Below are 269288 nucleotides of genomic sequence, written 5' to 3'. Positions count from 1 at the left end.
TGAGGATCCATGTTTAATTTCCACAGCAAACAAAGCACAATGGGGGTGGGGAGGTTTTTCAGTGGAGACCCTATGGCTGCCTGAACTAAATAAGAAGACAAAAAATGACAGGTATTCGCATCACACCAAGCCACCTGGACCATCTCCAGCCTGTGACAGGAAGCCAAGGCGCTCTTTTCCATTCCCTCTCCCGTCACAAAAGCCATGGCACCCAGCTCCACCCGGCAAACTCCCAACCTGTTCTTGCAAACCATTCGTTGGGAAGTGAGGATTTTTAATAATAAAGAAAACAAAATGGGTCTAATCTACTGAGGGATATTCCCAAACTTACATGTTCTCCTGGAACAAATAGTCAGGTTTTTTGTTCTATAGAAGCCCATTTCATATGCAACAAACCATTAAGCTTCTGTGCTTTGATGCACCAATACATTAAATATCCAAAAGGTTTTTCATGCATTAAGGGATTCAATTTATTTTCTTAATGTCACCTAACCTCAGCAGCATTATTATTCACTTTCTGGAACCGCTTCAGTATAATACTTTGTAACAAAGAAGCAGTTAGGGTTCTTGTTTTTTAATCATGGCTTCCAAAAAGGGATGAGGCTGTAGAAGATTCTCTTTCGGAATGAAGGTTCTTCAATTTGGTCTTCTCAAAAACCAAACCAGCCCCAACACCTTCCACGCCACTGGCACTGAAAACTACCATTGCACCTCACATGAAGTTATTAGTCTGTCTGTGAAAAATCAAAAGGGTCTCAGCTCAGATTGTGTCTTCTTTCCCCCTGCCTTTTCGCACAGTCAAAATGCAAATGAAGGCAAATCAGACGCTGGCATGGATGGCAGCGACAAGGAGAAAGATCTGGGTAGTATTCTGGAAAAACAGGAGAGCCCTGGCTTTAATTAAAAAGTTTTAGGATGATTAATCACCCATTTTCAGGTACCTGGACATGTACCTAGAAGGAATAAATAGGAATAAGTAAATGCTGTTTCTGTCTCTTGCCCTCCCTATCAACGGCTCCGACTGAACCAAAGGGAGAGACACTTGCTCAGCAGGAGAGAATAAGCTGATGCCAGAACCTAGGGAGCCGGAGGAGAGCCAGTCACCCCCGAAATGCCGCCGCCACGGCTGCAGGATGGGGATGGAGGCTCCTGCACCAAACAGATGGCAGAAGCTGCCGCTGCCCGTTCTTTTATGCAGCGCAGATCAATTACTCTACATCGGATTGTAATTTTATCCAAGGCAACCTCCCATCGCCTTCTCATTTCGACAGCTTCATTAGTTTGGTCCCAGTTTTGACACACAAAATCGCTGCTCCTGATCTGAGGCTGAAGCTTCTGAAGGAATAGCATTTTCCACCTACCCCCTAAGGCTCCCCCTCCGTCTCGATCCCATCTCTATGAAACTGCTGGGTTGGATTTATGGAAGCGCTTCCAGATTTTAAAGGCCCGCCGGGCTAGGGAATATGTGTTTCCTGGGTTTCAAAGATGGTTCTTCATCTACTTTGAGAACTGGAGACAAGAGAACAAAGCTCTAAAAGTAACGCGCTCGGCGTTAAGCCTTGAACATTCTCGCTTGGAGCACAGGCAGAAACGCTGTGCTAGAGCCTATCGGAGCCTATCCGACATTCATGTAATTAAGAACGTTTCTGCGGCGATGGGCTGAGGGAGGAGGGTGGGATTCATTTTAATTTCCTACTGAATGATTTCAGGGCTCTAACGGTGCGACTGCCAGCTGGGATTCGGAGGGGAGCTGCCAGCTCAGTCCCGGCAGAGGCCGGGAGGCAAATGGTCCCGCAGCAGTCCTTGCCTCTTCAGAAGAGGCTTCCTGAACCCAACGTGGGTGGCAGGACAAAGGGGCGGCGGCCGTCCCTTCGTCAGAGGGGCAAAGAGGGGACGCGGTCAGCCGGCCGGCCGGGAGTAGCCTCAATGGCAAGCCTGGGCGCGCTTAGCCGCTGCCCCTACCGAGCCAGGGAGGGCAGAGGGATCGCAAGCTGCTCCGGCCTCTTCTGGAGCGAAGGACGGCCAGGACAGGGAAACAGCTCCCGCAGAAACTCCTGAAGTTCCCGCCCCCGATGGGGCGCCCCGCCGCCGCCCGCTCGCCCCGCCGCCGCCTACCTGGGTTGGTCCAGGAGTTGAGCAGCAGGAGGCAAGAAGTGACCAGCCACATGCCATCCAGGGGGGCCGGTGCCGCGGGCGGGCGGGCGCCCTGCCTCTGCCCGTGTCCCCGGCCGGCCCTCGCCAGCTTCCCCCGTCGTCGGATGCTCCGCGCTCCGCACCGCCAGCCCGCCCGCCCGCCAGCCTCGCGCTAAGCTCAGCCGCTCCGACTGTCAGCCGGCGAGCGAGCGAGCGAGCGAAGGAACGAAGGAACGAACGCGCGGGCGGGCGAGCGAGCGGGCGGGCGGCGAGGGAGGAGGAGCGGCCGGCTTCCCACATCCCCGCCCACCAGCCGGGAGGGGGAGGACGCCTCCGCGCCGGGCCCTGGGCAGGTGCCCCGCTAAGGCGGGCGGGCCGGCGCGGGCCGTGTCTCCCACCTCGCAGGGATCTGTGTGGGCCGCCCGCCCACCCGCCTCCGCTCAGCCCGGCCGGCTCCCCGTCGAAGCTCCCGGGCGCCGCTTTGGGTCCCCAATTTACCTCTGGCTGCTGGGAGCGGCCTCCTCTCCGTTGGCCTCGCCTTTCCGAAGGAGGCGGCAGTGGAGAAGGAGCGCTCCCAAGAACAACGGCGGCGGCGGCGGCCTGCTCTTGCTCTTGCTCGAACCAGGGCCGGGCAGGCGGTTCCAGCGCCGTGCAGCTGGTTTCCCCTTCGTGCTGCCAGGAAGGGAGGAACTGCCGGCGTCTCCTCTCCGCGGCGGACAAAAGTTTTGCGGACCCGTCGGGGACTTGGCGGCCGGCCCTCCGGAGGCGTTGGGTCCCCTCGAAAGGCCAAGCCAAGCGACCCCGGGGCTACTGGCTTGCCCTGCCCGGCAGGTGCGGGACCCGAGCCCTTCACGTATCGAATTCGAATCCCCGGCCAACCACGGTGCCAAGGTTAAGGCCCTTCGGGATACCACTGGCTTCCCGCTGGTCGCGCCACAGCTTCATCAACGCTCCCGGAGCGCGGGCCGGAGCCAATCTCCGCTCGTCTGTTGGGGGGCCGCGTCCCGCGCCTGCGACACGTGGGGACCTTTCGGCACACGTGGAGGCGGCCTCTGCCTGAGTAAACGGACCAGGAGCTCCCCTCCTGAGGTGGTCAGACGGGGTGGCCGGTGTGCCCTCGGAGGGCCGAGGACCGACTTTGCAGCCCCTCAGCCCTCCCGCGCTACGCCTCAACACTCGGTGCCCCCCCAGCCCCTCCTACCTTCCAGTGACGTCCTCTCAGGCGGACAAGCCCTCGGCCCCGCTTCTGGGCCCCGACGGAGCCCGCTCTTCCTGCTTTCCAGCCGCGCCGACTGTGAGCCTGGCGAACCCGCCCCTCCCCCGGCCAGTCCTGGGTGGGTTGAGCGAGCAGAGCGAACGGCCCAAGTCTGAATCAGGCAGGGTCGGCAGGCCGCATCCCCGCAGGGAGCCTCCCTTGAGAAGATTCCCCTGGAGCGGGAGAGGTTTCTGGGGGAATTTATGGGGTCTGCATAGTCAGGAGAGGAAGGGCAAGCCAGCCTCAGCTCTACTTGCTCTGTGGAGATGTGATCCGGAAGCCAGCTCAGCTGGGACTTCTTCCCTAAATTAGAGGTGGGGAACTTATGTCTCTTTATGACTTGTGGACTTCAATTCCCAGAATTCCTGAGCCAGCATGCAAGAATTATGGGAGCTGAAGTCTACAAGTCATAAAAGGGCCATAGTTCCCCACCCCTGCCCTAAGTAATGCAAAGGCAGCAGCGTATTCTGGAGGGGTCCTCCAAAGGAATCTCTCATGGGTGAGGAATTTTTAAACTGACGTCTTTTGATCAAAATCTCCCCCAGAAATCAGAGGAGAATAATCAAGATTTAGTCATCCCTGGCACATTTTGCTGATGACATATTCTTCAGAGATTGTGCCTTGACACTACTAAAGGAGCTGTGCTGAAGAAACAGATCTGGACTGGCCCTGTCCAGTTCCCTGAGGTAGCTCCCTCTGAAGTCAGGGAAGGGAGGGGGCTCCTTAATATAAGGGTATCTTAATACAGGTAGTCCTTGATTTACAGCAGTTCATTTAGGAACCCGTTTGAAGTTACAGCAGCACTGGAAAAAGTGACTTATGACCATTTTTCACATTTATGACCATTGCAGCATCCCCATGGTCATGTCATCAGTATTCAGATGCTTGGCAACTGCCTCGTATTTATTTAATTTTAATTTTAATTTTAAATTTATGACGGTTGTGGTGTTCCAGGTTTATGTAATCATCTTTTGTGACCTTCTAACATGCAAAGTGAGTGGGGAAGCCAGATTCACTTAACAATCATGTTACTGCAGTGAGTCACTTAACAACTGTGGCAAGAAAGGTAAACTGGGGCAAAGCTCACTTAACAAATGTCCCACTTAGCAACATAAATTTTGGGCTCAACTGTGGTTGTAAGTCGAGGCCTAAGTATAGTAACCTGGTGAGGAAGGCTCTGCGGGAAGGATACCTTGGGAGGAAATAATTAATCCAAAAAACAAGTCTCTCAGAGCTCTGATTAGTAACATTTATCGGAAAAAACTCTGATTCCAAAAGGCATTCAACACTCAAATGAGAAACCTTCATGAAGGCAATTTAAGTTGGCAAGATTCTGACTTTTTTTCACAATTTTTGATACAGTGGGTAGGAGCCTTGTCTCTTTTGTGAACAAGACTTACAAGAACTTGGGAAATGTTTTGTTCAGGAAAAACTGTCCTGTCTCACAACATGCAAGAAGAGATGCCAAAGATCCCATCCCTACAAGAATTGGGGGTAGGGAAAACAGGGGCCTGAACGTAGCATTTCTCTATGATGGACAGCCCCACGCTTTCCGATACACCCTCTACTGCCTGGCAGGTTTGCCTAGCCTCTGCCCTTTTAGCCTTCCACAAATTAGCAAAAAACATAACATTTCTGCAAGCAAAGGCAAAAATAAAAACCACACAAAATCAAAGTTAGGTCTAACCAAAAACAGGGAAAATTTTTTAGAAAAGCATTAAAACTGTTTCATGAAATTCAAATAAGCTACTTCAAATTATCAGAGGCCTTTAATTTTTTGAAACCAAGTTAGAGGAAGTCTTAGGAGCCTTTTGGTAGTGGGCGGGAGAATAGAAGGGTATTTATGCTGCTTTGCCAAATATGCAGTGTGAAATGTAAAATGTGGGCCATAGGTGATGGTCAGTTGCTGCCCTGCCATTCTGCCAGGATACTAATTGGAGCCTGAGTGGCTTCTCTGAGGAAGAAACTGTATCCTATGGGAGCCTGCATGTTCCTCCAGGGAGGAAGGGTCCCCATGACCTCAGTTTTTGCCCTCAACCAGGTAGGCAATCTTTTGCAGATCACATTTGTCGCTTGCCCAGCTGGAAGGCTGCTGTGTTCTCCCTTTGCCATGAGATTGTCTTTGCTGTCCTTAATAAACTCATCTTTGATTTACTATAATTGGACACAAATGTTCTGTGGTTAACAGGAGGCCAGCAGAGATAAGCTGGTCAATTCTGGGCTAATGACTCCCTGGAGGCAATGATCTTTTTTTTTTCTCCTCATGTGTGAGGTTTCCAGGCAGGCCATTGCCAGTGATCCCCTCAGAGTAATGTCAGGTGGTGATGGAGGTCACCAGACACTGGGACTTGAGATCTGCTCCTTGGGCTACCTTTCTCATTACCTGACAGGTCCTGAAGTGTGGTGCGGTGGTTCACTGCTTAAGACACTGGGCTTCAAGGTTCAAGTCCCAAGCACCGCATGATGGGGTGAGCTCCCATCCTCACCCCAGCTCCTGCTAACCTAGCAATTTGAAAACATGCAAATGCGAGTAGATAAATAGGTACCACTTTGGAGGAAAGGTAACAGTGCTCCATTACGTCATGCTGGCCCCATAAATGCAAAAATGTCTTTGGACAGTGCTGGCTCAACAGTCTCAAAATGGAGATGAGCACTGCCCCCTATCAATAAAAGCAACAGGGAGAGAGAGGCTTCTGTGAACCCAGTAGAATTCACAACTCATAATTTGTTCTCAGGTTCACCTTAGCCCGCAGAATAGATCCTCAAATCTGCTTTTACGGTCTAAGAAGAGATCTACCCCTCCCAAAGCACAAACCATAGGTCACTTATGAGTTCCTCCAAACTACTGCTTAATCATAGATGTCCATTTCATGCATAGGGGGCACCCGTAAATGATGGGTTACAGAGATTCATGGAAATCATTATGATGGGTCAATTTTTGGTGAAATGGTTATAGTGGTAACTGCAAGAACTGATTTCTCTCGAGTGCACCGCAGACCCAGGAGCAAGCTTTACTCTGATGATGCTTGGAGGTAAGGTCCTGGATCCAACTGTGGAATTTCAAGAGCCCTTGAACTCTGATTTACTAGTCCATCTGCCCCTGCTGCCCAGTCACTATTTTGGTGGTGCCAGTTCTGTTTCATCCACAGTTGTACAGATTAATCCTGTGCCACATTTGTTCCCGGTCCCAAACTTTTTTGAAGGCTTCAGATACAGCCATTGGAGGTCATGGCACCAAGAGTCACGCATGCTGGTTGGTCCACATAGTCAAATAAGAAGAGCTTGGTATTCCTCAGCCGAAGGCTTTTCATCAGTAGTTGTGTCACATGGGTGGCATAGAGTATTGGGGTATGTGTCATTTTCAGCACAAGTTGTTGACTTTGTATTCTAATGTCTTGAACTGGCTACAAGTAGTGCTCAGCAGATTTTCTGGACCCCTACCAATCGGGTTTCAGGCCCGGGTACAGCACGGAGACGGTATTGGTCGCTCTGGTGAATGATCTCTGGAGGGCGCGGGACAGGGGATATTCCTCTGTCCTAGTCCTATTAGACCTCTTGGCGGCTTTCGATACCATCGACCATGGTATCTTGCTGCGGCGTCTTAGGGGATTGGGAGTGGGAGGCACAGTTCTTCAGTGGTTCTCCTCCTATCTCCTGGGACGCTCGCAGTCGGTGTTGGCAGGGGGGCAGAGATCGGCCCCTAGGTCTCTCGTTTGTGGAGTTCCTCAGGGGTCGGTTCTCTCGCCTCTCCTGTTCAACATCTACATGAAACCGCTGGGTGAGATCATTCGTGGTTTTGGAGTTGGGTATCATCAATATGCTGATGATACCCAACTTTTCTTTTCGACCCCAAACCACCCCAGTGATGCCCTCGCTGTGATGTCCCGTTGCCTGGAGGCGGTTCGGGTCTGGATGGGGAGGAACAGACTTCAACTCAACCCTGACAAGACTGAGTGGCTGTGCATTCCGGCATCCCGGGACATTCAAAATGTTCCATCTCTTTCAATGGGGGGTGAGCTCTTACCCCCCGTGGATAGGGCTCGCAACTTGGGAGTCCTCCTAGATTCACGGCTTACCCTGGAAGACCATATAGTGGCCGTGACTAGGGGGGCTTTCGCCCAGGTTCACCTGGTGCGCCAGTTGCGGCCCTATCTGGACCGGGATGCCCTGTGCACGGTCACTCATGCGCTCGTGACCTCTCGCCTTGACTACTGTAATACTCTCTACATGGGGCTTCCCTTGAAGACCACTCGGAGGCTCCAACTGGTACAGAATGCGGCCGCGAGAGTTGTCTTGGGAGTTTCCCGGTACTCCCATGTTACACCTCTGCTCCGTGAGCTGCATTGGTTGCCAGTTGTCTTCCGGGTGAGGTTCAAGGTCTTGGTTATGATCTTTAAGTCCTTACATGGCATGGGTCCGGGTTACCTCAGGGACCACCTGCTGCCGGCGTCAACTCCCCTCCGCCCTGTGCGTTCCCACAGAGAGGGCCTCCTCAGGGTGCCTCCGGTAAGGGAATGCCGACTGGTGGCCCCCAGGGGGAGGGCCTTCTCTGTGGGCGCTCCGGCACTATGGAATCAACTGCCGGTGGAGCTCCGGATGACATCAGACCTCCGAACCTTCCGTCGCGGCCCGAAGACCCATTTATTCGAACTAGCTGGTCTGGCCTGATGGGGGAATATGGGCTTTTAAAAGTGTTGTTTTTATTATTGTATTATTGTTTTTATTTGGGCATTGGTTTAATCATATTTTAACTTTTGTATCGTAATTTATATGCCCTGTGAACCACCCTGAGTCCCTAGGGAGAAGGGCGGTATATAAATTAAATAAAACAAACAAAACATAAAACAAACTTACAATATTCATTTAGTGACTGTTCAAAATTACAACAGCACCAAAAATAGACTTATGACCATTTTTCACACTTACAACCATTACAGCATCCCCATGTTTAAAATTCAGATGCTTGGCAACTGACTTGTATTTATGATGACTGCAGTGTCCTGGGTTTTTGCGACCTTCTGACAAGCAAAGTCAACGGGGAAGCCAGATTTACTTAACAACTATGTTGCTAAGTTAACTGCAGTGATTCACTCAACAACTGTAGCAAGGAAGGTTGCAAAATGGGGCAAAATTCACTTAACAACTCTTGCTTAGCAACAGAAATTTTGGGCTCAGTTGTGGTCGTAAGTCAAGGACTACCTGTATTTTCTTATTTTAATAGTGCTCTGTATTTGTGTGTGCTTTTCAATGGACCAGAAAACCTGTTAGAGGCTACACAGATATTATAGATAAATAAGTATCTGTTCACCCTTCACTGAGTCCCCAGTATAGATAGGGAAGCCATTCCTGCTACTGACTGCAACTCTTTCTGAAAATCAAAACAGTAGTCGTGTTCATGAATAGAGCCCTGCCTGGCCCAGAAATTTAGGAACCCCAGATCTCCTTCCTCTAACCATGGATTGGCTCCTCTATCTGCGGATCTTTCCAGTCCCTGTTCTTTGACGGCCTCCCCATTCTGGGCCTGGATTAATTCCCAGAGCAGCCCCTCAGGTTGGGCTCATTCGGAGGAGCCATGCTAGAAGGGCCCTTCCTAGGCCAGAAAGTTCCCCAGCATTCATCGGGGTGTCTACAATATTTTCTTTCTCCTGGAGAGCTTGATCTCTGCTCTCTTGGGCTCAGAGACTTATAAGCCCTGCAGGGTGCTCTTTGCTCAGTTCTTCACAGGGTCTGGTCAGCTCATCTGAATCCCTAGAGATGATTGTCCCCAAATTAGATACATCTTGGTTCCAGGGGTGTTTGGTGGAAAGGGAATATTGTCCTTGCAAAAAGGCCTGGAATGACCAAGAAGGCAAAATCTGTTCTCCAGCGTCATGGGGAAAGTATCTGAGAGTAAATTCCCATCTGCCTGTGCTTCCTCTTTCCAGATTTTGCCAGAAGAAGGAAGGGGGTTATAGCTAAGCCTTTGCTGAGTTACCTTTCAGGTGCCCAATTTATTTATTTATTTATTTATTTATTTATTTATTTATTTATTTATGGGATTTGTATGCCGCCCTATCTCCCAAAGGACTCAGGGCGGCTAACAACGATAAAAACACAGAATACAAACATTAAAAGGTATTAAATCAAATTATCCCATAAATAGTCCAATTAAAAACACAATAAAACAAAATTAAGAAAACCTCCCTTCCATCAGTCCAGGTCGGCCTGTTGAAAAAGCCATGTTTTAAGGTCGCGACGAAAGGAACAGAGATCCGGGGCCATCCGGAGCTCCAAGGGGAGTTGATTCCAAAGGGCAGGTGCCCCCACAGAGAAGGCCCTCCCCCTGGGGGTCGCCAGTCGACATTGTCTGGCTGACGGCACCCTGAGGCGGCCCTCCCTGTGTGAGCGCACAGGGCGATGGGCGGTCATTCCTGGATACAACCTGCTGTATGGCTTTGGGTAAACAGAGAGGAAATACAACTCCCAGTGAGGCTCACTGGCAGTGATGGTGTCTTATTCTTCCATCTGTGCCTGACACAGAATCCCACTGAGTTCTTGATGTGGAATAAATTACTACCAGTGAAGCACTTTTTAGTGTGGGAGGGAGAGACAAGTTGTTGGCCCTCCACAATATATATGTCTCTAGATATAATCCCCCTCCCCTGAGATTTACAGCTCAAACACTCCACAGAGGCTGGGGGCAGATGGTCTCTCTTCAGGAGGGCAGGGATTAATTATTTTCTTCCAAGACAAACACAAAGCTGCATTTAACTTTCAGAGGCAGAAATAATATGATTGAAATTGATTTTTTTTGTGTGTGTGTGCCAGTCTCATAGATGACAGTGTTCGAATTTCTCCCAATAGTTAGTACACCAAACAATAGGGAGCTGATAATATGCAAGGGTACAATTCTGAGCAACTTTCCCATGTAGGGGGTCTCTGTGAAATGCTGGTAGTGTAGCAAATGCAGGTGGTGTAGCAATTCGGCCATTTCAGGAGAAATACTACCCAGATTAGTTTATTACTTGGTGAAGATGATGTTCTCTACCATCCCCGAGGTGGCACAAAAATAGACTAGCAATAAAAGTTGGCATCTCCATTGCCAGTTGCTATCTTGTTGCCTCTTTCTGAATCTTGTCCTAACTTTTGAATGCACCAATGGTTGGCTTTCTCCCTTTGCTTTGTTCCCCCCCCCCCGTAAAAAAAGACCCACTGGTCAGGATAGGGGGGAGGAAGGGGGAGGGGAAGGGGGACACCTTGGGACCCTGCCTGGGCTTTTCTAGGCTGCTTCCCTGCCTCTTTGGCCACACACCCTCAAGTCCACCAGCTAGGTCCTGGAGAGCAGGAGAATTGTAACTGACCAGCTGCAGGCACCCCAATCTCAGAATTTAGGGGTATGGGAAGAATGGATTGAAACTGGAAGATACCAGAGATCCTGGCAGTCAAGCAACTCTCCAGCAGCACCCCTCCTGCTTGCTTTCTGGACCCAGCAACATGCCAAGGCAGAGCCTCTGAGTGGAAAAACGAAGATACGTCTCCAGGACTGCAGAAGCAAAATGGCTCCAATATAATCCCTCTTCTTCCCCAGTGAATAGTGGAGCTCTATTGCCCTCTCTTTTGGGGAGTTGGAGCCTAAAATAGGTTGAGGAAGGGGTTGGAAAGGAACTTCAGAACCAAGGACTGGTGGGAAAAGAGAAGACCAATAGATAATGATTCTACACCTTGAATCTGTGCTGGGGTAAAATTGTTTTAACAGGTAAAGGAAATGTTACTTGTTTAGTAGTGCAGCTACAGTCCACCACTTTAGATTTCCTGGTGGTCTCCTATTCAAATATTAATATAGCCTGACTCTGCTTAAGCTTCTTGAGATCATCCTGGTGAAGCAATGGTTAGGATACACAGTATTGCAGGCATACTTTGCCGACTGCCAACAATTTGATCCTGATGGGGCTCAAGGTTTGTTCCTGATGGGGTTCATGTCGTTAAAATGAGGACCCAGATGGTTGGGGGCAACATGCTGACATTGTAAACTGCCCAGAGAATGCTATAAAGCATTATGGAACGGTACATAAGTCTACGTGCAATTGCTATCACCCAAGTCAGCTAGGTACTACTGATTTTAAGAAATTTTACAGACAGCTTTTATGAACATCTCCCTCATTGAAGTGTTCCAGAGAAATAAAAAACTCACCCACTCTTTGGAAGTCCCTAACCAAGATACAGATCCTGTTACAGGCCACCAACACAATTCTTCTGCCTGCCTTTTATAAAACAAATTATGAACCTACACTGACCTCTAGTGGATCTCTTTGAAGTGCAGTTCTTCACTTTGTATACAATGCCCTCCATTTCAACAGGGTACTTGTCTTATAAGAAAGGCTGCATGCCCACCCCCCATTAAAAAACAATCATTGCTGCAAAAACTGATGCACACGAGGGAGGACTGTGGCCTTCTTTCTCCTTTACAGAGTATTGGTGTTTGGTTCTCCTTTACTTTAGGAATAGTGAGAAGGAACATTGCAAAGGGATGTGGGGACTCTAGTCCCCAGCCTGCTTCCCAGAGCTTGTATGCTCCTGTCCCGCTTAGTCTCACTGGGAGCAGTCAAATGTGCTACATATGAACAGAGTGGGTGCCCTATTGGCCAACAACTGATTCAGGGCTAGGGAGCATTGGGTTTGCCTGAGAGCCAGGAGAAAGGGGAGCTCACCGGCCTTCACCATCCCCACATGCAGCACTTTGAAGCAGGCCTGGTCAGGAAACAGAAACCCCAATAATAAAGAATGTCAACATCCTAGAAGAGTTTCTCCCTCCTGCCCTCTTGATCAAGACAGAGCAAGCTGAGTTTTGCCTGAGAAGCCCAGCTAGGTCCCAAAGCCTTGGTGGAGCAGTGGGCTAATGCCTCCTTAAGTAACACCAGCTGCCTGCAATTAGTGCAGGTTCGAGTCCCACCAGGCTCAAGGTTGACTCAGCCTTCCATCCTTCCCAGGTAGGTAAAACGAGGACCCAGATTGTTGGGGGCAATAAGCTGACTTTGTAATAATGCCGCTTGGGGGGGGGCAAAAGCCCTAATAAGCAGGCATATACATAGAATGAAGGCTAATGCTAAGCTTGTAAGCCGCCCTGAGTCTTCGGAGAAGGGCGGGATATAAATGGAATTTTTTTTAAAAAGCTCCACCATCCCTCTTCCTGCCATCTCCTGACCAGGAGGTGTTTCCTTTATCAATGGGGGTGTATGGGGGGCACCAAAGCTACCAGAGAAAGCCAACCACAGACATGCTCAGGATCTGTTCATGGACTCAGAAAGAGGCAAAGGGACAGGATAGAATTGGCAACAGGGACACCAATTTTATGCAGGTCTATTTTTGTGCCAACTCAAGGATGGTAAAGGAGAGCACCTGGACTCAGTTGTGGAGAAAGGCCAAAAGAAAGAAATGGCTAGCAGGGACTCTGGCTGACCTCACATCCTAGGTCTCCTTGTGACTGCCAATTAAATCAGCCTGCCCCTTTAAGATTGCATCACAGCCCTCAGCTCAAGTCTGGGGCTCAGACTTAAGAAGGATGCAGATATCTTCTGGCCCGGGAGGGATTCTTTCAGGAGTGGCAGCATACAGAATGCTGGTGCCCAGAGTTCACCCCCTCGCCCCCTTCCGCCTCCTTCGGGCCGCTTGTCACCCCTTTCGGCCTTCTCCTTTCATCGATCGAAGGAAAGACAGTCCGGCCGTCCTCAGCCCTGAACTCTGCTCATGAGCGCAGAGGAGAAAAGCTTCCTGCCCCCCTGCCGCCGCCGCCCCACCCCCACACCGCCGGCCTCTTTTGGTTGGCAGCTCTGTCCCCAGACCAAGCGCAGCTAAGGCACGAAAAGCCCCCGTTTTTTCCTGCCCGCCGGCCGGGACCCCGCGTCCCGCTCCCCTTACCGGAGAGCACGCTCCAGTCGCCCACTTGGGATGGCCAAAATGATCAAGCTAAAACTCGACTTGGGAGGCGGCGCTTTACTTTATTGCCAGAGACGGCGCAGCAGCAGCCAAGCGCGGCTTAGGCTCGTCGCTTCCTCGGACGCGCGCCCGGAGAAGCTTCCGATTGAGCCTTCGGAGTAAGAAGCGGCATCTGCGCGGTCCGCAGCCTCTTGCTCCCGGGAGAGAAGAGGCATCTCCGCCGCGAGTGGTGCTAAAACCTCCGTCAAGGCCGCCTGCACCCCCTGTCCCGCTCCCAGAAGGAGCCAGAGGTGCGCGGGGCAGACCCGGGCTCACAACTCGTTCGCTCCGCCGGATCTGCAGAGAGAGAAGGGAAAGCAGGCGGAGATCAGGAAAGTCCCCGGGCCCGGGAGTCTTGGATAATTGGGCTAGGCGTACCCACCGTCGCTGCTGCTTCCCTCCGCAACGGAACCGCCGACCTGCAACGCAAGAACTTGGTGAGACACTGTTGGGGGTTCAGCCCGGCCGCCCCGATGCCCTCCCTCTCGCCTGCTCCCGAGAGTTGGAGCTCCCTTCTTCCCCGCAAAAAGGGGCGAGCCTGGCGTCTCACCCGCGTTCCTGTGTCCCGGGAAAGGTCACCAGAACCTCCCTCGCGCCCCTTCCCTCCCCGCCGCTTACTGAAGAGTATGGCGAGCCCGATCAGGAAGGCCGCCACGGCGAAGATGAGCCCCCCGTGGCGGATGGTCTCGTAGTCTGGGGAGACAAGAAGGAGCGCTCAGCACCAACAAAGGCTGAGCCTGCGGATAGGAGAGAAGTGGGGCGGCTACAGGATTTACCTCTGGTTGCGGCCGGGCAAGGACCACGCACTAAACTGCACCCGAGGGGCTGCTCCTCCTTAAAGCCCCGGCTGGTTACTTACCAAACAAGCTGTGAATCAAAGGCGCGGGGAGGGGCAGCGGATCTGAGCGGCCAGGTGAGGCGAGACTCCTCCAAGACTTAAGGGAGGTGGCAAAAGACGCGCTAGTCTCCGAACAGCGTGGCTAGGAAAGCGGGATGTGTGTGTGTGTGTGTGTGTGTGTGTGTCCTTTTTAACTGGTTTTTTATTGTGTGTTCCCATATTTATTGATCTGTTTTATGTAAACATGTTTTATTGTGTTTTGCTCAAAGGGAAGCGATATAGAAATGAAATCAATATTTTGGGGAGGGAAAAGTCTTAGTTGTGCTCGGTCTCCTCTCAATTTCCTTCTTATTATTCACAGTATAAATTCCTCGGAGGTCGACCGTAGTCCGGGCAGCGCAAGCCTGTCTCCTCTTTCTCTGGAGCCCCTGCCGAGGCAGCAATTCCCTGTACGACCCCATCCTGGGCTCGGTCCCTTCTCCACTTCTTACCGTAAGAAAATATGGCTTTCTCGGTCTCCGGCAAACTTTCTGGCGGGAACAGGAGGAGAAAAAAGAAGCCGAATCAGAAGCCGGGCGGTCGCGGCGCTGGGCTTCCGAAGACGGGACGCTGCGACGCGGGGCCCGGAGCCTTTCGCATTCGGCACCTGAAGTTTCTGGCCGGCTGGCGGAGCAACTGCGAAACTGCCGGCTGCGCTGCCCACGAAGGAGCTCCAGCCGAGGAAAGAGGCGGCAGCCCGGGTGGGCTCGGGAGGCCCCACAGAGGCCCTTGGCCTGAAACCGGGCGCCCGCGCCCCGTGCGTGCCGCAAGTAAAACAAAAGACCCACTTGCCACACCGGTGGGGGAGAAAGGAGCCGGTGCCATCGCGCCACGCAGTGTTTTGCCCGTGTCCCTCGCCGGTGCTCAGATCTCGCTGCGGAAAGGACTGGAGAGGACCTGCGCGAGGCAATAAATAGAGGGCCCGCACCGGCCCAGAGCCGGTGATGAGGACGCCTCTTCTGGGGTTTTTCCAGCACACCAACGTCCCCGCCCCGCCGCCCCCCCGCCTGGGGCCCCGGGCTAGTGCCCCCAGTGACAAGAATCCGGGGCTGCCTTAACCTATGGAGCTCTTTATTCACCGTCCCACTTGGCCATCTCGGCCCTCCAAGTGGGCTGGATAAGGAGGTCGGAGTTACTTTCTGGCATTCAGCCGTTTATGTTGGAGGAAGTGGGAAGGGGGGCTGGCTGTGGGGGTAATTCGTCTCCAGCTGTGAAGAGCCTGGACCACCTCCCCTTCTCCAGCCTGTCTGGCGACTGGCCAGCTCCAGAGCAGGGAGGACAATATCTCATTAAACATTAACCGGTTGCCGGTAATGTTTATTCCAGTCACAAGGCAAAGCCTGGGGGAGGCTCCCCTCCTTTGGAAGGGCTCACTCTCCTTGAAAACAAGGCACAGGCCAAGGCCTGGACCACCCAAGGCTCTCCCAATTTTGCTCTGCTCCATCCTGCTGCCTGGGTGGCTGTCGGCCCCAGAATTGGCACTTGGGTTAAGGGAGAGGTTCAGCTGCAGAGGAGGCAAATAAGGGGTCCAGTTGGTTCCCATCTCTTGCCTACCACCACCCACTCCTGAATGATCAGAGGACTCAGTCCTGATCTTTGGACACAGGTCTTTCTGTCTGCATTGAGGCTGATCTCTGTCTCACAGACTGGGAATGTGGAAGGAAGCCCACCCTCTTTTGAGGAGCAGCCATGTGAGCTCCCCATGGCCATGGTGTCACATTGCAGCAGTGGAGGAGGGAGGAGGAAGTGAATGGAATCCAGACTGGAAACAGTCCTGGTCTCCCTGTCAATGAAGCAATTGGGGTACCCCAGAGCCAAACAGCTGGAGCAGTCTCCCACCCCAGAAGCCAAAGCATCCCCTCTCTCTGGCCTGGAGAAGTAGAGTGAGGCAGCCAGAGGGAAGGGCCAGCAGAGTCAGGCCACTGCACTGTCCTTGGAGCCTCCATCTTGGTTGGCCCTTTACTGGGGGAACCTTTTGGGTGAGCACCTGGGCGAGGCTCCTATTCCAATGGAAGGATTTCCGGCACTGGCTCATGGCTGTAAATGTTTGCTGTAGCAGTGTAGAAAGGCTTAAAACAATCAGCTGTAAACTTGTGGGGTGCAGGCACAGATACCATGTTACTTGCGAACAGTCTTAATAACCTAGCAACCAAGTCATGTGGTTTTTGAAGTTCTCCAACATGTTTATTTTTCCATCATTTGTGATCCTCTAAAACATCTGCAATAATCCACTTAAATCTTTCAGGTGCCAGCAAATGCTTTTTGCTGTCCGGCTGCTGCTCTGTCATTACAGTATAACTCCTAAAGGAGACTAAAGCAATGTGTACCCCAGAAAGGCAGATGATACCACTCTAATGGCAGAAAGTGAAGAGGAACTAAAGAGCCTCTTGTTGAAGGTGAAGAAGGAGAGTGCAAAACTTGGGTTGAAACTTAACATTAAGAAAACCAAGATCATGGCATCCGGCCCTCTCAATTCCTGGCAAATAGATGGGGAAGAAATGGAGGTAGTGAGATTTTATTTTCCTGGGCTCCAAGATCACTGCAGATGGGGACTGTAGCCAAGAAATTAAAAGACGCTTGTTCCTGGGGAGGAAAGCCATGGCAAATCTAGAAAGCACACTAAAAAGCAGAGACATTACCCTGTCAACAAAAGTGCGTATAGTCAAGGCTATAGTCTTCCCAGTTGCAATGTATGGCAGTGAAAGCTGGACCATAAAAAAGGCTGAGCGCTGAAGAATTGAGGCCTTTGAACTATGGTGCTGGAGAAGACTCCTGCGAGTCCCTTGGACTGCAAGGCGATCAAACAGGTCAGTCCTGGAGGAGATCAATCCTGACTGCTCTTTAGAAGGCCAGATCCTGAAACTAAAACTCAAATACTTTGGCCATCTAATGAGAAGGAAGGACTCACTGGAGAAGAGCCTAATGCTGGGAAAGATTGAGGGCAATAGAAGAAGGGGACAACAGAGAATGAGGTGGCTGGATGGAGTCACTGAAGCGGTAGGCATGAGCTTAAATGGACTCCAGAAGATGGTAGAGGACAGGAAGGCCTGGAGGAACATTGTCCATGGGGTCACGATGAGTCAGACACAACTTCGCAGCTAACAACAACAACCCCAGAAAGACGAGGAAGGATTTCCCGAAAGTCAGCCAGAAACACCCTTGGATGGCTTTTCCACCGCTTAGAGACAGGAAATCTCTACCCTTCCAATCCCTACCACACTTTGTGTTTTTGTCCAGCTTTTGTGGGATTGTGCTCTCTGGTGATATCCCATCTGAAGGGGGCAGCCCCTCCCAAGCTCTGCTTCCCACCTTCTGTGACTGGCAAATGGGGTGGTTGTCTACTTGTAAACATTACTATTTGTTTAGCCTTTTCTGATGATAGGAGAGATAGATAGATAGATAGATAGATAGATAGATAGATAGATAGATAGATAGATAGATAGATAGATAGATAGATAGACAGACAGACAGATAGATAGACAGATAGATATAGATGATATACGATAGATATAGATGAGATGAAAGAGATGTGTGTATGTATGAGAGAGAGAACGATAGAGTAGATAGATAACCAGTCCTTGCTACAGAAAAGGAGACTCCCCAGCTGCATTTCTCCTTTGCAAGCAGGAAAAGGGAGGGGGGAACACCGCACCAGACGTGCAAGAGACACAACTCCTTATTCAGGGAGCCCTCCTAAGCACCCTTCATGCACCGCAGGAGATCACTGAGGCACTGAAATAGAAACAATATTTTATTTGATGCTTCTCTTGAATTGAGACACAGCACAAACATGTGGGAGTCCTTTATCATAGCCACACAGCAGGACAGCCTACACCAAGTGAACGCACAACCATGGCTTGAGTTTTGGAATTACAACATTTGTACACAGATATTTTCAATGGTTGTTACCTACTGCACACTACAGAGATAATAGAGTCATGTGGCAACACAGAAGGTGTGGCAACCACAGTAAAGACATTGGGGAAGGGGCGGAGAAAGGGGAGGGGGAGGGGGAGGAAGGGAAGGGGTTGGCTCCTCTTCTGCTCTCAACTGGTGGCCGCAGAAGATGAAAAGTAACCAGGGAAGCTTTTGGGGGGGCGCTTTCTAGGGCTGGGGAATGGGGCATTAAGGTCAGGCCAAGCCCACTTCCCACCCTCATCTGGAAGAGGCCTTTGCTCCTCTCCGGACTTCCAATGGAAACCATCTTGGAATTGAGTTTCTCATTCTTTCCTGAGTGGAATTCTGTTGCCAATTCTGCCAAGCACTTGAGAATAAGAACCCAAATCTTGCAGGATATTGTAATGCAACACACAGGGGTGAGAACTTGGCAGAACTTATGTCCCTATCCAAATCAAGTCAATGGTAACAGGAATCACCCCACCCCATGAAGGCCTTGCAAAAGAGCTCACAAGACCTCCCCACCCCCGCAGATCTCCACCAGAGAAGAAAGCACACTGCCAGACTTCCCTCTTAGCCTCCTGGGGAGCCAAGTGAAGACTTCTGAGAAGAGGCCTCCTATTCCAAAGGCTTTATTCCAACGCCCTGTGGCTGGCTGGTCTCGGAGACACGGCACAGACCAGTATGGCCTTGCTGACAAGCAGCTTCTGGAGGGACCCAGGCACCACCTGGGGAGGAGATGGGCCAGAGGACGAGGCTGGGGAGGCTGCTGTTGCCAAGACTGAACACCACCAAATTCCTGGACTCCCTTTCCTCTGTCTCAGTCTGGTCCCTCCCCACAGACCTTGTCCTCCCCTCCTCTTCTTTCAGCTGAGGGTGGGGGAGCCACAATCTTTGTGCACACCAAGGCAGTAGCAGCCAGGTCTTCTCCTGGGAGGGTCAGAATATCAAACCAGCATGGGAGAAGAGGGAGGAGCACAGAGGAGATAGTTGCACAAGGACGACATCAAGGCCACAACCACAGTAATGACAGATGAACATTATGCAATCAAACAAGGATTTGGTGGGGAATAGTTAAGCAGAGGACTGATTTTCCAGGACACAGGTCAACATGGACACCAAAATGTCAACATTCCCTTAGAGGACCAGGGGCCATCACCTCTATGTCACTTCATCTGGTTTGCATTTGGGATCCACTGGTCCAGTGTCAGCTCTCCTTTCCTGAAGAAGAGAAGAAGGCTGTGGCAAAGCAGAAAGACCCTGTGCAGCACACAAAGGTACGTCTGGCTTTAAACATCTAAAACAAAGGCTTGCCAATTGTAGCCATTCTTGAGAGAAAGCAAAGATCACTTTTCATGAAAATCTCCCAAAAAGTTCAGGCCCAGAAACGAGGCTTCTATTTGTCTTTGTCCACTCAGGTTTCCACAGTCAGCTCTTCCTCTTCCACTTCCCAGGTCAGTCCCTGAATTTTCAGTTTGGCAAATTTTGCTCCGTTTCTGCCATTCAACCCCTCCCCTCCCCAAATACTCCTTCCTCTGAAAACTCACCTGCACACCTTTGCTTCAGTTCTCTGCTTTCTGCGGTGCTGCTGGAAAAAAAGGACACCTTTGATGCATGGCCCATAAAGGAGGGCCGCTCTGGTGGGCCCAGCACCCCCCCCAGCCACAGGAAAAGGGAAGCCCCCTCGAGAAGGCCAGACCACCCTCTGTGCAAATGCAGCACTCTTTCAACCCCAAGCTCACCACCTGCTCCAGCAAGTGGCACTGAGGGCAGGGCACAAGGATGGTGGTGGTGGGGGGTGGCAAGTTGAAGACTGAACAGACCCCACAAACCTTTGTCCCCTTCCAGGGCCAGAAAACCTTCTCCTGCAGGGGGGCAGGGTGTGGCCAAGCCTTACCATTTGAAGCAATCAGGTTCTCAGCCTGCACCTCCTCATCACCAGGAGCCCTGCAGAGCAAGAGCAGACAGGAGGGGTCACCACCTTCCCAGTCCCTGGGGTGGGGGGGAGGAACGGGGAGAAGAGCAGCCAGGAAGCAATGCCACCTCACCCACCTGGCCTTCGTGTTGAAGCTGCACCTGCATCGCCTGCCTGGGGAAAAAGACACGGCAGAGTGAAGCAAGAGGAGATGGCTCTGGGCGGGGGACACATTGGAGAAGCCTTCTCTGGCCATGACTCTCCAGGCACCCTGGGAACGTCTCCCACCATGGCAGAGCAGGCCAGATGCTGAGCTCAGTGAGGGGACTTGACAAAAAGCAGCTGCCTTGTGCACAAACCATTGGCCTTCCTCTTCCATTGGGCAAGAAAGGGCAAATCTGGCATGGGCACCTCCTGAGCAAAGCCAGGGGCACCTTCTGGCCTCACCCACAAAGCCAACTTGGGCAGACCAGCCCAGGCGATGTAGCTGTCAGCTGCTTCCTGTTTCCATCTTTCTTTTCGTGTGGACAAAGGGGGGGGGGGCTGAAAACATTTTCCCCTTCTTGCCACAGCTTCACCTTCGCCAGGTGAGGCAGGCCATCACCCCTTGGCTTCCTTTCCTGCTCCAGGGAGGCCAGTCTCTGGGCAAATGGCATTCCTGCCCTTAATGTGTGCCGTTCACTTACTCAGAATGAGCAGGATGCCGAGTGTGAAGAAAACAACGGCAAAGGTCAGGCCGCCAATCCGCAGGGTCTGGTAGTCTGAGGGAGGAACGAGGAAGACCAAAGGGGTTGCAGTCCCAAAGAGGCAGCAATGCTCAGAAATATTGGAGAGGCTCAAATAAAGATATTTGTCTCACCATAGTTGAAGGGATCCTTTTCTTTCTCTTGCTCAGTCTCTGGAAAGAGCAAACAAAACATCCACAATGTGGCAGTTTTGTGGGCAGCCAAGGAGGGGGAGGGAGCAAGTCCTCTTCCTCATGTGCCTAGCACAGACAGAGTGGGCTGGATCCTGGACCTCAACCTGCTGCTTTGACTTCACAGCACATGCAAGGAAACCACCCAAATCTGCCCCTCCCCACCAGTTGCCACAAGAGTAGCTTGAGGCACAGACCCTGGGGGCGACGTGCCCCCACCCCAAGCTTTACATACCCTCTGCCAAGATCACTGGAATCAGGAAAGAGCAGAGAAAAAGCAGGCTGCCTCCCATCGTGGCGGTGCTGCAGGAGACAGAAAGAGAGCACATCAGGCAGCCCGGGGACCTACTTCTCAGAGACCCAGGAGAGGAGAGAAGTAGTCAGGGTTCCTGGGCTCAGAATATCAGGACGACTTTCCAACACCTCCTCACAATCCAGGCTGCACTTTGCATGTGGGGACTGTATTTCGGATCATCTGCAGCTTGTAGAACTGTGATCTGTTCGCAAAGCTCACTTCCGTGCCATCTTCTCTTGCAAAGAAACCAGCCTAGCTGCATCATGACAAGACAGACTGGTTTGCAGCTCAGGCCGAGGGAAGTCTGTTGCCCAAGTTTTTTGACAGAGAATCCCAGGTCCAGGGAGAGCACCCGGCTTTCTTCTCCTGCCGTTCCCGTGGGCCTGGGGGTCTCCCCACCAACCACCATTCCTCACTTGGCCTCAACCCGCAGAAGTCTCCTGGCTCAGCAAGGCAGGGACCCAAACCTGAGCCACCACCCCCCCCGAAGAGATTCCTACAAATGGAGAGGCGTCCTCCAGAGGACACTTCTCTCCAGATCCAGGTCACTTCTCAGTCCAGCAAGAAGCAGATTCTGCTCCTCCATCTGCCTACCTGCCTGCCTGCCTGCCTGCCTCTGGGTCCCCACCCAAAGTACAGTCCACAGCTCAGCACAGCAGCTTTAGCAGCTGCAAGATAACCAAGGAAGGGGATGGCACAAGGGCTTTCCCAAAGTGCGCACGCACACACGCACGCACACACGCACGGGGGACTGCCTGAAAAGTATGTGGCTCCTTCTATCCTTGGCCTCCAGTAAGTGTTCTTTGCGTAATGGGGCTGAGGCAGTAGCTCTGGGGCGCATTTCATAGGTGGTGATGGGGAATCCAGCAACAACCTTCAATTGCTCAATTATTCCTCTGACCCACCCTTCCCTATTGCCAAGTCCCTGCAGCACAAGAGTTAGCAGGCAACACAACATTTTGCATATATCAGTAAAGGGAATATTTGCAGCTCAGGATTGAAATGAGGGAGTTGTTTTCTTGCAGTTGTTTCATTACCCAAACTAGGTAACATCAGCACTAGTAAGGAATGCAATTTGCTCTAGGTTTATGTTCTAGTGGCTTGCCCTATCAGTGTTGGTGGGAGCAGTCTTAGAGGTTCTTTGGTTGGACTGTTTATTGTTGGTTTATTTGATAGTTTGATTGATATAGTGTTCAATTGTTCGTCCGATGTTAATGTTGGAATTAATCTATGCACTACTTTTTTGGGAAAAATAATGGGCTGTGTAAATATGACTGCCACAAAAGCTAAAATTTTCAGAGGATGTTCTTATTTCTTATTTGTTTGTCAAATAAAGGTACCACCCATCTCACTTTCAGATTTTTTTTATACATAATTAAATTTTGGAATTTGCTACCCTGAGGTGTCATGCTGGATAACAGTTTCTCTGGCTTCAAAAAAGGGTTGACCAATTCATGAAAGTCCTTGGATCAGCGAGTATCAGCCTAGAGTGGCATTTCTCAACCCCAACAACTTTCAACTCCTGGCTGGGGAATTCCTGGAGTTGAAGTCCCTGCATCTTAAAATTGCCCAGGTTGAGAAAAACTAGCCCAGGCTATTTGCCTGGGGACTGCAGAGCTTTCTGGGAGGGTGCGGCTTCTGCTCCAAATGGCTCCAGCTCAGCCACAACAGAACATTTGGGGACCCTTTACTGTAATTCTTGAGGACCCCCAGAAGTGACCAGACCTTCATCAACTTCTTACAGGTAGTCCTCACTTAACAGCCCTAGTGGGATCACCCTAATCCTAAGCAAAGAGGTGGCTGTGTGGGAAATCATTGACTGGGAATGTGAAAGGCAAGATGAGTTGGCTTCCCACCTTCTGCTTTTCCTTGCCTCCTACCCTGCTCCCCCCTCCCTGGAGCACTGGGATGCTTGACTATTCTCTGGTACACATCAGAAGTTCCGCAAGGGGAGGAAAACAAAAACAAAAACACAGGTTGTGTACTGCATGTAATAGAAATCACGAGACAGGGATGCTGTGAAGGTCATAAATAGTTGTAAATTGGGTACGAATTTATTTTTTTCAGCATCATTGTACAGTTGCCAAATGCATGGCCTGTAAACAAGGACTACGTGTAATAAACACGTTTTGATTAAACAAACAACATTCAAAACAGTGTTGTGTGTCACATCTTTACTGAACACCAAGCCAACCTTCACAGTCTTTTCTGTAAAAAGTATGCGAAGCCCTAAGCTAATCCACACTGGGTTATTGGCGTAACTTCAGCCAGTGATTCTACTCGATGGCAGCCAGGGCTCCTCCCCTAGAGCCTTGGTGGAGCAGTGGGCTAATGCCTCCTTAAGTAACACCAGCTGCCTGCAATTAGTGCAGGTTGGAGTCCCACCAGGCTCAAGGTTGACTCAGCCTTCCATCCTTCCGAGGTAGGTAAAATGAGGACCCAGATTGTTGGGGGCAATAAGCTGACTGTGTAATAATGCCGCTTGGGGGGGGGCAAAAGCCCTAATAAGCAGGCATATACATAGAATGAAGGCTATTGCTAAGCACATTGGTTTGTGCTTAAATTGTAAGCCGCCCTGAGTCTTCGGAGAAGGGTGGGATATAAATGGGATTAAAATAAAAATAAAAATAAATAAATAAAAAGGCCTATATTCCCACACACTGATTGCCACCATCAGAATCTGTTCCTCAGAACAGAGGTAGGGAAGGGAACCACGCCATTAGCCATATAAATGAAACATCACAGGGGTTCTCCTTGGCATACCAGAATTAATCATTAAGAATTCTCTCCTCTGCTGTATTACATGTTCCTTTTTCTTCATCTGTCCCCTAGAATAGGCAGGTACAAAAATATCTATTTGCTACCTCACCTGCTAAAAAAATTGACAATTCACCTCAACAGGTGAATGCAAATTATTTGCCAGGTCTCAAATGCCTTTTCTAAGTACAGAGGCCCTGCTGAGCTGCCAGACCTCCCAGGTAACCCCAGTTGTCAGGAGGTGGGGCTGAGAGCTCCAGCATCATCTGGGTAACTTATCCACCCTTAGAAGGAATGGAAGGCATCTGCCACCATGGCAGAGAAGAAACCTCTGAATGAAAGCCAATGTAGCAGTCCCAGGATAATGTTGCAGGATCTAATCTGAGTCAGTCACTGTGATCCAAGGTTTGTTCTTCCAAGCTTTCGGGCTTCCTCAGGGAACTCAGAAAAAACACAGGCACCATATAAATACCCCACGCAGAGAACAGCTGAAAGCTGCAAGAGAGACATTCACTCAGGAGGGGCTCCAGCAGGAGTCCCAAAGCTCAGAAGACTGAACCTCTGGTCCCAGTGACTGATCCAGATTGGATCCTGCAACGTTATTCTGGGACGTAGATTTGCCTTCATTCGTGAACTTCTCTCTCTCCACAGTGTGTCTTTAGAGCCCTGGGGATGGGCTCCAGCACAAGCCTGAAAGCTTGGAAGAATAACTCTTTAGTCCCAGTGACCGACTCAATTTGAATCCTGCAGAAGGATCCAAAACCAACCAAGAGAAGCATTTTCAGGGTCTTGTTCCAGAGGCTTCAAAGCTATATGGGGTTTGGGGAGCAAGATCTGAAGGCCTTTCAGGGCAGAGGACAGGAGACTCCACTGCAGGAGTCTGAGCAAGAGGGAGAAGAACGCCTCCTCCTCAAACAGTGGCTGTTTGGCCTCCATCCTACCCCACCAATGCCAGAAAGAAGAACAAGAGCAACCAATGGTTCTCACAGCCACATTGGCACACATTTTTAACCATTTTGGTCCTCAGTGAGAGCCAATTTGGTCTAGTGGCTAAGGCACCAGGCTGGAAAACAAGAGACTGAGTTCTAGTCTGGTCTTAGCCATGAAAGCTGGCTAGGTGGTTTTGGGCAAGTCTCAGTCCAACTCACTTCACAGAGTGGTTTTGGTGGAAAAAATAGGAGGAAGATATGTTGGATTTGTTTATCATCTTGAGTCATTTGTAAAAATATATGTACAAATACAATCAAGATACAAATAAATAAATAAATAAAATTCTCCTCCCACGTTATAGAAGTCAGGAAAATTCCTTACATACTGATCATTCAGGCACCAAAATCCTCATCAGCAGTTTCTCTCCCATTTTAATTGATCTGACACATGGATAGCGAGGCCACAAGGCCTCATCCAGATAAATTTCTCCCCCTCACTATGTGAAGTGATTGTGGCCTAGAATACATTCTCACATTGAGAGGCAACCATACTGTGTGCCATTGTGCCCACAGTAAAAAATGACAATAAAGGTTATCTATCTATGTGCTGCCACCACGTGGTTGTTTGGGGAAATTATAATATGCTATCTTGACCTGGTCAGCCAACTCCTCCTTCCCTATGACTTATTTCCTCCTTCTCCTATGTGCCTTACACCCCTCCCCTTTCTGGGATGGACTCTCCTCCTCCATAACTGGCAGACACACGTGCAGACACTGTGAGTCAATACTGTCTTTTGACCTTGAAAATATCATGCATTATCATCTAATTCACCTCATCTGCTGTAATCTACTCTGCATGCAAATAAAGGTATTTCTGGATGATAAAAGATACTTTTCATGAGTTCTGCTATCTGGCAAGAGCTGTTATCAATGATAGAATCCGCCTATACAGACCAGCACAGGGGTCTTAGCAAGGGAAAAAATCATTATACAACAGCTTGATCCATCTATCTATCTAGCTATCTATCTATCTATCTATCTATCTATCTATCTATCTATCTATCTATCTATCTATCTATCTATCTATCTATCTATCTACAGTATCTATCTATCTACAGTATCATCTATCTATCTATCTATCTATCTATCTATCTATCTATCTATCTATCTATCTGCCAACCAGCTCAAGACCAAAGCAAAAAGCCATGTACTGTTTTGTTAACCATGATTGTCTTGAGCAAGCCAGTGGACTGGGATCTTTGAACATACTGAACTGCAAGAGTTGAATAAGCTACAATCAGTCGTGTCTGGGAACTTGCCACAGTATTGTAACCCAGATGGATGCACCTGACTCTCTTTGGATCACGACCATCACTGGGCCAAGAAGCAGTGTTAGACAGGGAAATCTGTTTGGGGAACGGGCAGACCCAGAAAGGTGGCTTCCCAACCCAGGGGCAGCGATGCATTTCCTTGCCTGTCCCTAACCAAACAGCCCTCTTAAGCCAATGCACAGAACCATCACAAAGCAGATTAAAAATCTATCATGCAGTTGGCATTAACTGCTGCACACATGCAACTATTTCAAAACCAGGTGGATGATCAGCCTGGTGGAGGCACCCTTCCCCAGAAAAGAGCTGCCCTCCCATTTGTCCAGCAGGCAGTGCTGCAGAGGTCAAGGGTCCGAATCATACTGTGCTTTCAAGAATTGTGGCAGCTGGTGGGTTGCGGGGTCCTCTGGACACAGGTAAAGAGGCCAGAGTGCCATTCATGACTGAAGCGAGTGCATCTCTCATCAGCAAGAGCCTCTTAGCAGAAGGGAGGGTGTGGGAAATCTCACTGAGTTCCCCCACAGCCATTTCCATGGGTGAAGTCCAAAGGAGTCTCAAGAGGAGGCCCGGCTCTCATCCATTCACTTCGTCACTGAGGCCAACTGCCTTCAGGCTGTGGTCTTCTAATGACAGCCCCCCCCCACGATGTTTGCAAGCCCACCTGGTGGAAGTGAGAGTTCTGGCCGGGCAGAGATGCACGACCTTGACAGTTTCTCCCCCACCCTCCAGGCGCCCTCTGGGCCCCCTCGTAGGGCGGCGCCTGTCCTTCCTTCGCTTTCATTCCGGAGCCCGGCGAAACAACCCCCCCCCCCCGTTTCTAGCTAGGCATCCAAGCAAATTGGCTGGTGGGCGCCTCGCGCCGCGGCTGCTTCCCAACTGTTTGGAGGGAGGAGGGGGACGGTGTTTATTCCCAAATATAGAAGAGAAGAACGAAAAGCCCGACGCAGCCAGCCTTCTCCCCCCACCCGCCATTGCCAAAATTGCGCCTGCGCCGGGATCGGAAGGGGGGCTGCCCGAGATGTTTTGTGCGTGACGGCGGCGGGCGCGGCTCGGACGCGCCATCCGATGTCCGCCCCGCCCCGCCGCGCCGGTAAACAAAGCGAGCCCCGCCCGCCAAGCTGCCCGCCGGGGCTCGCAGCCCTTTTGGCCGAAAGGAGGCGGGGCGCGCCAGAGAGGCTCGCCCCGGTCTCCGAGAGTCGTGGCGCGGGGGCCGCGGGCCGCGAGTAAGGACCTCCCCAGGCCCGAGCCGCGCGAGTCCAAGGGGCGGGCGAAAGTCCGCCGCGGCGCCCCAGCTGTCGCGGGGAGGAGCGCGCGGATGTCCGCCGGCCAAAGGAAAGGGCGGCAGAAGGGCGGGGAGGGGCAGCCCCGACGAGGCGTCCCCGCGCTCCATGGAGAGAGAAGCGGGGTAACCAGGCAACCCCGCGGCAAGAGTGCCGTAGCAGCCCGCAGTTGACACGGCAACCGGAAAACCAATTGCGAGCCTGGGCGGGAGGCCGCGCCAGACAGACCCACGCGTGCCGCCTCCCCGCCGGCGGAGGCCGCGATCGGCAACCCAGAAGGGCGGGGTGCGGAAGAACAGCGTTTCCCCCTCCCCCGAGGAAAAGTCGCCTGCCCGGCCAGTCCACCGCCCCTGGCCGCCCGGCTGTGCTCAACAAGCAGACCGTGGTCGGCCTGCACGTGCCCAGAAGCGGCTTCTCAGTGGAGCCGCGAGGGTTCTTGTCCCCGGCCCCCTCCCCTTGCAGAGCGGACGCAGGACTCCTCGGACACCCAGCCACGGAGCCCTCGACCGGCCGAGCGTAGGAAGGGGAGAAGCCGTCGGTCCCGGCCGTTTTTACTCCTCCCGTCCCGCCTCCTACCTTCCCCTCGGGCGTCCTTCTCGGGCAGGCGGCGTCCGCAGAGGGAAAACCCGCGCACCAGGCTGGGCGTCTCCTGCCTCCAGGCCGTGGCGCGGCTCAAGCCTGCGTCCCCTCGCAGCTGGCAGGGGCTGGGCGTGCCAGGGGCTCGGGCATAGCCGCGCTCAGCCGGGAACAAGGCAGGCGCTAGGCGAAAGCGGAGACCCAGGCGCGCGCCGGGAGGAAAGGCGGGCGGCTGCTGGCTGCGCTCGACGTGCCCGGGCGGGGACGAGGTCCCTCCCCTCCCTACGCCTGTGATGTCAGCACGTGCGGCCGCGCCGGGAGCCCCTTCGCCCAAGCCTTCTGAGCCGAGGCTGTCGAGCAAGGCCCGCTCCCCCAGCCGGGTTGGCGGAGGAGGGCGGGCGCCCAAGACACAGCCCTTGGTGCCTCCTCTTCGCTGGAAACTGTTCCGGTGCGTGGGTCCCTGCCGTTGCGGATGGGGCCCTTCCTGGAGCGGAGCGGGGAAGGGGAAGGAGCTTTCTACCTAGAGAGAAAATTGGATTTTTGAGTCCACCTGTTGCCAGCTGTGCTATCTGACAGCGGAGAGGCCCGAGTTAGGCCCACTGCAGGGTCCCGTGCCTGGGCTGGGAAGCTTGCCTCCTCTGGGTTGGAATCTCCAGGAGCCATAAAAAGGCGTCCTTCAGCCCTGATCCAATTAATTCATCTAGGTACCACTGAGCCAACCATGCAGGTCAACAAACTATAGCTTCCAGGTGGGTCAGAACACACGCCAGTCACCTGGATGATCCCACTGCTGGGTTGTGCAAGAAAGGCAACTGGAGCAGAAATCTTGTGATAGCCCTGCCCATGGCATCCACTATACCAGACATGTCAAACACAAGGCCCGGGGGCCAGATCCGGCCCGCGAAGCCATCCTGTAAACAGTGAGGGAACGGTCCCCGCTGCCTTAGCCCTGGCCCAGAGACCCTCCTTCTGCCAGAGACCCCGAGATCTGTCCCACTCCTGCCCAGGCCCCCATAGGCACCCTTGATGCCAATGATGTAGAGCTAGCCATGCCCACCCAGTAGGCCATACGCACTCCAGCTGCGCCCACCCAGTAGGCCACACCCACCCAGGCCATACCCACCCGGCCCCCCAAAGGCAACCACAATGCTGATGTGGCCCTCAATGAAATTGAGTTTGACACCCCTGCACTATACTGAAGCCATTTCGCTTCTGCAGTTCTGGAGACTTATCTTTTTTCCCCCACAAAGAGGCTCTGCTTGTCGGGTCCCAAAAGCAAACAGGAGGTGCGGCTTGACTGCCTGGGTCCTTCTATCTGCTGGTTTCAATCCTTTCCCCCCACGCCCCTAAAGCCTGAGATTTTAGGTGCCTGCTGCTGGTCAGTTGCAGTTCTCCTGTTCTCCAAGACTAGCTGGTGGACTTGAGGGTGTAATGGCCAGAGAGCAGGCAAGTGGCCCAGAGAAGCCCAGGAGAAAGCCAAATGGAGCTTTCAGAACAGTGAGAGCAAGAGGTACCGTCCACACCTGTCTGCTTATGAGATCCATAAGGTTGGCCACAGATGGGGAAAGGTCACACCCTAAAGTTCCCCACTTAAATGTGGATTCAGAAAAAGTAATTGCCTATCTCTTACGATGTGATCAAAGGAGGGAATGGGAGGTCCTGACTGGACACAGATTGGAGGCCTCTCCTAGCACTGCTGGCCACAGCTCCTTGGGGCAAGAGGTGCCTCTGGGCTGCTTCTGCCTCCTCTCCTTTCCCCGTGTCTTAGAACCTTTAACACACACATGCACAAACACAAATCGTCTTTCAGGCTCCAATTGTAACACCAGCCAATGTGCAAGGTAATCTCTGACAGTGGAGCTCAGGACCCTCTCTGGCTTAGGTGTCAGAGGTCATTTCCCAGCCATCTCAGAAGGAGAAAAAGAGAAAGAGAAGTTGACAGGGAGGAGGGGGGAGGCATCAAGGGGCAGCTGCTACCATGATTCAGAGAAGCAAATTGGGGTAAGGAATCTGCAGAATGAGCAGGCCCAGACTGGCAGTTCTGTTTTCAGCAAATAAGATATTCCAAATAAGATATTCCTTTTCAGGAAAAGACTTCAGAGACAGAAGGGAACAGAAAGTCTGTGCTTGGGAACAGAAAGTCAGTACTGGGGGTGGGGGTATTATGTCTGCACGTTCCTTGTGCAATAGCCCCTCTTCTCCAAGGGAGGGGGTCACAGTGGGCCACCAAGGCAAAGGTACAGAAGCACTGAAGTGGTGAGGTAGCAGAGGGCTGTTTTAGCGAGTCCAGTTTCCAGGGGCTTGTGGTGCTGCCAGTTAGATCCTGCCCTAGGAGGGGTTGCAGCTGACCCTGTCCTGTCTGCTGAGGGCTCCGAAGTCAGCACTGTCTGGTGTTCACATGTGGCCAGATCTCAGAAGGGCACTTCCACAGAGCAAGGTCATCCCATCCTGCCCTAGCATGTCTTGCCAAGGACTTGGGTCCGGCCTCAGTACCAGCTTCATCCTTCAAACCAGGGTCCCCAGCTCTTGGGACCTCCCCAACAGCAGCCCGGAGGTCCCAGAGAACATTGGGAGGAGTCCAGCTGCCCCCTGCCCACCGGCATCCTTGCAACCCAAGGGCAAGAAGGTGCAGTCGGCCCACCTCCACGCGCTTCTTCCGCTTCCCCGGAAAGGAGTGAAGGTGTCATTCTCTTCTACGGACTCTGACTCTGCAAGACAAGACAAGAAGGAGGAGGAGGGAATTCCTGAACCGGCCTCTGGCCTGGTGGGAGAAAATCCATCCCAGGCACAGAGTAGCAAGCAAGCCTCTGTCTGGCCGGTACCAGCTGAGGGTTAAAGGAAAGAGAGAAACACCCTTCCGCTAAGCAAATTCCCAAGCTAGTGGCAGCATTGCATAAACAGTATTTCTGTCTCAGGGCTGCCATTTAAATCTGCAGCCTGGATAGCTCACCTCTCCCAGTCATTGGAAGGCAAACTTTCCTTTGTTGTGCCCCAAGGCAGCACCAGGCGGCTGAGAGGTTGCTGCCTTCTCCCCACCTCCCCCTTTTCTGAGAGAAAGGAAGATGCCACCCCCCAGTTATGCATAATCTGAGTTGGAGAGGTAGTTTATTTTATTTTATTTTATTTTATTAAATTTATATACCGCCCTTTCCCGAAGGACTCAGGGCGGTTTACAGGGCATTTAAAACAACCAATACAAAAGTTAAAAACAAAAAGATTAAATCATCCCTAGAATTAAAAAACCCAGTTAAAAATTCTCAGCCTGGGCCAGAGAGCTCAAAGAGCCAGGTTTTCAGGTCCCGGCGAAATGAACGGAAGTTGGGGGCAGTCCTGAGCTCCATGGGCAGCTGGTTCCAGAGGGCAGGCGCACCCACAGAGAAGGCCCTTCCCCTGGGTGTTATCCGCCGACAGTCTTTTATCGGCGGCACCCTGAGAAGACCCTCCCTGTGGGAGCGCACTGGACAAAGGGAGCTTGATGCTGGCAGCAGGTGTTCCCCAAGCCATTCAGGGCTTTATAGGTCAACACCAGCACCTTGAATCTCACCCGGAGGGCAACCGGAAGCCAATGCAGCTCACGGAGTAGAGGTGTTACATGGGAGTATTGGGAAACCCCCATCACAACTCGCGTGGCCGCATTCTGCACCAGCTGAAGCCTCCGAGTGGTCCTCAAGGGCAGCCCCATGTAGAGAGCGTTGCAGTAGTCTAGACGGGAGGTCACAAGCGCATGAGTGACTGTGCGCAGGGCATCTCGGTCCAGATAGGGTCGCAACTGGCGCACCAGGCGAACCTGGGCAAAAGCCCCCCTGGCCACGGCTCCTATATGATCTTCAAAATTGAGCCGTGAATCCAGGAGGACGCCCAGGTTGCGAGCCCTATCGACGGGTAACACCTCACCCCCCATCGTTAAAGGTGGAATAATCTGGTTAGCCCAAGATGCCGATATGCACAGCCATTCAGTCTTGGCGGGATTGAGACGAAGCCTGTTTCTCCCCATCCAGACCTGAACCGCCTCCAGGCAACGGGACATCACGGCGAGGGCATCGCTGGGTTGGTTCGGGGTGGAGAAAAAAAGTTGGGTATCATCAGTGTACTGATGATACCCCACCCCAAAACCATGAATGATCTCACCCAGCGGCTTCATGTAGATGTTGAACAGGAGGAGAGAGAGAACCGACCCCTGAGGGACTCCACAAGCGAGAGGCCTCGGGGTGGATCTCTGCCCTCCAGTCAACACCGACTGCAAGCGGCCCAGGAGATAGGAGGAGAACCACCGTAAAACGGTGCCTCCCACTCCCAACCCCCTGAGACGCCGCAGTAGGATACCATGGTCGATGGTATCGAAAGCCGCTGAGAGATCTAATAGGACTAGGACAGAGGAGCAACCCCTGTCCCGAGCCCGCCAGAGATCATTCACCAGCGCGACCAATGCCGTCTCCGTGCTGTACCCGGGCCTGAAACCCGATTGGTACGGGTCGAGATAATAGTTCCCACTCCCGATCATTTCTGCTTATTTTCCCCCTCCCTGATAGCTGCATAGGAGCGTAGGAGAAAGGAGGCTGCGTGCTTGTGTGTTCTCTGGGAGAAATAAGGAATGGCTCAGTACTTCTCCCAGAGAGCGGTTTGCAGGATGCCAGGTACAGCCAGGGCTAAACCAAATCCCCACCATGTCAGGTTGCGGGGCTCAATTACACCTGCCTCTATCCCACATTTAATCAAGGATGTCAGGTGAGTGAGTTCAAGTGCCCCTCTTGCTCTAGCTTCTTTCCATGCCCATTTCTAACTTTTGCATGTCACCCAAATCCCCCTCTTCACAGCCCTCCAAACAAGCAAGCAAGGACCCTCTCACCTCCATTTGGCTGTAAATCCAACCAAGGAACTTGGTGACTTGGGTATAGACGCCTGGCTTGTTTTGCTGACCACAGCCAGTTCCCCAGCTGGTGACCCCAGCCAAGTACCATCGATTACTATCCTGACAAACCAGGGGGCCACCACTGTCGCCCTAGGCAAAGAGAGGCAGGCATTAAGAGAGCTGGGGGTCGCAATCCCCACCTACCATTTCCGTGTTTGGTAATTTGTACCACTGATAGGCCCAGAACTGGGGTTTCATAGAAAAAGGGCCTGACCCTGAGTGGAGGGCACCTCCATATCCTGCAAGGGAAGTGCTTTTTGTTTTATTACGAAGTGTGTTGGTGTGCCATCAACAATGTTCCCTGGTGGTCCACCTAACTTTTCTCAAAGTACCAAAGATCTGATTTTCTCCTGAAAAAAATGCCAAACTGTAGAGTCTGTCCAGGTGATGAGGCAGTAAGTTGGAGGGTCTAGTCACAGCACAACATGTAGCCACCATCACCTTTACAGGTGGCATCTTTGGATTAGCCCATTTCTTTTTTAACATGGATATTTCCATCAGCTTTTCTGTCTGTAATTTCCAGGTTTAGTGAAATATCATTTAAATGAAGTTGGTATAGTTGCCTAACCCAATATCACTAACTCTTCAGAACCTATTTTCTAAAACTCTCACTATTGTGCTCAGCGGGGATGATAGAAAATGGGTTTTTTCATGGTTTCATTTTAAGATCAGTATCTTAAACTACCGTTTGAAAGTTCTAGTTTGAAAGCTATTCTGTCACGTTTGTAGAATATTTTTAAAATCACAGCAATAAAATCATTTTAAAGCTCATTTTAAATGAGTAAGTTGTAGCACATTTAAATACTGTAAAAGTGATAGCAATGGTAAATTTGAATGTGGAAGCACTGTCCCACTGGGCCTTGGGAGTCAGAGCCACAGCAGCAGCTCTCCCTCTCAAAATCAACTTCAAGTGTGCCAGATATCAGGAAGAGTTGCCAGAAGGGACCCCCCTCGTCTTTGTTCTTGGGGTGCCTCAGTAATGGACGCCCCTGGTTGTGTGAGCTCCGGCTGAGGAGGCTACTCGTCCTTTGCGAATTAGGCTCAGCGCATCTGGCTGTTATTTCAGGGAGTGGTCCGCAGTCAAGCCACCAGGTAAAAATGACCAGGCAGGGGAGATTGGAGACCTCAAGAGGGAGGGAGGCAGCTTTAACTGGGAACTCCGAATATAGAAGCGGGTCCTTCAGACACCCCCCTTTCCTACTCGGAAGAAAGTCTCCTGCTTCCTGACCTGTGTCCTGAGGCCGTCCCTTCCAGGTCTTGCCTGTTCCTTACCCAGGGACTGGATTCTGGATCTGCTTTCAAGGACCTCACATGGAATCACAGACTAGATGAGCACTTTTCTTTTCCTCAAGGACATTTGCTAGTATCTTCCTAATAACCTTCCCTTATCTCTGTCTCAGTTTGTGTGGGAAAATTTACAAGTCACTAAAATCTGCCAGACTTGTAACTGGTTGCATCAGTCTAAGGTTGCATAGGAGAACTCTTCCACTTCTTCTCCAAGCAAGAAAGCCTCTTTTACCTGGCAAGAGTCTTTGCCCCCTTGCAAAAATCCAGCACACATCATCCGGGGGGTCAAGAATCCCTCGTAGACATTATGGCTGTTGCAGAGCCGATAGTCAATGATCTTCACTTCTGCTTCTCGCAGCTTGGGCGATGTATTCTCTGCAAAAGGCAAACAAATTATGTGATGAAAAGAGAGCCCTGGACATCCCTCAGCCTCCTGTGCTGGAATTGTCATGGAATCTCAGATGGAAAAAGTTCATTATAGCCAAGAAGTCCCCATCCCAATCCTAAAGCATATTGGCAGGTGACTGCTTAGCTTTTATTACAACATGTTCATTTGGGGGAACCTCACCTTTTCTGTGCCACAGTCTAGCAAATGAGGTCCATTCGCCCATCTTACCTTCATTTTCACTGATTTTGCCAAAGCCTGTGATGAAGCAGGCCCTCCCAGGAAGAAACCTTTGGCCTGACATGGGAAGGCAGGCTGGGCGAACCTGAGCTGGAAGAGAGGGACAAGCAAGTGAACAAAATTCCTTGAACAAAATTAAAATGGGCCTACTAGAATTTGAGCAGAGAAGGCATCCAAGAACTTCACCTGAGAGGCCCAAGGGCTGGGAGAGCTTCATCAGGGCAATGTCATAGTCATCATGGTCGTCACTGTAATTAGCATTAATGATGACCTCAGAGACCAGGATCCCCTCCTTCATCTGCTTGAGATCAGAGATACCAGCATAGACCCTCCATTCGTCCAGGATTTTCACGCTATTTCTAAAAAGTCCAAAGACAAAAGTTTACAGGAGTCTCCGCCTTTGGCTCAGAGCATAGATATCCAGAGGGAGATTTCTCTGAGATGAGGGCTGTGGGAACCAACCCTGATCCTATACAAAGGGTTGTTTTGGAAAATCAATCCAATTAATTATTCAAATTGAGACAGCAAATTGATCTGAAAGAAGACACTGATGAGAGACAGTTACGGGGGTGGGGTGAGGGTTGTCCTCATTTCTTTGCTGGGTCTCAAGAAATGACCGAATAATGGACAGGGCACCAGATGGGAAGTTGTGTCTCTCTGCAGTAGCCTGGCCTTTTGGCTTCCTCCTTCTGGCAGACATCCTGGTGGGGAGCTTCCCTTCCGTGGGCATCTTCAGAGCCTCCCACTGCCCTCCCAAGTTAATCCAGAGGTTGGCCTTACATGAAGAAGCAGTGGGCTGCGGTCAGCACCCACTGCGCATCAATGATAGTGCCACCACAGATGTGAGCAGAGCCATATTGGAGGCTCACTTGCCAAGGCCATTTACTGGCTGATGCTTCAGTTCCTCCCACAATGCGGCCGGATATCCGTTGCCCACAGTCTGTAGGGAGAAAGATCCAAGAACCTCAGTTGGGGGAGCACAGACAAGCCCTCCACACACACATGCACCACACCCACCCACCTAGAGATGTATGTAAGGTCCTTTTATGTTAGCCAAGTCTTTGTTCTACCTTTCCCATCCAACCCCCAGCACCATGCAGAACTCGCGTGATGTGCATGTCCTCAGTTTTCAAGAGTGGTTCTCTCTCCCACTCTGACAGTTTCTACTCCGTGATGTTTATAACTTTCATTGTTTTTCAAAGTGTGAAGACAGTACAGTATTCTCTGTACTGCCCTGAAAGGCAGGGGCACTCAGTGTCATGGCTTTGCCTGCTGCTTTAATCTCTTTAGATAGAAGCTTATGAAGGAAGGTGAAAGAGTGTGGCTGAGCCTAGCCTGAGCAGGAGGTCAGCCCTAGGGTGCTACCTCCTCCCTCCTGAACTATGGCACAGAAATACAAAAGCCTCTTGGTGTCAGAGCCAGGACCCACCCACTTCCACCTTCCTCTGTCTCCTTACTTGTGCATCGGAGAGAAACATGCTTTCCAGAACGGCACTTGGAGCTATAGAGGAGATCAACAAATCAGAGGTTAAGTGAGAAACAGACCCTGCAGCCAACAGGGACTTTCACCAGCCAAAGGGGAAGCGCACAGAATCCCCAAGTCGGTTTGCCTGTCTGGGAGAAAGACACATTCTCCCGAGGGCCCAGAGAGAGGGAAGCTGCAGAGAGCAATGAGGGACAGGTGAGTCCCGTCACATTGAGACAATGAGGGACAGGTGAGTCCCTTCCCACAGATGATGCTGAGAACGAATGGTTCAAGCCCTCCATGAAGGAAATCTGCAGGCATAGTGCTGTGGTCCCCGCTTGCACCAAGTGATATCTGCCAGCCTATAGATGGTCAAGCCAGGGCAGAAGATGGGAGATAAGTGGAGATATTTGGAGGAGAGGGGTGCTACAACACCAAGTGCCAAATGACAGCAGAATTTGGATTTGGGCAGCAGGGCACCTCTGGTGGTGATTCCAAACGGGAGGATCAAGTACCTTCCACCAAAGCATGATCTAAGAGCTTAACTAAGCATTAATTGTTACACTTAGTCTTGAGGGTCACAGTCAAGACTAGTGTGAATGTTCTAATTCTTCATTGCTCTATTGATGTATTGGGATCTTGTTCCTTAAAGGAAATTGATGCTTTCAGTAACAATAGGTCATAGTAGATGGCTCTGGTCCCAGACAACACATAGCAAACTATCTTGAGAAATGTACAACTCCATTTCCAAAGCAATTTTTGGCCAAATAATGAACAGGCTAAAGATGAGCTAGGTTTTTTTCATTTTTCAGTTGAAAGACTAGAATTTGGTGTGTCTTTGTGCATGTGCATTGATGCACTACCAATGAATCGCAAACCTTACCAGGTCTGTGGTCCTCTATGACCTCTGAGGGTCACTGAGTCAAGGACGATCCTAGCAGATCAAGCTGTCCTTGGCCAGGAAGTCCCCGGAGTCCATCTGCCCAAAATGGCCTGGATCTGCCAGCACTCGGCAGGGCTCACAATGGAGACCTCCTTCCAACCCACCACCTCATCCTGAGCAGTCCATTACCTGTTCAGACTCTGCTGAATGGTTTTTCGCATATCGCCAGCCACAAGACTTTTCCCAGAAAATGACAGAGGGACATATTCTGTGTTGGAAGTGCTGGGGAGGCAGAAGAGAGCTGAAGTTAAAGGAGGCCTGGGGGGGAGCAGTTTTGCTGCCTCTGTGGAGTAGCTCCCCAGCACCTGGCAGGCCAGGCCACCATGCACACAGCTAGGTCGGGAGTGGCTAAAAAGTCAGCATTATATGTACTACAGCATGCAGCCCCTCCAGACCCTCAGTTTATGAGTAGCCTCATCTCTTTTCATCACAAGTACCCCACCCCGCCCCCATTCATCTGAAGGAGTACAGTCCACAAACTGCTCTTTCTACTGCTTACAAAGTTGCCACCAGGGCACTCTGCACATGAACAGGACCAGCAAAGCAAGCAAGAGGCTGAGAGAAAACAGGAGCTTCTCTCCTTCCTTCAGTGGACTCCCTTCCCACCTTATGAGGAGGCCCAGAATTACTTGAGGAATCCCAGCTGCTGACAGGTCTTCCGGGAGAAGGCCTCCGTCCAGGCTTGACTGCAGACAGGCAGCCACTGCCTCTCTGCTCCTGAGTAGACATGGAGCAAGGACTGGTTCCACCCAAAACGCACTGCAGAACAGGTGAGAGCAGGAAGGAGCTCAAATGGGCATTCCTGGGAGGGAAGTAGCTTCCCAGCCCCTCCGTCCAAGCTCCATCTTCTGGCTCCCCAAAACCTCCTGGCCTTACCACAGTCCAGTTCATCGCTGCTCTGAGAACAGTCAGGAACCCCATCGCAACGCACAGCGTGCTCACTGCAGCTCTCCGCTGGCTGCTTGTACACAATGCCGGTGCTGGACCGCCAGAACAAAACTGGGAGTAGGACATAAGCAAGAGCAATGAACAAACTGAGGCTTAGGGGAGTGGGGGAATTATCTCTTACATTGAGAAAAGGAATCCAGAGTCCAGACCAACAAGCAGGGAACCAATGCAGATGGCCCCCAAAAGATGCAAACTTTCTGCCGTCCCCCGCATAGAAAGTGGGAGAAATAAACAAACAAGGGACTTGTTGGAATTCTTGTGCATTGCCTCAGCTTTCCTTCTCACAAAGGCTAGAGCTTTTGAGCTTCTCTCTCTTTGGATAAACTGTCCTATCTAGATTGCCAGGGGGAATGTCTGGCACACGGCACTTGCAACTGCACCTCTTCAGCATTGGCATTGTCAGCTGAACAAGTTCCCAGTTCCTATTGTTATTAGGCAGTGGGTGGCAGGTATGGTCCCTTCAGAGGCTCTTGCAGAGAAGCAGCATTTGCGCCAGAGACCATACCTCAGCATTGTGATGCACAAGCATCACCATAGACAAGTCTCTAGGGGGAAAGTTTTAAAGAAGGTCTATGTTAGTCCAGGATAGCCAAAAATCAGGTGGGGTCTGGTAGCATCATTTCTGACCACCAAACTCTATCCATATATCTGGTGAAGTCAGCTGCAGCTCGTGAAAGCTTGCCTTTTAATAAAATATAATAATGCAAAGGATGCTAGCAGAACCTCCCTGATTCCAGGGAAAGTGCTCTGTGGCACAGAAATGCAACAATTTGTTCATTTCTCATCTATTCAAAGAAGTCCATGCTATTAAAAACCAGCTTGTGCAGCAGCCTCAGCAACTGAGAAGGAAGGACATGGAAGTCCTTTCCTTGTGGCAGCAAACTTGCTAAGAGGATAGCTGCTTCTCTTTCTCATCCCATTCCCCTTTCTCACACACACCCCTTCTGTGTCTCCAAGAGGCACAATAAGAGGGACAAGTTCGGGCTGCTTGTGCAAGTGGCACAAGGGGATGAGAAAGAGAAATCAGTTATGCTGCTGCCCCAATGCTTGTGGGGCATCATCGAAATCTGAGTAGCATTTGCTAGGGATCAGATGCCGGTTTCCAAAATGACCTAAGTCCAATCCTAGGCATTCATGAAACATCTCGCCCCCCAAGGGGCAGAAAGGGCCAGACATCTGGCCTAGAGGGGGATCATGTTTCCAAAGTACATAATAAATCATTTCAATTTATTTTGCATTGGCCAGTTCCGGACACTATACTTTTGAGCAGCTTTGGAGAAGGGCAGCAAAATGCTCTGGACATAGTATACTTGGATTTCAGTAAGGCATTTGACAAAGTAGACCACAACCTACTTCTTGTTAAACTAGAAAAATGTGGGATAGACAGCATGAACACCAGAAGAATTTGTAACTGGCTGACAAATATTATTCAATGTGTAGTTCTTAATGGTAATACATTACTTGGAGGGAAGTAAACAGCGGGGTACTCCCAGGGTTCTGTTTTAGGCCCAGTACACCTCAATATCTTCATAAATTACTTAGGTGAGGGAATAGAAGGGGGACTATCAAATTTGCAGAAATAGCCAACACCCCAGATGATACACTTGAACACTAGGCCCTATTGAACAAAATGAAATTTAATGTAAAGAAAAGTAAGGTTTTACACTTAGCCAGGCAAAATTAAATGTATGAATACAAATTAGGTGAAACCTGGCTGTACCATTTCAACAAGTGGCTGTCCAGTCTTTTCTTAAAAGCCTCCAATGATGGAACACCCACAACTTTTGGAGGCAAGCTGTTCCACTGGTTAATTGTCCTCACTGTTAGGAAGTTGCTTTTTTTTAATTCTGGGTTGCTTCTACCCTTGATTAGTTTCCATCCATTGCATGAATGGAAGAAGAGGAGGAGAGAGAGACGGAGTCCTGGCATGCAGCTGGTTTCCTTCTATTTCCTTCTCTTCCACTGTATGGAAGAGAAGTCAACAATAGAGGAAGGAAAGAAAACATTTCTGGCATGTCCTGTGAGCAATATGGGCCCAGAAAACTTCCATGAAGTAGGAATGACTATGAAACCAGGTCACAATCTGGCTTTCTCCTTGAGGCTCTGCAGAGTCATCACTTGGCAATGTGGGACACCCATTTACACCAACTCACATGCATTTCTCTGTATCAGAGTAGACTATTTCCTTTTTCAGAAATTACTCCTCATGCCCCTTCTGGAGGACAATCTGTGAATCTCTGAGAAGGAGAAAAACCTGGACCTCTCCCTGCTCAGAAAGTCACTGGCCAGTGTTTGACTCACAAAAAGAGGGTAGCCCTCCTCCACCACAGCATAAGGGTGAGATTTAGGGGTAGAGGATGTGCAGTGATATTGCCTACAATGGAGGCAGAGCAGTTTTTGGAAAAACATGGGAGGAGGGAGATGATGACATCTTTGTATGAGGCAGCACCATTCTTGCAAAAAGACAAAGTAATCCTGGGGGTGAGATTGACCCTCCCAGGGACTCAGCCATGTTTCCTGTCCTGCAACAGAAGGCAAGAGAAAAGTGAGGGGGGGGGTCTGCAGTTGTCTCTCATCCCATCAGAGCAGAGAGTGGTTGGTCTGAGGCAGAGCCAGTAGGCATGGCCACACATCCGAGGTTGCAAATACTACTCCTTCTGTCATGGAACCTGATCTCACCAGAAATGGAAACTGTGCTGATAATTCCTTTGGCTCTTTGGACTGAGCCTCCCCTCAGATATCAGTAGAGAGCTTCTGCCTAGGTGGAAAGAACCAGGAAGTCATTCCTGCACTACTATAATTTGCAAACCAGAAAAACACAGGGGCAGAACAAGAGGTAAATGGTGGAAGATCATTACAGTTCTAACCTAGAACTAAGGAGAAAATTCCTGACAGTGAGAACAATTAATTCCTGGAACGGCTTCTCTCCTGGGGCTGCAGGTGCTCCATCACTGGAAGTTTTAAAGAAGAAATTGGACAGCCATTTGTCTGGAATGGTATAGGGTCTCCTGCCATGGGCAGGCGGTTGGACTAGTCACTAGAAGACCTCCAAGGTCCCTTCCAGTGGTATTATTCTAAGAGAAAAGGGAAAGACTCACAGAGCAGGATGAGGGCAACCAGCAGCACAATGAGGATGAGAAGACAGGTGATGAGGGCCACCCTCTTCGGGCCCATTCCCCAAAATACCTTGGCAGCGGGGCTGGAAGAAGCTGTGGATGGGGAAAGGAAGAGAGCTGTGGGACAAGCTGAAGTCTCTACATAGGAGAAGTCAAAGACTGAGGAGGGGGAGGCTGAGCAGCAAGAGGTTTCTCTTCTGAGAATCTCCAGCAGGCTGGAGCTGAGGGAACTGGGAAGCAGGCAAGAGTTGGGTTAAACTGCAGGCTGAATTCAGTCTTCCTCCATCCTTCCCCTCCATAACCAAAGGGCTGGACTGCTGAAGCTGCCATCTTGCACAACAGAGCAGAGTGACAAGAGGCTTTGGAGCAACAAGGAAGAGCTGGCTGGTTGCTTCCCAGATGGCTGCTTCTGTTTCTTTCAGCCTACCTCCCCCCCACCTGAGGCTACCTTTCCCAGTCCTCTACTTAGGGCTCCTCTCTATTGCAAGAGGTTGCACTAGACCTCCCCAGTGTAACTGCTCCATCATTATATGTATTCACCCCCACTCATTAGGAGGTTCCAGCAGGGTCTTACCGCTTGGACTTGCAACAGCTATGCAGGGTGGGGAGCTTGGTCTGGTTTCTGTAGCATAAGGTTTGAGGGTGGCAGCTTGAATGGTCTCACCTGATGGGGCTTCTTGAGAGACAGCAGGTGGGAAGGTGTAGAGAACAGGGCTCAGCACCTCCTGAGAAGGCAGTGGACCTTCCTGTGGGCAAAGAAGACCTAAGGATCAAGGATCAAACAGGAGTGGTGGTCCTAAGCCCTCTCTTTTTCCTCCAGCAAGCTTGCTGTTCACAGCCAAGGACTCTTTCTACCAGAGGCACCACAGGCCAAGACAATACCCAGGGACTCCTCCTGAGTTGCTTCTGAGCAGGCCTCTTTGCCAAGGAACTGGCTCTGCTCCTCTTGCAGCTTCCTACCTGAACTAGGACACTGGTGCTATTCTCCATTTTCAAGGCAAGGCAAGGGCAAGGGCAAGGGCAAGGCAGGGGCAAGGGCAAGGGCAAGGGCAAGGGCAAGGGCTAGGGCAAGGCCTGCGTTGCTCTTTGTTCTGGCTGTTTCTGCTCTGAAAGGGCCCTGACCCTTTCAGGAGGAGCAACCTGAAGTGTGTGTGTTGTGCTTGTTGGAGCTGCACCAGCAGGGGAGTCTTCCTGCATGAATCTCCTGACCAGCCAGTCCAGGCCCCTGGTTGGATGTCCGCCTGGACCCCAGCCACCCAAAAGGACTCAGGATTGGGCAGTCTGGCTCCCCCTCTGAGTCATCCTGCCCTGGTTGCTTGCAAAGTAACAACTTCCTCCTGGGCCACTTGGAATGCTGCTGGACCGTGATGTCACCCATGAGGATCAGATTCCCAGTTTGTGATTCGCTTGCAACTTTATCATTAGTAGTAAATTCATTTGCTGCCCAGCTTGTGCTTTCAGGAAATTCTGAGCAGCTTATAGTATGATAAAATATACAAATATCAAACATATTACTTATTAAAATTACAGTTAAAATATTAAACATATTAAAATTACAAAAAATGAAAACAAACTAAAAACCATGGATTTGGAGTGAAGAGGTGGGGCGCTTTCTCTGTTAGCCCACCAACCGCCTCCAGCCAACAGCTTCTCCTTCAGGACTCAATGTCGACTGGCATAGCCAAGTTATAAGGCCTCTCCTGAAGGCTAAAAGAAAGGACCTTACTTCTTCTGGCAAGAAGTTCCAAATGGCAGGAGCCATTCCAGAAAAGGCTCTTCTCCTGGATCCCAGCAGCCAAAATTCCTTAGCTGATGGGATCCGTAGTAGGCCTCTCCTGCCAGCATAATGAGGTCAGCCAATCCCTTTGGAGAAAGACGGTTCCACAGATATCCTAGACCCATCCCCTAAATGGCTTTAAAGGAATAACCAACACCCTGCATTGCACCCAGAAGCAGATCGGCAGCCAGTGCAATTCACATTATGTGTGCTATCCTTTGGGCCTCTATGCTGCTGCATTCTAGACCAATTGTAGCTTCCGAATACTCTTCAAGAGTAGGCTCATGGAGAGAGCATTGCAATAATCCAAATAGGAGATGACCAGGGCATGAGTGGCTGGGCCGCAGGGCCTCACGATCCAGAAAAGGATGCAATTGCCACACCATGCAAAGTTGTGTGAAGGCTCTCTTGGCTGTGACTGCCACATGCTCTCTGAGCAGAGCCACGAGTCTAGGAGAAACCTCAGGAGGCACACCAGGTTTGCACCCCATTCAGAACCAAAGATGATAAGTCTCTGGATCCCAAGGCTCTGCATGCACACGGCTGCTTCCTCTTACCAGGGTTGCCTTGAAGCCTTTTCTCCCCCATCCAGGCCCCCACGGCTTCCAGGGACTGCAAAAGGGCAGCCAGGGTATCACTTGGGTCACCAGGGATGAAATGTCTCATCCCATTCTTGTTGGATGAGCTCACCCAGTGGTTCCATGCAGATCAGGGGCATTTAATGCAGCCCTGAACAGCTAGTAATGGTGTTATGTACTGGGCTCTTGAGGAATACCACGTAGGTTGCTGGAGCAGCTAATGGCTGCTACAAGTCTCCTGTGCTGCAATTGGCTGTCTCCAGGTGGCAATGGTTGATTCAAACCTATTGGCTGCCGCCTAGGGGCTAGACTATATATTGCGGCTAGTTGCAGCCATTTCCTCAGTACAGTTTCTGCACGAAATAAACTATGAGTTACCTGTACTCAGTTACGCGTCTTTATTCCTGCGCCAAAGAACCCGCTATTTAACAAATGGGGCCCAACATGTTTGTAAGCTTTTAACACTATTATGTGACTTATATGCATCATGTACATTAAGTATATTATATATTTTATGTGCTGCTTCTTCAACACAACCCAGGAAAGCCAAAAGGTTGGACACATCAGATGTACGTGTTAAAGTTGGGCAGAGAGAGTACTGAGCCCAGCGGTACCCCACAATGGAGGGGCTCTGGCCCTCTTTTAATGCTGATTGGAACTAAAGCCGAAAAAAGCACTGAGCCACTGCAACACTACCCTATCCAGTCCCAAATCCCAGAGCCGATCCAAAATGATACTATGGTCGATGGTACTGAAAGGTGCCGAGAGGTCAAGGAGAGTGAGGATAGACACCCTACCACCATCTCACTCTCACCAGAGATCAACAAGTGTGACCAATTCTGTTTCTGTCGCATAATCGGGCCTGAAACCTGACTGAAAGGGGCCTAGATAACTTATCCCTCTCTCTCCCACTTCCCTTCTGCTATGGTTCTTTTGGGGCTGGGAGATTGACCGGGGATCAAGGAGGACACTGGACTATTCTGGAGATGCTGCCCTTTACCAGTTGGGAGCCCACAACTCTTGAACCCCCCCCCCCCACACACACACACACCAGGACCAAAAAGGACTCTGGAGCCATCCAGTTAGATACGCCAGCTTGTTGGCAGATGCGCCTTCAGGCCAGACAGTGCAGACCTTGGCCATGCCCATGCATTTCGGTCTGAAGCTCAGGGGGAGGGGTGTTGAGAAACCTTGGCCCAGAGCCCTCTGGCAAATGCGCCCACCTCTGTCAAACATCTCCCTTCCAAGGCTTGCCAGACACACCACTTGCCAGAGATGCGGTCTGACCACAAAAGCCTCCCTGAAGCCATGGCCAAAGACCGGCCGCTCAGCTAAACACCCGTGCGCTCTGCTTCCTGGCCCCACACTGCTCTTTCCCAAAGGGCAGAACCCACTGGTTCTAGAGCGGGGGCTGGCATTCAGTCCCACCCAGCCCCCTTCAGTCTCTCCACAATGGATTTATTTGTTATGCATCCGGAAATTATTTCCCAGGTTATTTTTAATCATAAATTAAGTCAACTCATATAATTCACAAGGATTAAATCAGATTGTTATGCCAACCAAAAAGCAACTGAAGCATAATGCACATTAAGTTCCTCAGGCAATGGAACAAGTTCCTTGGGTCAAGGTTCCAGCATTTTGGCTCCTGTGCCAAAGCCTATTCCCATCAGTTCAATTTGCGTCCTGGACTGGCAGCACCAATTCTCGGAAAGTGTGCTAGAACAGAGATGGGAAAGACCAGCACCGTCCGTCTGTCTGGAGAAGATGGGAGGCAAAGAGCCAGAGGAAAGGAACCCCATCACCATGACCCAGCCCTGCCCCATCTCTGCTGGTTGGGATTGGAAGTGGGCAGAGAATGGCTGCTGCAGATAAAAGCTTTTGCCCTCCAAAAGGGCTGGGCTTCTTGAAAGGGTGAGAGGTTGGCACCAAGCCTTGCCTACCAATCCATCAATCAGAATAGAGTTGGAAGTAACCTTGGAGATCATCTTGTCCAATCCCTGCTCAACCATTTCAGACAAGTGAGCGTCCAGTCTCTTCTTAAAATCCTCCAGTGATGAAGCACCCACAACTTCTAAAGGCAACCTGTTCCACTGGTTAATTGTCCTCACTGTTAGGAAGTTTCTCCTTAATTCCAAGTTGCTTCTCTCTTTGATTAGTTTCCATCCATTGTTTCTTGTCCTGCCCTTTGGTGCTTTGGAAAATAAGTTGACCCGCTCCTCTTCTTTGTGGCAACCTCTCAAATACTGGAATACTGCTATCATGTTCCCCCCCCCTAGTTCTTCTTGTCTCTAGACTAGCCAAACCCAATTCCTGCAACTGTTCGTTGTATGTTTTAGTCTCCAGGCCTTTAATCATCGTAGTTGCTCTTCTCTGCCCTTTTTCCAAAGTTTCAACCTCTTTTTTTGTGATGTGGTGATCAAAACTGGATGCAGTATTCCAAGTGTGTCCTTATTAAGGCTTTATAAAGCGGTACTAATATTTCATGTGATTTTGATTCTATGCCTCTGTTTATACAACCAAGGATTGTATTTGCTTTTTTGGCTACTGCTGTACACAGCTGGCTCATGTTTAAGTGATCCTCCACTAGGACTTCAAGATCCCTCTCACAGTTACTGTTTTTGAGCCAGGATTTGCCTAATCTGTACCTATATCTTTGGTTTTTCCTGCCTAAGTGTAAAACCTTGCTTTTCTCCATATTACATTTCATTTTGTTGGTTAGGGTCCATTGTTCAGGTCTGTCAAGATCTTTTTGGATCCTAAGCTTGTCTTTTGGGGTGTTTGGCTATTCCTACCACCTTATTCCTGCCATCTTAGATACAGGAAAATGAGAGGGGGCTGCAATGGGGGTGGGGGTAGGGTGGCAAATGCTCTTAAGATGATTATCTCAAGGGAAGAATCCCAGAATAGAAAGACTGCCCACAATCTGTTCTAGCCCTCACCCCCACCCCAAATTCTGGTGAGAGCACTGGACAGGGAAAAGGGCCTGGGGGGGGTGGTTTACAGCATTTGCCCAAGGAAAGCTGCTTTGGTGTTGCCCAGGGTTTATAGAGGAGGCGCCCCCTCCCCCAAACAGCCTCAGAGAATAGAAAGCCATCCAGTCCTAGGACTGTTGGAGACTCCAGGCCACTCCTCCTTCCTCTCTGGTGCTCATTTCTACCAATTCCAAGAAGATGTATTGTCCACTGACCACATCCCATCACTCCAGCAATCAGCAAGTCCTTCCCTCCCTCCCTCCCACCCTGAGCTGACTTACCAGATGGGGGGGCTGTTCCATGGCCTCTTCCCACCACCAGAGACCCGGTAGGTCACTGCAACCTTTCAAGGTCCATGGCCCTCTGCCTTCCTTCAAGCATACATATGAGCTTCAGAGGTTTGCCAGCAGCCAACCCTCAATGTAGCTCTGGGACAACTGCGCTGAGTGGGAAGCTTACCTGTCTTACCTGCCTGGCTCCTTCTCTGCTAGCTGTGTGTGGCAACCTCCAGAGCCAGGCAGGGAAGAAACCGGCCTGACCTGAAAGATTACTCTGCACAGCCCAGCCTTCCTGTCAGGTTTCTGAGAGCAGCTGGCTTCAGGTTTCCCAGTGGAGACCCTCCCTTGACAAGAGAAATTGGTTTTTCTTCCTGGCTGGTCAATGGACCCTCACATGGGACTTTTGCTGAACACCCCTCCATTCTGAAGCTGCCTGGCCATGGCCCTGAGCTGGTCTCCCCAGGCAAGAAGGCAGTATCAGGGCAGCCCCACCCAAGGGAGGTCCTGACTCAGGAGAACAGGAAGGATGAGAAAGAAAAAACATCCCATTCTACCTCCCACCAAATTGCATGCCACCAGAAGAGGCAGGCGGGAGAGCATTTCTGCAATCCTGGAGTGGTGGAAGAGGCGTTGGAGGCCATCTCCAAAGGCATTCAATCGCCACCTACCCTTTTTCACACATTTCTAGCAAAAGAGAAACTTCCTGAAGAACCCTCTCCCAGGTTGCTCTTGAGATTCTTCTTGCCAATTAAACTCATCATTTCTTGCCTTGGTTTTTTCTGCCCAATCTTCCACATAGCAATCTTTCAGATCCTTGGAGGCAACTACAATGTATCCCATAATCTTTTCTTCTACAGGCTAAAGATTCCCAATTTCTACAGCTCTTCTGCAAAATCAAAGGCCTGTGGTTGGAGAAACCATGGTTGTTAGCAGTTCTTGGGAAGAAGTTCTGGTTGGGTCAAATTGTGAACATTCACTAAGAGGGACACAGTTCTCAAGGAGACACATGCAATCCTAGGCTGCATCAACATAAGTTTATCATCAAAAGCAAAAGCAAATATTCCTCCTTTCTGCTCCATCTTAGTCAGACTTCAGCTGGAATATAACAGCCAATTCTGGATGCCACATTTTAGGAACGACAACTGGAATATGTCAAGAGGACAGCAACTGAGGTGGTTAGAGACCTAGAAGGAAAAAATAATGCACCACGTGGGTTGCTGGAGCAGCTAACGGCTCTCCAGCAACCCAGACTAGCTGTCTCCGGTCCTGCAATTGGCTAGCCCCAGGCGGCAAGAGTGGGTTCAAACCTATTGGATGCCACCTAGGGGCTATATATTGTGGCTGGTTGCAGCCCAAGTTTCAGTACACTTCTAGCAAGAATAAAGTATGTGTTAACCTGTACTCAGCCTCGTGTCTTCCTTCCTGCACCAAAGAGCCCACTACTTAGCACAACTTATGAAAAAATGAAGCAAATTTAAATAGGCACATTGCAAACAAGTAAAAGCTGCTACAAACAGTTCAGTCTCCAAGGACAAAACATCCCACCACAATGAAAGAAACCAGGCCAAATGGAAGGGTCTTGGTTTGCCTGGAAGCCAAATGACCTTAAGAGCAGCTTCAGGGGACCCTTTTGCAGCTGGAGTGCTTTTGCCTATGGGCTACTCATGTTTCTTGCCAGAAAGCTGGGTGCGGAGGAGGCTGCCATCAGAAGCAGCAGTTTAAGTTCTCCCTGTAGCAATGCCAGCGGGAGGGAAGGAGGTAACTTAGAGCAAAAGTCCAAAGAAGTGAATCCAGAGGGTTACAGAACTTATCCCTATGATTCAAAGAATGGACTTCACTCTCTGAATGAGCCCAGGATCATCGTACTGAGTGGAGTCAGTTTGAGTGGGCAAGTTTGCTGATGGAAAACACTCATTTCTTCTCCCCCACATCACCAAATTGCCAAGGACCAGAAAGACCCACCCCTGCTGTCGGCTCAGAAACTGTGAGGAGGGGGAAACTATAAAAATATGGAGATCCAGCCCCTTGGATTGCCTGTGAAAGTTGGAACCACAGTTCTAATGTCTAAAATCAGGAGGAGTCTGGCAGCAACAGACACCAATGATATTTGGCTGCCAAAAGTAACTAGCTCTCCCCCTACTGGCTCCAGTTAGTATACACAGGTGCTTCTCATTCCAAAGCTTGACACCAGCCTCACATGCCCAGATCTGCATTGAACAGCCTGAAGAATGGAGCCACCTCCCACTCCTACCCCTCTTTTGCCAACTCTGAAAAAGCAGATGTGCTCCTGAGGCCCTTAAGGAACTGAAAATAAAACTGCTACTGGCAGAGAGGGTGGAGACAAATCCGTGTACAGATATGGTGACTATTTCTCAGGGGGGAACCACTCAACTGGAGCATGAGTGAAATTGGGAAGTGGGTTGAACAAATTCCTCAGTTTAGAATGATTACAACATTTGGGGATTTCCTGTTTCTGTTTCTTTCTTAAAAGGGAAACATGATATATATTTATAAAATCATTCTCCCTCCCAAGAAAATTGTGAGAGATTTTAACCTTATGATTTTAATTTCTTATAATACCAGAATTTAGTGAGGTTGAATGGTGAGAAATTCAGGGAAGACTAAGAAAGTTCTTTTTGCATCCAGCACAATTAAACTAAGGAATGTCTACTTCCTAATGGGCATCAACAAGAGTAGTGAGGGAGGGGAATAAGCCAATGGACTAAAGGGGGGGGCTTCAGTGACCACTATTTGTTTCATCAGATTAATTGGAAGAAACTAAACAAGGACGGTCCAGGTTAATACTCTGATGGGAGCCTGCCAGAGGATCCCTGGACCAAAAGTCAGGCTGGGAAGTGACAAAATATCCCAAAAGGAGGCAGTGGCAAACTCCTTCTGCACAATAGTCAAGTTGTTGGGCTGACCAGAGATTAGTCTGACACAAGGTAGCCAGCTGGAAGGGCTGAAGGCTCCCAGAAAAGGCTGGAAAGAGGCTGGACATGAGTCCCTCCCTGTGGCCTTCCTCCTCCTCCTCCTCTCTCCCCCCCCCCCCGCCTGTCCTCTTCAAGTGCCCTGCACGTGTGGAGGCTTCTGGCTAGGGAGAAGCATGGCACTTGCCCAGTGGAAGGTGGCCAGGCCGAGCTTTCACGGGTATAGTTATGTAGGTCTTGGTGTATTCAGGTCTTTTCCCATGTAAGATTGAGAGTGTCTTGGTGACGTTTCAAAGAGGTCCCACTCATCACCTTCAGGCTGGTGTCTTCGGCTTCGTGCTTGTGCGAGCAAAGCGTGATCAGAGCTGCCGTCTCTATAAATATTGGTGGAGGTGTGTGGGGTGCTGGCTTTGTTGCTGTAAGTGGGTTGGTTGGCTGTGTTGTTACATCTTGATTGGTTGGTGGCATTATTGTTTGCAGAATACGCAAAGACCTACATACCTGTACCGGTGAAAATCTACAAAAACATATATATATATATATAAATTTTTGTAGGCTTAGGCTTAGGGTTAGGGTTAAGGTTAAGGTTCGGTTTTTTAAAAAAAAATAACTTTCTTAATATTTAGCAGACAGCATATTGTCTGGGTTCATGTATTTTAAAAAACTATAAGTAAGAGTTAATTTCTATATTATAATCAATATGTTAATTAATCAGTCAATAGTCTTCTTCTTACTAGCATATATTCCATATTCCATAGTACATATCATGTTCCTTTCTCTCTAACTCGCTTTTCTTCTTGTTGTTAGTTGCGAAGTCGTGTCTGACCCATCGCGACCCTATGGACAATGTTCCTCCAGGCCTTCCTGTCCTCTACCATCTTCTGGAGTCCATTTAAGCTCACGCCTACTGCTTCAGTGACTCCATCCAGCCACCTCATTCTCTGTCGTCCCCTTCTTCTTCTCTTGCCCTCAACCTTTCCCAGCATTAGGCTCTTCTCCAGTGAGTCCTTCCTTCTCATTAGGTGGCCAAAGTATTTGAGTTTCAGCTTCAGGATCTGGCCTTCTAAAGAGCAGTCAGGGTTGATTTCCTCTAGGACTGACCGGTTTGATCGCCTTGCAGTCCAAGGGACTCGCAGGAGTCTTCTCCAGCACCACAGTTCAAAGGCCTCAATTCTTTGGCGCTCAGCCTTTCTTATGGTCCAACTTTCACTGCCATACATTGCAACTGGGAAGACCATCGCCTTGACTATACGCACTTTTGTTGGCAGGGTGATGTCTCTGCTTTTTAGTGTGCTGTCTAGATTTGCCATGGCTTTCCTCCCCAGGAGCAAGCGTCTTTTAATTTCTTGGCTACAGTCCCCATCTGCAGTGATCTTGGAGCCCAGGAAAATAAAATCTGTCACTACCTCCATTTCTACCCCATCTATTTGGCAGGAATTGAGAGGGCCAGATGCCATGATCTTGGTTTTCTAGCCATTGGTAAAAATTGTCCCACGTTCTAAAGTACACTGAGTCTTCCTTCTCTTTTATCTTTAATGTCAATCTGTCCATTTCTGCATGATCTAAAATTTTCTTAATTAGTTCTTCCATTGGTAAGTTTTCATTTTTCCAATATTGGGCAAATACAATTCTTGCTGCAGTTAATACATGTAAAATTAAATATATACAATCTTTCTCGTAGTTTCCTCCTATTATGCCTAACAGAAACAGTTCTGGCTTGAAATCTATGTTTTTTAGTCATTTTTTCCAACCATATGTTTATTTTTGACCAAAATCTTTTAGCTTTAGGGCATGTCCATCAGATATGATAATAAGTACCTGTTTTTTGTTTACAAGAGCCACACTTTAGATGGCCACCGTGGTGAGCCCAGGAAGAGCCAGAGGCAAGTACCAGATTCATGGCAGCCTTGCTCCCCCTTGGCGAAAGGAGGAGGCTTCAGCTTCGAGGTGAGCCTTGCCCAGGCGGTGCCAGGTTATCCAAAGGAGAGGCTGCTTTCAAGCCCGCCTCTGCGCACCGGAAAGTCCGACTCGGAAAAGCCGGCCAGTCAGAGGCGTCTGACTCCGCCTGGGGAGCTGAAAACGAAACGAGCTGCATCTAAAGCCCTTCCCAATGTCACTCCCCTCACCCAAAGGGTTAGTTTTACAAAAGGAGAAGGATGGAGAGTGAGATGAGGAACTCGTAAAATCTGCTTCCACCGAGTCCATTCCGGAGGATGGGAAAGGTGGTTTCTCTGGGCGCAGTTTAGTCAGTCTTGCGTTCCAGCACCTGACCCCAGAAACAGCCCCAAATGCGGGTAGTTGGGAGGCAAATTGCCCAAGTGGTGGAAAGAGCCCCGGAGTGGAGGCCCAACAGCTCCCACAAACGGCTTTGGGAGGCGGCAGTTCCTACGGGGCGGACACGCGGGGGCTCATCTTTGGTGAGGACAACCCAAGGGCGAGCCGTTGAAAGTCAGGATAGGCGCTGGGAAAGTCTCTAATGCTCCTCCTTCCTCCTCTTTTCCGCGCAACAGCAACCACGTCAGGTGGATTGGGCTGAGGGAGAGGGACTGGCCCGAGGTCACCCAGCCGACTTTCATGGTTAAAGCGAGAGTAGAACTTACGGGCACCCGGTTTCTAGCCTGGTGCCTTCACCACTAGACCAAACTGATTCTCCGGCTCCTTCCAGACAGCAGACCACCTAGAGTTGAGGAAGGGTCCCAGTTCAGAAGCAGAAAGTGAACTGGCGGGGGTCGCGGCAGGGTGGGCAAGCCGACAGCCACTGGCTGGACAGGCCGGCGAAGGGCTTCCGGTAGCCCTCTCGGCACCTTCTGGTGCTCCTTCCCCAACGCAGAAGTGCTCCTCATTGCGCTCCTTCTCTGGGAGGAACCGGCGGGAGCTTGGAGTAAGCGACAGAGAGGAGGCGCGGGCGGGGCTTTCCCCAAGAGGGGGGCAGCGGGGAATGCCCAGAGGAAGTGAAAGCAGAGCCAGCTGCTCCAGCGCCCGCCGGCAAACGCTCTTCTTTCAGTCGCCCTCCGGCAAACGCCTTGGACGGCCGAGATGTTGGTGTCCGCGCTGGTGCTGCTGCCGCTCCTGCTGCCCTGCCTTCCAGGCCACGGTGAGTGAAAAGCCGTCGCGGCGACTGCCGAGCGGCCGACCCGCAGGAGGCGAGCGGGAGGGACGGGCGCAGGACCTGCTAACGCCCGGCGTTGCCTGTGCCCTCAGGAGGAGAGCGGACCCTCGCCGCGCCCTCGGACCTGCACTTCCAGGCCCGCGTCTTCCATCACCTGCTTCGCTGGAAGCCGGGCCCTAAGCCGGACGTCGGGACCCTGTACGAGGTGCAGTATCGGCGGTAAGGGCAGGGCAGGGCGGGTGGGAGAGACCGGCTGGGTCGGGTCGGGTCCTTACCCGTCTCCCGTGTCAGAACAGCCTTCGGCTTCACTTCCCGCCGCCCGCAGGATCGGCAACGACAGCTGGAGGGCCGCCGCCAATTGTACCCGGATCGCGCTCGACTTTTGTGACCTCACCTGCGAAACGCAGCAGCCCGCGGTTCACTACTTGGCCCGGGTGCGCGCCGTAGCCGGGAACCGCTCCTCCGCCTGGATACGGACGCGCCGATTTACGCCTAGCGAAGGTAGCGCAAGAGGCTCAAGGCCCTCGCCTTCGGGGAGAAGAAACGGCCCAAGAGCCGCTGGCTTTTCCTGCAGGGCGAGGCAGCCACGCTGGGTGGCAGTGGCGGCCCCAGGAGGCGAACCAGGGAGGGGGAGCTGCTCAGGGTAACCCCTCGGGGTGGCTTCCTCCAGGTTTACTGCTCACCTCCTTCCCCCCCAGCAACTCTGTGGCTCTCCAAGGTGATCCTCTCCAGGAGTGGCAACCAGCTCCATGTCTCCCTGCAGCTTCCCACCAGCTGCTGGGCCAACCTCACTTATGAAGGCAGCTATGAGGCATGGGGGGAATATCTTGCCCGAGTCAGAAGAGTGTCCAACAACCAAGAGGTGAGCCTCTATCCATTGCCAGCACCCAGGTGAGCGGTGGGGCTAACTGGGGGAGTTGGCACCAGCAGGAGCCCCTCAGGAGCCTAAGGGTGCCATGGGCTGAGACAAGTGGCCTGCCCTGAGCTTGGCAGGGAGGAAGACTGATTTGGCCTGCCCATTCTCCTCCACAGCTGGTGCACGTCCACGGCAGCCTGGAATTTGACCTGCCCCCATTGCCATGGGGGGAGCAGTACTGCATCAGTGTAAAGCCTGGAGTGGCCTCCAGGCCAAATTCTGCTGACTGGACAGAGGAGCAGTGTGTCTCAATACCCCCCCAAGAAGGTGAGCGCCAGCCTTCTCTCCATACCTCTGGCTCACCCCCTGCATCCCGAGGAAGCCAGAGCCTGTGGCAAAGCCAGCCCAGCCAAGCTTCCAGAGAGCGCTCAGTTGAGGACAAGATGGTATCTGAATTGAGGCTGGCTGGACATCAGAAAGGAGGAGCAGGCACTACCAGAACCCGATTCTTTTTCTTTCTTTCTTTCTTTCTTTCTTTCTTTCTTTCTTTCTTTCTTTCTTTCTTTCTTTCTTTTTCTTTCTTTCTTTCTTTCTTTTTCTTTCTCTCTCTCTCTCTCTCTCTCTCTTTGTCTCTTTGTCTCTCTCTCTCTCCTCACACACTCTCACACACACAGAGTGAAGCTGGAGGCCTCTGAGCAGCTTTGAGGTACAATTTGGTTTTGGTATTTCTAGACTAGAAACGGGTTGAGTGGGGAGGGGCTCTATTGGTGTCAGCCCAAGACTAACTGGGGGAGTGGCCTTTATCTAGCTCCCCAGCATTAGGATCTTCCTAGTTCTTTTACTGTCCTAAATGTGATAACCACTCTTGGTGTCTGTGTCTTTTTGGATCAAGCTGTTGGTTGTTTCCTACACAACTGCTGGTACATGTGGTGACTAGAGAGAGAGGGCACAATTTGCCCATCACTGCCTGTCTTGGATGAATGGCCTACCCTGATAAATCACGTGTGGGGACATTCCTTTGCAGGGCACATTGTCCTTACCCCAAGTTTGGCCCTCCTGAGTCTTCTGAGTCTTGGAATTCTGGGTGCAGGGCTGGGCTTGGCCTCTGCCTACAAGAAGAAGCCCACAAGGATGCCTTCAGCCCTGGTAAGACTGCCCCCCACACACACAAATAACCACTGCTTCCCAAAACCTTCTGCTCCTCAGAGAAGCAAGTAGGAAACCTCTTTGATGTCCAAACCCCAGACCCTCAAAAACTCTCATACAAGGAATTGTGTCCACCGTTCAAAGAGCGAGAGCCCCCACCCCCATTTCCAGGGTATTTTGCCATCCCCAACAATGTCTTAGTCAAACTGTCAACTTCCTTTAAACTTCCCCTTACAAGCCAAAGTTTCTCAAAAAATGTCCTCACAGCCCTCATAAAATTAGTTATTATATTTCCATTGTCCAGATTAAGTCTGTAGCTGTTCACAAGATTTGCTAAATCATAATGTGGTGCGTCTGACTTGAGCTCAATTAGTTGTGACTGAGCTGTAGTTAGACAAATCATAACTTAGCATGCTACCTGAAACTAAAAGGGGATGATCAATCCACAGCTATAGAGGAGGGATCTGAATCTCCATAGCCCAGGCCAGGCAGCTGCAAGGTCTCTCCAAGGTCCCTTCCAGTTCTACTCTGATTGATTGATTGTTTGATTCAGCCATTGTCCACTGCTGACTCTTCTTTCCCCTGGAAGGGGTTGTTGTCTGCCTGAAAAAAGCAGGAAGAATCTTCTTTCTGGGAAGAATCTCATGAATTGGGTGAGATTCATGGAAGAACTGGAATGACCACTAGCTAGGCTGCCTGGAGGCTCCGCAGGCTGACTCTCCCCCTCTTTTCTTTTGGATACCAGAAATCTCCCCTTGGGCACAGCTTCTGCTGGGGACTGATGGAGGAAAGCAAAAGCCGCATACTACACATGGAGACCGAGTCCATCCAGCAGCTGTTCTTCCTGGGTCCACAGGATCATGCACACCTGGAAAGGAGAGGGAGCCATCGCACTGGAGTGGTGCTTCCAGAGAGGAACTGCCAGCTGGAAGAGGGCAGAGGGCCGAAGGAAGGCAGTGGCTGCAGTGCAGATAGTGGCATCTGCTTGCGGGAAACCTCTGGCAGTGTGGACAATCTGCACTTCACCCTGGACATTGGTCAAAAGACGGGCATGCAGAAAGAGACAGGCAGTTTTGGGGTAAAAGAGCAATTGGGTGAGGGATTACCATCCAAGGATGTGACTCAGGCCCATTTTTCTGGGTACAGGCAACAGTCAGGGACTCCTTTGGATCCTGAGGATTGCCTGAGGCCTCCCTCCAGCATGAATGGGGAGACACTTTCTCATCCCAGTCTGACTACTGGTTATTTGAAGCAGACCTTCCTCGGAGACCCCCCTGGCTTGCAGGGGATTGCTCTCCCAAAGGACTTTCTTCATCGTGTGGATCAGGAGAAAGATCAATTCCCAAGCAGCATGTCCTTGGATGTTGTGGGACGGTAGGAATTGCCCTGCGAGTCAGCTCAGGGGCTGGGCTTCTCTGGACAAGAGACATACCTGCTGTTTCCTCTTCCCCTCCACTGACAGCTGAGCTGGATTCCATCCCTAGAGTTTTCCTTCTCGGTGCTGGATGTAAGAGGTCCGCCTCCTCCCCAGGATCCACAAAGGCAGAACCCTGCAGAGAACTGAGAATCTGTCTTGAGAATGGAGTGTACAGAAGGGGAGAGGGATCCAGGATGCAAAGCTCCTGATTGCCTGATTACATTTTCTCTTCTTACCATTGGACATAGCTCAAACATTGAAAATGGCACTCTCCCATCTATGAGGTTGGAGGAGAAACTGTGCATTCCAAATGCAGAAACAGAAACAAATACAGTCCTCACTTAATGAGCACAGCTGAGACCAGCAACTCCATCACTAAGTGATGTGGTAGTTAAATAGGCCACTGTGTGACCACAGCCTGTATTTTTACTGCCAGCTTCTTCGTTATCTCTGCTTGTATAAAGCTGCTGGGAAGCTCACAAATGGTGGTCTCATGACCATGGGACGCTGTGATAATTGTAACTGCCCGCTGGATGCAAAGTATCCAGATCTCAAGGACATGTCTGTGGGGACACTGCAACACACATAAATGTGAGGACTGGTCGTAAAGTTACTTTTTTAGCACCATCGTCACTTTGAATAGTTGGTAAACAGGACAGTCATTAAGCAAGGACCACCTAGTATGGCTCACTCTCCCTTGTTTTCTGAACAGGAAAGGAAGACAAATAGGGCCTTGCACACGAGAAAGAGCCCGAGAAAATGAGAACAAGTCTGCAGAGAGCTGTGCTACAAAAGGGGAGAATGGAGGTTTCTAGTAGAAAAAAGACCTGCATTATTGGATCCTCTGCAACAGTTGGTAAATGGGTGCCTGGGTGCAATCCAAAGGGCCCAGAGCTGCAACTGGAATGAGGCTCCATCCATTTCTCTCTAAGAAATCACTTCCTCCTGCCCTGTTTTGGTTTTCCTAAAATCTGCAGGAGCTGCCCATTCGCTGACTTTTTTTGATGGTGAAGCTGTGCAGTGACCACGCTGCTGGCCTGCAAAGAGCCAAGTCCAGCCATTCCTAAACAGGAGGACACTGGTGTTGGAGGTCTGTCTGGAGTCCTCACCTAGGAAAGAACTGAAGCAGTGATAAAGACCCAAACCTTAGCCATCCAGATTTCACGAAGGACTCTGGGTTGAGGATGTGGGGGTAGAGAATCTGCTCTTGGTTTAGAATGGTGCTGTCTTGGTTGGGCTCTGTGCAACAGAGGGAGGGGATGCTCACAAGCAGCTACTCAGCACCAATCCACATTGTCTTGCCCCACCAAGAGCTGTCCTCCCAGGCCCAGCTTCCTTAAGAGGGCATCCCAGACTATCTTTCTTTTTATTTATTTATTTATTTATGTATGTATGTATGTATTTATTTAAAGAATTTATATGACCACCCAACTCTGACAGTGTGACTCTGGAGAGCTTACAACAAATGACTTAAGATAAAAACAACAATCAAACTATCAGGTAGGGTTTTGTGGTTAATACAGTAGTCTAGACTCTAGACAAAAGGAACATCTTAAAAAATCTTGAACCTTTTTGTACAAATCAACTTTATTTATTTTAAACTCAGCTAAATTATCTTCACCAATGTCTTTCGCCTTATTTAATAAATATTGTTTAGTTATGTGATACTTCAGGATTAAATTTGGAATACAGCACAATAAAGAATGTATTCTATTCTGAATCCAAGCCATTGTACATTAATTAATCTCTTGATAAGACCTTTATGGTCTAGATAAGCAGATTTCCTTAACATTAACAGCTCTCTTCAGATAGTTTGAACTCATGCAAACATCTTTTATCATATAGAAATACCTTTATTGCATGTAGAGTCTAATACAGCAGTTGAGGTGCATTAAGATGACGATTGTACAGCATTTCCAAGATATTTCCAAGGTGTTCCCAAGGTCAGAAAATGGTAATATTCCCAGCGTCTGCTCATGTCTGCTGTTGTCACATGTTAGCTGGATAATGGAGGATGGGATTCTCTCCAGGGACAAAGGAGGAGGAAGTCCATCCCAGAAAGGGGAGGGAAGAAGAAATACATCATAGGGTAGGAGGGTCTGACTGCCCACATTGTAATTTCTCCAAAACAGTCACGTGGTGGCAGCACACCCCCCCCCCCGTCTGGTATTACATAATACCACCATATAAAATCATATAACAGTAGTTATACAAGTGCAAATACACGTGTGTGGTTTGCTTGTTGTCATAAACACCTGAGAGATATAAGTAATAAACCTGAGATAGACATAAAAACCTGAGAAATATAAAATAAACATGCATACATATGAGGCATAAAACCTGAAAGACATAAAAATCAACATAAGATATATAAGACATGAACCTGATAGATATAAAAATAAACATGCAGACATATTGCAATAATAAAAAATGCCATTTCAGGCTGAGGTTTTGCTTGTTGTGTTCAAGACCTGAAAGATATAAAAGAACATGCATATATATTGCAATAATAACAATTGCCTTTTCAGGCCTCAGTAGTCTGGATCAAGTTGAAGGCACTTTTCTTCTTGAAGTCAGGATTCAACAAGGAAAGGCAATGAGTTCAGTCTTCAAGGGCAAAAGCAGGACAAGTTCTGCGATGGTCTGATGAAAGTTTTTGGTGCCCTTCGATGCTTGAGGTCATTGGTCCTTAAACAGAACAAGGTCTCTAACTTGAAGATAGGGTAAAGGTGAAACGTTGGTGACTGGAACGTGACTTTGTTGCTCCCCTCCATGCTGCTCCCCGCCATAATTTGAAGCAGGGTTGGATACAGGTGGTTGCTGTGGATTGCCTGGAAGTGGATCAGGATGTGTAGCTGTATCGTGTTTGTCGCTATCGCATTCTGGTAAATTAAGACTTTGGGAAACGGGGCCTCTCTCTTCCCCTGGTGGACTGGATGTTTATCAAGCCCCTTCCAACATTCCTCTAAAGGGCTTCAACCTCCTTGCCCATGGGGGGGCGGGGCTTATGCCAGGAAGGCTGGCAAGTTCCTGTTCTCTAAGCAGGGATCAGCCACCCTCCCTCTGGCAGCATTTAAAAGCAAGGATTTGTCTCAGAAGTGGGAAGAGAAGGGGGACTTCTCACACTATAAGAGGGGGGCATGGACTGAGACACAAACCCATCCAGAATGCTTCTCTGTTAAAACAGCAGCTCTGCAAGCAACTGTTGTCCTTCTACTTTACACACACACACACACACACACAATACCTACTCTCTGTCTGCAGAAAATCCAAAATTCACGAAAAGCAGCCCAAAACATGAACTGCCCCACAGTCAACCAAAGGGAGTCCAGACCATTGTCTAGCCACTGCTGTTTACATACTGCCTGGTCAGTGGCTCAGTCAGTGGGGATGATGGGCTGGCTTGCTGCAGGATTGTTACTGCAACTGGCCAAGAATATTGGTCTAAAGGGAGGGTTGCTGTAACTTTATTGAGCACGAGGGAGGCATATACATGATCAGGGTTGCTGGGACCTGACAATTCAGTATCACACAAAACAGCTAAGGAGGGATCTGAATAATCCATCTTACCTCCCTAAAGTCTCAATAGGACACATGACTCAACCTGCAGGAACATCACATGCTTCTCCCACCCTCCCTCCTGTAAAGGGATACAAGTGGGGATGTTATTCCTGCTCTTTGTCACAGCCTTGATCACAACCCCCATACATTGTTTCCAGGATGATTTTAAATTCCCACAGAGCCATAAAGCTGGAGGAGACCTTGGAGGTTTTCTAACCCAATCCCTATGCAAGGCAGAAGTTCTCATACAATCTCGGACATAATGCTTGACCAATTTTTTCTTGAAAACCTCCAGCAATGGAGCACTCACAACTCCAGGAAGCACATTTTCCCACCGTTTAACAATTCTCACTGTCAGGAATGTCATCCTTATTTCCAAGTTGAATCTCCTTCTAACTAGTTTCCACCCATTGCTTCTTGCCTTCCCCTCAGGTGCTTTGGAGAACATAAATCTCCTTTGTGGTCACCCTTCAAGTATTCTCTTTGCTAAGCTATTTTTCCAAAGGTGCTTTTTTCCAAAGGGTAACTGCACTTTCTTGTTTTTTTCTTTGAAAACATTTCACTTCTCTTCCAAACATTTCACTTCTCTTCAGGGTGGCTGAAAAGAGCAGCAGCCCTTGTTGGACAAGTTCCTTCTCCGGCCGGGATTTAACACCACCAGCCCAGAGCTCGGTTCTGCCCACCCTCTTGACCGCTAGAGTCTCAGTCTATCCTGTCTCAGTCTTGGAGGGAAAGTGTGCTGCCACCACGTGGCTGTTTTGGGAAATTATAATATGCTAATTGGGTCTGCCAGCACCTTTCCCCTTTGTGATGTATTTCCTATCCTGCTCATGATGCTGTACTAGGATCCACCCCTTCTGGGTTGGACTTCCCCTTCTCCTTGTTCCCTTGTGTTCCATCCTCCATTGTAACATCTGAACACAAGCCATGCGGACAGTAATCCTGTTACTGTCTTTTGACCTTAAAGTACCGTCCAGACTTCACCTGACCACACTTTCTCTGCTGTAATCTTCTTCTACATGCAAAATAAAGGTATTTCAGATGAACCAGGTACTTTATGAGTGAGTTCACTGTCTGGAAAGAGCCGTTAGATTGTGACTAAATTTGCTTAAACAGACCAGTGCAAGTGTCTTAACAAGGAATTAAATCACTAGCACAACGAGCTTTCGATCCAGAATAGAAAGGAAGCCCCCCCCTTTCAGGAATCACTGAGCAACGCTGTGAGGAGGGAGAGGGGTCCAGGTGTAGCGAATAGCTCAGCTGTGGGTGATGAAGGTGAAACTCTCCTCCATAAGTGAAACTCTGTTAGGGATCTGTAGAAACTTAAGGGAAACGAGGCAGAAATACTCATCTGCGTGGTGAGAAGCACCACCCATCTATTGCCAGTCAAGGCTAAGCACAGAGCGCGCAAAAGGGAAGACCCCCAGTCAGGCCAGCTTTCTGGCCGCGGCCAGCTTGGTTCGGGCTCAGGAGGCGCGTGCACAGGCTGGCAGCCGGGCCAGCTGCTTCCGGCCAGTGGCGGGAGTCGCGTTGCGGCTGCTCCGGGCGCCTCAGCTGCCGGGGGCGAAGGCTCGCTTGCTTCCGAATGGAGCGCGCAGGGCGGGAACTCGGCAGGTGCCGCAGGGAGAAGGGGCCCCGCAACGGTTCCAGCACTACCCAGCCGGGAGCCTCGACCGGGGCGGGAGATCCGAAGAAGCAGCCGGGCCGCCGGCGAGCATGGGCTTCTCAGTCCCTCCAGCCCGTCATCTCCCCCTGCCAGTCAGACCACCCGGGCGAAAGCGAGGAGAGGGAGGTGGGCATTTCCTGGGCTTGTTCTTGAGCTCGCGAGGAAGCCCCCCCAAAAGCAGCTTTGACCCCAGCGCTCCGGCACGGCTATGCCGTCCTCATCTCGAGGCAAGGGGGCGAAACGGGCTCCGGAGCGCTTGGCACGGGCAAGCGGCAGCATCTTGAAAGCCCTTCGACGGCCAGGCGATCAGCTCGGGGTCCGTGGAGCTGGAAAGAGAACCACGCGGGCTGACCGTTCCCTGAGGCAGCAGGATTCAGGAAGATCCTCTGCCCGGTCGGAAAGAGGCGGAGTTGGGCCAGACTACTGTATGCCGAAATGAGCTAAAGAAGCCGCCCAGAAATGGATCCTGCTGGCCTCCTCCTCGCTCACGAAGCCCTCTGCTTCGAAGGGAAAGCCTCTTCGGTTTCGGCAGAAGCTGGAAATGCAGATAGCTCTGGGAAGCCACCCTCTCTGAGACCCCTGAGGGAGGCCAAGTCAGGCAACGAGGGGCCGGAGTTCTCCAGAAGCATTGGGGTGGCCAAGACCAAGCTCTTCTCCTGGCAGTGAGGAATTGGGGGGCCTCCTACTGCCTCCCATCCTGGTGGGAAAGTTCTTAAGAGTCCCAGGGAAGAGAAGGAGAGGTCCCTCCCAAAGGGATGCTCGATTCGTGAGAGGTATTAAGCTCTCTCCTTCCTTACACCCACTTGTCACCTTGGTTTTATATATCTTCTTCTTTAAGAACTGTATTAACTTTGAGCATTGAGGTGTAGTCTCTTGTGTGTGTTGTGGCCAATCCTGGCTCACCTAAAGCAACCAAATCACTTTGAATAAAGAGCATAATTTTATTAACATGCATATAATATAAACTGTTGTGGATTTTTGCCAAAATAAGAAGCACAACACTAAGGAGAAGAAAAGTGTTTATTGCAAGGATGGTTGAGTGTTTGCCTCACAAGAAAGAGGGGGCCCATCTGATTTTTAAGTTGTCTGGGGCCAGGGGGTCCTCATTTTGGATCTGAAGGGATTGGGCAAAGAGAGGACCTGGGTCCCAAGAGAGGACAGGGTGTGGGGAAAGGATGCCACCACCATGTTGCTTGTTAGGTTTGTTTTCAGCACTACAATATTGGGCTCCCAGCAAAGATGAGCAGCCCTGAGCAAAAGCAGAGCCAGTGCTAATGGACTTTTGCCCTTCTATAGCCAGAAAAAAGAGAGAAAAGGCAGAGACTGTGGAAATGACAAAGTGCTGTTGGAGTATTTGAGATAAAACCATCCACAAGGCTTTCCTGTTATTTTTCCCTTCCTGTTAGGTCACTTGCTGGCCATATTATCGTTCAGAAGAGCGAACAGACCACAGATTCCTGACTGAGTCTTTTCCCTATCACCACTCTGGTCAATTCAGCTTGCTGTGAGAGTTTATTTTACAAGGGCTCCTATGTATTGGGGGTGGGGTGGAGGAACATCTTGTAGGTTTGGTAGTGAATGTAGCTGACGTGTCTCTAGGAGGGGGTCATATCTTTCACAATCACAACAGCTACACCTGGTAATGATTTTTTGCCCTCCAAATTATACCTCAGAATAAATAAATAAAACCTAAAGATGTTGCCTCGGGCAGAGGAGCACCATAAATTAAGCAAGGAGGCGATGAACCGCCTGGCCAAGAAGAGCACGAGATCTCTGGGCATCCTTTGGCCTGGCTGCCAGCTGCAGACAGCCAGGAAAGGGAGAGGGCACTGGACCAAGCAGGATGCAGCTGCTCCTCGACCATCTTGACTTGTCATCTGGTCCATCTGAGCCACAGCGAGGGCAGGTGCTGGTTGCCTATTATAGATGGGGTGTTAAATTGGGCCAGGAAGGGCTTCAGTAATAAGGCCTTAGAAATGCTTCCCTCCTCATGCTCCAGCAAAAAGCTCGGCTCCTGCAGGGAGACCTCTGCCTGGCAAGGGGACCAGGAAGTGAGCATGCGAGTGAAGCAGAGAAGCTGAGGGGAAGAATCGGCAGCATGGCAAGGGGGCACTTCTTCATCAGCTTGCTCACAGCCTAAAACTGTGAAAACATGCAAAGGAGACACCACCTGATTCCCGGCTCTCCAGGCAGCACTGCACATCTGCTCTGCTGTCTTGCCAGCAGGAGACCTGGAGAAGGACCCAAGTCCAGGTGCAGCCACCCTCAATCCTGAAGCACTGAAGAACCACTAAAGAGGGTAAGGAAACCACACTCAGCTGCGCTGGGCCTCCAAAAGGCCCCTGCTCCAGCAAGGCCTGCCTCCCTCTCCACAGGGATGCATCACAGAAACCAGTATTCGGCAAAGGGGCACCTACTGGTTTCAAGATGCAGTTAAAGCAGACCCAGCTTCTCAGCCTGCCCTTCAGCCCTCTCTTTCTCCTCTACTTTCTGAGGGAGGAAGGCAGCATTTCCAACCGACACCCCAATATGATGGTATTTGATTGTCAGAAGGAGAACCGGGTCTTTGGTCTCATGCCCATTCCTGCAGCTACAGGACTTCTTGAAACCGAAGCCCAGTCTGAGCCCAGAACCCTGCACCCTTCAGACGTGAGCAGCGCCAGGCTTGATATCCGCAGCACGGATTGATATCCGCAGCACGGATTATCCCAAGAAGCAGCACTTTTTTGCAGCCAGTTGAGTAACATAGTTGTGTCTCAAGCGTCAGTCCTTTGAAAGAGGGTCTTCTCCTGCCCTCATCAGAGCCCGGCAGATCAACCTGGAGGGTTGGTTCCCAGAGATCTGCATGGAGTCAGGCTTTCAGGGCTGATTTAGAGTCTATTTTGGAGCCTGGCAGCCCATTCTCCGTGTTCTCGATCGCTGAAGAGCTCACCAGGCACTCCCTGCAGGAGACAGAGAACAGACTGGCTTAGTCCTGCTTCATACTGAGGGTCCCAAGCAGAGGAGCTCTCCTGGGGACTGCTGCTCCTTCCCATGCCATTCAGTGGGAAGGCAAGGCCTCTCAGGAGCACCGCTGCCTGGAGGAGTCTGCCATGGCAAGAGGGCCAGCAGAGCCTGCTCCCACACCAGACCTCCTGCCTGGAGAAACAGATGGCTGTCGCTTGAAGACCTGCTACTGAGCCAGCCACGACTGGCCCAAAGAAGGCCGCTTGCCCACACTCCATCCAAGGCAGCACAAGCTCACTCACTTCTGTTTCCGTGTCTTCTTGAGGATGAAGAGGACCAGTTTCTTGGTCAGCATGATAAGGATGAGGAACCCAATGACACCACCCGCAACAGACAAAATGATCACCGTCAGTGTGTTGTCAACCTTCTCCACTGGGGAGGCAGAGAAGGCAATGAGGGCCATGAAGAAAGGAGTCCCCTGCCTTCACCCTCAAGCCATGGACTTCCCCACACCCAGGCTCAGCAAGCCAATGGCTCAGAGGAAGGCCCGTTCCCACAACCCCAACTGTGGAGCTTAAAAATACAGTCCTGCCTCAATCGGTTGCCTCTAACTGTGCACGACCAAACCAAGGCCGGGGTCCATTGCCCAGCTGCTACTCACACATCACAACCACTTTGAGAGTAAAGGTGCCACTGTGGTTGGCATCCTTCTCTTTGGGGTTCTTGACCAAACAGGTGTATGGCCCGGAGTCCTCAAAATCAGCATCAAGCAACAAGAGGGAAACGTTGAACTCCCGGTTGTCCTTGCTGAGTGGCAGGTCAGGTGGCAACATGTGCTTAAGGTTGAACTTGTACTCTGGATGAGGCTCTGGCTTGGAGTCTTTGTTCTTCACGACCCCTTTGAATATCTGCAGCAGGTGAAGAACAGTGAGTGAAGGCATGGCTCCCAAAACCTTTCCCCAAGGTGGAGTCAAGGTGGATTTTCCCAAGGGAAATTCTCTGCTGGCGCAGCTCACCAAGCATCTTCTCAGCAAAGTGCTGAGAAGGAGTCACAGTGGATGAGGCTGAGGGTGGCGCCAGCTAGAGGGAGCTGTCCCCACTCCTCCTCCCCTGCTGTGCAGACTGTGGGGCGCTTGGGCTTCCTGGCAATGTAGACTTTTCCGTAAGGGTCCCACATTTTCCCCTCCACACTTGGACCTTGTTTTTTGGGAAATGGGCTGTACAAGGGGGAATGCTGTGCCTCCTCTCAGAACTGGGGAACTAGACTGCTTCCATCTGCATCCACAAGCCCTAGAGTGCAGGGAGTAGACCCCCTGCTCCTTTGCAGCTTCTGGACTGCAGTGTAAAGAAGGAACAGAGGAATTGTCCCTGCTCTCTAGCTGCTCTCCAAGCAGACCAAGTAACAGCTCCGGCTCTGTAGGTAATTAGAGACAGCCAAGGCTGAGGATTTTGGAGAATCTCTTTCCTTGCTACTTATTAAATGTGAAGGCTTGTTTGTCATTACATTACATTATCATTAATAAAAGCACCGACAATCACGACATTTTAAAGAATAAGGAATTTATCTCATAAACTGAATAGTATAGGTAGACCTTGCTTAATGACTGCCTTGTTCAGCGACTATTCAGAGCTACAAAGGCACTGAAAAGTAACTTTATGATCAGTCCTCAACACGGACAACTGTGGCAGCTTTGCTTTTGCAACGGTCTCAGCATCCCACGGTCACATGATTGCCATTTGCATGTTTCATAGCCAGCTTCTGACAAGCAGTGTCAATGGAGAAGGTAGTAATAAAATTGCAAGCCATGGTCACATGATATCTTATCAACCAGATTGCTTAATGATGGAGCTGCTGGTACCACTTGTGGCTGTTAAGCAAGGACTACCTGTCAATCCATTCATCTTCAGGATGCCATAAGTGTCTCTGATTTCTGCTTGGAATCCAGTTTCATTGAAACCTCTAACACTCCAACCAAGCAGCCTATCAGCCTCCCTCCCAGCCCAGCCCAGCCCAGCCCAGCCCATTGTCAATCACAGTAGACCACGCACTTCAGTCTGATTGTGGCTCCATATGAAGTTGGCTTTCTCAATGCCGATGCAGGAGTTGAAAGTACAGGGCAGTAGCACATTGGTGCCATTCTTGGCATAAATAACAGGTGCCTTGCCCACTGACACCTCCAAGGCCAGTGTCCGACAACACAGCTGAAGTCCTAAGGAGGAAAGAAAGAAAGAAAGAAAGAAAGAAAGAAAGAAAGAAAGAAAGAAAGAAAGAAAGAAAGAAAGAAGAAAGAAAGAAAGAAAGAAAGAAAGAAAGAAAGAAAGAAAGAAAGAAAGAAAGAAAGAAGGAAGGAAGGAAAGAAGGAAGGAAAGAAGGAAAGAAGGAAAGAAGGAAAGAAGGAAAGAAGGAAAGAAGAAAAGAAGGAAAGAAGCTCAGAGTTGGGTCTCTGCTTGCAAAAATGGGCAAACCCCGGCCCCTCCTGGATTTGTGTTGCTGCTTTCCCAACAGAGCCATGGCAAGGAACTCAACACCTTCCAAACAGAGGAAAGCAGAGAGACTTGTGGTCCATTTTGCCTAGAGTTTGCAGTTGCTAACTAGAGTTTTCCCACATCTTGGCAGGGTTGTTTTTATCTGACTTGACTTTTTTGGATCAGATGGACTCTTTACACATCAAGTGTGGGTCCTTGCCTTATTTGAAGGGGGCTTGCTCAATGACCACATAAAAAGTTCACAGCAAACTGAACAAACAGCTTCCCATGTACATGTGGACCTTGGTTCTGCAAAGCCAGCTTTGGGGGGGTGGTGAAGAGCCATCATCTCTAGTAGCCAGCAGCCACAGATAGCTTTGTTCTTCAGTTTGCTTCCTGGTCCATGGCCTACAGGCTCCATCCAACTACTTTACTCCTCTTGAGCAAAACAGAATTGATCTCATAGCCCCAACTGGAAGTGTTGAGATGACTATTAGGAAAGCAGAGCAGTTCAAGCACAATGAAGATGCTGGAAGGCCTGGTCATGCCCTACTTTCTCAGATTTCCAGATGATGCACCAAATGGTCCAAACATGTTGGACCAGGGCAGCCCTGGAAGAATCCCCTCCCTAAGTATTGCCAAATTGGGTTCTATGGGAGGGAATGGCAGCTGTCCACCAGGAGCCACTGCTATCTGTTGCAGGGTGTGTTGCTCTCTTGCCTGCTGATCAGAAGCACATAGGTGCATGGTCAATCCACCCCATCCTTGTAACCTAGCCAATGCCTAGAATTCAAAAGCAACACACCCAAGGAAGGGAGATCATGGGGTCAGTTGGGAAAGGCAGACCCAGGTTCAAACCCACTCTCAGCCATGGAAACTCCCTGGGTAACTTTGGCCCCATTATTTTCTCTCAGCCCTCCCCACGAGGTAGCTGCTATGAGAGTAACCTGAAAGAAGAGACTCAAGGAAGCTGTCTTCAGCCCTTGGAAGAAAGACAAGAGATGCCTCTACCAAGCAAACGGAATATAGACTCAGATCCACCCATCTCATTCCCTGAGCCAATGGCAGTTTCTCCATTTCTGCCCCAAAGGGAACCTGATCCCAGAGCAACTCAGGTGCGTCACCATGGATAGATCTGGTGTCTCAAGGAAGAGAGCTCACTCAGACTCAAGGGCGAAGCCTCCACTGTCAAAGGCAAAGGTAGCTGCCTTTCCAAAAACCAAGATCCTCTTTACCTCTGGCTCAACTTTCCAGTGGGTTCAGCCTGCTCTGGCAGTCACTGGTGGGAGGCACCAGTCCAGTGCTAGTCCTTGCTCAGAGAGTCATCCAGCCTGCTCCCCACAGCACCAAAGATTCTGCAAAGCCATAGAGCTCTGAATATTTTGGGCCCAGATGTAGGTAAGGTGGAAGCATTAACGGGGATTTGAATGGAACAAGACCTCCGCAAGGTGCCAGACTTTTGAATGGGATCCAGCTGATTGCCCAATGCAAGCCTGGCACCCCAGGAGCCTCTGGTTTCTCTGGGACTCCTAAAGCAGAGCAATTGTCAAACCCTAAAGGGCTTACACAACTGACCCAGGGAGGGAAATTGGAGCGGGGAGGCTTTGTAATTAAAGTTTTTCAGAAGTAATTATCAGACACTACAACATTATTTGACTACAGATATTTGCCATTCAGAAAACAAAATAACTCAGGGCTGATCTTGCTAACATTAGTAAAGTGATTTTTTCCCCTTTTCGTTTTTGCAGAGCTCAATTAAAATTGCATTCTCAGTAGGGGAACAGAATTCATTTAAAGCAGGGGGACTACAAGGCCCATCTGATTCTCCTGAATGCATGCCATCTTGCACTTGCTCCAGACAAAGGACTGAGACTAAGGGAACTGGCGTCCTTCTGACTTGTTCAGGGCTCTTGGATGGGATACCCACATTCCAGGGAAAGAAAACAGCATCAGCTGTAAGGACAGAGAAGGGAAGGTGTCTTGGATCCTCTTCTCTGAACCTCTCAGAGGTTCACCACCCTCGCCACACCCCACTTTCAAGAAGTTCAGGGCGGACGGCCACAAACTCTGTGTGTAAACCAGGTTTCTTGGAGCTAAAGCAAACTTACAGCGATGTGGTACTTACTTTATGGGCGTTGTTTAGGATTCTACTCGAATCTTTAAAAAGGGGGCGGGGAAGGGAAAGGAGGCGCGCAGGAGAGACTGCCAGCTGAAGCAAAAAGTCTCCCAACACGCTACAGCAAGTGCGGAAGAACATGCCGGTCCCGCGCTTCCCCTAGCCTGCCCCCGACCTCGCGCAGAGACGGCAGCCGGGCGGAGGCGGGACGGGGCCAAAGGAACTGCAGTTGTGGCGCGCGCCAGTGGAGAGGGGAAGGCAGAGGTTCCCCCGCTTTCTATCCGAGCCCCGAACCTTGCTAAGTGAGCGCGAACGGGTCGGTGGGCTCGGCCCCCAGGTGACCGACGGCTCCCCGAAGCTCAGAGCGGCTCCGCGTCCTTACCCAGCAAGGCGACACCCAGCCAGTCGAAGGCCATCTCTGCAACTACTTGGCAGCCTCTTTCCTCTCCCGTGGACGCCGCAGTCTCCGACTCCCGAAGTTGCTTTCGCGACAGACCGACCGCCGCAGTTGCCGCTTCTGGCTCCGCGCACGGGCCACCCCTTCCACCAGCCGGCAGCCCAAAAGGCAGCGAGAGGAGGAGGCGGAGGCGGACACTCCCGGAACCGCCTCCGCGGTGATGCCAGGCCCCCGCAGAGGCGCGGAGGGCGCGCGCAGCCTCGTCATACCGGGCCTGGGGAGCAGCGCCGTCCTCCCCGAAGGCCGTTGCCCTCCTGCCGCCCGCAGCGCCGGATAGACGGCTGGAGCAGGCGCGCCAAGCCCTCCCAGCGTTGGTTGCTTTGAAATTACCCCGCCGGGATGCCGTATTCCCCTGGTCTGTTCCCCCAATCAGGGTTAAGCAAACTGTGGGTTGGCCGGTGCGCACACGGCTGAATTAGGCCTTGGGAACTTCCAAGCATTCAACAAAGGAAGCTTTTGGGGGCGAAAAAGGGGCAGGCGAGGTGACCTTTATCTGTTTAGTAGAATAGGAAGGAAGCCCTGCACAGCTTGACTCTTCCCAGCCTTGAATCCCCCCCCCCCGCAGGGCAGTGGGGAAGCTACAGTAGGATATCTGCGGGTTGAGAAGGTTGCCCAGGTGGTTAGATAGGCTGGCTGGAACCTTTGGAGCAGGGAAAGGAAAATCAGGTGAAGGGGGTAGCAAAGGGGCACAGAGAAGATACTTTCTCACATACAAAGGAGGACTCACTGCTGAAGCAGCAGGAGAAAAGACCTTGTGCTGATTAAGGAAGGACTTCTTTCACTTATGGGGTGCTGGGATCTTGCTGACAATTTAGCCCCGCCAGCCTTAAGGACAGGCCTTTCCCATCAGCACTTCCTGTGCTCCCGAAGCCCAAACCCGCTTCAGGCATCTCAGGAATTCACTGCTCACATGGCCCAGGGATGCAGGAAGAGGTTGTGCTCCAGCACCCCACTCTCTGGGAAGCAGTAGGGCAACCCTCGGCCTAGCGTGTGCCAGAGAAATACCACCCTACCCGGCAATGAGTTCCTTCTGGTGCTGCATAGGAAGGGGAGAGATGGGGGAAAGAAGAAAAGTTAAGTTCCTGGCTGAAGGGGCAGAGCTGTGGGGCAGGGCAGAGGCTGCCAGTCTTGGGGGGCATCCTGAGCCACAGGCTGGGTTCTGCTGATGTGGCAGGCAGATGGTGCGGAGATGCTGCGGTAGTGGCAGCTTCTGAAGCTCCCAGAGAATCATGACTCAGGGATTGTGCAGTGAAAGATTAAAAAAAAAAGCTGTAAAGGTGCCAGAAATTCTGGGCAGCAGCCAGGGGGTGGGGGGTGGGGTTGAGCAACTCTTACTGCATGGGAGGAGGGGAATTCTTTTTCCATGCCTCTTTTGCGGGTGACCATTGCAGAAAGAAAGGGGCACTAGGCCAAGAGCCTAGCCCCATTGAGGCCCTGGCTGGACTTCAGCCAGGAGCTGGCCAGGACTCTCCAGATGAGAAGAGGCCTTCGTGCTCCCCATGCAAAGGGGCATTTTATTGGCGCCAGCGAGCCTCAGCCCTCAAAGAGTGAGCACCGGACAGAAATCACTCGCTGGAGAAGCTTGGCTCTCTGCGGTCTCAGCAACCTTGCGCCGTTTCTCCGAAGCTCCTCTGTTCTTTTCTGCCGCTTGTACCCTTCCAGGGAAGGAAGCCGGGAGGGGGCAATTTATCCCCAAGGCCTCACAGCTATCGATCCTGCAAAGCTTTCTGCGGCTCTGCAAAGCCTAACATCAGCAGGTAGCCTCTCCTTGCGAAGACTTCACCGAGGAAATCCGGTGGCTTCCCCGAGGCCGAAAAGGGGCCTCGTAGGAGGGGGAGGGGCACGTGGCCTGGCTCTCTGGCCACCAAGCCCTCTCCCGCGGAGGCGATCCTCTCTCTCAGGCTGTCCCCGCCTTCGTAGGTGTGCGGCTGCGGCCGGCCGCTTGCCCTCCTTGTGCCCTCTCGCTCTCACCGACTGATCGGCGGGCGCAGAAATAGAAGGGCCCGGGAGCGCGCCCAGCTGGCGCGAAGCAAACTGCTGGTTTAGCAATCTTCCCTTCCCGGGGAGGGGGGGACGAGGGGGCGGAAAGCAGGGCGTCCCGGAAGAACTGCTCGTCCTTGGATTTCAAGCTGCTCTCCAGGCTGAGGAGTTGGGTTTCTCCGCCTCCGGGGGGGGTGTCTCTCCAGAGGACAGCAAGCACGAGTGGACCAGGCGCTTTGCACACGCCCCAAGAACCTCTGCGGACGTCCTCTGCCCTGGGACACCCAGCTCTCGCTGCCGGCCGCCCACTCGGCTTGAGCGGTTTGCTGCTTCAGCCTCTCCTCCGCTGGCTGCTCCGCACTCGCGGCATCGCTTGCCCCTCTCCCCAGCCTGCAGTAGGGCCTCTTCCCGCTGACCTCACTCGAGCGCGGGGAAGTTTCAGGACCAGACGGCCAGGCTTCCTCGGGGGCACTGCCGCTTTCTGCAGACAGTTCTCTTCAGCACCGGGCGAGAAAACGGGCTCCTTCAGGTTAGGGGGCGGTTCACGTTTCTGGGCTATTCGGAGGGCAGGACGCGAGTCGGGGCAGGGGACTTTGATTGCCCCTTTCTTTGTTTCGAAGTTTCTCCCGACCAGAAAGGGTCTGGCGCGCGCGCGCACTCGGACGCCCTGCTCAGAAGGCCCTCGAGGGAGGCTGAGAAGCGCAACGAGGCCGCTTTCTCGCTTTCTCCGGCCGCCAAGGGAGATGCTTGCAGACGCCCGAGGGACACCGCCCCTCGGAGAAACTCCTGAGAAAACCCGACCTAAGCCAGCGCTTCGTCTTCCCGGCCAAAGGAGTCCGGGGCCATAGCGGCTTTCGCTCTGCCGGGATCTGCCGCACCTGGGCTGCAAACCAGGTGGCCGCGTCTGCCTCCTGCTCCGCCGAAGTGTTGCACCCTCCAGGAAAGAAGCCGAAGAAGTGCGGCAGAGAAGGGGCATCTCTCGCGTGATCCGCCCTTGGCCTGCCCAGCAGGGAGCCAAGAACCCCGCAGCTTTCGTCCGCTATCGGTCGGCCGGAGCGGGTTTGTAGCTCCAGCAAGGACCGCTAGACAGTCTGCGGGAGTGAGGGAGAGGTCCCGCCCGCCCTCTTTCCTTCCCGCCCTTCTGGTCGCAGACTCTCAGCCACGGTGGGATGGAGGGACAGAGAGTCAGGCGCCCCCGCAGCCTCAGGCGGCACTTCTTGGATGGGCCGCTGCAGAATTTACTCTGGGCCGAGGAAGGCCCTGATCTTGAGCAGCATCCAAGGAAAAGGAGAAACCGGGCCAAGCAGCTCGGTCGGCTCCGGTCCTCGGGGGCGGCTAGCTACCCGTCTGTAGCGTGTTGATGCTCCTTCCGGGGTGTCCGGCTTTTTTTTCCTAGCTCTCCGACGCTAAGATTCTGTGGCCAATTGCCACGTTGGCGCTGTGGATGCTCAGGGTCACAGCTGAGACCGGGCACTTCCTGAGCGCCTCCTTCACCTCCAGGTGAGATAGCAGGTCTGCTCACCCAAAGGGGCGGCGGATTCCCTTGCCTGGCCGAGGGCTGAGAGAGAAAGAAACCTCCTCAGCCACGCCAGCCTCCCGGCCAAGAAAGGGAGCCAAGATTGAGGGAGGCTGCGGGGGGGGGGGGCTCACTCAGTTTCTCACCTTGGGCTTTAGTGCATCTTGTGAAGGGATTCAAGCCCTTTCTCGAGGGAAGGAGGGAGGGAGAGACAACAGCCCGGAGCCTCCTCCGCAGTCTCCCCAGTGCCGCTTGCTGCAGTTTCGACTTTTTTCCCCGGCCAGAGACGGCTCCCCTCTCGAAAGGCTTTCAAGAGTTGTGTAAGTACTGAACCCCAAACTACCTAACTTGCTATAAAGTGGCAGGCGGAGGGGGGGTCGGGAGTCTTTCAGACCCTTCATCTGTGCCAGGAGGTTCAGGTCGGTGACCCTAAGTTTCAAACAGCGTCGCCCCACAGCCTTCCTCGAGGCCCCAATGCCCAGGCACTCTGGGCCAAAAGCCGCTTCCGAGGTCCTGATTGCCCCGGGTTCCCCCCTTCAACTCTCAGCCCCCTTCAGATCCCCTGGCTCTGAATCCAGCTGGCCTAGTGGAGAGTGGTTGAAGAAAGGGAAAGGCACCTGGGCATTGGAGAGACCTCTTTGCTCAATTGAGGAGGAAGAGGCAACGTCCAGAAACAGCCCCCTCCCCTCCCCTTTCACCGGTAGGAAGAAATAGGGAAGGAGGAGGCCCACAGAGAGGACCTGCCCCAGGCTCCCATCCCCCCAGGGAAAGAAGCAGAGGTCTGCCTGTGTTGAGAGGCAAGCTCTGCTTTATTTCAGGCGACTGTTGGACTTCCTGAGCAGACCCAGGACAAGAAATATTGATGTCCGTGCAAATGGAGGTCACCTCAATTCAGCAGTTACAAAAAGAGTGATGAAAACTTTTCAGATTGAGGCTTATCAATCTGAATGGCAGATTTTGCAAAATAAGGACAGAAAGGTCGCATAACCCATCTCAGCAGAGGGCAGGTGTTGGGAACATGACAGGAGGCGGGTGTCTCTGTGTGTGTAGGGCGGTTTTCAATCAACAGACAGCAAAGTGCAATTCCAAGGAGAAGCAGCAGAGCCAAAGACAGATCAGCACAGTCACAAGTCAACCGGGAATCACTTGCTCTCACCCCCCAGGGAGCATCCTAGGAAAGGAGCCGCCTGCCCAGAGCTTGTTCAGGGGCTGCTGAGTGGAGAATCCCAGCAGTGGATATGGGGGGAGGGGGAGACGGAGGCCTCCAGGGCCATTCTTGCTTTGAGGTTCTAACTAGCAGGAAAGATGTAAGCAGAGAAAGCAAAGACCAGTTGACTGCAGTGGGTCTAGGTGGAAACACTTCCACTAAGCCCCAAACAGACAACCTTCCTTCCTCCCTCCCTCCCTCCCTCCCTCCCTTCCCCCTCAAATCATACATGTGCACTTGCACACACCTCCTGCTTATGCCAGGCAGAAAATCTTCAAGGTTTTTCATGAGAGGGGTGCGAGGGCCAACAGCACTCCTTCCAAACAATCCAGCGGTGGGTTTGCAAGATGGGGGGGGCACAGTGCTGTCCTGCAAGAGATTGCTGCTGGCCCATGGCAGGCAGTGAATTCTCCTGGCAGTGCTTGGCATTCAAGATGGGAGGGAGGTGAGAAATGGCACTTTCTGCTTTGGAGAGGAAATCCTGCCCGGTGAGCTCAGTTCTTCTTCCCAGCCACCCAGCTGTGAGCCCTCACCCCATCGGCTCCTAAGGCCAGCTGCCTCCTCTCAGGCCCCTTCCAGCAGGGAACCCAGCGCCCCACGAGGAAAGGAAACAAGCTTTCACCTCCCCAAGACTTGCCATGAAGGCGGCAGCAGAGGGGTGGAGGGTGGGGCAGGCCTTCTTGCCAGGGACATAAAGCAGGGCTTCCTCTGTCCAAATGGAGGAGCCACCTGTCTGGGGCAGGAGTACAGATTCACCCCAGACGGTTTTCAGTTTCAGCAAAGTCCCCGCCCACCATAAAAACCCACTGCCAGCCCCCAGTCCCTGCTGCGCTCTGGCCCAAGAGCACCTGGTGAAGGGGGAGAGAGAAAGTACCCGGGGCTTTCTGAGATGTTGTGTGGAGCTCTTTGCTTTCGAGAAAGTCCATGGGAGAAGAGGCCAGGGATGAGGAGGAGCAGGGAGAGCGGCCTGGGGGGAGAGCGCCCCTACTTCATGCCTTCCTCTGGGTTCCCTTCCCCATCTGTCTTGCCCTCTTCTTCAGTCTTCTGGTCATCCGTGTTGAGCCTCTGCTGCTTCTTGCGCCGGACACATTTAACAATGACCAAGGCGAGGATCACCACAGCAAGGAAGCCCCCCACGGTGGCCCCCACGATCACAGCCACCGTGGAGTCCCGCTCTGGGGGCTCTGCAGAGAGAAGCCCAGTGTCAAGCAAGGCACGGGAACAGGGATCCACTCCCAGCAGCAGCAGCAGGAAAGGCCTCTTGGCCCTTGCGAGGGAGCTTTCCTTTTCCAGAAAACTGGAAAAGACCACCCTGGGGAGGGGAGGGTCCCCCAGTGGGCCTCTGGGGTCTTCCAGGAAGGGGAGCAAGTGAGAAGGGAAGAGGGTGGAACCCCATCCTGACCTTCTGTGAGGACTTTGAGGCTGATCTTGCCATGGCCCTTTTGTCGGTCAGGCGGGTTCATCACGTAGCAGTTGTACAGCCCTTCATCCTCCAGCTGCACGTTGTGGAGGGTGAAAGACACATCGTTCTTGCTGGGGTTCCCCGTAAACTCCACACGATCCTCAAAACGCTTCAGCTCCACAGGAACCACTTTCAGCTTAAACTGAAGGAACTGGAGAGGAGGGTGGCAAGAGTGGGAGAATCAGAATTGCAGGGTCTTTGGGAGCACCCTACGCTCCAGTCTGGCCCACTCTCTGGAATTCCTGGCAGTGGTGGGCAGAGTGGGAGGGAGCACAGGCAGAGAGCTTAGGAAACTTGGACAAGGGTCACCCAGTTCATGGTCCATGCCTCCCCCCCCCCCCCGCTGCAAAGCCCAGAGTTCCTGCTGTGGAGGGTGAGGAAACAGGGTTTGGCTGCTAGCCAAATTTGCACAGTTGACAGGCCAAGAGGCACAAGCAGCATTCAACTGTGGGGCACAGGGATTGACCAGCCCTAGGGTCCAGATATTCACCATCTCTTCGCTGCAGTTCTGGCAGGTTTGGTAGGTCCAGTTCAGGGAGAACTGCTTCTTGTCTACCTGGTAGCAGGAATTGAAATTGCAGCTGAGCCGGATGGAAGAGCCATTCAGAGCATAGACGGTGGCTGGGGCCATCAGCTCCATGCCCAGCGTGTTCATCACTAGCAAGGAGAGAATAGCCCCCCCCACACACACACAATGTTGTTATTCCTGTTTGCACTAAGACATACTGCAGATCCTTCCAACAGGGAGGCCAACAGAAACCGTGGATACCACAGAACTGGCACTGCCAAGTCCGGCTAAGTTTCCTACCTTGAGTATATATTGTTGCGAACCTTGGAGGGCCCCTGGGCATGCTGGCATTTACCATCCTTCAGGGGAGAGAGAGCAACAATGATGGGAAATGATGTGGTTTGGTGCGGGGGGGGGGGGGAGTCCTGGGGATGGCTGGTATGCTGAGCAACGCAGCCTTTCTTTTTCTTCATCCAAGTGGAGATGAATTCTAAGCTGTGCTCTCCCCCACCCAAAAAAACCCCAGAAAGGAACCCAAAGATCTTTTGGAGATCTCTGGAAGCACTGAGAGTTGCCAGATGCCCCTTCAGCGGCCTTTGCCAAAGCAGTAGAGGGCTGCTAACGCAGCTGGAATCATAGCATCCACAGAAGATTCCATTAGGAAAAAGTTGGATGCAGCAAGAAGCCCTCTGATCCTGTATCTCTGGGCAGACTGAGGCAGTGGAGTACAAGAAAAAACCCTCCGCACTCCAGTGAGTCTCCCCACGCCTGCAGCTGCAGGTGAGTGGAAGTACAGAGCATAAGCTGACTCCCTTGCGCCCTGGGCAAAGGGACATCAGAGAGGGAGGGAGGGAGGGAGGGAGGGAGAGAGAACAGCTTTTAGGGGATCATTCTTGAGAAAGGCAGGAAAAGTCCAAGGGGATAGCCCCCAAGGTCTGAGGGGCAATCCATGATCAGACCAGGGCAAGGGTGGGCTTAGCCACAGGTTCTAGCATTCAGCCCTGGTGATTCCCAGCAGATCCCTGCTCTTCCTTCAGTGAAGTCCCACTGCTGGATCTGCAGAGAACTGGTCTGCTTCTGACATTCACTGCTTAACCAGTGCCAGTGCCCACCCTTGCCAAAGTCACTGACCAGGATATATTAATGGAGGGAGAGGCTGTAGGACCAGTGCAGGGGACAAGATGCAGCTACTGGGGAGTGGGGGTGGGGGTTATCCAGCTCTGCCCAGCAGATCTAATTTCAGCTGAAATTGGCACCTCCTCTGCAGCCTTGTGGGGGCACACCAAGAGGGATCTGCTTGGCCAGCCAGAAGCAGCTGCGGCAGGGCGCTGAATTAACGCAAGGCAGTGGGGAGGGGAGGCCTGGAGAAAGGGGATCGGTGCCCCCTGCTCAGTATTCCCACATGAGTTCACATCATGTCCGGCCTTTGCTTCAGACAAAGAAGGGAGGGGGGGTCTCCTCTCATCCACTACCTAAGCCCCCACTCCCCTGCTACCTAGGAGGAAGAGCCAAAGCTAGCCTGCAGGAAAATAGCACCGGATTACTAGCCCGATCCCACCCGCTGCACCCCTCTTCTCCAGTGATTCCCGCTCCAACCACCATGCAGGCCAGACCTTGGGGGCGCACGTGAAGAGGGTGACTCGTCATCAGGTGTCCTCTGCCCCCCAACTGCCCGAACTGTCGGAGCTCGAAAACCTGCCTCACCCCCCCCCCACCACCACCACCCCCATCCCCGCGGTACTTACCCAGCGGGAAGAGCAGCAGCAGCCGCAGCGCCGGGTTTGCGGGGCTCATCCTCAAGGGCGGCGGGGCGCGGGGCTCAGCAGCTGTATAGGGCGAAGGTCAAGTGCCCGTCCGTCCGTCCGTCCGGAGCGCTCATCGTCCTTGGGCAGCGGCGGGGTTTGGCTCCAAGATGGCCGGCTGGAGGGGCGGCGGCCACTGTTGTTGCCGTCGCCGCCACTACCAAAAATCGGGGGACAGAAAAATTCTTTGGTTGGTGGATAGCAAAGGATTCGGGAGGGCGGGAAAGGGCTGTGGCTAAGAACAAGCGTGGGGGTGGTTCTCGACGCGATCCTCCCGCGGACCGCAGCTCTTCTGGCTCAGTTGCCGATTCCCGGAGAAGGGCAGGCGGGAAACGTCGCAGCTTCTGGGGCTGGGGTCAGCGCGTTGGCCGCAGTTGCTTGCGGGGGTTTGGGCTGGAGCTGAACGTTGGGCTTCGTCTGAATGGGCTATTCTCCCCCTTCCCCTCTTCTAGAACCGTCGCATATAATCCAAGGATTATACAGTAGCCACCTCCAAGTAGTGGCTCCTACGGTTACCATGGGAAGAGTGGTGGGTGTAATTTCTCGCGCACACCGAGAAAAGGCCCCGAGCCCCTTTGCGCCGCGCTTCCAGTTCAAAAGCAGCCGCGAGCGCCCTTGCTCCTGCTAGCAAACTTGAGCGGGTGGAGACGTGAAACAAGAGGATGCAGCGGGGTGTCTGCCAAGGCTCCGGCGGGGAGCTGCCCCCACCGCTCTCGGCCGCCTGCACCGCGGCGGACTGGGCTGCGCTCTCGGGAGGCGCGGGGCGGGGCGGCGGGGGGGCTCCCCTCCGCCCCGGGTTCGCTTCTTTTAAGGCCCGGGGGTGTCGCCGCCGCGCCGCCGCCGGAGCAGTTGGGCTCTGCGGCGGCTCAGCCTCTGCCGCGTCGCTGTCCGTTGTCCTGCAGGAGCCGCTCGGCGTTTTCCCTCCCGCCCTGGACTCCTGCGGGACTCGGCAGAAACGGCATCGGGGCGGAGCGCGACGCTCCCGGCGGAGAAAAGATGAGGCCCGAGATGGGATCGTCCCCGGCTGGAGCCGGGCGAACGTCCTGCTCTGCCTGCAGACCCGTGCAAGGACGGACGCGGCTTCTTTCTGCGTTTCCAAAGCTCACGGTGCTCCCACTTGGCATTCGAGGAGAGACCCCGAAGAAGTCCCCCTCGGGTCTCTCGGAGGGAAAGAAGCGCGGCCGGTCCGAGTCGTGGCTTACTTTTCTTCCAACCCCAGAGGTAGGTAGCCAACAGCAGCACCTCCACAGCAGCTCCTTTGCCAAGTGCGGGTGCTGGTCTGTGACGTAGGCCACTGAACTTCAAGACAGACTCACCAAGTTGGACGGGATCTAGCCCTCCACCCCGTATCCAACAGAACAAGAAAAAAACTCAACAGATGCTCAGGGCTGCATCCAGGCTGGAAAGGGCACAGATAATTCTTTTCACCCAGGACTTCCTGGAACTGCTGTCGGATCACCTCATCAACAGTTTTCCCTAAAAAGTCAAAGACTATCCAAAAGTTGTTCCCTTTGGCTGGATCAAGCGTGGCCTCTTAAGGAGGCAGAAATCCTGGGGGGGGGGTGTCCACCCCCACCCTCATTGTGCTGAACCCAATCCCTCCTCCCTTCACTGGCAGTTCCACAAGATGGGAGAGGCAAGGAACCAGCCCACATATGCTGGAGATCATCACAAACACACAAACACACACGGTTTACAAGTTCAGCTAAACTCCAGATCAGCTTGCAAGGCTCACGTCATCTCCTTGGAATCCAGAGTACCAGCATCCGATTCCAAGCAGCTCCTCAACAAGGAAGGTGTGTCCTTAAGCAAGGCCAAAGACTCGCTCAGTCAGCGCCCCGCTGCCATGGCCCAGAGCCAACTGTCACGGTCTTGGCTTCCACCAGGGTCCTTCCAGGCACCTCTGTCGTGTGTCCTTGCCTGGAGTCCACAGGCAGGGAGAGCTGGTCAGAATAAGCTGCCAGGGCTTTCACTGCCTTTGGAACAGAAGGTCAATCGGGCATGTTAAGAAACTGCCCACCAGGTTGTTGGAACATCTCCAAGTGCCGGCAGAAGCCAGGAATAGAACTGTTGATTCTCTCAAGGCCAAGTGAACCACAATCATCTCCCACCCAGATAAGAGCCCAACACGTTTAGCACAGGTATTGTAGCTGAACCTAAAAACTGTTACCATGGCTCCAGAACTTCAGCCTCATAGCAGCTGTGAGCTTGTGTAGGACTTAAATTCTCACCGAGGCGGCACAGAATATCCACAGCGATGCAGCCAGAGCCCAGCAGAGAGTCTTGGCCCCGTAACCTTTTGTGCCTCCGTATATAAGGCAGGGGGCCTTCACCCTCCCTCCTATTGCATCATCCCGTGGAAAGTGTCTTTCCCCTCATTAACCGCCTGTTGCTCTTCAGGGAGCCCCTCTAACAGGACAGTTTCTACTCCCTCCTGATTTCAAGAACTGACCTGCAGCCTCTCTCCACTCCTGTTAGGCGCAGCCCAGTTCTGCCTGCTTGATTCCCCTCAGCCATTCTTTAGCACTCCTTGGGTAGCCAAGTATGCGTAAGTGGCCTGACCTGGGAGATTCCAAGGGCAAACCTGGTTGAGGCAGGAACATCCAGAGTTGATGATAATGATGGTCACCCCCATCATCGTCATCATCAGCAGCAGCAGCAGCAGCAGCAGCAGCACTTAAAAGCCTGGGGGATTCAGAAGTGGCTCCAACGAGGCCAGGTACCATTGGCCCTGCCCCCTGAGCCAGAGAGATGCCCCGGCTGGCCCCTCCCTTAATGGAGAGGAGAAGAACAGTCAGGGCTCCAGGACAGCGAGCCTTTAGCCTGGACAGCAAAACACCACCTCTCTCAATGGTACACTGGGAAAACTGTTGCTTTCCTTCATTATCTGCAAGGATTTGTGGCATTTGGCTGGCAGCAGGATCCTGGTCCTTCATCCTTCTGGGCTGAAAGATTATTCAGTCTTCAGCAGCACCCACAGCAGTCCAGTTAGGCACTGTTCAAAACCAAATGCAGGGAAGGCAGGCGTATACTTTCCCCAATTCCTCCCCTACTCCCCCCCCCAATGAATGGTAGACCAGTTCTGGCCAAACCAAAAAGACAAAGAATAGATGGAGTTGGCCCAAGGCATTTATTGGTCGCAGAAGGAAGGGCTTTCTGCACAGGAAAGCCAACCAAGAAAGAAAAGAAAGGGAAGGGGGGATCCGCAGGTGAAGGCCCTACGGCCAGCATTCCCAACTATGAGAATTGGAGACAGTCTGAATGTTGAGCTTCAGCTGGTTCATGCGCACTTCCGCATTAAGGCCACAATATTCAGTTTAACAAGCCCAGCTGGAGACATAAGAGGCTTGGCCCTCTTTCCACAGGAGGCTCAATTCCAGAAAGATACAGAAGGGCCTTGCAGCCGCTATAGATATGTGCTTACATCCAGCAATGGCCACACTGAAGTGGCCGGCGTTTACTGAAGAGCTCTATCCTGTGTCTCTACATCAGCCTCCATCCTCTCCACTTTCTCTTCTGGCTGTGAGCTCAAACTACATGGGTGGTTTCTCAAGACAGAAACATCCTAGAGAGGAACTGGGGCTGTACTCACATTTCATGAGCCAGAAGCTCAGGAAGCAGAAGTGGAAGCCTAAGAGCCTGCCTGCCACTGCCCCCTCTTCCAAGCCTATTCACAGGGCAAGAGAAAGCCAAGAAAAGAGAAAATATCAAATCAGGATCACTCCTAGAATGGAATGAAATCCGGCCATTCATTGGAGACTTCCTGAGCTGGATCTCGGTGATGGCGCTGCAAAGGGACTCCTGCTCCCTCCGCCAGTGTCAGTACGGTTCCTCCTCATCGGTGTCCTGAACAGGAGGCAAGGAATAGCCTGAGGTGACCCAGGTGCCCTTCGTTCAGCTCAGCATTTGGGCCACAAGTGCTGCTGGCTCAGGGCCAAGAGGGTGTCTCGGGGATGAAGATCCCAGCAAGAAAACCACCCCTCTCCTCCCAAATAATGTGAGCAACCTGCAGGTCTCCCCTACCTGCATTCAGTTCACACAGACACAACAAACCCAAGCAATGGCAGGTAGGCTCACCCCTCTTGCCAGCAATCGGCACGATGCCCAAGATTTGATGGGCAAGAAATGCTGCTCGAACTAAGATCCATTAAGAGTTCAGCCCTGTTTTACATCACTAGAAGTGGCAGCTGTGACTCTTCCTGACACCGGCAAATCTCAGAGTGAAGCTTCGCATAAGTCGTCTTTTATTGTTCTGAATCTGAGGGATGCCTCTCACTGATTATAGGTACAGTTCATTTAGTGACCGTTCAAAGTTACAATGGCACTGAAAAAGTGACCTATGACCATTTTTCTCACTTATGACCATTGCAACCTTCCCCTGGTCATGCGATCAAAATTCGGACGCTTGGCAACCAGTTCCTATTTAGGATGGTCGCAGTGTCCTGGGTCATTGATCCAGTGGGGAAGCCAGGTTCACTTAACAACCATGTCACTAGCTTAACAACTGCAGTGATTCACTTGAACAGCTGTGGCAAGGAAGGTCGTAAAATGTGGCAAAATTCATTTAACAAATGTCTTGCTTAGCAACAGAAATTTTGGGCTCAACTGTGGTCGTGAGTCAAGGACTCCCTATAAATCTTCTCACCCCATCAGGTCTGGCAGGTCCCATCTGGAAGGAGAGCCTTCTCTGCTGTGGCCCCCACCCCACGCAGCGCCCTCCCCCTCCCCAGCTGTGGCTAGCAATTTCTGTAGGGAATCTCTTCTTCCCTGACCCCATCCCTCTGCATATCGGATTTCATTGCTTTCAATGTGTAGAAGAGCAAACAGCTTACTCTCTTGTAATCCCTTCCTCTCCAAACCACAAGGAAGAGGGGGGGAAAGCCACAGTTCACACACAGGTTGTATACGGAACATAATGGCAGTCACATGACAGAGATTCTGTGAGGGTCACTGATGGTCATAAATTGAGTGTAGAGTTATTTTTTCAGCACCATCACAACTTCGAACAGAGACTGAATGAGCAGTTGGTAAAGGAGGATTATGTATGATCCTAAGTTAAAATATCTGCTGGGAGATGAAGAACTTTTCTCTGTTGACATTTTCTACACTGCCAATGTTCACTATCTCCAGCAGGTCTCCCAACTACAGAGCCTTGTTGCATCTAACCTCCTACTTACTCTGTTTGAGACACCCTTTTGAGCTCAGCAATCCTCCAGGGCATTCTGAGGGCAGTCTAGCCACTGGGCAATCAGCAGCCATCAGTGTCTGCTGGTTCTCAGTGGGGAAGAATGAGAAAGATGCAAGCAGGGATAAGGCTGAACTTCTGCTGTCTTCCCAGTGAGATAATGCAGGAATTAGTGCTCCCATAACAAAAGATTTCTCTCTTAATAGCCTTTTGGCTTACCAGGCACTGCAAACAACAGCTAACCAGCCGCTCTCTGCAGCCACTTTGCTCAGGTCTATGAAAAAAGGGAAGAAAAGAAACCAGCCCAACAACCAGCCCAATCGTTTGCCCCTCTGCTCCCACCACCTTTGAGCATCAGCCTCTCCTTCCTAGCTGCCTCTTGCCCGGAGGGGTAGCAGAGGGAGGGCCATTTTGAACTCCCTTTAAGAGGCCATCCCAGCCCCTCTTCAAAACTTCCTCTGCCAATAATCCCTTCCAACCCCTCCCCCTTCCCTGTCATTCTTACTCTTCGGAGACTTCAATGGAAGACTTCTTGTAACCAGGCTGTCTCCTTGCTTTCATCAGCCCAGATTTCTGATTCATCCGGACCAGCAGCAGAACCACCACAATGCCAGAGGGGAAAAAGACCAGGATGGAAAACAGTCCCGATGAGGTCAGTTGGAAGGAGGCACCTTTGGAAACAGAGCAGGATGGGGCAGGCGGAGCAAAACTCCCTCCAGACAGCTACGAGAGTCTACAAGGCTCCCCCAGGTCCACCCCCAGCACAAACGCCAATGTTAGCGGTTAGCACAGTCCCCTCTGCTACCCAAGGCACCCCAGACTGGAAGACATTCCGCACGCCAGGCAGAAGGAGCACCACCTCAAGGCAAGAGCAGCAGGCTTCCAGGAAGCAGCTGGCAGTGGCCACCCACCCAGGGCCTGCAGGACAGTCCCCCTCCTGTCCTGGGCACTGGGGTCTCTGTCTTACCTCTCTGAGTGACTGTCAGCAGGGTTTGAGGAATGTTGTGCTGCACATCAGGGGGGTTCTTCACAGAACAGGTGAATGTCCCGTTATCCTCCAGGGTTGGGTTCCAAATCATAATTGAAGCATCCTGCTTGGCCACATCGCCAGCCCAAGAAATTCTATCCCGGAAGCTGCCTCTCTTGGCTGGATAGGCATTAGACTGGTAGTGGAAGACCTGGCGGAGGGAGGGGAGGGTGAGCCATCCCAGATCAGAAGACCCAACAGCAGCCAGCTCCCCCAGGGAGAAGGGGCCACCAGGCTATAGCACTCCTTTCATCGGGGACAGCACCACTTCAGGGCCATCAGAGCACCAGAAGCCGGGGACCTCCGCAGCTCACCGGCTCCAAGTTGCCCCCTGCAAGAGGCCGGTAGGTCCAGTCGATGGTGAGCTTCTCTGTGACCGGAGCGGAGGATTTGAACGAGCACTTCAGGGTCACCGGCTCGCCCACAAACGCGCGAACTTGGGCAGCGGCCTGGATCTCCAGCAGGTGGACTCTGGCAGCCGCTGCAAGGACAGCCGCAGCGCAGCTCAGTCACCCGCCGCAGCTTTCGCCCCCCTTCCGCCTCCTGTCTGGCCCGGGAGCCCGTCGGGCGGGAAAGCAGACGGCCGCGGCGGGGCTTCTGAGGCCCGCCGCCTCCTTCCCGGGCCCGCCGCCCTCCTGGCCGAGGCCTCCGCCCCGACGCCCCCCGCCCCGCCCCGCCCCGCCGCGCGGCAGCCCCGCTCACCCAAGAGGAGCAGAGGCAGCGCGGCCGCTCCGACGGGCTTCCTCCGCGCCAGCCCCATCTTTCCGGGACCGGTCGCACCTGCTCGACTGGCGGGTCGGCCGGCGAAGCCGGAAGAGGCGGGCCCTGCTCCGCGGCGCTCTGCCAGCGGTGGGGAGAGGGGCGTCCCGCGTTTTCCCCGCCGCGCTGCTCTTCGGAAGCAGGGGAGGCTTGGGGGCGCCGGCAGGTCTGGAGCGGACCTGGGCAGGAAATGCAAAGGGAGCGGGGGCCCCTTGGGGGAGGCGAGGACTCCGGCACCGGTCAAGGCGCTTTTGCCGCTTTTCGATCTCCTTCAGGGGCGAAGTTGAATTTAATAAGAGGCCGGGTGGGGGGCTGCCCTGATGTCCGGAAGCTTCCAGAGAGTGATTACTGGACCAATAGCAGCATTCCGAATCCGTCTGTGCGGATTAAAGATGGGATCCGATGCAAGAAATAGAAATATGGCAAATCCGGAAGGACACTCTTAGTCTGTATTGTGTATTGTGTATTTGCCTTAACCTTGGTTTGCTGCATCAGTCCCCCCCACCCCCAAGGACTTGCTAGACCTGAACCGAACAGCTCCTATTAAAGCAACAGCCCAGCCCAGCCACGACTTCCCAAGTCATTGCCTCACATCCTCCCCTGGCCAAGAAAAGGAGAATTTTAGAACAGGAACCAGTCTGTGCAAAAATGTGTGATATGATTTCATCACGGAGGGGAAATTATATTGTCAGTATGACACTACTAGCCACATGTGCAAAAGAGGCCCCAGTGGCCATTTTTGGCCCTCCATCAAGATGGTCTGCAGCAAAGGACTTCGGCAAGGTGGAGCAGGCTGTGTTTGGCCTAAGCACCCTTCCCAGCCCAAGCTGCTCCAACTGCCAACCCCGGGGCCTCGAATGAGGATCAGCCAACTGTGCCCACTTAGATCTTCTCCGGTGGCCATTGGAGGACAAGGGAGCTTAACCCAGGAGAGGCATGGTGATCATTCTCTTAGGGCTTAGGCAGCATTGTCGAGTCCTCCCTCCCTCCCTCCCAGCCCAACTCCAGACACGGCTGGAGACTCCACACTACTTCCCCGTGATCTGCCCCCCTCCCCCTGCTCTTAGCTGCCCCTCTTCCCTAGGCCAACTGTGTCTCCCCTTGCTCCTCCTGGGCCTCTGGGCCACGATTTCTTTTTGTGCTCCCTCACAGGATTGTGGTTTGCAATATCCACACTTCTAGGACCCTCTGACTTTAAAGATTGTGCAATTGATCTGAATGGGGTGCCATAGTACATTCCATTAGACCATAAGAAAGGCTGAGCGCCAAAGAATTGAGGCCTTTGAACTCTGGTGCTGGAGAAGACTCCTGCGAGTCCCTCGGACTGCAAGGCGATCAAACCGGTCAGTCCTAGAGGAGATCAATCCTGACTGCTCTTTAGAAGGCCAGATCTTGAAGCTAAAACTCAAATCCTTTGGCCACCTAATGAGAAGGAAGGACTCACTGGAGAAGAGCCTAATGCTGGGAAAGATCGAGGGCAATAGAAGAAGGGGACGACAGAGAATGAGGTGGCTGGATGGAGTCACTGAAGCAGTAGGCGTGAGCTTAAATGGACTCCAGAAGATGGTAGAGGACAGGAAGGCCTGGAGGAATGTTGTCCATAGGGTCGCGATGGGTCGGACATGACTTCGCAGCTAACAACAACAACAAGTACATTCCATTAAGCTAGATGACAGTCACTTTTAAACCCAGGCAATTGTACCTTTATTATAAAATATTCCATTAGCATACAAAATTTAACAAGACTCTTTAAATAAATTAGTGTATGAAAGAGTGTCACCTAAGGATATGAAAGGGTGGCCCAGAAGAAACCCAGCAAACAATCCTCTAATACCTGAAGCTAATGAGTTTTAGAGGTAGTTGTTGGTAGGGTTGCTGTAGTGCTGTTGCATAAAAGGGGATCAGTGGTCAGAGATTTTTATTTTTTTATTTTTTTGTCCAGAGCTCTTAAATCCTCCTGAAGGCAAAAGCAAACTCTAGTTTTAAGGAGATTTGTGCTGCCAGCCTGGGCTGGGGGACTGCAAAGGAGACAGAATCACTGCATCCAGCAGGAACAGCCCCATGGCTGGTTCCTCACTCCCTTTCAGAGATCCTCTGCCTGCACAGAATCAGACTACTCCAGGCCAGGGCAGGCCATAGAAACTGGGGTTTGGTCCTGCTTGAAGAAGAAGCCCTTTGCTAAGTAGTGGGGGGCTCCCCCTTAGCCATTTGCCTGGTCTTTGGTCCAGGAAAGAGAGCAGAACAGTGAGCAAAGTGGTTCCCCATTGCCCTCCCCCCAAGCTTGGCCTGGCTGGTCTGTCTTGACCAGTCTTCTGCTGACACCAACTAGGTGGCCAGTGGTCCTCAGGTCTTTAGTCACTGAGTCAAAGGCAATCTGTAGTCAAGGTGGGAGGGGAGGACTGCTGCTTCAGGCATATGGAGAAGACTGGCTAGGCAGACCTTTGGTGTCGTGAGGGCAGAAGGTGAGGTTTTGGCTCCTGCAGGCCCTCTACGTGCGGAAGGTCTCCTTCAAGGCCAGGAGCACAAGTGCCTTTGCCATCTCAGCTCCAGCAGGCCATAGCATCCATGGGTAGATCTGGGAGAGAAAAGCACACACAAGGAGTAATTGTGGGTGGAGCTCCCAGCGGAGGTGCTGGCCCACGCCTCCAACTGTGAGGAAGTTTGAATGTCCACAAAGGCCAGACTGGCAGGTGTGGCAGTAGCCCCTCCATCCCTGGTCTCTCTTGGAAGGAGGGGAAACTTCAGCCTCCCACCTTGGTCCTGGAGTAGCTGGTAACAGCTCCTGCCCAGTGCCAGTCAAGCCCCTCCCGCCCCAGCATCCTTACCAAAACCGATGGGTCCCCTGTCCCCACGAAGGGGTCTACTTTTCCTCTCTGCCTTCCTTCAGCTTCAGTTGCTCTGACCTATTTGAGAAGAAAGGAAGGGCAGCAACTGCAGGGCAGGAGGCAGAAAAGCAACTGCTTCGTGAGACAGGGCAGGAGGCGGGCAGGGGGGAGATGGGGCAGAAGAGCTGGGCAAGCCACCGCTGGCTCAGGTTGCATTCAGGGGTGTTGGTGGGAGGGTGCTCTGGCTCCTAATTCCTGCTGAGGGGCTGCAAAATCACTGCTGAGTCCAGCCACATCTGCCTTTTACCACCATGCCTTCCAGGGGAGGCAAGGGGGTCTTTTTTCTTGGGTTCCAGCTGCAGGAAGCAGAGGGAGAAGGTGCCATGCCTTGAATATTTGAATCAGATTTTGCACTGTACATGTAAAGCACCCACAGTGTTGATCTATTATTAGCTGTCTGCCTCCTGTGTGTAGGGAGAGGCCATTAAAAGGAATCTCCTGTGTACAGTCTGATTAGCTCACTGCAGTCTCTTGGGCAGCCTCAACTGGAGCTTGCAGGGTTCTCCGTGGCTTCTGGATTCTGACGGGTGAATTCAGACCATGCCAGCTCCTCCTCACTAAAGCCCCATTTCCACCCACCCGCACAGGTCCTCTACCCCAGGAGCCCAGTCCCTCCCTGCCAACTTACCTCCCCACCTCCCTTGTCTTGTCTTGCTGCATCCTCTGCCAATGACGCCAGATCACCACAACCACCACAAGGATGAACATTGCAGCACAGGAAATGCCAATGGTGAGGACCAAAATATGCACCTCTGAGAAGCTCACTATCCAGAGAAAACAGAGGCAGGTGAGGAAGAGAAACACAAGCACAGCGACCCCAGGCACCCAGCCCACTCACTTTTCAGCACAACACTCAGCTGGATCTCGCCAATGACACCATCCACATCAGGTGGGTTCTTCACATGGCACTGGAAAGTCCCGTTGTCCTTGGGGCTCACATTGTGGAGCATAACCGAAGCATCGTTTTTGTGTACATTGCCATCCCAGGTGAGTCTGCCTAGGAAGCGGCCTGATTTGGAGGGGTAAGCCCAGTGATTGTAGTAGAGCACCTGAGTACAGCCAAGAGAGCACCAGCAGTGGTGTTAGGTGGCTCCTGGTCTTTGGTTAGCAGCACATCCTGCAACTGAGTCCTGGGAATTTCTCAGACTGTTTCCCTCCCTGCTTTGCAAAAGGAAGGGAAGGAGCCTGCCCAGAACTTGCTGCAGAGAAGGGAGGGTGCCCAGCAGCCAGGAAAAGACCCCCAACTGGGGAAGCTGCTCCAGAGCTTCTCTGGAAGACAGCCATCCGGGCCAGTCTCAGGGAGGGGCACTCCATTGTCTCTGCTTGAGTTTAGTTTAGTTTAGTTTTTATTAAATTTTTATACCGCCCTTCTCCCTAGGGACTCAGGGCGGTGAACAGGGCAGATAATAAAAGTACAAAACTACAAAAGTTAAAATAGAATTAAATTAATGCCCAAGATAAAACAGTAAAATATACAAATATTTAAAAACCCAAATTAACTCCCCATCAGGCCAGGCCAGCTTGTTCAAACAGGTGGGTCTTTAACCCGCGCCGGAAGGAGCGGAGATCCGGTGCCATCCGGAGCTCCACCGGCAGTTCATTCCATAAGGCCGGGGCGCCCACAGAGAAGGCCCTCCCCCTGGGGGCCACCAGCCGGCATTCTCTGACTGGAGGCACCCTGAGGAGGCCCTCTCTGTGGGAACGCACAGGGCGGAGGGGGGTTGACGCCGGCAGCAGGTGGTCCCCGAGGTATTCCGTTGAGTGGATGGGCAGGAGAGGTAGGGCCAAGGCTCCAGCAAATGGGCCCTGAATTCCTTCAGGGCTGGGAGGGGAGGCCCTGCCTGAGCCAACTGCCCTCCCCTCCCCCTTGGCCCAGGGAAGCACAGGCCACTCTGCCAAAGGCTTCCAGAGGAGGGGGAGGAACATCGTCCATCTCCATAGGTGCCTAGAGCCAAGCCACCAGCCCCCCCCCCGCTGACCCTTAGCAGCCTCTCTGCCCCACCGTACTGCAAGGGGACTGACCGACTCCAGGGACCCCTTCAGCTCGGACTGAAAGTACCAGGAAACTGTCAGCTTCGGCCCCACCGGCACCGGACTGCGGAAAGTGCATTTCAAGCGCACGTCGGTCCCGTTCAACACTTCCAGGGTGCCAGAGGTGAACGTTTCCACGGCTGCCACCGGCTCGAGAGCTGCAGAAAGAAGCAGAAGGGGAATGCCGTCGCAGGGCCCGAAGGCACCTGGGAGAAGGAAGGGCAGAGCGCCGCCGCTTCCTGGAGGTGGGCGCTGCCCAATCTGCGCGGAGTGATCCAGGGCGAATTCCGCAGAGGGGAAGGGAGCTGCTGAACAGGTCGCCGTTCCGACGTGCAGGAACTCGTCTGCCGGGTGACGCCGACCCCGCCCAGTGCAGCGCCCAGCTGGGTGTGCCTGCCCTGGGCTCTACGCAGGAGCGAGGCCGGGCGTGGGGACAGGGTCCACAACCGCTGCAGGGGACGGCCTAGAGGCGGCGACTGCGGAGGAGCCAGCCCGCGCCTCTGCCTTCGACGGGGTCGGGGTCAGGGTCCAGAATCAGGGTCCGCGAGGAGGCGGCCCAGCCGGGGCTCTACCTCTGCTCTCCCCTGCGAGCCCGTGCCTTCCATCACCTCCCCGGGCGGGTAAGCTTATCTTACCGAGCAGAAAAAAGCCCCAGGCCGCGAGTCCCGCGAGCCGAGATCCCGGGGGGGCCATGAGCTTCTGCTTCTGCGGGATCCTGCCAGCCGCTCCGCCCAAATGCCTCCCAAACCTGGAATGAGCCAGGCGCGTCCCGCACGGTTTGGGAGCCTCCCACGGGCCGCCCCAGGAAGGCCTCGCCCGGCCCCGCGCTGCCGCCCCCCCTTCCTCGAGGCGAGTGGCGGCGGCTGCTGTTGCCTGCCAGAGCGGTGCTGCCCGCGACCGATCGGCTCCTTGCTAGCGCGGCCGTTCTGTAGATCCCGCTGCGCCGGACCGAGGCGGAGCCGTGCCCGGCGCTCTTTCCACAGGACCCTCACTCGTTCCTATCACTGTCCCGGGATTTGCGGAAAGCCCTAGAATTGTCAGGGACTGTCGAAATAAAAGGAGGTTCTTGCCAGGATAGCCACCACCCGCAAAGCCACCACCTGAGCCCAGCCTGGCCCAGGACACCATCAACAGCCTCCGCTGGGAAGGAGAACCTGCTGGGCTTTTTCCCACCCTGGTACCTCCAGCTAGCCTGGGGTGAGGGGGCTGGAGGGAGCCACCATCCTTTAAGTCATTTTGCCAGAATGAACCCTTAACAGCGGGGGGGGGGGGATTAACTACCCAAGAGCCACCATTCTACTCTCCCCCTTCCATGTCCATTCCCCACCACCCAAGCAGAGCTGAAGCAGCTTCTTGAATGAGAAGTGAAATGTCTTCAAATAAAAACAAGAAAGTTCAGTTGCCTCTTGAAAAAGCACCTTTGGAACCACCAGGACCTGGATGACTGAGAATCTCCATAGATGTAATGTAATGTAATGTAATGTAATGTAATGTAATGTAATGTAATGCTATTCATTGTTTTTGACCAGTCTACCTGATCAAGAAAGAGGAGGAGGAGGAGGAGGAGGAGGAGAACACCTCCTCCCACCCTTGGAAGCCCAGGAGAGGGCCCAAAATAGCAGACCCAAAGGGCAGTCCTGGGGAGCAGTCCCTGAGCCCGCAGATCCAGCTGGCCGGGTGCAACCCTTGCAGCATCAGGGCTCAGCTGCAGTCTATTATTCCTTTCCACAGAAAAAATAACATTGATTGGTTTATACTTTTGTTAAATTTTTACTGTCACAGTCCCAGTGGACACTTGACACAGAGCAACATAAAACACAGAATAAAAATAAAGCAAGAGTGTACAATTCAAAATATCAACTGTTGTGGGAAATTGTTGAAGAGAAGAAAAGGGTTTATTGCAAGGGTGGTTGAGTGTCTGTGTCACAAGAAAGAGGGGCCCCAAACTAGGGGAAAGCCAAGATTTGTGTACAGGGCTACAAGGCAGGAAAGGATACGATTGGCTGGCCATCTTGGGGAAGCTGGGCAGGTCCTGGTCAGGGCACCTGGGTGAGTCCTGTCCTTAGGCAAAGGGGGCCTTTGGGAAGCCACTCGTGGAGGAGAAGTTTGGGCTTCTTCACCCGGTTGGTTTAAGTCCAGCTTGTGGAGGGCCTTGTCTGGGGCCAGAGGGATGATAGTTTGGGTTTGAAGGGATTGGGCAAACAGAGGACCAGGGTCCCAATAGAGGACAGGGTGTGGGGAAAGGGTGCCACCTCCATTTTGTTTTCAGTACTATACCACTGGCACCTCCAAGTGGCAATCTAAACATTAAAGTATCTCTTAAACAGCTCCCCCCCTTTTCTCACTCCTCACCTGCTGGAGTGGCAACTGCGGTAGAGGAATGGACTTTGCTTAGGGAGGGGTCGCCAGCCCTGCCCACCCAGGAGTACAAGCTCCCTTCTTCTCTGCAGAGGATGGGCAGGCCGGCAGGCCTCTGAGAGCTACTCTGGGACTATGCTGAGACCATCCCCAGGCTGCTATTTGCAAGGCTGGCCTGCTGTACTCTTCTCCCATCTTGGGGCAGTGCCCCCTTCAGATGGGCTGGGCAGGGCACAGGTGGATCTGGGTGGAGAGGAGGAGGGATGGTACTTGGCTCTGGATCCCAGACCCAGCTGAGCCATGGTTGCTCCAGGGCCATGCAGTCACCTGGCACAGGGAGGGCATTCTGCAGGGCCCTTTCAAAGAACTCCACGGTCTGGCATTTGGCGGGTGGGTGAATCCCCGGAGGTTCCATGAGGATATAGGAAATGGGGACGATCTATACCTCTGATGACCACAGGAACTCATACTCAAATATCAACCAGTTTCCTTGGCAGCCAGCCATTTGGAAGGAGTTTGCCTTCTCTTTGGTCCAGCCTCCTCCCTTGGATTGACTGCTGAGCCCCCACCGAAGCACCAGCTGGGTCAGTCTGCTCCAATGCCCAGCTGGGCCTCCAGTGGCCCAGAGGCTGTTTCCTGCCAAGACATCCAGTTGTAAATAAGGTCTTGAGTGGGGGGGGAGGAATTGAAGAAGTAGACGGGGTGAGTGAGTGCCTTTTAGGCCCCGCAGCCTGTGACTGCTTCTTCCATACTGAGTCCCCAATTGAAATCGCCTGTAGGGGGTGCGGCTAAGTGGCCCCAGCTCCATCTGTGCCTCCACTCAGCCTCGGCAGCTCGCTCCTCCTGCTTTGCTGGAGCTGCCACTTCCTGGCAGGGCTGGGGCCACAGAGGGTTTCTTTCTCTTCCTTTACCAATTGCTCAGCTCTGTTCTTGGAGCTCTCCTGAAAGGATAGACGCAGCAGGTTCACCGGGGAGACCCCTCGAAGCACCCACGGGGAAGCAGTGAGGGCAGGAAGATGCCTCTGGGGCTCCATTTGGGTGCCTTGGTGCTCCTCTTTTTCCGCACAGGTGAGTGCTGCCTCTCCACGGAGGGCTGGACTTGGGTCCCATCAGGGCTTCTGCTTGATCCATCTGGCTTCTGGCCCTGCGGTCAAGGTTGCCTGGGACCTTGTGAAGGGAGGCAGCTGCCCCGTGTTTGTGCGCACAACTGCCTTTCCCAAGACCCAGGACGTCTGACTCCACTTACAGGCAACAAATTGATCTCAGTGACCAGATCTTCTAGAAGAGATTTCCTGCAGTTAACTGGCCATGAGTTGAGTGAAGAACTTTTTCTAGAAATTACAAATGATTTCCCATCTAAACGTTTTCCACCCAACTCTTATTTTTCAGACCAGTTAGTCAATCATTCTCTCCCCTCCCTCTGACACAGGTAGTCCTCTACTTACAGCCACAATTGGGACTAAAACCTTTGTTGCTAAGCAAAGCAGTCACTAAGTGACTCACATGAGTCCTACGGGAAAGGGCGGTATATAAATTCAATAAAATTCAAATTCAATTCAAATTCATTTTGGCTGCAGTTGTTAAACAAATCATGCAATTATTAAGCAAATGCAGTTTCCCCCACTGACTTGTTGAAACACTCTGGGAAAGTTTCAAATGGCGATCACATGACTGTGAGGATGCTGTGGGGGGGTCATAAGTCTGAGGACTGGTTGTAAGTCACTATTCTCAGCCAGCCCTGTCATATCGTCAGACAGTTGTTAAACAAACGGTTGTAACTCACAGGCTACCTGAAATCTCAGGAGGGTGCTTGGGGCAGATTCCAAGGGTCTGACGTAAGGAAGGTAGCTCCCAGGGTGGGGGTGGGGGGTGATGGAGGGGCCAGGCGACCAGGGCTGAAATGCTTGAGTGGGAAGAGGGCCCCTCTCTTTCCAGCTAAGGAGGTCCCTTTCCTCAGAAGAACTTTGGTGAACAGATCACAGGAAGGGAAGAAAACATCCCAGTGAGGAGGAGGAAGAGGAGGTTGCCAGTATGGATGGGGAGAAAACGCAGGATGGTCTTGAGCTGCACTGTGGAGCTGAATGGGGAAATGGAATCTCCTCTTCAAAAAAAGGTCCACAGATCCTCTTTTAAACTGGGATTTGGCATAGGCGCCATCTGACCTGCAAAGGAAGCTTCTGGAAGATTACCTGATGTAAACGTGAGGGGCCTTGTGATTGCTCTGTTTTGGCCGCAAGGCAAGAAAATCAACGCCTACATGTTTTCCACTGCCTTTTTCTGGGTATGGCTGCAATAGTGACCACGAGGAGCTGTGTGATTCCTCCAGAAAGCTTTTCAGAATGTTTGCCACAAGTCTGATTGGATGGAGTAGCCCCTCTGTTTCAGGGGCTCTGGGGAGAGCAACCTGGTCCACTGCCTTGTTCTCCAGCTTTGCTCGGACTTCACAAAAGAATTGGTTTTTAAGGTGCTGAAGGGAGCAGCTTTATTCTGGACAAAATGGTGGTTACATGCTGGTGAGAAAGTCTTCACCATTTTTTTTTCTTTTCACAGCCAGCCTTGTGGAGGGAGAGATTGAAGGTAAGGGAGGGGCCTTTAGGACTTTGGGTTATTGCTGGAAACAAGTAAAAAAGGAAGCCCTTGTCCCTGCAACCATCAGGAACTGACCCTGGCACCTTTGCCCCCAACAAACTGCGGTTCATTTACATGGGTTGGCTTGTGACTGTTGGCTGAAAAGAGGAGGCGTCTTTGCCACCAGGACTAAGAAAATGGGAAGTTCCAATTAGGCCTGGCTTCTCTCCCAGCTCCTCCAGGGATGGGGGGGGGGGGGTTGTCACTGTTTTGAATGAAAATGGGCACTGTTGGAACATGTGGCATAGTCATTATGTTCCACATCTCTGCCTCTGAAGAAACTAGGATTAATGACAATCCAAGAAAGCATTTGGAGATGGTTGTAGAGTAAGAATAGCAACGTCTGTTGAAAGGTAATCTAAGTTAGTTTAAAACCGTCAGTGACTAACTCCTGTGGCAAAGCAGACATGCTTCCTGTAAGCATGCCACACCTCTCCCTGAACATGCACCTAAGAAAAAACCCCACAAAGCCTCCTAGTCTGGGAAGGAGGGAGAGAGATGTTCCCTTCGGGGTGGGGGATGAAGCTGTGGGGCACTGCCTCATAATGTCACTTGGCCAAAAAGCAGCCCCGCTGCTGTCCCCCATGAGATCCTGCTGGATTATCCGCTAGTGTTTGTGCCCAGAGCTACCAGGCACATTCTCTCTGACTTGCCATAGAAATCATGGTGGAAATCTCTTTGGAGAGAGTGACTCTCCACTGCCCAGGAGAGAACTCCCAGTGGTGGGATGCCAATTCCAATCCAGGAAACAGCAGCACCCTGGTCTTCTCCAAGCCAGACCAACTGTTTGAGATCGAAAGGGGGAAAGAACTTTTCTGTGGACAAAAGAGTCAGAATGGCAAATCGTGGAAGATTTTTCTGAAGATCAAAGGTCAGTCCCGGCAACGGTATGATGGGGCCTCTCTGCCCTTGATGGGGGGGCTGGGAGAATGCTTAGCAGTCTGAGCTGCCTGGTGGCCAGTCCCAGCCCAGACCTCTAGTGCCAGGCAGTCGGAGCAGAGAAGAACCTTCTCTGCTTTAAATTAATTGATTTGTGCTTTAAATTGTAAGCCGCCCTGAGTCTTCGGAGAAGGGTGGGATATAAATGGGATTAAAAAAAAATCCAGGCTGGCTGAGCTCCCTTTTCAGCTAAGGCTTCTGGGTTTCCTGCAGGGTGCAAGGATTGTGTGGAGCTGAGCTTCGGCCTCGGGGCCAGCATCATCGTGGCTGACCTCCTGCTCACCTTGGGAGTCCTGCTCCTGGTCTATTTCTGCAGCAAGAAGCAGCAGGTCCTCTTTAGGGCAGGTGCCTCACCACGGCTACAAGGCAAGTGCCTCTCTCTTTTCTCCCCGCCTCCCCAGTGCAGGCCAGATTTTAAGCACTGTGCTTTGCAGTTTGGAGGAGTCTGAGGGGGGTGAGGGGTGGGCTGCCTTCAGTTAAGTCCTCTGGTGCTCCCCCCTCCACTTCTGCCTTGGAGAAGGGCTCTAAGGAGGCTGACAGCCACAAATGGACGCAATGGGGGGGGGGCGCGCTCAGTCCATCAAGCAGTGAAATGCTGAGCCAGAGAACCGCGGAGGCAATAAACTTTACCCTTTGCTTTTTGCTCCAGGACAGCAAGCAGACCACCCACCGCCTGTCCCAAATCCAGATTATGAGGTAAGCCCTGAACTGAACATAAGGGGGGGAGGGGGGAGTTCACGTTGGGCAACATGGGGCCAGGGCCCACAGGCCCTCCCCCTTCTCTGCTAAGGTCTGTTTTCTGAAGTGAGGATCCAGATTTAGTCAATTTCATCACTTCTGGCTTTTACAAAGAGAACAGTGACTTTTCCCTTACTTTGGTACTGGCAGGGTAGAGCAAAAATTCAGCTGGGAGATTTAGTTCACAGATGATTTGAGTGAATCTCTGAATCAATTTGCCTTTCTGAATTACGGTAATTTCTAAAATCTTAGCCAAATCGGGAGCTACAATGTCAATTTTTTTACTAATCAGTTTAGAAAATTTAATTGATTCAGAATGTCAAACCAAACTATCATTCCAGCCACATGCCACACATCTTTTTTGTTATCCTCCAAACAAAAAAGGAACCTAACATGGCTTTAAAGCCAGTTTCCTGATATGTATTACACAAACAATGGCAAAAATAATTAAAAGTTTTTGAAAGAGAAGAGCATCAGAATCAAGAGTCTGCATCGCATGCAGCCAAGGGAAGTCCTCACTCTGCTGATGCCCATCTTAACACACACAGCCAGTGTCCTAGAAAATAAGGCCAGGTTTGCCAAAAACATTTCTGTTCCTACAGCCAATCCGGAAGGGCCAACGGGAGGTGTATGCTGGCCTGGAGCCCCAGGCTTTCTGAGATGCTGCCTTGCTTGCCATGGCAAGATGCCAAATGTTCCGGCTGGCCATGAGTCCCCAGAAGTGCCTGCCACTTCCTTCTCCTGTTTGCACTGAGTTTTGCAGCTAGAAAATCTGGTGGCCTGGAGAGCCCCACCCCAGATGGAGCAAAGAGCTGCAGGACAGCCAGGGGGCTTCTCAGATTGCAGGACACACCTGGGCAAGAAAAGGGCACCATAGAAGCCTCTCCCCTCATGTGCGGTCTCTCAGCCACAGCACTGCTGCTCTGAGTGCATGCAAACTCCATGGCTCATGTCCCATTCCCTGGGCAGGATGCTCTGCTCTGGCTGGGGGTGTCCAGGGACCACGTGTGGCCATGTCTCCCCTAGAGCTCCTGAGGTGGCATGTCTGGCTGGTCAATTTGTGCTTCAGGAGCCCTGAGTCCACTTGCCCTGGCAGGGAATCCCATTATGAAAAGAAGGCCTGCTTTTACATTTGTTTTGATTGTGCTTGCAAAGAATCCTAGTAAAGTGCTGTTCCGTTCACCCCAGAGACTCCTGTGTGTTTCTTCTCTGACACGAGTAATACTGGAAACAGACTTGAGGGGAGACCTTGGGGAAGGAGGGGGCAGAGAGAAAAGAGGAGGTGCTGGGACGAGTAGCCACAGACATTAAAGCCCAGATCTTCTCTGCTTTCCCACCCACCAGCAGTGGTCCAGTAGGAGGGGAGACAAAACCAGGGTGGGAGGAGAGAAGTAAAAGTCAGGTGGCACCACCATAGCCCTAGGACTGGCACTGAGCTTGGCCCAGTTAGAGGATTTGCTCTTCCCTTCCTGCTTTGAGAGCCAGCCGAATGAACCCATTGCTGATGGTTCAAGACAGCATCACTCAGGCTTCAGCTGCACAAGGAGGCCCATCAGCACAAAAACTGACAGTTGCAGTGAGGGAGGAAAAGCTGGGGCCCCACATTGAAACAGCCACCCCCAGTGGATGTGCTCGTTCCACAGGATGTGGTCAAAAGCAAACACAGCTGCATTTGAAGAAAGGAACAAACCACCACAAACCCTGTGCAAAAGCTACACTCTGCTGCCCTATGAATCACCACTCAGTGGTGGCTACACACGTGTGCAAATGGCTGATGCCATGACATTTGCACTCTCACTTCATTGCAACTCTTTGATTCAAATATACACCATGTTAGACAGGAAGTTGTAAGCAACATTTTCTATTGGGGGAGAGGCAGGACGCGTAGGGGAGCAACAGCAGGGACCCAGTTTCAGCTGCAAAGGGGAAAATGGAAGATTAACCAGCCTATTTGCATTGCTGAGAAAAGACATTCTTGATTCCAACTGGCCACCATATTCCCAGCATTGCATATTCATCAAACAAGTTTAAAGCAGGCTCCTCTTCCCCCCACCCCAGCCCACACTCTTTAGTTTAACAAACAGAAAATGGAACCCAGCAGCTCTGACAGCTTCAGCAGACCTTGCTGGCTCTCCCAGGCTTGAGGCCCTGGAGTAGAAGGCAGGAGCAGATGGAGGGCCCCACAATTTCCCACATCAGCTGATGTAATGGACGTCCCTCAGGGATTGAGCCCAGGAAGGAGAACCTGAATGTGGCTGGAGAATGGCTTCATCGGCGGCGAGGCTTGGCGATGCCAATGTGGCTATATGGTTTGTCATTGTGCTCCTGGAGAGGCTGGAAGGAAGAACACCCACCCTTAGGACCTGTATGGGCAGAGCACACTTCTACCGCCTTGGGGGCCAAGAGCCAGCAGTGGGTGAGGACGAGCCGGTGGCTCTGGGGAAATTTGGCCTGGTCAGGTAGGACATTGCTCTGCCACTCTCCCACCTGGCTCCTTCCCCTGCAGTTCGGAGGGGCCATTCAGCTGCCCCACACAGCTTGCTTCCTCTGGCGTGGCTGCTCTCTCTCCCTGTTGTGTGCCAGGATTTCTGGAAGGGAAATGAGTGCCATGGCCCCAGGATGGCAACTGCACTTCATTCTTAGGCAGAATGGTTAACCAGATTCTTTAACATCACTGTCATCACACCACGCTGGACCCTCAAGTAAAATCCAGAGTTTGCCCAGCAGGCAAAGCCAAGCTGTGACTGGAATTTGTGGCTCAGGATGTCACCAAACAACTTAATAGGGTTGGAAGAGGATGGGTTTAGCGGAGTCCGCTTTCCTTGGGGCAGCCTTCCCTGCCAGGGGACCCTCCGTGGAACTGGGATTCTGGAGATGGCTGACAGGTTTGTAGACTCTTTGTCAAAGCCATCCCATCAGAGACTATGATGGCAGCTAGTTCCTTTCAACAAGTGGGCACAGGCATGCTCATACCTGGACCCATCTCTCCCCATCTCTGTGCTGGAATATATACAGATGGCCTCATAGCCACACAATCTTCTAGTAGGTCTCCCACTTTCTGTGGGATGAACTGATCAGTCTCTGGTCTGACACCAGACCTGGCATTATCCCAAAACCACCAGGGAACTCTTTTGCTCCTGTTGCTCAGAGTTGCCCCTTTGCAGAAAGGGCATAGCCAGGAACAATTTTCTTTGAGAAACAGCTGAATTATACTGATGTGGAAATTTATTTCTCATGCATTTTACAGGAAAATTGCTGAGAAACATTTGTGTCACATTCAGCAACTGTTTTGTTAATGCCAAGGCTTGCTAATTCTACACTGTTTCTTCCTCTCCTTTTAACTCTTCGCCATCATATCCTCTTTTGAAGACAGCAACCCCTGCACACAATGAAGTGCACAGAAGATGCAATTCAGCTCCCCCTCAAAGGGGGAGAAAGGAAAGGAAAAGCCAAAAGGAAGTGGGATCTCTCACCTGGTACAGCTGGTCATTGGCCAACAGGCACTGCTGATCAGAAGCTGCAGGGTCAAAATAGGAAAACTGAGTCCACAGGGAACAAATCAAGAGCCTAAGAAAGCAGTGGGTGGGGGGATCTCTGAGGCAGGTAAGAAACAAGGGTGGGGGTGGCGCCTGAGCTGTAAGATGGTCCTTCTTTCTGGAGAAGGCCACCGTGGCCCTTTCAAGGAAGCTGCCCAGCTGCCCTGCTGCCCTTTGTTGCCACCTCCTCACCTTGGGTTGGCCGGCCCCGCTCTTCCACAGCTATGTGGTACACAGCAATAGCCAGGAAGACTGTGGCGAGGAGGCTGGCTGCCGAAATCCCCAGAATCATAGTGAAGTCCAGACGGATGCAGTTTTGGCACACTGTAGTGAAAGAAAACATTGAAAATACACATTCTGCACTCCCCCGCATATCCACGTGGAGTCCACGCAGGCCTCACTCGAGCAGAGCATGTGTTCTTTTATGGCAGAACTGCCACAAGCAAGCAACCCTCACCCATCTGAACCCAGGGGAAGCCACTGCCAGGTCACTGGGCAAACAGGACTCTTCCAGAGAAAGGGAGACCTGGCTGCAGTCCCTGGTCTGCCCATTCCAGGGACCACCCCAGGCAGAAAGATGACCTGTGTCCTACGAAACAGCAATCTGGTAAGAGAGGACCAGAAATGCTGCACGTGAGCAGAGTGGAGCATTTCATTTCCAGAAACATTTTAGCACAGGGACATTGAATGTAAGTCATAGAAGTGGTGATTTGACAGTTTACCTTAAGAAAAAACAATACCACTTTTTTCTAATATTGAAGAATGGTCAAGCAACATCTTGAGGGAAAAACTTGATTCCATAGAAAGACGACTAATTTCATTTAATCAGCTAAGGAGCAAACTCTTTGAGACCTTACCAAACAAACAAAGCTCCTTTAGAAGTAAGGAGGCGAACAGTGGCCAATTTACTAGGCTGAGTGAGGATCAGCTGCCCAGATTCTTTTGTATATGTTGGTCAGTCAAGCTGCCCCCATTCTACTCATTTTGCTTAAGACTGGATAGAGAAGGGAGCTAAGATGTTTCTTTCACCTCGACCATCCCAGTTTCAAAGGGCAGGTTTGTTTCAGAAAACCCTGGTGTGTGCCTCGCTGAAACTGGACGACTGGCAATGTTGTTAAATAAGGGTGAGAAAGAAGTTTTACGCACTCCGGATGAAAACTTGCAGGGATCTGCTTTTCCCATTATTCATACATTCATAGATGCCTCTGGGGTCATCCATCACAGCCAAAGCCAACTCCTTCCCTTGGTAGGTCAGATCCATCTTGTCTTTTATCCAGCGTGTCTCATTATTGCCCCCTTCACATATCAGGGAGACATTTTTTCCTTTTTGCTCTATGGTGATGAACTCTGCAAAACAAATGGGATGTGGGGCAGATGTCCCACAGGCAAAGCTTCACCCATACCTGCAGGGTTTCGGGGGCCAAACAAATTAGCTAATCAATATTTTAGCAAGACATATGGCCATTTATGCTCTTCAGGCAACTGGTATTCCTTTGGCAAAAGTATCACGGCTTAATCATTGGTTAAGGGAAATGAGCCTTTGTGCTTATTCCTAGTTCTGGGCCAGCAGTTGCTGCTGGGCAAAGGCACTCTTTGCATTTTGGCCCTGAAGACATCTGTTTCTGCTTTCTCTATCCAGCTCCTAGGCATCAGCACATTGGGGGCGGGAAGGGGGATTTGCGACTGCTTCTCTCCCACATTGCCTGTCCATCTTGCTTGTCCCGGGGAACTTGCCTTCCTTCTGTAACATGTTACCTTAGTAGATAGTCCTAGTGAAACTGCTGAGACTTCCTCCCAAATCTACCACGGCAGCTGTGAAGTGTTTAAAGTCCTTTGCCCTCCCATCCAGGAATGACTCCTGATGAGCTTCCAGCCACCAGAAAAATCTCTTTCTTTCTAATATTCTTTCTGAAACAAGCTTTTTCCAAACACTCAGGATCTGGAAAATTCAGAAGCCAGCCCCAATTAAAAGACAGCCAAAATTTAAGCACACCAAGAGTCACTGACTGGGCTTGTGCATCAGTCAACATGCATTGTGCAAACCCAGCCAATTATGGTATAGTCCTTAAAGCACAGCCACACAACCTATGGCTAGACCCAGACATATAAATGCATCCTATCTGAACTCCTTCTGAGCTGCTTCCCTGGTTTTCTTTTAGGAAACCTGAACAAATCATACCATTTCCAGATGCTGCATTTCCACTTATGCTGATGCCTGAAAGAAAATAATTTCATGTTGAGAAATATAGAGCAAAATAAACGGGGACCAAGAATCGTCAATAATACCACACATCAGTCTTCTATCCAGTTGTCCAAGCAACATCAAACAGTGGAATGTATGGTATGCAGAAGCAGTGAAAAGGCTAAACATCATGCCAAATGGCACCCAGGAAGTGAAACAAGAGGGAATAGCAAATGGGAATCGAGAACTGATCAGCTTTCAGCCAAAAGGGTGACATTGACTTGAAAAGGGGAACATTTCTGTGACTTCCTAATTTCAGAAAGAGCCAACTAAGAAGAATCATTATTGAGGTTTTTAATATTAAACAAAGTCTAAGGAAAATGGACAGAGAAAAGTTTTTTCTCCAAAAATGCTAGAGGTTCAGGACAGGCACATAACAATTATTTCCTCACCTACCACCCTCACAGATATTTTGGTCCTGGAATCTGGCAGCCACCCAAAGGCAACATCTCCATCATTACCTCTTCAATGGGCTGAATTTACATTTGCAGTTAGCCTTTCCTCCAAAAGCTTGCAACATAAATGTCCCATTCCTCATTTATGAGGTTGGTGAGACAGAGGGAAGTGGCTGGCTGCACCTGGTCAGCCTGACTGCCTCAAGCTCCAAGTCAGGTGTGGAGAGGAGGTGGGTCTGCTGCTTTCAGATGGGGAGGGTCAGCAGATGCTTTGAATCAGAAACACAGCTAAGTGTAACACATAGTAATGAACTAGCAATCTGATCCTCATGCTTTCTCAGAAGGACGTCCGTGTCTTTCTTTTTTTGCAGCCTGCCTACCTCTCCCCCCCACCATTGCCAGCCTGAGTCCACAAGCTACCACCCTTTCAAACTGCATGCTTTGGATTTAGTCCTACCTTGGAAGAACAGGGCAAGGACAGCTGCACACAGCAACTGTTCCTGACCTCCCATGCTTGTCGATGGGGGAGCCAGATATGTTGTTCCCCGTTCGTCAGCACAGGCAGCAGGTGACAAGTCTTCTGCCAGGTTAAAAAAAAATGACTGGGCAAGAAGATATAGGGAAGATTTTTGCACGCAGTCTGCAACAGGAAGTCTATGGGTGGGGGCTCTTCCATTCTGTGTGTGAGCATTTACGCATAAGGAAATGAAAAGACAGAAGAGGTGCCACAGGGAAACCGCTCTGCTGAAAAAATGAAGGTGACTTCCTTCCCTTTGCAGAACGAAATGGCAAATAGAGTCCCCTGCCCTGGCAGCAGCTCTCCACTAAGGCACCCCACAAACAAGCCTGGGGGGGACTCCTCCCTTTTGGCCAAGCCTCTTGGGCAGGTCAGTTAGACCCTACCCGAACTGGCAGCTCCGCCCAGACGGGCCAGTCCTCAGCTACTGCTGGTGCACCACAGCTCAGCCTCCAACTATCGATCTAGACCAGGGTTCTTCAAACTTGGCCCCTTTATGACTTGTGGACTTCAACTCCCAGAATTCCTCAGCCCGGCACGCTGACTGAGGAATTCTGGGAGTTGAAGTCCACAAGTCATAAAAGGGCCGTGTCTGAAGACCCCTGATGTAGACCCAGCGTTTCTCAACCTTGGCGAGTTTAAGATCTGTGGACTTCGACTCCCAGAGTTCCCCAGCCTGCCATACTAGCCGAGAAATTCTGGGAGCTGAAGTCCGCACCGTGTCATCTGACCGTAAAGCTCGAGCTGGAAGAGCCGCCGAGGCCCTCCCTTGGCACCGCCCCGGGCTCCGGCCGACCTCCAAATTGGAGCCTCTCGACCGGGGCGCCGGGAAACCACTTTTATTCGAGCGCCCATCTGGGACCGGTGCCCGGGGAAAGCAGGAGCCGGCGGGAATCCTCGTGTCCCCAGAACAGGGGTAGGCAACCTCGGCTCTTTTATGACTCATGGACTTCAACTCCCAGAATTCCTGAGCCAGCCATGGGAATTCTGGGAGTTGAAGTCCATGAGTCATAAAAGAGCCGAGGTTGCCTACCCCTGCGCCAGAATATTCCGCGCGCCTCGGCGACCCTCTCGGAGTCGTCCTCGGGCAGGTGCCCAGAGAGGCCTGGCGCGAGCAGCGCCTTTCTCGCCGCTGCATCGCGCAACCAGCCGGCACTCCAGTCACTATCCCGGCCGCAGGGGGCGTAGAAGCGGCTCTCCCGGCCTGGGACCGGGAGGCCTCCGTAGAGCGAGGATGACGCAGGCACCGGCAGCTCCCTCTAGGCGCGGAGCGGCTCTATGGTTGCTCGGAGTGTGGCCACGGCGCGCTTCCGGCGTCCTCTGATGACGCTAGATGCTGCCTGCGGGCGTCGCGCGTTGCCAAGCCCGTCGCTGAAAGGTGTCGCGGCCGCTCAGCTGGAGCGCCCCGGAGGAGCCTCGGCCTCTCCTTCCTCCTCCTGCCGCTGCTGCTCGCCCCTGTCCTGTTCCAGGGCGCCCGGGGCTGCGGGCCCTCGCTCGTCGTCTGGGTCGCGGCTCTCCATGGAGCTCGCCCGGCGGGGAAATGACCGACCACGAGAACAATAACAGCATCTCCCGGAACCCCTTCGCCGCCCTCTTCAGCTCCGTCGCCGACGCCCGGCACTTCGCCGAGATCCAGAAGCAGACGCCGACGCCACCCGCGGGTGAGCGAGGAGGCTGGGCGGCTGGAAGGGGAGCGGGCTGGAGAGCCCCCGTCCCCCGGGAGTGGGCGGGCGGCGAGGGGTTCGCGTAGGCCCCGTTAGAGTGCCTGGATCGGCCGCCCCGACCGCCTCTCCCGAAACCGATGCCGCGCGCTCGAGACGCGCAAAGAAATATTTGCACAGCCTCTTTTGCTTCACCCTTTTCTTTGCTTTATTTTCTGCATCTTCCAAGTGTAGTTCGATATTTATATAACGGGGTTACCACGAAAGCCATCCCTTGTTTATGCAAAACCCCTTTCCTATTCAGTCACCGTCCATCTACCTGCAAAGTTAGACAATTTAGCTGAAATTTTAGCCCAATTTTAAGACAATGTGGACACTCAGCAACAGAATTGAAAAAGAAGTGCAAACATTTAGCGGACTTTGTCATTGGATTGATATTAACGACGTGAATTAGACTAGCATTACCTGGCAAGTATTCAAATCCCAAGAGCTAAGTTTTTACTAGTTTAATTCCGTATTCTCAGATGGCAAATCAATAAAAGAGAATGATTGGGACAGCTGTTTAGGTGGCCTCTCTGGCTCTTGTTTTTCAGAAGTCATGAGATTTTTCTGGGATTCCCAGGAGACTTGTGTACAGGCTGCATTTTTTCAGCAATTGTGTTTTTATGATCTAACATTTTGTTTACTTGCTATGTAAAAAAGTGCCCTTACTAGGCTTCTGGTGCTCTGATACCCTACATGAGAGAAGCACAGGTCTTAAGAGAGACTGCTGATATGGTGGGTGGGCCAATTGGGGGCCAGGTACGCTGCTTATTGACTAGCTCTGCTTCTCTAATAGAGGAAACCTCTGCCAGCCAAGATGATTCTGACAACAGTGTGTCTGAGAGTCTGGATGATTGCGACTACTCTGTGGCTGAGATCAGTCGCTCCTTTCGCTCCCAGCAGGAGCTGTGCGAGCAGCTCAACATCAACCACATGATCCAGAGAATCTTCTTGATCACATTGGATAACAGTGAGTTTGGAGGCATACATTGCCAGAATTCAGACTGGGTTGTATTAAGGTGGAGGGAAGCCACCAGTTGACAGCATGGTCCAGCATGGTCCAGTTTTTGATCCATGAATACAAAGTCAGACTCCTCTCTTGGAGAACAGTTGTTGATCTCACACAGCATCTGCTGACTTAAGACACCCCAAAGGCAACAAAATCTGTTTGCCAAAAGAGTCATGTAAACAAACATTCTCCTGGCAAAAGCAAATATGCATGAAGGATGGAAATATTGTCCTCCATTGTGCAAGCAGTTAAGGGGAACTTCCATTGGATGCAAGGCCAAATGTGGTTTTCTGTATCTTTATTGGCTGGCCAGCATATTGCAGGAGTAACAAACTTTACTCAGCCTGAAAATTCCAAACATTGACCTGGTGGTATTTCTTGCAACCACGCTGCTTCATTCTCCTGCTCCAGTTGGGTTCCTTTACTATTTTTTTTAGATTTGTGCTTTGATGTGTTATTTCACTGGTCCTAGAGACTGCTTTCCTTTAGGCTACAAAACTATGCCAGCCTCTATTTGGTATCCTCTGATGTGCGTTGGGAAGTCTGGGAGTTGTAGTTCAAGACACATGACAGCAATATCTTGAGGAAGGACTTGTTTTAACATCTGCCAAGACAAGAAGCCAAAATACATAATAGTTGTTGCTGGAGAAGGAGAAATGGTTTTGAACATAGAATGTCTTGGGGATTCTCCTATTGCTGCTGTGCTGATTTGTCCCCCTCCCCTGCCCCCATAGGTGACCCCAATCTGAAGAGTGGAAATGGCATTCCTGCACGGTGTGTCTACCTGGAGGAAATGGCTGCAGACCTTGAGGATCAGGACTGGCTGGACATGGAAAACGTAGAACAGGTATCTGCATGCAAGCATCTGATGGGTCTTCACCAGACTGGAGGCTTGCTGGAGAAGGCTAATCTTGGTCGTCAGGCCAACTGTTCCCTCTGCCTATGGCCAGGAAAAGATGCTTCCCCAAGCCAGGATACCATGTGCCTAGAGCCCTTTGATTGCACATTTGTTATGACACATGTTTGATTTGCTTTATAGTACTTTTCCTTGAACAAGGCCGTTTCATCTTATATGAAACAATTGTTCTATGGGCAGTCTATTTCTTATCTGTGATAATCAGGTAGATTTGGAGAAGCATGTGAAAGACCTGGCTGTTTATGCATAATGTCACTCTGTAAACAAATGGATGTGAATGATATCTAGGCTTTTTCTCCTAATGTTGGGAGGGAGCAATTATATTCTGGATCAATATGTTTCCCCAGGCTCTTTTTACCCGGCTACTGCTCCCGGAACCAGGAAATCACTTGATCCACATGACTTCAACTGGCATACAGAACCTCCCAGCAGAAAGAGATGCAGGAGAGAAACATATCCTGCAATACCTCTTTGCTTGTTTCCGGAGGGCAAAGGAGGAGGTGGGTCAAGCACCCATATCACACCCAAGCAGCTTGCTGGCCTGGACAGAATGGGCTAGAAGTCAGCTGTTCTCTCTGTTCTTCTAGATCACCAAGGTGCCAGAAAACTTGTTGCCTTTTGCAGTGCGTTGCAGAAATCTGACTATATCCAACACCCACACACTCTTCCTAACACCAGAGATCTATGTCAACCAGAATGTCTATGAGCAGTTAGTGGACTTGATGCTGGAATCATTAAGAGGAGCTTGTGAGTTTGCAAAGGCTGATACCCCAGGATAAGTTAATGGGATCCAGCTCATGGCAGGTTTCCAGTTATATCCCTTTTTTTAAATACTCGTCCTTTCTCTCCCCCATAGACTTTGAAGACATAACAGAGTTCCTGGAGGAGGTCATCAAGAGCCTCACGATGGATGAGGAAGTGAGGACTTTTGAGGAGGTTATGGTCCCTGTCTTCGACATCCTCTTAGGACGAATACGGGAGCTACACCTTTGCCAGATCCTGTTGTACTCTTATCTGGATATACTCCTGTATTTCACCAAGCAAAAGGATATTGCCAAAGTGAGTCCTTGGTTATCTCACTCACCCCCAGATGGCCAGAGCCTCCTGCTGCCTTTAACCTTTCACCTGGGAGAAAGTTCACTTTTCTCTACCTCACTCTGGGTGGGAGGGTAGGTGTGGTGAAATGTTGAAATGTTTTCAAAGGAAAAACCAAGAAAATCCAGTTGCCTTTTAAAAAAACATATTTGGGTCTATTTCTGTTTGTTCAGGTTTTTGTTGAGTACATTCAGCCAAAGGATCCAGCCAATGGACAGCTCTACCAGAAGACACTGTTGGGAACCATCTTGAACATCTCATGTCTTCTGAAGACACCTGGTGTGGTGGAAAGCCATGGCTACTTTCTGAACCCTTCTCGATCCAGTCCTCAAGAGATCAAGGTGCAAGAATCCAACATCCACCAGGTGTATATTTCTGTTCCATCCCTGTTTCGCTTGTGTATCAAGATTGTGTGTTGAGAGGCAGCAAAATGGCCGCTGATGACAAGCACTCTTTTTTATACTGTCTTTTTATGCATACTATCCAAGTATGATCAGATTCATGTGGCTCAGTGGTTAGAATGCAGCATTGTAGGCTGATTCTGCTGACTGCCGGCTGCCAGCAGTTCAATCTCACTGGCTCAAGGCTGGTTCAGCCTTCCATCCTTTCAAGGTTGGACTTAGATTGTTGAGGGCAATATGCTGACTCTGTAAGCCGCTTAGAGCGGTATATAGGTCTAAGTGCAATTGCTCTTGCTACGATCAGGCAGATCTGTGGGTATCAACACCTTTGCTGACTGCCTTCTATTGGAATCACCAGGGGCTGTTGGGGGGGGGGGAGATCATTAAAATCCAGAAAGTGCAGTAAAAGGTGAAAATGCCAGAACTCGGGAAGGGAGCTGAGGAAGGACTTGGTGGAAGTCTATAGGTAGTCCTCAGTTGACGTCCACAATGGAGCCCAGCATTTCTGTTGCTAATCAAGTCAGTTGTAGTGAGTTTTGCCCCATTTTGTGACATTTCGTGCCACAATTGTTAAATGAATCACTCAGTTGTTAAGTTAGTAACCCGGTTGTTAAGTGAATCTGGTTTTCCCATTGAATTTGCTTGTCAGAAGGTCACGCAAGGGAGTCACGTGACCCTGGGACACTGCAACCGTCATAAAAACGAACTGGTTGCCAAGCGTTGCAATTTTGTGAGCCTGGGGAAACTGCGATGTTCACAAATGTGAAAAACAGCCATAAGTCCCTTTTTTCAGTGCCGTGGTAACCTTGAATGGTCACTAAGTGAACTGTTGTAAGTCAAGGACTACCCACACACGTCTCAGATGACCCCGGTTCCAGTGAGCCTGTGCAGGTACGCTGATGTTTGTCAACCTCAGTTAACCTCAGTCCACGCTCTTCACTACAGTTTGTGGCTGAATTCCACGAGAAGATCCACCAAATGCTGAAGAACTTGCTGCAGCTCTCCCCACAAACGAAGCATAAGATCCTGGCCTGGCTTGGAAATTGTCTTCATGCCAATGCTGGGCGCACCAAAATTTGGGCCAACCAGATGCCAGAGATCTTCTTCCAGATGTATGCCTCGGATGCCTTCTTCCTGAACTTGGGAGCTGCTCTCCTTAGGCTCTGTCAGCCCTTCTGTAAGCCCCGATCTCCCAGGCTTCTGACATTTGACCCCACTTATTGTGCTGTGAAGGAACTGAATGAGGAGGAGCAGAGGCTGAAGAATGTGCACATGAAAGGTGAGCCACTCTCTCCCTCCCCCACCCTCCCAGTAGCAGGAGAGACAAGGGCAGGAAAGATGCTGTGAGAAATGGCTTCCTTTGGCTAGAGCTTTCTCTGAGCATTATTGATGTACTCTTCATTTCCTTTAAGGTTTGGAACGAGAAACGTCTTTGATCCCTGCTGTAACTGAGCAGGAACCACGGTTTGCTGACAGCTATAACCTGGTGACCGAGAACTTGGTATTGACGCAGTACACCCTCCACTTAGGATTTCACAGGTACAAAGGAGACACCCTGGTGGGAACACTGAAGGCCTTGGGAAGACTTTTCCACATCAAGCAGAAAGTAGCTCAAAATCTTAATAAACATCAGTAACCTTTTAGCAGGACACTGGGGCTTCTGCTGACATAACAGCACCCAAATACAGGTATAGTCCTTGCTTAACAACCAAATTTGGGCCACAAATTTCGGTTATAAGTCATTGTCGTTATGGATCATCGTGTGACATGACTCAATTTTATGACTTTTTACGACCATCATAAAGCAAGTCACTGTTGTTAAACAAATCATGAAGTTGTTTAAACCACTTGGTTCATATCCAATGGACATTTTACCGTTTTCTGCCAGAAAATGGCAAAAGACATAGCAAGTCATGATTATGTGATTATGGAACACTGCAAGTGGTTGTAAATCTGAGCTGGTTGCCAGGCACCCAAAATGCAATTATATGATGGAGGGGGGAGACGTGCAATACTTGTAGCTTCAAGGATGGGTCGTAAGTCGTCATGGATCCGCTGCTAAACCCCTTGCAATTTGCCTACCGCACAGATAGATCGGTAGATGATGTTGTAAGTATTGCACTACTTAACTTCTTGAATCCCCAAAGACCTATGCAAGGGCCGTTTTTGTAGACTTCAGATCGGCATTCAGAACCATCATTCCAGAAATCTTTCTTTAAAAACTGACTCAGCTAGCTGTACTAATAAAGGAGAATGTTTCTAGTTCAGGGTTGAAATGAGGGGTCCTTCGTGCTTTCTGGGCTTGCTTGTTTTCTAGCAGACATTTCATTACCCAAACTAGGTAACATCATCAGTGCACTGATGATGTTACCTAGTTTGGGTAATGAAACGTCTGCAAAAAAATAAGCTCAGAGAACACCAAAGACCCCTCAGCTAGCTGTACCTGACCACACGTGTAAGTGGATTATAAACTTTCTAACAGGAAGCAGCAGGTGAAGCTGGGGAAAATCATCAAATACTCATTCAGTTAGCACAGGTGCCCCCAGGGCTGTGTGCTCTTTCCTTCACTCTTTTTTGTCTATACCAGGGGTAGGCAACCTTGGCTCTTTGATGACTCGTGGACTTCAACTCCCAGAATTCCTGAGCCAGCATGACTCAGCTTAGAAACCTCTTCCTTTCTCCTCAGCACAGCTGGCTCAGGAATTCTGGGAGTTGAAGTCCACAAGTCATAAAAGAGTCAAGGTTGCCTACCCCTGCTCCCTACCAATGACTAGATCTCAAAAGGATTCCTCTGTTAAAGTACCAAAGTTTGCAGATGATACAAGTTATTGGTCTCATTCAAGATGATGATGAGTGCATACAGACAGGAGGTGGAACAACTGGCCCTCGGGTACAGCCAAAACAATCTGGAGCTGAACACACTTAAAACTGTAGAGATGGTGTAGATTTTAGGAGAGGTTCTCCTATTCTACCACCTCTTACAATATTAGTCAACACAGTATCAACAATAGGAGACCTTCCCAGGACTTGAAATGGACACCTAACATTACAACCATCATTAAAAGGGCACAACAAGGAATGTTCTTCCTGCACCAACTCAGAAAGCTCAGATTGCCCAAGGAGCTGCTGATATAGTTCTACAGAAGAATTATTGAGTCTGTCATTTGTACCTTTATAACTGTCTGGTTTGTCACAGCAACCAACAGGACAGGTACAGACCAACAGATAATTAGGCCTGCAGAGAAAACAATTGCAACCAGCCTGCCTTCTCTTGAGGACCTGTGTACTGCACAAGCCAGAAAATATCTACAGATCCCTCACATCCTGGACACAAACAGTTTCAACTCCTCCCCTCAGGATGCTGCTACAGGGTATTGCATGCTAAAACAACTAGACACAAAGATAGTGTTATGGTTGTACATTGACTTACCACTTTGTTGTTTGTATGTACACTGACAGCTTATGCACCAGAGACATTCTTTATGTGTCCAGTCATGCTTGGCCAATAAAGAGTATTTCTATTCCTATTCCTAAATAACTTTGTTTGAGTCCGTGGTGAGGACCCAGATTGTTGGGGGCAATAAGCTGACTTTGTAATAATGCCACTTGGGGTGTGTGTGTGAAAGCCCTAATAAGCAGGCATATACATAGAATGAAGGCTACTGCTAAACTTGTAAGCCGCCCTGAGTCTTCGGAGAAGGGCGGGATATAAATGGAATTAAAAATAAAAAAAATAAAAATTTTTAATGGTCATTAAGCAAGGACTAACTAAAGGCCATGTTCATTATACATCAGTTGATATTTGCATGTGGGGAAGAATGTTTTCTTGGTCTAAACTGGAGGACGTGGAGGGATGGAAATTAAAGTGAATTATGATTTCTGCAAGCAGCTCTCCAAAGAACATAATGCAGCAGATCCTTGTATGCCGGCTCTTGCCCCATCCAAACTCAACACTCATTGCCGGCCTCCTTTGTTCCTCCTTTTCCATTATGCCCTCCCAATTTGTTGTGGCCACTTTGTGCTTTTCTGATGCATTTCCACTTCTAATTTTTAGTATCTCTATCTGTTTCTTGCACAGGTTACATGACCAGATGATCAAACTCAACCAAAGCCTTCATCGACTGCAGGTGGCATGGCGGGAAGCTCAGCAGATCTCCAGCCCCTCAGCTGACAATCTCCGGGAGCAGTTTGAGCGTCTCATGACCATCTATCTTTCCACTAAAGCAGCCATGACAGAGCCTCAGATGTTGAAGAACTGCCTCAATCTGCAGGTGTCCATGGCTGTTCTCCTGGTCCAGCTGGCCATCGGAAACCAAGGGACTGAGCTGATGGACTTAACCTTCCCTCTGCCAGAAGTGAAGAACAGTGCACTGGCCTATGTCCCAGGTGACCGGCAAGAAATTTATCATCTAGAAGTGGGTTTGGGCAGTGCCAGGATGGACCATGATACTTTGCCATGCCCAAGGCACTTGACAGGATCCTATAGTCTTTTGGTGTTGGCTCACGCCTTGCTGATTTGTAACACCACCCTTGTCTTAATAGAATGGACAAGCAAATATATATTTCAAGACAGATGCTCCTAGCTAAAATTCCCAAAAGGAAAAATATTTCTAACACCTAACTCAACAGAGGGACTCTGGACCCTTTACAATTATTTTTGGCTTGGTTTCATCCGAGATGTTAATATCATAAACTTTCTCCTGCTTCCAAGGAGATTTATCTGAGCTCATCTTGGTAGCTGCAGGAAACAACTGCTGCTTTGCCCTCAAATGCCTGCCCTCACCGGGAAGGAGCAAGCATGGGCCTGGTAGCCATACATTCTTAGCAAGAGTTCACTTGGTTTTTTGCATTTGCAGAATTCTTTGCTGACAACTTAGGTGATTTCTTCATTTTCCTACGCCGCTTTGCTGATGATCTCCTAGAACCTTCAGCTGACTCCTTGGAGCATGTGCTTCATTTTGTGACCGTCTTCACAGGGGATGTGGACAGGTAAAAGCTTCTTCTGAAGGCTGGAGTGATGTGAATCAGGCCCACTCTGTAGTCAAGCAGCCTGTTTGCCAGTGAACAGCAGCCTAGTCTTAGGAAGGAAAAATTTGACCCCAGTAAACTCAACTGTTTTTAGATGGAGTGCAGATTCAAATTTTTCTTGAGTCTTCAAGCAAATATGGTTGGCTTGGTTTTGACTCCTCAGTTCCTTGAAAACCTTGGCTCACAGATGTAAGAGTGGAGAGGTGTAACGGGAAATGTAGAAGCATTGAGGTGGGGTGGAAAGCAGTTGTTATCCTGGGATGATGAGCTATAGTGAGCAACCTGTCTATTGGGAGGATACACGAAACTGTCAGCAGAAGAATTCAGGAGGAGGAGGGGGTGGCAGAAGTTTGATAGAATTTTGGGAAAAGTGTAGATTTGGAGGTTTCTGCCCATTCCTCCTGGCAGAATGAAGAACCCACATTTGAGAGCCAAACTGGCTGAAGTACTGGAGGCTGTGATGCCCCACCTGGATCAGGCACAGACGCCTCTTGTCTCAAGTGTCTTTCATCGCAAGAGAGTCTTCTGCTCCTACCAGCATGCTGCCTACCTTGCTGAGGCACTAATTAAGGTTTTTGTGGACATTGAATTTACAGGTAAGGGGGGAGGGCAGGAGGGGGGTCTCATTCCCTCAGTCCCTGCTGCATAGTGCAGTCCCTTAAATGAAGTGCCATGAATCCTGGTGAATCCGCTTTGCTGGATCTGAAACCAGATTTGCTAATTTTGGTAATGGTACTGATGCTGGCAGAAGGAGATGAAAAGGGCTAGCTTTTTCTTCCAAGTCTTGAGATTTATATTCCACTCTGGTCCAAGCCGCCTCTTCCCCTACTGCTTTTTGGGGCTGGAGGGAAGAAAGAGCTGATCTCCCACTCTCCATCCTGTGTGCTTTTGGGGCATGCAGTTTGTACAAATATGGAGTCTCAGAGGCCTTTATCAGTTTTTCAGTATCTCGGGATCCTGCATTCATTATGGGCCTTCTCCTGTGCAGGAGATCCCCATCAATTTGAGCAGAAGTTTAATTATCGTAGACCCATGTACCCTATCCTCCGGTATATGTGGGGCACTGATTCATACCGGGCAAGCATAAAGGTAAGGACCTGAGGTTTGCAAATTATGAGGGCTAGAAGAAGAATAGTGTTTTGGATGAAAACAGGCCCCTTGCTCTCCATCTCTTTGCCCTGTGCAGGCGCTGGCTGACGATGCCTCCGAGAACCTTGAAGCAATGGTCCCCCCTCTCTTCTTGCGCTTTCTTAACCTGCTTATGAATGATGCCATTTTCTTGTTGGATGAAGCAATACAGGTAAATCATTATTTGAGGGGTGGACATAGAAAGTGGGTAAATACTGTGACCCCCAAACTTTGTAAGACTGCCCTTTAAAGAACGATTCTTTAAAGGATTGCCAATTTTGGCCAATTGAGAAGGGGAGAAAGTATGTGGCAGTCTCAAAGGAAATTGCTCAGACTTCACCAACTGAGGAGAGGAAAGAAAGTCTTCATTCACCGAGCTGCTACTGTCGAGAGAGTTTTTCTGAGTGGTTCAGGTCTGGGGAGCTTTTAGACTTGGCTTCTGTACCTCCAGTTCTCCACCTTTGTAAGGTTCATTCTCTCTGCTCCACGTCTATAGAAAGGGGTTGCCATGACACCTCCATTTCCCGCCCACTGAACTTTCTGCACCACACTTCGATTGATCCAGTCCCGATTCCCCCATTTCTGTGTGTTGTGTGGAATTTTTTTATATAGTGGTTAAGATGCTGTAATCTACCCTGAATAAATCTGTAAATCTCCAGGCTGAAAGGAACTTCTGAAGATGGCTGCATGAGCAGTGAATGTGATTTTGGCATCCAAGAACAGATCCTTTTCTTGCCTGATGCCCATTACAAATTTCTCTGCAGTACCTGAGCAAGATCAAGATCCAGCAAATAGAGAAGGACCGGGGCGAGTGGGACAGCCTGTCTGCAGAAGTGCGGCGTGAGAAGGAAGCCAGCTTGCAGATGTTTGGGCAGTTGGCTCGCTTCCATAACATCATGTCCAACGAGACCATCGGGACCTTGGCCTTCCTGACCTCAGGTAAAGGCCCTGTGTTCTTCCTGGCATGGAACGCTGAAGGGAGCAGAACTGCTGATGGAGCCTCCTTTTCGTTGCAGAGATCAAGTCTCTCTTTGTGCACCCTTTCCTGGCGGAACGCATTATCTCCATGCTCAACTACTTCCTCCAACACCTGGTAGGCCCCAAAATGGGGGCCTTGAAGGTCAAGGACTTCAGTGAATTTGACTTCAAGCCCCAACAACTGGTTTCTGACATTTGTACAATATATCTAAACCTGGGGTAAGTTGCATGCTGGAAAGGAAAGATCCGTTGGAGTGCTTCTTGGGAAGAGGATTAGAGGGCTTTGCCTTATGCATCCAGAGTTTTAGTAGCTGTTGAAATGTTTCTTATGGAAGAGCAGCCAGAAATCCACCTGAGGTCCTCCTCAGATGACCCGATCGGACTAAGGATTTAACTCCTCAAAGCCAGTGGACAACCATTGGAGAATATCTCATTGTTTATGAATACCAGTAGTTCATTCCAATCCCCCAAATACTGCTAGTGAGGAAGAACAGGAGACACCACCCCCACCACCCCCTTCATGTCATGTTCTCCTCTGGAATAAAGGAGTGAAGGAGGCTTGGGACTCACGTTCTATAAACCTGAAGGTAGTACATTGTGCAGAAAAGATTCCTGAAAAAAGGGACATAATGGCTAGGTGGCGTTTGTGAAATTTTATTGCTTTTCCATGTAGTAATCATCTCCATCAGATCTAACTGGAAACACAAGAGAAATGGGGCTGTACTGTGCCCTTGATGGAGACTTCTGCTATGGTCTTGTGTGTACCAGTCCAAGGGAATGCTCTGAATCTTGGCTGCAATCCCCAGGATGGAGCCTTGGGCTTCCTTGTACAATGGGCCAGGTTTTGTGCTCATATACCCTACTCAGGAAACTATGGAACTTTGACTAGGCTGGTCTCTCTCCTATGAATGTCATTCTTGCTAGCTCATGCATAAATGAGATTAACCAAACGCAAAAGCTGTGTTCACATAACTTGATATGCCCAAGCAAGTCATCTTATTGTTTAACCTGATGGCTAATATACACAACATGCCAATACAATGGCTGGGCTCAGCTGAATCAGTTTAAACTAATCTAGACAAAGGTGTCACGTAGACTCAAATATTCTATATACTTGCCAAGGGGGAGGGCAGTCAAATTTCTTTGGTCCAAGTGCTGGTGAAAGATAAGAAGGTGAACCCTGAAGGGAATAGCTATGGAGTTGTTCAGGTAGATCAAATTTGGGTGAAGTCCCCTATAATAAAGATTTACAGTTGGTTACATTGTACCTTGGGGACTAGAAAGATGCTTACCACAAAGAGATCTTGCAGAAAAGAGTTGCCTTCTGAACAGGAGAAATTATAGTGCAAATAGGCTAGAGCTATTTCCCATCATGCTCCACTTACCAATATATTGCAAAAGGACAAGTCTGAATGGGGCTTTGGTCTCCCCTAATAAAAGACTATGGAAGTTGAAGAAAGGAATCAGGATAGGAAAGCCAAAAAGACCAAGAGTGCCAAATGGAAAAGAGGCTTGCTTGCATGGGGCCTCAGCGTCCATTTTTAGCCCTCTTCTCTCTTTCAGTGATGAAGCGAACTTTTGTGCCACAGTGCCTAAGGATGGGCGATCATATTCCCCAACTCTTTTTGCTCAGACAATCCGAGTCTTGAAGAAAATTAATAAGCCTGGCAACATGATTGTAGCATTTAGCAACCTGGCAGAACAAATTAAGGTGAGATGGGAAAGCTGTCAATCTTCTCAAAAGTCTCTCTCTCTCTAAGGACAGGTTCCTCACTGTATTATATGTTGAAAAACTTCAGTGCGTCTTGAACAACATTTGGCTTTAATCTCCAAGGGGAAGAACTTTGAATTTCAGTGCTCTTATAATGGCTGCAGGATGTTTAAGTCTAAAGAGACAGGTGAAAAATAGAGTTGATCAAGACTTGCATTCCTCTCTGTAGCTGAGAACTGAATTTATTGCAGTGTGGTATGAATGCAGTCAAATTTCCAAGATTCAGCAAGACACAAGAAAACAACTCTGTATTGGTTGTGCTTCCATGGAATCAAAGAGCCAATCAAGGGCTGTGTTTGGGCTCCTACCTCTGCCCTGTTTCAGTTTCCAGGGCAAAGGAGAGGCCTAGAAACCACTGGCCACATTTTTTTAGCAGTGGTAGGTCCTATAAATTCCGGGGCTTGTCTGGAGTTTGTCAGTAGGAGCCTCTCTGCTGATTCCTGGATTTGTTTCTTCAGTCTCTAGCAGATCGTCAGCAGCAGGAAGAGGAGACATACGCTGATGCCTGTGATGAATTTCTGGATCCCATCATGAGCACCTTAATGACAGACCCAGTGCTGCTGCCTTCCTCTCGGGTCACAGTGGACAGGGCAACAATCGCTAGGCACCTCTTGAGGTATTTAGAAGACAGGCAGGAGAAAATGGTATTCTGCCTAATTTCCTCCTAGGGAAGAGTGAACGTTAGATTCAGACACTGCCACTTACCTCCTTGCAGGATGCCAGTGGTGTTGACTCCCATATTTGTCCATGCATCCACTGGTTAGTTCCACTCTCATCCCCCTACTGATTGGGTCTAAGACATGGTATATCAACCATGATATCCTTTTTGTGCCAGCTGTGAGAGTTGTGGCTTGACAGCATAGATCTGCATTCGCTTGACTCCTTTCCAATCTGTTCCCAATTGGTGTTGATAGGGAGTGAGGGATCCAGCCCCAGTTGTTCTCTTTTGGCGTCCCATGGGGCTCGGTACCCTGTCCACTCCTGTTTAACGTCTGCATGAAGCTGCTGGGTGAGATCATCCCCCATGGGTTGAAGTATCATTGGTATGCTGGTAATACTCAACTTGACATTTGCTCCCAATGATCCAGGTGATGCAGTCGCTACCCTCTCACAGAGCCAGGAGACTGTAGAGGCCTGGATGGAGTACAACAGGCCATGACTTAACCCTGGCAAGACTGAGTGACTTGGGTGCACGGAGCTTCAAGATCTGGGTCTTTGACATCTTTAGTTCTGGGCAGAGTTGTACTACCATGTTCAGATCTAGTTCGCAACTTAGGGGTTCTTCTGGACTTGCAACTCCTGCTCAAAGAGCAGTTGGCAGGCCAGGAGAGGCTTTGCACAGCTTCAGTTTGTGCATCAGCTACAGCCTTTCGGTTATGATCTTTAAAGCCCTCCATGGCATGGACCCAGGTTACTTGATGAACTGTCTCATCCTGTTAGGACAGGCCTACTCCACTCATGTGGCAGAGGAGGCCTGCCACAGATCCTGTCAGTCAACGAACTCTAGCAGGCGGGGGTCAGGAGAAGAGCCTTTTCTGTCATAGTGCCAGCCCTTTAGAACATCCTGTTCCCCAAGGTTGGGTGAGGTCTGCTCCCACCCTCCTGTCCTTCCGTAAGAGGCTGGAGACCCAAGAAAGGGGGAGGACCACACTGGAGGTAGCTATTAGATTAGTAGCAAATACACAACCCCATCCGGTTTCCTCCCCACCATCTTTTATTCATATTGCTGTACTTTCGTTGTTTTTTATTTTCATTTTTACTATTGATATATTTTTTGTAATTTTGCATTTTACTGATTTAAGCTGCCCAGAGTAACCCCGTGAAGAGATAGGCAGCAAAATAAATAAACAAAATGAAATAATAAAATATTCTGTAGTAAGCAGATTCCCTCTGCTACCAGACACTGCACAGAGGTTAGATAGGCATGTTGGGTCAGTATGAACATCTGATAAGAGCTGTAGAACTGTGATTAGATTAAAAGCAACCCTGGGCTAGAAGATTGCAAGTTTTTTCTCCTTGTTGCATGGGAAAAACTTAATTTTTCAATATATATACTATTTTCAAATTTATAAGGATGCCTATGTGTCTACTGAAATTGGTGGCATTATCTTCTGTTTACTAATTAACAGTCTGATTTTACTGTCATCCTCTCCCTGCCTGCTTTCTGCAGTGATCAGACAGATCCTTTCAATCGCAGCCCTCTCACCATGGACCAGATCAAGCCAAATACTGAACTGAAGGAGAGGATCCAGCAATGGCTGGCAGACAGAAAGAAGCAAAAGGAGCTTGTGATGGGGGGGCTGTGAGTTGGCCAGAATGCTGTGGCCCCAGCTGCCTCTTTTAGTGAACGCAGGACTGGTTTTGACTGTTCTTCTTTCTCATTTTCTCCATAAATTTTCTGTGGTTCCTTATATTTAAATCTTCTGGAAACCTCCTGCCTTGACAGTTTAGTTTGCCTGCTATATTATTTTCATAAGAATCCTTCACTATGTTTGTTTCTCTCTTAACTGTTGCCCCAGATTCTGGGCTGGACTTTCCCTTTTATGTTTAAGAAGAAAAGCTGTATTTACTCAACTGGGGCAGAAGTTTTTCTTGTGTAAAGCCATTGTGGTAGCCTGGTGATTTGTGGCTCACTCTGCCGAAACAGGAGCAACCAACACTGATAAGAAATAGTTGGTGGAACTATGGGAGAAAGAGGGTCATAACGTCAAGCAGCTTTTGTAAGCCTTCCTTAGCACTCTTGCTTCCAGTAACTGTATTTTAGGGAAACACTGTGAACGGATGATTGTGCAGGTGCCCTGTAATTCTTGCCTGCTTTAATACAGTGCCTGCTGCATGAGAGATGTGCACATTGTGTACATAGTATGTTAGCTCCCTCTAGATCAATAAACGTGTTGGATGTCCACTTGTTTTCGGCCGCAGTGCATATTTATCTGTTTTCAGGACGATTCCAGGGCCTGCTTCCTTAAGGTTTTAGGCTGAACTCGCAGAAAGAACTCACGAAAAGGAGAAAGGCGGGCGGGGACCGGCGTAAGCTGCGAGTTGCACGTTAATAACCGTTTATTATGCAAACCCAGAAAAGCCAGCGGTGCAACCAACGGGGAAGCCGCTGGCGCCCTCGCCTGCTCAGCCTCGGAAGGGAGAACGTGGAGAGCGCTGCAACCCGGATTCAGCCTCGGCGGCAGGCGAGAAGCCTTCCTTGGGCGGCTTTCCATAGCCGCGTCGGCAAGACGAGGAGGAAGCGCAGAGCGGCTTCCTGCCAGTTTGGAAGACCCAACGCGGCTGCCGAGGGCAGCGGCGTCGCTCGTGGGCGGAGCCTGCATTCCCTTCGGCCGGCCTCCAGACCGCCTCCGGAGGGCGCATGCGCGTGACGGCGCCGAGCGAGGGGCGTGGCCTGGCATCCTTGCGCGCGGCGGGCCGCTCTGACCTTCGGCGCTCCTCGCGGTTCCGCCATGGCGCAGGCCGCGCAGAGGCTGCTCAGGACCGTCTCCGCCAAGGGACCGCAGCTGCTCTCCGGTGAGGGGCCGCGGGGGGCACTCTCGGGGCGGGAGGGCTTCCTGCCGCGCTCCGCTTCCAGTCCCTAGCCCGTCCTGCGGCCGGCTCTGGCCCCCGGGCGGCCTGGGACAAGGCTGCAGCTTAGCTGAGGCGGCTAAAGAGGAGCAGCCATTTTGCCGGGGCCCCAACCCTGCCCTGTTCTGCCTGTGGAGCGCCGGGCTGCGGTGGGGCCTTGGAAAAGCTGAGCCTGCCCGCCTCTTTGAGACGGGGACCCCCGTGCAGGCCAGGAGGGCCTCCTGGCGCCAGAGAAGTGGCTGAGAGGTGGGGTTCGTAGCTGAAGTGGGCATGGAGCCTCTCCAGGAAGAAAAATAGTCTGTATGTATGCAAATGTATATATACATGCCACTATCACCCTGCATTCACTGTTTTCTTACTCTTTCTACTGATGAGGCATGCCCGGCTTGGCCCTTTGCAAGGACTTTTTCTCGAGGTCTTGCGAGGGAACCAACCAATTTGGGGAAGAAGACCTTGCATATCCAGCAGCTGCCTTGTGAAGAATTGGGGCATTGGGGAACAAGTGAACAGGAAAGGACAGCCAGGGAGGGCAGGGGCCAAAAGGGCAGAGATGGGGGGAAGTTGAAGTGCCCCTGCAGTCATAAGTGCAGGCAAGCTGCTATGTCCTGAATTTGTCACTTGACTGTGTGTGTGTTACAATGGCCATGACCTCAGGCACCCTTTGGATGTTAACTTCGGGACTACCTATATTAAGGATGCTGAGGAACCAGAGAGAGTATGGAGGAGAGTAACAAGCATGGTAAGGAGTTTGGAAGCTAAAGCCTTTGTAAAGGATTTAAAGGTTTAGCCCAAGGAAGGGCAATTAATTTTCTCAAAGGACACGTTAGAAACTGGGAGTGTGGTAGAGGACCGCTGCCTTACCCCATCTACTAAAGCCACACTGGCTCCTCGCCAATGCCCTGACAATGCCAACTTCCTTTCCAACGGAACCAATGCCCTGGCCGCAGATTGGACATGGCCTGTGAGCCATAAAATGCCCAGATCTGGTTTAGCCTAAAGAAGACAAGGCTAATGCAAGACAGGATATCGATCTTCTAAAACCTGAAGGGCTATCTCAGAAAGACGGTGATATATGCTGGGAACAGGACAAGAACCAGTAGCTGGAAGCTTCACAGAGATGTAAACTTGAAATAATAAAGAATATTACTCGGAGGCCCTGTCTGCTGCCTGGAATTGAAGGGGCTCCATCACTGAAGTGTTTCAAGCAAAGTTGGGACAGCTTGTTTGGCAGGGATGGTCTAAGGCAGGTTTTATGCCATGTGTAGAGGTTAGACTGGAAGCTCCCCAAGATTCCTTCCAACCCTAGAATTCTAGATCCAGTGACAAGCCCACCACTATTCTGAGTGATTAATGCCTAGGTTTAAATGGTGTAACTAGGTTTTCCTTTAATGCTTAGTCAGAATCTCTTTTTTTCTTTATTATGCCTCCTGTCAGAGAATAGAGATCTTATTCCCTCTGTTTGACATAGTATCAGATATTCAATAATAATAATAATAGTAGTAATAATAATAATAATAATAATAATAATAATAATAATAATAATAATAAGTTGGAAGGTACCTTGGAGGTCATCTAGTCCAACCCCCTGCTCAGGCAGGAAACCCTATACCATTTCAACCAAATGGCTGTCCAGTCTCTTCTTAAAAACCTCCAGTGTTGGAGCATTCACCACTTCTGGACGCAGGTTGTTCCACTGGTTAATTGTTCTAACAGGAAGTTTCTCCTTAGTTCTAGGTTGCTTTTCTCCTTGACTAGTTTCCATCCATTGCTTCTTGTCCTGCTTTCAGGTACTTTGGAGAATAGCTTGACTCCCTCTTCTTTGTGGCAGCCCCTGAGATATTGGAACACTGCTAACATGTCACCCCTCACCCTTCTCTTTGTTAAACTACACATACCCAATTCCAGCAACCGTTCCCTAAACTTTGCTCTTGCTTCCTCAAGCTAAATGATCCTAATTCCTTCTGTAAGTCCTCAGAGGATTTTATAGGCATCTAATCATCCTTGCTGTTCTTCTCTGAATACAGTCTAATTTCTCTGAATGCTTTTTAAACCATGATGTCCAGAACTGGCCACTATATTACATGTGGTCACTAACTAGTATATTGTAAAGTAAAATTCTCAATTCCAGTAATGTAACACCATGCGTTTGATGTTGCTGCCTAAAGATTGCAATGAGTATGTTGTTGAGCCAAGCCATCCAGCACTTGTGGATATGATTTTGATTTAAGCATAGAATTTCCCATTTCACAGTTTATAGAACTGGGCTCATAATAAAATTATCAAGATCATTTTGAATTTTATTTCTGTCTTTTAATATATTAACTAGTCTGATCAACTTTTTACCATCTGCATTCTTAATGAAGAATATGGGGGCTTTTATGCCTTGATATCTTATTCCATTTTAACAAGAAACCACTTAAGAGCTCTTTTGAGTAGAATTTCAAGCTAGCATTTTACTACCAAATGTTATGACAAGGTTAATTAGCTGGCTAATTAAAATGCCATAGGGTACCTTGTTAATTGCTGTGCTGGAATCAAATTACATCTGGAGCATTTGAACAATGTATATTATTTTAAAAAATGAAATAAATTCAGTCTGGCATTATTAAGTCTGATTAACAATTTATTGTATTAAAGTTGCTTGGAAATTCATCACTTTATGCTCTAAAACAGGTGTCAAACTCACAACATCACGTGATGTGCCGCAATATATTGCAACTTTTTTGACACTGCCAGCAATGGGGTGGGTGCGGTTTCGCTACGATGCATCCAGCCCATGGGCCACCAGTTTGACACCCCTGCTCTAAAATAATCCGAGGCACTGACATCAGACTGACTGATTTGAAGTTTCCTGGATCATCCATCTTCCCCCCTCCATCTCTGTTTAATGACAGAACAACATTTGTCCTACAGTTCTGTAGATTTTTACCTTTCTCCAGAATTTCTCAAAAAACACTTAAAGCTTAAGCCAGACCATAGTAAGTTCCTTCAGTGCCCTAGGATGGTCCTCAAGATTTAAACACATTTCTTTCCTGATTGCATTTCTGTCAGCCTCGGGTTGGTTTTCCATAGTTACCTGGAAAAACAAGTCATATTAGAGAAGAGTGAAGCAGAATAGAACCAAGCAGTGTTGTTAGCATTTTGTGATCTATTTCAGCTGATGAATGCTTTTCTATTTAACATTACAAGCTCCCAAAAGGATCTGCCCTATGAACTAAATACTGTATTCATCACCTGACTTGGCTATAGAGACAAACTCATACTGCAAATATTGTACCACAAAGGCCAAGCAAAATATCACCATAGAGCTAGAAATGCTTTGTTTGCTTTAGCATTTGCCATTTGCTCTTCATCTCTCTTGCTCTTGTTCTCTTCTAGCTGCTGTAACCTACTCAAGGCCTCGGCTGGACACTTTCTTGTACTACGCCAAAGTTGAGCTGGTCCCTCCAACTCCTGCTGAAATTCCTAAGGCAATTGAGAGCCTGAAAACATTGCTGAAGAGCTACCAGACTGGGCGCTTTGCACAACTCACAGTCAAGGTAAGTATGTGCCAGCAGTTGTAGCTTACAGAAGCTTTGTTGGGAATAGCTGCTTCCAGACTCCTGCTTTCCTGAGAGGCTAACCTATCTCTGTTCCTGCAGCGTCTAAAGTTAATTCCAGCAAATCCCTTCCTAGGGAACATGGAAACTTTTGGAGTGGTTGGAGGGGGTGGGAGGGATGTCAGAAGTTGAAGCATGAGGTAGTTTTCCATCCCATGAAGGAGATAATGGAATCAATGAGTCTTCTGAAAGAGTAGCTTTATTAATTTGAATAAAGTCTAAATACCTCATAACAATTTAAATGTAACTTATAATGACCGAGTGATAAGGTATTAGAAGACCTCTTGGTGTTGTATTTCACTGGAACTATCTGGGAAATGGGTGAGGCAATTGTTACCACAACAACAATCATTTTTTACAAAACCTTTTCATTTCCTTTCAGGAAGCTCTGAGGAATGGTTTGGTGGCTACTGAAGTACTGATGTGGTTTTACATTGGTGAAATCATAGGCAAACGTGGCCTGATTGGATATAATGTCTGAAGAAGTTTCTTCTTTTGATTCCTGGTAGTGTCTTGATAACATTAAATTATGACACTGAGATTAAACTGTGTCTGCAAGTCATGTTTACATTGTGGCAGAGCCAGATGGTCACAGAATCATAGAATGTAAGGGTTGAACAACGTCTAGTTCAACCCCACTTGGTAGAGGAATCCATGATTGCAACATTTCTGAGAGACGGTCACCCAGACTGATGATGGCCTCAGAACTGACAGCCAATCTTCAAACCTTTTTTTTCTTATTCTCCCCCTCTCCATGTATTTATGTCCTTCCATAAATGCCTTGAAGAAACTATACAGCTGCCAGAAATGAATGAGGAGAGAGAGACAGATTAGACTTGGTAGGTTCCTGTTGTACCAGGAAATGATAAATAGGTAGAATTAACCCTAAATCTCCAGTGACAGTTGTATAGAAGAAATAGTAAAGAATAACTTTTGTTTTTCTCAAAGATAGTATTTAATGCACTCTCAAAGCTGACACTAGCCAGAGCATAGAACTCAAGTAGTGCAAGATTGGAAGATGTGACTTGGCCCATAGCATTGCCAAGATCCAGACGACTGAATGGATAACATTGCTGTTTAATGGCAGAAAATGATCTTAGTTTCTGTTTTCAATTCTGTTTTCTATTTGTTCAGATACTTTCAACTTTGTAGAGGTTAGTTGGGCTTCATACTGGATAGTTATAATGCCACATCCAAAAACTGTTCAAATATTCCTCACCTATCCCACTTCCTAGAGTCAGAGGAAGTGCAGAATATTAAAGCTTTTTCTCCCTAAGATTTTATAGGAAACAGTTTGGGTGTTAAAAGGAAGATTGGGTTTAGCTTTAATGGGTTTTCCCTTTTTTGCCACTGTGTAAGCTGTTGCTGACAACAGAAAGCTGATCTGTCTTTTCAGCCAAAAGCATATTCCTTTCCTCTTACACAAAACAACAGGAAAGATTTGTGCATTAAGTGAAATCCTAACATACTGCACGTTGAACCACTTTCCTATGCCCACAAAAGAACGACTTCAGTAAGGTTTGCTAATATTGTGGGGCTTTTACAAGTGACTGCTAACTTAACAAGGATAGCTTTTAGATTTAATTCCACCCCCAAGGAAACGGTATCACCTTTTATTATACTAAATTTCTTATTAACGGGGGTCCTATATCTTTGTGTTGTCAGAAGAATTTATCACCCTTGTTCCTGGAGGAAGAGGGTTGTCTTTTATTTATTATTTCTTGGATCGCCCCGCTTGTAACCGCGCCTTAACGCCAACCCGTAACCACCAGAAATGCTGCCCGGACGGGCCCCTCGGCCCAGCTGCTCAGGGAAGAACAGCCGGGGCGCACCTGCACCAATCCAGGAAGGAGACGCAGAGCGCCCGGCTCGTCCCTCCAGGTCCCCACATCGGAGGGCCAGAGCAGCCGGGGATGCTGGGAGCTCCAGGCCCGCCGGAGGGCCACCCTCGCTGCAGTCCCGGCAGAAATCCCGCCTCCTCCTGGGCACCGGCCCACCTTCGCACAGGTTGGCCGGCAGGGAAGCGCGGCGAGCCGATTCCCTGGCCGGCGGCAGCCGAGTTCCAGCACGGCTGCTCAGCCTCCCAGCAGGCACCGCGATGCCTGGAGGGCGCTGAACTCCAGCTGCCAGGCCCCGAGCCCACCCAGAGGGGCCTGCAAGGGCGGCGGCGAAGCAACAGCTGTGGGGGACCAGAGCGCAGCCAGGCGGGCAGCGGGCAGCGGCGGCCCCGGCGCGGAAGCTTCGCGGGGGAGCGGGCTGGCCCGGTGCCGGCGGACCGGAGGAACGGGCAGAGGTACGGCGCCTTGACCGAGGCCGCCTCCGGGGGCGAGCGTAGCTCTCTCTCGGGCCCGCTCCCGGAACAGCAACGCTTCCGGGGGGGGAGGCGCCGCAGAGCCGCTCGGGGGGTTTCGGCCGAACCGCCGCGGTGGGGGCAGCGGGAGGCCTTGGCGGGAGGCGCCGAGCACTCCCTCCCCCACGGCTGCATCTCCGGTACGGCGCCGGACGGGGTCGGCTGGATATCGGAAGAGACAAGCGCAGCCGGCCCCGGCCCGTCGTGGTCGTACACGTGGGAACGAGCGCACCCGCGTCTGCTCCCGACCTGGGTCCGACCGCCTCTCCGCACCTGCCGGGCATCGTCGCAAGGGGGCAGCACAGCAGCAGCAGCGGCAGAAGCGACCACCGCCGGCCGCCGCCCCGCCCTCCCAAAGGCCCCGCGCCGAGCATGCGGGACCGCTTCTGCCGGCCGCGAGGGCGAGCGTTTGCGCCATGCCACTGGCGGGGCGGCAACGAGCGGGCCCCGGACCCTGGATGGGCGCCGCGATTATGCCGGGCGGCCCGCGGCGCCGTTTAACTCAGGCGGGGCGCGGGGCGGTGCTCCGGCGGGGCCCGGGAACCTGGATGGGCGGTGCGCGCGTGCAGCGCCCCTAGGGGCGGGTTGTGCGGCAGGCTGGTTCCCGGGCGCGGCCCGGCCCCGCTCTCTGGCGCTTCGCCTCACAGGAAAGATGGCGCACAGCGGTCGGTGGCGCTTCCCGGCCCGACCCGGCAGCGGCGGTTGGGGTCGCCGCGGGCTGGGGGGCTGCCGCGTGCGGGTCCCGGCCCTGCGCAGCCTGCGCGGGGAGCCTGCCGAGGAGCGGGCGGCGAGCGGCGGCGGAGGAGCGGCGGCGGCGGCGCTGGCGGGAAGCGGAGGGGGCGGGGCGGGCGGCCCCTCCTCGGCCGCCGCCCCCTCGCCGCAGCCCGCCGCCCCGTTCCCGGCCAGCACGGGGGTGGCGCCCGGCTTCGACGCGGCGCTCCAGGTCTCGGCCGCCATCGGCATCAACTTGCGCCGGTTCCGGGCGGCCTGCGGGGCCGAGGCCGGCAGCGGAGAGGTGAGGCGGGCGGGCGGGCGGGCGGGCGGGGCCGCTCTCTCTGGCCGGGAGCCGCCCTCGTGCCGAGCCGACGCGTCCCCGGCGCGGGGCAGGGGCACGCCCCCTCCTTGCCTGCGCGGCCGCCGCGGGAGCGAGCGGCGACGCGCCTCCTCGCGGCTCCAGCCGTCCCGGGAGACGCGGCCGGCCCGGCCCTGGTCCTTCCCGCGCGGCCGCACGTGTAGCGGGCGGAGGGCAGCTGGGCGGCCCCGAGTTGATGTCCGGAGCCGCCGCGGGGTCTGCTTCCCGCTTCACGAGCCGCCGCGCTCCCTTCCTGGCCAAGCTCCTCGAGGCGGCGGGCAGAGTTGCAGGGGCGTCTTCGCCCTGGATGGCCCCGCGCGCCCGGTTAAGGCTGCCCAAAGCCAGGCGGGGTTTTCTCCGCATTCCGGGGGCTCCTCAAGTGGCAGAATATGCTACTCTGAGCTTAAAAGAAAAAGTAACAGCCTCTCCGTGAAGGTCCTATATTGTTACTTTATTAAAGGTGTACTAAACCAGTGGAGCCCTGCAGCATTTCTTTAATGGGAAGTTGTAAAGTAATACTTTAAATATAGAAGACAGGTGACTCCATTGAGTGCTCCATTCCTATTTTCTTTCTTAATGTTATGTTTTGCAATGTACCATGGCAGTCAGAGGTTTCCCCCCTTCCCCCCCCCCCCAACGTATTACTGATGTCTGTCTTTATAAAACGTCATTCTTTCAAAAGTGAGTACAGATTTCAGTGCAAGACTGCCTGGTTCCATTCAAATTCTGTGCTGGCTGAAAAACGATGTAGCCTTTTTTTCTCTTAATTTCCAGATTTGGAAGTTTTCCCCTTCGAATCCTTGTTTCACTTTCCCTCCTGCTTGTTATCCAGTGATCAAAGCATTTGATGTAGATGATCATGGCACATGCTACTCCCAAACTTAAGCTTTTAGCATAGTGCTTCACACCAATTGAAATGGTGGTATAGATTTTCTTGAATAATATTTTTTGCTCAATTTCCTTGGATGTATTATAAGGTCTCTCAGTGTGTTAATGCTACATAATATTAAATGTGCTTTGTCAAAGTCCTTATGAGTACAGTAATTTTAAAACTTAAATTTGTCCAGTCCTCTCTCTTAGATGCTCAGGACAGTGGACTGGGGCTCATTTAATTCTTCACTGCATGACCAGTCAGAATGAGGAATAGTGCACTAAGTCACTCAAGCTGCTGCCTGTGCCACACCTCCCTATGATCTGTCAGTGTCATTAAATGGGCTTAAGCAGCCCATTCATTCTGTGTCTCCTAGGTGTAACTTGGTCATGAATTACTAAAATGAGGGAAGGAGGCAGAGATGGGGAACAAAACATATTTTATGTAAAAATATTTTCACTGCTCAAATTCATCAAAATTCCACACATACATAGTAAAAACATCCTATTTGCAGATGTAAATCATTTGAGAAGACCAGTGTTGTGGATGAAGGTGCTCTCTGAACTTGGTTGTTTTCTTGCAAATGGTTCATTAGTGAGTGAGGTTTGCATCTTGTTTACATACCATAGTTTGAGAGGATGTGTTGTAGTCTTTTTCTTTCTTTCCTAGGTTTTGTGTCTCTTGAATGGTAGGTAAATATGGTTTATCTTCATATGTGTATGGATGGCTGCTTTGTCTAAATATCAAACGTCCAGGAAGTCCTACTATTTTTGGACTGGGTTTACCTAAAACACTGTTACTTTCCCAGTTAAAAGTGGTTGAATCTGTCCATGTGTGGCGAGATGGAGGAATTTTTGCCATGTCTTCTGACTCTAGTTAGTGTTCATGGGTGCGCTTTGCTAGTCTGTGGAGTCCTTGATGCTCTTTGAGTTTGGCTGTTTGCTTGCACAGTTTCATTACCCAACTAGGTAACATCATCAGTGGTAGGGAGAATGAGGTTTGCTCCCTGTTTATATACATTGGCTTACCCTCCCATGTCGGTGGGGTGTGTGCAGTTTTCTCCTTGGTTGATTAGAGTATTGTTTTCTGCTTGATTGTCTGGTGTTATCTGAGTGTTGGTAGCTGGAGAGGATATTTTCTTCTTAATTTTTGTATTGTCTGCTTTTGAATAATGTATGAATGTGATTTATCTCTGTGTGCCTATTTGTGGCTGATTTCTCTGAATGCCAAAATTCCAGGAATTCCCTAGCATTTTTGGATTTAACTTGGTTTAAGATGTTCACAGTAGAAATTATGGTTGAGTCTGCACTTGCTAATGGACACAATTATTGCAAGCTGCAGTCAATCTGAGACAGGTTTACAATAGTGCCCGATCTCTGCAGTGGTAACAGATCTGTTAAACTGTTTTGCTTTCAGATACTGCTGTCTGTAGAAGGTTTTCAGGATGCTTGAAGTATTATACTGTCATTAAACTGGACAGTCCTGTTTAAAATTCTGGCTGATCTTTAGAAAATTGCAGAAAAAAGCAAAGCTCAGATTCAGTTGTTTTCTTTGGAGCTTTCGATGATGAAACTCTTGGATAGGCAAATAACCCATTTTGGGACTTATTCTATACAGTAGTTACAAAATTGTTTTTTTTTCCTAGTTGATGCACTGCATTTTATATTATCTTATTGTTATTGTACTGTTACCTTCTTTGAATTATTTAAGCAAGCCATGGGACATAAATAGAATTAGTTGGTAAAAGGTTTGATATGTTCAAGATAAGGACCTTGAAGATAAGCTCCCCCCAGTGATTTGCTGTGTGTTAATTTTCCTAAACATTTTATTCACATAATTGGTCGTATGCTAATAAACTTCAGTATTAAACGCAGCATCTGGTGGCTCACCTGCTTATCCAATTTTGGTAAATGAATTTTATCTTTCTTTTTTTACTTCAACTCCATTTTTGGAGACTGACTTACAATATTGATATCACAACATTAAAACATGAAACCATCTATTTGCTTTTCTGACTGATGGACTCTAGGTAGTAGATGGGAAGTAGTCTTACAACCAGTTTGATGGTGTAGTTAAAGCTACTTGGCTAGAAAATGGGGTGTATTAAAGCAGGACTTTTCAACCAGTGGTACGGGTACCACCTGTGGTACATTGGCACCTGGCAGGTGGTACACAACCATCCTAGAAAAGTGGTAGCGGGGGAAGAGAATGAGCTGAACCGGTGGCAGCACCTCACAACCCTGAGCAAGAGACAGCTGGAGCTGCAGGGCTGTCAGGGCTCAGCGGAAGCGCCAGGATCAGCGCCAGGCTCCAGCTGGAGCTCAGCGCTGATCCTGGCACTTTTGCTGAGCCCAAAAGAAGCGCCAATCAGCTGGAATGTTGCAGCATCCCAGAGTCTTCTGATTTACATTCAGATGCTTGGCAACTGATTCATATTTATGACGGTCACAGTGTCCCAGGGTCATGTGAAATGACCAAAACCTGCTGCAACCACCCAGCAAAGGGGGGGGGGATAAAAACCAAACACCTCCCCACCCCACCCCTGCTGCCAATCCTCAACAGAAATGCTCACAACAATGAAAACCTCAGACAGGAGGAAGAGCGCTTCCATACTTCATCACTTTTTTTCCTTTTTTTTTGGGTCATCAAGTTTTTGACACCTTGCCAGGCGACTGGTGGTACTCGGATGTTGCCATATTCTAAAAGTGGCACAATGGGTGAAAAGGTTGAAAAGCCCTGTATTAAAATGTGGCTGGCATGAGTTCCAGAAATGCAAAGTTTGAATCCAGACTTTTGCAGTCTTATGTGGAAAACAGAAGTTGACTAATAAAACTCAGGATGAATTACAATATAAAGTAGGTGAAGAATGGCTTGTCTTAATGTTTGACACATTCATTGCTTAAATTGCAATCTGAATCAATGTTTTGGGATTAATTTTAGTCCCCTTCTTCACACCATGCACTGAATTTCTGAACTTCAATTGGTAATTTAAAAATGGCCCTAGAACAGGGGTGTCAAACTGCCGGTCCACGGGCCTGATGTGTCATGCCGAAACTGCACCTACCCCTTTGCCAGCAATGGAAAGGTACTTCACGACATGTCATGTGACGTTGCGAGTTTGACACCCCTGCCCTAGAATGTCATTTGGAATGCTTCTGTTACAACTATTCCCCTTTTTGTTTAGATCAACTTTAGTATGATGCTATGTGATGGAAGCTGATTCTTAACTGAGGAAGGATAAGGCAGGCCATGGGAGACTGGTGCTGTTGTATGGATAATTCTGCCTAGTCTTGCCTGCTATATTTGCACGCTGAGGAATCCAACTTGCAATGTCCAGTAAAGGTGGCAGCACCTTCCCAGTTTTCACTTTCTGAAGGGAGTATAAAATTGAAGACTTCTAAGGTCCTGTTTGAAACCTAAGCTATTAAGCAGGGAAGTCAGTTTATTCTTACTTTTCCTCTCTGCTCTTCTGTTTAGTGGAATTCTGGCTTCGAAGAAAATTGAGGGGAAAGGATACTGACAGCTGGGGCTTATTCATGCTGCTGTAGAACCAAAGATGCTATAATATTTTCTTGGCTCTAGAGAAACCCAATAGCAAGACATGCTGAAGAAATATTTTTTAATGAATGTGGTAAATCCTCATTAAGTGCTGACACAATAGGATTCTTGTCCTGGAACTCCTGTTTCTGTAGTAACTTGAAGTGGCATTTCTCAATAGATCTATACCTTTCTCCAAAACTGTTAGCTTGTGATGTGTCTGCAAACTAAACTTTGGCTGTATTCTTTCAAGGACTTCAAAATAAGTTCTTTAGCAATTTGATATTTTAAAAAGCATGTGCTTGTGAGATACAAATTCAGTCTCACATTTGACAGATTATTCTGCTACGCTCAAGTCTTTTATCATTTCAAATAATTTTGAGGCTGTTGGATGCTTATTTGAATTGACACTCAATTCTCCTCTGATAATCTCATTTATAATTTTGAACAATTTACAATAATAAAATCAGGTGTTAAAGATCAAAATATGAATATAGCACGTCTCTAATCCAAATTAAATTATTAGAGGTCAGTTGTCCTATTTTATATGTTGAAAGGAATAGGTTGTTATAGAATTGATTTGTACAGCCTGGTGGTATGCTTTTGAGTACTGGATGCATGAAGGAGCTTTATGTTTTTTAGTATGTTCAGTGGAGAAGAACACATTTCCTAATTTCTGCTTGACCATCGTTGCACAGACCCAAATGGTCCATAGGCCAGTTGCGACCCTATCTGGACCGAGATGCCCTACGCACAGTCACTCATGCGTTCGTGACCTCCCGTTTAGACTACTACAACGCTCTCTACATGGGGCTGCCCTTGAGGACCACTCGGAGGCTTCAGCTGGTGCAGAATGCGGCCACGCGAGTTGTGATGGGGGTTTCCCGATACTCCCATGTAACACCTCTACTCCGCGAGCTGCATTGGCTCCCGGTTGCCCTCCGGGTGAGATTCAAAGTGCTGGTGATGACCTATAAAGCCCTAAATGGCTTGGGTCCAGGTTATCTGAGGGAACACCTGCTGCCGGCATCAGGCTCCCTTCGTCCAGTGCGCTCCCACAGGAAGGGTCTTCTCAGGGTACCGCCGGTAAGAGACTGCCGGCGGACAACACCCAGGGATAGGGCCTTCTCAGTGGGTGCGCCTGCCCTTTGGAACCAGCTGCCAGTGGAGCTTAGGACCGCCCCCGACCTCCGTTCGTTCCGCCGGGACCTGAAGACCTGGCTCTTCGAGCTCTTTGGCCCAGGCTGAGAATTTTAATTTTAACTGGGGTTTTATTTGTTCAGGGACGGATATAATTTTTTAAAATCTGTTTTTAACTTTTGTATTTTTTGTTTTAACCACCCTGTAAACCGCCCTGAGTCCTTCGGGAAAGGGCGGTATATAAATATAATAAAATAAAATAAATAAAGGGGATCCTCCTGTATTTTCCTATTAAGCCAGCTAGGCAGAAGGTACTAACATCTAGCACAGTCTAGTAGGCCTTTCTGTATTTACTTTTGCTAATAGACAGATGTGGGGCTCTGGCCAAATCAGACTGGCACCTGTGTTCACTATGGGAACTTCAGCTCGTATCCAATGGGAGCAAACAGGCAGAAGATAAGCTTTGATACAATCAATATCTTCACTGCAGATATTTCCCATGAATCATTAGCAGCAGGGCTAACCCCGTGGAGAAAAAGGACCACAGACCTTCCCCATACCTCTCTTCAGAAATAGGGCAGCATGTAAAATGCAGCAAAGCAGCCCTTAGGTCTTTCAATTATTCAAGTTCCAGGAGGGGATGAAGTTACAAAAAAGTGGGCTCCACATAAAACATGCTAGGTATTTGACTTCAAAAAATGTAAAAGTTGTAGAAATTGCGCTACTTTGGGGGGGGGGGAACCCTTGAAGTTCCCACTGCACTTCTGCAAACATGCTGGGGCACATAAGTTCCATGAACCTTCTTTGAGCCAGATTTCTGCCTGAAAGCTCCAAGTATTTGAAAATCAGTACTGAATTAGTTCAGTTAAATTTCCTTTAATCTACTGGCAATATAGTCCTAAAGGTAAAGGTAAAGGTTCCCCCGCACATGCGTGCTAGTCGTTTCCAACTCTAGGGGCCAGTGCTCATCTCCTTTTCAAAGCCAAAGAGCCAGCGCTTGTCCGAGGACGTCTCCATGGTCATGTGACCATCATGACTAGATGCCAAAGGCTCACGGAACGCTGTTACCTTACCACCGTAGTGGTCCCTATTTTTCTACTTGCATTTTTTACGTGCTTTTGAACTGCTAGGTTGGCAGAAGCTGGGACGAGTAACAGGCGCTCACTGTGTTACGCAGCACTTGGGATTTGACCTGCCAAACTGCCGACCATCTGATCGACAAGGTCAGCGTCTTAACCCACTGAGCCACCACGTCCCTTAATATAGTCCTAGTTTCCTACAAAAAACATAATTTTGATTTTGGGCTAATGTATTTCTACCTGATTCTGTTATACTGAAGAACCTCATACTGTTAATTCTTAGAATCCTAACAGAATGTATTATCAAAGTATCTTCATTAAGCTAGAAATATGTTCTCTGCCACTGTTCTCTGATGGATGGAAATTTAGATTATTGAGATGGTTCAACAGACTATTTATATAGAAATTTTAAAAGGAACAAGCATACCTCAAATAACACCTTTGTAAATTGGAATAGCATTTGTCCAGTTTGCCAGAGATGCTGCTTCTAACTTTCAGTGCTGTATCAGTATGTAATCTACATGTGAATAGTAACATGCACTGATCAGCTGTGGAGGCAAAAATATAGAATTATCATCTTCAATGTTTTTTGAACTTTCAGTATTGCCTCTGGTGTTTCCATTCAAGGACTAGACAGTTTCAGCACTGCTTAAGTCAGCCAAGCTACTGTAAGTCTTTAGGCTGTATGTTGCAATTATTGAATAAAGTACATTATACCAGGCTAGAAAAGTCACAATTTTCAGCTTACATAATTGAGTGCTTGACCTTGGAGTATAAATATAACATTACAATTAAGAAAACTAGATCTCAGCTAGATCTAATTTGGGTGGGCAAATGTGAGCGGAGGGCTTTTCTGTTTTTGATATTTTTTTGTCCAGTCCCTCCCCCTCAAATGTTTCTTCTGCCTGGCTGTAATATATATATACTGGTATGTGGGGGAGAGAGAAAGGGAAGGAGCGCATGCTCCATGGGACCAGCCAACACCACAACCAGTTTCAATGGATGTTTTAAAAATACTCTGAATTGTGGCACAAGCCCTATTTTTCATTTTTTATCTCTGTACTTATTTATTTTTATTACTTTTAAAGTAGTGACAAAGAGAATAATCACCAAGCCCCTTTTTTCATAAAGCTACACCTGAATTTGGGGCTTCTCCGAAAGAAAGACCTTCACATCCTTGGCAGGTTTTGGCTTCCACAGAACCGCCAAGGTGGCAGTATCGGGAGGTGGGGCAGTGCCAGTGGGAAAGCCTGGAGAAAGAGTGGACAAAGTGAGCACGGGTTGAAGGAGCAGAATTGGCTGTCCATTTCTGTTCTCCTGGTTATCCACTGTGCTTGACATCCTTGCTGATTATGTCAGGATGCAGTAAATCCCAAGGGAAAGTGTGCTCTAACTTGTTGACTGTTGGGCTGGGAAGGGAAGGGGAAATCCTGGCAGCTTGGAGGCCTAAATCCTGGGCCTGGATTGCTAATTGCTGGGACTCTCAGGCCGCTGGAACCTCTATACCAGGGGTTTCAAACTGCTGGCCCCTGGGCCAGTTGCATTATACGGAGACCACGCCCACCCCAGCTCTGGCAATGCAAAAAAAATTGTGATATGTTGCAACATGTCACGTGACACAGTGAGTTTGACACCCGTGCGCTATAGGTTTTGCTGTGCTCTGTGCCTCCCTCCACCCTTCATCCAGCTGCACCACACAAAAGGAGTGCAGAGTCCTGACTCAAAGAGTTGTTGAAGTACTGGAGGATTTGCAGCCTTTGATCTTCAGAAGCTCTAGTTTCTTTGAGAATTTCTTTCATAAAATTTGGCTTCCTGGAAAGAGAAGAGCAGGTTTTGGAGAGTGAAGCTTTGGTGGCCTGACTAAACCTCTCTGCTTGCTTGCCTACTTAGAACCCACCGCCCGCATGCTGGTTAGAGGTGCGAAGGCACTGCTGCTTCTGCCAGCTTGCAGGAATCTCTGCCCATCCTCAGCCAAAGATTGTTTACTTCTTGCAAGGAGGCCCATGTGGGCAAGGGGAGGGGCTGGCAGAGCTGTGCTCTGGAGTACTGTGCGCAAAACTGCCTTTCCCTGCATTCTAGAGACAGAGGAGCTGAGCTTGGCGCATGGGGCCACCAACCCCCCTGTTTCTGTCCGAGGAGGCATGCTTCATGCATATCCCGCTCTCCCTCTTTTTCTCCCTCACACACAGATAAATCTCGTCATGGTGATCTTGCAGGTTGATGCCCCAAATCAATCTCTCTGATTCCTCTGCAGCGAGGGCCCAAATGGCACAGAAAAATAGGGAGAGGCAGCTTTTTCAGCTCTTTTTCTGAGCTGCTGCTTCTCAGAATGGGGAGGTGGTCCTGGAAGTGCATGAGCTGGGGCAGGATTGGTATTCGTTACAAGAGGTTTTCAGAAAAGTAAGCAATGCCTACGATTCCTGGCACAGCAGGAGCAGAACTGGGGAGCTGACAGTATTTTGCCAGAAGCTCTTGTGGAAAGGAGGTTGGTATGCCTGTCAGGTGTAGCAATGTGCTCCAGAGAGACCCTGGGCCAGCTCCAGCCGTTTTTAGTTCTAGAAAGCTGGAAAATGTGGCTTGGCATGGGCTCTAATGACAGGAGCAGCACAAACAAGGGAGCACAGAGTTGGTGACTTTTCAGCTTCGCACCGAGGTGAACTCCTCAGCCTGCAGTAGCAGCTTGGCGCACAGCAGGAGGCCCTCACACTGGCGGAGGCTGTTGCTTCTGCCCTAACCCAGACTGCTTTCCCTTAACGTGGAGGTCCTCTTTAGTCCTGTGGGATGACACCCACGGGGAGTTCATCCTCTCCAGTGGAGTTAATGGAGCTATTTGTCGGTAGAAGTTGCAAATCATTGCTGTGAAGACAGCCTTCTATTTATAGGGGTCCAAAACAGCGGTCTTTAAAGAGGTGGCTTCCCTTTGTAACCTTCTGCAAACAATTTTAAGATTCTTGATTTTCTGCAGGCATTCAGGCATTCTACAGCCCAAGACAGATCCAGGCTATCTTTTGGGCTTTATGAGATGCATTTCCATTGGTGGCCTCTCTTCCAGCAGATGCCATATAAAATAGGTTGTTAATGAATGTTGACCCCCTTGTTTTCACTATAGCTTTTACTTAAACATCTCTCTCCCTCTTTCTGCAGGATGAGCAATTTCTAGGTTTTGGTTCAGATGATGAGGCCAAAGGAACCCATTCCCCCAAGTCCCTTGCAGGTAAATGCAACCTACTACAACCTGAATCATATTCAATGGGATTTGCTTTAATGGGTTTTAGATGTGGCTGATCTAAAGAAAGTTTATTGAGTGACAAAACCTGAAATTTGTATTTGCCGGCCTCATATAAAGTCATAGCTTTTTTCAATAATGAGTTGCTAAAAAGTGGCTGTTGATTTCATTAATTTTGTTAAGGCCATCCAACTCCAAGAAGACACTTGGTGGCATACAGTAAGTCCAATAATATATTAAAATACAAGTAAAAGCCACATTACTGCTCAGATAAAAGCAACACTTCTCAGCATGCAAGTAAATTCAACAATGCCACACAATATGGTAGCCTGTAAATCATGACTTAGAAAACACTTTCCCGATACACTTAAACCATTAATGGCCCAATCAGATTCTTATCACATTAATGGAGTCAAAAATTACTATTTGGGGGATACAGATTCTCCACACCATTTTACACCAGGAGAATATTGACAAGACTTCGTTAACATCATAGAGAGTGTAAGGTGTGTCTTGCTGCTGTAGTCCAGGGATCCCCAACTCCTGGTCTGTGGACCAGTACTCGGCCGCGGCATGGCAGCAACTTGTCCACACAAACAAGCAAAGCGCCATCCGCAAAATGCAGGCAGCACACAAAACCACGCCCCTCCTGTCTGTGAAAAAACTTCTCTCCACGGCACCAGTCCCTAGCACCCAAAAGGTTGGGGACCTCTGCTATAGTCGATCATTTTCAGAAAAGGAGTTTTCTGCTGCCAGGTCTGGGAATCATGGGGAAATGTTTTAATGGCTTTCTCCCAGCTTTTTTTTTTAATTAGGCTAAGATTCATTAACTGGTTTTATAATGGGTAAAATATTCCTGTGACACGATTGCCTGAATGACATGAATTAGTCTGTTAGCCTACATGTAATCCTTTGGAAGTTCATTGATTTTTTTAAGCATTCTCACCATACACTATGTTCTTCCCATTGATTCTTCCCTAGCCATTATGTACATTTCAAGACATCTATGAAAAAGCCCACTAATAGAAATGACGTCTATTATTAAAGCCTGCTTTGAAAGTCCTGATGAAAAAGAAATGAAATTTAAATTCCGATATGTGGTTTCTGTCTTGACCTATGGCTAGTGAAAGTAGTTGGGGATTGTTAAATCCAGCATCCCTTGCTGCTGAGCTCCTAAGGCAATTCATAACCCAACAGGAAAAGATCCAGGATGGCTTCTCCAGTTCCAAGTCCAGCCATTGTAGATTTGTGACTCAGTTTATATCCTGGTAAACTGACTAAATTCTCCTGGCATTATAAAATTAGTGATATAAATATGCATACTAAGTCTATTTATGTAGAATTCAGAAATTGACCTACTCTTAAAACTATAAAATATTGGATCTTTCCTTCCTTCCTCTTTTCTTTTCTTTTCTTTTCTTACCTTATTCCTGTTTTCATTTTGTGCCTTGGCTGAAAACAAGGATTTCCCTGTTTAATGTACGCGTTTTTGTTCTTTTTCTGCAGTCTCAGTCAAAACTAGTGCACGTAAACCTCGTGGGAGACCTCGGAACGGCTCAGACCGAAGTCCAGCTGCTCTACCAGAGTCCTTGCCAATATATTCACCTTCAAGCAAGCCACAACCTACATCCATGGAAAAAATAAAAAGGAAAGAATTTAAAAGTGGAGAAAAACGTCGAGGGAGACCTCCTGCGCTAACCAGTGTGAAATTCAAGATCAGCCACAAAGAGTGCATTCCAGATGCTCAGAAAGGAGGGAAGGAAGAAAAAGAGAATGTAAAGAAAATAAAGCGGGCACCATCAGCTACCTTTCAGCATGCTGCAAAAATTAAGAAATTGAGAACAGGCAAACTCTCTCCACTGAAGTCTCAGTTCAAATCCGGGAAGCTCCAGATTGGGAGGAAAGGGATTCAGATTGCCCGCAGGAGAGGGAGGCCACCATCTTCTGATCGCTTGAAGACCATGCCAGCTCTTGTATGTTCCCAGTTGGAGAAAGTCCAGAGGGCCCGAAAGGAAAGAGAGGGTGTACCGTCTCTCCCCAAAGATGAAAAGCCAACAGTCAGACAGAGCCCTCGCAGACCAGTAAGGATGATTCCTTCTTGCAAGAGGACAGATGCCACAATTGCCAAGCAGCTCTTGCAGAAGGCAAAAAAAGGAGCTCAAAAGAAAATGGAGAAAGAAGCAGCAAAGCTCCAGGGCCGGAAGGGGAGGACTCAGCTCAAAAACATTCGGCAGTTCATTATGCCTGTAGTGAGTGCCATCTCTTCACGAATAATTAAGACTCCCAAGCGTTTCATTGAAGATGAAGACTATGACCCACCAATTAAAATAGCACGCCTAGAGTCTACCCCAAACAGCCGCTTCAGTGCTACCTCTTGCGAGTCCAGCGAGAAGTCCAGTGTCGCATCTCAGCACTCCTCCCAGCTGTCTTCAGATTCCTCACGGTCCAGCAGTCCAAGTGTTGATACATCCACAGATTCACAGGCTTCTGAAGAGATGCAGGCTCTCTCAGAAGAATGCATCGACACCTCAGAGGTCCACCCGTCCCTGCCAGCGTCTGCCTCCCCTGGGAACGAGGGTGCTGAGCAGAGGAGGAGGAGGAGGAGGAGGTTTTCAATGGCAGAGAAGAATTTTGCCCCCAAATCAGCTAAGAAGCTGCCCAGCCTCCAAAGCGCGTCTCAACAGCAGTCTTCTCCTGCTTCTTCTTCTTCACCTCCCCCCCCACTGCTCACCCCGCCTCCCCCCCTGCAGCCAGCAGCAGGCATCTCTGACCATGCGCCGTGGCTCATGCCTCCCACCATTCCTTTGGCATCACCCTTCTTGCCATCTGCTGCTGCTGCTCCTGTGCAAGAGAAGCGGAAGTCAATCCTCCGAGAACCGACGTTTCGTTGGACTTCCCTGAAGCCCTCCCGCTCTGAGCCCCAGTACTTCTCCTCTGCCAAGTATGCCAAAGAAGGACTTATCCGCAAGCCGGTTTTTGATAACTTCCGGCCGCCACCCCTGACCCCAGAAGATGTGGGCTTTGCTGCTGCCGCGGCCAGCTTTACCCCTCCTGGGGCCGCAGCTCCCGCCCGCTTATTTTCTCCTCTTCATTCTGGAACAAGGTTTGATCTGCACAAGAGAAGCCCCCTGTTGCGAGCCCCAAGATTCACTCCCAGCGAGGCGCATTCGCGCATCTTTGAGTCTGTCACGTTGCCCCCTTCGATTAGTCGAAGTGCTGCGGGAAGCGCCACAGCAGCAGCTTCTTCAAGAAAACGGAAGAGGCGAGTGTTCAGCCCAATCCGATCTGAATCGAGATCTCCTTCGCACTCCATGAGGACAAGAAGCGGAAGACTTGGCACCTCTGAGCTGCCCACGCTCCCTCCAGCCTCCTCCGTCTCTTCTTCCCTAACTAGCATTTCTGTAGGCTCCCTTACCACTAGTGCCTTAAACGCCACCACGTTCACTTTCCCTTCACATTCCCTGTCCCAGACTGGGGAAGCAGCAGAGAAAGGTCAGAGGCCAAGGAAACAGACAAACCTTCCTGCCCAGCCATTGTCATCAGGTGGCACTGCTCCCCTTTTTCCTTGGTTCGCACCAAGTCCCCAGACAGAGAGGGCCAGGAGCAAAGACAAAGCCACCGAGGAGCCGTCCAAAGACAAAGGAAGGGACAACAGTCCTGAGAAGGAGAAGAGCCGAGAAAGAGATAGAGATAGGGAGAAAGAAAACAAACGTGAATCAAGGAAAGAGGAGAAGAAGAAGAAGAAGGCTTCAGAAATTCAGGGCAGCTCTGCTTTATTCCCATCAACTCGAGGTTCTAAAGGAAAGGTTCCTGTGAGTGAAGATGTAGCATCCTCGTCTTTTGCCAAAAAACCTACAGGACGGAGGAAACTAACTGCCGCTGATCCAGCAGCAGATGTCCCTGCGATAGTTCTTGTGGACTCAGTTAGCATAAAGAGCAAGTTACCCAAGAAAAGCCGAGGGGGCTTGGAGAAATCCAATGTGGACCTTGGCCTGGAAGCCTCGTCCGCAGACAAGGAGGAACCTTTGCGTCTTCCTGCTGCCTCAGTTGGCATTGTGAAACATTCCTCCATCAGCTCAGTGTTGGCTCATGCTGATAAGCTTCCAACCACTGACAAGAGGGTGGCCAGTCTCCTGAAGAAAGCTAAGGCTCAGCTCTACAAGATTGAGAAGAGCAAGTCCCTCAAACAGGTGGATCAGCCCAAAGGACAGGTATCTTCCAAACATAGTGGGATTAGGCGGGAGGTAGCACAGGCAATAAGAGTTGGTGCTCCCCTGACAGAACAGGTGAAGCAGTGATGGCTGACAGGAGTTTCCTGAGAAGGTGCAAGTGCAACTGGTCCCTGGGTCTTGCTAAGCAAGCCCAGGGAAGCTGTGGATCGGGAAATGTTTGCTATTATACTGCCACTGCTGATGAACATTGGCACGCTGTGAGCTGTTTGCTTAAAGCTTCTTGCTTCTTTCCTTCCTTGCGAAGACTGCAAGGAATGTCGGCGTGCACCATAATGGGAACACAGCAGTTCGCCTTTCCAGGTGTCTTGTGCCTCTGCATTAATGCTTGTGCATGGGCGCTACTTTCCCACCCCATTGCACTCCAGAGCATCTTTTGGGAATTGAACTCAAAACATTTTGTAGCCCTGGATCTTCCATCTCAAGGGAAGCGATGAAATCTGAATTACTGCAGGGAGGGTTTTGTTTTGTTTTTTTAAAAAATCATACTTTGATTTTTCTTTCTGCGCATCCCAGCTCCCTCGGATTGTTATATACAACACAGCTACTGAGTGTCTTGCAACATGTAGATGTTGCTATGTATTATTTCTAGTAGATACTCACTGTAAGCTCATACTCAGCCTGAGCTCCTTGATGCAGATTGTGTTTATATTTGCAGAATTGCAAGCAATTGGCTTCAGGCAAAGCCTCTGCCTTGTGGAAGGGGACCCACTTGGAGACATAATGTCAGAGAAGGCCAAGAGGCCGGCCAGCCGTGCCTCTCTACTGGGACTGAGTTGCTCATGGCAAAATGATGGTATCAACCTATTCCCTCTGTTTTATCTGCTGGAATTTAGGGTCAAGAGAGCGATTCCTCAGAGACCTCTGTGCGAGGTCCACGCATCAAGCATGTCTGCAGGAGGGCAGCTGTCGCCCTGGGCCGCAAGCGAGCAGTCTTCCCAGATGACATGCCCACTCTGAGTGCCTTACCATGGGAAGAACGGGAGAAGATACTCTCTTCCATGGGGAATGATGGTGAATGTTTTGATTTGGATAAATGACTGCATTCCTTTCTTTATATCAAGGGGCATTAGAAATTAACATAAGAGAGAGAGCTGAATGGAAGGGTGGTTTTACCAAAAAAAATCTGAATAGACCCTTTTGCGGTGCTCCTTTAGAAAAAGTGCATGTGGCACAATCGTCACTTTTCTCTCCATTGATGATGCTGAATTAATCACCGGGGGTCTTTTTGACAGACAAGTCCTCTGTTGCTGGATCAGAAGATGCTGAGCCCCTTGCACCTCCCATCAAGCCCATCAAGCCAGTAACCAGAAGCAAGGCCCCTCAGGAGCCTCCGGTGAAGAAAGGCCGACGGTCAAGGCGCTGTGGGCAGTGTCCAGGCTGCCAAGTCCCAGAAGATTGTGGCGTCTGCACAAATTGTCTGGATAAGCCGAAGTTTGGTGGGCGGAACATAAAAAAGCAGTGCTGCAAGTAAGTGTGGCCTCTTCCGGGGGACGGGAATTCCCTAAAACACTGATTTCAGTCTCCCTGAGGAGACGCCAAAGGTCCCATTTCTCATCAAATGGCAGCTCTTTCTCAGGCCACGGTGGCGAAGAAGCAGGCATGTGCAGATGGTGCAACGGGGAGCTTGGCTAAAGATCTTTGCCACACCTGGTGCAAGTGCCTCCTTCTGGTCTTTGTCTCTAAGCGAAATGGGGGAGCAGCTGTCCTGGGTGAATCCTTCCTCTGCCCCTCCATTACTCATACTTGGGCTGCCTGGCCGGTCAGCTCAGACAGAGAAGGGGGATGCTTGCTCTTTTCTCCTTTGGACAGAATCTCAGATGGATTCTTTTCACTGCAGCTGAAAGACTAACATTGCCAAGCATGTCCTGCTAGGGTCAATCAGTTCAGATAGCCAGACTTACCTGGGAGCTTGGCAGGGCGTGCAGGTTGAAAATTTCTGGGCATTTCTTTTCACAGAACCATTCTCTCCCCCCCTCCCCCCCCCGGTCTACAAGTCAGAAATGGCCAAGCTATCAGAAGACCAATAAAGGAGAATAATATTTGTAGGTCAGGGTTGAAATGAGGGCTCTTGGTGTTCTCTGAGCTTGGTTGTTTTCCTGCAGACATTTCATGACCCGACTAGTTAACATTGGTGGAGCAGTGGGCTAATGCCTCCTTAAGTAACACCAGCTGCCTGCAATTAGTGCAGATTCGCATCCCACCAGGCTCAAGGTTGACTCAGCCTTCCCTCCTTCCGAGGTAGGTAAAATGAGGACCCAGATTGTTGGGGGCAATTAAGCTGACTTTGTAATAATGCCGCTTGGGTGTGTGTGTGTGTGAAAGCCCTAATAAGCAGGCATATACGTAGAATGAAGGCTACTGCTAAGCTTGTAAGCCGCCCTGAGTCTTCGGAGAAGGGCGGGATATAAATGGAATTAAAATAAAATAAATAAATAGTGGTGATGTTACCTAATTTGGGTAATGAAACGTCTGCAAGAAAACAACCAAGCTCACAGAGCACCAAGGATCCTGCTAGCAGAATCTTCCTGTAGAGTGGTTAGTAATGTGTCTTTCCATCTCTTCCGTTTCTTTCTCTGAAGGATGAGGAAGTGCCAGAATCTGCAGTGGATGCCATCGAAAGCCTATCTCCAGAAGCAAGCCAAAGGTGGGAAGCCCTTTGGAGAGGGAGAGCAAGAAGGGACGGGACACGGGTGCTTTCAGGACAGCAGCTCCATATGTGGGTGGCACTTCCCTCAAAAGGGCTTTTCTGCTTTGCAGCTGTGAAAAAAAAGGAGAAGAAATCCAAGTCGGGTGAAAAGAAAGACAGCCACGTGGGGAAGATTCAGGGGGAGTCAGGGCAAAAAGCAGCAGCTCCTCTTCTGGCTTTGGGGAAAGAGGATCAGGTCTCCAAGAGAAGCAGTGAACCAGCCCGGAAGGCCAGTGAAGAAAAGATAGAGGAAGGGCAGCTGCTACCACCCATCCTGGACCCCAAGCAGCCTCTTCCCTCTGCTGCCCGGAAAGCTGGCAAACAAGCATCGCCTGCCTTGCCCCCCGTCCAACTGCCTAGCTTGGTCCCGCCCAAAAAGGAAGCCCCCAAAACTGTCCTGGCTGAACTCAAGAAAAAAATAGCGCCATCCCTGGAAGCAGGTTTGTGTTGACCTGTCTGTTGGCCTTTCCAAGACCAACATATCTGCTCTCTGGAGAGACTGGTTGAGCCTCGCTCTCTGGCGTAAGATTGCCTCCCCCAGGGAGAATATGCCCCAGCTCAGCAAGTGCATGCAAATAGGTGCTTTCTTGGGCACACATAGATAGCCACAGTGGGACTTTTGTAACCCTTTCTTCCTTTTCTCCTTCTGTGTGCCTGTTTGCTATAAGCACATCCGGTTTCTTTAGAAAAGCACAGGGTGCATTCCTCTTGTTTCTTTCGGTTTAATCTAGGTCCGTACTTAAAGGAAGAAATAGGGAGTGGAGAAAGGGCTGGGGAGGGGTTAGGGTTTGTTTCTGGAACCAAAAAGGGGATAGTGTCTTTTCTGCCTTAACAAGGTCCCAAATGCTTTAAGAGACAAATCTTGGGTTATTACAAAGTATGTTTGTACATTTTCTAGCCATTGAGCAAAACAGACAGAAGAAAATCATTCCACGTCCCAGCTTACCGATGAAACAGAAATCAAAAGAAAAGGTAACGTGCTTCATCTTGTTTCAAGACAAAAAGTATTCTGTGATTGTGCCCTACTAAGCCTGATCCTGATCTCACCCCTTTCTGAGGGTCCAAACCCAGTGGACACCCTCCAGAGCCACGTACAGGTCTGGGCCCCCAAAGGGTGTGTGTGTGTACATGCCAAATATTATCATTTCTGGGCTTTTAAGAAAAAATGGGTGCATAATATGAATGTAATATTTCTCTAATATTGTTCCTTGTCAGATGGTAGTGATAACCCAGCACAAATTTTGCAGTGCCTCTTGAGACTGGCCACTTATCACAGGCTAGGCAAGGTGCCTATGTGTTCAATTAATATATTCTGAGGCCAGTTTGGGAAGCAAGAAAGGAAATATTGTGTTTCCCATCTTTCTAGGAGAAGCCCCTCCCAGTCAGCAAGCCAGAGAATAGCCCGCTCAATACCCTGAGCACTTTATCCAACAACACCCCTTCCAAGCAGAAGCCCCTGACAGACGGGGTCCACAGGATCCGAGTGGACTTCAAGGTAACGAGGCAGGTTTGGGTGTGGCTTCCTCCCTCAGGAGTTGGGCCACGGAGTAGGGACGGTTCCCTCCCTTCCCACCACAAGCAAGCAGTCTTGAGAGACTAGCAGAACAATCTCCAGCAGGCGTTGCTTCTTTGCTTTTTAGGAGGACTGTGAGGCTGAAAGCGTTTGGGAAATGGGTGGTTTGGGTATCCTAACCTCCATTCCGATAACTCCCAGAGTAGTCTGCTTCCTGTGTGCCAGCAGCGGGAACGTGGAGGTAAGAGGGTAGCCAGATATGGGAGATGGTTTTTTACTTGCATTGTTAAAGTAAACTTGAAACACATAGATGGAATTGAATCCTTCATCAAAACAATACATTGTTTTTGCATAATCATGTTTTAATATGTTTTATTAAAAATGTTATTTGCCTCTGAAACCATAAACTGGTCCAACTGCTGCCGGTTCCTCCTAAACCCCGATACATCGTATTTTTTGCTTGTTGCAGAGTCTGGGATTGCTGTAGAAGTTGCTCAGAGACAAGTTGGGATGTGGTCTAAAAGCATCTTCACATGATTTTGTTTATGGACCCAATTTTGTATTACACTGGTACTTTGATACTCAGTTGCTTTGAAACTCATTGAATTTGGTACTCAGAGCATTTTGACACAAAAATTTTGTCCTGGTACTCATCATTTGTTTGGTACTCAACACACAAGCTGGAATTTGTCAGTGTCAGCTGTCTTGTAACTCACTACATTATTCCCAAGGGAAAAATTTGTTTTGTACTCATTGCGCCTCCCGGAGTCCCGAGGTACCACTGTACTTTGGATGTTAATAGGTGGAGCCATTGTGCCATCATTCCTTCCTTCCTTCCTTCGTTCAGTTTGTACTTTGCCTTTCAATTCAAGGCAATGCTGCTTGAGTTAAGAACCAAATTCTTACAAAATCCATCAGAGCTAAGTTGAGAGAGAGAGAGAGAGAGAAGTGCAGTAGGCCTGCCTGATTGGCTGACTTGTTTGTTTGCTTGTAGTTTGTATATTGCCAGGTCTGCTGTGAGCCTTTCCACAAATTCTGTTTAGAGGTTAATGAACGCCCCCTGGAAGACCAGTTGGAGAACTGGTGTTGCCGTCGCTGCAAGTTTTGCCATGTATGTGGGAGACCGCATCAGGCCTCCAAGGTAAGTCACTTCGGTTTCTGGCACCTGTCCGGTTCTTTCTTTGGATGGCAGACTGGCACTTAGGGTGTTGTGCATTTGTGTTGGAAGGAGCCCCTCGTCCAACTGACAGGCCTCTTGAAGCCTAAAACGGTGTGTCCGGGCTTTGTGTGATGCCATTTCTGTTTTCTGCAACCCCATAGCAATTGTTGGAGTGCAACAAGTGCCGGAACAGCTATCACCCAGAGTGCCTGGGACCGAACTACCCAACTAAGCCCACCAAGAAGAAGAAAGTGTGGGTATGTTTCTCTGGGGAATCTGGGTGTTTCTTAGGCAGACTTTGTTGCTGAAACAAAAGGTTATTTTAACAAAATAGAAGAAAGTGGGGAAAGGAGAATTGTTGTGATCGTACAAATTCCTGGAAAATTGGACGTGTTCAAGTATACCTTTTGTATTGGTCTTTTATTTTGCTGTTATGATTTCCTTATTGAATATTGTGTCTCTTTTTAATAGAGATATATTGATATTTCTCAATGAGTGATCCTTGAAAAAAGCCCAAGCTTCTTTCTCTTTCTAGATCTGCACCAAGTGTGTTCGCTGTAAGAGCTGTGGGGCGACAACTCCAGGCAAAGGGTGGGATGCACAGTGGTCCCACGATTTCTCTTTGTGTCACGATTGTGCCAAACTCTTCGCGAAAGGTGCAAAAGAGCTGAATGCTATTGAGGACCAAGGCCTGGGAGGGTTGGCAGGCATTCCACTTGAGGAGAAATGGTTGCTTTTCAATCTTTCCCTTAGAATGGGGAAGGCAGACAGCTTCCTACGTAGAATTGCACACTGCTTGTTTCATAGATAACACTAAGACTTGCATTGTTTTAACGGTGGTTTGTTTATGAAGCCACCATTACCCCCATTTTACCTGTATCAACTGAGTCACTGAACTGAGAAGGGTTTTCCCCCGTCAGCCAGTGACAGTACTTGCCAGCAGCCATTCTTGCTTTGTGAGGCATCCCCAGCCCCTTCTTTGCCCCGACTCTCAGGCTGCCTGGGCCCAGCTCATCATTTTCTGCTGCTTGCAGGGAACTTCTGCCCCCTCTGTGACAAATGCTATGATGACGACGACTATGAAAGCAAGATGATGCAGTGTGGGAAGTGTGACCGCTGGGTTCATGCCAAATGTGAAAACCTCTCTGGTGAGGAAGAGTATTTACGGTCAACAGATTTCACCCTTAGATTACTTTTGCAGATCACTCTGGTTTAAAAAAAAAGGTGGAGAGACCCTGCAGCAAAGATTGGTGTCCAGAAATTCCTCTAATGCTCACAAACAGAAATGTAACCATGTCAAGCTGTGTACTGAGCCAGTTTTAGAAAGTATTGCACTTACCTTGGATCTTGGAAGCTGAACGGAAATGCTGTGAGATGGTTTGGGGGAAGGGTTAGTCTACGTAAACTAGCAGACTGTATATACTCCCGCTCCAGATGTCTAGCAGGGCACGTTCCTCATGCTTAAGATGGCTGAGTTGGCAGGTGCCACATTCTCCCGATTCTGAGACATCACAGACATTGAGTTAAGCCCTTATCCTCCTGTCCCTCTTTCCTGGCCCTGCACAAACACACCTTTCTGGCACCCACAAAACCATCACCATTTCTTCCTTCAGATGAGATGTATGAAATCCTCTCCAACCTTCCCGAGAGCGTGGCTTACACCTGCATTAATTGCACAGAACAGCATCCTCCTGAATGGCGGCTGGCCCTTGAGAAAGAGCTGCAGCTTTCTTTAAAGCAAGTTTTGACAGCCTTACTGAATTCTAGAACAACTAGCCACTTACTGCGTTATCGACAGGTACATCTACCTTTTTTCCTTCTCAAACTAACTAACCAACTGTTTGTCTCTAAGTCTATTTATGAGATGTTGGTTATTGGAAATGCAGAATTTCTAGGAAAAACAGCAGAATTAGCTAATCATCACTAGTCTTAAGTCACTGTCATGGGCTAAGAACTGAAGGTTTGGTATCTTAACTGTCACAATTCATATGACAATCATTATCCTGTATCAGTTAAAGTTGGAGGAATCCTGAACAAACACTGCTTTGCCCTAACGAGCTCTTTTAGGAACTCACGACTGCATTCCAAGGCCCTGTCAGGTCTTGGGAGGTGGTTCTTGATTTCCCCCTACACACATACACACCTACAAGCAAATCCCTGCAAGAATTCCCAGTTTTTCTATTCCAAAGTAGCTGAATGCAATGGATAATTGTGCTTCATTGGAACAGCTGTAGGTTTAAAAATGTGTCAGGTATCAATATACTACGTGTGCATGTGCGGAAAGGTAGGTGGAAGAACTCCGTTGACCAAGAGACAGGGCTACTAATTTTCTTAATGTACGAAAGTAACCTCTCTTCCCTCGATTACTATGTTGTGCATTAGCGTATTGTTTGTAAAATTCTTCAGAAACTATTCTACCCTCCTCTTCTGTCTCCAGGCAGCCAAACCTCCTGACTTGAATCCTGAAACGGAAGAAAGTGTACCCTCTCAAAGTTCTCCCAAAGGCCCAGACCCTCCCATACTTACAGAGGTTGGCAAGCAGGAAGAACAGCCGCCACTCGATCTGGAAGGCGTGAAAAGGAAGATGGACCAAGGAGGCTATCCCTCTGTGGTAGGTCCCAGCGCAGTTGGCCCCTCTCACTTTCAGGACTGCTGCTGGGATGAAGCGAAAATTGAAGCCGAGTTAAAATAGGCTGTGCCACTGCACTAAAAGTCTGTAATCTTGTTGCCATTTCTTGCTGCCCTGTTTCCCTCCTGTGAGTGAAGAGGAGGCCACCCACTTGACTCCAGCAATGGCTGGGCCAGGGAGCTGCCTGATGAAAAATGCCACAAGAGTTTTGGGTTCCTGCAGGTAGTGACGCCTGGCTTAAGGACCATAGCAAGGTGGCTCTTATTTTCCCCATCTAGTTGGAGTTCAGCGATGATCTTGTTAAGATAATCCAAGCAGCTATCAACGCGGATGGAGGGCAGCCAGAACTCAAGAAGGCCAACAGTGTGGTGAAGTCCTTCTTCATGAGGGTAGGCTGTATTTTGCCCTTGTCTTGAGGAAAGTTAGCGTTGCCCTTGTTCCCAGAGCAGCTCTGATTCTCCAAAGAAACTGTTTTTAAACCTGTCATAAGTTCATCATTCTGATAAATTTGCTGAGCTCCGTGGCAGTTTTCTTAAAAGGTAAATGCCAAGCAAAATAATGCTGAATCTTATCAAATTGTGGTTTTCCTCTTTAGCAAATGGAAAGAGTTTTTCCGTGGTTCAATGTAAAGAAGTCAAGATTTTGGGAACCAAACAAAGTCACGGCAAAGTAAGTAATTGCTCTGCTTCCTGAAGTCACTCTTTGTCATTAACCAGAGGTGGTACCTTAATGTTGTCCCTTGGAAATCACATGGATTTCCAGATAGTCTCTCTGGCAGCAACTTTGGTCAACCGCCAGAAGCGGGAGTCCTCTGTCATTGTTCTTTCTCTGAAGGGAGCTAACTGGAGGGCTTTGGAAGTCGAGAGCTGCATCTAACTTGTGGCCGTGTCTCTTATTGTCTTTTAGCAGTGGAATGCTGCCTAACGCTGTCCTGCCCCCCTCCCTTGACCATAACTATGCACAGTGGCAGGAACGTGAAGAAAACCGTTGTGCTCAGCAGCAGCCCTCTCTGATGAAGAAAATAATTCCAGCTCCAAAACCCAAAGGGCCAGGAGAGCCACACTCGCCCGTGCCGCTGCATCTTCCTGCCTCACCCTTATCCAGTGAGACACTGAGCCTCCTTTTCTCTGTAGGAAGTTCTCCCAGAAGATGGGCTTTTGGGCTTTGAGGGGGCAGAGAGGAGCCTGCGAGAGGACCCTTGTGGTCTGCTTTCTGCCTGAATGAAATACATCCCGTTTCCCCCTCCCCAAATCCTTTGAGTCATTGCTTAGACCGCTTCGCTTGAAAAAGCTCTTGCTGCTCTGCCCTTTGCTACTGGGTCAAATGCTCCCCATAGTTAGTCCCGTCCCATGTTTCTTCCTCATATTCTTTGTTGGGAATTAATTCTCTCCATTTGCTTTGAGGTCCCGACAGAAGCCAAGACGACAGCCCAGAACTTTCCCCTCCTCCAGATGTGGAGGACAACCGGCAGTGCTCTCTTTGCCTGAAATACGGTGATGATGGAGGCAATGTAAGTAGCTGCCAGACTGATTTCCGTCCTCTTGAGGTGCTTCCTCTGTCTACTTAAGCTAATCCTGGCAGACTGATCTCGAGTCATCTTCATAACTTAGAGTGATATCATTGGTCAGTTAAAAACATTTGATTAAATCACTCTGAGACTTTGGTTAGCAATCTGGCCAAATGCACTTAGCAGATAATGCTATAAAAGAGATTGTTACATTTTTATCCCACTTATAAAATTGGTCAACTCAAAGCAGCAAAACATATTTAATACACCTGCCTCGCATTTTCACCACAGCAACAATCTTGGAGGTGGGTTTGACAGAGAGAATGACTGGCCCAAAGTCATCCAGCTAGCCAGCTTCCATGCCTAGAAGAGAGTCCTAGAATTCACAGTGCCTGGTTTTCAAAAATTATTTGGAAAAAGATAACTAGAAAAATGTTAGTGATTAAAGGATTTGTTCCATTCTTTGCAGATAACTCAGAGCTGGGAGAGATTCGCTAAAATCTCAGGATAAAATTCAGATATTTTGTTACAATAGAAACAGATGCAAAAGCATACATTAGGGAAAATTACCTGGTGAAATAAAAATGCGAATAGGCATAAATTGAGGATGGAGAACACGTGGCTTAGCAGTTGTATGTGTGAGAGGAGTCTTGGGCTAATCATTTTGCCGCAGGCTGAAGGCGCATTAACAGTGATTGTAAAGGATTGAGACCTTCAAATTCATATCAAAATAATGGGCCTTTTCTGACCCTCCCTGCTTATCAGCTCTTCCTCGCTGAGCAGGGTGGGACTTCTGCCTACGAATGCCTTTGGTGGGCTGTTTGCTTTTCCATAGGATGCTGGCCGTCTCCTTTATATTGGTCAGAATGAGTGGACCCACGTGAACTGTGCCCTGTGGTCAGCTGAAGTGTTTGAGGAGGAGGATGGCTCTCTGAAGAACGTGCACGTGGCCGTGATTCGTGGGAAGCAGCTGGTGGGTAGGATGTGTGACTCTCTCCTTGGCCACTGCAAGAGCAAGGGAGCTTGTTTGTATTGCAATTTCAGTTACGGAGATCACAGATCAGTGTTTATAGAAAAGAAAAAGGTTTCTTCTGAAAGAATTTTTGAAAAAAAAATCCTCTTGGTTCAGTGTTATTTTATTTCATTAATGCTAGTAACACAAAAAAGGAGTCTGCATTGTATGGAATAGGCTCCTCTTAGCAGCCAGGCTGGGGTGTGAAAAGGTGCCTTTCAGCAGTTAAGAGGCAGCTGCCCCAAGCAGTTGAACTGAGGCTCAGTATGTTTTAATTAGTGAAATACAAAGTTGTAACCCTAAATATAGGCTTAATTTGTTTTTTAAAAAATGGACCAGTAGCTTTGTTTGCTTACAGCTAGGGCAAGAAAGAAGAACCAATTAGGAGTTCTCTGATATATTGTATGTAACATTCATTTTAACCGTACAGTATTTGTGCAGTTTGACAATCAGAGTAACATGCCAATCTTGCAGCGATGTGAGTTCTGCCAGAAGTCGGGTGCCACAGTCGGCTGCTGCCTGGCCACTTGCACCAGTAACTACCACTTTATGTGTTCTCGGGCCAAAAATTGTGTCTTCTTGGAGGATAAGAAGGTGTACTGTTCACGACACAAGGATCTGATCAAAGGGGAGGTACGTCCTATGCCACCTGCCTCTCTTCTTGCCCCTTATTTGTTTTCTGTCCAAATGACTTATTCTACTGTGGGTCTGTTTGCAGATAGTGCCAGAAAATGGCTTTGAGGTCCTGAGAAGAGTCTTTGTGGATTTTGAAGGAATTAGCTTGAGGCGGAAGTTTCTGAATGGTTTGGAACCAGAGAACGTCCATGTGATGATTGGTAAGCCCTTGGTGAAGTGAAGTCGGGATAGATGGTCTCTCACACCACTGTTTTTCCTGTAGCTCAGCCTTTCTTCTACTTCCCTGTAGGGTCAATGAGCATTGACTGTCTCGGCATCCTGAACGACCTCTCTGATTGCGAAGACAGGCTCTTTCCAGTTGGATACCAGTAAGTGAAAGCCGCTCCTGTGTCAGAAGCTCCTTCGGGGGGGGGGGGGGGAATGCAAAATAGTCAGAAGAAACTGGGCTGCAAGGGAGTGCTGGTTGGCTGGCCCAGGTCCCAGCAAGAGATGGAAAAGAAAAAAAAAGAACAATCCTGTCTCCTCATCCCTTTGTTGTTTCCTTATTTTACACTCTTCACTTTTAATTGGATTATGAAATACAAGATAGTTCTCATATTGTGACCACAGTCGCAACTGGCATCTTATAATCTTACTTCAAAGAGCTTTCTTTTGCTTTACAAACCTGCAAAGATTGTAAATGCAAGGATTAGTTGTAAAGTTAATTTTTCTAATTACTATCATAATTTCAAATGGTTGGAAACAAGGCAGTTGCTAAATGAGGACTGCTTGTAACTTCCTTTAGAATGAATACTTTTAAGGTACAGCATACATATGCTAAATCCCTTTCCTCCCCTGTACATGATTTGTACAATGTGCATACAGAAGGTCTTCCCTACACATTCCTATGTTATGAGCAAGCAGCAGTTGCAAAAGAAAGGTGGGCAATGGACTGTCCCAAATACTCAGGTTAGACACTCCATGTAATCCTCTGCTTGAGATTTCACCTCCCATAACCCACAACGTAAAAGAGCAGGAAACGTCATCATATAGTAATTGAAATGTAAGGAGGTTGAGTTATTCTGTTCTAATAACATTAATTAATTTTATATCCAATATAAATTAAATGAATTCATTTTGTGGAAAATTAAACTGGACACAAGATAATTTAAAATTATTTTATTTTTGTTTTCTTTTTTTCAAAATGTCCAACATTTTTCTGTGGCTTCAAAATTTCCAGAAAAATTATGTTATTGTCCCAGCACTTATCTGATGCATATACTGTTTGTTCAGGTGCTCCCGAGTTTACTGGAGCACAACTGATGCTCGAAAACGTTGTGTTTACACGTGCAAGATCATGGAATGCCGTCCTCCCCTCCTAGACTCCGACATCAACAGCACCATGGAACATGACGACAACCGGACCATTGTTCACAACCCAGTGTCACTTTCAGGTGTGGGGCAACAGAAGAGGGTCCTTGATGTCAAACTGGCAGCTGCCTCTGATCAACTGTTTCTCTTGCCTGGGCAGTTCCCTTTGAGAGGTCTCTTGAATTGAATGCTGAGAGGTTCCACTGCAAAAATACTTCTTTCTAGCTTCAGAGGAAGGCAGAAAGGGGCTGAGTGGTCAATGTGGCTTCCCCTTCCTTAGCTCTAGAAATTGGCTTTTAAAATATGCCTGCTTTCAGAGTTGAGTCTTTTGCCTAATGGAGAACAAAAGGGCAGGTGGAATTTCTCAGAAATGTTACTGGAGTAGAAGAGAGAAATGTTCAGTCATAAAATCATCCCTCCCAACATGTATAGTTCTCACTTTTAGTTGATGGTGATGTGAGGGCTCTTTCCCTTTCCTATGCAAAAAGAAGTTATTGAGGAGAAATGCTTATTTCTGGGGGGTTTCCCTTGAAATAGTCTGTTCAAATAGACGTTGAGTTTAATTCAAATTGAAAGATGGTCCTATTTTTCTCCTGCAGCAGAAATTCCACCCAGAGATGGCCACGCAGCATCAGCTGACCTGAACACTCCCTCTGCAGATCTTTCTCCACATCCTCTGAACTTAAAGGCTCTGCGGATCAGAACTCTGAGTTTGGCTTCTTCCCAGCGAACTCCTGGTTCAAGGCCATTGCCTTCTGCAGGTCTGGCTCAGGACTCTCTTTTTCTGTGATGGCTTTAGAATATGGGATGTTTTTTTATTTAAAAACTATATTCATATATTTAATTCATTTAAATACCTTAAAAGTATTTCCAGATAAGACTAAACTAGCCCTATTGTAACTTAAAGCCTGGGAGAAAATTTGTTCTCTTTACTTTCCTAGTCCTGTTGTGTTATTTTGAGCCAAAGCCTGTCTTTCTACCTTCAAAGCCCCCGAATCACGATAGATTTGCCTGAGGGAAAAAGCAGAGCTGAGCTAAGGACAAGAAGTGCTTGACCCTGGGGATTTCTTTGGAATTCGTTGTGCTCCCTTTTCTTCTTAAAGGAATTATCTCTCCCTAGGAAGCCCCACCCCGGTGACACATGAAATTGTAACCGTGGGAGATCCTCTGTTGTCCTCTGGACTTCGGAGCATCGGTTCCCGGAGGCCCAGCGCATCTCTGTTTCCACAGCCACCGAGGTCTTGGATGCTGCCTCCCACCGGAGTTGGGACTACGAATGCTCAGCGCAGCATCGTCTCTTCGGGACCCAGCAGGAGTCCTGTCCCAGAGCACAACGTGAGCATCAAGCATACCGAACATTCTGTGGGACCAGCAGCCTCGCACGTCACTCTCCAGGACACATTTACCCCTCCCAGTCTGGCCATCGCAAGCAGAGGCAGAGGAGCTCCTCTTCCGGAGGGAACCCTCTCCTTTGAAACTGTGTCTTCTGGAGGGCCCTTTCCTGCCAAGTCAGAGAAGGAGAAGCTGCTGAGCCTCCAAGACCCGAGTGCTTCCTGTGGGAATTCAAAAGCAGGCTGCCATAGACAAAGCATCTCTGGCCCAGAAGGAAACCCAAGCAAGGGAGGGAAGTTCCCAGAGTCCTCTTCTGGACTGTTTTCTCCCAAAGAATCCGTAGTTTCTGCACTGTTGCACCAGAAACCCCCAAAGAAGGAACAAGACCGGCATCTAACACAGGCAGACAAAAATTGCTTTTATGAAGCCCCAGAAGCAAAGACCTCACCATTTTCAGGAATAAGTAATCAATCGCCTTGCATGAACGATCCAGTATCTTCTATGGATAGAGAGAGTAGACAAAAAATGAAGAAGGGGACAAAAGATAGACATTCTGGCAAGCTTTTTAGAAGTTTAAGTGTCCTCCCAAGTAGCCACAAGGAATGTGCAGAGACAGAATTTGTTCATCAGGCAATGACATCTGAGCATATTAATCAGCAGCAATATAACAGCATTGCTGTTGAGAAACTCACTGACAATAATCTGCTTGGCCAGGAGACATCCAAAGCTTCTTTCCAGAGTGAAATGGCCACCTCCAAGGATTTGCAGAATTCACAAAAGCGCACAGTGAAAGTAACCCTCACTCCACTCAAGATGGAAGGTGAGAGTCAGTCCAAAAATGTTCAGAGAGAGCACGATGCAGAATCTCAACCTAAGGTTTGCACACCAGCTTCTGTGTCCCAGTCTGTTTCCATCACAGAGCACTCAGGAAAAGACTGTAGTATCCCAGAAACTCAAAATTCTGCTTCCTCCTCAATGGCCCCAACCGATTCCCCTTATCCAAATCTGCCTGTTCAAGACAGCGGCTTGATGATCCAGGATGGAGCAAAAGAACAGGAAGAAGGCTCCTACAAGCGGCGATACCCTCGGCGTAGTGCACGCGCCAGATCCAACATGTTTTTTGGTCTGACCCCTTTGTATGGCGTGAGGTCATACGGTGAGGAAGACCTTCCCTTCTACAGCAACTCCACCGGCAAGAAGAGAGGCAGGCGGTCTGCTGAAGGCCAAGTGGACGGTGCCGATGATCTCAGCACTTCAGACGAAGAAGACCTCTATTACTACAACTTCACTCGAACCGTTGTCTCAAGCTCAGATGAGCACATGGCTTCGCATGGTCTATTCCGTGAAGAGGAACAGGTCAGTCTCCCCAAAATCTCTCAGCTGGATGGTGTGGATGATGGAACAGAGAGTGATGCAAGCATCACAGTAACAACAAGGAAAATCAATTCAGGAAACAAAAGGAGCGGCAAAGAAAATGGAACAGAAGGCTTAAAACTTGAACGAAGTGAAGATAGCGGGGAGAAAATGCAAGTGACCAAGAGTTCAATTGGTCATAAAACAGCCGATCCCAAAATGGAGAATTGCCGGGTCAAAACTCAAGATTCTTTGGAAGCTCAGCTGAGCTCCCTAGAAGCTGTTGGCCGTCGTCCTCGTGCCAACCCAGAGCCCTCTGAGAAGAGCCTGCTGGACACATTCAGCACAGAACTGCTGAAGTCCGACTCCGACAATAACAACAGCGATGACTGTGGGAACATTCTCCCTTCAGACATCATGGACTTTGTTCTGAAAAACACTCCCTCGATGCAGGCCCTGGGGGAGAGCCCGGAGTCGTCGTCCTCGGAGCTCCTGACTCTGGGAGAAGGTTTGGGCCTTGACGGCAATCGGGCCAAAGACATGGGTCTCTTTGAAGTGTTTTCTCAGCCGCTGCCGACAGCCGAGCCGGTAGACGGCAGCGTCTCGTCGTCAATCTCGGCAGAGGAACAGTTTGAGCTGCCCTTAGAGCTGCCTTCTGATCTCTCGGTCTTGACTACCCGGAGCCCTGCAGTGCCCAGTCAGAACCATGGCAGACTTGCAGTCATTCCAGAACCTTCCCTGGCCACCTCAGGGGATAGATCAAGGTTAACTATCCCTTCCTCAGATTCTGCTGAGAAGAGGGTAACGGTCACTGAAAAGGCTTCCTCTGGTGAAGCAGAGCCAACATTGCTAAGCCCACGAGTGGCCCCAAGCCCTGATGGCCCTTTGACCCCTGACCCTTTCACTCAAAGCCACCTGGAAGCAGAGCACATGGCCAGCCCGCCCTGTGGACCGAGGGACGCTGGTCTCGGGGCGGGCCAAGATCTGTCTGGCGGGAGCAGTGGGACCCCTGGCCTCCCTGTTTCTCCTTCTCTTCCGCTCCAAAATCCCAAATATGGGCCAAATGCCCCCGACAAGCCTGGCCCATCTCCCATCTCAAACACCACTGTGCAGACAGCCCCTCTCCACCTGAAGACTGCTGCAGAAAAGCTCTTGGTGGTCAACCAGAATATGCAGCCCCTGTATGTTCTTCAGACGCTGCCCAACGGCATCACCCAAAAGATTCAGCTGACTTCTCCTGTCAGCGCTGGACCAGCTGGGATGGAGGCTGGGGCTTCTGTGCTTGGCCCAATGGACACAGCCAGCCTTGCCCTGGCCGCAGGCCTGAGCCCCGGCTTGCCCTCTGCCAGGCCTCTCTTTCCTGCGGCCAGCAAAGGCTTGCTGCACATGCCCCATCAGCAGCAGCACTTGCATTCCTTTTCAGCCAGCTCCTCTGCCAGTGGCGGAGGCAGCTTCCCGGCAGCCCTTGGCAGCTCTGCCTCGGGCCTTCTGATTGGGGTCCAGCAGCCGCCTGACCCCGAGGCGAATCCGAGGGTAGATATTGGGCCTGCAGTCACCCCCCCTCCCACCGGCCTCGGGAAGAAGCGGTCCATTGCACGCCTGCACTCCCGGAGGGCCAAGAAGCTAGCTCCTTCTGCCGCTGCTCCTTCTGACCTGGCCTCCATGAACTTTCCTCGCTCCTCCCCACCCAGCCTGCTTGATCTGGGAGCTGCGTGCCCACGAACTGCGCCCAGGATGATCAAGCGCTCCAAGCCAGGGCTCATGTACTTTGAGCAGGCACCTCTGTTGCCCCAGGAAGGGGGGACGGCTGCTGCAGAGGCAGCCCTTGGAGCATCTCCCAGCATAACTGGGCCAAAATCTGGCCACCTCGCCTCCCCTCCATCTGAGCTTAATGTGGCCCCCCTGCCATCCCCGGGCCCAACAATCCCACCCCACCTGTTGGGACAAGGGGGCTCTGATGTGCCAGGCGTTTCGGATATGAGCTCCCTCAGCAGCCTGTTAATCAAAGCCACTCGGCAGGGGCTGAGCCTCCCGGAGCAGCCTGCTTCAGTGCCGCCAGTGGCTTCCAGGATGTTCCCATCGCATAAGGAGGTCTCGTTGGCCCAGTCTGCCTCTGTGGGGCTGGCAACGACTACTGCAACAACCAGCATCTCTGTCTTGCCTTCCTTGAAGACCATGGGCATGTCTGCTGATCCTGGAAGCTCCTACCAGGCTGAGCCTCTCGCACAGCTTCTGGCGTGCAAAGCTGGGCCGGCCCCACCTCACCTGGACCTCCCCCCTTCACAGGCAGCTCCCCTTTCAGACTTTCCCCAGCTGATGGACACAGCAGCCGTGGGGCGAAACAGACCGGCCCCCCGTGCCCCTGCGGCCTCTCCTGGGAGCTCCCCTTCCACCGTGCTGGGCTCCACCAGGGCCAAAGCAAAAGCCAAGCGATTGCCGACCCCTTTGGGCAGCAAAGGATCCGGGAAGAAACCCAGGGTGCCTCCATTCTGGAACAGTTTCCCTGGCCAGTGCGCTCCACCACAAGGCAGGAGGGTGGCATCCCAGGACCCAGGCGGAGGGTGAGAGAGAGAGCTGCGGCTCTGACTTCCCTCCCCCTCCCAACAAAGCCCCTCAGCGCTTCTATGGTCCTTGCTGGCCGAGAGGCGAGTTCCCCCTGCCCTGGTTCCAGATCAACAGGATGGGGAGGGGGGCACTGGCTGGTTCAGACCACCTGCATGGTTCTAAAAGCAAAGGGAACCCAAGGGGAGACGGCAAAGCCTCCCACGTTGCTTTCGCCAGTGTTTGCTCTAGCAACTAGCCTCTCCCCAACCTAGTCAGCGTCACCTGCGTCTCATAGTTCAGTGACCGTGTCGCTGGATTTGTGGTAAGCCCAACTTCCAAGCTATGTTTTGCCTGCCTGTGTCTTCTAGGTCCCAGCCCTTGAGGGTGCAATCAGAGGAGGCAACAGACATACTGCAGGCAGCCCACAAATCAGCAGGGTAAGCCGATCCCTTGGGGCTAAGGGGGGAGGAAGGCCATGCTCACACCCACTGGCCTTCTAGCCGAGTCATTCTTAGATTTGGTGCCTCTGACCATGCCAAAAGTGTCATTGGGGAATTCAAAACAGCCAGGGAAACAGAGCGCCAGTCCTTATTTTAGAAATGTCCATTTGCTGAATGTTCAGCACCATAGAATCGGCGATGCTTCTTGAGGCATCAGAAGAGAGGATGACCATTGCAGCCAAAGGTCTTCTGCTGCAAATCTGTTCTCCCACCAAACGTAGGCGCCTGCCAGAAAACTTTCCAAAACTTGGCATGTGCCTGTCAAACTATTAAGCTAATTGGAAGTGGTGGCAGGCACCTTAGTTATTTTGAAGGCCTGCGAGGCCCCAGCTGAAATGGGTCTCTCAGCCTTTTCCAACCTTCCTCTTCTCCACAGGCATTTACAGCCTCACCCACCACTGCAGCCAACGCTGTCCACTTCAAACGAGTTAGAACATGCAGGTATGTGAAGACAGGCCTCCCTCTGCCCTGCCTGAGACCTGCGGGACGTGGAGGTCTGTACACCACAATCCTGCTTTACTGCTGTTAAATTTCTGGGAACTTTTCTTAGAACATTTCCTGTTTGGTCTGTTGTGATTTGTGTGACTGAGTGGTTATAAGAGTTCTTTTTTCCCTCCAGATTCCAGTGCTGAGGAGGAAGAGGAGGAGGAGGAGGAGGAGGAGGAAGGCAGCTTTAGCTCCCCCCTCATGTTCTGGCTGCAGCAGGAGCGAACACGGAAAGAGAGCCTTGCAGAAAAGAGGCCCAAGAAAGGACTGATTTTTGAAATCTCCAGTGATGATGGCTTCCAGATCTGTGCAGAAAGTATTGAAGGTAGGCCCAGGAGATGGCCCACTGCACCGGAGCCTTGCATCAAAGGGGTTGTGCAACATTGTGGGATGTATGGTTCTTTCTATTAAATCCTTGGTTGTTCTCTTAACCTTAGAAGCCTGGAAATCCTTGACAGACAAAGTTCAAGAAGCTCGGTCAAATGCCCGCCTGAAACAGCTTTCCTTCGCAGGTACCAGCAGTTGGAGGGGAAACCCAGAGGGCAAGGAAAAGGGCTCAGTTTGCTGCACTCCCCACACAGTTCCCTTCCCGTTCAGAACAGCCCTTGCGCTGTTTCCAAAATGGCTCGGGTGGTGAGGGTGGGAGCCGAGCATGGAGTCAAGGCTGGGTGCTGGGCTGGCTGAGGTCCTTCTCACTGGGCAGAAAAGGTTACCTTTAGCTACTACCGTTTCAGGAGCGGTTGGGTTCCAAGGCCAGGCAGCCTCTCCAGCCCTTCGGCCTTTGCTCCAAAGCTGGGCTTAGCCTGATCCACCTTGCCCTGCTCAGTTGGGGCCACAGCTGCTCTTCCCACCTCTCCCTTTTCCAGGTGTGAGTGGGCTGCAAATGCTGGGCATTCTCCACCATGCTGTCGTGTTCCTGATAGAGCAACTCTGTGGAGCCAAGCATTGCTCCAACTACAAGTTCAGGTTCCACAAACCAGAGGAGGCCAAGGAGCCTCCTGTGAACCCCCACGGCTCTGCCAGGGCTGAAGGGCACCTCAGGCAAGTGGAGTTGTGTACTTTCCCCTTTTCTCCCCAAGCTCTTGTTGTTGTTGCTGCTGCTGCTGCTGCTGAAATACTGTTGAAGGAGAAGTCTTAGCCCCTCACGGCAAGAGGGGGAAGAATAAAATAACACCCCATCTCAAAAATTTGGGGTTGGCATGGCATGCTTCCCTCCAAAAGCATTGTTTCCTGGTTGCCTCTTTTTGTTTAAGAGGCAACCAGGAAACAATGTGTTGCATTTTATCCCATTTTTCAGACAATTACACTCTTCCACAGTGGCTCACAACAGTTAAAGGAGAAAGACAGGCAATCTCAAAGACAAGCAGCGCAAGGGACAGGGGGGAAAGGGAGATCAGTTCTTTGAGGCCAGAGCAAAGTGGTGAGCCATAAGGTGTTTTGGCCAGGCCAGCCCTGTCTTACTGCTGTTCTTGTCTGAGCCTGAGAATTTCTGGAAGCGTGCTGTGGCAGTCAGTGTAAAGTGTAATGCTTCTCTTTTGCACTTCAGGAAGTCTGGTCTTGACATGTTCAACTTTTTGGCTTCTAAACATCGCCAGCCCCCACAGTACAATCCCAACGATGAGGAGGAAGAGGAGGTGCAGCTGAAATCTGCCCGGTACATAGCGAGAGGGGAAAGCTATCTGGCTGAGTTTTTTTGTAACTCATTGTAGATGGGAGGAGGGGGCTTGTATTCCTGCACCTGAGCTGTAAGCCACGATGGATGGTAGAAAATTCGTCAAGGGACCAGGGTCCCGTCAGACTTCAAGTAGGAGATTTGGAGCTGCATCAGGCATTCAGGTTGATGAAGTCAGTGGTTATGTCAGACGTAACCCTCAAGTAGACTCTTCCTCATCTGTCTTCAGGAGGGCAACCAGCATGGATCTTCCGATGCCCATGCGCTTCCGACACTTGAGGAAGACCTCCAAGGAGGCAGTTGGGGTTTACAGGTAAGTGAGAGTTCTAACAGAAAAGAGGGAGGAGGAGAAACCTGGGCCAGCTGACCTTGGGAATCTGCCCAGGGATACCTCGTGACATTTTTGACCTTGGAGATGTTTGAAGACAGCTCGCTTGCCAGATGCCTCCAGGAACAGTGCAAGGCTTGTCAGCTTTGTGTCCTCTGCCATCCTGTCAGGTCTCCTATCCACGGACGGGGCCTGTTCTGCAAAAGGAACATAGACGGAGGGGAGATGGTGATTGAATATGCTGGCAATGTCATTCGCTCCATATTAACTGACAAACGTGAGAAATATTATGACAGTAAGGTGAGTGAGTGGCCAGCAGTTGCCCAGATCTGTAGGCTGTAGAGTGGTGAGGTGAATTGGCTTGGGCAGGACTGTCCCATCTGGTCCTTTGGATGGCCTTTGGAGATCTCACCGCTATCCACGTTCTCTGTCTCCCAGGGCATCGGCTGTTACATGTTCCGTATTGACGACTCGGAGGTCGTGGACGCCACCATGCATGGGAACGCAGCGCGCTTCATCAACCACTCCTGTGAGCCCAACTGCTACTCCCGAGTCATCCACATCGACGGGCAGAAGCACATTGTCATCTTTGCCATGCGCAAGATCTACCGTGGTGAAGAGCTCACTTACGACTACAAGTTTCCCATTGAAGATGCCAGCAACAAGCTGCCCTGCAATTGCGGTGCCAAGAAATGCCGGCGGTTCCTCAACTGAGCAGCTGAGCTGACCACAGCCAAGGCCGGAGGAGAGCCGGGTGCTGGGGCCCTCCACAGCCACAGATGCGCTGGCTTGATTTGGCGGGGCAGGGCCTGCTCAGAGCGAGGCGCACTTTGGTGTGCTGTAGGATTAGGAAAATGGGAATGTGAGCTGCAGCAACCAAGGCTGTGCCAAACCGGCATGGGCACCTGGTTGCCTCCTCAAGTGCGGACTGTGAGACCTACCTTCATGTTCCAGCTTGGGCTGGCAGCTGAGCGGTGGTTCTCGAAGATTCCTGTGACCACTAGGGAGTAATCCCAAGGCAGCAGTTTGGGCAGTTCTAGTTCTTTGGATGAGCTTTCAGGTGGACAGGCAGGCCCTTAGAGGGGGGATTTCTGTCCCAGAGAACCATCTCGTGCTGAACGCTCACAACTGATCCCGGCCCCGTGTCAGAAATTTAGTGGTCCCCAGAGTGGAATTGGAGCACCCCAAGTGCAGCTTGTTTCCTGAGAAGGAAGAGTGCTGGTCAGCCTGCCAGGAGCTGCATTGGCAAAGGAGATGAGGAATCCTGGACTTCATGAAATCCATGTCTCTTTTCAAGCCTCTAGAAATAGCTCTCCTCTCAGCTTCCTTCAGTTGCACCATCTCGAATTAAGTCTTTGGATTTTCCTTGGTTCTGTTTACATTTTAGTATTTAAAAGTTTTATAAATGTAAATATATTTTGTATATTTTTCTATGAGCAGCACTTCATAGGAAAGAGCACTTAGGAGACTATTTTTTCAGTCATGGTTGCATCTTGACTTAAAAAAGAATCCATTTTAAGGGTGAATGTTTTATTTTAATAGGATGATCTTTCCAAGGTTGGGTCAGGGACATCCTGATTCTCCCCTCGGGAGGGAAAGGAGATTCTGGGTGCTGCTTCGGCTGCCCCTTAAGTTGGAAGGGAGGAAGAACTCTCCCATTTTCAGGAGAGGATAGAACTTTTGGGGTTTGGTGGGCCTTCCATTCTCCAGCAGTCAAATGGTCGACTCTCCCTGGACGTGAGCCAAACCGCCGGGATTCTCTCTAACCTCCCCTTCCTCTCCTGCCCCAGTTGAGGCCAGAGGAGTAAACGTCCCGTTTCTCACCAGGCTGTGCCCTGGTCCGTCTTACTCTGGAGGCAAGCCAGATAAGCTGTGCACATCTCTTAAAAGGTAGCAGAATCATGGCCTGCTCTGGCGAAGCCACTTGGAGCAAAGCCCTGGCTTCTGCTATCAGGAACCCACCCACCACTCTCCTGGAAGGAGACGTCAGTGCTCCTGACCGTCACCTTTGCTGTCCCAAGCCAGCCAGACCTTCCTACCCATGAGGCGGTTTGGGAGAAAGAGGCACGAGCCAGGTGGGGTTAAGAGGAGGAGGAGGCAGTTGCTGCCTAAAGCTGCTCTTTCCGTCTTGGCTGCTGGGCTGCACCGTGGCTGCTAGAAGAGGCCTCCCTTTTCACTGAAGGATGCTCTGAGCGGGCTCTGAATTTCGGCTCAAGCAAGGTTTTGTTGGGTTCCCCTTCACAGGCATCTCCTGCTGTTACTAATCTGGCTGTCCTGAGCAGCAGCAGAGCTGCTTTGGGCTGCTCTGAACCTCACAATGCTGCTGCTGCACCCGAGGGGGAGGCTGGGGAGAGGTCGCCTCTCCAGAGCAGCAGAGAGAAGGGAGCAAAAGGAAGCTGGGCTGGACTGGGCAGCTTCCTGAAAATATGAATGTATCTTTCTAAGAACTGACAGATCGTGAAATTGAAGAATACTAAGTCAGTCCACCCTTTAAAGTTTTTTTTTAAAGGAAAAGCGGGTCACTGCAAAGGGCTGGGCAAGAATCTTTGTTGTGAAGCAATACCGGGTTTTCAGTCAAATTCATCCTGTGTGCAGAATCATGTCATTTGGCCAGGTTGCTGCTGGTTCATCCCCTGCTCTCCCCCCACCCCATGCCTGCAAGTTTTTATGACTATAAATAAGGTATCTATAGAACTAATACCGTGCTGCATTGTGTCTTGAAGCCTGGCTTTGAATTCTCTTTAACCCTTTAGATAATGGTTGTGTTCCAATTGCTGAAAAGGCAGGAAAAACAACATGCCAAGGGCTCCATGGGCAGTGGATGCTTCCTCCACTGGACCTGGGTCCCATTGCAGACTGGGGGGTGGGGGGGCATTAGGCTGAGCTGGTCTGTAAGCAGATCTCCCAGAAGTAAGGCTGGAGACTTGGCTGTGGATGCTCCTGACCTTCCGTGTTCAATAGTCAACCCTTGTACAACTTGCTCCTCTCCGCCTCTTTTTGGATTCCAGTTGGTGGAGCTCCTCAACAGCATTGTGCGCTTTCTGGTCTCTTAACAAGGTCTTGCAGCTTTGCCTTCCCGCCAAGATCTGTGCCCGTGGTGTTTCTTGGAATTCAGCGTCCGCAATAGCTACAGGTAGTGAATAAATGTCTCAAGCCACTTTGCAAAAGCTACATAAACAGGGCTCTGATCCATACAAAAAGCAACTTATCATGTAAAACCAATTTCTCTTTTTTTCTTGTGTTCTTCCAAAATTAGTTGTTTTTTTCTTTAAAAGGAGGAAATGTGTTGCTTGTGCTGCATCAGTGTTAATCCCCTGTCATTGTTACAGGGATGAAGGAAGTACTTTCAATAGTTTTAAGAAATGACTGAAAGACTGAATGTAAAAATAAGTGTATATAGTTGTACAAAAAAAGGAGTTTTTAAACATGTTTATTTTCTATGCACTTTTTTATTTAAGTGATAGTTTAATTAATAAACATGTCAAGTTTATTGCTTCAAAGGATGGGGTTGTGATTGGGGCTGAGATTTTTCCCATGCCAGTGTGTTCTTCTTACCTGCATGATAGAAAGGCCTTGTTCCCCACACCTGAGGCAGTTCTGTATCCCAGTATCTCTGCTGGTCAGGTCCGTGGGTCTCCAAATGCTGCATGCCCAAAACAAGTGAATGTGCAAACTTCCCTGCCCCCACGCCAGAGCTCTTTGAAGGAGAACAAGGTGAAAGTCCCCAGCAGCTGCTTTCCTCCAGAATCCTGACGCCTGAGAGAGCAAGAGAATGAGTCAGTCCAGCCACTACTGGAACCTTTCCCATTTTCAGTTTGTTTTCCTCAGCGGCATTTTCTCATAGGGTGCCCAAGAAAAAGCCCTGCTGAATCAATTTCCATGTTAAATGTGCCCCCATTTGAGTTGGCTGGTCAGACACAAAGGCTCTTGGACAGGGAAATGGATGCTGACTCCAACGCAACAGCTCCCTTTGCTTTCCACAAGGGAGATAATGCTTTCTTTAATTCCGGTAGCAGGAAGCCCCTTCCTCCAGAGTCAGATCGTTCATCTACTCGCCTGACGCTTCCTATTCAGCAGGTTTCTCTGAGATGAGCTGACACGGAGTCACCCTGTTCCTCTCCTCTACGGCCTCAGTCCTGGGCTCCCCCATTTCATCTCTGCAAATATGCTCAGGAAGAGGGCCCAGGACCCCAACTTCAGCTCCCTGATCACCCCCAACAGTTGCCCTTCACCGCCTTCTGCACTGTAGGAGGCTGGCGGGCACAGCCCAGCTCCTCCCTCGTGGCCATTGGCTGCTGCTGGACCGGCCCCTTCCTCCCCAGCCAGAGCTTTCAAGATCTCTTTGAAGGGGCCCAATTCTCCCCACAGAACTCGCCAGGGCTTCAACATGGCCACGATCAATGATCAGGCAGTTTTGCAAACTATTTTCCACCCAAATGTTCCCTTTGATGAAGATTGGCAGGAGAAGCAACAACCAATGCAAGGTGATGATTCACTTTCGGGGGGGGGGAAGGGGGGGAGATGGTTTTTCATAAACTTCAGAGGCTTCATTCTTTGCAAGCTCTCAGAAGCAAGGAGTTGCCTCCGATCTCTGCTCACAACAGATTCCTCAACCTATTTCTCACAAATCATTTTCAAATCAGACACCTGAAAGGGACAGTGGGCTGGAGAGTTTTTGCCCATCACTCTCCAAAACGGATTGGGAGAAGGTGGTTGGCAGGCTGCTTTCAGGCCCTTGCTACCTTTGTTCATGCTTCCAAAAAGCAGCAAGGCTATAAGTTGCTTCCTTCCCACTGAAGGACAATCCGTCTTTCAAAAGACAAGTAACTGTCAGGCGGGTGGGGGAAGGCTTGGCTGTTACAACTGCCTCTTCCAAAACTGAGGTTTCAGGGGTTGCTTGGGACCCATCGTCCCTGGAGTAGCATTGGCGTCTGGCTACCAGTTGGCTCTCGAGATTATTAGTTGCCAAAACCAGCTCCCTTTTTCCTGACTGCTTCTCACGCTGGTGACAGAAGGCGGCTTTGATCCTGAGCTACTGAGGCAAGCCACTCATCTGGAGGCCCAGGGAATCGCAGCAGCTGAAGGAGGCGACCTGGAGCTGGCCCTGGAAAAGTTTAACCAAGCCATCCAGCTGCTTCCAGAGCGAGCCTCGGCCTTCAACAACCGTGCACAAGCTCTTCGGCTCCAAGGGGATGTCGCAAGTAAGTGCGCTCAGGGCTTCATCCATCCTCTCCATCCACTGGTGACCATGGCTGTCCTTGGCCTGGGACAGGAATCTCAGTCGCTCAGGGCACTAAAGCAGGGCATCTGCTTCGGCCTGAAAGCACAAAGCAAGACCATCGCTTTGAATCTGCTTGGATCACTTCATCTTGAGTACAGCATTTTCGAATTTTTGTTGGGTCTATTAGCAAAACTGCGAGCAGCTGCTCTAGAAGTATAAAGTCTCCTTACCAAAGGGGTTCCCATCTATTGGGATAACAGGTCATACAAACACGGCAGGTGACCGGGTTCCTGGACAGTCGTCTCCTGAACTAGGCTTCCACTCCCTGTTTGATCCTGTTCCTTTTCAGATCCCTCTATCGTTTATCTAATTTATATGGCTACCTAATTCACAATTAGGTCAAAAAGAAAGGAACCAAAACTTAATGAGGACCTAAAACAGAAAAGCAGAATGAGGCCAACCACCACATGTGCCTTTCAAGAATGGACTCTGGCCTTTTGGGAATGGGACAAGGGTCCATAGGGCAGCCCCACCTCTGCCATGAAAGGCTCAGGTTTCCTATTTGTAGAAGGCACTGACCCAACGTTTATTTAATTAACTCGGCCACGCTTTCTTTTTCCATCTCATCAGAGGCTCTGGAAGACTTGGAGGCAGTGCTGAAGCTCAGCAAAGGGGCCGGCCCGGTGGCCCGCCAAGGCTTTGTGCAACGCGGGCTGATCCAGAGGTTGCAAGGCCAGGAGGAAGCGGCCCAGAGAAGCTTTGAGCAGGCGGCCACCCTGGGCAGCGTCTTTGCCCGCCGGCAGCTGGCGCTGATGAACCCTTACGCAGCTCTCTGCAACCAGATGTTGGCAGAGGTGATGAGGAAGTCTCACCCGAAGCGGGAGAAGGAGACCTGCTGAGCCTGGCGGGGAGGGGAAGGGGGGCGAGGGGACAGCTGAATAAAGCCCACGGCTTGAGACCACCAACCAAGGCCTGCTTTTGTCGCCCGGGGCCCCAGCCAGCAGCCCCCTGCGGAGGGAGGGAGGGAGGGAGGGACAGAAGAGGGCCCCGCTAGGCAGCGCTTTTTCAGGTCGCCACCGCCCGGCCGGAAAGTCGATGCCCAAGGCGGGTGGCGGCGGTATTTGGGCAGGATCGCGAGCCTTTGGACCGAGAAATCCAGGTCGGGATTTCTAATGTGCCGGTAGGCTGAAAACGCAGCTGCCGCATCCTGGAGGTGAGCGGCCTGCGGTGCTCCAGGAGCCGCTCCCACCTCGCAGCCCAGGATGGACGCGGCTCCGGATCCCGCAGCGCGAGGCGCGCCGCTCCCCGAGAGCTGGCTGCTCTGCCCGGGGCGCCCCTTCCTGTCCCCCCGCCGGCGCCGGAGAGGCGGCTCGGTGCCCGGGAGCTCACCGCCCGCGCTGTTGCTGCTGCTGCTGCCGCTGCTGCTGCCGTTCCTGCTGCGGCGCGCCACACCAGGTAGGCTGGCGGGCGGCGCACTTGTCTCCCGCGGACCACGGTTCCCCCCGGCCGGTAACCTCCGCTCCGCCGCAGGTGCGGTGGCGACGTCGGAGACCAGGATCGACGGACGGGCCCTTTCGGTGAGCAGCTTGCGGGAGGCTGAGAGCCGCGCCTTCACCTGCCTGGCGGCGGCCCCCAACCTCACCTGGTACCTCAACGGGGAGCGGCAGGAGACGAACTCATCCGGGGGGGTGCTGGCCGCGGCCGGCGACGGCGACGCCTTGGGGGAGGGCGGCAGCGGCACTTTCGTGGTCACGGCGCGACGCGTGGACCACCGGCTGGACTGCGACGCCACCGACCCGGCCACGGGGCGCGTCTCCACCGCCTCGGTCTTCCTCAACGTGCAGTGTGAGCGCGGGGGGAGGGCGGCTGGGGGGCGCAGGGGGCTCCGGAGGGGAGAAGCGGGATGGAGGCTGAACGGCGCCGCCCTCTGTACGAGTGCAGTTCAGCCCGAAATCGTGAAGGTGGACGCCCATTACCGCGAGGCGAGCGAGCCCGGCCTCCTGCTGGTGCTCTTCGTGCTGGTCCAAGCCAACCCGCCGGCCGACGTGACCTGGGTGGACCAGGACGGGCAGGTGACGGTCAACGCTTCGCGCTTCCTGCTGCTGGACGCCCAGACCTACCCCTGGCTCGCCAACCACACCGTGAGAGTGCAGCTGCACAGCCCGCCCCCGAACGCCTCCCTCCGAGCCTCCAACAGCCTGGGCGTCGCCAGCTCCTCCGTTCCGCTCCCCGGTAGGTAGGGGTGCGGGGGCAAGGCCTAGGCGGGGGCTCACAGGCCTGGGGCAGGGATTGGGGCAGGTCCGCAGCTTCTGCCAAGCAAGAACTGGCTGACACATCCTCTTCATGGATGCCAGATCCAAGCCTTCCTTCCATCAAAGGGACCTGCCTGCACACAGCCCCGAGGGGAGCCTGTCTCCTTGCCAACCCAGGGCCCACCTGCATCCCAACAGTTGGATGCAGCCTTCTGCGGCCCCAGGCTGCCTTTCCTGCTCTTGGCTTGTAGAAGGCAGACATTCAGCTGCTTGCATTGTCCTGGCAAAATTTCTTTGAGGCTACTTCCCAGACACAGGGCAGCCTTCCTGCAGAGAGCAACACTGAGCAAAGGAAAGCCAGCAAGAGGAGGGCCAGCTTGCTTGTCTGGATGGGTAAAATGAGGACTCAGATTGTTGGGGGCAATAAGCTGACTTTGTAATAATGCCGCTTGGGGGGTGTATGAAAGCCCTAATAAGCAGGCATATACATAGAATGAAGGCTACTGCTAAGCTTGTAAGCCGCCCTGAGTCTTCGGAGAAGGGCGGGATATAAATGGAATTAAAATAAATAAATTTCAACACAGTAGAGAGCAGGGTGAGGCCACAGCCTGCTGACGAGCATCTCCGGCTTCTCTAGGTCTCCTGGCCACCCAGCTTGAACTGCCTCTGGTGGCCCTTGTGGGGGCAGCTGCTGTGGCTCTGGTGATACTCCTGAGTTTTGGGGTGCTAATCAGTTGGGCTGTTTCCCAGAAGCCCAAAAAGTCAGGTAGGTGCAGGAGAAGCCTTTTCAGCCTGGGCTGGGCCTGTCTCCTTGCTGGGGGTCACCTTCCTTTCCCTTCTTCTTTAGGACCTGGTCCAGCAGCGCAGCCTCCTCTGAGGTAACCTTCTGGGACTGCTAGAGTGGGGTAAAAGCCCCATTTACTCTGTAGCCTGTTTTGGGAATACTTTATACAGACCCACTGGCAGGTGGCATAAGCATCTCCCCAAAGAACAATGCTCTGGTCAGCCTTCTCTGAAGATCAAGTAAAATCCCAAGAACCTGTGGCCTTGCCTTGAAGTGTGTGTGGGAGGGGGAGCTGGAAGGATCTGAGAGCTAATTGCTTCGCATTTTCCACAGCGATGTCCTTCAGCCCAAGGAAGCCCACCTAACACGGGCAAACAGGTCTCTCCCTTCCAACCTGAAACTCAACGATCTTGCGCCAGAACAAAAAAGTGAGTGGTGAGGATCTGGGGGGGGGAACTGGGAAAGGGGGGGCATGTCAAGGCATGAGTCACTGCTCCAGCCCTCTTTCCTACTACTCCAAAGGTAGAGCGAATAGTGCTCCTGCAGAGCAAGATGAAGATGCTATTTCAGACCCCAAAAACCACCCAGTCCTTGCTGAACAAGGTAACGGAGCCTTCTGCCATGTAGGGTGGGGGTGGGGAAGGAGCTACATTCATTTCACCAAGCCCCTCTCGGTTTAATTCTGAAACACTAGGAAATGTTAGCATTCAGTGATACACAGCTAATTCTGTAGCAGGAAAAGCTATCAGATACTGGAAACATTCCCTTTTCAAGAGAGTTCTGACCAGCTCCACCTGGTGCTGGAGAAGACTGCTGTGCACTCACCACCCCAGGGAAATGTCAGATGAGCTGGAAGAATGTCTGTCCTAAGTAGCATTTTAGGACTCTGTTTTGCTAGCGGGCTCTAAGAGTTTTAGCCAGCAACCCTGGATCCTTTGGCAAAATGCAGTCCTGCAGGGCAAGAGCAGCCTTTCTGCCGCCCAGCATTTCAGGCACGCTACCAGAGGAAGTAAGCTGCCATTGGTGCTGTGTGAAAGGCACCCACTGATGCTTGCCTGCTTCCTTATTGCAGCTGAATCTGGTTAGAACTTAGAAGTAAGTCATCTCTGTTGGATGATCCTGCATGTTCATGGATAGTTTCAAACAAACCTAAGTCTTTCAAAAATCCTGCTAAAGTAACTGCTGTGGACCAAATTCCATATTTTCTTTTTCTGCTTCTGCAGGTTTGGGCCAATTTCTTACCATTGGATATATTTATAGAGCCACTAGTATGAGTAGCGATGAAATCTGGCTGTGAAGTCTGTCACCGTGTCCATCCCCAGCACAGAGAAGCGAGAGAGGCACAAGGAGGGCGGGCAAAGGGGACCAGGAGTACCTCTGCTTTTAACCCTGGAACAGGATGAACTGTACAGGGTGGGTCCTTTTCACTCTACTCATTTCCAGCAAAATAGGCATCCAGCAGCTGCCCTGCTTCTCCGTCCAACCTGAGGACTGTCTTCCTACCCTCACCTTTGCCATCCGCAGACCTGGAAAGCTATTGCCAAGCACATCTCAGCCTAGGATGGTAGCTTTGCAACTTCTACGCTTAAAGAATAAATGGCTGTGGTTAAGGTGTTGCCCTTTCCTTCCCCCTGCCTGGATTTGGCTGTGAGGCTGCTATGAAAAGCAGGATGTAAAAGAAACCCAATAAACCCAGGCACACACATAAAGTGCTGGCATGGGTTGCAGTTAAAAGGCAGAGCAGGCTGCTGGACCTATTTCATAGGCAGCCTTACAATAGCTTTGCTCTGCTCCCAAGGGCCCCAACGAGACACAAAGTCCCACGTTCCCCAAACTCTCGGCTTGCACTTACAGCAAAACTTTATTACACAAATATCACACTGAATTATCATCTGAATGACAGGCCAGCAACAATTCCAAGGGAATGGGTTTTGGAAACCTCTCGTAAATAACCCTGAGGCGAGCAGCATCTTTATTTAAACACTGGGAGGCAGGAAACTGTGACCTCTGCTCTCAGGCGAAACTTAAAATATCTACCTCTCCAGCCTGTGAGGGTGGATTGGAGGGGGGGCTGACCACCTTCTTGCCCTCAGCCAGAGCCTTGAAATGCTGCAAAAAAAGGAGCAACCGCCAATGAAGCGAATCTCATTTCAGGCTTCCTGTGGAGACCGTTCCTGGTGAAAGTCTCCTGGTGAAAGCAGGTAGAGAAGACCTGTTCCAGCAGGCTCCAACCTTGTGGGCAGCAATAGTAGCCGCTCTCTTGCTTACCTGTGAATTTTTGAATTCGGAGTAGAGTGAAAATAGGGTGTGCAGAGGTTGGATGTGACCCTTGTAGACAGGAATGTCTAGAATGGCTGGAGAAAAACCCCAAGAGAAACATTTAAGCCAGAAGCTCCAGGTCCAACTTCATCAAGTGGAACCCAGAGAACTCTGCCAGGTGCTGGACAATCCAGAGCTATTTTGGCTCAGTCCAGTCAACGGGCCAGGCCTTCAGCAAACATCCCCAGGCTCGGCATAGGGTCAGGGCACTCACCACAGATGATGTCTGTGTATTCAGCTAAGCTGCAGTCAACGTCAGCAGTCGGGAGGCTCACCTGGGGGCCAGAGACGAAAGCTTAAGGCTAACTGCGCTTTCTGCATGAAGCAGCTCTCATGGCCCTGCTGGAAACCCTCAAAGAAAACAGTTATACGGTATGGGGCAGAACTTACCCATTGGGGAGGTCACTATACCTTTCCCAGCAACTCTTCAAACTCTGGAGTCCATTCTTGCATCAGCGTATCTATATCGGGCATCGGCCTGCAAAGGACAAGCAGCCCTGAGAACTGGCCACCAGGAGGCCCTATGAGAGTACTTCCTCCTTGTAAAGAGGAAAAAGTCAGGAAGAGCATCAAGGGCTCCAAGGGGGACCTCGAGGCAGACCTAGCATAATGGACGGTGGCCGGAGGCTTGCAGCGGTGGAGTTCACTGATGCTGTCGATCCAGCTCTCCACGGCTTTGGGGTTCTTCTCCGCGTTCTCAAGGCTCTTTACTTTCACCTGCTGCTAGAAATGCAAGCCGACCTCGTCAGTGGACTGGACCTGTGGGGCTGGCTTCCTGCCCGTTTCCTTCCTCCTCCACTTACGGCTACATTATGTTGCTTGGAGTTCTCAGTGAGCCACAAGGAAAGTACAGTGGGATCCGACTGTTTGGTGGATGGCTCATCCAGCACTAACAAGCCCAGATTATCCGTCTTCCCATCTGGGCGTGGAACCTGCAAAAAATGAGCCACAGCAACATATTTTCAAACCTCCCAAGGAACAGAGCTAGTCCTTGAGGGCCACCGGCCAAGGCTCTGGGCCCCAACTCTCCAGCATCTTCCACAGACCAGCAGCAAGAGGTCCAGGAAAGGGTCCCACAGGACTAACGTTCCCCGTAGGACCCAGGCTTCTGGGCACCTTTAGGAAGGCATCGATGTCTCCCACTGCAGGAATGAAGTCCGGGATGAAAGGCTTCAGCCTGTGCTCCAGGTCGATCATTTGAGAGGAATACCTGGAGGGGGGAGGGGAGACGCTTAGTACAGCGCCAGGCGCCCCTTCTCACCCCCCCACCAATCTCCCCCCCCTCACCTCCGGATGTACTGAAACAGCTCCTTCACCTCCAGGGAGACGGGGAGGTAGTCGTAGTCGGTCGAGTTATAAGCCCTGCGGAGGGAGGGAGGGAGGGGGCAGCGCGGCTGAGCCAAAGCCGCCCCCCTCGGAACAACGCCCCCGCCCGCCCGCCCCCGCGCCTCCCCCCCCCGCGCTACCCCTCCAGCGGGGCGCCGTGCTCGTCGTCCTCGTCGTCGTCGTCGTCGTCGTCCGAGTCGGTCTCCGAGGAGTCCTCGTCGTCGTCCTCCACCTCGTGGCCGCTAAAGCGCCGGCCAGAGCCCAGCGCGCCGCCGCCCCCGCCGCCCTTCTTTTCGGGCTGCAACAGGGCGCCCGCGGGCCGGTCGGGGGCGGCGACGGGGGCCCAGCCGGGCGCGCGCGGCGGGGTGCTCCCTCCCTTCAGGGCCGCCGCGCCGCCGTCCTCGTCCTCGTCGCTGCTGCCCCTGCAGGGCGGGCGCGCGGGGCGCGGACCTGCGGGCGGGAGCGGCGGCGTCACGGGGGCGGGGGCGGCGTCGCGCGGGTCCCTCGCGCCCGCCTCCCCCGGGCACCCACCGGGCTGCGGCGGGCTGGGCGCGTAGATGCTGGCGACCTCCTCCGTCTCGTTCACGTCCAGGCTCTCGTCGTAGGGCTGGTTCTCCACGAGCCGCGTCTAAAAGCGAGAGAAGCGCGAGGGAGGGCAGCTCGCCGGCGCCCAGACCCCGGCCGCGCCCCCGGCCCTGCCCCGCACCTGCAGCCCCGGCTCGGGCGGCGCCGGCGACGCTCCGCTCATGCTGCGTCGGGGGCCGCGGGAGTTGGGACCGCAGCGGGTCCGTCGCCAGGCAACGGGTGGCCGGAACCTTCTCGCGAGAACCGGCTGCATTTTCCCCCCCCCCCCACTCGGGCCGACCGCGCCTGCGTGGTGACGCCACTTCCGCCTGAGAGACGTGGCTCGCCGCCATCTTGTGCGGGACTCGGAAGCGGCGGAGACGCGGCGCCCAGCAGCAGCAGCAGCAGCAGCAGCAGCAACTCCGCGGAGGCCGCCGCCGCCATGGTGAGGTTCGGCCGGGAGCCGGCGGGGCTGGCCCAGAGAGGTGGCTGCGAGCTGGCGCTCTCCCCGCGCTAGGCCGGCCTCCAAAGCCGCCTTGCGAGCGTGGGCCTTCTCTCCTCCGCAGGTGCTCCTGGCCGCCGCGGTCTGCACGAAAGCGGGTAAGGCGATCGTGTCGCGCCAGTTCGTGGAGATGACGCGGACGCGCATCGAGGGGCTGCTGGCGGCCTTCCCCAAGCTGATGAACACGGGGAAGCAGCACACGTTTGTGGAGACGGAGAGCGTGCGCTACGTGTACCAGCCGCTGGAGAAGCTCTACATGGTGCTCATCACCACCAAGAACAGCAACATCCTGGAGGACCTGGAGACGCTGCGGCTCTTCTCCCGGGTGGTAAGTGGGCCGGGCGGTGGCGGGAGGCGGCTGGCCGGGCAGGCGGAGAGGAGAGCGGGCCGAGCTCTGAGCCTTCCCCGTCACCCCCTGCAGATCCCCGAGTACTGCAGGGCGCTGGAGGAGAGCGAGATCTCCGAGCACTGCTTCGACCTCATCTTTGCCTTCGATGAGATCGTCGCCCTGGGCTACCGGGAGAACGTCAACCTGGCCCAGATCCGGACCTTCACCGAGATGGATTCTCACGAGGAGAAGGTCTTCAGGGCTGTTCGCGAAGTAGGACGAAGTTTCTCTGGCTTTCTGTGGAATGTGGCCGGTCACCCGCTTCTTTCCTGTTCTGCTCCCAGAAAAAGCCATTTACTTTGTTTTTGCTTCCTTTTTTCAAGACCCAAGAACGAGAAGCTAAGGCTGAGATGCGCCGGAAAGCCAAGGAGCTACAACAAGCACGGAGGGATGCCGAGCGGCGAGGCACCAAAGCTCCAGGATTTGGGGGCTTTGGCAATTCAGCCGTATCAGGAGGCACCCTTGCTGCCATGATCACTGAAACCATTATTGAGTCAGAGAAGCCAAAAATAACTCCGGCTCCAACCAGGTGTGTCATTTGCTTTGGGAGTGAGATTGGTTGCAGAAGGTAAATGGATTGCAAGGAAGAGTTTTCCTGCTTGCGTAAAGATTCAGAACGACTTACAGTAACGTTCAATTGCCGAATAACACGAAAGCGTCATTGGTCAGAACAGGGCGAGGTGGTGACCTAGTTGGGATCTGTAGCAGATACATTGATGGGCTAAAGCCTGTGCATTCCTTGGGATTTCTCCCTTCTGAAGAGCCGGGATGGCACATGAACAAATCATTTTCTTAATGAAATGGGCCATGCAGAGCAAGGAAAGCAGGGAAGGATCTTGCTGCGTTCTTTGGGCAAAATGTCTCATGCATTTTGTTTTGTTTGTTTAGACCTTCTGGTTCGAACAAGGCACTTAAGCTTGGCACTAAAGGGAAGGAAGTGGATAATTTTGTGGATAAACTAAAATCTGAAGGTGAAAATGTTGCTTCTTCTGTTGGCAAGCGTTCCTCAAGTTCAGCAGCTGTTCTTGCTCCACCCGTTAACATGGAGAGGTATGTGTATTACCCAGGAATGTAGAAAGGTAAAGAGAAAAGCACACAGCATCCTGCATAGCAGAAACCAAGTTTCTGTTCTAACCCAAGCCCAGAGGAAACCTGGTCTCCTGGAGAGCAAATACCTTTAGTCAGGTGAAGCTTTTTAACCAGGGTTTGATGGCTGAGTCCTTGTCTAGTCAACACTGTCCCAAGTGGTAAACCATAAGGAAACCAGTCAAGCTGTGGGTTAGCACAATGCTGTTTGGAGATGTTTGGGCTTTCAGTGAATTTGCAAGGGTCAAGACTGTAATACGTAGTGTTGGATTTGTGGGTCTCCCTAGGAGGCAGGGCTACAGAAGGGGTGCCTCTCTCTTAATACCTGGGAAGCCCAGTTGGAAGGAATGAGGCCTCTAACGCCCTGCCTTCTGGGGCCTCGCTTCTTCTAGCGTGCATATGAAGATAGAAGAGAAGATCTCACTCACCTGTGGCCGGGATGGGGGGCTTCAAAACATGGAGCTGCATGGCATGATCATGCTGCGGATCCTGGATGAAAAGTTTGCTCGGATTTGTATTCACATTGACAATGAGGACAAAAAAGGTGTGCAGCTCCAGGTAAGGTTGGCTGGAGGTTAGGATCAGGGTTATTTTGAGGTGGGCGCATCTGTTTTGGGGTGGAGTGGCTTGGCTGACCGGTGGCTCCCTTTTCAGACTCACCCCAATGTCGACAAGAAGCTCTTTATGTCGGAGTCTGTGATTGGCTTGAAGAATCCAGATAAATCCTTCCCCATCAATAGTGACGTGGGAGTGCTGAAATGGCGGCTGCAAACGACGGAGGAGTCTCTCATTCCACTAACCAGTGAGTTGCTTCAGTTCAGGCAGTAGCAGGTATCCCAGAGGTGGAAGACATTCAGTCAGCCGGTGTCCTGCTCCTGTCCCTGCTGAGAACATTCAGGTCTCCTTGCTTGAACCATCTCAGCTGGCTTTCTTTTGGATCCTAGTTAATTGCTGGCCATCAGAAAGTGGCAACAGCTGTGATGTCAACATTGAGTATGAGCTGCAGGAGGACAGCCTGGAGTTAAATGACGTAGTCATCACTATCCCTTTGCCGTGAGTAATTGTCCTGCTTGCCAAGAATCTTCCCAACCACCAGGAGTGCCAGTTCTGGGGTGGTGGGGATTTCAGAGCTAACTCATTGTTGTTTGCCTAGGTCTGGTGTGGGGGCTCCTGTAATTGGAGAGATTAATGGTGAATACCGCCACGATAGCCGAAAAAACCTCCTCGAGTGGTGCTTGCCAGTGGTTGATGTCAAAAACAAGAGTGGCAGCCTGGAGTTCAGTATTGCAGGGCGACCAAATGACTTCTTCCCCGTGCACGTTTCCTTTGTCTCTAAGAAGAACTTCTGCAACATTCAGGTGTGTCTTGCTGGGGGCTGAATGACAACTGTCACCCTTCTCCTTTGCTGTGCCCTGTTTGGAGACAGCTGCCTATCTCGGCAGGAGGAAGGGAGCTGTTTCCACCCAAATGGGCCTGGCAGAACAGCTGCTTCTCCAGTGAATGGTGTCCTGGGCCTCTTTGTCCCTGTCAGCGGCTACTCTCATTTCTTCAGGCCGCCCTGGTCATTCATGGGGACCAAAACCTCTATCTTTTTATTGGCACTGGGGAAGTCAAGGACAGTGACTGGTGGCAAGTCTTGCCTTCCCAACTAACTGCTTGCTTTCTGCAGGTCACCCAAGTGACCCAGGTGGATGGGAACAGCCCTGTGAGATTCTCCACAGAGACCACCTTCCTCGTGGACAAATACGAGATCCTGTAACCCTTGCTGAAGGGAAGCAGCAAGCAAAGGCCGAGGCTGGCTATGTAGAAAGAGAGCTGCAACCTTCAGCGTCAGGGAACGTTGACATTTGTTTACCCGCTGACATTTCCCAGGTCCCAACCGCTCATGCCAGGAGAGATTGCCTGCTTCTCTGGCAGAGATGCCCCACCTTGGCAGGCAACTTCTCCCTCCACCCCACCCTATCTTTTCTTCCACAGAGGGTACCCCAAAATGGTTCCAGATGCAGCCTGAAAGCTCCTCCCTTCTCTCTATCATTTTCTTGAACCTGGTGCCCCTGCAGAAGAATAAAGGGCAGCTCTTTCTGGCTTCTCTGGCTTTGAGATCCTGGAAATCTCAGCTTGCGGGCAGGGAAGCATTGGGCACCTTGAATGCATTGGGCTGTGCTCGCCTGCTAAAGAAGACTCCACATCACCTCTGTCCACATAGCCCTGGGTGGGGACCGTGAATCATACTGATTGGAGATTTGTCTGCCTGATTCTTAATATGGGGTTCAGTTTAATTCTATTGTCAAATGCAATTTGTTCCCAAATGACATTGAAGGTGACACTGAAATAAGATTTTGGAACCCTGCAAAATAATTACTTACTTAAAGCCTGTATGGCACATTCCAGTGTATGAGAAGAATCGTTGCTCCTGAATCCAATAAAGAATATTCTAAAAGAAAAGAAAAAAGTGCTCTTTAGCTCTCGGCAAACGAGGACTGAGGGTGAGTCCTGAAGCATTGCTGGATCTGAAAAGTAATTGCCTCAGGAGAACACAGTTGCTTCAGGTGGGTGAGGTAGTCCGAGAAAATGAAGGAGCATTCCCCCCCATGAACTGGGTCCCACCAGAAAAAGAGAAGGCAAGGCAGGCAGCTGTCACCTGTCTAGGCCTGGGGACCGGGGAAGCAGCTGACAGGGTGGGGGTTCAGGGCAGAAAGGATGGCAGACTCTAGGCGATTGCCAAGTAATGCAAGGCTCCCCTAAGATGTTGAGACTAAACTGTGAATGTTGCTTCTCTGTGGGCCGCAGGCTAAAATGTGATATGTTACAATCATGAAAAAATGTATATGGTGAGAAGGCCAATTGCATTTCCTTCAAAATAAAAAGTCATATTCTTCAAATACATATTTAACCAATAAAGGAGAATATTTGTAGCTCAGTTGAAATGAGGGGTCCTTGCTTCTCTCTGAGCTTGCTTGTTTTCTTGCAGACGTTTCATTACCATCAGTGCTGATGAGGTAATGAACTGACCTGTACTAAGGACCCTCGAACACATTTAACTTCATCCCTAAAGTGGCCGTCTGAAATGGCCTGTTCCTCGATTCCTGGCATCTGTGGGGACACGGCTGATTTGCTTCCAGAGTGAATTGGGGGCCTTGGGCACAAATTCCTACCGTTTCGGTTCTCGTGGTTTAAATCTATTTGTCCAGAGTGTCTTGGAAAGTTGGCACTGCACCTTGTCCTGCAGAACAGCAAATTGGAAGCTTGGCCCGCGGGAGCACTCCAGGAAGGAGATCAAATTCCAGACCAGATTCTGCACTAGATCTCCCTGCACCCAACCTGTGCCTTTCTCCCATTAGCCACAGAGCTGTACCTGGTGGCCTGCATATTTGTTGTTGTTAGCTGCGAAGTCATGTCCGACCCATCACAAGCCTATGGACAATGTTCCTTCAGGCCTTCTCTACCATCTTCTGGAGTCCATTGAGGCTCACACCTACTGCTTCAGTGACTCCATCCAGCCACCTCATTCTCTGTCGTCCCCTTCTTCTATTGCCCTCAATCTTTCCCAGCATTAGGCTCTTCTCCAGTGAGTCCTTCCTTTTCATTAGGTGGCCAAAGTATTTGAGTTTCAGCTTCAGGATCTGGCCTTCTAAAGAGCAGTCAGGGTGGATCTCCTCTAGGACTGACCGGTTTGATGGCCTTGCAGTCCAAGGGATTTGCAGGAGTCTTCTCCAGCACCATAGTTCAAAGGCTTCAATTCTTTGGCGCTCAGCCTTTCTTATGGTCCAGCTTTCACTGCCATACATTGCAACTGGGAAGACCAGAGCCTTGACTATACACACTTTTGTTGACAGGGTGATGTCTCTGCTTTTTAGTGTGCTGTCTAGATTTGCCATGGCTTTCCTCCCCAGGAGCAGGCGTCTTTTAATTTCTTGGCTACAGTCCCCATCTGGGGTGATCTTGGAGCCCAGGAAAATAAAATCTGTCACTACCTCCATTTCTTCCCCATCTATTTGCCAGGAATTGAGAGGGCCAGATGCCATGATCTTGGTTTTCTTAATGTTAAGTTTCAACCCAAGTTTTGCACTATCCTTCACCCGCAACACGAGGCTCTTTAGTTCTTCACTTTCTGCCATTAGAGTGGTATCATCTGCATATCTAAATGGAATTAAAATAAAATAAAATAAAACTAATATCTTAGGTTGTTGATATTTCTTCTGGCAATCTTAATTCCAGTTTTGGATTATCTAGCCCTGCCTTTCTCATCATGTGCTCTGCATATAAGTTAAATAGGCAGGGCGACAGTATACAGCTTTGCCGGACTCCTTTCCCAATTTTGAACCAATCAGTGGTTCCGTGTCCAGTTCTCACTGTTGCTTCTTGGCCCACATATAGGTTTCTCAAGAGACAAATAAGATGGTCTGGTATGCCCATCTCTTTAAGAACTTGCCACAGTTTGTTATGATCCACACAATCAAAGGCTTTAGCATAGTCAATGAAGCAGAAGTAGATGTTTTTCTGGATCTCTCTAGCTTTCTCCATGATCCAGCGTATGTTGGCAATTTGGTCTCTAGTTCCTCTGCCTCTTCGAAATCCTGCCTGTACTTCTGGTAGTTCTCGATCCACATACTGCTGGAGTCTAGCTTGTAGGATTTTAAGCATAACTTTACTAGCATGAGAAATGAGTGCAATAGTGCGATAGTTTGAACATTCTTTGGCACTGCCTTTCTTTGGAATTGGAATGTAAACTGATCTTTTCCAATCCTGTGGCCACTGTTGAGTTTTCCAAATTTGCTTGCAAATTGAGTGTAGCACTTTTACTGCATCATCTTTTAAGATTTTGAATAGCTCAGCTGGAATACTGTCAACTCCACTAGCTTTGTTGTTGCTCAGCTTTTCTAAGGCCCACTTCACATTCAGTGACCACCTCATTGTGATTATCAGGGACGTTAAGCTCATTCTTGTATAGTTCTGTGTAATTTTGCCATCTCTTCTTAATCTCTTCTGCCTCTGTTAGGTCCCTGCCATTTTGGTCCTTTATCATGCCCGTTTTTGCATGAAACGTTCCTTCTTCTCTCCAATTTTCTTGAAAAGATTTCTGGTCCTCCCTATTCTATTGTTTTCTTCTATTTCTTTGCACTGTTCATTTAAGAAGGCATTCTTATCTCTTCTAGCTATTCTCTGGAATTCTGCATTCAATTGGGCGTATCTTTCTTTTTCTCCCTTGCCTTTCACTTCCCTCCTTTCCTCAGCTATTTGCAAAGCTTCCTCAGACAGCCATTTTGCTTTCTTGCATTTCTTTTCTTTGGGATGGTTTTGGTTGCTATCTGTTGTACAGTGTTGCGAACCTCTGTCCATAGTTCTTCAGGCACTCTATCAGATCTAATTCTTTAAATCTATTTGTCACCTCTACTGTATATTCATCAGGGATATGATTTAGTTCATACCTGAGTGGCCTAGTGCTTTTCCCTACTTTCTTCAGTTTAAACTTTGCAATGAGAAGCTCATGGTCTGAGCCACAGTCAGCTCCTGGTCTTGTTTTTACTGACTGTATAGAGCTTCTCCATCTTTGGCTGTAGAGCACATAGTCAATCTGTTTTCTGTGTTGACCGTCTGGTGACGTCCATGTGTAGAGCCGTCTCTTGGGTTGTTGGAAAAGAGTGTTTGCTATCACCATCGTATTCTCTTGACAAAATTCTGTGAGCCTGTGCCCTGCTTCATTTTGTACTCCAAGGCCAAACTTGCCTGTTATTCCGGTTATCTTTTGGCTTCCTACTTTAGCATTCCAATCCCCCATGATGATAAGGACATCATTTTTTGGTGTTAGTTCTATAAGGTGCTGTAGGGCTTCATAGAACCGGTCAATTTCATCCTCTTCAGCACCAGTGGTTGGGGCATAGACTTGGACTACTGTGACATTGAATGGTTTGCCTTGGATTCGAACTGAGATCATTCTGTCATTTTGAGGATTGTATCCCAGTATTGATTTTCCTACTCTTTTATTGACTATGAAGGCTACTCCATTTCTTCTGAGGGATTCTTGCCCATAGTAGTATACCTGATGGTCATCTGAATTAAATTCGCCCATTCCTGTCCATTTTAGTTTGCTGATTCCTAAGATGTTGATGTTCAGTCTTGTCATCTCTTGTTTGACCACGTCCAGCTTTCCTTGATTCATGGTTCTTACATTCCAGGTTCCTGTGGAGAAAAAATCTTTACAGCATCGGACTTTCCTTTCACCACCAGACACATCCACAGCTGAGCGTCCTTTCGGCTTTGGCCCAGTCGCTTCATTCTTTCTGGCGCTACTAGTACTAGCCCTCTGCTCTTCCCCAGTAGCATACTGGACGCCTTCCGACCTGAGGGGCTCATCTTCCAGCGTCATATCGTTTTGCCTTTTGGTACTGTCCATAGGGTTTTCATGGCAAAGATTTTCCTTCTCCAATGGATCACGTTTTGTCAGAACTCTCTGCTATGACCTTTCCATCTTGGGTGGCCCTGCACGGCATAGCTCATAGCTTCATTGAATTACGCAAGCCCCTTCGCCACGACAAGGCAGTAATCAATGAAGGGGGGCCTGCATATAGTGAAATGTATTTCCTGTGACATTCCGAGCTTTGCCTGAGTTGTTTATGTTGCAAGTTGAACAGATACTTTGGGGGGGGCAGGCAAAGTTCACTTTCCTGTAGGTCGGCTTCTAGGTAAAGGCTATGAGAAGAGAGAGACAGACTGCACCCCCCCTATTTATCTAACTTCTATCATTCATCCGGAATAAGCTTGCTTCATCACGGGAGGTTTTTTAAGAAAAGACTGGACAGCCACCTATCTGAAATGGTGCAGGGTCTCCTGCTTGTGCAGGGGGGTTGGACTAGAAGACCTCCAAGGTCCCTTCCAGCTCTGTTCTGACTGAAGTTGGGCTTCAGTCAAACCTCTAGGGCTCCCTTGTGTGTCCTCCAGCTGACAATCTGCAAAGGGGCAGGGACCTTTCTGCAACGTGTCATGTCCGGCTCCCTTGAGCTACCACAGGAGTGACTGGGATGGTCTGAGTTGGGCCTCACCCAGACTCATCTTGCCCGCAGCAGCAGCTCTTGCAAGTCTTCCTCTGGCTGCTGTGGCTTCACGTCAAGCATCATCATGAGGTTGATGGTTTCCAGATGTTGTGATGTAGCCAGTGCCAAAATAGGCATACCAGACTCTTGTCACTTCCCTACTCCAGCCAGGAGTGCCTGCTGACATTATTTCTCATTTTCTAAATGGATTTTGTGCCAGAGACTGTAGACAGCTGCATTGCCCAGTTTTTAGCCATTCTTCAAAGTGCTGGGTTTTATTGTTTTTAAGAAGGGGGGGGGCTCTGCACACAGACACAGTTAAGCAGGGCCACCAAGTTCCATTCTGTACCTGTGCACTGAGATTTTTTATTAAAGGTGGAAAACGGTTCTGCGGTTCTGGGAGCAAAGAACAATCCCACACCAATCAGGCAGGATGAAATTCAGGTATTGCAAAAGGGGCAACATCTTAATTGATGACAAAGTGCTTGATCAGCCCTGTGGGGATAAAACTTGGGAGCCGGAATTGTGCGTCCTTTACTACGGTAAAATCATTCACTCAGCAGGAGGAGCTTAACTCTTGGGGATTGCTATTATTAAAGTATATTTTGATTGGACTCCTATGTTTTATGGCTAAGCGCTCAGAAGTGTAGGATTGGGACAGCACGAAAGTGTTGCCTAAAAAATTAAAAATGCGTCAATGAGTGACAAATTCCACCCCCCTCCCCAGGACCAAAATTGTTAAAGCCCGGTCCCGCCTCCCCGGCGAGGGGCTTCCGAGCGGGGAGACCAGGCGGGGCTGCGGGGATATTCGGCTGTTTTGAGCGTGAACGGCGGCTCTGGCTTGGCTGCCCGGCAGAGGCTGCTGAGCTCTCCTCTTCTTCGGGCGAACGGAGGCCGAGCCCAAGTCCGCCCCAGCCGCCGCCTCCCCCGCCCTGGCCTTTTGTTCAGCGCAGGCTCCGGCGGGAGGCTCCTGCTCGGAGGCGGCGGGGGGGCCCTCCGAGACCCGGAACGGCGACGGAGGCGCGCGCACCAGCCGCCCGCGCGCAAAGGGGGACGGGAGCAACCCGGGAGGGCGGCGGACCCCCGCCTGGCGCTCCTCCTTCCTCGGCCGGCGGCCCTTCAGCCCGCAGCGAGCAGCGAGCAGCGCAAACGGGCGTCGGTGACGGCAGCTCCGAAGACGTCGGGCATCAAACCGGCAAGCTTACTTGGCAGGTGCGGGCGGAACGGGTGCCCTGTCGGCGGGGCGCGCAGGTAATGCTGGAGGCGCCTCTCTACTGCCCGGACCACCTTTCCTACTTTCGGAGTGGTCGGAGACCATTCCGCCCCGGGAGACCAGACGGGGTGGCATCCTCGGGCCGGCCGAGGAGGAGACGGAAAGGGCGGCCGCGCCACTCCGCTTAACTCCGGCAGGCGAGTTTCTGGCCGAGCGCAGCTCAGCACTCGGCTGAAGGGGGCATCGACGGGCCGGCAGATGCCCCCGCCTGCCTGCCTGGACGTGGCGCATTCCGCGCATTCCTGGCGCTTCTCTCCCGCACCCGCGCTGCGGACTGGGAGAGAGCGACACTGCGCGCAAAAACCGGCAAGACAGTCCCTGCCAGCCGTTTCCCCCACCCGCGTACCTGCGCTCGGTCCCAGCGGGTCCGCTTTCAGGCGAGAAGAGACCCCCTGCTCGCTCTCCAGTCTCGGAGCGGGTGGGAGCTCCACGCGGCCGTGGCTCCAGCTGTCGCTGTTGCTTGGTAGAAAACGGCCGTCCGGTCTCCGGGTGAGGAGACCTCGGGGTTTGCCCTCTCCCGTGTCGCCAGGAAGCTGTGGAGGGTCCTGCAGCTCCGGCTCCGAGTAGGGTGAGAGCTACGCTGAGTAATCCCAGAACAATTTTTTACCTTGCAGGACTGTTGTGAAGCAAGTGTGGGAGATGCAGGTGGTGATATTGACTAGCCTGCCTGAATGTTTCTTGGGGCTGGGCTCTGAAGTAATCTGAGCTGGTGGTCTTGTAGCAGCATCTGATTGAGACTCAGTTTGGACTTGGGGCAGCTACCTACTCCCCCTTCCACTCCCTTCTCTTGTGGGTCTGAGGAAAAGTCCTTCAGGAAAAATGCAAGATTCTGGGAGAATCTAGTCCTCTCCTGATGCTGACCGTGTCCCCCCCCCCACACACACACACCAGCTGTTGCAACCTCTCGCCACTTGCTGCCCTCTCCTTGTGGCTTTTCTCCTGCAGTGGAGCTGTGGCTTCCCGGCGCCCAGGCAAGCATGCTGATTTGAGCTGGGGGAGCAAGTGGGCCACCCATCCCAAAAGCTGTCTTCCTCCATTCCCAGGACCACTGCTAGTTTTGCCAACTTTCTCTCTGAACCCAGGAAGGCCACAGAGCACTTGGGGGTAGCAGATCCACCCTGCTGCTCTCGGCCGCTGGCTGAGCCCAGACCTGCCTCATCTTTGGGCCGAGACTCCAAGGACTGAGCTGGGCTTTGGGAGGACCTTGACCTGCTGGTGCAGAACAATTTCTGGCAGGGTGGAGCTGGTGTTGGTCAGCACAATTGGGACTCTCCCCACCACCACCCACCCATCCCGTGCCTTTTGTTGGATCCTGCATCAGAAGCTCTCCCAAAGCCTGGCTGCCATGAGCAGCTGGGACTGGGTTGGGCCGGACCCTGGCCAAGGGCTACACCACCCCCACTTTTCCCAGGCTGCATCTTCTGAGGCAAAGAAAGCGGGGGGGGGGGGGCGCTGGCCTTTGGTGCTTCTCCAAGGCTGGAAGGGAGTCAAGTTGTTCTCCCCCTTTTCCTCCTCTGGCAAGGGTCAGGAGGAAGGAGAGGCTAGCCCTGTAAGCCTTGGCCCAGCCAGGCTGAAGCTCACCCCTTGGCCTTTGCTGCCCAGCCACTCCCAGCCACACAAGGCACTCATTCTCCGGCAGCCCAGAGAAGAAAGGCGCCTTGTGGCTGACAAGGTACAGCTCCCCCCCTCCAGCGTCTCTCTCCCTCCCTCCTCAAACAGAGCCTGCTTGTCAGGGCTTGTGGCTTTAGAGAGAGAAGGGGGAGCAGCCAGGCACCCCCTCTCCCTCCTGCCCCTAGGAGAGTTCCTTTACTAGGCAAAGAGGGGACCAGGAGACCAGAAGCCCTCCTTCCTCTGGGGAGTGGCACTCTCCTCCTTGGGCAGTGGAAGACAAACAAGGCAGTCACTGACATCTTGGAAGGAGGGCCATGGATGGGGTGGGGGTGGGGCTGTGCCAGTGCTTGGTAGGGAGGCACTCAGATCAGGCAGTGCCCTGCTGGCTCCCCTGGGCCAATGCGGTTGTTGGGCTTGAAGATGGCAGCGTGAGAAAGGAGTCCTTGTCCCCTGGTGACCATGATCCATGAAAGTGTTTGCAGTGATGCCACAATATCTTGATGGTTGAGCAGAAAATAATAGAAGTTAGCTTTTTCTTAAACTTAATGAAGCTGAAGATAATTTTAGATGTTTGTGCAAATAATTAGTCATAAAACAAAGTAATCCTGTACTTGCCAGGATGGCTGCTTAAAAAGCTCAGTTGCTCCCTCTTCTTCCCTGCTGCTAAATAGCAACTACTTTGGATATTCTTTAAAAACTGAAATGGACTTCAGAAACAGGTACACTCTTATCTGCCTAGAAAGGAACATGCTTCGGAAATGTTTCTCCTGGACCACGGCTGGCAAAGCAACAAACTCCCCTCCCTCCCTGCAGGGAATGGAAGGGGAGGACCAGAGGCCTCCCCTTCCTAGGGGCAGCCATGACCTGCCCTGTATTCCAGCCCCAGGGAGGCCTGCATGGCAGCAGGGGCACCTTGCATGGGGCTTGGATCTCCTGTCATCTGTGCCCTGGCACCCCCCTCTTTTCCTCCTAGGCAAGAGGAGCCCCACCATGGAGACTTGCAACCATAACCTGGCTGCTCCCCCCTGCCAAGTGCAGAAGCCCATTCAGGTGAGCGGGTACCCAAGCAAACCCTCTGTCCAGTCAGAATGTGCTGTGCCTCCCGGGTGGCAGTGGTAGCTCGGGAGGAGACCGCATCCTGTCCTGAGGTTTTGCAGACCGGAGAGTGAGCCTGCAGGCCAAGGAGTGGGAGAGCCGTTCCCAAATCAGCCAGCACTGATGCTTGCTCACCTCGCTTCCCCCTCACTGCCCCTTTCAAAGCTGTTGGACAACTTGCCCTTTTGCCTTTTCCTACCCTTCCTGGCAATCACCCTCAACCTGCCTGGCTGGAGGATGGCAATTAAGGAAGAGGGAGGGAGCTCATGCCAGGAGTGGCCAAAAGGGAAGCCAGGCTGCCCTCTGCTCTTGCCCACTTGAGGACTAGCCATGAGCACCTGGGAAGGGGCTGACTCTGGGACCCTGAGCACACAGCCAAAGCATCTTTGCCCACACCAATCTGCACTGCCGCCTCCCCATCTTGACCTCTGACTGAATCTCCTGGCCATTCTTGGAGGAGGAGGGGGCCCTGCTGCTGCTAAATGTTTTTCTCCCCTACCCTGCAGAACAGCCTCCTGGACCTGACCGAGTCCGGCCGAGGTTTAAAAGTGCAGACACAGAAACCGCACCTGGTGAGCCTGGGCAGCGGGCGCCTCAGCACTGCCATCACTCTGCTGCCTCTGGAAGAGGGTATGTCTCTGCAGTACTGGGGGAGGGGCTTCCCTTCTCTGTTCCCCCCTCAAAGGAGTGCCCCCCTGCTCATAGAGTCTCCTTGCAGGCAAGACGGTCCTGGGTTCCGCTGCTGGGGACATTGTGCTACAGGGGGCTGGGGTGGCCCCCCAGCACTGCTTCATTGAAAATGTGTGTGGGACCCTCACGCTACACCCCTGCGGTCATCCTTGTGCCATTGATGGACAGCCGATATTGCGCCCCACCCGCTTGTCCCAAGGTAAGGAGAGGTGAGGCTCTGCTGGTCAGGCATAGAGAGATCTGCACACTATTATGCTACCTTGGGCCAAGTATATCCGGGGAATGCTTGGTTCTGGATTCTAAAGTGTTTCTGGACTCAGAGCTGCTCATCCCGATGGGACACACATTAGTGCACAGTCCCTCTGGCCTTTGTTTTTTTTTTTTTTTTTTTTTTTTTTTTTTATTGAAAAGTTTTATAAAATACAATTTTCCCTTAACAACCCCCCTTCCCCCTCCCTCCTCCCCTCCCTACCTCCCCCCTACCTCCCCCCCTCCCCCTCTCCCTCCTCCCTCCCCTACCTCCCCCCCTCTAAGTCCCCTCCTCCCCCCTCCCCCCCCCCGACTTCCCAGAGCAAAATACAAGGTATATATCTAAAAGGCAATCATAAACAATCATATACTAACAATTATAAACTCTAAAATCCATCACTCTCTAGCTTATATAAGGTAAACCAATCCTTAATAATACTAAATATATATAAAAAACTAAAATAAAAGAAAACTAACATTATTCCCATCTATGTTCTTCCACAATTCACTATTACCTAGACATACTCTCATTTACACATCACAAACACCTATCCCTGTTAACCTCTCTAACCAAAATAGGCTATAATAGATAGCTCTTACCCAAATTAACCCACATTAAGCCAAAAAACTTTCTTCCTCTTCCTCTATAGTAAGTTATCCATTAATTCCAAATTAGAAAAAAAATCTGTTACCACACCTAGTATCCCAAAACCTTTAATAACACAACTACCACTTAACTATAAATGTATTGTGGAAGTTCCATAGATTTCTACTGGTCTTATTTTTTAGTCTTTTTTGAACGTTTTAAGGCAGCACGCGTCACCCTCTGTTCTCTAAGATCATCCAAAAGAGTTGCAGCTTGATTTCCTCCTGCACCCTTCTCGTCCATCTGTCCATCTTCATCCTCTTGACATTCTCCTTCTCCAGATCCCTCTGCAGCTTCCAAAAGTGTTGATGGGGTTAGTTTCAAAACATTGTTGTAAAAATCGTGCGCTTGCTTCACATTACTCAAACAGTACCTTTTGCCATCATACATGAAGCTCAACCCATCTGGAATCTCCCATCTGAACCTTATATCTCTTTGCTTAAGCTCTTGCACCAGGAATATAAAATCCTTCCTTCTCTTTAAAATCTTTGGAGGAATTTCTTTTAGAACCAAAACTTGTTGGCCAGCAATCATAACTTTGGTATCATAGGCAGCTTGTATAACTTCATCTCTAATTTCCCTTTTTACAAAATAAACCACCACATCTCTAGGCAACTTTCTCTGTTTAGCAATCCACGAATTCACACGAAACACTTTGTCCATACCTTGTTTTAATTCAGATGCTGGATGGTTCAATACCCCCTCAAAAGCCTCAGAAACCAACTGCTTTAAATCTTCCTTAATATTCTCTTTTAGGCCTCTAATTCTCACAGCAAACTGCATCTGGTAAAATTGGGCCAAACTCTGTTCACTGTCCATTTTGTCTTTTAAATCTTCCAATTCCAATACTTTTGCTTCTAATAAAACATTCTTTTGAATTAAGTCTTGCACTTGATCATCCAGCATCTCCACACATTTAGCAACTTTTTGCACAGAGGACAAAATGTCTACCTTCATCTCTCTAAGTTTCTGCTCCATCCTTTCTTCCATTCTCTGCTCCAATTTCTCCAATTTCTCCTCCATCTGTAGAAATTTAACACCTATTGACTCCAAAATTAACTGGGTATGTTTTTCCAAATCCTTCGATGTCAGTACATCAGGAGAATGCAACGCCTGCAGTAATGATTGTTGTTGCACCGGAGAATTTCCAGCACTCCGAAAAGCTCTAGGGGGAGGTTTAGCCGCCATCTTTTACTTACAATTGTGACGCACTTTCACTTTAAGTTTTAAGCAAAGTCCATCAAGCTTGAGAGTAAAACAAAATAATCCTCTTCATCTCTTTATCTTTCCTTCTTGCACTGCTCTGCCTGCTTTTTTCCTTTCATAGTCTCTCCTTCAAGCAGGGATGGTCGCAGACGCCTGGCTCTGCTCCGTGAAATCCGGAGCAGAGACGCTGGTCAGCTGGGAGCAGCCCAGGCTACGGGGGAGTTCAAACCTTCAGCCGCCCAAGCTCCAAGCTCAGGCGGCCCCGGGGAACTCTACCCCTACCTGGGGGCTCACCCCCTCCTCTTCTCCCGAGGAGGGGGCTTCAATTTCGCCCGAACAGCTGATCGGCGCTGTTTCGGGCGAAAGAACAACAGCTGAGCCGCGGGCAGCCCGGGAGGGCTGTCTCCGTCGCCGCGGAGCCACCGGAAGTCAGTCCCTCTGGCCTTTGCATCTTCCTACAAGTGTGGGCCCACTCCGTTCCCTGGCCGATGGACTTCCAGTTCAGCTAAGTGGTGCTCAATTTGGGGGGTGAGGGGAGAGTCCACCCACAAGGTCCAACAAAGAGACATGCTCCCTCCTTACAGCTCTGGCCAAACACAGCAGAGCCACACAAAGACGTAAGGCAGAGGGGGGTTCTGCAGGAAGGAGGCCTCCAAGGATGTCCTAGCCCTAGGAGCTCTTTGGAGGGTGGCAGGGCAGGGCCCAATCTCCTCGTGCCCTGGGTCAATACTGAGTAGGGAGCCTCCCTGCCAGGCCACAGTGGAAGGCCAGCTCTTAGCATCACCATGGCAACCCCATCCTTGGCAAGGGAAGCAGCTTTGCTGGCCAAAGGAGAATGAGGCAACAGTTGGGCGGCGGGGGGGTGGGTGGGTGTTCTTTCAGTCACCCAAGGCTGGGCAACTGCTAATAGGAGGGAAGCAAGAGCCCAAGCCATGCCCAGCCATCGCCTGGAATAAGACCCTAGTGCTGACCTCTGCTCATTTCATTTCATTTCATTTATTTGATTTCTATACCGCCCTTCTCCCTAGGGACTCAGGGCGGTTAAGGGACTCATGCCCAGGAGCTGCCAGTCTGTCGGGGGCCGCTTCTTGGTCTCTAGCCAACTGATTTTTTTTTTCAGGGGGCGTAGAACCAGGCAGCCCTGGGCCATTCTCGGTGGCCCCGCTGAAAAGGAGCTCATACTTTTCCTGTGGCTGACCCTGTAGGGTGGGATCTGCTCTCCCTGATATACTGGCCCTAAATCTTATGGTCTCAGCCAGGAAAGTTACAAATCTTTATATTAAAAGGTAGCTGCAGAACCTCCCTGTAAAGAGAGGGATTTCCTGGCCAAGGGGTGGCTGCAGCTGGATTCCTTACAAGCCAGGCCGTGTCTATTGGACCAAGTGAGGCTGTGGGCCCTGCCCATCTTTGGGGCTCACTGATAGCAACAAACACAGTCTGTGGGTCAGGGCTGGCTGGGAGGCGTCTGTTGGCCTCTGTGGGGCTTTAAATAGATACACGTCCTACTCAGACACCTCCTCAACATCACCTTCCATCCAAGCAGTTGCCCTCCAGTTTGGCAGGTAGTCCTCAGTTTACAACGGCATTTGGGACCAGATTTCTGGCAGTCCCAGTTGCTGTTGTTAAGAAAGGACCACAGGGGAGGAATGCCTTGAGGCTCTGTAGGGGCAGATCCCTGACTGAAGGCAGCAGAGCCCTCTCAAGGGTGGGGGTAGGGTTCTGTGAGCCCTGATCCCCACAGCTGTGCCCCCTCCCCTTCCACCGCCTCCACTGTCTACTTAATTCCTTCTTGATGTTTCTCTTCCGGACTGCAACAAAAATCACATCAAGTCAACTTTTCCAGAGACTCATCATTTCCTGTCTGAATCACATTTTTGGTCTGATGAGAGCCTGGAAAGAGAACATTTTAAAAGGAATTGCCCAGAAGCCTTGAACATGAAGTAGCCAACTGGCTTTTCTCCAGGTTAGCTCCCTCCCTGCTTCATCCCTTTGGCTGCGCTGGAAGGCCAGCAGACCCAGGCCTGCTTGGGGGAAAGTCCCGCCCGGTCACCCACTGAGAGCTCCTGAAGAGGACTTCAGGGCGGCTGCCAGAGAAGCGGCCTAGCCTCCCAGGAGCCGCCTGGCCCTTCCTTCCTGCGCCCTCGGGGTCCCGGAGAGCTCTCCTCTCTGACCGGCCCGGAAGGCTGAGCCGAGGACGCCGAAATCGCAATCACGCGAGCTCCGCAGCCATGAGCGGCAGAGAGCCCGGGCTCCGCGCCGGGACTCCGGAGGAATAAAACGGGCGGCGGGACCAGGGCTCCAGTTTCGGGGGCAGGGCAGGGCAGGGCAGGGCAGCCCCCCCGTGGCCCCGGCGGAAAAGCGGCCGGGAGCGGGGCGCGCGGGGCAGGAGCGCCGCCAGGGCCAGCGGGGCCCGACGCCCGGCAGGGCAGCCCAGAGCGCAGCGGGCGGGGGCCGCCCTTGAAGGGAGCCGGCCGGGTCCTTCGGGCGGGGCGGGCGAGACCCTCCCCGCCTCCGCCCACCGCTCGCTCGGCGCTATTTTTAGCCATGCCGGAGGCGTCCGGCGACGACACGGGAGGCTCCGCCCAGCTCGCGGCTCCTTCGGCCCCGGGGATGCGGCCGGGGCGCCGGGCAGCCTGGAGCGCGGCGCCTCCCACCGTACAGGCGCGGCCGAGGCAGCCGCCGATGCTCGGCGCTTCCCGCCGGGGAGTGGCCGGCCGGCCGGCCCAGCCTCTGCCCCCGAGCGGCCTTTCGGGGACGGAAGGCCAGCCGTCTTACGCCGGGCTGGTTCCGGACTGGGCACGGGGCAAGCGCCAGCCTGGCGCGCGGGGCGCTGCGTCTACGGAGCATCCGTGGCCAGCCGAGCGGTCTGCCGGGCTCGGCGCTTGATCCGGGCAGGGGCGCCGAATCCCCCTCGGAGCGGTCGTCCTCCCGCCGCGGTCCTCCAGGGGGCCGAGCCCGCCGTGTAAGTCGGGCAGGATTCGGAGGGCTGCCGAGTCTGGACGGCGCCCCTCCTCCCAGCTCAGCCTTCCGGACTGATCTCCCGCCGGGGGCGGGCGAGAGATGGAGAGCGGGGGAGGGGGGCCTCTCCAAACGGCTTGGCGCGTCTCTCTCTCTCCCGGCTGGGTTACAGCTGCCGGCCCAGGGGGCGGGGCGGCTGAGGCCACCCTCCTCGCCTCACCAGCCCCCACCCTCCCAAGCCAGCGCACCCTTCCTGGCTGGCTTGCCCTCCTCCCTGCCCAGCGATGGGTGGCAAAGGGGCAGATTTCGACACTGAATGCTGTGCTCTGTGTAAGGGCGGATGGGTGGCCCGGTCACCAACTGATACCTCACCTTCCGCTGGGTTCTGGCCGTAGGAAGCCCCCTCTGGAGGGGGCACTTTCTCCCCTAAAACAGGGGAAGGTCCCTGGCCTCGAGTTTATGCTCCTCCCCATTTCCCCTTTGCATGCCAGTTTTCTGAGTTGCCACAGACCTTGAACTTTTCCCTCCTCTGGTAAACTTTGCCTCAGTTGCTTGATATGTTTGGACCCCCCTTCCCCCCCAAATGCATTTTGCATTGACTCTTCCCAGGGGGCTTCTGCGGGATCGTCTACGTTGCAATCCTTTCTAGCAGCAGCAGCTTCTTGCATTTGCAATCTCGGGGTTGGGGGTAAGTGTGTTCTGGGGACCAGGCCGACAGGATAAACCAAGATAGCAGATGGGTGTTTGTGTGAGGGTAGCATGCTTGGTTTTGGCTACCTTGAGGGCAGTGGGCTTCCCAAGCGAGATGCAGAATGGGCCCCTCAGCTCTAGGAGAGGCTGGCTTGCCTTCTGGAGCAGGGAAGGTTTGAGCTGCTTGTCCAGGAAGCTTGTGGGCTCTGTCTGCGGCTGGGGTTGCCACTGAGGCCTTGAAGGGACCCGGCCGGGAGCTTTCTTTGGGGGCCATTTTTGGGGGATGTGCTCTGAGATGCCTCCCCTTCATCCAAGTATGCCATGCTCCCGGAATGGTCCCACAGCCCAGTTTGTTGGGTGTCAGGTCTGATCTTGTGCAGAGAAGGGCTGGGTGTGTAATCATTTGGGAGAAGGAGGAAGGTGGTTAGACCATACAGGCTTTCTTTAGCACATCAGAGCTCCCTTTGTAATAACCTTCTATTTCATTTGTTTGCTCCATAATTGGCCAGTGAACTGATGCCAACAGAACATTTGTTTTGAGATTTAGAACCGCAGAATTGCCGTTTTCCTTCTGCTTTGCCTGGGGAGTTTAGGGATCAGACTAACTGGAGACTGAAGGCTGCTGCCTGGCCTTGCAAGAGGCACAGCTGCATACACTGCGGCTGAGGGGCAGAGGGCCTTCCAGGCAAACCGCGCCCCTCTTGGCTTCTGCGCCTTCCCCTTGGCTAAGGCAAAGCCTCCAGAGCACCCTTATTAGGGGAGGGCACAGGCGGGTGTGCTGGGGCTGCATTTCCAATGGTAGGAGCTGGTCTGTCTCCTGCGGCCAAGAATTGTGGAATGTTATTACCTCAGGCACCCAATTCAGTGTAGCTCAGGCTCAGCACTGCAGCAGGCACAGGTTGGAAAGCTGGGGAGAGCAGGAGGAAGAGAGCCTATAGTGTGTGTGTGTGTGGGGGGGTGTGTCTGTCTGTTTTTCCAATACCAAGCCTGGCTATGGCCAGAGCTCCCACTGGCCTCCCACTCTCCACCACAGGAGAGTCCTGCCAGCTGCATGCCTACCACAGATCCTCTCTGGCACTGAGCAGCCACCCCCAGAGCATCAGTGACCACTTGGCCCTTTCCTGGCTGGGCCCAGCTGTTGCAACCAGGGTAGGACTGGCCGGAACAGGCCTGCACAAGCGTTGTGAAAATGTGAACTTCTGTCATCTCTACTAAGCAGACCGTGCTGGAAGGTCAACTCCAGACTACTTTTGAGATGGGTTGTAATAATGGGACCTGGCAGTCTCATTGTGCTGGCCCGCCTCCTCATTCTTCAGCAAATTAGGGAGGCATCTGCCTGAACCACTTCCAAGCAATATCTGGACATTCTGGACTTTTAAAAATGGCCTCAGTCTATTTTGACCAGCAACACATCCTGCGCCTCTCTGTCAAGGACACCCCCTCGTTCTCTGCACCTGTCCTGTGTGGGCTGGAGAGGGCAGGCGGGGGGCGGATTGTTTTTGATGTTCAGCACCACAAACTGAAGAGCATCCCATTCATATGAAGTTTCCTGAAGACCGGCCTTCCAGAGGAAGGCCCAGCTCTGGCTTGAGCCAGCTAGGAGGGCTGGGCTGAGTTGCGGCTGTGGGAAGAGAGTCTTTCCTGGGCTTTGTGTCTGGTGGCAGTTATGCCCTGGCCTCCCGGCCATCCTACCAGCATTGCTGAGACCTCTGTCTCCAAAGGCAGCCCCACAGAAGGCGCATTGCAGTTGCCCAGCGGTAGGAGGCCCTGAGGTGTGGAGGAGCAAAAGCCGCCTAGAGCTTCCCAGAGGCCGCTGCCGCTCTCGGGGTGGACAGCACGGTTGGACCTGACCTCTCGGTGGGCCTGCTTGGCTGATGGGGCTTCTTCTTCCAGGGCATGTGATCTGCCTGGGCCAGGCGACCTTCCTCCGCTTCAGTCACCCAGCTGAGGCCAAGCGGATGAAAAGCCAAGCAGTGCCCAGTGAGCGGCACAGCCCAGTGGTCCCATATGGGCTCGGAGCAGGTGGGTCCTTTGCGTGACTGGGTCCGGTGGGGGAGGGGGTCCTGAGGGGGCCACTTGGTTCCCCTGGGCTTCTGGCTGAGTGGGGGAGGTTCCTCCCCAGCTGCGGGTGATGGCAGATTTGAGGGGGGCCTTGTAGTTGGGCATCTGGAGTGGTCTTTCGAAGGTGAGGGTGCTGGGTGGGGGGGGGGGGGCTCAGGTGCTTTGGCCCTGAAGGGGGAATGAGGAGGCAGCTGAGACTTCTCCCTTCTGAGACAGCCATCTCTTTGCAGCAGAGTGGCAGAGCCCCATCAACAGCAACTCCGAGGGCGCATCGCTCTCCCTGGTCAGCTCCATTGAGAGAGATCTGCAGGGCATCATGGATTCCTTGGTGTTGCAGGAGGAAAGCGTTGATGGGAGCCCTCCATCCCCAACAGCAAAGGGCACAGGGGGCTGCTCCCTTCTGTCCCCACCCCAGAGCCCTGGCAACATCTCCATGAGGTCCACATATGAAAACACCTCCTCTCCCCCCTTCTCTCCGCTGTCCTCCCCTGACAGCAGCAGCAGCAGCAGCTGCCAGAGCCCCTCGTCCAGCTGCTGGGCAAAAGCTCCCACCCACCCCCCTGCGGTGCCTGTTCGATCCTCCAGTTACTGTCATGCTGCGTTGTTGTCCCACGGGGGGCCTTGCCCAGACCCCTTGAGCAGTTCCAATGGCTTCCTAAGCTCTGCTTGCAGTTCGAGGAGCCCCCGGGGGGAGAGGAAGGTCCAGCGGGACGGCCCCACAAGCCCTCTGCCTCCTGCAGAAGATCCCCATCCTAGCCAGCATGCTGCCTCCCCGCTGAAGGAGAAGCTACTGGGAAGCCCTCGGACACCATCGCCCGGGAACCCCAGCCCGGCCAGGGCTGTCCGGCTGCCTGGCATGCTGCAGGGCAAGGATGCAGCCCTCCAGGACCCTGGCCCATCCCCGGCCCATCCCCGGCTGGCCCAGCTGGGGAAGTCAGCCTCCCAAGGGTCAGGGCTGCCAGGCATGGCCTCTCAGTCCAGCTGGGCCCAGCGGGCCCCTGAGAGTCCCCTGCTCAGCCAGCGGTCCCTGGAGGGCATGCGGGAGCTGCCCCCACTCAGCCCAGCCCTGAGGCGCAGAGCAGTCTCCCCTGCCCCTGGAAGTAGCCTCTCTTCGCAGGGTAAGATTGGGCAGAGTTCTGGGGTGTTGCGGAGGGAGGCCCCTTCCGCCCCCTCCTCCTCCTCCTCCTGCTGCTTGAGGAGCCGCAGTCCCTCCCCTCCCCTCCTCCCTGGAGAGTCCACCCAGCGCAATCCCCATTGCAGACCGGGTCTCGGCTCTGCCTCCAGCTTGGGTTCCCTTGTCCTACCCTTGGATTCTCCCCAACCGAGCCACCTGGTGTCTGGGGGGTTCCGGCTGCCGGGCCCCATGCGAGAGCACAAGCAGAGCATCTCCAAGCTTCTGGGTGTGCGTGAGAGTGACCTGCTGGAGTACCACCGATGGCAACGCCAGGAGCGTCTCCGGGAGCAAGAGATGGAGCGCTTGGTGAGCAGGAGGCGAGCCGGGGGCTTCAGTTTCACTGTGGAGAACTGGGGGCTGGTGCGAAGGATGCGTGGCACAAGCCCTCAGTGCAGGAAAGGTGGATGAATTCTGTCCAAGTGGACTTGGCATCATAGGCTGGGATGGGGTGCAGAGGAGGGAAATGTATCAGAGGGCCAAGGCAGGGGAGCTACTTTGGGAGAAATTTTGATGCCTTCCTCTCATGCTATGCTGCTGTGCCCCTACCTGCTTTTGCCGTGCAACCTCTGCTGACCTGGGCCTAATTCTTGCCCTTCCAATCAGCGCCAGGCCTACAAGCATCCAGTGACTGGAAGCCAGGGGCTGGCTAGTCAGGACTGCTGCCCTGATGGGTTGGCAGCACCGCCTCCATTCTTTGAAGCTTGGGACGGGAACCTTCACCCCTTCAACTCACCCAAAGCAATCCAAGACGTCCTTCCTGCAGCCCCAGTTTGCCCTGGGCATTTTGATCCCTGTTGTGCCCCTCAGTGCCATCTTCTGCCCTTGGCAGAGGAGCCTTGGGTTTCCTGTTCTGCCCAAGAGGCCAGACCTGCTGCCTCTTTCCAGGCAGTGGACCTCATCTTGATGGGCTCTCCGAGCACCTCCCTTCTCTAAGCTCTCCAGGAGCAGCTACAGGGCCCTTTGCTGGCAGCCTCTGCTCTCTGCCCACCTTCCCACCCTTAGCTGGGCATAGACACAGCTGGGTTGGTGCAACACCTGCCATAAGCCAGCCTGCTACCTCCTGGCAGGGTGGCTGGTAGGGACAGAGTGCCCTGGGTAAGCTTGGTGAGGATCGGTCAGAGAGCAAACTGAGTTGGCACCGGGGTCTGGGTAAGGGGTGTTCATGTGCCCGGCCCTTCCATCTCGCGAGCCTCCTGTGGCTCTTGCTTTTTCTCTGGGCACCTAGGAGCGCCAGCGCCTGGAGACTATCCTCAGCCTGTGTGCCGAGTACACCAGGGGGGACACTGAGCTGGGCCAAGAGGGCAGCGCCAATGCTGCTGATGGGGTGCCCCCCCCGCCAGGGAGAAGCCCCCGCAGGGAGCGAGGGGAGGAGGAGAGTTTGCAGGAGGAGAGCAGCAGCACCGAGAGTGCCGGCCAGGAGGTGAGGTGGGCAGAGAGGCTCTGTGTTCCCTGACCAGCTGCCGGCCGGTGCCATGGCCTGGGAGGCAGCCTTCCCCTCTGGAGAAGCCCTCATCCACACATGGAGGCTAAGTTGCCACTTCCTCTGCAGCATGAGGTACCACCTGCTCCAGAACTGACCCTTCTGGTAGAGGAGCATGCCCGCCTGCTGGCCAGCACAGACCACCTCAAGAGCTGCCTGAAGGGGCTGGAGCAGCAGCTGCGAGAGACCGCTTGGGAGGTGAAGGGGGAGCTGTCCTGCTGAGAGATTGGCAGTGCCACCCATCTTTGGAGGGCAGGGAGAGGCCGGTGGCTGGTGGTGCTCATGCAGCTGCCATTCTGCCCTGCCCAGGCGGAGATGGAACAGGCTCTCCTGCAGGGCGAGCAGGAATCAGAGATCCTGCAGCTGCGGCAGGAACAGCAGGCAGTGCAACTCCTGCAGGAGCAGCTCTCGGGCCTGGATGCCAGCGTTCGCTACAAGCGAGATAAGGTAACTGGCCGGGGAGCCTCCAGCCTAGCAGTGCACTGCTCAAGGTGATTGGGGGGAGGGGGGAAAGCTACCGTCCCTTCACTTGCTCGCTTAGCAGGTTCTGCCTTCTCCTGATCCAGGCCTCTTGGGCTTAGTGGGAAGGGGCGCTTTGCTAGTCCTTAGATGGAGCCCCTCCCTCTAGCTTTTGGGGACCCTTTGCGCATCTCAAGAAAGAGGCCATGAGTAACCTGGCGAACTGACAGCTCATGCTGGGAGCAAATCGGCCTGACACCTGCCTCTCCTGCTGCTTACCTTTGGTCTGGCCCAGGTGCCCGTGGGGCTGTGTTTCCTGGTTTCCTCCAATCTTTGCTCACACAGGGAGCCGGAGGGCAGCACATACTCCCGGCCCACACTAACTGTACCCTCCCCTCTCTTTTCTCTCTCTTACTCTGCCTGCTCACAGCTTTGGGGGGGTCTGTCTGGGCGAGGAGATGCAAAGTGCAGGCTCAGTTGCCCGCTCTGTCCTAGTGGTATCCCCGCTTCCCTTTTTGCGAGCCCCCAGTGAATGGCACTTACAGGCCATCTGGGGTGGCAGTTCCGACCTGCTTGGGAAGGGGTGGCAGAACTGGAGATTCTGCCAAAACCAGGAGCTCCCCCCTTTCTCTCTCTTTTTTTTTTTTTGCATTTATCCCTGCCTGAGAAAGGACTGTCTGGCTGAGGCCTTGGGGACGGGCTGGTCATCTGGTCATGTGGGATTCCAACCCAGACTCTGTCTCTGAGGAAAGTTTGAGAAGCTGAGTGCCTGGGGAGAGTGGGTGGTACCCCAGACTTGTTTGTTTCGCCCAGCTCCTATCTGGAGGATGCTCTTTCTGCTCCTCCCAGGAGAACTTTTACCTGTTTTGCACCTGGAGTCTGGAAAATCCTGCCACGTGAAGCCCAATTCTGAGGCTGGTTCCCAGGTTGAGCAGCCCAGGGGAACCAAAGTCCTGCAGCAGGCTCAGGTGTGCTGGCTGCATTTGCACGGTTTATTCTCTTGTGCTCACTAAGTTGGACTATTGATTCTGGTTTTGCCAATCCTAGAAAGAAAAGACAGAAAGAGATCATGGGGGTCATGCAGGGTCCACTCCTTACAGCATCTGCCGCAGGGGCCGATCTCGCCTCTCTTGAATGCCTCTGGCAGGAGGGACCTCAGATCTTGGCCATGGAGATTTATTCTACATCTGATCAAAGTCTGCTTCTTGGTGAATTAAAACCATTGTTCCTTATCCTGTCTTCAGGAGCAATTTATTTGAAAACGGCTACCATGTCTCCCCCCTGCTCCCCCATTTCCTCTAAACTAAACATACCTGACAAATGCCTCCAACTGTTCCTTGTAGGTCTTTTCTTCCAGGCCCCTTATCATCTGGTGACTCTCCTCTGGGACACATTCCACTTTGTCAGTCTCTATCCTAAATGTGGTGCCCAGAACTGGACACAGTATCCTAGGTATGGTCTGATTAACACACAATAAAGAGGCACCACCATTTTGCTTGATCTTGGCTTTATATTTCTGCTGATGCAGCTTCAGCCAGCATTTACTTTTTAGTAGCAGCACCACCTGTGGCTCATGTTCAGCTTGTGATCCATCAAGACTCCTGGTCCTTTTGCACATCCCCTGCCCAGTACGGTTCCTGTCGCCGCCTGCCATTCCACGCTGATGATTTTGGTTTTTCATACTCGGATTAAAGCTTTGCATTTCTCCCAGTGAAATTCCCCTCTTTGAACGTCATTGCTTTTTTCCCAGCAGTCGAGCGATTCAAGATGCTCCCTGCCTTGGTCTAGTCATGGTTACTCCTTTCCATCCCTGGAAACTTTGGCATTATTCAAGGGGCTTCCAATGCATGCTTCACCTAGCAGTCCTCACTTTTTTCTTTTTTAAGAGGGGGATTGATGTAGGGTGAGAACTTCCATAATCTACAGAAACGTCTTGGGTAGAAGTCTAGGTTGGCTCTGCTTGGGACGTTTCCCGATTATGCCCTGCTAACATCAGATGTTCTTGCTTTGACACCTTGACTGACTGACTCATCTGAGCTTCCAACGACCCAGAAGTCACCAGGAACTGGAACGATATTTCCTCCTCCAAGGCCCAGATCTGCATTTCGTGTCTGCGGCTTTACTGCACAGGCTTGCACAGGGCAAGGCAGCTTTCTGATGTCTGGGGCAGAGACGAGGGTAGATAAATTGCTGGCTTCTCAAAGACTGGATTTTACACTGAATAATGTGTAGCTGCCCTGGCAACTGCTGTGGAGGGTGGGCTGGCAGACCTCTGGTGGAGGCAAGACAAGGTCCTTGGCCCCCTTAACCCAAGACCCATGCTAACCCCCTCTTTGCATGGTCTGTGGCCGAGAAGCCTGCTTCCTCCTCTCTCTCCTCTTCGTGTGTTGTTTTCTCCCGGCTTCAGGAGAGGGCAAAGGTTGATGCGGAAAGGAAGGCGCTTGAGAAACTGCGGGCGTTTTACTCTGAGCTCAAGAGCCAGCTTGAAAACTGCCCTGAGTCAATGAGGGAGCAATTGAAGGACCAGATCCAAAGGGTCAGTGCCTCCTCTATCCCCGCCCACCTTCAGTGGGGCAGGGGAAGCTAGTTCAGGCCCACTGGCAGCAGTGCCCCTCCAGAGGCTCAGCAGGAGTGTCCCCCCTGCCTATCGCGCACACAAAGGCCAAGCGGGCAGTCTTTGGGGAGAAAGAGACAGAGAGCAAGGGCAGCCTTCCCACAGGGTGGATCTTGCTGCCCAACCTCAGGAGGACAAAGGGGTGCCAGGCAGCTCCTGGCTTTTGACTTTGGGGCTTCTGGCATTTGCCCTGGGATAGTTGAGAAGAAGGGTCCAGAAGACCCTGGCTCACCCCACACCCGTGGAGAGGCTGCCAGCTGTGCTCCCTGGCCAGCTGTGCTCAGACTGCCTCCTCTAAGCAGCCGCGTCCTGCACAGGAAGCGGAGGCCCTGGAGACGGAGACCAAGCTCTTTGAAGACCTGGAGTTCCAGCAGCTGGAGAAGGAGAGCCGCTGGGAGGAGGAGCGCGAGATGCTCGACCAGCAGCTGCTGCACAGCGAGGCCCAGGGCCGCCACAGTCTGGCCCGCCGGAAGGTGAGCCCGGAGCCCCTGCCCAGGCTTGCACAGCCCGTCTGTGGCTCCACTCAGTGTCCCTCCTGTCTCCCTGCTGCAGGAACGTGTGGCTGCCCTGGAGGGCCAGGCGAAGCAGCTGCGGCTGCAGGCTGCTCAGGAGGCCGACCGGCTGCGCCAGGAGAGGAGGGCCACCCTGCAGCGGTTGCAGCAGGTGGGCCAGTAGGCAACAGGGCAAGGGGCAGAGGCCGCAGAGGAGTCCTGGCTCTTTTGGCTGTGGGGAGGAGGAGGAGGAGGAGGAGTGCCCAACTGTGTGTGTGTGTGGGGACTCTACTCCTTCTCCTGGCAATGCAAGAGAGTTCTGGGGGGGGTTCCTCTGACCGCCCCTCCCTGTTCTGCTTTCCCCAACAGGAGAAGGAAAGCCTCCTGGCGCTGGAGAGACGGTTCTGTGCACTCACTGGCAGCGCTGCCTTTCCCAAGGGCTCCAGTACCCTCCGAGAGGTACGAGGGGTCTAGGAGAGAGCCGGGGCAAATGGGCTTGGGACACGGCCTCAAAGGACTGTCTTGGTCAAATAGACGGGTCAAGCTGGAAGTTGGACATGGGCAGGGGAGCCCCAGGCCCATTTCGGTTCAGCTTTCCACAAATCTGCGTGGGCCAATCGCAGGCCCTGTTCTGACCTCAGAGACTGCGCTTCCTTTGCAGGGGGGCTCTCCTGAGAAGCTCCCAAGCCCTCCTTTCTCCCTCTTCTCTGTAGATCCCACATTCCCCCCCCTTTTCTGCTTGTAAATGGGGGTGTGCTTCACATTCCTGGTCTGGACCTCAATTTCTGCCCTTGAGCAGTCTAGCCAGCACCCCTCCCAATCTCGGCCCTGGCCTGGGTCTCTTGGGCCAAGATGGAAAAGAGGTGCAGCAGCCCAGCTGGCCCCAAAGCAAGGGGGCGTCCCCACTGGGCACAGATCCTCCTGCAAGGAAACGTGACCCTCTTGGGTCCGCCAAGCGGCTTCTGCCCCTTCCCTGCCTTGGACCCCTTGGGCATGACCCTCTCTGGGCCCCCATGGCTTTTTTCCCACAGGGCTCTCCACCCCCACTGGGCAAAAGAGGCAGCCCGCCCTGCAAGCTGACCAGCACCCTTCTTGACCTTAGAAGGAAGCACGAAGCATCCCTCCACCACAAGGGTGGGTGGTACCTCCCTCCATACCCCTCTGCCAGGGCCCTGGGCCCTCACAGTGGGTGGACGCTGGGTGAAGTCCTGCTGGTGCTGAGCCTCCTTTTTCTGGGTCTCTTTGCAGGACATCAGGTGGGTCAGGAGCAGTGGCAGCGCCTGGCCGACCTGAAGCAGAAGACCACAGTGGAATCCCAGCTGCTCCAGGGAGGTGCCTTCTTCTCCCCCCTTGTGCCCCACTCTGTTCTCCATCATCACCCCTTCCCGGGCCAAGGTCAATTGGCCGATGACCCCGAGCCAGCCTATGACACCCTCAGCCTGGAGAGCTCGGACAGCTTGGAGACCAACCTCTCTGTGAGTGGGAACTCCGCCTGCTCCCCGGACAATGCCTCCAGGTCAGCTCCCTTCACCACCGGAGTCCGACTAGAGTTGCCCACCTTCCAGGCTCTCTCGCTTGGCCTCTGAGTGGGCTGTGCTTCTGACCTGCTGCTAAGTGCAGGCCACATCCGAGGGGGGGGGGCTGGGGGCAGGCAGTGACAACCGGTTGACCTTGCAGTGCCAGTGGGGCAGATGCCAGGAAGATTGAAGAGATGGAGAAGCTGCTGAAAGAGGCCCAGGCTGAGAGGACCCGCCTGATGGAGTCGCGAGTGAGGGCAGGAGAGAAATCTCAGGATGGGGATTGCCCCCAAGTTGGCATTCTGGGACAGCCATTCCTCATCAGCTGGCCCTGGCAAGCCAGTTGGGAAGAGAGCTCAAGAGGCAGCTGGTTCCCTTCTCCCTAGTCAATTCTGTTCCCACCCCCTTCCCCAAACGGCAGGGCTGCATGGGTGGTGGGAAGCTTCTGCCCAGGGCTGGATATCCAGCTGTGGATCCTGGGGGCAGAGGTGGGTGGTACTGGGAGGGGCACAGTGGCCCACCCTTCTGTCCCGGCAGGAGCAAGAGATGGAGCTGCGTCACCAGGCCTTGGAGGACGAACGGCGACGGCGGGAGCAGCTGGAGCGGCAGCTGCAGGATGAGACGGCGCAGCGGCAGCAGCTGATTGAGCGGGAGGTCAAGATGCGGGAGAAGCAACTAGCCCAGGTGTGCAGGAGCCCCTCCAGGACCCCCAGAGGGCAGGGCTGCCATGCTCCCCTCAGGGAAAGAAGGTCTGTGCTGGCAGCACAGGTTGGTCATCCCGCCCAGCTGGCCAAGGAGGGATCTTGCAGGGCTTCTTTCTGCTGTCTGGGAGGCCAGCACTGAGCTTGGGATAGGTGGTCTTTCTTCCTGGCCATGGTGGTTGGAGGGGGGACAAAAGTACTTTGGCCCCTGCTGCCTGCTCCATTACAGCCCTCTTCCGCAGGCTCGCCCCCTGACCCGTTACTTGCCTATCCGCAAAGAGGACTTTGACTTGCGCTTGCACATCGAATCCTCCGGCCACAGTGTGGACACTTGCAGCCATGTCATCCTCTCGGAGAAGCTGTGCAAAGGCTATCTGGTCAAGATGGGAGGCAAAATCCGGTCCTGGAAGAAGCGCTGGTTTGTCTTTGACCGTCTGCGGCACACCGTCTCCTACTACGTGGGTGAGGCTCCCCATTCCCACCACAGCTGACCCTCCTGCCTTACTGCCCTTCTCGGCCCTGGAACAGGCTGCAGCTGTCTCCTTCTTCCTTTCCCCCCTGCAGACAAGCACGAGGCGAAGCTGAAAGGCCTCATCTATTTCCAGGCCATTGAGGAGGTTTATTACGATCACCTCCGATGCGCAGCCAAGGTGAGACACAGCTGGGCAGTGAGGTGGCAAGGGGGGCACTCTGAGTGCAGCCCTAACACAGCCCCTGGCTGTGCTTCACCTGCCTTTCCTTCTCCCGCAGAAGAGATTCTTCCTTCCCAGCCTCTCTGTTTCCTCTGGCTAGCCCAGCAACCCTGCATGGTCCTGAATCCCCAAGTTAACAGAGCCATCCAGGAGGGCAATATTTGGGCTGAAACTCCTTAGGGACTGGGGGAGTAGCACCGGGGGCAGAATGTGGCACCACTTCCTCAGTCAACCTCCTGGTGGCTCAGGTGGCGTGCAGCCCCTTTCAGCCTCAGGGAAGAGCAACTTTGACATCTCCTGAATGCCCCGGGGAGAAGAGTGGGCACCTTTGGGGCATATTTTGACTGTCTGGGCAAAGCTTGCCCATAGCTCTAGCATTGCGTAGCTGCCAAGTGACTCCTTGCCTGCCCTGCCCGTAGACCCTGTTCCTGGACCGTCTTGTAGCACAGAGCAGCTTTTCCCTATTTTCTCTTTGGGGGAAGTTTTGCGGGCCCTCCCTTTGAGGGCTGGAGGGCCACTTTTGCCTTCTCTGCCCTTGAGTAGGCTGGGGGCAGGGAGCGGGTTCAAGTGCCCTCCTTGGGGTTAGCATTAGCTCTGCCTGCTGCCGGGAGGGGGTCTGGGGTGGCAGGAGGCACCCTGGCAGCCTCTCTCTTCTCTCGGCAGAGCCCCAACCCGGCCCTAACCTTCTGCATCAAGACCCACGACCGGCTCTACTACATGGTGGCCCCCTCGGCAGAAGCCCTGCGCATTTGGATGGATGTCATTGTCACAGGGGCTGAAGGCTACACCCAGTTCCTGAGCTGAGGCAGCAGAGCCACGACCAGGGCCAGAGGGCAGAGATGCTGCGGCTCTCCCTCAAGGGCTTCCCGTGGACAGCCTCCGCCAGCAGGCACGGATTCCTGGGACGGCAGGCGAGTGGCGAAAGCAGGGCCCCTGCCAGCAGCTTTTCCTGCCTTTCACCAAACTCCAGGAGGAAGCCCCCTCCCCCAGTTTCAGAGGTGCGAGAGGCATAGGACCACCACCATCAGGCTTTCCAGTGCAGGGCTGGCTCCCCTCTGGCCCAGGCCAGTTCAGACGAAGTCCGGAAGGTCATCTTGGGTCTCTCATCTCCAGTGCTGGCCTTCTCGCTCTTTTTTTCAAAATGCAGAAACAACTGGGAACAGTTCCCCCTTGCAGCTTGGGGATGCTGAAGCTGTTGACTAGAGTTTTTGCAGCCAAGAGACAGGAAAGCAAAATAAAGCCTTTTGCATACGTACTTTCATCCATATGGTCCTTTTGTCATTTAAACAGCCAGCTCAATCAATTAAGGTGAATTTACAGTCCAAGACCAAACCCAAGAAAAAGAGCAATGACACACTCGGCCCCCTCCAGGCCAGGCGTGTCTTTTTCTCCAGGAAGAGGACCCTTGCAAGGCAGGGCTGCATTGTGATTAGAGAGGGCCCCCTCTGGCATGATTTGGGTGAAAAAGGGCAACTTGTCAGATCCGACTGACCATTTTACACCATGGTGAACTACGTGTCAGCGATGGGGGGAGGCTGCCTCTTCCTGTGATTCCCAAGCAAGCAGCCTGGACACCCCCAATTCAGGCAGCCTTGTGGCTCTGAGTCACAGTCCCTTTTTAAAGCTGTTGCTGTGGTCTTAAGGGCCAGCTCTAGAGAAGCATTTTACATTTATCTCTCAGTTAATCTGCCTCGGTATTGCAAACTTGACTGACCATTGGCTTTCCAGGTTTCCCTTGGGATTTTTCCAGCCGTGGCCTGACCTGGGGCTCATCCCTTTGGCCTCGTTGGTTCCCCTTTTCTGCTGGGACCAAGGCTGGTCTACGTCTTCTATTTGCTTTTGCTCTGCCCTAGAACAGCAGCACACCAGCCGGTGAGGACAAATGCTGGCAATGTAGAACTTTATTGCCTATGCATATGCATCACCCTCTGGCCACACTGCCAGGAACGACTGAGGGGGGGAAGGGTTCTCCTACAGGCTTTATGGCATGCAACAGGCCCTGGCGTGTGCAGGGTATGCACACCCACAGTTGTTCTGCTGAAGCTGGGCCACACTCATCAGAGGTTCTCGAGAGCCAAGCCAAGGAGATGGCTACCCTTCCCATTGGACAGGCCCGTCCACGAGCAATCCAAAAAGCTGTGAGAACAGGACCAGGATAAGGCAGGCCCCAATCCAGGGCCAGGAGGGAGAGCAGAGAGAGCTGGCAGCCGTGAGCTGCTCTCCATACAGATCAAGCAGTTGGAGGGCCACCCCATTCGTCCAGCCAAATCCTTCCTGCAGAGAGACAGGAGAGGGATCAAACAAGTGGGCCCCTTTGGTCAGGAGCTGCTCCCCCCTCCTTCCTTTGGAGTGTCACCTGTCAAGACCTCTTACCTGCACTGGATACTCCCCACCACCACCTGGCTTCCCATCACCTTCGACATCATACTAGAAAGGAAAAGGAGTGAGTGATGATGGCTGCTCCAGGCTAAGCTGCCCTGAGGACCAGCTCATAGAGGTCTGTGGGAGAGGACCTCCACTGGAGGGTCCATGCTGGGGAGGAATGGAGAAGCCAGTTATGGCCTATGCGGGGGGGGGGGGGGGGGACAGGGAAGCTGTGTAGAAGATGCAGATGCCCAGGAAGGCCACCTCACCTTCTCAAACATGCCTCCATGTTTCTCGTAGACAGCCAGGTTCATCTGCAGCCAGCGCTGAGCCAGGCTGAAGGCCAGCTCTTGTGCCCGGGGAGAGGAGGATTTGGCCAGACCTGGCAGGGCAGGGCAATGCTGTCAGTTGAGGCCTAGGGCAGGGTTTGGCTGGCAGGGGGAGTCGCCTGGATGAATAGAGCAGGAGAATGACTCCTGCAGAAGCTGGAAAGGCAGGATGCGGGTTGAACCCTGGACACAGTGAATCACCCCAGACTCTTTGGAAGGACTCCTCACCTAAGATCACCATGTGCTGGAGGGGAGCCCAAGCATTTGGAAGGTCCCATTGCTGCCCCGTCTGTGTCAGTGAAGTGGGCAGTCCATTAGCATAGGACAAGGCCGAACTCTCCTGCAGGCACCCACAAAGAAGAGGGCATTTTCAGCTAGTGATGGGGGATAGGGGAAAGGCTGCCCCGAGATGCCCTATCTATCCTGTCTGACCCCGATTCCAGGGGTTGGCACAAGGTGCAACTAGGGAACAACATTCAGTCTCTAGAGTGCAGAAATCAGCATTTGGTGCTGCCAACCATTCTGCCCACTGGTGTGCTGACTTCCCCCACAAGAAGGGTCCGACGTTGGGGCTTTTGCGGTGAGGGAAGAGCAGGCAGGCAAGGGGCTTTTCTCTGCTGCCTGACTTTGTGATTTCCACCCCCCAGACTAGGAGTGCTCCCCCTGAAGTGAGCCAGGATCTGTCCAGATGAAGTGTCGGATGCCTGCCTCAGCAGCTCCCCACCAGCTGTCCAGGCAGCATGCATCTCTGGCCACCCACCAGCTGTCTCTTACCTCCAGGTAGTGGAGTGCCTTCTCTGTCCTGGGAAGATCCACGCCACACTCAGTCCACAGGGGGCTTAGGTTGGAGGGGTAGAAGGCCCAGTTGTGCCTCTGGTGAAGGAGGTGATAGTCCAGCCAGACACCAGCATCCTCATTCCACAGGACAGCAGTGATGGCAGCCACCCGCTGCCTCCATGCAGCCCAGAACTGGCTCGCTTTCTCACCATCTCCTGGAGAGGGAAAGCAGCACCCTCCTTCAGAGCAGACCTGCCCTCCATGCCCCAGGCAGGCAGCTCACCAGGGCCCCAGAGCCAAGCGAGCCTCCCCCGGCCACACAGCCATCAAGCAAGAGGCAACCCCCCTCCAATGAGGGAGCTGGTGGCAGCTGCCTCCCTTTGCCCCATTTCTCACCAAGGACTTGGTAGAAAGTGGCTAACAGCTGCTCAACTTTGCAAAGAATGGCGTTTAAATCCACCGGCACAACTCCGCTCACTCTGGTGCCTTGCAGTGGGTCCTGCAGTGGTGGGGAGCCTGGCAAGAACCAGCGGGAGGAGAAATCCCAGCCCGACTCGGCCGCACTCTGCAGCTCTGCCCAAAGGCCCCGTTGGGCTTCTGCAGAGAAACAGGTGGTGAATCCGGAAGCAGCGGCCTCCGACATTGCCCACAAGAGCTGCAGGCAGGAGGCAGGTTGCTTGCCATTCCTGGATCCTAGAGACGGAAGAGGCCCTGAGGTTCCCAGGGGCAACTCCTGGCCAGTCTAGGAATTCACATTAAAGCACCCTGGATGAGTGGCTGGCTGGCTGGGTGGGTGGATGCCCATGAAGCACAACACCCTCATTGCTGTCAAACTACTCTTACTATGAAAAGGTTTCCTTAACATTGGATGGGCAATTCCCTTCCTGTGATTATGTTTGGCCTTCAGAGATCACACCAAACAGCCCCAGTCCTCTTATGTGTGAGACACCCTTTCAGCTAGTTAAAAAATTATGCCCTGTGCTTTGCCTCTAATGTCTGACCCGATTTCCTAAACCCTTCTTAAGATGTGATACCCAGAAATGGTCAAATTGTTCAAGAGGAGTTTGACCGGGGCGGAATGAAATGGGATTATTGTTGTACATGCTGTGATTGAAAGCTCTCTTGTGCTGATTCAGACAACAATTGCATGTGCTGCTTTCTGCTGTGTGCTCTGCTGCTCATACTTAGCTGGCAAGCCTCTGCGATTACATGAAGATCTTTTCCACAATGCCTTCTCAGAGCCACTCCCCTCACCAGGAGCCCGATCAGGCAGTTACCTTCCTCTAAGCCCATTGCCAGCTCGACATCTTTCATGTAGGACTCTGGTCTGGTGGGGGGGAAGGGGAGAAAGGTTGAAGGGGGTCCAGAAGTTCTTGGATACACAGAATGGCCAGTTAGTGCAAGAGGACCATATCTACAGGGCCACTCACCTGGGTTCCCCCACCTGGACATTGTAGCGATTCAGGGAGTATCGCTTGCCCCCGACAGAGATATTGACAGCCCGGTAGTCTTGCCAGAACTTATACTCAGCCTCGAGCAGGTGGATGTTTTCCCTAAAGGAGGCAGAGGTGAGAAGGCGTTGAGAAGGGAGGGCAAAAATTCCTCATTAGCCACAGAGATGGACGGAGTGTGTGAAATGCCTTTGGCCAGTTCTGCAAGCTGAACTGCAGTCCAAGAGTCCTGATCACCAGTTGGTTCAAAGATACTTGCCGTAGAAACTCAGTGTTGTTTGTATAGCTCAGGTAGCTCTCCATCATTAGGGTGAGAAGTGGTGGCTGACTTCGACGCTCGTAGTACACACGGCCACCATTTGGGATGTGCCCAAATCTGCTCTCAGGAAGCACATGGCTCAGAAGAGGATTGGCAGCAGGGCCAGATCTCACCAGCTCCCCGCAAGGCTAGCAGAGTAGCTGCCCACACCCACCCGGCAGGTTTTCCCCCTGCTCCTTGGAAGTTGAGGCAGAAGGAGAAGCAGCCTCTTCCCAGCCCTGCCTTTCCTGGCAACGCTCACTTGCTGACTAGGTAGAGGAAGTTCTGGATGAGGCCCTTGGCTGTAGCTGTCATGTTGGAGAGGAGGAGGCCTCCCAGGATCCAGAAGGAATCCCTGTGGTAGGAAAGAAAGAGGCAGCCATGTGTGGATGTGGGAAGGGAGCTGAGGGAAAGGGGCCTCTGCTGACCAAGCCTGTGGGTTGGGGCACAGGTCCCCCACCAGCCCTCTGCATGTCTCACCAGTAGTAGTATTCACGGAACCGGCCCCCGGGTATGATCAACGGGTTTGGCACATAGATCAGAGAGTAACACCAAGGAGACATTTGAACATTGGGGTTCACCTGAAGGGAAATGGAGCAGCTTCTGCTTAGGGCACGGCAGCCTCCCTCTGCATCCCCCAATGGTTGAACCTTGGCACTTACCCGCCTGCCCAGCTGCTTCCACTTGGCGTTCAGGACCTGGGCCCAGGACCGCAACTTCTCATCTGAAATCCTCTTGAGGAGGGGGATGCTACAATGGGCCCAGGAGGTTCAGAAGGCAGCCATTCAAGATGTGATGTCAATCCCCAGGGAGGATTGAGGGAGAAAAATGTCACACACTTTGCAATCTGCGTAGTGCCCCCAAGGCCTCGGAAGAAAAAGGCTTCCATTCCCACCCTGAGCAAGGGAGAAAGGGCGAGGCACCCTGGGAGGGAAGATCCGGACCTCACAGAGCAGGAGATCCCCAGGCAACTCGGGGGCAGGCCAGGAGCATGGGGGGAGGGGACTGGCCTGAAAGGGGGCATCTGGTGGCTTTCCCAGAGACAGGAGATTGATCATTCAGAAATAGAGGACTGACTATTGGCTGGCTGCTGGGGTCAAGGGCCCTCTGACCAGAAAGTTGGGAGGGGCCTCAGGTAATAGGTGGGCTTGTAGGATCTCAAAGACCAAAACGCCAAAGCAGAAGAGGGTCAGGAGCCAATGGCCATCTTGAAGGGTGGTCAGTGTGCTCTTGAAATGTAATCCTAGTTGAGAACTCATACACTGCAAGGGGCAGTATGGTGCCATCTCCGAGAGCAGGAAACATATCACCACATCCCTTCCAGGTGTAACTGTACCTGTCTGTCCAGTCTGGAGGAATCCAGCTTTCCAGGTCCTGCCCTGGAGGAAAGAAGTGAGCCTCCACAAACTGTGCCAGCTGCAGTTTAGATAAGGCCCCACCCGGTGTGGCATTCACTAATTCCTCAAATCGCTTGAGAACCACATCTGGAAGAATGGAACAAAGTTCTAGCAGATCCGATCGAGGTTCATTCTAGGGTGGAGGGGTGAGGAGGGGCTAGGCTTGCATTAGCACACTTCAGGCCCAGGAAGCCTGTGTTCTGCAGCTGAAGCAACTGGATGGCAAGCTCAGGTTGAGCATTGCGCCAGCAGGGCCAGCAGCCTTCCCTCTGCATTGCAACATAAAACCGGTTTCTACATTCAGGTCCGTCTCTCCAGGTGGTTGGGCTGTTATGAAAGCAGGGCGACTCTGGCACTAGGAAGAGGACTGTGCTGTAAGGGTGGACATTCACCTGGGTTGGACTTCAGTGGCATGTCAACAAAGTCTTTGTCATCTTGAAAGAGCCTGGCCAGCTGGACTTGCCGCAGCAGCTCTCCAGTGCAGTAGATGTGGCTGGAAAGGAAGAGCAGAACTGCTGTGCAGAGGAGCAATGCCCTTGGGGGAAACAATACCATGGTGCCAGCAGCAGCCAAGACTTTGCAAGGTAGGGGACAGCTGCTCCTTGATGCCCACAGCCAGGGCTCCCCAGGGACGCCCCAAACACCAAGCTTCTTCTGGGCAGCAAATTCCATTCCTTCCCCTACATCTGGACCAGGGACACTGCAAGGGCAAGGCTGCCAAGGTGCCTCTTCCATGACGCAAGTTCCCTCTCCCTACAAGGCATGGAAGAGCCGGTCTGTGGGCACCTGGCCCTGGAGTCTACTGCCACGCTGGCAGGACACTCCCTTGAACTCTGAGCACGCACGCCCTTGCCATCTCTTGAGAATAGCTCCTCCTCCTTATTCCTGCAGAACAACCAGCTACAGTACAGGGTACCCATCTGGGTGGATCATTAATCAGCAAGAGCAGCTCTATCCAAAAAAACATACAAGAATTCAGGAGCCTCAATAGAATGCTGAAGCAGCAACTTCTTCATTAGCTACTGGGGACAAACTTCGATTCCCTTAAACACATGGTGACCTAACCCTAACGCTAAGTGGAATTTTCAGCCAATGGGATTTTCCCATGTAATTTAGCAGGAAACATAAATGGGGCAGGCTAGAAAAGTCAGTGTTCTCCTAACCATACTCAAGCACTCTGAATTTGTTGGTGATGTCCATTTTGCTCTGAGTTCATGGTGACCTAACCCTAACCCTAAGTGGAATTTTCCACCAATGGGATTTTCCCATGTAATTTAGCAGGAAACATAGATAGGGCAGGGTAGAAAAGTCAGTGCCTTCCCAACCATACCCAAGCACTCCTAATTTCTTGGTGATGTCCATTTTCCTCTATGAGTTCATGGTGAGGTAACCCTAACCCTAAGTGGAATTTTCCTCCAATGGGATTTCCCCACTTAATTTCCAGGAAACATGGACAGGGCAGGCTAGAAAACTCAGTGCCCTCTTAACCATACCCAAGCACTCTGAATTTGTGGGCGATGTCCATTTTGCTCTATGAGTTCATTGTGACCTAACCGTAACCCTAAGTGAAATTTTCTGCCAATGGGATTTTCCCATGTATTTTACCAGGAAACATAGATAGGGCAGGCTGGAAAAGTGCCCTCCTGACCATATCCAAGGATTCCGAATTTGTTGGTGATGTCCATTTTGCTGTATGAGTTCATGGTGACCTAACACTAACCCTAAGTGAAATTTTCCTGCAATGCGATTTTCCCATGTATTTTACCAGGAAACATAGATAGGGCAGCCTAGTAAGGTAAGTGCCCTCCTAACCATACCCAAGCACTTCGAATTTCTTGGCGATGTCCATTTTGCTCTACGAGTTCATGGTGACCTAACCCTAACCCTAAGTGGAATTTTCCTCCAATGGGATTTTCCCATGTATTTTACCAAGAAACATAGGGCAGTACAGAAAAGTCAGTGCCCTCCTAACCCCAGACCTTACCACTCCGAATTTCTTGGCAATGTCCATTTTGCTCTACAAGTTCATGGTGAGGTAACCCTAACTCTAAGTGGAATTTTCCACCAATGGGATTTTCCCATGTGTTTTACCAGGGCAGGCTAGAAAAGTCAGTGCCCTCCTAACCATACCCAAGCAATCCAAATTATTGGAGGATATCCATTTTGCTTTCTGAGTTCATGGTGACCTAACCCTAACCCGAAGTCTGTGGTGGTGAACCTGTGGCATGCAGGGCCTTCTCTCTGGGCATGTGCGCTGTCACCGCAGTCCTAGGTCATCAGCTAGGTTTTATAGAACCTTTTCACTTTAGGCCTCCGCCAGTGTGCAAAAAAAAAAAGTTCAATCTATTAATTTCAACTTTTCGCGGGGAAAAAATGATCTCGCAAAGTTGGAATTGATTGAACTTTTTAGTTCCATGCAGTCTGCTGTTAGCACCGCAGTCACGCCCACCCAATGGGCTATGCCCACTCAATAGGCCATGCCCAATGGGCCATGCCCACCCTGCACCCGACTATACATAACTGGTTTTTGGGTTGCAATTTGGGCATTCGGTCTCTAAAAGGTTCGCCATCACTGTCCTAGAGTTTAGTACGCTAAGGTTTAATATGTAATCTATGTTTATAGTTATTTCTAATTTTACCTTTGGTACATTTGTTTCTATGTTCTTTTATATCTAGGCAGCTTTTGTTTTTTCTATTGTCAAAGTTCCTCACAAAACATTAACACTGTAATCTATAAACATTAATTCTATTAAAATTGGTCTTAAAAGCTACAGAAGAGGATTTTTCAGAAATCAAAAGCTTGCCAAAAGAGTTGCGTTCTTACCTTGTCCCCCTGGAAAGAGGGGCCCACGAGCATCACCCAATGATTCTGCTGCACGGCCTGGCAGGCAGGCACGCCAGAAAGGGCCCTTCCCGGTACTGCCAAGCTCTGCTCGTGGGAAGGCCCTCGGAAAGGTCCCTCCTGCTATTTCCCACCAAAACTGTAATATTTAGAGTGGTGGCCATCGCAACCTCCCACCGTGTTTCCCGCTGCCTCTTGAGGCTTTTACTTGGCTCCCAACCTTACCCAATTTCCATCCCCATCTCTTTAAAAGGAAAAGCCTTACCCAAGCTGAAACTGGCAAGAAAGAAAAAAAAATCCTCAAGGACAACTTATCTGTTTTCCTGAGTTCTTTCTTAACAGCCACAGCAGGGCAGGTCACCCATCCGGCGGAGGCTCTAGGCTGCAAATCCAGGGAGCGTAACCTTTCTGCACTGCCTTTTCCAAAATGCTTAAGCTTTCAGCCGGCAGGCCTTTGTAGGCCTGGCCCCCCACCCTTCCTCCTGGCCCACAGGGCCGCTACGTCAGTCAATGCAGGTGTGACTGGGGGAACTTAGCAAAATTGGAAGTCAGACTTGGCAAAGACCCAAGTCTCCTGCTTTTTCTTTTCTGTACCTCTGGGCAGTAGGCGGGCTGTTTCCAGCAACCTGGAGTGGAAAGGGAGGAATCTCCTGCCCTTCCTAACCCTGACTTGCTCTGGACAGTTCTACAAAGTTAGATGGATGGCAAATAAATTAATAAATTCCATGAGTTCCAACTTCTCATCTCATCCGTTTTATCCATAGGACCTATTAACACCTTATTAATAGGGCAACAGGAGGGCCTTTTGCTGTGACACAGGCGCAGAACATGGCCTAATATTAATAAAGTTTTATTAATAAAGAGTAATAATCTTAAAATGCCATTTTAAAGATTTCTTTTGGTGGGTGCTATACCTGCTTGGAACACAGGAGGGCACTTTTTTTATCCCTTAGTGACAGATGGCGCGGCCATGAAAAAGGCCTATGTCCTGGACCCAGGCAACCATTTTTTTCTCCTTTGGTGGCAGAAACTCCCTGGGTGCACTTTGTGGCTTGTAAGATTGGCACCAGGGTTGTCAGGCTTTGCCTTGTCAAGGCAATTTACAGGCAATGCTGCCTCAGAGACCCGCAGCTGTACCCAAGGTGCCCCACCAGCTTGCTCACTCACCTGTCACACGGAGGTGGAAGGCTGCCTGCCATCACCTGCCACCACAGCGCTGCGCACGTGACCAGGAACCCCCATCCCACACGACCTGGCATTTCAGCTGAGAGTTTGGGTGCCAAGCAGCAGCACCATTCCAGGCAATGCCCAGAAAGCAAGCCTGCAGTTTCACACCCAGCTCATGTGCTTTTTGGGCGGGGCTGCTCTGCAGAGGGCAGGGCCTGGGAAATTCCCAGGCCCAACCACAGGCCGCCCCCGCAGCTATGCCTGCCACCTCCAGGCGGTCCTTAGCTGCCTGGAAAGAAAGGGAAATGTTCCCAGCCCTTTGCAGAGTGATGTTCCTCTCCTGGGCCCCATCTTCCCCCCCAAAAAAACAGCTTCAGAGCTTGATGGCGCAAGTCGGCCTTGCTCTGCTCTGCTTGTTCTTGTCACATGCTCTCAGTGCCCATGATGCAAGCCAGAGCGACATGCTGTACAAGTGAAGAGTCTGAAGCAAGTTCAGGTCCCAGTGAGCTTTTATTGAGCCAATTCTCTTAAAAATAAGTCAGAATTTTATAATTCAGCACTTTTGACACTAAGTTCACAGCGTTCCTTTATATACTTGTGTACATACGCTGTGCCAAAATCTGAGCTCTGCTGGACATTTGCCAGTTCCAAACGAAAAATAATCCTCCCCTCCCAACCCACCCCTTGTTGACCAATTCTAGCCCTCACTGTTCGTACTGGACATGGTCTGAACTGAACCAAAGATCAATGAAATACAACATTGCTAGAATTGAACAAAAAAAAGTATGTTCCCCAAATTTTCCAGTTTCAAGAAAGGGAAAATTGACTTATTTTCTTCCAGACATTGCCACCCCCCACATCTTGGTTAAAATACAGCAAGGCTGTATCTTTGTGTTATCCTCCCTCCCCCACCCCCCACCCTTGCACAGGACTCCAGAATGTTGCCTAAGGAGTTGCAGCAGATTGATTGATTGATTCCCTCTGGCTGCTCCAATGTTCCCTCCCTAGAGAATACCACGAGTTTCTATTGCAAAGGTGCTGTGACCCCACTTGGATTGACTTTTCCATATCCTGCCAGGGAACAAATTATGGTGCCCCAGAAGTAGTGTCCAGAGGTATGCTTTGCACCAACAGCTTAGGTCAGACTACTGGTGGAAACAACTCATACCCAGACAAAGATCCTGGACACAACGGTGTCTCTCTTTAATTGGCAAGATTCAGCCAGTCCTGTGCAAGCAAGCCCACCCTTAAAATAAAGAGTAGAATGAGATGCCCAAATCAAACTCATCTGCTTTTGTGTCTAGTTTCTATGATCTTATCCAGCTTATCCAACAAACACAAAAGCAGAGGGTGTAGGAAAAGATGCTCCCATCTCATTCTGTAATAATTAAAAAAGCAAAAATTAACCCACCCACCCACCACCCAAGGTCATCTCTACTAAGTGCAGGGGTCCTGGGAAGACCCCACTGATGTTATCGCCAAAGCCTTGTTTTGTCACCTGAGGGGGCGAAGGCAACAAAAGGCCCCAGAATTTGTCCTCAAAATTTCCCCAGAAGCTGCTGAACCAATTGAAAAACTATTGGCAACTGCTTTGTGTGTAAGACATCCAATTCTCAGCCTTCGTTTTCAGATGAAGGGGTTTAAAAAACAAAAAACAAAACAGACAGACCAGGGTGCCCCTGGTCAATATCTGGAGCATCTTTCCTTTCCAAGTCTCTCTTCACCGTTGAGAGACAAGGAGCCATTGTCAGGTGGCTTTCTGACCCAAACAAAGCTACCCAAAAACGGTGATCAGAGGTTGCGGCCGCTCCTCTGCTAGGCGGCCGCAGCTGAAGTAATACTTTCTCTTTTAAAAAGGCTGTGCTTCAAGAGTGACAAGAGGAGCGTGGCGCTGGGCAGAGTGGCCACCTCAACTCACTGCACCAAATCAGGTGTTGTACGTGTTCTCGCAAGTTTCAAGATTGCTCCACACATTCTGCCTCTGCTCCCTCCTCCTTTGGGAATGCCCTTGGCTGCTGCAGAAGAGCAAAGTTTTGCTTTGGGTCACTAGTGCCCGCTCCTCAAGCTGTCCCACCCAAGTACTTGCTCGTCTTATGCAGCCTCAATTGAATTCCCAGCAGAAGAGCTTTTCGTTAATACAACTTTTGCTACGATTACTTAGACAAAACATGTTCCGCTTCCAAACAGTTGTCAGGAGGCACCTGGCTCTAGGCACAGTTCTCTGAGGTCAGGGCTGGAAAAAGTTGGTACTTTCTATCAGAACTGCTTAGCTTGTCAGGGCAGGAAGGGGGGCTGGGGTGGGCTCTGTCTGTCTTGTCTCCGAGCCAAGAGAGCCCATGCTTGCCCTGGTGCCTCCTGGCACTCTGCTGCTGGCAGGCCGACAGGGAATTTGTTAGAAGTTTACAGGTTGAGTAGTCTCACTCTTTCTGCCTGCACATCAGGCCAAACATCAAGCACATTGGGAGGGGCACACTTTAAAGCAACACTACTGGACTGCAAGCACATTTCCCTCCCCCTCGAGGGGGAAGAGCAGAGGGCTTGCCTTTCCTGCTCCAGGATCTCTCATCGGACAGGCTTCAAACAGAATCGCCAGAAGCTGCCAGGGCTGACTAGGACTTTGGCTCATTGGAGTCGCTTTTGGTTCTACCTTGCTTTGAGACAAAGAAGGTGGATGGGCCTCCCCCACCCCCCAATAAGACAAATCCAGCTTCCCTGGAGGGTAGTTTTTCCTCCTTGGAGAGGGGAAGAGGACCTTGGCCAACATCTAGGTCTCTTCCAAATATTGCAACCCCTAAAGCAAGCCAGACCTACCTAGAGGCCTGAAGTCACAGTGCTTGGTATCGAGTAGCGTTGCATAAAACTGAGCCCCTCTCACCTTTAGCTGCTGTCAAGATCTATCTATAATCCCTTTAATGCCAGCAAGCCTCATCCAAATAAAGAAAAAAAGGAAGTTATATGAACCCTTAACAGAAAAACACATATTTACAGAGTTTATACAAGTATACACATCCAATTTTCTGCAGAACACGTAAGAGAGGAAAAACCATCATGGCTTGGAGACAAGTCTGCCCAGCAAGTGCTGTGCCCCCAAGGGAGACTCGCGGAGGCCAGTCTGTAGTGTTCTGCGAGAGCCCCTGGGCGTTTTGGGGGGCTCCTGCTGCAGATTGGTTGGCAAGTGGCTCTTTCCTCTCAGAGTGTGGAAGTTTCCCTCAATCAACCCAGGCGATCCAGGTTATTTTGCTTAAATACACATATTTACAGAGTGGGTGAACAACTGCATCTCAATTCCTCCATTAAAAGAAAGTTAACCAAACAAAACTACTGACAAGGCCCACCTTCCAGCACCTGGAAGGGGAAGGAAAGGGGGGGGGAGGGAGAGAGAGAGAAGAGACTTTGACCTGAACCAAAACGACTCCTTGGGCTGTATCCAAAAGGGATTTTCTGAATGGTCTCATAGCATAAGGCACTTTGCACAAATAAGTAACAAGCTCTTTAGCTCAAAAGACAGATGAGGAGCCAGGGAGAAGTTGAAATGTACTCAGTCGGGCAGCTGTGGGTGAATCTGAAATTGCAGTGAAGGTGGAGTTTGGGAATCTTCTCATTTCAGAGTTCTTCTACTCCATCACAAACAAAGAAATTAAAACCAGCAGTTAGTGCAACTAATGTTCAGTCAGCACACAGTGCAAACAAGTGGGAAAAACAAAAGGTATTTTCTTCCTATCTTCTGCATTTGTCTTCACAGCCAATTTTTTTTAAAGGAGGGGAAAGCTCTGTAATTTTAATTGTTCCAAAACAAAAAGATGAAAAACCCTCAGAGAAGGGGCCTCCCCCAAGAAATGATGTTTCGCGTGTCCAGATCAAAGGGTTTTTAGCTTTTGTTTAAGCAAAGCCTAGAAAAAGAAAAGAACAAGGCCTTTAGTACCAAGGAAACAGCATCCGTAAGCTACTTGCCTGACTGCTGTGGCCCAGCCCGTTCTGTGTCCTGCCCGTCATTGCCTCGGAGATGCAGGCTGTGGAGGGCCCTGGGTTCCAAAGCCACACACCAAGAAGCGTGGGCACAATCTGGTCAAAAGCTAGACCTCTAGATGTGCACTTTAATCATTTCCTTCCTTCTATGGCATTAGAGCCCCACTAAGGCTCCTGGGACAGGCTACACCAGTGGAATAGGGCCCAATTCAGGTTACCCACCCGCCGGGTATCCCTCAGATACCTACGCAGCAATTATGGTTTATCGTCTTCTACAGGCTCGCTGTGGTATTCTGCCACATACAGACTCTTGTCAATGTTACTAGGGATGGGCTTAATTTCTGTCCCCAGCTGCTCTTCAATACTCTTCAGGTTGAAACGATCGTCATAGGTGATCAAGTTGATGGCTAAGCCTAGATGGCCAAATCGACCTTCAAACAGAAAAAAGCGAAGATTTTCACTCTGGCAGCTTGCTTCACAAGGACTAAATGTGGCTGATTGGGGGTAACCAGCTTTCCTCCCCAGCATATATGTTTTCCAGTTTCAGATCATCATTTGCTGACACAAAAGTGTCAGCAAATTTTTTGTGTTTACTACAACAGCAGCTTTAAAAAACTGAAGAAGCAATCAATGCTAGCTACTAGCTGCCAAGAATCTCTATTTCCTATCATGATACATCCATTTACATAAAAGACAATTCAGATAGTTCTCGACTTACAACTATTCATCTAGTGATTGTCTGAAGTTACAACGACACTGAGAAAAGTGGCTTATGACCATTTTTCACACTTATGACCGTTACAACATCCGCATGGGCAAGTGATCAAAATTCAGATGCTTGGCAACTGACTCATATTTATGACGGATGCAGTGAACTGGGGTCATGTGATCACCTTTTGCATCCTTCTGACAAGCAAGGCCAATGAGGAAGCCAGATTCACTTAACAACCGTGTTATTAACAACTGCAGTGATTCACTTAACTATTTCAAGAAATGCTTCATTTAGCAACAGATATTTTGGCCCAAATTGTGGTCATAGGTCAACAACTACTTGTACTCTATGACTGTAATTTTTCATTGAACAAAGCCCTCACCTGATCTGCCAATACGATGGAGATATGTCTCTGCCAGCTTTGGAAAATCAAAATTGATCACAACATTCACAGCTTGGATATCAATACCTCGGGTAAAGAGATCTGAAAAACAAACCTTGCACCTCAGAAAAATCCAGTAGTATAAAAAAGAAGGGCTCAGGATGACAGAACCACTTGCTATATAAGTAACACAAGACTCATCCAACTTTTTTATTGTTCTGTAGCCTCAAGCACAAAGAAATGTTAGAGTGAAAATTTTTCAAGACTGGATCCTGCAGATTTCTTTTTTTGATGGGAAAAGGCTCCCTATTTCCCACTTCCTAGTCTCTACTTTTTGAGCTACACTGCCTCAATTTGGAAAACAAAAGAAACATAAAATGATCCCTTAACAACATTGCTGGTTTAAAATATATATTAAAGCAAGCCAACATAAAACATCACATTAAAATGGTTGCAATTAAAAAAACAAACCCAAAATGACAAAGAGGGGTTTTTTTTACATTCATGGTCCTAAATGTTGAAAATCTCAATCTGGTCTTGTTTGCTTTTCTGACTATAAGGATGATACCATCCTATTTCAGGATCAGAGCCAAGATCTGGAAACACTGATTTCTAGCCCTGTCTCATATCGCCAACGTGATGTGCAGGATGTACAAATTGACAGGTAGCTTCTGGCTGAGCAGAGAGCCATGGAGGACTTTACTGGTCAAACCAGCGTTCTGAACTGAGATAAAACCTACCAGAGGCACAAAAGCCAGCTGACTGACTTGGGCCAATCTCGTAGATGACCAGGCTGAGCCCGAGGGTGGGATGGGCCAACCGCGTCATCACTCTTCAGTCTCTTCCCGCCCACCAGAGACCCAGGTCCAGCCCACCTTGAATTCCATTGATTCTTATCTACCGCCAATTTACTTGGACCTTTAGTGGTTCCAATGCTTGTACAGCGCCTTAGCATGCAATAAGGGTTCATATCCTTTTGAACTGCCTGGACTTCCTGATTTTCCTGTGCTTGACAAATCCCTTTCTCTCAGCCTAAACCACCTCACAGGACTGTGGTTGTGGAGAAAAGAGGAGTAGGAAGGGGTATTATGCATGTTTGCTGCCTTGAGGTTTTTTTTTTTAGAAAAAATAATAAAAGCCGGATATAAGTAAATAAATTTCTACTCTTCTGGTAAACAATGTGGAGCCTCCAGTGCTGCTGATATACACTAATACCAGCTCTCATTGACAAAAATTGAGCTGTTACTAATTGCAGCTTCCAGCTCATCCTTAAAAGCAACATTGCCCCTGTCTATTTAAAAAACAATACCTGGGACCGTCCTCCTAACTTTGCAATATCCAGTTGCTAAAAGTAGCTTAACTAATTCCAAAAATGCAGCACTGAAGCTTCCTAGTTAGTAAAGAGCATTTCTGGACAACATGCAAGCTATGGAAAAGGACAGGATACTCACCAGTGCAAACAAGGTTGCGGCATAAGCCATTCCGGAAGTCGTGGAACACTCGATTGCGGTGCTCCTAGAAAAGAATTGGGAAAGTTTCACCAATTTACTCTTGACCGAAGCCCAGATTTTGTCCTTCAGTATTCTGATGCACCTCCGATACAAGAATACCGGGCAATTCACAAGACTAGCTGCTCTTTTGACATTCACCCTGGGACCTCTGTTCAGGCTGAGTATATGAAGCATCTGGAAACAGATCCAATACTATTCTTCCCTCCTACAACTAGCCCCTAAAATTCAACTGGTATTAATTGCTCCAAACAGCATACTGACCTGTCTCATCTTTGCGTGAATGTAGAAGCAGGAGTATCCCAGCTGGGAGATTTTCTTAGCTAACAATTCAACCCGTTGGGAGGAGTTACAGAAGATGATGGACTGATTTATTTGGAGCTAAATGTAAAGACAGTAAAGTGTTATATTGTATTCTGCTTCTAAATTGCAAAGGAACTTAAAAATAAGTAGATAATACATTAGACCAGGGGTGTCAAACTGGCAGGCCATGCCCACCCCGGGTCTGCAAAGGCAAAAAACGTCACGATACATCACGTGACGTGATCGAGTTTGACACCTGTGCATTAGACTATGAATCCTGGGGTGAGGTGCACAAAAACAAGGCAATACCTGAAGGACTAAAGAAGCAAAAATAGAAGTTGTACAAGTAGTTAAATAAAACTATTTAAGCAATATTTTACAGGATTTCTTTCACTTGGTCACTTTGGTTATTGTTTAAACCCAATGTAGCTTAAATCTTACTTCTTACCCTGGAAAACAGCGTGTTGAGGCAATGCACTTTCTGGCGCTCTGTTACATAAGCGTAGTATTGGGTCACCCCCTTCAGAGTCAGCTCCTCCATCAAGTTAATCTCGTAGGGCTTCTGCAAGTGGGAATTCTGAAAAAGAAGCATTCCGGCATGTACAGGTAGTCCTTGTCTTATGACCACAATTGAGCCCAATATTTCTGTTGCTAAGGGAGACATTTGTTAAGTGAGCTTTGCCCCATTTTATAATCCTTCTTGCCACAGCTGTTCAAGTAAACCACTGCAGTTGTTAAGCTAGTAAGACAGTTGTTAAAATGAATCTGGCTACCCCATTGACTTTGCTTGTCAAAAGTTCACAAAAGGGGATCACGTGTCCCCAAGACACTGCAACCGTCATAAATATGAATCAGCTGCCAAGCATATGAATTTTGATCACATGACCACAGGGGTGCTGCAATAGCCATGTGAAAAATGTCACTTTTTTCAGTGCTATTGTCACTGAATAAACTGCCTGTGGCTTGCAGTGTGGCAAGAACAACCGTACTTCACCCTTTGCTCAGTTATGCGAAGTTGGGCTCATTCAACTCACCATAAACTTCTGCACACTTAGAGGGAAAGTGGCCGAGTACAACAAAATCTGCCTGTTTTTAGGTAGAGTGAGTATAATGTCCTCCATTATTTGCACAAAGTCTTGAGACAGTAACTTGTCTGCCTGCAAAATAAATACATAATAAAAAAGGGGGCAGTTCAAAGTTAAAGCCATTGGGGAACTTGTTCCGTGTTTAACCAACCCTCCCAGCTTATGTTAAAATAATGTTTCTTAGCCAGCCACAGAAGGCCTCATTTTCCAGCTGCACTAAGGAAATGAGCCCTGAATTCAAGCTGCCACTGACCAAAATCCACAAAAAGCACCCAGGATAGCTAACTTGGTAGTGGAAGGCTCAGACTGTAACTCATGAAGTTCAGTCATTTAAACATTACCTCATCTAGGACAATCATCTGGATATGGTCCACCTTTGCTACCCCCTTTTTGATGAGATCCAGAATCCTTCCCGGGGTGGCTATCACTACATGCACTGCAAAAAAGAAGAGCAGGTTATCAGGCACTCTGATTAAAAAACTGGCAGAAAAGAACTCTTGCCACAGGAGGTCCTACCTGTGTCATCAAGCCTCATTATATCATCCCGCAGATTGGTTCCCCCTGTGGTTGCCATCACTTTGGCTCCTCCCATGTGTTTGCTGACCTGGATGCAGATCTGACTGACTTGCAGGGCAAGTTCTCTTGTGGGAACAATCACCATTGCTGTCAAACAAGAAATAATATGAGGCACTCTTATTCCATGATCCTGGAGGATTCTTATGTTAATATATGTCCAGTGAGTGCTAAACTTTAAGATGTTCACAAATCCAAATGTCCTTTCTAGCTTACAAAGACCTTTAAAAGAGACCAACTAGGCCAGTGGCCTTGAGCTGACAGAGTCCAGTTTGCTGTAAAGCTAATGGAAGGTGAACCATTCTAATGTTTTATCAGCTTTTCCAAGGTTCAGAGTAACGCAGAAGTACCTTCCAAGTCACATTTCTGACTATACAGTGCAGCGTGTGGAGTGTTTGTCTAATGCTCTAAAACTAAGAAAATTGCAGTGAGGCCCTCCCAACTGAAAGAACAATGCTGGTGCACCAAGTCTTCAGTGGAGCAAACTACGTAGGGGAAAGCAAGGGTGCTCTCAAGGGACTAAAGAGGAGGGAAGGCTGAATGGGGGCCCAGCAGTCTCTGGGTCTTCTACCTACATAAAACAAAGACACTACTGTTAGCAGCCACGGCAGCTGCAGTTTCACTGTGAAATCCTTCAAGCCCTTCCAGTTAAAATGTAATAGTGGACCCAAAAACTTCTGTACTTTTTTCCTTTTTCTTTCACAAAAGTGAAGCCATTACATAGCTAACAATCCAAGTCCTTCAGCCGTTCTTCATATGTCCCCATTCTCCAGGCCTTTGATCATTTTAGTTGCTCTTCTCTGAACTTTTTCCAAAGACTCAACATCTTTTTTGTAGTACGGTGACCAAAATTGGTTGCAGTATTCTAACTGTGGTCTCACAAGAGTTTTATAAAGTGATACCAATAGTTCGTGTGATCTGGATTCTATGCCTCTGTTTATACAGCCCAGGATTGTATTAGCTTTTTTGGCTGCTGCTGCACACTGGCTCAGCAGCCGCCAAAAATAAAGATGAAAACCTATTGCCACCTGAGTCCATGTGGCTTGGCATCTTCCACTGACCTTGTATGTGGTCCTTCTTTAAGTCAAGCCTTTCAAGTAAGGGAATGAGGTAGGCGCCACTCTTGCCGGTCCCGTTCTTAGCTCTGGCTAAGATGTCCCTTCCAGACAAAGCAATAGGAATACTCTCCTCCTGAAAAGGAGCATGAGAAAAGGGAAGAGAAAGTAAGGTTTTGAATGAGGTAGAAGCAAAAAATACAACATAGCTGTTAGAAGATACAAACATGAAGAGTAAAAACAAAAGGAGAAAAGGGCCACACTTTAGATGAAAAGGCAGGAAGGTTAATTGCTTGCAGCTATGTTCTCATTCCCAGCTGAAAGAGAGGAGGACCAAGTGCCAGCACATAGTCAAATCATCATAGCCTACAGAACCGATTTACGCATGGCAGCCATCTGGCAAGGAATTGACCCTGACACACAATCACCAACTTCCTCCAAAGTCAACAAGGCTCTGGGGCCTTAACTATGTAGGCATACAAATGTTGAAAAGCACGAAGATGATATGGACTTCTGGTGTCTTCTATATGGTCAGTAGCCTGCATGACACAAACATCTATGTGTAGTTTTTTTCCATCTGTCTCTCTAGACTGAAAAGGTTGGGTTTGGAGACAGGAATATTTCTGCTCTAGTAACAATAACATTAATTACTGATTCAAAAAACCACTACTGGTAGCATAAAGAAGCCTACTGGAAACATGAATTGTTTTGTTCTAATTCCATCTACCACTAGAACAAGGGTGTCAAACTACCAGCCCACAGGCTGGAAGCATCATAGTGAAACCACGCCTACCCCATTGCCAGCAATGGGGGAAAAAGTTGTGATACGTCATGACACGTCACGTGACGTTATGAGTTTGACACCGGGCACTAGAAGAAACAAAAGCTAGACCCAATGAAGGCATGAGAAATCTCAGCCCTTTATTCCAGGGACCCTATGCTCTCCATCTCGCACGAAAAGGCCCTTTCAATATGCACAAGACTGAGTTCTTCAACTGGGATAGCTTTCGCTAAGAGGAAGGCATCCAATGATGGTTCCTATCATCTCATGCACAGAGAAAAGTATTCTTTTCCTGGAAAGGAAAGATATGAGTGGCAAGAGGCTATGGAGAGCGGTGGCGTGAGAGAAAAGGTGAAGGAAGAGATCCTAACCCTCCTTTCCCTACTACAGGTTCATCAGCCTTCTAGGCGTGCAGAATGCGTACAATTTAAACCAGGGCTTTTTAACCAGTGGTACGGGTACCACCTGTGGTACATTGGCACCTGGCAGGTGGTACACGACCATCCTAGAAAAGTTGTATGCTCAGAAATGCTCAGAACAATGAAAACCTTGGATAGGAGGAAGAGTGCCGCTGGGTGGGCAGACAGGTGTCTTGCTTGGATGTGGCTTGGGGGGAACTTTTTTCAGTGCTATTGTAACTTCGAACAGTCACTAAGCGAACTGTTGTAAGTTGAGGACTTTTTTCCCCCCATTTTTCCTTTTTTGGTCATCAAGTTTTTGACACCTTGCTAGGCGACTGGTGGTACTCGGATGTTGCCAGATCCTAAAAGTGGTACAATGGGTGATAAGGTTGAAAAGCCCTGGTTTAAACAAGACAATAAGGCAGAGTTTCAGAAGCTGATAGCACTCGACACAACATCCTGTGGCATGGGAATCCAAAGCCTAATATTTCCCCCATAATGTATACAAGGTAAATTTCCATTCATTAATAATTTACTAAACTTGCTCAACTTACACTATAGGTGACTAACCTGAATGGGAGACGGCTTTTCCCAGCCCATTTCAAAAATTCCCATTAGCAACTCCCGCTTCAGACAATAATCTTCAAACTCATTTCCTTTTGTTGACGTCACATCCTGGAGAAGCAAAGCAGAATCATTAACTCATGCAATGTCGATCTCAATGCAAAGGGCATTCTGAGGCTAAGCCCAGCAGGAGGATGGGTATTCTGATGTGCCTTAACTCTCCCCCAGGGGCTGAAGAAATTCTAGAAAACAAAGTTAGTGGGAAGCAGAGAAACTGGGCTGGGCAAGACTGTAGTATTAAAATCTAAAAAATATGTGTCCTTGATAAAACTGTGTGTGTGTGTCAATGATAGTAGGGGGTGGGGTAGCATTTAAATTCAAGGTAAGTTGCAGTCTATGCCCACTGCTGCTGCATTTTATTCAGAACTGTGATGCATGGGGCAGGAAGGGAATATATATGCTTTTCTTTTAGTTTTACCGATTTATTCATTCATTTATTTATTTATTTATTTATTTTTGGGACTTATACGCTGCCCTATCTCCCAAAGGACTCAGGGCGGCTAACAGCAATAAAATACGATACAAAAGTTAAAAAGAATTAAATTAACAGCCCCAATAGAATAAATTAAAATTGAAGTTAAAAATTAAAAAACATTTTAAAATCCCTGTCGTTAGTCCAGGTCAGCCTGATGGAAAAGAAGTGTTTTAAGGCCGCGGCGAAAGGACCGGAGATCCGGGGCCATCCAGAGCTCAAGGGGAAGTTGGTTCCACAGGGCTGGCGCTCTCACAGAGAAGGCCCTCCCCCTGGGGGTCGCCAGCTGACACTGTCTAGCCGATGGCACCCTGAGGAGGCCCTCTGTTAAAGATGGTTGTTTGTAATTAGCTGCATCACGTACAGCAGGCAGCCGTTGCTTGCAAGAGATGTTTTGAGATGATGTAATTTCAGAGCCAGCAAGTAGATAGCAAGTAGGCAACCTATCTCATTGTAGATTTTGTACAACAAATGTGATTTAATCAGTTTGAAATCTTGCACTTCAATGAAAAGGAATATCTGACGTCAAGCATCACTACCACTTCATTTCCCATGTTTAAAATTTTAGAAAGCCCTTACCGACGTTTTGATTCGCAGGTCTTTTGGAGGGAGCTTTAAAGTCTTCTTCCAGTCATCGCCAGGTCTAAATGAGAAAACTGTATTAGCTATTGGATCTGATTTTGTCAAGCCACATCTCTATATCACACAATACCATCATCCTCAGGGTTGAAAAATACAAAACAGCCCTTTTAATCCACCTAGAATCTGACAAACTCTTCATGACATAGGAAGCAAAGGCTATTTTAAGTCAGTCTCATCATTTTAAGTCAGTGTAAACAAGCGTTAACGCAGCATTAAGCAACCAATGGAGAATGTGGAGAGGATCTGAACATGTCATATACTACTGAATAACCTTTAAGTTCAGTCACATTTATCTTTTTCTTCATATCTCAAAACAGCAGTCTTCGTTTTAGTAAGAAACACACAATTGGTAACATATGCCTGCACAAAAATCAACAGCTCCCACTGTTCAAAGTGTATTTGTACCAGTGCTCCTCAGGACCTTAGCCACTACATCATGGTGTGTTAAAAGCCTAGATTGACTTTCAACTCACTGCACAATCATTGTTTTCAAATGTGAAAAATGCAACAGACCATAATTGAAGCTACCGTACTTTCCCAACATTGAGTAAGCAATGGGTACTCCAGAATGGTGAGCTATGCATCAGGACTGAAGACCTGTGGTCTTGAATACAAGCACTGTTGACATGCCAGGATGCATACAAGGACACCCTGGTGCTCCAAAATCTCTCTAGAGCTGATTGCAGCAATCTAGTTCAGCTGTGGCAGAAGGCCCTGTCCTGCCATGTCTGCCACTACCCCCAGAGCAGTTACTCTAAGCAGGAAGATGGTTGGTTGTTTTCCCTGGGAAGTCCCAGTCTTCCTATTTGGCTCTATGTAAAACAACAGATCATCCCACTATACTCTTCCTTTCATAGTTCTATCAAACCAGGCAGGTTGGAGTGTCTGGTTTAAATGGGCAGGGACCACAGGATCAAGGCAAACTACTGCAAAGAAATGTTCTGTTAAAAAGAATCAATACCATTTCCTCCAGAAAAGATACACCAGAGATACTTGCACCAATATGATCCAAACATTACCTGTTTTAGGCTGGGTAACTCTTTGGAAATCTTCTGAAGCAATTACATGATTCACCACTTCCATTTCCATTGATACAACAATGGTACTTAATAAACTTGCTACTAATAAGGAAACCTCCCAAATATACAGGATTGTCTATGTTGATTATCTACTTTAATTGATCCCTAATGCGGTAAGCAAACTGACCCGATTTTAGCTGAGGAAACTCAATGTCAGTTCTGATAAACATAAAACAGTTCTAGTGATAGTCCAAAGGTTTAGCATGTTGAGTTGAATTTAAGGTGCTAGTTCTTTCCTTTAATGCTTTCTAAAGCACCTGTCCCAAATTACTGGAGCTTTTTTCCCAGTATGCTGCCCAAAGTTCTTTTGATAGTAAGATTGGTGGCATGTAAATTTAATAAGCAAATGTGCTTCTCCATTCACCCGGGCTTCCAGTTAACAGAGCTATCAAGGACCTCTATTGCAGTGTGGGAAGGGGGGGTGTCTGCAGTTGTGGAGGTTCCCATTCATAGAAATCCAGCAGAGCTAGGAAGTCTCCAGGTTGCTTAGCAGGCAGCCTTTCTTAAAGGTCTCCTGACAGCTGGATATTGTTACCCTTTGCTTCATCCCATGCTAAATTAAACTCTGTGCAGGATATTGTTACCTTTTACTTCATCCTGTGCTAAATTCAACTCTGTGCAGGTTACAGGAAAGTTGTATTTTTTAAAAAATAAGTCACCCTGTGCGACTGACAAGCATTATGTAGTAACAATACGAAGCAAAGGATGAGTAACTAAACTATGACAAATGCAATTCAGAAATAACACCAAATATTGCTGTAGTTGATAAACCAGGTACAAGAAGGTAAGAGCTCGCACTCCACCCTGAAGCCAAAACTTGGAGGACATTCTGGGTGTCTCAAGATGGCTGCTGATGCTCTAGACAAGAACTCACTTGATAGTGGAGGCCATGCTCTGTGCTTGCTGCTGAGTGCCATTGTTGATTGTGTTGGGATGTTTCAGCTGGTTTATCTGTTGCTGAGCCTGTGTCCCCCCGCTTCCTGGACCACCACCAGGTTTTACTGGGCCCCTCAGCTGTCCATTTTGACTGGAGAGACCCATTATAACAGGGTTCTCTGTTCTGGCCGTACTCATGTTTGCCTTTTAAATGTCTTTCAACTTCCAAACAGTTGCGAGTACGGAAACTGTAATAGTTTATTAGACTCTCCAAGATGAAGAGATAAATTAGGTCCTGCTCAATATATGAGTCTCTTATTGCAACACAGGCAAGCACCTGTAAAGTCACTCAAGATAAACCAGTCACTTGCGCTGATGCACTGTGGATCAACTTTTTAAAGTCTTCTAACACGCTTGCGTTCGGTCCAATCTACTCACTTCAATCTGAAAATAAGACAGAGAAGGCCGTTAGTACTTGCAGTTGCTTCCCGCATCCCCTTCGGGGGATGCAAGTAACCTCAAAGGCCGCCAACCCCAGTCCCGGCTCCCCTCCGAAGAGCGGCCTTCTGGGGCGGCAGGCTCCTCCTGGGGGCGACGGACGGACGGACGGGCCGGGGACACAAGGCGCCCATTGGCGGAGGGCAGCGTCCCTCCCACGCCTTTAAACGGACTCCGCTTGGGGAAGCTTCCCCGCCGAGCTGCGCCGCTGAGGGGCCTCTCAACACCGGCCCCCCGCTGGCTCCGCCCGGGGTCAAGGCCGCTGCTTCAGGCAGCCCTGCGAGGGGCGCGCTTCCCGGCCTTTGTGTCAGGCCCGGCCGGCGGCGGCAACCTCGGCCTCGCGTCTGGCCAGGCCGCCCGCAGGACGTGCGGTAGGCCTCGCTCCGGAGTCGAGCGGCGCGAAGGCGGGGCGCTCTCGGCCCCGCGCTCCGCGGAGCCTCGGCCAGATGGGCAGGGGTACGCTCGGCCCCGGCCCTCGCTGCGCCGGAAAGGCCCACTCACCCGGCCGCCGAGCCTGGGTGAGCAGCGCCGTTCTCCGCCCGCCCGCCTACCTGCCTGCCGGTCGGCCGCGCTCGCTTCCCGCTCCGGCTCGGCCCGTCTCGCAGCCCGTCGGCCGTGGCTCCGCTCGGACTATGGCGGCGGCGGCGGCGACGCGACAACAAGATGGCGGCCCTTCCCTTCCTCCTTCCTTCCGTCCTGGCGCGCGCGCGTCCTCCTCCTCCTCCACCCCCTCGAGCCACACCCACCGCCCGGCCGCGCAGGCGCCCGGCGACGCCTAAGAGCTGTCGCCCCGCCCCCCCCGCCCCCCCCCGCCGCCGCGGCGTGCTGGTCGTCTCCTGCCGCGGGAGGACCCTGCGAGCCGCCCCGCCCGCGCGGCTCCCTCGGCTGGGCGGCTGGAGGGGCGGCTCTGCTCCCGTCGGGGGCCCGCGGTGGAGGCGGCTCTTCGGCGCGGCCCGGCGTCGTCCCCGGGGCTGCCTGCCCGGTGCTGGCCGAGCCGAGGGAGGTTCTCTCGGTGCCCGCAAAACCCTCCTCCCCGGGTGGCCTCCGCGGCCCCTAGCGAGGGAAGCCCGCGGGCGTTTGAGCGGCTGCCGGAGGGGCATCGCGCAGGACGGACACCGGAGCCCGCCTGGGTGCCGGGCGAAGACGCCGGGCGGGCTGGCCTGGGAGCTCTGGCGGCAGAATCCACCGGGGACGCTGAACGGGCTTGTGAATTCTAGCACAGTCATCCTATACCTAAAGCGTCAATATTTAGCGGTGAGGATCTCTTTCATAACAGCCCGGCGGCGGCGGCGGCAGCAAGCTGGGAATAAGGACACCGGCTAAACCTTGTTCCCAATTAGGAATAAAACTCCAATTCAGGAATTACCAACTTCCTAGGAACGTTGTTCCCGTTATATAAATTCATAGGTGTGACATTAACAAAGCCCAGTCCTGGAAGGGATCTTTGCCCAGTCTGATAAGAACAGAACAGAATAACAGAATTGGAAAGGGACCTTGGAGGTCTTCTAGTCCAACCCTCTGCTCGAGCAGGAAACCCACCATTGCAGACAGATGGTTGTCCAATCTCTTCTTTAAAATTAAAAATGGCACGGGTCCGGGTTATCTTAGGGAGCACCTGCCTCCAGCATCAATCTCCCATCGTCCTGTGCGTTCCCACAGGGAGGGCCTCCTTAGGGTACCGCAGGTCAGTGACTGCCGGCGGGTGATCCCCAGGGGAAGGGCGTTCTCTGTGGGCGCGCCTGCCCTGTGGAACTCCGGACCGCCCCCGACCTTTCTTTTCACCGGGACCTAAAAACTTGGTTACCGTATTTGATTTATCTGGCCTGGACTGAGGGGTTTTAATTTTTAAAGTTTTTAAATTTTTAAACTTTGGGCTACTAATTGTTATTTAATCTTATTTTAATTCTATTTTAACTCTTATTTTGTCTTTTAACTTTGCCCTGAAAACCGCCCTGAGTCCTTCGGGAATAGGGTGTTATATAAAACTAATTAAATTAATAAATAAAACTTCCAGTGTTGGAGCATTCACCACTTCTGGAGGCAGGTTGTTCCACTGGTTAATTGTTCTCACTGTCAGGAAATTTCTCCTTAGTTCCAGGTTGCTCCTCCCTTGATTAGTTTCCATCCGTTGCTTCTTGTCCTGCCTTCGGGTGCTTTGGAGAAGAGCTTCACCCCCTCTTTGTGGCAGCCCCTCAAATATTGGAAGGCTACTATCTTGTCATCCCTCGTCTTTCTTTTCATTAAATTAGATATAACCAATTCCAGCAGATAGACATGTAATTTCCTATCTGAATAAATCAAATTTTACAAGGAGTTAATTGGTGCAGTTTCTGTATAGCTTAACAAACTAGAGGGGCGGGGCAAATAACGGTGGAAAGAAGACCTGAATATCCACATCTGGTGTGCACAAAGGGAAGCTGTGCATCACACACCTGATTGGCTTGGGTTGAGTCACCTTCTACTCTAACAGAAGATGGAAACTTCTTAAAAAGTGGTTTTATGTAATAAGAATCTTGAAACTTAATTTGGCTTGCAAATCAGGGTGCTCCTGCTCTTGTTTGGCCCTTCCTCACCTGATCATTTCTCTGCTGAACTAACAACAGGGTGAGCATCCCTGCGTGTTGCTTCCTAATCGTGGCCGAGTTTAGGGTCACCCTGGAGAACGTCATGAACTGGGTGAGTGTTGCCAGCAGCTCTGACAAAGACCTGGGCTGCTCTGTGAACAGGGCAGAGGCAGAGATAGCCCAATGGGCAGGAGCCTCTGAGGCCAGAGAAGCTGCTTGGGCCTGGCCTGAAGGATGCAGAATCCCTCTGGAGGGTGCAGGAGTGCTAATTTTTTGCCCTTGGGCTGAATTCTATTGGGAGGGAGATTGTATCTCGATTGTGAGGTGTTCAGCCAGGTCGTCTTCAAGAGACCCCTAGACTTGGCTTTTATCATTTGGGCAGGAGAGCACCTGGCCCTAGAACCTGGATTGCCCAGCCATGGTCCCTCTGATGCAGGGTGCTTTCACCTCCTCCAGTCCTTTACCCATGGGACAATGGGGTTGATGGCTTCCTTGGCTGGAAGCCCCTTGGTGCTGCCAAACGCTCAACATCCACATGGGTGTCCATGCGCATATGGGGAAGGTTGGGTGCAAGTGCTAAAGCAACCAGATGCCAGCCACAGACCGAGTGGGGCCAGGAAAGAGCTGCTGATTCTCCTCTGCAGCATCTCTGCCTGGTCTTCCTGTTTTGGGGCCCCTCGTCTTCTGAGTGGGAATTGGCCCCTGCGGGCGTGTTACAAAAAAACTCGAGGGCCATGTTCAGAAGGAAGTGACTGCTTACCCCTCCCCTTTTCTTTCTTTTTACTAATTTCCAAAAGCATTCACACAGAGAAGGTGCTGGAGCTGAACCCCCCCCCCCCAGTGCAATGGGAGAGGCAGGGTTGGAAGAAGCCTGGAGGACTCCTTAAAGTGGAGACAAGTCAGAAGGAACACACAGATCCAAGCCCCTCTGCAAAAGAATGATGGGCTTTGATAGCAGCGGAAGCAGCCATCTGCAGGGCCTGTGAGATTTCCGCTGAGGGCCAGTCACCAGAACCCCTCAGTCCCCCGGGGGAGAAGAGAGAACAGCCGACTTCCCTTTTTCCCTCTCCTGTCCCCTCAGCCAGGGCTGATGAGGGTCCCCACCCTGCTGCAACCAAACTGGCCGGGTGCACCTCAAAGCAGCATCTCTGCAGGGTTGGGCACCTTGGGTGGTATTTAGGGAACAGCCACCTCTGGCTTGTTTTTCAAGGCCAGTTCATTTTCTGGCCAAGGAATTCTCATGGCCATCTGGTTAAAAGCACATTAGATTGCTTCTCTTTGCAAACAGAATATTTGGATAAACTTGTTAATTGAAACTACTTTGAAAATTGAGTTGAGTTTGGATTATAAACTGGGATTTTATAGAGGATCCCAACCATTTTGGGATTAATGTGTAATCAATGTATCTGCATTGCTGTGTGTGCCCTCCCCACCGCCAGTGCCATGGAAGGAGGAAAAGGGTGAACTGACTGCGGGGGGGGGGGGGCTTTCAGCCTTTGAGGAGTGAAAAGGACAAACACTTCCCTGCACCCTGACGCCATACTTGCTTTCTTCCTCACTTGTGTTTACAGTTCATGTTCCTCTCCTGCTTTCTTGAGATACCTACAGCATCATATATAGCAGGACTCTGTATGGGGCTGACTTTTGAGCAGGAGTATGGGATTCAGTTCTAAGATTGCAATTGGCTTCCTGGCTTGCAACTTCATTTTTAAATTCAAAGTTACTTCAACAATTGAAACTGCACAACTTCTTCTTTAAGGAAAGACTGCAATGAACACACACCCCTTTGATTTCAACATCTGCTTCCTCTTCACCTTTTGAAACAGCAGCTTTGCACATTATTAAAAACACCTTCAAAGGCCTGGCAAAGGTTTGGTTTGAAAAATGAATAAACAAAGTTTAATTGATTTGTGGAAATGACCCCCCCCTCAAAAAGAGAGGAGAAAATCCAAAATATTAAGAGTGCAAGTAAATGAGCTGAGGGAATTTTTCCCTCTTTGGGGAAAAGAACCCTTGAATCAACTTCTCTCCACACTAGGAAGAATCTCCCGGCTCCACTGGCTTACCTGCCAGCCAGTGGTTGTGCCAATGAGGAAAGCCTCCGTCTGTTTGCTCCTGCAGCCAGCGGGGACGGTGGTGTTCATTGCTCTCTTGTAGGCTGTTTAGCACAGGCTTTCTTCTGTGGCCAGAGCACTTGGGGCAGCCCCCATTGTGGTGACTCATCCTGCTCCCATCCTGCTCCGCTAGGTCAGCATGAAGATAATTGCAGCACCTGAGGCTGGAATGGGGATCTGGGAAATGAGGTTTTTTAAAGGGAGGGCAACTCACTCGTTGTCTGCTTCAGACATGCAGAAGTTACTTTTAAGTATCTTGAGGGACAAAAGTAAAAGGTGCCTCTAGAAGCAATCTGGGGCCACCCAGATATCAATGGGCAGTTGTTTCTTGATCTTCCGTTTGTCCAGTGCCCGTGGCATGATTGTCCCCACCATTGGAGGAGGCAAGGATGGGGAATGGGAGAGTCTGGATAGCAGCCCCTCTCTGCAAGGACCAGCACACAGAAGTCCCTGCCCCATAAATCCCCTTTCCCTGTTACTCTCTTCCCAGCCCCTCGACTACCCAACCGAAGAAGGGAACGACTCCTACGAGGATTATGTGTGTCCTGAGGCGGAGGGCAGCCCCGGGCAGCCCTTGCAGAGTGTCCTGGTGCCCTTCGTCCACCTGCTGATCTTCCTGCTTGGTGGCCTGGGCAACCTTCTGGTGATGGTCATCCTGTGGCGCTACAGACGCTCCCGCACTTCCACAGAGCTCTTCCTGCTCCACTTTGCCCTGGCCAACGTGCTGCTGCTGCTGACCTTCCCCTTTGGCGCGGTGGAGAGGTTGGTGGGCTGGGTCTTCGGCCTCTTCCTCTGCAAGCTGCTGAGTGCCACCAACCGGATGAGCTTCTACAGCAGCAGCCTGCTGCTTGGCTGCATCAGTGTGGACCGCTACCTGGCTGTGGTCTGCGCCCTGCAGACCTTCCAGAAGCAGCGTGGCTTCTCCATCCATCTGACCTGCTTGGGTATCTGGCTGCTCTCCTTTCTGCTGACCGTGCCTGACCTGCTCTTCACAGAGGTCTGGGCCCAAAGCCACAACCTGAGTGTCTGCTACTTCAGGGAGTATGGCACACATGGCTTCAACTCCTGGCTGGCCAAGCGCTTCCTCTACCACCTGGTGGGCTTCTTCCTACCATTGGGGGTCATGTGCTATTGCTACACAGCCATTGTGAGACTCCTCTGCCAGTCCCAGCGCCTCCAGCGGCAAAAAGCCGTGAAGGTGGCCATTGCGGTCACAAGTGTCTTCTTGCTTTGCTGGACCCCTTACAATGTGGTCATCTTCTGGGACACACTCACCAAGCTGGAGGTCACAGGGAAGTCCTGTACGCTTGAACAGGGGCTGAGCAGTGCCATTGTTGTGAGCGAGGTGCTTGCCTACAGCCACTGCTGCCTGAATCCCATCCTCTACGCCTTCGTGGGCATCCGGTTCCGTCATGACTTTTGTCGAATCCTGCACGATGTGGGCTGTCTGAGTCAGGGGACCCTGCAGGAGATTCTGGGCACCTGCAGAATTGAGAGCAGCATGGAGACCAACATCTCCAGTGTTCGGCACGGGGCCTTCTCCTACTCTGGAAATGCTACATCTTCCAGTCTGCCAGATCAGTTCACTTCTCACAAGGACCCAAATAGCCAAGAGTGTCAGGAGGAAGGCCCAGACCTGATGGGCCCAAAATAGAGGCTAAGCCCCATGTATGTTCTCTGATTGCTTAAATGCTGTTTCCCAGGAAGCTATGAATGGCTTGGCTGCTACCCCCAGCCTACGATTGTCCTGATTTGGAGTGTGATGTTCACGAGAGATCACGTTTACTTGAGAACAGGGCTGCATCCTCCTTGCCTCCCTCCAGTGCATGTTGCATATCTGGACCCCAGGCATCCCTCCTCCCCACCGAATGCAAATGGAAATGGAGAGGGGAGATCCAGCTCCAGGGCCTGGTTTGGGCTTCCTAATCTTCAGCAAAGTCCCTTTTAAGCAACCAGAAGAGTCCAGGAGTATGGCAGCCTCTTCAGCCTCTATAAAGCGATGTCCAAGGGCAGGGCCCGCCCCGGAGACCCTTGCCATGGTCAGTGCTGACGTCACAATCAACCCAGGCATCTTGGATTTGAGCAGGGAATCCCACAGCCCAGGCCGACACAGGCCTTTGACGCTCTGCTTTTGCTTTTGTCTGCCCCAAGCAGGATCTGTTCTGGGCAGGCTATCTCCGGTGTGTGCAGGCGAGGATATCCTCCACGCCCCTGAGGAAATCAAGCCTCCTACATCTCATCAAACCTCCGATGGCATCGGTCTCACCAGCCGTGGGAGCCAAGCTTTCAACTGCTGTCTTTAGAAACCCCTTTGCTTTGCAACTGTGGTCTCTCTGAATGCTCCTCCCAGAGCTGCACCATCAAGGGCCCATTCAGACTTGGCTTTGCTATGATCACAGATCTCTAAAAATCCCAGGCTTGTTTAACAAAATTCCCAGTAATTTTGTATTTTTGCTGTAAATATTTCCTGTGGAAAATGCATGAAATAGATTGCAAACCTTCCTTGTGCTTTCCATTGTGTGAAATAAGGACATCGCCAGCGTTCTCTCCTTCTGCCATTGGCCCAAGGAAGGGGGCTCAGCAGCACAGCTGGGGGGGGGGAGGGAGATCCATGACAAGTGCAGCATGCTCCCACCCCAAATGAAGTCACCATTGTCCTGAGAGCAACACAGGGCTGGTGGGGGCCTCCAGTTGTGAGTTGGACTAGGGATAACTTGAGTCAGGTCCAGGGTTGCCATGAACTCCCTGGCAGGCCTGGAGGTCATGCCCAAATGGCAGACTGGGATCCCCCACCTGCCCCGCCCCTTTGGGAAAGGTGTGCCGGGGGAGGGGCTGTTGGGTCCACTTCCTGGCCTCTTCCGACTAAAAGCACTATAGGTTTGGACCACCAGCCGGGAAAGGCCCTTCACTCTGCTTGCAGATGACCCAGCTGCCTCCGGGCCATCCCTCCATCCCCACGTGGGACTATGAGCACAACAGGACCAAGAATGGCTGCTCTGGAATTCTGCCTTGTGTCACAGGGCGGGAAAGGAACCCCTTCCCACCAAATAACCCCCAGCCAGAAGGGCAGCAGAGCACAACTTCCCACTCGAGGGCAGAGCGGGACTTTCCCTTCTGGTAAGCAGAAGCCCCAGCGGAGGAAGCAGAGGCATTTTGCTCAGCTTGCAGCTGGTACAGCCCTCCCCCCAGTCCTCACTTAGGGTTATGAGGGGGACAGGGCTTGGGGGCATCAGGTGGCTTTTCAGGGCCACCGGCACTCGGGAGCCCCTCTCCAAGGAGTGCCAGAGAATCTTCTTTCCCTCTGAGAAGCTTCTGCCATGTTGAACTTGAGGGGTCTTTGGTGCTCTCTGGGTTGTTTCCTTGCAGACGTTTCATTACCCAAATTAGGTAACTTCATTAGTGCTAGAAGAGAGTGGGGTTTGCTCTCTGTTTATATTCCCAGTGGTGCTGGGAATGGACTTGGTTGGGCTGTTAGCTCAGATGAGTTCACCTAGTTTGGGTAATGAAACGTCTGCAAGGAACCACCCAGCTCAGACAGCACCAAGAACACCTCATTTCAACCCCGAGTTACAAACATTCTCCTCTATCATGAACTGTTAAAAGCCTAAAATGTTGACATACAAAGCAACCCACTACCAACTGAAACAAGAAAACATTTCACTGTTCAGAACTACTTAAAAGAGGATGGGGTGCCTTAAGCAATCTGGGGGAAGATTCCCCCCCCCCCGTCGTGATGGGAAGCCCTTCTCCAATCTTGGGGGGGTGGCAAGGGTTCCGCCCAGTTGTCCAGTGCTAGTCCCTGCACCAGTAAAGATAAGACACCACAGAAGGCTCCTGACAGAAGTTTTGATTTTTTTTAATAAAAAGGCACCTATAAAACAGGTCAATCAATACGTTACAGGCAGCACAGATACCCCAAAACAAGCCTAGAAATCATTTCAAAATAAAAACCAGTAAGATGTCTTCACATATTGTATTTATATATTTATATTTATATTTATTTATATATTTTTATTTATAGACTGGTACAAAATGCATGGCTGGCAGGGGATGGCATGGAGCATCCAGTGCCCCCCTTCTGGTCAGCCTCAGGGGCTGTGGGTCACCCAGACGGCCCTCCTCCCTTGGCCTCATCCCGACTGATGGCAGAGGAAGCGGGGGGGGGGCTCAGCAGAGGTGACTCAAACTGGGGAGGGAAGCAGGAAGGGAGGCGGGAGACACAAGACAGGACCACATTCACAGCACACGGCAGAGCTGGGAGGCAGGGTGGGATGGGGAGATGAGCGTGACAGTGGATCACTGGAAGCACCTTCTGCAGCGAGGGTGGGGTGGGTTACTGTTGTGGAGAGACTCTTGGCCAGGCCTTCACTGGGATAAACGCCCCAAGAGACCCTTTCCCCCTTGCTTCAATTTCTGTTATCCGAACTCCACAGCACTACTTTTCGTAGCTTCTCGACCCTCTCCCTTCTGAGCTTCACTACCATCTCTCTCTCAGCCTCACTGGGTCTCTGGCGTCGCTCGGAGGCAACCGCTTGCTTTTACCCTCTCTCAGTTCATTGCGGGCTTTTGAGCCACCAGGCTCAAGGTTGACTCAGCCTTCCATCCTTCCGAGGTAGGTAAAATGAGGACCCAGATTGTTGGGGGCAGTTAAGCTGACTTTGTAATAATGCTGCTTGGGGGAGGTGTGAAAGCCCTAATAAGCAGGCATATACATAGAATGAAGGCTACTGCTAAGCTTGTAAGCCGCCCTGAGTCTTCGGAGAAGGGCGGGATATAAATGGAATTAAAAAAAAACACCTTCCTTTTGATGGTAGACTATTTCAACCTTGGATCCTCAAACCTCCTCCTCTCCCCCACCCTTGTGTGTTATTCCACGGCAAGCCCAGGAAGTGGAATTGGGCCGAGGAGCCGTCCGATGGCTATTCTCCAGCAAGGGGCAGGGCAGAAAGTGCAAGTGGCACGGAAGCAAAGGGAAGGGCTGGGGTGGACTCACCCAGACTGGCCCCCAGTGGGACCACAAGCAAACAAATAAAACCGTTGAGGGGACAGCGCCCAGCAGTCCGGAAGCCCCCCTCGTTTCCTGTGCTGGCCATGATCCATCCACAGCATGGGAGAAAGGGCCAATCCAGTCCCGTGGTGTTTTTTCGTGGCCAACATCCTGTAAGGAGAGCTGGAAGGTGGGGGGGGGAGCAGGGCTGCAACCTCAGGCCCTGTCCCAGCACCAGCCTAGAACGTCCAGCCCTGTGGGCAGCCTGCGCATGGACCCCGCTCTGCAGCAGGGGGAAGAGGCAGGCAGCCGCGGGCACCAGGGCAACTGGTTGAGGGCTTCCACCTTTTCCACTTGTCTTCTCCAACCCCAAGAAGGCTGGGCCAGTGGTTGCTCCCCCAGACCTATGGGCACTTCCCTATCTCTCCCACCCCTCCGATGGCTTTCAGGAGCAAAGTATCCCTGCCAGGACATTCCTTAGAAGGGCAGGTTGGCCATGCTGCCAGCTCCGGGGCCGTAGCTCATCTGGCCGTCCAGGGAGACGCTGCGCTGACGCATGGAGACCATGAGATTCTGCTGGGACGGGGGGCCCATAAGCGAGCCCTGGGGGGAGATCAGGTGCCCCGCCGGTTGCCCATACATCTCTCCGGAGACGGACATGCTGCGCTGCTTGGCCTGCATGAGTAGGAAGTTCTGCTGGGCCAGGAGGCTCTGCTGAGGCAGCACCAGCCCTTGGGGCAGGCTGTTGCCCACCAGGCCCTGCTGGGGGGGCAGGCCTGTCCTGCCCAACATGGGCATCTGTCCAGGGTGGCACAAGGCCATTCCGCGTGGTATCACTTGCGGGCCGGGCCGGGCCGGGCCCGGTTCCGCCATCATGTTCTGCAAGTTCGCCAGGTGCAGGTTGGAGGGGGGGAGGACCTTGGCCCCCTGGCCCTCCCCCTTGGGGAAGTACTGCAGCGTGCTGCTGGGCTTCTCCGAAGGGATGATGCGGGAAAGGTCGAACTCGGGGATGCCTGTCGGGGTGGGGCGGATCACGTCGCTCAGCTCCGGATCGCTCAGCACGGAGGCCACAACGGGCAGCCCTGGTGGGAAGGGCTCTGGCAGTCGCCCGGCCAGGCGCTGCTGGGGGGGCACTTGCTGGGGGGGCAGCTCCTCCGGAAGGACTCCCAAGCCAGGTGGGTAGTGTTGTTGCTGTGGGGCAGGCGGTGGCTGCAACCCGGGTCCGGCCGCCCCTCCTGGGACCACCGGAATGCCACCCCCATTGGCAGGGGGCGGCTGCAGACGTGGCGGGAACACCAGCTGGCCAGAAGGGCCGCAGGGCTGGCCCAGGGAGTCTGGGGGGCCAGGGGGCATCATCGGGTTCTGCACAGGAGTGCCGCTGTGCAAGGGGAGGCCGGTCCCCAGGGGGCTGGACGAAGACATCGGGGGGGCTGCCACTTCCTGGGAGAGCAGCTGCTGTCCAGGGAGGCTGAGGCCCATGGGGCTTGGCACGGGGCCCGGCCCCACAGCGTTCACATGCATTGGGTTGGGCTGGTTTCCGCCCATGCCTGCAAGGGAAGAAGAAAGGCGCTAAGCCCTGGGGCAGAAGACACCCCAAGCACGCCCCAACTCAACTACACTGTTACGGGGTCCAAGCTGAGGCTCCTTGTGCCAAAGAGGCACGGCTGGCTTATCTGTTCTTCCCTCCCCTCCTTTTTCTGAACAGTTCCTGCATTCCTTCTTCAAGGCTACCTCCCTCCAGGCTCCGGGGGTAGGCAGAGGCCCAGCTGCCTGGAAGGTCTGGCCTCTGAAGCTCATGCTGACTGCTACCCGTTGCTGTGGGCTTTGGGGAGAAAGGAAGGGTCCTGTTCCTCTTGCTCACTTCCCTAGACCAGAGTCTGTCCCAGGAACAAAGGGAAACTGCAACAAACCCCATTGGGAAGGCAAAGACAAGTTCCTAGCTGGAGCGCCTGCATCGGAGATGGGAAGCTCGCTCCTACAGCTGGGCCCATCTGGAGCCGAGAGGCCCACTGGGACCCTGGGAATGGGGCAGAAAGGCAGCAGGGGGAAGTCCTTGCTCCGTGGGTGGTGCAGGTGCCCACAGCCGGCCTTCTGAGTGCTCCCCTAGCCCCCCTTACCAGACATAGCCCCAGGCGGCAGCAGGGGCCGGTCCGGGAGCAGTTCGTCATCTGAGGTGGCGATGGTCTTGATGGCGTTGTGGTAGAGTGGCGTGGAGCTGGGCATGGCGTATTTGGACATCTGGGACATCATGAGGGACAAAGGGTTCTGGGATGGGGGTGGATCTGGAGAGGAAGGAAAAGGCAGGTTGGGGTTCAGGGGCCCAGAGGTGTTGCCAGGCGGGGCAGAGGAGCTGCTCCGAGACCCAGAGGGCACAGCACCTGCAAGAGAGAAGCAAAATCATCTTCAGGCCAAGCCAAAGCAGTCGGGCAACCCACGGAGCTGAGCCGGGAAAGAGCTGACGTGGTGTAAATTGCGCCAGCCAGCCAAAGGCATCCAGGAAGCCCGCTGGCCTGGCCAGGAGGGCAGCTGCTCTCTTCCCTTCTCACTCCGCAAACTGGTGCTGAGAAGATGCCACACACGTTTGAGGGGTCTAAGCAGCCATCCTCGTGGGTGGTCCATAGGAGCCCTTGGGGTGCTCACAGGCTTCTCTCAGTACAGTGTGTTAATCTCACAATTGGATCTGCTGGATTACTTTAGGGAAGGGGTGGGTTGCTTTTGACTTTTCAGACCTAAAAGGAAAATAGGGTTACATCGTTCCCCCCACCATAATGAGCACAGGAGTGCGTGTGCTCTTTGTAACTAGGCTGCAGGCTGATTGCAAACAATAAGCAGCCTTAAGCAAGAGGGCGACCTCTATGAACCACAAAGGAACGGGCCCTCTTTGAGGGGAATAGAGCCTTGCAATCACCATATTGGATGTATTTCATTCAACTGAAACCAAGAGAAAATGCTGGCAGTTTTGTCCCTGTCCACATTTTATTCTGGGGCCTCCCACAAGCCACGCGGAAGCAAGGGGCCCTTGATTGAAAGGGCGCTGCTCCGGAGAACAGGCCGGGTTTCAGTGTAAAATGGGGCCTTGCAACCTCTTTAGTGCTTTCATCAAAACCAGAAAACGCAAAATGAGTTGAGCTGCGCTGGCATTTCTCAGAGGACAGGCGTGATCCTAGTCTCTTGCAATAAAAGTGGGAGCACGGATTAACGACAGCTCAGAGGTTGATCCGACACCAGGTGCCTGGCTGTCCCTCCTGCAAGGGGGCTTAGCAAGAGGAAAGGAATGGGGACCCGTTTACAACATGGTCTGTCAAGACCCCTCCTCTTTCTTCAGAGAAAGCTAATAGAAGCCACTGCCTGAAAACCAGAAATTCTCATTTTCCAGAACTGCTCAGCCCCCTCAGCCCCCGGAAAGACCCCTACCCTTACCTTGCTCAAGGTGGCCCAAGGGGGCGGAGTTGCCTATTCCAAGGGCTGGCTTGCCTGGGCTGGCGAGACTGGCTTTGGGGGAGGGTGCCCATCCTGGGGAAGAAACGGCCATGGAGGGCGATTTGAGATGGCTGGGCGAACTAGTTGGAGAGCGGACGTTGAGCACGGAACCCAGCACCTGGGGGGACTTGAGGGGGGCACTGCTGGCAGCGGCAGTTGGCATGCTGACCAGGGCAGAAGGCGTCTGCGGTGACTTGAGGTTGGCCGAAGGGGACGTGCCCAGGGGGGAATGGGCTTGGCTGAGGGTGGGAGACTTGAGGCGGCCCACACTGGGCGAGTTCATCTGCCCCATGTTGAGGGTTAGGTCCGAGGGGCGGCGGCCCAAGCCCCGAACAGGGGCTGCATGCACGTTCGTGGCCGAGGCACTGGTGCTGGGTGGCAGGGGAACGTGGCTGAGCCGTGGAGTGCTGGCAATGCTGCCCTGCTCCGGACCAAACATATCAGGTGTGCTGCCCATCTCTGGTGGCACAGGCGCGTAGGGGCCCTGCACAGCTGAGAAGCTCTGCTGCTGCTGCGGTGGGGGCGGTCCCTGGCCTGGGAAGGGCGAGCCCATCAGCATCTTCGGCGGGCCCCCCATCATGGGCCCGGTGCCATTGGGGGCGCGCCCTCGGGCCATTTCCTCAGGGGGCATCAGCTCCGGCCCACGGGCCTTCTGGCTCAGCAGCATGTGCTGGTGCTGCTGCTGCGGCGTCATCTGCACGCTCAGGTTCATGTTCATGTTCACGTTCATGTTTAGATTGGTGGGGGCGGCCAGGGCACTCGCCTCCACCTCCTGCAATGGGGGTGGGGGGCTCATCAGGGCCCGTCCCCCCCCAAACTCTAGGCCCAGGCCTTCCCCGGCAAATATGGCAGGCTCTACCTGCCGGTGGGTGGGCAAAATGCGCTCCATCTCCAGCCCCAGAGAACCCGGCCGCTTCTCCAGCAGGGGGTGCCGTAGCAGTTCCTCGCGGGCCCGGGACGGCAGGAAGCGCTCGGCCTCGCCTTGCCCTGGGGGGTACGAGAGGCCCCCGGGCGTGAAGTGTCCTGGACCCCTGAGGGGCAGATCCTCGCCCCATGGTAGGCCGGGCTGCAAGGGGCGGGACCCGCCTCCAACCGAGCCAAGGGACTCCAGGGGCAGGCTTGGCATCGTGGCAAAGCCCCTCTGGACGTGGGCACCTGGGAAGCCACGGGGCCCGGGAAAGGTGGGCCGCAGCTGCTCCTGAACGTCCAGCGGTGTCCCCCGCAGCAGCCATTGTTCCCCGGGCCGGCTGTGGTAGGGTGGCGGGGGTCCCCGAAGCATCACGCCTCCCAGGGGCTGGCTCAGCATCACCTCCTGCAGTGGCCGCCCCGCATGCAAGCTGGTTTGCTCCTCCTTGCGGCGCTTCTCCTCATAGTACTCCTCCTGCAGCTTGCGCCAGGCCACCTGCTCGGGGGTCAAGCTGTCCTGGCCGAGGCGCTGCAGCACCACATTCATCGGCTGGCCCAGGTCCACCCCCGGGGGCAACGGCCCCTCTTGCTCAGGGCCTGGGCCCCCCAGGCTCTGCGTCTGTGAGATCATGGACTGCAGCGGCTCCTCATACTTCTTCACTCCTGTTCCAGGGAGGGCAGCCTGGGGAGGCTGCGGAGCTGCAGCTTGGGGGGGCAGGACGGTCCCTTCCCCAGTGCCTGGCCCACCCTTGAGGAAGGGCTCAGCCTCACTGCCACGCAAAAGCAGGCGCTCGATGTCCCGCAGAGTCTGCAGAGACCGTTCCCGGTGCTCCAGCTGCTCCTTGGAGAGGCCTTCGGTGTTGAGGGGGTTGCGGGGCCCGTTCCCCGCTGCGGAGGGGGCTGTGTTGGCCCCTTCCCCCAGCAATCCCTCTGCAGTACTGGCCTGCAGGGAGCTGAGCGTAGTGGGTGTGCTGGGGTGGGTGCTGCCAGGGGCCACGGAGCTGCTGCTGTTGCTGCCGTTTCCCACCGAGTTGGGCGTCAGGTCCTGGCAAGCTTCCTCCGGGGCACCCTCTGGCGGAAGGGCAGTGCTGGAAGAGAGTGGTCCTTGGCCGAGCCCCAGGGTGGGGGGCCCAGGCTGCTGTCCCTGGGGCTGGCTGCTTGGGGGCAGGGGGGTATTGGCAGGAGACAGGTGGAGCGGCAGGGGCTCAACAGCACCTGGCATCTTCGGGAGAGGGGCAGGCTGCAAAAGGAGAAAGAGGGCAATTGCGGGGAGTGGGAGTCTGTGACCCACAGCGGACTGCCAACCACCCCTGCTCCGGCAACAGGTCTCCCACTCGTGCAGTCTGGCCTTCCCAGCAGCACAATCGGCTGCCTCTCCCCAGCTCTGGCCTTACCTGGTCCAACTTTGCCCGGGGCACATGTTGCTGATGGTAGCCAAGAATGGAGTCTGCCTGGCCCTGAAGGACAGCTGCTGCAGCCCTGCAGATACCCAAAGAGCCATCAGGGGATCCAGCTGTGGGGAAACCCAGCCTCCCTGCAGGAAAAACCTCCCCCTGGTTTGGGGCTGGCAGAGGCGAAGACTGGCCCAAGCTCTGGTCAGGGGCAGAAGCGCCATGGCTTACGTGTTGGCCAGTTGTGTGGTGAAGACGTAGACCAGCTGCAGGCCCTGCTTTCCTCCGGCATCTGACCGCAGGCTGGGGGCTGCACTGTGAGGGGCACCAGGCGTGTTGCTTTCACTCAGGGCCGGCAAAGGGTTGGGTCCTGGGCCCAGCTGCGCACCTGCGCTCATGGCCGACTCGGCTATGTGACAATCTGCGAGGGACAACGGAGGCAGGCTGTGGCACCCGATTGGCTGGGGAAGAGCTGAGAGTTCGGCTTGAGGTATGCATGCAGGGGCAGCACTAGAGAAGTCACCCCAGAGGCGCCCAGCGCCCCACGAAGCTTGCTGCCTTCCCTGAAGTGCCCAGCAGGTGGCAGACCAGAGCACCTCCCCTAGTCACCCACAATGATGCAACCACCTAACAAGCCACCTCTCCAGCTTGGGAGGGCGGACCCCCTGCCTTCCCAAGTCTTGCCCCCCCCCCGGAAAAGCCTGATAGCCCATCCCCAGTAGCCCGCCAGCAATGATGGATACTTTCTCGTCCTGCTGGTTTCCTTGGAAAGCACCAGCTGACAAGCCAGCACCTGCAAGGGCAGTGAGAAGCAGCAGGAGGCGCTTCCAGCAGCCACGCTTTGCCACAGCGTGGCTGTCTCACCCTGAGAGGGGCTGCCAGAGGTTGGGCAGCAGAGAGGTGGCTGCTCCAAAGAGGGGGGGGGTCTCATGCCTGAGCCCGTGGGCACTCACTGTGGCTACTGCCCAGGGACTTGTCATCATCCTCGCTCTCCGGACCAGAGCACCACTCGTCCCCGCTGTAGGGCTGCTTCCTCTCCAGCACGCAGCGCCTCTTGCTCCGAGGGGCTGTCTCGCCTACCAAGCAAAAGGCTGCGCTGAGCCCTCCTCGGTCCAAAGGACAGCAGATGAGATGCCAGCCCACCCTGTCCCACCCATGGAACTAGTGGAGCCATTGTTGCACCCCCTGCTGGCCCCGCACCCTCACCTTTCAGCTCCTTGTCCAGTGGGGTGGCAGTCGCTTCCCGCCGCTCTCCCGAATCCACGGAGACACTGCGCTCCCGCCTGACTTTGCCCTTCAAGGCCCCAAAGACAGAAACAGGAGCCTGGCTGGCTTTCAGTGCCAGAGGGCCTGCGGTGGGCTGGCTGACTTTGCTGCCCTGGCTCCCTGCCCCACCCACACCTTTAGTGCCCAGGTGGCTGGTGGGAGGGGGTCTCACATGGTGGGGTTGGGACTCAGGGTGTGCACTGCTATTACCTGTCTTTCCATGATTGGCCAGTTTACTGTCAGAGTGCATTTGACTGGCTAAAGTTTCTGTCAGCGACACTGGAGGAAGCGCCGTGTCTCTGGGTCCACTGCCACTTCCTGTCAAGCCAAACGCCTCCTGGGTGGGGAGGGGGAAGAGGGACAGAAGACAAAAGCAATCATCAGAGGGGCAAGAAGAGTTTAAGTTTATTATATTTGTATACCGCCCTTCTCCCGAAGGACTCAGGGCGGTGAACAGGGCACATATAAAATACAAAATACAAAAATTAAAAGAGAATTAAATACAGGGCCCGAGCTAAAACAATAAATAATAATGTAAAACCACAATAAAAAACCCCAACACATCCCCCATCAGGCCAGGCCGGCTTGTTCAAATAAAAAGGTCTTCAGATCGCGTCAGAAGGAGCGAAGGTCAGGCGCCGTCTGGAGCTCAACCAGCAACTGATTCCATAAGTCCGGGGCGCCCACAGAGAAGGCCCTGCCCCTGGGGGCCACCAGACAACATTCTCTGACCGGTGGCACCCTGAGGAGGCCCTCTCTGTGGGAACGCACAGGGCGGAGGGAAGTCGACGCCGGCAGCAGGTGATCCCTGAGGTACTCCGGACCCACGGCAGATGCCACACCTCCTGCTAAGGACACCCATCTTGTGCCAGGGTGTCCCCAAGACCTCCAGAAAACTTTGCATCCTCACTCCCCACAAGCCCTCAACCGTGGAGCCCAAGAATCTCCCCTGCTGCCCCTGCGAGTTTGCAATGTGGCCCCCCTCTCTGGCAGAGCTAAGGAAAGGGATGCCTGGTACTGCCTGAGGAGGCAGCCCCGAGGGCCTGTCAGCCAAGCCCTCCGAGGGATCCACTCCAGAAGGTGCCATTCCAGGTCTTCTCATCCAAAAGTGGCCAAGCAACACAGATTCCTCCAATTACGGGGAAAACTGTGAGTGGGGGGAGGCAAGTTTAAAGATGTTCAGACATATTGAAGAATCAGCATAGCTTCTGCAGAAGTAAGTCTTATTAATTTTTCCAAGATCCACGGATTTTTAGACAGAGGCAAGTCTGTCAAGGCTTTAAAAAAGTATTTCAGCTGTCCTGGGATAAACAGTAACTTCATTATGAGTTGGGATAAGAGAAAACACAGAGGAGAAACAATCAACAATTCTTCCAGCAGATGAACATGAAAAGTTCTAAGGGTTTGTGCTGGAACCAATATCTTCATAAGCGGGCTGAGCACTAAAATGACCAAACTTGCTTACAATCCAAACTAGTTTTGCATGGTTAAGACAATAAAGAAGCATTGAAGAACTTCAGAAGCTCCTCTCCAAACTGCTGGAGTGAACACTAAAAAACAAAGAATGCAAAACAAATCCTAAATAGGTATCCCTGGCCGGGGCGGATGAGGAAAGGAACTTTTTATAGCAATTTAATGAAAACACACCCCTGTTGTCCAGTTGCTAAAAAACATGCAAATTCTACCTTGGGAATCATTGGAAAGGACTGGAATTAACAGTTCATGTCACCATCCTTTCATACAAATATATAATACGCTGGAGAAGCCTACGCACATTTCTGTGTAAAATTCAAAACATATATTGTACTGTAACAATTGACAATCTGCAGAAAAGTGGCTAATGGGCTAGAGTGCACCTTGTAGGACAGGGTCTTCAAACTTGGCCCTTTCATGACTTGTGGACTTCAACTCCCAGAATTCCTCAGCCCAGCGTGCCTGGCTGAGGAATTCTGGGAGTTGAAGTCCACAAGTCATGAAAGGGCTAAGTTTGAAGACCCGTGTTGTAGGATTTTGGAAAAAGGGTGAGCAATAGGTGATTTGAAAGAGGCCAAGAGTATCCAAAGGGACAGCTGAATGGGGAGTTTCAGGACAGGGGAGGAAGAAGCCCCCCACTCCCTGCTACAGCAATGGAGGGGGGGAAGGGCCCCTTTCCACACAGCTTTGAGAAGATGTTGCTCTCAAGGCCTGAGTGGCTCTGGATCCCTTCCTGCCCTGCCTGGAGCACCAATTTCACGCTCCTCTTAAGGTTCCTCTCAAGGTGGGGAGGGGTCCTAGCCCACCCCTTGGCCTACTCTTGTCTCTGGCTAGCGGGTGCTCCAGCACTTAGGGTGTCCTTTGTGACACCCTGTCTCTTTAAGTATCAGCCATCATGTGGGCTGGCTAAGCCTCTGGGGACCTATTAATAGCAGCTGGAAAGATCACATCACTCCAGGGATATTTATATTCCTCCACCCATACCAGAAGAGATTTATTTCCAGGCTGCCCAGTGAGAGCCTGCTGGAGTGGGAGAGGGGAGTTCAAGTCACCTGCAGAAGAGACAGCGGGGGCAGACACAGCCTCAGGATCAAGATGTCTCCAGACGCCAATGGCAAAGGCCAAGGATCCGCACTCTTCCTCAACCAGCACCCTCCAAGCTTGCTACTGGACAGCAGTCCCCCCCCCCACGCCCCTCCCGGCCACAATGGTGGGAAAGGCCTTGGAGCAGGAGGGGGATTCTGGACTGCTGCCCTGCTTGCTGCAGGTGCCTTTGGTTTTGGCTCTGGAAGAGGAGCGGCTGCCCCTCCAAGCCACAGGGGGCCCTGTGCACCTTCCATTTCCCTGTCCCTGAAGAACCTGTAGCCAGGAGCCTTCTCAGGGAAGCTCAGAGGCAGCTCGGCTCTCCAGGCCCAAAAACCTTCCAAGGGAGCGTCCCCATTGCCGCCTCTGCTCTGGTGCGATCAGACTCTGCCAAAAGTCCCTCAAATGACAAGTCCCACCTGAGACGGGATCCCTCTGAGGAGTTTTGAAGCCCCATTGGGCTCAAGGCTTGCTCACTCCCTGATAAGCTCTCCTTCACCCCACACCGTCATCCCACACAGTTGCTCAAATTTTCACGAAACATGGGAAAGGCTACCAAGGATGAAGAATAAATCTGTCAAAGGCTACCCTTAATGCCCCTCAACTGTGGGTCCCTGAGAGAACCAGAAGCTGGATTACAAAGGTCAAGTGAACAGGAATCCCTAGGGGTCAGGTTGGTAGTTGGGGACTCTGGCAAGGAAAGAGAGGGTGATTATGGGGCAGGAGGGAGACACAGCAGACTTTACAGAGAGGGATGTTTCACTGAGCTTAGAACACTTTTCTGGGCCTTCTTGCTTACAATGGATGCTCCTTGCAAGACCTTGTGCCAAGAAGCACAGGGAAAAATTAAGTATATTTATTTTCCAGGGATGAGGCAATTCCCCTAGTGAAATCCCAATCTGGAGAAAGCCTTCATCTTTATAGCCCTCACTCACAGCCCAGTTGATGCCTTGGTGGGTGCCTGGGAAAGGGCGGCCACTGAGGCACTCAATCGTGTTGTACCCTTGCGACCCCTGACCTGGCGCAGATCCCGGTGGGCTCCATGGTTTTCTGAGGAGCTCTGGGAGATGAAGCATCGGAGACGGGGACTAGAGAGTGGTTGGAGGTCCAGCTGTTCCGAATCTGACCGATTGCAGCTAAGAACCTTTATAAGGTCTTATCTTGCGGCGATGAGGACGGCGAGGGCTAATTACTTTGCTGCCCTCATCGTGTCTGCAGATAATCGCCCAGCCGCCCTGTTTAGGGTGACTCGCTCCCTCCTTAATCAGGAGGTGAGGGAGGAGCCCTTGCAGGGGCGGGCCAAGGAGTTTAGTCATCATCTGATGGACAAAATCGCTCAGATCCGGGCCGGTTTGGACTCTAACTGGGCAGAGTCTGATGTGGAGGAATCAAACGGTCTTGAACATGTTATCTGGACTGAGTTCGATCCTGTTTCCCCTGATGATGTGGACAGGATTATGGGGAGGCTGAGTTCCACCACCTGTTTATTGGACCCGTGTCCCTCCTGGCTGATTTATGCGGCTCAGGAGGAGACACAGAGCTGGTTCCAGGTAGTAATATCTGCCTCTTTGAGTGAGGGTGTCTTCCCCACCGCTTTGAAGGAGGCGGTGGTGAGGCCCCTTCTCAAGAAGCCTGCCCTGGACCCAGCGATTTTAAACACCTATCGTCCGGTCTCCAACCTTCGCTTTTTGGCGAAGGTTGTTGAGTGTGTGGTGGCGCATCAGCTTCCTCTGTTCCTGGAGGAAACTGATTATCTGGACCCGCACCAATCGGGTTTCAGGCCCGGGTACAGCACGGAGACGGCATTGGTCGCGCTGGTGAATGATCTCTGGCGGGCTCGGGACAGGGGTTGCTCCTCTGTCCTAGTCCTATTAGATCTCTCAGCGGCTTTTGATACCATCGACCATGGTATCCTACTGCGGCGTCTCAGGGGGTTGGGAGTGGGAGGCACTGTTTTGCAGTGGTTCTCCTCCTATCTCCTGGGCCGCTCGCAGCCGGTGTTGACGGGAGGGCAGAGGTCCGCCCCGAGGCCTCTCGTTTGTGGAGTTCCTCAGGGGTCGGTTCTCTCTCCCCTCCTGTTCAACATCTATATGAAGCTGCTGGGCGAGATCATTCATGGTTTTGGGGTGGGGTATCATCAGTACGCTGATGATACCCAACTTTTTTTCTCCACCCCGAAGCAACCCAGTGATGCCCTCGCCGTGACGTCCCGTTGCCTGGAGGCTGTCCGGGTCTGGATGGGGAGAAACAGGCTTCGTCTCAATCCCGCCAAGACTGAGTGGATGTATATACCGGCATCTCGGACTAACCAGTTCATTCCACCTTTAATGATGGGGGGTGAGGTGTTACCCCCATCGATAGGGCTCGCAACCTGGGCGTCCTCCTGGATTCACGGCTCAGTTTTGAAGACCATATAGGAGCCGTGACCAGGGGGGCCTTTTGCCCAGGTTCGCCTGGTGCGCCAGTTGTGGCCCTACCTGGACCGAGATGCCCTGCGCACAGTCACTCATGCACTCGTGACCTCCCGGTTAGACTACTGCAACGCTCTCTACATGGGGCTGCCCTTGAGGACCACTCAGAGGCTTCAGCTGGTGCAGAATGCAGCCGCGCGGGTTGTGATGGGGGTTTCCCGATACTCCACGAGCTGCATTGGCTACCGGTTGCCCTCCGGGTGAGATTCAAGGTGCTGGTGATGACCTATAAAGCCCTAAATGGCTTGGGTCCGGGATATCTGAGGGAACACCTGCTGCCGGCATCAAGCTCCCTTCGTCCTGTGCGCTCCCACAGGGAGGGTCTTCTCAGGGTACCGCCGGTAAAAGATTGCTGGCGGATAACACCCAGGGGGAGGGCCTTCTCTGTGGGTGCGCCGGCCCTTTGGAACCAGCTGCCCGTGGAGCTCAGGATTGCCCCTGACCTTCCCTCATTCCACCGGGACCTGAAGACTTGGCTCTTTGAGCTTTCTGGTCTGGACTGAGAGTATTAATTGGGGTTTTAATTGGATTTTAATTGGGATTTTATATTTATTCAAGGTCTAAATGTAATTATTTTAACTGTTCTTAATTTTTGTAATTGTATTATTTTAAAAACCTTGTGAACCGCCCTGAGTCCTACGGGAAAAGGGCGGTATATAAGTCTAATAAAGATAAAGATATGGGACCCCCTAGATTAATGTTAGGGAAGTTTAAGCAGAAGGTATCAAAGGAAGCATCTCAGGAGGGCTCTAGAGAAGAGCAAAGTCCCTCTGAGGAGAAGACAGAGCCCGGCCACAGCCTTCCTTCAGAGATGGAAAGGATGCTTTGCAAGGGCCTCATGTGCCCAAACCTTTTGCGGCTGTATTCCCAGCCGCTCAGCCCATGAGGGGAGGCAAGGCTGGGAATGGCAGCGGGATTCCTGCTCAGGACTTGGAATGACTCCTTGGGTCAACCACAGGCCCGGCTTGGCTCACAGGCCACAAGCCATGCTTTCAGAGACTGCTGCGGGCTGTATACTCTCCCAGACACAGACCTGTCCCAGGGTCTTGCCGGCCCTCTGTCGCTTCACTTAAGGGGAGGGGAGGGAATCCCACCCTCCGCCACCAATGCTGGAGGGAATACTAGCCCCTCCTTCCACTGGACAGTCATAAGCCTCACACACAGGGCTAGCCAACCAGCAAGACAGTGATGGTGGGAGGCAGTGGGTCTCTCTGCAGTTAGGAAAGAGCTCTCTGCAGCCAGAGAAACCGACGTGCCTTCCCCCAAATCCAGACTGAGTTCAGGGCAGTGTTTTGGGGTCTCTGGACATTCTCTTGGATGTCACACCCATCCCTTCTGCTGGGCTAAAGTAAAGCGCCTCCAATACCTGGAGCCAAGCCAGGAGGTGGGGATGTGGAGTAGAAAATGGCCATTGTGTCAAGGCCATGCCTTCCACCAGCAACAAGATTCAGACCCCCGGCCTTCTGCTTCCAAGGGCATCAACTTTTGTGTCCTGCCTCTGACTGCACAGGGAGCCTGCACATTCACAGTCAACCTGGCCTTCCAACATGATACTGAAGACCACCACAAGACCCCCAGGCCAGCAGCCGCCCAGTGCCCCAAATTCTGTGCCGAGGGAATCCAATTAATTCTTCAAGAGACAGCCAAGGATGTAGAGTAGCCGGAAACACAAGCATCTTCTTTAGGGAAGGCCCTGCCAGGGCACTGGTGGCACAGCCTCCTTTCCAAGCAAGGTGCGTGTCCTGCTTCGGGCTCTCTGAACTTCAACTTTTGTGCCTACTTTTTGCAGCAGCATTTCTTGTCTGGGGTTCCACAAGAGATTGAAGAAGAAGAAAAAAACTACACTGTGCCACGAGTTGAGATATAGCCATTTTTATCCCCAAGACCGGAAGATTGTTTCAAGGGTTCCTCTGGGCTGGGGGGTGCGGAGAGGAGGCTTCTGCCTGGAGGAGAGCAGCCAGGACTCTGGAGAAGGGCAACGGGGCAGGAAGCAGGAGCTGTCGTCCAGCAGGGAAGAGGCAAAGCAGTCTTCTCTAGGGACAGTCCCTGTACAGGCCAATCTGGCTTGGCCGGCCGCATCATCTTTGCTGCGTGAGTGTCACTGAGAACCGTGGCTTCCTTTATGATTACAAAACTCAGGAATGTAGATATTGTCATCAGCCAGGAAAAGGGTGACTAAAACTGCTTGCTTGTTCTGACGTTTTAGGGAGTAAAATTAGAAAAGAAATTACACATGCCGACGTATGCAGACATGCAGCTGAAAGCCCTCAGGCCCATGCTAGGTTTGAGGGTGGTCACTGTAAACCAGCCCTCTCTGGGCTAGTCATTGGCTTTAGCCCAGCATGAGATCCATCCATGACTTGCCTGCCCACCAATCCATGCCCCACCTTCACTGTGGGTCTCCTAGCCACCCCACAGCTATATACTGAGCTACTTGCCGGAAGGTCCCTGATGGGCCAAGAGCAGCAAACAGGATTCCAAGGTGGGACAAGGTGACTTCTACTGCAAAAAGACTAGTGCAGCGGTCATTCAGAGCCCCTTGGGTCAAACTGAAGCCACTGACCGGCAAAAGGACACTCCCTCCTGCAGGCATTTCTGAGCACCCTGCAGAGAAGGGTGCTTCTCCCCATCACTTTATCCAGAATTACTCCAGAACTTCTATAGTGCTTTTCTGCCCCTCCAAGCACTTCCCTGTGCAGAGCTGTAAAACCACCAGCTTTCTTCTTCTGCCTCCCCCCATGATCTCCAGGCTAGGTACTCCTCACAATTCGAGGAGCGGTTGGGACACCAGGGCAGAGGGAGCCCCAGAGCTCATTGGCAAGGCGGGAGGGATGTGGCTCAGAAGCAGGAGGGGCCAGGAGCAGGAGCAGGGAATCTCTCTAAGGCACCAGCGATAGTCCTCTGCCACAGCTGGCAGGCCGCCTTCCTCTAACGCGTGGGCCAGTCCACTGGATTCCACCTAACAACTGCTCCCCTCTTCCTAGCCTGATCCAGGGATGGTATGTTGAGCTGATCCAGAAGGTCTTGGGAGACCTGAGGAAGCAAGGCAGAGGCAGACTGGCTCCCCCATGTTTCTGAGGGGTGGGCAGTCCTAGCAAGCGAGTTTTCAACTGGGGAGGGGACAATTTGGAGCAATCTGCCTCTGCCTGCTCAGCTCAGGCAAGGCCATGCCTGTCTCCAAATCAGCGTCACTCGAGGTCACTGCAACCCACAGCAATGTGCTAAGTAGGTCGAAGTATGAAGAGAAACTGTCTTTAGTAAAGTTCCCAAGCCTTGGCTCATACAAAGATCACATTCTTCGCTGTCTGAAGTGGGAACAGACCCAGAACATTCTGCAAGTTTTGAGAATGAAGCAAATCTTGTTAAGAAAGGATCTCTGATTCCTCATGCAGTTTCCTCGAAGCAAAGCTGCAGAGGCGTCTGGAATTCCTTGGTGCCAGGATCCGATTCGCCCCAGCCCGATGCCATGGTTTGTTTGGTCTAGCCTCTGCCAGCAACCCACCCCTCGGCTCAACAGTCCCATCCTTGCCCAAGCAGACTTGCCATTTTCTGATCAGAGCTTTTCCCACAAGGAAAATCTGCTGGCGGAAGACTATCGGAAGGTTTCCAGGGCCAGGTTCTGCTCTAAAGACACAATCCCTACCCCTCCTCACAACTTGCCAAGTCACAAAACTCCAATTCAGCTCTCCAGGAAGGACCACAGGCAGCCAATCTTCTTCTGGGGGGCTGAAACTGTGCTCCGCTGAGAGGATCACAGTGGCTCCCACTGCACCGTATTAATGGGCTAGTAGCACCTTGAAAAACAATAGATTTGCTACTGCCCCTTTGACCCTGGCCTTAAGAAGCCTCTCAAACTTTGAAAACTAGCCTCTCTCCAAGTTTTGCCTACTGGGCTGGAAGCAGGAGGCCCTGGGGCTACAAGGCCCTGTGCCTGGAGTCTCCTGCCAGCTAGCACTGATGGAAAACAAAATCCCCTTGCACACTCCTGCCCCACTGGTCTGCCCTTCTGGAATCCAATTGACTCATGCCTGGTCCAGTCCCAGAGGAGCCAAGGCAAGCAGGCCTTTGTTGTGCATACACAAAACTGTCGCTTAGTGAAGGCAGAAAAAAAAATCCAGGCTGGAGGGAAAGGGAGAAACCACACTCTGATTTCTGGGAGCCAGCCAGCTCCCTGACTCAGCCGGCTGGGTCTGTTGCCATGCCCAGCTCACCCAGAACGCCTGCGGGCACGGGGAGGGAAAGATCCTGCACAGGATGGCACCACCCCCAGCCCTATTCTGACCTCCCCCACCTGGAATGTCAAGACGTGGCATGGCTTCTCCTTGAGAAGGCCGCCATTCCCAGCTCTGGGGAGCTCTTTGTGCTGTGGCCATGATCCAAACTGCCTGGCCCAACAGGCTCCTCAGAGCCCAGCCAGCAGACAGACCCAGATCTGACCTCTGAGGGAGGGCAAAGCACCCTGCTGCCTGGGGCCAGGAGACCTGAGTGGGCAGCAAAGAAAGGCCCATGCAGCGGGGCCAAGAAGGAAGTTGATTGCCCAGGTGGGTCCTTTCCTGAAGGGGAAATGCCTGCACTTGGGGCACCAGCTGCTCAGGGCATGCCACTCCACCTCATGTGGTGCAGAGCCCACCACCCGGATAATGGTGGTGAGCATGTGACCGTGGGGAAGCACACCTAGGAGCAATGGCCAGATGTCCCTTGCAGGCTGGAGCCTGGAGGGCTGAGGCCTGCCCCCGTGTGCTGGCCTGAGTTTGTGCTCAAGTCAAGGTCACCACTTCTCCACAGCATTCCTGGAAAGAGGCCAACTGGAGCAAATGGCCCATATCCCCTGTTGGCTGGCCCAGGGCAGGCCCAGCAATGGGAACATCGGGTATGGGCAGCAAGGCATGAACACTCCTATCCCCCTCCAGGGCCTGCCCAACTAGCATTCTCCACATGTTCAGAGACTGTCCAAGGATAGATCTGAATAATCCCTTCTGCTCCTTCCACTCCCCTCCAATTGCACCAACAGTAGGAATCTATTCCAGCCATGGCTCCACTTCAAGTCATTTGGGCTGCCATCAAGTGACCAGCAGCTCTGAGCCCACGCAGCAAGGGTGTCAAACTCGCCATGTCACGTGATGTGTCGTGACATATCGTGACTCTTTTTGCATTGCCGGCAATGGGGGGGGGCACAGCTTCAGTATGATGAAACTGGCCTGCAGGCCGGCAGTTTGACACCCCTACCATACAGCAACGAGCAAGAGATCACTACATCTCTACAGAAATGCATAAAACCAAAAGCAACCTAGAATGTATGTGGGTAATATAAAAGGGGGAAATAAGAACAACATTGCTATAGGTATATACTACAGGCCATCCAACCATGCAGAAGAAATAGATGGAACTTTTTGCTAATCAGTTAACAAATATATGTAGGAAACACACCACAGTAGTCATATCAGAATTCAAGATGATGCAGACAATATAAAGCAATACAACATAATGAAACCAAAAGAGCTGATTTCAACAAACTTAGAGCTTGGGAAGGATTCTATGGATGAAATCTTAAAAGGGAAAACTACTCAAGAAGCTGGGAAACTCTGAAAAAATATGATTATAAAAGCCCAGTCCACCCCAATACCACTGAAAAAGAAAAATAAGAGATCCAAGAAGAAATCAGCTTGGATGCACAAAGAACTCTCTGATAAACTGAAAGATAAAAAGGATCAGTATAAAAAATGGAAAGAGGGACACATAACTAAGGCAGAATTTGCAAAGATGAGGTCAGGAAGGCTAAGGTTCAGCATGAAGTCAGATTTGCAACAAATGTCAAAAATAATAATAAAAAGTTTATTTCAATATATAAAAAAACAAGAAAAAAATCAAAGAAACAATCAGTCCATTAATGAGAGAAGATGGCGAGGAAGTGACGGGCAACAGGGAGAAAGCAGAGCTGCTTAAATTTTTCTTTGCATCTGTTTTCACACAAAAAGAAGAAACAGTCGAACTTGCCAAAGATAGAACCATAAAAGACAGGCTAGCAATTCAAATTGAAATAGGCAAGAAAATGGTAAGAGACACCTATCCATTCTAGATGAGTTCAAATCACCAGGACCTGATGAATTACATCCCAGGTTTATGAAGAAGCTGGCAGACCTGATCTCAGAACCCCTGAACCACATCTTTCAAAGATACTGGAGCACCAGAGGATTAGAAAAGAGCTGATATGGTTCCCATCTTCAAAAAAGGGGAAAAAAACAGATCCAAGAAACTACAAACCAATCAGCCTGACATCAATACCTGGGAAGATCCTGGAAAAGATAATCAAGCAATATATCTGGGAACATCTAGAAGCAAGCAAAGTTATAACCAGAAGCCAACATGGGTTTATCAAAAGCACATCATGCCAAACAAATCTTATTTCATTCTTTGTCAAAATGATTTAAGTTTTTGGACTTAAGTTTTTGGATTTCAGTAAGGCATTTGACAAAAATAGACCACAACCTACTTCTTGGTAAGCTAGAAAAATGTGGGTTAAATAGCATCACCACCAGATGCATTTGTAACGACTGGCAAACTGCACTCAATGTGCAGTCCTTAATGGAACTATGTCTACATGGAGGAAAGTATGGAGGAGGGAAACTGTTTTAGGCCCAGTACTCTTCAATATCTTCATAAATGATTTAGGTGAGAGGATAGAAAGGGATCAAATTTGCAGACGGAATTGTCAACACAGGTAGACTCAAGATCCAGATGTATCTCGACAGACTTGAACAGTTGGCCCTATCTAACAAAATAAAATTCAGTATGGAGAAAAGTAAGGTTTTACGCTTAGGCAAGAAATACCAAATGTACAGGTACAGATTAGGTAAAACTTGACTCAAAGCAGAGGGGCAAGAAGAATCTTGGAGTCCTAGTGGACAATCATTTAAATATAACAATAACAATAATAGAATTGGAAGGCACCCTTGAGGTCTTCTAGTCCAACCCTTTGCTCAGGCAGGAGGTGTGAGCCAACAGTGTGTTGCAGCTGCCAAAAAAGCCAATGCAATCCTAGGCTGCATTACTGAGGGATAGAATCAAGACCACATGAAGTGTTAGTAGCGATTTATAAGGCATTGGAAAGACTATACCTGGAATACCACATCCAGTTTTGGTCTCCAGAATATAAAAAAAATGTTGAGACTCTGGAAAGAGTGCAGAGCAGAGCAACAAAGATAATTACGCGGCTGGAGGCTAAAACATATAAAGAACGGTTGCAGGAATTGGGTATGTCTAGTTTAGTGAAAAGAAGGACTAGGGGTGACATGATAGCAGTCTTCCAGTATTTGTGGGGCTGCCACAAGGAAGAGGTGGGTCAAGCTATTCTCCAAAACCCCTGAAGGCAGGAGAAGAAGCAACGGATGGAAACTAATTGAGAGAAGCAACCTAGAACTAAGGAGAGACGTCCTAACAGTGAGAACAGCAAACCAATGGAACAGCTTGCCTTCAGAAGTTGTGGGTGTTCCATCACTGGAGGCTGTTAAGAAGGGACTGGACAGACATTTGTCTGAAATGGCGTAGAGTCTCTCGCTTGAACAGGGGTTGGACCAGAAGACCTTCAAGGTCCCTTCCAACTCTAATTCTGTTAAGAGCTTTGTAAGGCCCTAATGCCAACTACTCAGCCTCCTGCAGCGCAGCCATGCCAAGGTGACCCTCTCCACATGCAGCGGTTGGCTCTGGCACTTGCCACAAAAAGGCATCTCTCTCCCCTGCAAGGAGCTGGTTTTGTAAGAGAAGGGGAGCCCAGCAGGTGCACAATGTGGGTGCCAGGGAGGGATGGAGAAATTGTCAGGAGAATGGCAGGGTGTGCTGGTGCCCTCCATTTTCTTCAACTTCGTAGGACTGCATTACAAATGAGTAGCCAGCAGGACAAATATATGCAAGACCTGAGGCATAATGAGGAAACGATGGAGACCTCCCATAACAAGGGAAAGGATAAATAAATTGGGTCTTAAATAACCAGACACGGGAAAGGCAGGGAAGGAGAGCAGCTCCTGATTCACACGAAGACACTGGGCTACAAACCTCAAGACTTTTGTCCCAATCAGGCTGAGGATGCCACTTGGTGAATCAACTTCAGTGACAAGAAAGAATTTGCCTTTTGGGGAGGGTTAGTGCTCCCCCCCACAGCTTCCCATCCCTTTCCTCTTCCTGTTGCAGAGGCAAAAGAAAACGCATCCTTGTGCAGAAAGGCAAAAAGTGGGGGCGATACATGCTTTAGGGGCTGGGGGGGAACCTTTCCAACACGACTTCTGTAGTCACGGGGAGAAGAGGCTGCTTCAAATTTTCAGGCTTTCGTTTAGTCTAGCAAAAATGCATTGAAAACAGGGAATTCTGACAAACTGAAGCCATAAAGGGAGCTGCACTAAATGGTGCATCAAGACAGCAGGGCCAGCTGCCCACAGGGGCGCTCTCAGAATGGAGGGGAAATAGGAGACCCTTACACGCCCCACCCCAGACAGTGAATCCCACGAAGAGAGGCTGAGTGCAGATCAGCCGGAGGACGAGGGAGCGCAGCACAAGACTCTCTTCTCCAGGGTCCTTCGAATAGAGCGAGGGTGAGCAAAGTCAACCAAGCAGACCAGCTAGCAGAGAAGAGCGCCACTACTTTCTGAGACTGCCCTTCCAGGACCCAGCCAGGAGCCTGTGTTGCGCATCAGGTCTGCTGTCTATCTCAAGAAACCCAGCAGCCAGCCTGCCCGGACAAGAGGGTGCTTGGCCCTCCTGCAGCCAAAGTTCAGCAAACCCAACCAAGGAAGGGCACTGCTCTGAGTGGCGTGCAGGGGAATGCCACGAGAGTCCTAGGCATCTGTCACGGATACCAAGCCATGCAAGGGCTATGGTGAGAAGTGGTGGATGCAAAAAGCAGCCACAAAATGCACACATGTATATAGCAGGAAATAGATTCCAGCAAAAACATGAAAGATCTTATAAAACTGCCCGATGCCCTGAGCCCGTCTCCCTGCTCACTCTTCTCCGCTCTTAGCATCTCCAGCAGGCAGCCTCCAACCCAGCATGAACTGTGCCTGGCCTGGGTCAAGGCTCCTCGGTAAAGCTACCACATACGCTCTTCAGCCACTCTCTGCCACCTGCCCACAATGGTTCCTTTGCTAGACCCCAGCCTCAGCTCTCTGGGATGCCCCTGGCCTTTCCTGGGCCCGGGCTTCTGCCTAGGCAGGCAGCTCTCTGCTGTAACTTTGGTCTCAGCCTCTCCCCTTCTAATGGGACCCCCCTCACAAAAGCCCTTCCTGGTGTTTCCTCCCTCCAGAAAAGGCTATAAAATGTTCCAAAGCACAGCCAAAAACTGGGGGGGGGAGAGGAGGCAGGCTCAGCTCATTAGCAGCTGCATGGGGAATCCTGGAGGGGGAGAGGTCGCTTAATGTAAAACAGCCCAGCCTGAATGAGAAAATAGGAACCAGGCCTAAGGGGGGGGGGGGACTCTTGGCTCCAGTCTCCACTCCCCCCTCCTAGTCTGGCCCATCGTCACAGACACACTGGCCGGCCTGAGATGAGCTGGCCTGAGGCAGAGGAAATTCCACCCGGTTGCTTCTGGCAGCCAAGCCCCCTTGGAAAGCAGCTACTCAGCAGTTTTCTTATAAGGGGAGGGGGCAGTTCCAAGTCACATATTCTTCCTCCTCTGTGATTTCATCACCCAGGAGGGACTCCCTGAGGCAGGAGAGCCAGGCCTCCAGGGGGCTCCCTTCCTCCAACTGGGGGAGGTCACTCGGGGCCATTCCAGGCAGACTGGGCACAGACCACTTTCATGCTGCTTACTGACCTATTCCTCCTAGCTCTGCTCTTTCTGTCAGAGTGTGTGGTGTGGTAAGGCAATGTGGCAGGTAAAGCTCCTCTGCCTAAGCCAGCTCCCTCGCCAGCCAAACCAGCCTCAGCTCTCTCTGCAGGTCTGATGAGTGCAAAGGGATGTCCTAAAGAGCATCCTTCCCCCCCCCCCCGCATCACCCAAAAGCAAGACTGCTGGGAATGGGGTGCTCCAGAGATCCAGCCTGGGCCAAATGGGGTTGGGGGTTCTGAGAGCCTCCTGAAGAAGCAGTGGGAAAGGAGAGGAGCCTCAGATGAGCCTAGAAAGGAGCCTCTGTTAAGTAACCCAAAGGCCCCCTCAGACCAACTTCTCTGTCAGTGCAAAAATTAAGGGCCTAATCTGCACCCCCCAAACTTCCATCCCCATAAGGAGCAGGTAGGCTGGGTATCCCGCACCTCTGAAGGGCTCCAAGTTGAGGAAGCCATCCCTCCTAACCAACATGCAGACACGATCCACAGCCAACCCTCACCCCCACAACCTGTATTTACAATGGGGGGGGCAAGCTATCTGGCACATGGAGGGGCCCCCCTGCAGCCTAAACTGCTACCTCAAGAAACAGGTCCAGAACGTCAGTGTGATCATTGGGACGGCAGCCACTGAGCAGAGCAGGCAGGCTGGTAGTGCCAGAGGGGCTGGGAGGGGCGCCCAGGAGAGGTGCCAGAGCAGGCTTTCCAGCAATGGGAGGCGCAGGGCGTTCGGGCTCTCTACCATTTGGCCCTTGAAGAAAACGTGCGCGGCCAGCTCCTTCGTGCCAAGGGAGCAAGGAAATGAGAGACGGGCCATCCCAGAATGGGGGCAACCACATGGAAATGGGGCCAGACCTCCCGAGGCCACACGGCAGGTGCTCCCGCAAAGGAAACCCAATTTTGGCAAAACCACGAGGGGATCCCCCCCACTCATCAGTGGAAGGCCAACAGGAACTCGCCGAGCCGAGCCGGGAGCGGGCTCAGCCCGGGAGCCAGCTGCCTGGCGACCCTGCTTCCCGAAGGGCAGCCCCAGAGGCCGTTTGGACCGAGCGGGGCTTCGGGCCAGAAGCCGCTGAAGAAACGCTGCCCTCCCCAGGCCCGCCCGCGCCTTCTCCCCTGCACGGCCCGCCGCCCCGCCGACGGGACGGCAGCCCACTCCGGCCGCAAAGCGCGGTCCCCCGGCTCGCGTCGAGGGCGCCCCGGCCTCCGCCACAGGCCCCGCCGGTGCCCAGGCCGGGCGAAGGGAGGCGGCGCAGCCAGAGCGCCGTCTTCGCGGCGAAGCGACGGCGGCGGGTTCCTCGCCCAGCCAGAAGACAGCGGCGGTCGGGAAGAGCCAGCCGCGAAGATGGCCACCGGCCCGGCGGGGCAGGCCTCGGGCCCGCCAGTCGCGGGGCCTCGGCGGAGCGCGGCGGCGGCCTTCGGGCGCGGGGCCTCTTCCTGGCTCGCTCCCGCCGGGAAGGCGCCGCCGGGCTCGCGGTCCGCAGGCCGCGACGGGCCCCGCAGCACCGCCTCCCATCCGCACGCTCGGCCGGGCTAGCCGGCGCGTCCCGCCTTCGGTGCCGGCGGCGCGGAGCTTCGCGCCCGGCTCGGCCGGCCCTCCGCGGCTGACAGCGCGGCCACGCCAGCGTCCCGGGCGGCGGCGGCGGCATCCGCGGGACAATGACCATTCCGGCCCGCGGCGCGGCGCTGGCTTACCTGCTCCGGAGAGGCCGTGGCGTGGCTCCCGCCGGCCGCGCGAGGGGCGGAGGGCCGCGGGGGTCCGCCCGGCGCCGCTTTCGCTTCCGCTCAGCACCGGGCGGCCGGGCGCTCCGGGCGGGTCCTCGCGCCGCCCCTTCGCGTTCCCGCCGCCGCCGCGGCGCCCGCCACGGCCTCGCCACGCACAGAAGCCGCCGGAGCCCCCGGGCAGCAGCGCCCGCCGCGTCCGCCTGCCGCCGCCCGCCGCCGCCGCCGCCGCCGCCCGCTCATTTGGGGGCCGAGCGCGCTGGCTGCGCCCCGGGCGAGGAGCCACTCCGGGCAGGCGCCGCCGCCGCCGTGTCAGAATAAGAGTCGCGCCGCCCGGCTGCTCCGGCTCGGCCTCCCAGCGGCCTGTCGGGGCGCAGCACCTGCCGGGGCGGGCACGGGGCGGCGGTTGGGGCCCCTCCGAGGAGGAGAGCTCTCGGCCGGCCACGCGGACGGGCGCCCGGGCGGGCAGGGCGTGCGGGCCGGAGGCGCCCAGGACGCTCCGTCCCGCCCAGCCTGCCTCCGCCGCGGGGAGCTGCTGGCCGAGCGCAGACGGAGAGCCGCGCAGCGACCGCGCAGGGCGTCCCGGCCTGAGGAACCGCGGGACGGAGGGCTGGCGGAGCGCCGCCTGCCGGGCCGGGCGAGCGGCGCTCGTCCCGGGCTCCGCTCGGGACCCCCCTGTGCGCCCGCCTGCAGAAGAGCGCCTCTGAGCGTGTGTGAGGGCTTTCGGCTCCCCTCGGGGCGCCTCCTTTCCGCCCCCGGTGCCCGACTGCGGCGAGGCTCATCCCGGGAAAAGAGAAATGGTTAACTTGGCGGGGGGGAGGGGGGTCTCGAAACAACCAAGCCGGATGAAACCGGGTAATTGCTTGGAGGGGAAACCACGAGGAGATCCCAACGGTGTGAGAAAGAGACTGTAGCGACAGAAGAGTCTTAAGGGAGGCTGGCCCCGAGGTCCTCCACCGAGTCTTTCCCAAAGCTGCTTTTTCAGGAGGCAACTGCACTTTCTTATTTTTCTTTGAAGACGTTTTGCTTCTCATCCAAGAAGCTGCTTCAGATCTGACTGGATGGTGGGAAGTGGAAGGATCTTTCCACTCCCAGTCAGAGCTGAAGCAGTTTCTTGGATGAGAAGCCAAACGTCAAAATAAGAAAGTCCAGTTGCCTCCTGAAAAAAAAGCACCTTTGTGACAACCGTGACCTGCATAACTGAGAATCTCCACAGATTTCCCTCCCCACCCCAGTGGAAGTGGCTGATGGACCCTGTTGCTCCCTAGATCTGACTCTTTGCCCGCCCTCTGGCACCTTGGGGAAGCCTGTGACCAGCACCAAACCTGCCCTCCCTCAGGAGAAAGCAGAATGCCTTGGCCTGCCCCTTCCCTTTGCAGACCTTTACCCATGCGGGGAGAATCTGATGGGCCGAAACTGGCTGGGCAGGGACCGCTTGATTCCCCCCTCCAGGTTAGGAAGGGGGATAAGATCTTGTGGATTCCATATAGGTGTGGGTGTTAACCATGGTAAGGAAAGGAATGGAGGGATGAGCTGAGAATGAGACTGGCAGAATGAGGGGAGGGAAGCCCAGTCCAGGAACTGCCTGCTCCTTTAGGTGGCCTCCTCCCCACCTAGCTGCCCCCCTGCCTTCCAGGATACCCCTTGTCAATCTACAGAAGGAGCCATGGGGGAAGAGGTCTAGGGGGTCCTGGCTTGCAATTAGGAGGTGAACTCCCCCCCTTCCCCAACTTCAGAGCAGTTCTCAGTGGCCCTCAGGGGGGGGTTCCTCCCCCCAAAGAGTTGATTTGCCTCGCCCAGGACCCAATGCGGCAGGACTCCTCTGCTGGGGAACAGGCGAGGAGAGGACCCTTTGCTGCGTGCTCCAAGCCGCCTCCTCATTGGAGGAAGACCTGACTCCCCACTTCCCCAAGTTCCTCCCAGCCACAGTAGATGATGATGGGATAATTAGATGTGAGGGATCTTTGCAGATGATGCTCCTGTTGCCTAGCAGCGAATGGTTTCCATAGACACACTGAACCACAGCCTGCTAAGCAGCAAGTGAGCAGGAAGTCAGGGACAGAGGAAAACCCCATCATCCACTCCCGGCTGGCAGTGGGTGTCGAGGAGGGGAAGGCTGCAGGGAAGGAAGCCATTCAGGGTGCTGCTGCTGCTCCTCCACCCTTTTTGGCTAGAAGCCAGCCTCCAGCAGGGGTCCTGGCTGGGCCTCTGGCAGTGGGAATGGGAGAATCCACCACCCCAACTTTGCTTTGTGGAGACAGGACACCAGGTGTGGCCCTACCTCTGGTGTGTGTGTGTGTGTGGCCTGAAGCTTTCTCCATCACAGTCTGAGCAATCTCTAAGCCCGGGGTGGAGGGTGGGGGAGAAGTTTCTTCCCCAGGCATGCAGAGCACATTTGCCTCCTAATGACAGACCCCAAACCAAAAATCCAAGTCAAATAGGGCATCATGGCTTCAGGTTTTGGAACTGACCAGGTGAAGCGAAGTGCTCCTCACCTGCCTGTCCAGGCCCGCCAAATTCAGTTTCCACTGCTTGGCCTGAAGGGAGATTTATTCTCTGATTAGGCATGGAGGCCCATGGAGTAATAGTCTTTCAAAAATCCAGAATTGGCTTGTAAATTATACTTCCAGAGTTGTTTCATAGAAGTGTTGGTCAAATTGCAGCTGACAAATTTTGTTTATTTTATACAAAGATTTCTCTGTACTGTTCCTGTCAGACAGCCAGTCTTGTGATTGAGGAGGTATAAAAAAATACCATAGCCTAATGAAAAAGAAACAAAGCAAGAGCATAATGGATTTACAGTGGCTGGCCTGCCTTTCTTTCCTCTTTCTTCTTGAGGAAGAACCTCCTTTGGAGACAGTCTCTTCTAAAAAGAAGCAGCCTCTGCTCTTTTCTTGCTTTCCTCATATGCAAATTAATGCAGATTTACTACCAACCCTAAACACAAACTAAACCAAGGAGAGAGAAAGGCAGCAGAGGTGCCGCCACCATGGGGTCACTGGCAGAATGCCTGCCAGCTGGAGGGAGGGAGGGAGGAAACCCTACGCACAAGGAAAGGGCAGCACTCGGTGCCTGGGAACCTGCCGGGTAGCCCCCGCCCCCTACCAGGCAGAGGGGAGTGGGGGGCATGACCCTCAGCCTCCCTCCCCCCAAGTGCAGTGCCCCGTATTTCCCCCATCAAAGCCTTATAGCCCATCTGACCCCAGAGTCCAGGACAGACTCCTCCCCACCTGCTTGGCCCATAGGGAAAGAGGCCGGGCTGGATTCTGCATCTGGGCCAAGAGTGGGAGAAAGAGCCCGGGAGGGGGCTCCTCCCAGGAGTGGCACCACAGCAGTGTCTCAGGAGGCCATTGGCTCTGGTACAAAAATGGGGAAGGGCTAGCATATAAATAAAACCTAAGTTCTAATCCCTTTTACCCATATGAGCCATTTTATTGTTTTGTAAAATATAGTATCTATAACTTGCCTTGTTTTAATGGTATGTATACTTTAGTATAGAAAAGCAGTGGAAAACCAACATCATTATGAATTGAGCTTCCTTTAATATGCTTTAAATTTTTATTACCAGTGATGTTTTAAGCTGCATATAGCGTCTCGTAGCAAGTGGAGAAAAAAACTAGGTCTGAAAATGGAGACACCCCCACAGCCCAAAGGAAGAGTCCAGTCGGGATTTAGCCTCCGTTTGACTGATTTTCAGTGAGAAAATCTGAGGAAGGGGGCAAGGTTCAGAATGAGCAGTTGTCATATGAAATGTTTTACTACTCACATTTTTTTAACTTCCTCTAAATCTCATTTTCAGTGACTTTGGAAAACTGAAGAACTACCTCTATTGAGTGGAGCATTTTTTACCTTTTTACATATTCATTTTGGTGTACTTCATTTGATCCAAATACAGAACTACTACTGCATCTTAGCCATTTTATATATCATTTAAAATGACAACATAGTAAACACAATCTACTTTTCAATTTGACCATATTTTGATATATATTTTTTTTAAAAATCCCATTATTTTGAGGCTTAGGGCTACGGTCATTTAGGCCTTTACATCTCTATTTGGTAATAAAGAGACCTTTTCCTCTCAGTGATGGCCCTTGTTGAAATGCAGGCACTGGATCAACCTACAGAGCAATGGTCTAGTCTGAGCTGACCTCCTGCCCACGGAGGGGTGTGTGTGGAGATCTACAGCCTGTGTAACTGTGGCGGCCTCTGTGTACCACATTCATCTTGGATAGGTTTGTTGTGAATCAGTCCAGAAAGTAGGATAGTTCAGCAGCCAAATGACTTTGTGTCCACGTAATGTGTGATGGTCCTTGTTCTGAATGGCATCCTGTGAGGCAAAAGAACCCATGTGTGCCACCAGTGGAAGTTTGGAGATGATCTTGGGGCTTGTGCCAGAAACACAAAGGCCCCAGGAGGGAAAGGGGTGGACAATGGACTGCAGCTTATTGAGATTACACAACTTCCTTGTCTCCACTCTCACCTGTGTGGGATTAAATCACTAGAGAAGCATCCTATTCCCTGAGTGGAAGGTTCTTTGCCCTGGGCCATGTAC

The 269288-nt window shown here is 51.5% G+C and overlaps 21 protein-coding genes and 1 long non-coding RNA gene across 47 annotated transcripts; 11 read left to right on the top strand and 11 right to left on the bottom strand.

Moving 5' to 3' along the window:
• Nucleotides 1-17981: 17981 nt before the first annotated feature.
• LOC310643810 (FXYD domain-containing ion transport regulator 6-like) lies at nucleotides 17982-28851 on the bottom strand. 2 transcript variants are annotated; one of them, XM_083368393.1, is made up of 8 exons: nucleotides 28110-28851; nucleotides 21180-21247; nucleotides 20888-20926; nucleotides 20715-20789; nucleotides 20166-20202; nucleotides 20011-20060; nucleotides 19661-19698; nucleotides 17982-19334 (listed from the first exon to the last, which is right to left on the bottom strand). In XM_083368393.1, the coding sequence occupies exons 2-7, from the start codon at nucleotides 21235-21237 to the stop codon at nucleotides 19676-19678; spliced, it is 282 nt and encodes a 93-aa protein (XP_083224519.1). In that variant the 5' UTR covers nucleotides 21238-21247; nucleotides 28110-28851; the 3' UTR covers nucleotides 17982-19334; nucleotides 19661-19675. The 2 variants fall into 2 exon arrangements, with proteins under 2 accessions (XP_083224519.1, XP_083224518.1); XM_083368392.1 differs by having other exon boundaries at nucleotides 19661-19701; nucleotides 28110-28847.
• Nucleotides 28852-30336: 1485 nt separating this feature from the next.
• LOC310643755 (transmembrane protease serine 13-like) lies at nucleotides 30337-47031 on the bottom strand (the record flags this gene model as incomplete). Its single annotated transcript, XM_083368292.1, has 13 exons — nucleotides 30337-30817; nucleotides 32956-33108; nucleotides 34538-34680; nucleotides 34922-35020; nucleotides 35117-35289; nucleotides 35711-35870; nucleotides 36388-36431; nucleotides 37468-37560; nucleotides 37968-38097; nucleotides 38215-38337; nucleotides 41385-41495; nucleotides 41977-42148; nucleotides 47011-47031. 13 exons carry the CDS (start codon nucleotides 47029-47031, stop codon nucleotides 30803-30805), a joined length of 1437 nt encoding a protein of 478 aa, XP_083224418.1. The 3' UTR covers nucleotides 30337-30802.
• A 5844-nt stretch (nucleotides 47032-52875) lies between these two features.
• On the top strand, nucleotides 52876-58185 carry IL10RA (interleukin 10 receptor subunit alpha; the record flags this gene model as incomplete). 2 transcript variants are annotated; one of them, XM_083368136.1, is made up of 7 exons in its annotated part: nucleotides 52935-53031; nucleotides 53139-53265; nucleotides 53372-53547; nucleotides 53745-53908; nucleotides 54079-54229; nucleotides 54927-55048; nucleotides 55794-58185. In XM_083368136.1, the coding sequence occupies 7 exons, from the start codon at nucleotides 52974-52976 to the stop codon at nucleotides 56424-56426; spliced, it is 1431 nt and encodes a 476-aa protein (XP_083224262.1). In that variant the 3' UTR covers nucleotides 56427-58185. The 2 variants fall into 2 exon arrangements, with proteins under 2 accessions (XP_083224261.1, XP_083224262.1); XM_083368135.1 differs by having other exon boundaries at nucleotides 52876-53031; nucleotides 53139-53547.
• Nucleotides 58186-62703: 4518 nt separating this feature from the next.
• On the bottom strand, nucleotides 62704-69766 carry SCN4B (sodium voltage-gated channel beta subunit 4). The gene is made up of 5 exons (XM_083368515.1): nucleotides 69603-69766; nucleotides 66688-66848; nucleotides 65300-65546; nucleotides 64941-65070; nucleotides 62704-64634 (listed from the first exon to the last, which is right to left on the bottom strand). The coding sequence occupies exons 1-5, from the start codon at nucleotides 69634-69636 to the stop codon at nucleotides 64544-64546; spliced, it is 663 nt and encodes a 220-aa protein (XP_083224641.1). The 5' UTR covers nucleotides 69637-69766; the 3' UTR covers nucleotides 62704-64543.
• Nucleotides 69767-74597: 4831 nt separating this feature from the next.
• On the bottom strand, nucleotides 74598-78269 carry SCN2B (sodium voltage-gated channel beta subunit 2). The gene is made up of 4 exons (XM_083368516.1): nucleotides 78096-78269; nucleotides 76333-76499; nucleotides 75783-75993; nucleotides 74598-75564 (listed from the first exon to the last, which is right to left on the bottom strand). The coding sequence occupies exons 1-4, from the start codon at nucleotides 78142-78144 to the stop codon at nucleotides 75365-75367; spliced, it is 627 nt and encodes a 208-aa protein (XP_083224642.1). The 5' UTR covers nucleotides 78145-78269; the 3' UTR covers nucleotides 74598-75364.
• Nucleotides 78270-79250: 981 nt separating this feature from the next.
• On the top strand, nucleotides 79251-88623 carry LOC310644037. Its single transcript, XR_014493216.1, has 3 exons — nucleotides 79251-79373; nucleotides 83902-83989; nucleotides 88596-88623. It is a non-coding gene; the product is annotated as an uncharacterized lncRNA (long non-coding RNA).
• On the bottom strand, nucleotides 81264-85160 carry LOC310644035 (myelin protein zero-like protein 3). Of its 2 annotated transcripts, XM_083368803.1 has the most exons (6): nucleotides 85067-85160; nucleotides 84679-84845; nucleotides 84305-84515; nucleotides 83843-84008; nucleotides 83557-83611; nucleotides 81264-81998 (listed from the first exon to the last, which is right to left on the bottom strand). In XM_083368803.1, exons 1-6 carry the CDS (start codon nucleotides 85122-85124, stop codon nucleotides 81972-81974), a joined length of 684 nt encoding a protein of 227 aa, XP_083224929.1. In that variant the 5' UTR covers nucleotides 85125-85160; the 3' UTR covers nucleotides 81264-81971. The 2 variants fall into 2 exon arrangements, with proteins under 2 accessions (XP_083224929.1, XP_083224928.1); XM_083368802.1 differs by lacking the exon at nucleotides 83557-83611.
• MPZL2 (myelin protein zero like 2) lies at nucleotides 86641-91275 on the bottom strand. Its single transcript, XM_083368804.1, has 6 exons — nucleotides 90675-91275; nucleotides 90031-90197; nucleotides 88847-89057; nucleotides 88637-88772; nucleotides 87949-88026; nucleotides 86641-87698 (listed from the first exon to the last, which is right to left on the bottom strand). Exons 1-5 carry the CDS (start codon nucleotides 90730-90732, stop codon nucleotides 87984-87986), a joined length of 615 nt encoding a protein of 204 aa, XP_083224930.1. The 5' UTR covers nucleotides 90733-91275; the 3' UTR covers nucleotides 86641-87698; nucleotides 87949-87983.
• Nucleotides 91276-93319: 2044 nt separating this feature from the next.
• Nucleotides 93320-97885, top strand: CD3E (CD3 epsilon subunit of T-cell receptor complex). The gene is made up of 6 exons (XM_083368854.1): nucleotides 93320-93465; nucleotides 94948-94974; nucleotides 95684-95896; nucleotides 96178-96330; nucleotides 96614-96660; nucleotides 97305-97885. Exons 1-6 carry the CDS (start codon nucleotides 93414-93416, stop codon nucleotides 97359-97361), a joined length of 549 nt encoding a protein of 182 aa, XP_083224980.1. The 5' UTR covers nucleotides 93320-93413; the 3' UTR covers nucleotides 97362-97885.
• Nucleotides 97886-98547: 662 nt separating this feature from the next.
• Nucleotides 98548-104285, bottom strand: LOC310644058 (T-cell surface glycoprotein CD3 gamma chain-like). The gene is made up of 6 exons (XM_083368823.1): nucleotides 103333-104285; nucleotides 102418-102453; nucleotides 101385-101585; nucleotides 100431-100562; nucleotides 100176-100219; nucleotides 98548-99036 (listed from the first exon to the last, which is right to left on the bottom strand). The coding sequence occupies exons 1-6, from the start codon at nucleotides 103385-103387 to the stop codon at nucleotides 98971-98973; spliced, it is 534 nt and encodes a 177-aa protein (XP_083224949.1). The 5' UTR covers nucleotides 103388-104285; the 3' UTR covers nucleotides 98548-98970.
• Nucleotides 104286-104728: 443 nt separating this feature from the next.
• UBE4A (ubiquitination factor E4A) lies at nucleotides 104729-120326 on the top strand. 2 transcript variants are annotated; one of them, XM_083368244.1, is made up of 19 exons: nucleotides 104729-105053; nucleotides 105892-106065; nucleotides 106839-106951; nucleotides 107368-107520; nucleotides 107608-107767; nucleotides 107877-108079; nucleotides 108289-108480; nucleotides 109462-109795; nucleotides 109929-110055; nucleotides 112595-112902; nucleotides 113373-113505; nucleotides 113953-114140; nucleotides 114533-114633; nucleotides 114731-114844; nucleotides 115437-115611; nucleotides 115689-115869; nucleotides 117214-117361; nucleotides 117880-118037; nucleotides 119592-120326. In XM_083368244.1, exons 1-19 carry the CDS (start codon nucleotides 104933-104935, stop codon nucleotides 119725-119727), a joined length of 3219 nt encoding a protein of 1072 aa, XP_083224370.1. In that variant the 5' UTR covers nucleotides 104729-104932; the 3' UTR covers nucleotides 119728-120326. The 2 variants fall into 2 exon arrangements, with proteins under 2 accessions (XP_083224370.1, XP_083224369.1); XM_083368243.1 differs by having other exon boundaries at nucleotides 112571-112902.
• A 214-nt stretch (nucleotides 120327-120540) lies between these two features.
• On the top strand, nucleotides 120541-125136 carry ATP5MG (ATP synthase membrane subunit g). 3 transcript variants are annotated; one of them, XM_083368245.1, is made up of 4 exons: nucleotides 121326-121730; nucleotides 123629-123969; nucleotides 124370-124530; nucleotides 124973-125136. In XM_083368245.1, the coding sequence occupies exons 2-4, from the start codon at nucleotides 123879-123881 to the stop codon at nucleotides 125069-125071; spliced, it is 351 nt and encodes a 116-aa protein (XP_083224371.1). In that variant the 5' UTR covers nucleotides 121326-121730; nucleotides 123629-123878; the 3' UTR covers nucleotides 125072-125136. The 3 variants fall into 3 exon arrangements, with proteins under 3 accessions (XP_083224372.1, XP_083224371.1, XP_083224373.1); XM_083368246.1 differs by lacking the exons at nucleotides 121326-121730; nucleotides 123629-123969 and adding an exon at nucleotides 120541-120937; XM_083368247.1 differs by lacking the exon at nucleotides 123629-123969 and having other exon boundaries at nucleotides 121330-121730.
• A 1476-nt stretch (nucleotides 125137-126612) lies between these two features.
• KMT2A (lysine methyltransferase 2A) lies at nucleotides 126613-166294 on the top strand. 5 transcript variants are annotated; one of them, XM_083368699.1, is made up of 36 exons: nucleotides 127554-127955; nucleotides 137784-137853; nucleotides 139372-142076; nucleotides 142931-143108; nucleotides 143330-143564; nucleotides 144677-144741; nucleotides 144855-145223; nucleotides 145682-145755; nucleotides 146150-146278; nucleotides 146424-146537; nucleotides 147291-147437; nucleotides 147617-147712; nucleotides 147991-148111; nucleotides 148490-148603; nucleotides 149069-149253; nucleotides 149893-150066; nucleotides 150363-150473; nucleotides 150680-150753; nucleotides 150991-151187; nucleotides 151488-151594; nucleotides 152427-152564; nucleotides 153078-153236; nucleotides 153322-153439; nucleotides 153529-153607; nucleotides 154512-154672; nucleotides 155189-155350; nucleotides 155710-159835; nucleotides 160187-160255; nucleotides 160695-160759; nucleotides 160938-161129; nucleotides 161242-161316; nucleotides 161671-161849; nucleotides 162355-162458; nucleotides 162706-162789; nucleotides 162975-163104; nucleotides 163243-166294. In XM_083368699.1, the coding sequence occupies exons 1-36, from the start codon at nucleotides 127593-127595 to the stop codon at nucleotides 163516-163518; spliced, it is 11745 nt and encodes a 3914-aa protein (XP_083224825.1). In that variant the 5' UTR covers nucleotides 127554-127592; the 3' UTR covers nucleotides 163519-166294. The 5 variants fall into 5 exon arrangements, with proteins under 5 accessions (XP_083224822.1, XP_083224825.1, XP_083224824.1 ...); XM_083368697.1 differs by lacking the exons at nucleotides 127554-127955; nucleotides 162706-162789; nucleotides 162975-163104; nucleotides 163243-166294 and adding exons at nucleotides 131690-131742; nucleotides 135241-135307 and having other exon boundaries at nucleotides 161671-161845; nucleotides 162102-162366; XM_083368696.1 differs by lacking the exons at nucleotides 127554-127955; nucleotides 162706-162789; nucleotides 162975-163104; nucleotides 163243-166294 and adding an exon at nucleotides 126613-126883 and having other exon boundaries at nucleotides 161671-161845; nucleotides 162102-162366.
• A 636-nt stretch (nucleotides 166295-166930) lies between these two features.
• Nucleotides 166931-168971, top strand: TTC36 (tetratricopeptide repeat domain 36). The gene is made up of 3 exons (XM_083368156.1): nucleotides 166931-167288; nucleotides 167817-168005; nucleotides 168656-168971. Exons 1-3 carry the CDS (start codon nucleotides 167192-167194, stop codon nucleotides 168922-168924), a joined length of 555 nt encoding a protein of 184 aa, XP_083224282.1. The 5' UTR covers nucleotides 166931-167191; the 3' UTR covers nucleotides 168925-168971.
• Nucleotides 168972-169041: 70 nt separating this feature from the next.
• TMEM25 (transmembrane protein 25) lies at nucleotides 169042-172660 on the top strand. Of its 4 annotated transcripts, XM_083368153.1 has the most exons (8): nucleotides 169045-169480; nucleotides 169556-169870; nucleotides 169967-170257; nucleotides 170915-171043; nucleotides 171125-171155; nucleotides 171395-171489; nucleotides 171584-171664; nucleotides 172285-172660. In XM_083368153.1, exons 1-8 carry the CDS (start codon nucleotides 169288-169290, stop codon nucleotides 172356-172358), a joined length of 1209 nt encoding a protein of 402 aa, XP_083224279.1. In that variant the 5' UTR covers nucleotides 169045-169287; the 3' UTR covers nucleotides 172359-172660. The 4 variants fall into 4 exon arrangements, with proteins under 4 accessions (XP_083224280.1, XP_083224278.1, XP_083224277.1 ...); XM_083368154.1 differs by lacking the exon at nucleotides 170915-171043 and having other exon boundaries at nucleotides 169042-169480; XM_083368152.1 differs by having other exon boundaries at nucleotides 169042-169480; nucleotides 170915-171155; nucleotides 171561-171664.
• Nucleotides 172661-172903: 243 nt separating this feature from the next.
• IFT46 (intraflagellar transport 46) lies at nucleotides 172904-175842 on the bottom strand. The gene is given in 12 exon segments (XM_083368565.1): nucleotides 172904-173170; nucleotides 173330-173415; nucleotides 173595-173655; nucleotides 173792-173858; nucleotides 173982-174103; nucleotides 174184-174312; nucleotides 174497-174590; nucleotides 174668-174742; nucleotides 174847-175156; nucleotides 175238-175334; nucleotides 175413-175563; nucleotides 175565-175842. Coding segments are annotated over 12 exon segments (1347 nt in total). The 5' UTR covers nucleotides 175624-175842; the 3' UTR covers nucleotides 172904-173074.
• ARCN1 (archain 1) lies at nucleotides 175612-180173 on the top strand. Its single transcript, XM_083368564.1, has 10 exons — nucleotides 175612-175715; nucleotides 175837-176100; nucleotides 176194-176373; nucleotides 176484-176689; nucleotides 177049-177210; nucleotides 177639-177804; nucleotides 177901-178048; nucleotides 178191-178299; nucleotides 178400-178604; nucleotides 178916-180173. The coding sequence occupies exons 1-10, from the start codon at nucleotides 175713-175715 to the stop codon at nucleotides 179003-179005; spliced, it is 1533 nt and encodes a 510-aa protein (XP_083224690.1). The 5' UTR covers nucleotides 175612-175712; the 3' UTR covers nucleotides 179006-180173.
• Nucleotides 180174-185292: 5119 nt separating this feature from the next.
• Nucleotides 185293-207130, top strand: PHLDB1 (pleckstrin homology like domain family B member 1; the record flags this gene model as incomplete). 5 transcript variants are annotated; one of them, XM_083368540.1, is made up of 20 exons in its annotated part: nucleotides 185293-185528; nucleotides 188135-188211; nucleotides 188763-188886; nucleotides 188975-189145; nucleotides 196589-196717; nucleotides 196987-198236; nucleotides 199156-199350; nucleotides 199480-199608; nucleotides 199720-199857; nucleotides 202277-202405; nucleotides 202801-202956; nucleotides 203036-203146; nucleotides 203344-203433; nucleotides 204006-204108; nucleotides 204223-204490; nucleotides 204652-204742; nucleotides 205029-205175; nucleotides 205435-205654; nucleotides 205757-205842; nucleotides 206548-207130. In XM_083368540.1, 19 exons carry the CDS (start codon nucleotides 188152-188154, stop codon nucleotides 206686-206688), a joined length of 3738 nt encoding a protein of 1245 aa, XP_083224666.1. In that variant the 3' UTR covers nucleotides 206689-207130. The 5 variants fall into 5 exon arrangements, with proteins under 5 accessions (XP_083224666.1, XP_083224664.1, XP_083224665.1 ...); XM_083368538.1 differs by lacking the exon at nucleotides 185293-185528 and having other exon boundaries at nucleotides 187978-188211; XM_083368539.1 differs by lacking the exons at nucleotides 185293-185528; nucleotides 188975-189145 and having other exon boundaries at nucleotides 187979-188211.
• A 201-nt stretch (nucleotides 207131-207331) lies between these two features.
• On the bottom strand, nucleotides 207332-216669 carry TREH (trehalase). Of its 2 annotated transcripts, none has more exons than XM_083368240.1 (15): nucleotides 216510-216669; nucleotides 212893-212993; nucleotides 212440-212587; nucleotides 211766-211853; nucleotides 211584-211684; nucleotides 211366-211458; nucleotides 211065-211181; nucleotides 210785-210907; nucleotides 210632-210681; nucleotides 209751-210047; nucleotides 209352-209569; nucleotides 208806-208917; nucleotides 208518-208630; nucleotides 208258-208311; nucleotides 207332-208158 (listed from the first exon to the last, which is right to left on the bottom strand). In XM_083368240.1, exons 1-15 carry the CDS (start codon nucleotides 216599-216601, stop codon nucleotides 207976-207978), a joined length of 1890 nt encoding a protein of 629 aa, XP_083224366.1. In that variant the 5' UTR covers nucleotides 216602-216669; the 3' UTR covers nucleotides 207332-207975. The 2 variants fall into 2 exon arrangements, with proteins under 2 accessions (XP_083224366.1, XP_083224367.1); XM_083368241.1 differs by having other exon boundaries at nucleotides 209751-209951.
• A 331-nt stretch (nucleotides 216670-217000) lies between these two features.
• Nucleotides 217001-232189, bottom strand: DDX6 (DEAD-box helicase 6). Of its 2 annotated transcripts, none has more exons than XM_083368118.1 (14): nucleotides 232022-232189; nucleotides 230967-231412; nucleotides 228951-229014; nucleotides 227846-227950; nucleotides 226100-226229; nucleotides 224982-225128; nucleotides 224807-224901; nucleotides 224415-224537; nucleotides 223829-223957; nucleotides 223342-223458; nucleotides 223021-223084; nucleotides 221570-221671; nucleotides 220724-220906; nucleotides 217001-220399 (listed from the first exon to the last, which is right to left on the bottom strand). In XM_083368118.1, exons 2-13 carry the CDS (start codon nucleotides 231164-231166, stop codon nucleotides 220731-220733), a joined length of 1452 nt encoding a protein of 483 aa, XP_083224244.1. In that variant the 5' UTR covers nucleotides 231167-231412; nucleotides 232022-232189; the 3' UTR covers nucleotides 217001-220399; nucleotides 220724-220730. The 2 variants fall into 2 exon arrangements, with proteins under 2 accessions (XP_083224244.1, XP_083224243.1); XM_083368117.1 differs by having other exon boundaries at nucleotides 232018-232185.
• Nucleotides 232190-234063: 1874 nt separating this feature from the next.
• Nucleotides 234064-238702, top strand: CXCR5 (C-X-C motif chemokine receptor 5). 2 transcript variants are annotated; one of them, XR_014493104.1, is made up of 2 exons: nucleotides 234064-234142; nucleotides 235602-235959. XR_014493104.1 is itself a non-coding variant. In XM_083368119.1 (2 exons), the coding sequence occupies exons 1-2, from the start codon at nucleotides 234134-234136 to the stop codon at nucleotides 237796-237798; spliced, it is 1173 nt and encodes a 390-aa protein (XP_083224245.1). In that variant the 5' UTR covers nucleotides 234100-234133; the 3' UTR covers nucleotides 237799-238702. The 2 variants fall into 2 exon arrangements, 1 of the variants encoding a protein (XP_083224245.1); XM_083368119.1 differs by lacking the exon at nucleotides 235602-235959 and adding an exon at nucleotides 236635-238702 and having other exon boundaries at nucleotides 234100-234142.
• Nucleotides 238703-239984: 1282 nt separating this feature from the next.
• BCL9L (BCL9 like) lies at nucleotides 239985-264880 on the bottom strand. 6 transcript variants are annotated; one of them, XR_014493132.1, is made up of 9 exons: nucleotides 264707-264880; nucleotides 248115-248511; nucleotides 247862-247984; nucleotides 247140-247329; nucleotides 246912-246996; nucleotides 244552-246757; nucleotides 243249-243413; nucleotides 240942-242678; nucleotides 239985-240707 (listed from the first exon to the last, which is right to left on the bottom strand). XR_014493132.1 is itself a non-coding variant. In XM_083368268.1 (8 exons), the coding sequence occupies exons 2-8, from the start codon at nucleotides 248422-248424 to the stop codon at nucleotides 241609-241611; spliced, it is 4149 nt and encodes a 1382-aa protein (XP_083224394.1). In that variant the 5' UTR covers nucleotides 248425-248511; nucleotides 264707-264880; the 3' UTR covers nucleotides 239985-241608. The 6 variants fall into 6 exon arrangements, 5 of the variants coding, with proteins under 5 accessions (XP_083224394.1, XP_083224398.1, XP_083224396.1 ...); XM_083368268.1 differs by having other exon boundaries at nucleotides 239985-242678; XM_083368272.1 differs by having other exon boundaries at nucleotides 239985-242678; nucleotides 248385-248511.
• Nucleotides 264881-269288: the final 4408 nt, after the last annotated feature.

This window comes from Vipera ursinii (assembly GCF_947247035.1).
Source record: "Vipera ursinii genome assembly, chromosome: 8".
NCBI lineage: Eukaryota > Metazoa > Chordata > Lepidosauria > Squamata > Viperidae > Vipera > Vipera ursinii.
Note: the sequence above shows the minus strand (reverse complement) of the source record. Positions and strands in the feature narration are given on the sequence as shown.

What these genes read in the sequence shown, in the direction of transcription:
- LOC310643810 (XM_083368392.1), bottom strand. Translation starts at nt 21,237, where the DNA reads ATGGGAGGCAGCCTGCTTTTTCTCTGCTCTTTCCTGATTCCAGTGATC. An exon ending in TCCAGTGATCTTGGCAGAGG is followed by an intron (nt 20,927 to 21,179) that starts GTATGTAAAGCT and finishes TGCTCTTTCCAG; the next exon opens with AGACTGAGCAAGAGAAAGAA. An exon ending in GAACCTGATTGCTTCAAATG is followed by an intron (nt 19,702 to 20,010) that starts GTAAGGCTTGGC and finishes CTTTTTTTCCAG; the next exon opens with CAGCACCGCAGAAAGCAGAG.
- SCN4B (XM_083368515.1), bottom strand. Translation starts at nt 69,636, where the DNA reads ATGGCCTTCGACTGGCTGGGTGTCGCCTTGCTGG. An exon ending in GGAGCCACAATCAGACTGAA is followed by an intron (nt 65,547 to 66,687) that starts GTGCGTGGTCTA and finishes CACCTGCTGCAG; the next exon opens with ATATTCAAAGGGGTCGTGAA. An exon ending in AAGAAGACACGGAAACAGAA is followed by an intron (nt 64,635 to 64,940) that starts GTGAGTGAGCTT and finishes TGTCTCCTGCAG; the next exon opens with GGAGTGCCTGGTGAGCTCTT.
- SCN2B (XM_083368516.1), bottom strand. Translation starts at nt 78,144, where the DNA reads ATGAGCCCCGCAAACCCGGCGCTGCGGCTGCTGCTGCTCTTCCCGCTG. An exon ending in AGAACTGCAGCGAAGAGATG is followed by an intron (nt 75,994 to 76,332) that starts GTGAATATCTGG and finishes CCTCCTCTCCAG; the next exon opens with TTCCTTCAGTTTAAGCTGAA. An exon ending in CCTCAAAGTCCTCACAGAAG is followed by an intron (nt 75,565 to 75,782) that starts GTCAGGATGGGG and finishes TTCTCTCTGCAG; the next exon opens with AGCCCCCAGAGCGGGACTCC.
- LOC310644035 (XM_083368802.1), bottom strand. Translation starts at nt 85,124, where the DNA reads ATGGGGCTGGCGCGGAGGAAGCCCGTCGGAGCGGCCGCGCTGCCTCTG. An exon ending in CAGGGGGCAACTTGGAGCCG is followed by an intron (nt 84,516 to 84,678) that starts GTGAGCTGCGGA and finishes TCCCTCCGCCAG; the next exon opens with GTCTTCCACTACCAGTCTAA. An exon ending in TCCATTGAAGTCTCCGAAGA is followed by an intron (nt 81,999 to 83,842) that starts GTAAGAATGACA and finishes CCTCCTGTTCAG; the next exon opens with GACACCGATGAGGAGGAACC.
- MPZL2 (XM_083368804.1), bottom strand. Translation starts at nt 90,732, where the DNA reads ATGGCCCCCCCGGGATCTCGGCTCGCGGGACTCGCGGCCTGGGGCTTT. An exon ending in TGAAGGGGTCCCTGGAGTCG is followed by an intron (nt 89,058 to 90,030) that starts GTCAGTCCCCTT and finishes GGCTGTACTCAG; the next exon opens with GTGCTCTACTACAATCACTG. An exon ending in GCTGAGTGTTGTGCTGAAAA is followed by an intron (nt 88,773 to 88,846) that starts GTGAGTGGGCTG and finishes TTCTCTGGATAG; the next exon opens with TGAGCTTCTCAGAGGTGCAT.
- CD3E (XM_083368854.1), top strand. Translation starts at nt 93,414, where the DNA reads ATGCCTCTGGGGCTCCATTTGGGTGCCTTGGTGCTCCTCTTTTTCCGC. An exon ending in TGTGGAGGGAGAGATTGAAG is followed by an intron (nt 94,975 to 95,683) that starts GTAAGGGAGGGG and finishes GACTTGCCATAG; the next exon opens with AAATCATGGTGGAAATCTCT. An exon ending in TCCCAAATCCAGATTATGAG is followed by an intron (nt 96,661 to 97,304) that starts GTAAGCCCTGAA and finishes CTGTTCCTACAG; the next exon opens with CCAATCCGGAAGGGCCAACG.
- LOC310644058 (XM_083368823.1), bottom strand. Translation starts at nt 103,387, where the DNA reads ATGGGAGGTCAGGAACAGTTGCTGTGTGCAGCTGTCCTTGCCCTGTTC. An exon ending in AAATGCAGCATCTGGAAATG is followed by an intron (nt 101,586 to 102,417) that starts GTATGATTTGTT and finishes TTTGTTTTGCAG; the next exon opens with AGTTCATCACCATAGAGCAA. An exon ending in GCGGGGCCGGCCAACCCAAG is followed by an intron (nt 100,220 to 100,430) that starts GTGAGGAGGTGG and finishes TTGACCCTGCAG; the next exon opens with CTTCTGATCAGCAGTGCCTG.
- UBE4A (XM_083368243.1), top strand. Translation starts at nt 104,933, where the DNA reads ATGACCGACCACGAGAACAATAACAGCATCTCCCGGAACCCCTTCGCC. An exon ending in GGAATCATTAAGAGGAGCTT is followed by an intron (nt 107,768 to 107,876) that starts GTGAGTTTGCAA and finishes TCTCCCCCATAG; the next exon opens with ACTTTGAAGACATAACAGAG. An exon ending in ACCTGGCAGAACAAATTAAG is followed by an intron (nt 117,362 to 117,879) that starts GTGAGATGGGAA and finishes TTGTTTCTTCAG; the next exon opens with TCTCTAGCAGATCGTCAGCA.
- ATP5MG (XM_083368245.1), top strand. Translation starts at nt 123,879, where the DNA reads ATGACAGAACAACATTTGTCCTACAGTTCTGTAGATTTTTACCTTTCT. An exon ending in AAAGCTTAAGCCAGACCATA is followed by an intron (nt 123,970 to 124,369) that starts GTAAGTTCCTTC and finishes GTTCTCTTCTAG; the next exon opens with CTGCTGTAACCTACTCAAGG. An exon ending in TTGCACAACTCACAGTCAAG is followed by an intron (nt 124,531 to 124,972) that starts GTAAGTATGTGC and finishes ATTTCCTTTCAG; the next exon opens with GAAGCTCTGAGGAATGGTTT.
- KMT2A (XM_083368699.1), top strand. Translation starts at nt 127,593, where the DNA reads ATGGCGCACAGCGGTCGGTGGCGCTTCCCGGCCCGACCCGGCAGCGGC. An exon ending in ACTTACTGCGTTATCGACAG is followed by an intron (nt 149,254 to 149,892) that starts GTACATCTACCT and finishes TTCTGTCTCCAG; the next exon opens with GCAGCCAAACCTCCTGACTT. An exon ending in TGAAGTCCTTCTTCATGAGG is followed by an intron (nt 150,474 to 150,679) that starts GTAGGCTGTATT and finishes TTTCCTCTTTAG; the next exon opens with CAAATGGAAAGAGTTTTTCC.
- TTC36 (XM_083368156.1), top strand. Translation starts at nt 167,192, where the DNA reads ATGGCCACGATCAATGATCAGGCAGTTTTGCAAACTATTTTCCACCCA. An exon ending in GAAGCAACAACCAATGCAAG is followed by an intron (nt 167,289 to 167,816) that starts GTGATGATTCAC and finishes CGCTGGTGACAG; the next exon opens with AAGGCGGCTTTGATCCTGAG. An exon ending in GCTCCAAGGGGATGTCGCAA is followed by an intron (nt 168,006 to 168,655) that starts GTAAGTGCGCTC and finishes CCATCTCATCAG; the next exon opens with AGGCTCTGGAAGACTTGGAG.
- TMEM25 (XM_083368152.1), top strand. Translation starts at nt 169,288, where the DNA reads ATGGACGCGGCTCCGGATCCCGCAGCGCGAGGCGCGCCGCTCCCCGAG. An exon ending in CTCCTCCGTTCCGCTCCCCG is followed by an intron (nt 170,258 to 170,914) that starts GTAGGTAGGGGT and finishes CGGCTTCTCTAG; the next exon opens with GTCTCCTGGCCACCCAGCTT. An exon ending in GCAGCGCAGCCTCCTCTGAG is followed by an intron (nt 171,156 to 171,394) that starts GTAACCTTCTGG and finishes CATTTTCCACAG; the next exon opens with CGATGTCCTTCAGCCCAAGG.
- ARCN1 (XM_083368564.1), top strand. An exon ending in TGCGGCTCTTCTCCCGGGTG is followed by an intron (nt 176,101 to 176,193) that starts GTAAGTGGGCCG and finishes CACCCCCTGCAG; the next exon opens with ATCCCCGAGTACTGCAGGGC. An exon ending in GTCATCACTATCCCTTTGCC is followed by an intron (nt 178,300 to 178,399) that starts GTGAGTAATTGT and finishes TTGTTTGCCTAG; the next exon opens with GTCTGGTGTGGGGGCTCCTG.
- TREH (XM_083368240.1), bottom strand. Translation starts at nt 216,601, where the DNA reads ATGCCAGGTCGTGTGGGATGGGGGTTCCTGGTCACGTGCGCAGCGCTG. An exon ending in CCAGCACATGGTGATCTTAG is followed by an intron (nt 208,631 to 208,805) that starts GTGAGGAGTCCT and finishes CTGCCCTGCCAG; the next exon opens with GTCTGGCCAAATCCTCCTCT. An exon ending in ATGGAGGCATGTTTGAGAAG is followed by an intron (nt 208,312 to 208,517) that starts GTGAGGTGGCCT and finishes TTTCCTTTCTAG; the next exon opens with TATGATGTCGAAGGTGATGG.
- DDX6 (XM_083368118.1), bottom strand. Translation starts at nt 231,166, where the DNA reads ATGAGTACGGCCAGAACAGAGAACCCTGTTATAATGGGTCTCTCCAGT. An exon ending in AGATGATTGTCCTAGATGAG is followed by an intron (nt 224,538 to 224,806) that starts GTAATGTTTAAA and finishes TTTATTTTGCAG; the next exon opens with GCAGACAAGTTACTGTCTCA. An exon ending in TCAACACGCTGTTTTCCAGG is followed by an intron (nt 223,459 to 223,828) that starts GTAAGAAGTAAG and finishes CTTTACATTTAG; the next exon opens with CTCCAAATAAATCAGTCCAT.
- BCL9L (XM_083368268.1), bottom strand. Translation starts at nt 248,424, where the DNA reads ATGCACTCTGACAGTAAACTGGCCAATCATGGAAAGACAGGTAATAGC. An exon ending in ACCACACAACTGGCCAACAC is followed by an intron (nt 246,997 to 247,139) that starts GTAAGCCATGGC and finishes GGGTATCTGCAG; the next exon opens with GGCTGCAGCAGCTGTCCTTC. An exon ending in CCCGGGCAAAGTTGGACCAG is followed by an intron (nt 246,758 to 246,911) that starts GTAAGGCCAGAG and finishes CTCCTTTTGCAG; the next exon opens with CCTGCCCCTCTCCCGAAGAT.